This window comes from Chiloscyllium plagiosum, unplaced genomic scaffold (assembly GCF_037043375.1).
Source record: "Chiloscyllium plagiosum isolate Xiang-an unplaced genomic scaffold, Cpla_swu_hap1 HiC_scaffold_17, whole genome shotgun sequence".
NCBI lineage: Eukaryota > Metazoa > Chordata > Chondrichthyes > Orectolobiformes > Hemiscylliidae > Chiloscyllium > Chiloscyllium plagiosum.
Window position 1 is genome coordinate 62,162,105 of NW_028270155.1, and position 288,358 is coordinate 62,450,462.

The following is a 288,358-nucleotide window of genomic DNA, read 5'->3' on the forward strand; positions in this document are numbered from 1 at the left end:
AAGAGAGAAAACAGAAAACTACAAACCTGTTAGCGTTAGACCAGGAGGAGCGAAAGTAAGAGAATTGATTTGCAAGTTTGTGATAACTGAATACTTCGAAAATAACATTTGTTTGGACAGGGTCCACACAGATGTGTGAAAGGGAAATCATGTTTGACAAATCTGTTGGAGATTTTTGAAGCTATTACTTGTAACGTAGATAATGGAGAACAGGAGGATGGGATGTATTTGGATTTTCATAAGGCCCCAAGCAGGAGGTTGGGAAACACACTTCGAGCACCAGGGACTGGGAGAAAGGTCCTGCTGTGGGGATTGGGAATTGGTAACCAGACAGAAAACAGAGTTGGAATAAATGGGTCACTCTGAAGATGGCAGCCTGTGTCCAGTGAGATCCCACAAGGATCAGTGTTTGCATCACTGCTGTTCACAATCTAAACCAATGATGTGGATGTGGGGACCAAATGTAATGGGCAGCATCGTATCGGGGTCTGAGCAGCGAGAGTTATGGTGAGCTGTGTGACAGAATTGGGTGACATGTGCAGTGATGCCCATCTCGACATCAGGAGCAACTCACACCATCTTTTCACAAGCGGCATGGCAAGTTTCTCACTAGGCAGCGGGGAGTTACCAACTGATGCTCAGTATTGATGGTTAAACACCAGGTTCATAACCCAGACCAGCTCATTAACAGTCAGACTGCCATCTCACCAAACTCACCAACAAGCCCGATGGCAGGGAAACTTGATTGGGGACCCAGAGTGAGCACAGCGTGAGTATGAGATATTTGAGAGAAGATGAGGGGACTTATACTGGCAGACTGGAGAAGGTCATTGGTTTCTTCCTCTAGTGCTGGGCATTCCACCAAACAGTTCAGACTGCTTTACCCCAGTGACAACCTTAGAGCAGGATGGCATGGGGTGTCAGTGCCAGCCCCTGTGTGGGAGGAGCATGGGGATTGTAGTCAGCACTGGACCCTCTGGGGGAAGGGGGACAAGGAGTGGAGTCAGCACTGTGTCCTGTCGGGGAGGGGCACATGGAGTGGAGTTTGCACTGGGCCCTTTGGGGGAGGGGGACAAGGACTGGAGTCAGCACTGGATCCTGTTGAGGAGGAGGATGTTGTGGGGAGTCAGCACTGGACCCTGTGGTGGAGGGGCACAAGGAGTGGAGCCAACACTGTGGGGGAGGGGCATGGGGAGTGGAGCCAACACTGGGCTCTGTGGGAGAGGAGCACAGGGGGTGGAGCCAACATTGGGCCCTGTGGGGGAGGAGCACAGGGGATGGAGCCAACATTGGGCCCTGTGGGGGAGGAGCACAGGGGGTGGAGCCAACATTGGGCCCTGTGGGGGAGGAGCACAGGGGGTGGAGCCAACATTGGGCCCTGTGGGGAGGGGCATGGAGAGTGGAGCCAACACTGGGCCCTGTGGGGTAGGGGCACGGGGAGTGGAGCCAACACTGGGCCCTGTAGGGGAGGGGCATGGAGAGTGGAGCCAACACTGGGCCCTGTGGGGGAGGGGTTCAGGGAGTGGAGCCAATACTGGACCCTGTGGGGGAGGGGCATGGAGAGTGGAGCCAACACTGGGCCCTGTGGGGGAGGGGCACGGAGAGTGGAGCCAACACTGGGCCCTGTGGGGGAGGGGCTCAGGGAGTGGAGCCAACACTGGGCCCTGTGGGGAAGGGGCATGGGGAGTGGAGCCAACACTGGACCCTGTACCTTTATCCCAGTGGCCAACATTTGTACTCACTGCTCCGTGCCCCTCCCCCACGGGGTCCAGTGCTGACTCCACTCCCAGAGTCTGTCCCTCACACAGTTCAGAGTGGCACAGTGGCTCAGTGGTTAGCACTGCTGACTCACAGTTCCAAGGCCCTGGGTTCAATTCCAGCCTCGGGCGACTCTCTGTGTGGAGTTTGCACATTCGCCCTGTGTCTATGTGGGTCCCCTCCAGGTGCTCTGGTTTCCTCCACAGTCCAAAGATATGCAGGTTTGGGGAATTGGCCATGCTAAAGTGTTCAGGGATGTGTTGGTTAGGTGCATTAGTGAGGAGTAAATGGAGACCAATAGGGAGGGGAATGGTCTGGCTGGGTTACTCTTCGGAGGGTCAGTGTGGACTTGTTGGACAAAATGGCCTGTTTCCACACTGTCGAGTTTCTATGATTTGAGGATTTGGAGGCCTACCCCCTGGAGGAAAATGAGCAGGGTTGTTGTCAGAGGTGATTCAGTAATAAGGGGAACAGATAGATGGTCCTGTGGCTGTAAACCAGACTCCAGGACGGTATGTTGCATCCCGGCTGCTCGGGTGAAGGATGTCTCAGTGTGGCTGCAGGACATTCTGAAGTGAGAGGGTGAACGGCCAGTGGCCGTGGTAGACATTGGTGCCGATGACATGGGTAAGACAAGGGATGATGTCCTAAAAACAGAATACAGGGATTTAGGAAGGAAGTTATAAAGTAGGACCTCAAAAACAGTGATCTCAGGATTACTGCCAATGCTCTGTGCATATCAGAGTAGAAATAGCAGGTTATATCAGACTGGAAAGATGGTACATGGGAAAGGGTTTCAGTTTGCTGGAGCATTGGGCCCTTTTCTGGGGGAGGTGTCATAATGACAACCTGGATGTGTAGTACCTAGACAGGACTGGAACTCGGGAATATATTGGTGAGTGCAGTCAGGAAGATTTATACTAATACGCCAAGGGGATGAAACTCTATACAGGGAGATAGATGACAGTGAAATACGGATTAAATCAGAAAAGAGAATGGGAGGTTAGAATGATGCTGGGCACAGATTACAAGGGCTAGAATTGAGCAGGGCCACAGTGAACAGAACTATGGAAGCCTTAAGGCCTTGTGCCTTAATGTACAATCATTCTCAATAAAACAGATAAATTTGTCACACAAATAGATCAGAGTGGATATGATATAGCGGGTATTACAGAGATGTGGCTGCAAGGTGACCAGGAATAGGACCTGAATTACCACAAGTTTTCAGATTTTATAAAGGACAGACAAAAAGAAAAGGGACAGTAACACGGCTGATTAAAAGGGAAATTGTGATTGTGAAGAAAGATATTATAATCGGCCTGTGACAGTGCAGATAGAGGCCATTCATCCCATCAAGTCTGCACTAACCTTGTGAAAAGCATCCCACCCTATCCCAGTCAGTTCACATTTGCCACGGCTAACCCACCGAGCCTGCCCATCCCTGGGCACTGTAAGGCAATGTTTTTAGCATGGCCAATCCACCTAACCTGCACATCCTTGGATAGCGCCTGGCATAAACCCACATAGACACTGGGAGAACATCCAAACTCTACACAGACAGTCACCCAAAGGCTAGAATTGAAACTGGGTCCCTGACACTTTGAGGCAGCAGTGCTCCCCACTGTGTCACTGTGCTGCCCGAGAATAGCTCTTGTGAAGTCGAATCTGCATGGGTTTAGAAACACCAGGGGGGCAGGGAATGGTAGTGGGAGTTGGAATATCAACCCCCAAACTGTGGTAGTAATGTTGGGCAAGGCATTAAAAAGGAAATTAGAGACACAACTAATACAGGTAATGTTGTAATTATGGGCTATTTCAATCTGCATATAGATTGGGCAAATCAAATCATTAGAAACAGCAGAGAGGAGGAACTCTTGGTGGTGTACGGGTTAGTTTTATGAATCAATACTTTGAGGTACCAACGAGAGAAAAGGCCATCCCTGACTGGGTTTGTGTAATCAGGAAGGAATAATTGAAAATTTAGTGATTCTGGGTAATCCAAGATGGAGTATGGGAAAAATATCTGGCTGTAACAGCTGCTCCTTTTTTGAGGTGTTTTAGGTATTAGAGGTGATTCCCTCGAATTCCAGGAGCAGCAATTTCTGTTTTAAATGCTGTTGCATTGTTTTGGAACTTTGGAGAAAAGTCAAAACAACAGCACTTTAAAAAGGGAGAAAAACAGAGAAAGGAAGCACATGGTGAGGTCAGTGCAGAAGAGAGAGAGAGAGAGAGAGAAAGAGAGAGAGAGAGAGAGAAAGAAAGAAACCCACATTGCTAACTGACAGAGTTAGCAGTTACTGCCTTTGCTGATGAATCTATGTATCGTGGACAGTGAGGTGTCTCTGGGAAAATATAAAAAACAGTGAAATTCACAACTGATTTTGGAGGAACCTGTTGGGAGAGGTGATAGCACAGAAACAGATAAGGGGATGTTTTAAGAGTGGCCTTAAAAGAAGTCTGCAGTAATGTGTAGAGTGGATTCTTTCTTGATTATATGTTTTATTGAGCTATGTCTCTTGATGAAACTTAACATATAAGCCATAGATATTAATTTAACCTGGAGCAGTGTTTTGTAGAGGAATAAGACAGTGCTATTTTCTGAGTCTGCAGCTTGAAAGAAACAAAAATGGCCCTTAGTAGAGTGATATGCTCTTCTTGTCGGATGTGGGAGTTGAGGGAGAGGTTATGGGTTACTGAGAATTATAGCTGCAATAAAAGCCATTGGTTGTGAATCTTATCAGATCGAATGGATCGGTTGGAGAGGCAGTTAGAGGCAATGAGGAATTTACAAGAACGAGAGGATGTGATGAATGGCAGTTATAGGAAGGGGAAAAATCTCAGATACAGTCACAAAGATGGGTTCAGGAAAGGTAACAGGGGTAGGCAGGTAGTGCAGGAGTCTTCTGTGGATATCCCCAATTCAAACAAGTACGCTGTTTCGGAAAATGTGAGTGTGATGGATTCTCAGGGGAACGTAGCACAAACAGCCAAGTTTCTGGTATTGAGATTGGCTCGAATGTAATGGGAGGTATGTCAGGTTCCAAGCCATCGATTGTCTTAGGGGACTCGCTAGTCCGAGCTGCAGACAGACGTTTCTGTGGCCAGCAGCAAAATAATCAGAACGGTGCTTTGCTTCCCTGGGGCCAGGATCAAGGATGCCTCGGAGAGGGTGCAGAATGTTCTGCAGGGGGAGAGGGGCCAGCAGGAGGTCATTGTACACATTGGAACCAACGACACAGGAAGGGAAAAGGTTGAGATCCTGAAGGGAGATTACAGAGTTAGGCAAGAATTTAAAAAGAAGGTCCTCGAGAGTAATAATATCTGGATTACTCCCAGTGCTCCATGCGAGTGAGGGCAGGAATAGGAGGTTAGAGCAGATGAATGCATGGCTGAGGAGCTGGTGTATGGGAGAAGGATTCACATTTTTGGATCATTGGAAGCACTTTTGGGGTAGAGGTGACCTGTACAAGAAGGGCGGATTGCACCTAAATTGGAAGGGGACAAATATACTGGCAGAAGGATTTGCTAGAGCTGCTCGGGAGGATTTAAACTAGTATGGTGAAGGGGTGGGACCCAGGGAGATAGTGAGGAAAGATTTCAATCTGAGACTGGTACAGTTGAGATCAAAGGTGAGTCAAACAGTCAGGGCAGGCAGGAACAAGCAGAGAACAAGGTAGGACTGATAAATTGAACTGCATTTATTTCAATGCAAGAGGCCTAACAGGGAAAGCAGATGAACTCAGGACATGGTTAGGAACATGGGACTGGGATATCACAGCAATTACAGAAACATGGCTCAGGGATGGACAGGACTGGCAGCTTAATTTTCCAGGATACAAATGTAACAGGAAGGATAAAAAGGGAGGTAAGAGAGGAGGGAGAAAGTGGCCTTTTTGATAAGAGATAGCATTACAGCTGTACTGAGGGAGAATATTCCCAGAAATACATTCAGGGAAGCTATTTGGGTGGAACTGAGAAATAAGAAAGGGATGATCACCTTATTGAGATTGTATTATAAACCCCTTAATAATCAGAGGGAAATTGAGAAACAAATTTGTAAGGAGATCTCAGTTATCTGTAAGAATAATAGAGTGGTTATGGGAGGGGATTTTAACTTTCCAAACAGAGACTGGGACTGCCATCAGGTTAAGTGATTAGATGGAGAGGAATTTGTTAATTGTGTACAAGAAAATTTTCTGATTCAGTATGTGGTTGTACCTACTGGAGAAGGTGCAAAACTTGACCTACTCTTGGGAAATAAGACAGGACAGGTGACTGAGGTGTCAGTGGGGGAACACTTTGGGGCCAGCGAACATAATTCCATTAGTTTTAAGAGTGATGGAAAGAGATAGACCAGATCTAAAAGCTGAAGTTCCAAGTTGGAGGAAGGTGAATTTTGACGGTATTAGGCAAGAACTTTCGAACACTGATTGGGCACAGATGTTCGCAGGTAACGGGACGGCTGGAAAATGGGAAGCCTTCAGAAATGAGGTAATGAGAGCCCAGAGAATGTATATTCCTGTTAGTGTAAAAGGAAAGGCTGGTAAGCATAGGGAATGGTGGATGACGAAAGAAATTGAGGGTTTGGTTAAGAAAAAGAAGGAAGCATATGTCAGGTACAGACAGGATAGATCGATTGAATCCTTAGAAGAGTATAAAGGCAGTAGGAGTAAACTGAAAAGTGAAATCAGGAGCGCAAAAAGGGAACATGAGATAGCTTTGGCAAATAAAATTAAGGAGGATCCAAAAGGTTTTTACAGATACATTAAGGACAAAAGGGTAACAAGGGACAGAATAGGGACCCTCAAACATCAGCAAGGCAGCCTTTATGTGGAGCAGCAGGAGATGGGGTGATACTAAATGGTATTTTGCATCAGTGTTTACTGTGGAAAAGGACGTGGAAGTTATAGAATGTAGGGAAATAGGTGGTGACATTTTGTAAAATGTCCATATTACCGAGGAGGAAGTGCTGGATGTCTTGAAATGCATAAAAGTGGCTAAATCCCCAGAACCTGAACAGTTGTACCCTAGAACTCTGTAGGAAGCTAGGGAAGAAATTGCTGGGCCTCTTGCTGAGATATTTGTATCATCAATAGTCACAGGTGAGGTGCTGGAAGACTGGAGGTTGATTAATGCGGTGCCACTGTTTAAGAGAAGTGGTAAGGACAAGCCTGGGAACTACAGACCAGTGAGCCTGATGTCGATGGTGGGCACGTTGTTGGAGGAAATCCTGTGGGGCAGGATGTACATGTATTTGGCAAGGCAAAGACTGATTAGGGGTAGTCAACATGGCTTTGTGCGTGGGAAATCATGGACAGTAAAGAAGGTTACCTCAGATTACAATGCGCTGAAAATGTGTTGCTGGAAAAGCGCAGCAGGTCCGGCAGCATCCAAGGAGCAGGAGGATTGACGGTTTGGGCATGAGCCCTTCTTCAGGAATTCTTCAGATTACAATGGGATCTTGATCAGATGGGCCAATGGGCTGAGAAGTGGCAGATGGAGTTTAATTTAGATAAATGTGAGGTGCTGCATTTTGGGAAAGCAAATCTTAGCAGGACCTATACACTTAATGATAAGGTCCTAGGGAGTGTGGCTGAACAAAGAGACTTGGAGTGCAGGTTCATAGCTCCTTGAAAGTGGAGTTGCAGGTAGATAGGATAGTGAAGAAGGTGTTTGGTATGCTGAAGGGTCTGTTTCCATGCTCTGCATCTCTATGACTCTGTGATTCTAGTTTTATGTAGGCCGTTCAGAAAGAGTGACGACAAGAGGGTAAAATTCTTCATTAAGATGGAGAGGGATCTCATTGTTTCTGAGACTGTGGCCCTGAATTTACATAACAGAAACTATGATGGTGTGAGATACAAGCTGACCATGATAATTTGGGGATTGTTATTTAAAGGGATGGTAGTGGTTAGGCAATGACAAACATTAAAACAGACAAACAGCAAAATGTATTAATTTCTGGAATGAAATTAAAACAGGAACCGTGTAACGCCCTGGTTAACAAGGGAAATTAGGGAGAGTATTAAACCTGAGGAAGGCACATCCAAATTGGCCAGAAAAGCAAAGACCAGAGGATTGGAAAGACCTTTGGCCCTTGCAACGGGAAAAATAGAGACCGATTCAGAGGGGCAAAACAGAGTATGGGAGTAATCTTAAAGGAAACATACAAGCTCATAGTAGAAGCTTCAATGAGTATATTAAGAGAAAAAGGATTAATTAACATGAATATAGGTCCCCTGCAGTCAGGAACAAGAGAACCTATAATAGGAAACAAAGAGGTGGCAGACCAATTAATGACATACTTTAGTTCCGTCTTCACAAAGAAAGAAAACATACAACTTCCCAAAAGATGGGGGACACAAGGACAAATGGAAAGGAGGAATTGAAAGGAAGAAGTCTTCTTAGGGAAATGGTATTGGGGAAGCAGATCGGAGAAAAGGCAGATCAATCCCAGGGCCTGATAATCTTCATCACAGAGAGGTTTAGAATGTGGGCCTGGAAATAACAGATGTGCTCGAGGTTATCTCCCATAATCCTCTCAACTCTGGAACAGTTCCTATGGATTGGAGGGTAGTTAATGTAACTGAGGAAAATTATCAGTTGTTGTCTTTTCCTGAGATGAATTAATGTTCAGAGGTTTTGCACAATGTGTGGTCTTCTCCACTAAGGTATTGTCACCTTCAGATATTTAAGTTACTGCTGTGTCCTCAGGTATATTCAGGTCTTTATTTGGCAAAATTATTGTGGATCTTCAAACAATGTTGTCTCTGACACATTTGTTCAGGTTGCCAAGTGTTGATCTGCATATGACATCATCTGTCGTCTGTACAGTGCAGGAAACTGGTCCAGTCTGTGTTATAATGATGGCCGGTATGTACCTCACACCAGTGGCATAATTCCTCACCAACACTTGTTGAGCTTTTTGTAAAACCCAGTGTTTGCCCTTGTTCTCTCATTGGAAACCCTGATTCTGCTGTTTCCCATCAACAATGTCCTCTGTAATGGGTGGTTCCAACAAATCAAATGACCTTCGAAAGGTCTGGGTGTGGTCGATATGGATTCTTTCCCATGACCTTTCCAGCCATTCCCATGGGGGTAAGGCACTAATGGAGGTTGGTTGAGGCTGTTTTACAAGCAGCACATATTCCCACCTTCTCCTCAATTTCAGAGTCGAGGCCTGGTCCCAAAATTAGTTTCTGGTTGTCTCCTTTGTTCTGACAATGCAACAGTGGCCTTCATGTAGTTGATTTAACACACATTTCCCTAACTGTGTTGGAATGGTGACCCACATTCCCCAGAGAAGATATCCTGCTTGTATGGATAGTTGTAGCTTCTGTGTGACATATGGCTTCAGTTCTGGTGGTGTTCCTGTGACTTTACCACAAAACACCACATCCGTCACGTTTGATAACAGTGGATCATTTCTGGTGTGCTTCTTAACTTCTCCGGCCATTTCTGGAATGTTCTCTGTTTGTTCAATGTAGAAGATGTCCACCTCAGGACTATTTGTATTCAACATGTTTGGCAAAGATAATTGAAAGAGCCTTTGGGTTCCCGCTTTGTGGAACATCGATGTGCTGTCGGCAAAAGTGACCCTGAGCTTCCAGTTGCCTGCCACTTCAACACACCACTGCATTCCCATCCTAACATTTCTGTCTCAGGCCTGTTACAGTGAGGCTCAACACAAACTGGAGGAACAGCATCTCATCGTCTGCTTGGGGACCTTACAGCCTTCAGGACTCAGTCTCCAGTTTAATAATTTTACAGCATGAACACCTCCTTCCCTTTCTGTTACTGAGTCCCACACACCCCAGATCCTGTCATGGAATGGGTTGCTTTCAGCACACTAGGAAGAGGAAAACAGCAAACCCACTCTCTCCGACTTAAAGTCCCCATTGTCATCTCTCTGGCTTCTCTTATTCTTGGCTTACTGTAATCAATCCTGTTGTTGACTGACATTTTCTCTCTCTCTCTCTTCTCTCTCTCTCTCTCTCTCTCTCGGCCCTGTCTCCACCCATCCACTAACTCCAAGCTCTCCAACCCAAACCCACCCCTCCACCACCCCTGTCCCCAGCATAAATACCACCCAGTGTTAAGTGTTTAGATGGAGAGGAATTTGTTAAGTGTGTGCAAGACAATTTTCTGATTCAGTATGTGGATGTACCTACTAGAGAAGGTGCAAAACTTGACCTACTCTTGGGAAATAAGGCAGGGCAGGTGATTGAGGTGTCAGTGGGGGAGCACTTTGGGGCCAGTGAGCATAATTCCATTTGTTCTAAAATAGTGATGGAAAAGGATAGACTGTGGGCAGCACGGTGGCACAGTGATTAGCACTGCTGCCTCACAGCGTCAGAGACCTGGGTTCAATTCCCGCCTCAGGCAACTAGAACATAGAACATAGAAGAATACAGCGCAGTACAGGCCCTTTGGCCCTCAATGTTGCGCCGATCCAAGCCCACCTAACCTACACTAGCCCACTATCCTCCATATGCCTATCCAATGCCTGCTTAAATGCCCATAAATAGGGAGAGTCCACCACTGCTACTGGCAGGGCATTCCATGAACTCACGACTCGCTGAGTAAAGAACCTACTCCTAACATCTGTCCTATACCTACCACCCCTTAATTTAAATTTATGCCCCCTCGTAATAGCTGACTCCATACGTGGAAAAAGGTTCTCACGGACAACCCTATCTAAACCTCTAATCATCTTGTACACCTCTATCAAGTCACCCCTAAACCTTCTTTTCTCCAATGAAAACAACCCCAAGTGCCTCAGCCTTTCCTCATACGATCTTCCTACCATACCAGGCAACATCCTGGTAAACCTCCTCTGCACCCGTTCCAGTGCCTCCACATCCTTCCTATAGTATGGCGACCAAAACTGCACACAATACTCCAGATGCGGCCGCACCAGAGTCTTATACAACTGCAACATGACCTCAGGACTCCAGAACTCAATTCCTCTCCCAATAAAAGCCAGTACGCCATATGCCTTCTTCACCGCACTATTTACCTGGGTGGCAACTTTCAAAGATCTGTGTACATGGACACCAAGATCCCTCTGCTCATCCACACTACCAAGTATCCGACCATTAGCCCAGTACCCCATTTTTTTGTTACTCTTTCCAAAGTGAATCACCTCACACTTAGTTACATTGAACTCCATTTGCCACCTTTCTGCCCAGTTCTGCAGCTTATCTATATCCTGCTGTAACCTGCCACATCCTTCCTCACTGTCAACAACTCCTCCAACTTTCGTATCATCCGCAAACTTGCTCACCCAACCTTCTAGCCCCTCCTCCAGGTCATTTATAAAAATGACAAACAGCAATGGTCCCAAAACAGATCCTTGCGGAACACCGCTGGGAACTGCATTCCAAGATGAACCTTTACCATCAACTACTACCCTCTGTCTTCTTCCAGCCAGCCAATTCCTAATCCAAACCTCCAATTCACCTTCAATGCCATACCTCTGTATTTTTTAAAGTAGCCTATCATGGGGAACCTTATCAAACGCCTTACTAAAATCCATATACACCACATCTACCGCTTTCCCCTCGTCCACCTCCTTAGTCACCTTCTCAAAGAATTCAATAAGGTTTGTGAGGCACGACCTGTCCTTCACAAAACCATGCTGACTATCCTTGATCACATTATTCCTATCCAGATGTTCATAAATCCTACCCCTTACAATTCTCTCTAAGACTTTGCCCACAACAGAAGTGAGACTCACCGGCCTATAGTTACTAGGGTTATCCCTACTCTCCTTCTTGAACAAGGGAACCACATTTGCTATCCTCCAGTCTTCTGGCACGACTCCGGTAGACAACGAGGACATAAAAATCAAGGCCAATGGCTCTGCAATCTCCTCCCTTGCTTCCCAGAGAATCCTAGGATAAATGCCATCAGGCCCAGGGGACTTATCTATTTTCACCCTTTCCAGAATTTCCAACACCTCTTCCCTACATACCTCAAAACCATTCATTCTACTTAATTGTGACTCAGTATTCACATCGGCAACAATGTCCTGTTCCTGAGTGAATACTGACGAAAAGTATTCATTCAGTATCTCCCCAATCTCTTCAGCCTCCACACGCAACTTCCCACTACTATCCTTGATTGGACCTATTCCTACCCTAGTCATTCTTTTATTCCTGACATACCTATAGAAAGCCTTAGGGTTTTCCCTAATCCTACCAACTAAGGACTTTTCATGTCCCCTCCTTGCTGCGCTTAGCTCTCTCTTCAGGTCCTTCCTAGCTACCTTATCACTCTCAATCGCCCCAATTGAACCTTCACGCCTCATCTTTACATAGGCTGCCCTCTTCCATTTAACAAGGGATTCCAATTCCTTATTAAACCACGGCTCCCTCACACGATCCTTTCCTCCCTGCCTGACAGGTACATACTTATCAAGGACACTCAATAGTTGCTCCTTGAACAAGCTCCACATATCAATTACGCCCTTGCCTTGAAGCCTACTTTTCCAAGCCACGCATCCTAAGTCATGCCTCACCGCATCATAATTTCCCTGCCCCCAGCTATAACTCTTGCCCTGCAGTGCACACATATCCCTCTCCATCACTAGAGTAAAAGTCACCGAATTCTGGTCACTGTCCCCAAAGTGCTCACCTACCTCTAATTCTAACACCTGGCCTGGTTCGTCACCCAGAACCAAATCCAGTATGGCCTCACCTCTTGTTGGCCTAACTACATATTGTGTCAGGAAACCCTCCTGCACACATTGGACAAACACCGACCCATCTAACGAACTAGAGCCATAGCTTTCCCAATCAATATCAGGAAAGTTAAAGTCCCCCATAACAACCACCCTATTACTTTCACTCTTCTCCTGAATCATCCTCGCAATACTTTCTTCTATGTATCTAGGACTATTAGGTGTCCTGTAGAAAACTCCTAACAGGGTGACCTCACCTTTCCTATTCCTAACCTCAGCCCAAACTACCTCAGATGGCGAATCTTCATCCATCGTCCTTTCCACTGCTGTAATACTATCTTTGACAAGCAAAGCCACACCTCCCCCTCTTTTACCCCCACCTCTGACCCTACTAAAACATTTAAACCCTGAAACCTGCAACAGCCAATCCTGTCCCTGTTCTACCCATGTCTCTGTAATAGCCACAACATCGAAGTCCCAGGTACCAACCCACGCTGCAAGTTCACCTACCTTATTTCGTATACTTCTTGCATTGAAGTATACACACTTCAAGCCACTTTCCTGTTTACAGGCACCCTCCTTTAAGATTGATGTCATGTTCCTAACCTCCCTACACTCCAGGTCCTGCATCCTAAAGCTACAGTCTAGGTTCCCATGCCCCTGCAGAGTTAGTTTAAACCCCACCCCACCCCAAGAGCACTAGCAAACCTCCCGCCAAGGATACTGGTGCCCCTCAGGTTCAGGTGTAGACCATCCTGTTTATAGAGGTCCCACCTTCCCCAGACAGAACCCCAGTTAACCAAATACCGGAATTTCTCCCTCCTGCACCATCCCTGTAGCAACGCATTTAACTGTTCTCTCTCCCTATTCCTCGACTCTCTATCACGTGGCACGGGTAACAAACCAGAGACAACAACGATGTTCGTTCTAACTCTGAGCTTCCAACCTAGCTCCCTGAAAGCCTGCCTAACATCCTCAGCCCTCCTCCTATTGTCTGTGTGGAGTTTGCACATTCTCCCTGTGTCTGTGTGGGTTTCCTCCCACAGCCCAAAAATGTGCAGGTTAGGTGAATTGGCCATGCCAAATTGTCCATAGTGTTAGGTGAAGGGGTAAACGTAGGGTAAAAAGTCTGGGTTGTTTGCTCTTTGGAGGGTCAGTGCGGACTTGTTGGGCTGAAGGGCCTGTTTCCACTCTGTAAGTCGTCTAATCTAAAAGTGGAAGTTCTAAATGAGAGGCAGGCCAGTTTTGATGGTATTAGGCAAGAACTTTCAAAAGCTGATTGGGGCCAGATGTTCGCAGGTAAAGGGACGGCTGGAAATTGGGAAGTCTTCAGAAATGAGAAAACGAGATTCCAGAGACTGTATATTCCTGTTAGGGTGAAAGGAAAGGCTGGTAGATATAGGGAATGCTGGAAAACTAGAGAAATTGAGGGTTTGGTTAAGAAAAAGAAGGAAGCATATATCAGGAATAGTCAGGCTAGATCGAGTGAATCCTTAGAAGAGTATGAAGGCAGTAGGAGTTTACTGAAGAGGGAAATCAGGAGGGCAAAAAAGGGACATGAGATAGCTTTGGCAAATAGAGTTAAGGAGAATCCGAAGGGTTTTTACAAATACATTAAGGACAAAAGGGTAACTAGGGAGAGAATAGGGCCCCTCAAAGATCAGCAAGGCGGCCTTTGTGTGGAGCGCGGGAGATACTAAACAAGTATTTTGCATCAGTGTTTACTATGGATAAGGACATGGCAGAAATAGATGTTGACATCTTGAAAAATGTCCATATTATAGAGAAGGAATTGCTGGATGTCTTGAAATGTATAAAAGTGGATAAATCCCCAGGACTTGATCAGGTGTACCCTAGAACTCTGTGGGAAGCTAGAGAAGTGATTGCTGGGACCTGTGCTGAGATATTTATATCAGCGATAGTCACAGGTGAGGTGGCAGAAAACTGGAGGTTGGCTAACGTGGTGCCACTGTTTAAGAAGGGTGGTAAGGACAAGCCAGGGAACTATAAACCAGTGAGCCTGACGTCAGTGGTGGGCAAGTTGTTGGAGGAAATCCTGAGGGACAGGATGTACATGTATTTGGAAAGGCAAGGACTGATTCGTGATAGTCAACATGGCTTTGTGTGTGGGAAATCATATCAGATGAATTTGATTGAGGTTTATGAAGAAGTAATAAAGAGGATTAATGAGGGCAGAGTGGTGGATGTCATCTATATGGACATCAGTAAGGCGTTTGACAAGGTTAGTAAGGTTAGACCTCAGGAATACGGGGAGAACTAGCCATTTGGATACAGAATTAGCTTGAAGGTCGAAGGCAGAGGGTGGTGGTGGAGGATTGTTTTTCAGACTGGAGGCCTGTGACCAGTGGATTGCCATAAGGATCGGTGCTGGGTCCATTACTTTTTGCCATTTATATAAATGATTTGAACATTGAAAGTGTGGTTAGTAAGTTTGCAGATAACACCAATATTGGAGGTGTAGCGGACAGTGGTCACTACACCTCAGATTACAATGGGATCTTGATCAGATGGGCCAATGGGCTGAGGAGTGGCAGATGGAGTTAATTCAGATAAATGCGAGGTGCAGCATTTTTGGAAAGCAAATTGTAGCAGGACTTATGCACTTAATGGTAAGGTCCTAGTGAGTGTGGCTGAACAAAGAGACCTTGGAGTGCAGGTTCATAGCTCCTTGAAAGTAGAGTTGCAGGTAGATAGGATAGTGAAGAATGCATTTGGTATACTTTCCTTTATTGGTCAGAGTATTGAGTATAGGAGTTGGGAGGTCATGTTGTGGCTGTACAGGGCATTGGTTAGGCCACTTTTGGAATATTGCATGCAATTCTGGTCTTCTTCCGATTGGAAGGATGTTGTGAAACTTGAAAGAGTTCAGAAAAGATTTACAAGGACGTTTCCAGGTTTGGAGGGTTTGAGATATAGAGAGAGGCCGAACAGGCTAGGGCTGCTTTCCCTGGAGTGTTGGAGGCTGAGGGATGATCTTATAGAGGTTTATAAAATCATGGGGGACATGGATAGGATAAATAGACAAAGACTTTTCCCTGGGTGGTGGAGCCCAGAACTAGACAGTTGAAACTTTATTGCTGGAACAGCACAGCAGGTCAGGCAGCATCCAGGGAACAGGAGATTCGACGTTTCGGGCACAGGCCCTTCTTCAGGAATCTTTCCTGAAGAAGGGCCTGTGCCCGAAACGTCGAATCTCCTGTTCCCTGGATGCTGCCTGACCTGCTGTGCTGTTCCAGCAATAAAGTTTCAACTTTGATCTCCAGCATCTGCAGACCTCACTTTCTCCCAGAACTAGACAGCATAGGTTTAGGGTGAGGGGAAAGATATGAAAGAGACCTAAGGGGCAACTTTTTCACCCAGAGGATGGTGCATGTATGATTTGAATTGCCAGAGGAAGTGGTGGTGACTGGTAAAATTACAGCATTTAAAAGGCATCTGGATGGGTATATGAATAGGAAGGGTTTAGAGGGATATGAGCCGGGTGCTGGCAGGTTGGACTAGATTATGTTGGGATATCTGGTTGGCATGGATGAGCTGGACTGAAGAGTCTGTTCCGGAGCTGTACATCTGTGTGACTCTGTGACTCTAAGTGATTCACTTCTGTTCAGTTGATTTTGACTTTCTCCAACTACATTCTTCACAATAAAGCTGGAACATTTCCTTTGACAACGTGTAAGGGCAAAATTTCAGCCTGACCGTATAAGGGAACATCCACATTGATACAATCAACTGCACCCATGAAATGTTTCTTTTTTTGCTGCAGTTTGAATGTATAGTTTCTATATCCCAGCGAGGTGCTGCTGTCTGACCTGTTTTACCACATCAATGGCAAATGTGGGAGTGGGTAATCGAAAAGGAAGAAGATATTCATGGTTTAAAATTGTTAACCTTGGGATTGAGTCTTGAAGGTGGTAATGTTTTGAGTTTGTTTTGGTGATTGTGTCTCACCCACCATTTTGTGAACTTTCTCAACTGCCATTTTACAAGCTCTCATATTTCAGCTTGAGTGGCAATGATCTAGTGGTATTATTGCTGGGATATTAACCCAGGGTTGCAAGTAAAATTTTGAGGGCCTGGGTTCAAATCCTGCCATAGCAGTTAGTGGAATTTAAATTTGATTAAGAGTCAATGACTGTGCAATCATTGTAGATATTTGGGATAAACCCATCTGGTTCACTAACGTGCTTTAGGGAAAGAAACTGTCATCCTCACCTGGTCTAGCCTACATGTGACTCCAGACCAACAGCAATGTGGTTAACTCTTAACTATCCTCTGGGCAATTAGGGATGGGCAATAAATGCAGGCCTAGCCAGTGACATATTCATTCTGTGAATGGATGTTCAAAAAGGCTTAGCTGTTGAGGTTTCTTATCTGCTGGTCCCGTAGAAACTGCTATTCCCAGGGCTTTCTTTAAATCTCAGTTCCTTTCTGTCAGTAATGACTTCTGGATTGTATCAAATCTTAAACTACACACCAGTCTGTCTCTGATTGCATCATTTAAGTTGTCTCCAGATTCACAACATTCTGCTAATGGCTTTGAAATTGCTACAAACTGGGAGACAGACTCACCATCTTGCTGGTTATCTTTATGCAATCTGAACCTTTCAGCAATCCCCAATGATTTTGGTGAAAAATGGTTCTGGAGGATTCCTATTATTTCTTTATAAGTTTTGGAACCCGGCTTCTCTGGCTGTGGCAGGACTATATTAACTGGAGTTCAGAACAATGAGGGGGAATCTCTTTGAAACCTTTAAGTTTCTAACAGGTGTTGATGGGGGAGTTTCGGGAAAGATGTTCCTCACAACCAGGGAGCCCAGGACCAGCCGTCACTATCGAAGGAAACAGGTTAGGCCTCTTAGGGCAGAGATGAGAAGAAATTTCTTCACTCATAGAGTGGGAGGCCTCTGGCATTCTCTGCCACAAGAAAGCATTGAGACCAACACATTGACAACTTTCAAGAAAGAGGGAGACATTGTTCTTCAGTACGGGGAGAGAAAGTGATCAGGGAACTGAGTTGGATGATCAGCCTTAATCATGCAAGCTCGAGGGGCCCAATGTTTGTGTGTCTCCTTAACTTACAAAGGTTATCGATGGGAGGTGGGAGTGAGGAGGTGAGGCCACAAACAGGTCAGCCATTTTGTTTTCAAATGGTAGAGTAGGCAAGAGGGGCCGAATGACCTACTCCTGTCCCTAATTCGTATGTTCATGTGCCTCCACAACCTTTAGTACAGCCAACAGACCAGTTAAAGTTGCAGCAGATTGATGAAAAGATTTGCTTGTAATTTATTTTTAGCAAAGACGCTGGATTAAAGCAGCAAGGAACTTTCAATAACTTATTCCACACACTTTCATTTCAATCCATTTTTGTTTTTAAATGCAGAATGATGGATTTGGTGATATTTGGCTTACTCGATGGGCTGAATGGCCTACTCCTGTTCCTATTTCCTGTGTTTCTAGGTCAAAAACAGCAGTTTTCAAAACAGCAAGCTGATTTTAATTCTGTGTGATTGGCTGAGTTTAATATGAGTTGTCACCTTGTCCACAGCCTCCATGTGGGAGCCTGGCAGCCTGGGATTAGGTATTGCAAGAAAACCAAATCTTAGAATGACCCTTTGGGAGTTAGCATTCACATGGCACTGTCCTTGATGTGTCTACTGTCACATACAAACAGTGACTGAATTTTAAAGAGTTTCTGATCTTTCACAGTAATGTTGGAATCTCTGACTTGAGGAAATTCATTCTCTTACATTTGAAATCATTGCAGTAGAAATGACTCGTGATTTGAGGAAATCCTGGTGGGAAGTAGTTACCTGATTTATTTACGGTTTTAGATGGAGAATATTTATTAGCAGCGGTTGATTTTTTAAAAATCACTGATCACAAGGCCCCACTGGAAATTAATTCAGTTTCAAATTCGGGAAGAACTACAATGTGAAAATTTGTCCTCAAGCCCCTGGATCATCCCACCAGGTCAAGAAGAATGAGGATTAGTGGAGCCGGGGGGTTGGAGGGAAGGAGGGAGGAAAGAACAGAAGATCAAAGTCATGGAGTCAGGGAATGGTCAAAATGGAGTGAGGCAAGAGCAACCCGGAGGAGTGTGGAAAGGAAAGCCAAGAGGAAACCTGATAAAGGAATTTAAAACAATAAAGAGCTTTGTTTGAGCAAATAAATGAAGCCTGTTTCCTACAGCTGAAGGGTGGTTCACCAGGGAGCACAGGTTTAGGGAAAAACTGTCAGAGGTGACATGAGGAGAAATATTTTTATTTGATCCCCAGTTAGACTGTGAAATTCAGTGACTGACAGTGTAGTGGATACATATTCAACACTAAATTTTAAAATGGAATTGAATAAATAATTGAAGGAGAAAAGATTGCCAGAAGATGAGTCTGTGCTGTCTGACTCTATGAGGACAGAGCAAAGGAGGGCATGCTCTTTAAACCATCAGTTACAGATTTGCTGGACTGAATGGCCTTACCCTGTGGTTTCATTCTGGATTCAGGAGTTTCAGTCGGAGTTTTCCTCTGCAGTTGCAGTTCTCTGTCGCTGGTTCCTTATCACCTTGTATCTTGTGAACAAGTAAAGCGATTGTGAATGCAATGGGAGTGTCAGCAGGCGTGTTTTCTTCCAGATGGATGCATGACGGGGCAAGGTTCAAGTACATTGTTTCTCTGAATGAACAGTTCTTTGAAGATTGTCAGAAATACTTAGAGTCATAGAGTCATTGGGATCTACAGCACAGAAACAGACCCTTCAGTCCAAATCGACCATGTCTACCAGATATCCCAACACAATCTAGTCCCACCTACCAGCACCTCCAAACCCTTCTTATTCATATACCCATCCAAATACCTTTTAAATGTTGAAATCATACAAGCCTCCATCACTTCCTCTGGCAGCTCATTCCAAACACGGATCACCCTTTGTGTGAAAACGTTGCCCCTGAGGTCTCTTTTATATTTCTCCCCCTGTCAGCCTACACCTATGCCCTCTCGTTCTGGACTCCCCTACCCAGGGAATAAACCTGGTTTATTTATCCTAGCCATGCCCCTTATAATTTTATAAACCTCGATAAGATCACCCCTCAGCCTCCGACGCTCCAGGGAAAACAACCCCAACCTGTTCAGCCCCTCCTCATAGCTCAAATCCTCCAATCCTGGCAACCTCCTTATAAATCTTTTCTGAACACTTTCAAGTTTCACAACATCCTTCCGATAGGAAGGAAACCAGATTTGCATGCAATATTCCAAAAGTGGCCTAACTAGTGTTCTGTACAGCCACAACATGACCTCCCAACCCCTGTACTCAGTACTCTGACCAATAAAGGAAACCATACCAAATCCCTTCTTTATTATCCTATCCAGCTGTGACTCAAGTTTCAAGGAGCTATGAACATGCACTCCAAGGTCTCTTAGTTCAGCAACACTCCCTAGGACTTTACCAGTAAGTGGATAAGGAGAAAGTGAGGACTGCAGGTATTGGAGATCAGAGTTGAGAGTGTGTTGTTGGAAAAGCACAGCAGGACAGGCAGTATCCGAGGAGCAGGATAATTGACGTTTCAGGCCAAAGCTCTTCATCAAGAATGAGGCTTGTGGGCTGTGGCTGAAAGATAAATGGGAGGGGGTGGGGTTAGGGGAAGGTAGCTGAAAGCAATAGGCGGTCAAAGGTGAGGGAGAAGGTGATAGGTCGGGGGGGAGTGATCGACAGGTTGAGAGGGGAGTACCGAGTTGGAGGTTTGGGACTGGGATAATGTGGGTGGAGGGAAAATGAGAAAGCTGTTCAAATCCACAGTTATCCCATGTGTTGCAGGGTCCCAAGGCAGAATATGAGGTGGTCCTCTGGAACGATCCCTCCCAACGTACAAGGACAGAACCCCCCCAGTCCTCACCTTCTACCCCACCAACTTCCATGTACATTGCATCATCCTCTGCCAATTCCGCCACCTCCAAAGATATATTTCGCTCCCTACCCCTATCAGCGTTCCAGAAACACCATTCCCTCCACGACTCCCTCATCAGGTCCACCCACCCCCCCACCAGCCCACATCCCAGTCCTGGAACCTTTCCCTGCCACCACAGGAGGTGCAAAACCTGCACCCACACCACTCCCCTCACCTCTGTCCAAGGCCCCAAAGGATCCTTCCACATCCATCAGAAATTTACCTGTTCCTCTACCAATGTCATCCCCGGCGTCCATTGCAGCCAGTGTGGTCTCCTTTACATTGGGGAGACAGGACACCTTCTTGCAGATCATTTCAGAGAAGATCTCACAGACATCTGCACCCAACCCCACCGCCCCATGGCTGAACACTTCAACTCCCCCTCCCACTCCGTCAAGGACATGCAGGTCCTGGGCCTCCTCCACTACGAAACCGTTACCACCCGATGCCTAGAGGAAGAATGCCTCATATTCTGCCTTGGGACCCTACAACCACACAAGATAAATGTGGGATTCAACAGCTTCCTCATTTCCCCTCCCCCAACGTTATCCCAGTCTCAAGTCTCCAACTCAGCACCTCCCTCCTGACCTGTCCATCACTTCCCCCCTGACCTATCACCTTCTCCCTCACTTTCATCCACCTATCGATTTTTCAGCTACCTTCCCCCAACCCCACCCCCTCCCATTTATGTCTCAGCCCCAGCCCACAAGCCTCATTCCTGATGAATGGCTTACGCCTGAAACATCGATTCTCCTGATCCTCGGATGCTTCCTGACCTGTTGTGCTTTCCCAGCAACACACTCTCGACATTAGGTGTATAAGTCCTGCCCTGATTTGCTTTCCCAAAATGCAACACCTCGCATTTATCCAAATTAAACTCCATTTGCCACTCCTCAGCCCAGTGGCTCATCTGATCAAGATCCTGTTGTAATCAAAGGGAACCCTCTTCTCTGTCCACTACATCTACAACGTTGGTGTCATCTGCAAACTTACTAACTATAACTCCTAAGCTCACATCCAAATCATTTGTTGAAGATAATGTGAGTTAACAGAGTGACTGGGAGCATAGATGGTGTTTGAGTGTTTGAAGAGGTGACCCAGCTGATGACAGAAAGATAAGGAGATGAGTGAATCCTTGAGCAATGACATGGTTCATATCTTATCTTGGGCACATTTTGGGACAGACTTAGACTTTGATTCCATCTGACCTGATGTTACTGTGAGATGGATCCTTTCACACATGCTCAGCAGCTATTCTTAAAATAAGGACATAGTTAACCTTTGCTCTGCATCATCCCTCATCTTTATCCCGACTGACTGTACACTATTGACAGTATTTATACTTTCACGTTAGTGAGTACAGTTCTGGGTGGCACATTGTAGGAAGGACATGAATGCAGTGGAGAGAGTGCAGAAGTGATTTACAAGAGTGATCCAGAGATGAGGAACTTTGGTTATAAGATTGGATTGAAGAAGTTGTGACTGTTGTCTTTGGAGAAAGGAAGGTGAAAAGGAGATCTGATTGATGTTTTCAAAAGCATGAGCTCGAGTAGACCGGGAGAAACTATTCCTGCTTGCAGAAGGAAGAAAACATGCAAAGGCATTGATTTGAAGTGATTTACAAAAGGTACAAATGTGATATGAGATAAAAACATTCACTCAGCCAATAGTTAGGGTCTAGAATGTGTTACCTTGGAGGTGTGGTGGAGCCAGGTTCAACTGAGACATTCAAGAGGACGGTGGGTCAGTATTTGGGCAGAAATAATGTACAAAGATATGGAGGATAAACAAGTGATTGGCACCAGGGAATGATGCGAATTTGAAGACCCAGGGGAGACGTGATCGGTGAATGGCCTTCTTCTGTCCCCAAATCTGTACTTTCCAGGAAAGTCTGCAATGTGGTTTCATTAAGCTCCTTGAATGTGTACAGAGATCTTCAGGAGATTGTAGTGAGCCAACACATGTCACACTGATTCTCAGAGGCTCCATTAGAGGCGGTTTTCTCATTGTAATGTTTTAAGGTCAGTGGCTAACCAACTATCTGCCTCTTTTGTGTCTTTGTCCTCTGTCCCTCCTTGTTTGAGCTGTGACCATGAGATAAGGACTCTGTCCCTCCTCGTTTGAGCTGTGACCATGGGAGAAGGACTCTGTCCCTCCTTGTTTGAGATGTGACCATGGGACAAGGTCTCTGTCCCTCCTTGTTTGAGCTGTGGCCATGGGACACATTCTCTGTCCCTCCTTGTTTGAGATGTGACCATGGGACAAGGTCTCTTTCCCTCCTTGTTTGAGATGTGACCATGGGACACATTCTCTGTCCCTCCTTGTTTGAGATGTGACCATGGGACAAGGTCTCTGTCCTTCCTTGTTTGAGATGTGACCATGGGACAAGGTCTCTGTCCCTCCTTGTTTGAGATGTGAACATGGGACAAGGTCTCTGTCCTTCCCTGTTTGAGCTGTGACCATGGGACAAGGTCTCTGTCCCTCCTTGTTCAAGCTGTGACCATGGGACACGGTCTCTGTCCCTCCTTGTTTGAGCTGTGACCATGGGACACGGTCTCTGTCCCTCCTTGTTCAAGCTGTGACCATGGGACACGGTTCCTGTCCCTCCTTGTTTGTGGTATTAAATGGAGATCTGTGATGGGTGAAGCACTGAAGAAAGACTGTAATGTTGGAACCTGCAGTTTTATATTTGTATTTTCTGTTGAAAACTAAGAAACTTTTAACTTTACTTCATTTGTTTTACACTACACGACAACTACTGCAATGTTTACCTCTTGTCTTTTTTCTTCCTTTCTACCTAGTTTTTAGGATTTTGTCCCTCGGTATTCGTACCGAAGATGGCACTTTATGTGGAGACATGAAACATTTTTCTCGGTGCTCCTATATGTTTGTACTTGAGTCCACATGGCAAGGAAACCAAAATCAAATCAAAACCAGTTCCCTGGTGTTTCCCTGTACATTGTCCTGAACGTGTCGTACTGTTGCGTCAGTCAGCATTGAGAGCTCTCGATTTTGTGAGGTGTCTTGATGCTTAATAAGGTGAACAGTGGGAGTGAGCATCCAGCCCTCAAAATCAGGGGGTGACTGGGCTGAATCATAGGAACAGGGTTTGTAGCCCACACCCCTTCACTCCCCAACACTGAGTGTCTCTGTATTTCTGTTTCTGTCCCTGTGTAAGGGGTTGCTCTGTCTCTCTGAACTCCCACTGGGGTGGACATCACTGATGTACTTTAATGTGTTAATGACCCATCCCCACAGCCTAGGGCAGGGCGGGCAGAAAGCTTCATGGAGGGCCTGGAGTTATCATTCACACATTTCTGACAGCAAAGGGAGCTTCTGGGATTGCAGCCCCTAAGGTAACATTTGTTACAATGAGGAAGCCTCCTCTGTTCACCCTCACCACAGAAATGAAGATCATTGAAATGTTTCTGTGTGTTCTGTAAATCCTCAGTGAGTAGATGTTTAACCATCCATTCTGTGTGTTGTTACAGGGCCAGGAGGGGAACCCTGTCTCACCCGATGTTACAGTCCAAGTGGGGGATTCAATGATTGATGATCTCACCAGCCCTCTGACAGTTACATTTCAGGACGTGCCTTTCCAGGTGAGATAAACCTCCACAATATCATCGAGCTGAGCCTGTGAGCAGCCCGGTCTGACTGGATTGTGCAGCACAGTCTGGATCATCTCCAGTGTTGATGAACAAGTTAAACTGTATGACCCAGAAATTCTATAGTCCTCAGGCTGTGAATGGAGTCCTGTCTGGGCAGGTTTGGAGGATTCGGAGCTGATCTCCTTGTCTCTTTAATGTCCATCAGAAGCTGTGATCATGATGAGGGTGTGGAATGTTATGATGCTGTACAAATGAGGATCGCTGTGCCTTGTGAGATATTTCCCATCGCTTTGTGTCCTGAAATTCCTCTGGAGGGTTTAGAAAGGAGGGTCTGGGACAGGACAGAATGATTGTCCACCCCATGGATATGGCCCTGACCCCATCCAAAATCCCATGGTCAGAGGGATTTCTCTGTTACAGGTGGATCCCCAACAACATTCCTGGTAAAACAGGTTGTTCCCCTCGGGTCAGGTGACCCTGTTTATTCAGGTTTGTGGAGCTTGGGGGAAACGTTCACTAAAAATGGCCACGTTACGGTTTGGTCACTTCTTGAAATGTAATTGATCACACAATGTCCCCAATACCCCACATTCAGGGGACCATAAACAGCAGAAAGAAATTCAATGGGACATTTTCCTCATTTACATCAATAGACCCACAGCCCCCCCATGGCCACAGTTTCAGATCAGCAGGAGAAGGACAGGGACTCGGTGTAAACAGGTGCTGCCCCATTGGCCATCCAAAACACCAAAAACCCATCCCCTTTACAGCCCAAGAGACTCTTCATGGAGCATCACCTCGAACAGAGCTACACAATCTCACCTCAATTCCCTGACAGTAACAGCCACGTCCTGCCTGTCCCCAGGGAATTGAGGTGAGTCTTCACTTGAATCGCTCCAAGACGATTATGGTTTGAAGCTGTCATCTTTCCTTCATTACGACTCATCTCCATTTCAGTAAAATGACCTCCACAAGTTCTGTAAAGGCACTCGGCACGGGCTGCATTTTCCCAATCTCATGGAGACAGGTTTGGGGGTGAATGGCCTGGTTAAAGAGCCAGAAACCCTGACAGGTCACTCCTTGACCCTGTCCAGGGGTGACTTTCTCATGATAAGGGACTGGAGCGATCACAGGACTCAGCCACAACTTCCACAGAGATGGCCAGGCAGTGAGGCCAAATATGGCCCCAGTCAGGGACCATGATCCTCCAGTGCTGCAATGCTGCTGGTGTTACACAGGCCCCTGCTCTGTCAGGAGTTGAGTAACACGGTGGAAGGGCTCTCTCACTGAGAGGGCAGTGGACCATGGGTAACTGATATAACTGACAGCATCAGGGAGCTGCAATGCTCACAGTGGTCCTGGAGTAGTGCAGACACTCTTTCAGAGGGATCACTGTCCAACCTGAGGCTCCTCACAGGACTTTGTATCGTTCTCACCACTGAAGAGAGAGACATTTGTGAGTGCCCCGATTTTAAGGTGTCTGCTCGATCTCTCCCGTGTCCAGCAGCGTTCTCCTCTCCCAATGAGGCTGCTGTCTGGGCACTGCTTCAGACCCTCCCACTGGGCCCTGGACTTCCTGGTAAAGTTAAAGATGGTGAATGGGGAGGTGACCAATTAGGAATCTGCTTTGTGTAAAGTTGCTTTGGTGGGAACACTGAGGTCATGCCCAGGATCCGGAAAATTTAACCCAACAATTTCCCAGTTGGCATCACATTTCCTCCTCCTTCCCTGCCTTACCCTGTTAGACAGGCGAGAGAGAAATGTCTCAATGTGTTTGTATCGACACAGCTGCTTCAACTGTGTTATTGTTGGTGAAGCTAATGTTCTGGTTTATCATTTCCATTTTAGTCCGATTCTCCACCATGCAGCGCCTGGGACTCTGGTGGGAATGGTAAGTGAAGATTGTTTTAAAATGCTGACATCACTCAATACGGGAATGTGTAAATGGGGGAATGATTCTCATGATTAATAATTCTCCAACACAGGCACTTTCGATGCGAATGGATGTAACACCCTCATGAGCGGACCGGGGAACAGAGTGGATACGATCACTTGTAGATGTGACCGTCTGGGTTTCTTCTTTGTACTAACACTGGAATCGAAGGTATGAATCATGCTCATCTCCTCACTGTAAATAAACTCCAATATAAGGTTCAATTGGCCTGGAAAGTGAGACTGTTGTCACATTCTTACTGCAGTTCAATACAGCTCTGCCCAAGTCTTGAACATGCCTCTGCAAAATATTCTGTAGCTCTCCCACCCCAGTCTCTGTTTACTTTAAATCTGTTTAAAACCCAGCAATGTAACAATATTTCAGCCTCTCAGTTCAGATGAACCTCCTGCTTGAAATCCCGTTCTGACTTTGATATCAAGCCCATACATGGATTTTCAATGGGCCTCCCAACTCTGCTGCAGTGTCTGAGCTCCCGCTAGTGCAGACAAACCAGGGAAATCAGTCATTTGTTTTCATTCTCTCCCAGGATGCAGGTGTTGCTGGATGGGCCAACAATAGTTCCCTGTCCCTCATTGCTCTGGAGAAGCTGGTTGTGTGCTGCCTACTTGAACCTCCATAATGCTTATCCCCACAATGCTGACAGGAGGGGAGTTCTGGGAGTTTTACTCAGTGGCTGTGAACTAATGGTGATTTATTACCAGATCAGATGGTGTGTGGCTGAAGCCTAACTTGCAGATGGTCGTGTTTTCATTAATCTTCTGGCGCCATCCTTCAAGATGCTGGATGCAGCAGGTTTGAAAGGTGCTTTTCAAGGAGTTTTGGTGAGTTAATCTAATGAATGGTACTTACTGCTCCCACTGTGAGCCTGAGCTGCACGTAGGGAGTGTTGAAGGTGGTGGATGTGATGCCAACCAAGTGGTTTCCTTTATCCTGCGACTGCCAAGCTTCTAGAATGTTGTTCCTCATTCAGAATTCTCCCGAGATTAACATACGGGCAAATGTTTTATTGACATTAATTTTAAGACGGCTCAAATATAACAACAGAAATGTGTTGCTGAGTCTGAGTTTTGGGCCCCATATCGAAGGAAGGGTGTTGGAGGAGGTCTAGAGGAGTCTTAAAAGAATGATCCCGAGGATAAAGGGCTTGTCACATGAGGAGCAAATGGGAACTCTGGGAACATACTCAATGGCATGTAGACGGATGGGGGGGATCTGAGTGAGACTTCATACTAAGGGGCATGGATTGAGTGGATGTGGAGAAAATGTTTCCACCAATAGGAGATTAGGAACTGGGAGGACAGCCTCAGGGTGAGGGGACGACCATTTAGATGAGGAGGAATTTCTGCTGCCAGAGGGTGCTGAAGCTGTGGATCTCATTGCCCAAGTGTCTTTAAGATAGAGATGTACAGGTTCTTGATCAGTAAGGGAGTAAGGGTTATGGGGAGCAGGCAGGAGAATGTGGTTGAGGAACAGGCCAGCCATGATTGAATGCTAGAGCTGAATCAATGGGCTGAATGGCCTCATTCTACCCCTGTCTTGTGGCCTCAGCAGGACATTTCTGCTCTCGTAATCTTGCCCTCTCTAAGTGAATGCTAACGTTGCATTTGCTTTCCTCACTGCCAGATTTGATACGTAATCTCCACTTGTAAGTAAATAGAAGTATGATCTATGCAATCTATCAAGGCCGATTCCATTTTAAGATCTGAACTGTCCAGTCCCGTCATCAGCTGGAACCATAGCAAGGTCAAGTGGAGAGTATCCCATCAGAATGCTGAGGTGTGCCTTGTAGACAGGCTTACGAGTGCAGAGGTGAGTCACTCACAGCAGAATACCGAGCCGCTGACCTGCTCTCACAGCCACAGGACTGATATAGCTGATCAGTCCCGTTTCTGGTCAGGGGTAAGCCCATGATGTTATAAGGGGGGAAGTCAACAATAGTAATGGCATTGAATGTCATGAGGAGATGGTTCAATTCTCTCTTGTTGGAGATGATTATTGTCTGGCAGTTAGTGTGAATGTTATCTGCCACTTAATTTCCTTCAAACATTTGTTTTCTCTCTTATCTCCCAATTTATTCCCAAATTTATTGATTTTTTTCAACCCCTCTGGTCAGTGCAGTTATCTTTGTTTCAGAGTTATCTGTTAATCCCAGACACAAGTTTGACCAGTTTACATGGCAATTTCATTCATTTCAAACCTTTTCCTCCAGAGGTTACTAATTGTTCCTAACTCTGTTCCTTAAAAATCTCTTTACCTGTTGTAAAGTCTGGCTATTGTCTTTCACACTGAATATCTCATCATTCGTGTTTCCCAGTTTGCATCAGCATTTCGAACTTTAATTGTTCTTTTCATGTCAAATCATCAGTCATCCATCCGTCCTGGTTTTTAATTCTGCACTCAGCCAACTATTCTGAGCCATCAGCAATTCCTTCTCCGATTCACGGTATTTGTCACACGATCTCAGAGAGGTTTTTGACATTTGACGTTTTAAAGTGAAGATCAGTCTTTGTTGAATTTGCTTCCACGTGTTTATCATTGAGACATTGTAAGTTCTCGCTCAAGTACTTTAGTTCCTGTGACCGATGCTGAAGTGCTCTCACCAGTTTGTATTTTCTACAGCAAATTCACCATTTCAGCACAAAATTGGTTCACCACTTGATCAGCTTTCCCTTTAACTGTCATTATCAGCAAGAGGCTGCTTGGGTTTGGCCTCAGTAATTGTGGAGAGTTTGGATAAGACCAACATGATCAGGAGCTGCAAAAAGACACTCAGTGATATATGCTGGCTCAGTCATTATCCTGTATCATATCTCCCCCTCAAAAACTGGGAATAATTTCCACAATTTAACTTTCTTTCCCAATCACTTTGAAATTTAACCTTGCACAAGGGAATAGCTTCATAACACTTTTTACTTGTCAAACTGTCTGGAACACAAACTGTCTCATCAGCCACCATCAATGACTGAAGTGTCCCAGTGTCTCTCAAAAGATAAATTTGTTCCTTTGTTTTGTTGGAGAGGAAAGGGAATACTTCTCACTGAGAGATAAAACCTCTGTAACCTCCTGTAATCTGGCTAAGTTCAATGGAGTTCAAGGAAATATTTCCTCATCTATCCTGAGGTACATTCTCTGTTCTAGAAGGTTCTGGGAGAACATGCCGCTCTTCTATTGCCCCTGGTTTATGGGTCCATTCCCAGCAATCAGTGCAATGTTGTTCCTGTGTTACATCTTGTTTCAAAGGAAACATAGGCTTTTGGGCTTCACTCCCACTCTCAGCATCTCTCAGTTTGACTTGAGGAGAGTGTCCTTTTGGGTGGAAATTCCTGCTCCCTTGAGTGGCATGGGAAATGATAAGAAAATTGGGAAACTACAGAGAGAATGGAAAAATCAGGTCCTCAATGTTGGGAATAACATTTCCAGTTTTCCCAACAGTTCACACAGCAAATTCTGAATCTTGCACATGAACGGTCACCATTTTATTTCCATGAAGTTGCATCTCATTATCAGCCCCACTCCTGTCATTGTATGCAGCTTCCAGTTCTCCTCCCTGTCCCTGAGAAACTAGATGACACCAATTCAAACTAAACGACATGGATGTCACAGCGGTTACCTGGCAACTGCAGCTTATTGCCTCCTTCTCCATGCCTTTGGACAACTCCATCTTTCCATCATTTCACCACATGCTCCATGGACACTGTCCTCTTCCACCCTTGATCCATGCAAGTGGGCATCACCAAACACCCAGCCTCAGCACATCATCACGGCTGCTTTTAGACAAATCACACACCTCGTCACCCCCTTCAGACTTCACCTTCGAGCTCAGGGATGCTAATGAGCTGCTTGCTTCTGCCAGTTACTTTGCAGACAGGGACACATATGAATCTCATACATCTACAAATGATGTATGTGCTGGCTCAGTCAAGCAGCCTGAACAGTGGGATTCTCCCCCAGAGCTGGTTTCTCCCAGGGACAGGGTGCTATAGCGTGCACCCATCTTGCTCTGATCATTTCCTATCACCAGCCGGTAAACATCGGCAACCGAAAAGGTTCCCACTTCATCAACTCCATCAAAAACTGATGACACCTTTACAAAAGCCTCAGACTGAGGCAGAACAGAGACACGACACTGTCCATGTTTCCACCAGGGCCATAATGGAACTGATCATAGACCTGTTGCCGTTGGTAATACTGTCCAATGAAGAAAGATTGAAAAAAAATTGGTCTTTATTCTCTAGAGTTTCAAAGAATAAGAAATGATTTCACTGAAAAATGCAAAATAGTGAAAGGGATAGACTGGGTTGATGCGGGTGAAGCGTTACCCCGAGTGGGGGGGGTCTAGAACCAGGAACAATTGAAAAATAAGGTGGATGCCACTTCGGTGTGAATGAGGAGGGTTGTGAACCTTTGGAATTCTCAGTCTTCCAAAGAATTCTCTGCAGAAGGCTGTGGAGAATCCAGATTTGAGTATGTTTAAGGGAGAGATTGATACATTTCTGGTGGTCACTAATACGGGGATAGGATGAGTAAAGGACTTTTGAAATGTTCAATCAGCTATGGTCATACTGAAGGGCAGGGCAGTTTCAGCGGGCTGAATGGCCATCTTTGGCTTCTGCATTCCTGTGAGGCTTTGCTGCCTGGACTGCTCCTGTGGGGACTTAGAGTCTAACCAGAAAGGGTGTTTTACTTCATTGAGGAAGTTTCTGAGAAGGAAGATGAGGATCAGGACATTGACATGGAGAGGTGCCCAAGGAAGCATGATAGAGCTATGCTTCATCAAGCACGAGGAAATAACTGAATCCTGCTTCCAGGATGAATGTGCTGGGTTTTCAACTTCCTTTCATTCTGTAACTCTCGGTGAGGTGTATGGCAAGACACCCCTGGTCAGTATGTGTGGAGCAGACAATTTCTGAACTCCTTGAACTTGTCTGTTAATGAAGAAATGGTTTGTTCTTCATATGATTGTCTGCTTGCTCTCTTCAGGTGTTTCCACCTTCCAGTATCTGCACTTTGCAGGTTTTCCTGCTATTTTGGAGAAAGCAGCAGTCAGTGAGATAGGACAGTCCCATCTCATGAGGTTATGGAGTTTTAGACCTTCAACAACAGCATGAGATCTGAGTGTTGTGTGATGCAGTCCCTCACGATTTGCAGCAGGTTGGGAGCAATTCGGAGGTACCTCCATTACAGCCTTCCAGCATTGGTTAGACTTCAATGTGTCAAACTGCTAAATTGCCCTGAAAGACTTGGGCACCCTGTTGGACAGCACCTAACCAGAGAGAAGCAGTGTTTTGTGCAGATTCTCTCAGCAGATCACTGTGCTATGAGGGAGAGGGAAGATGTGAACTCCCCATTGTGTACCTCCCAGCTTTTAATGACAATGCGCTCCCTCCAAAAGCTGAGAGATTGAATAAAACGTTGCCTGCAGAGATATGTGATATCATCACTGAATCTACCCTCTCACTGTCAAGGTTTGTGTAAATGTGGGTGATTTGTGCAGGCCAGGCCCTGTCAGAATCCCTGAACATTGTTTTTATCCTGAGTGTTGTTAACATTAACCTGCCTTAGCTGTAGTCATCGAGGTCACAGTTCAGGATCCATAATTCTGATGCTATCTGCAGTCGAGGAGTTGGGTGCTTCTGAGAGAATGAGTAAGGCTTGGCCATTACAGCTTCTTTCTCCCTTGGGATATCTGAAAAGGCTGCTCACCTCTCACTAGCTCCAACAGCTGCACAGACAATGAAGCTGACATTTTGAGAATGCAAAGGAGCATATTTTTAGAGAAATGCACTGATGTGTCCTCCCTGTCACCCACACGCCCTCAGGGCGGTTTTTAATTTCCTTTCCATCTCAGTCAGATGTCTCAGTGCAGTCCAGCCTTCTGCTGCTGGGATAGGGGCAATGTTCTCTGTAGGTGGTCTTGTTGGCCTGGAAGACTTGGTTGGTCACCCCCAGGGATATTTGATTCTAGAGGGCCCAGGTTGGCTGAGATTGTCCTGCCGGGTTACAGGATCATCCTCTTGGCTTGGACTTCAGTAGGTATTAGCATCAGAGGCAGGGAGGAGGTGAAGGGGCCAGACACCACTAGATTGTCCTGAGAAGCTGCGGGAGGTCTCATGTGGGCCTCCTTCTCCTGTGGATGTCTGCTGGCACCATCCTGTCTCCCTGAGAGGAAGAAGGATCTGGAATGAGGTTGAGGTCCCTCATCCCCCTTTGGCTTTGCCATTGATGCTGAGAGCCGATAGCTACACTGATGGAGTTCAGGCCTGTGTGTATAAGCAGCAGACACTTGGTGTGCAGGACCTGGGTTTCCAGCGCAGTCACCAGCCTGTCCATGGTGCCAGAGCTAGCGTTGGTGCACTCATCCATCCTTGGATTCACTTTCCTGACTGCTGCAGACAAGCTTGTATACTGTTGCTGGGTGTTTCTCTGCATGTTGCTGATGTCCTTTAATTGCTGAGAACAGCGGGTCATATTCTGCCTGGTGTTGTGCTGGTGCCTGGTCTCCAGTTCTCTCCTGACCAGTGACCTGGGACATTTCTTCCTCGGCCAACTGTGGGACAGCACAATGATGTGCTCACCAGACTGTGCTCCTGTCTCTCATCTAGAAAGTGTACCCACTGAGATGAAAGTCTGAGCTGGTACAGGGTGCAGTGAAAGCCTTGCTGGTACATCCTCCGAGCACGCAGTCACATCCTCTTCAGAGGTGGGGTTAGAACTGAGGCACCCCAGTGTGTGTCTCTTCTTTGTGGTGGTTTGCTGGGTCTCACAAGAGCCTGCATAAGAGAAGAAAGGGAACTAATTGTTTGAAAGGACTAAAGGTTGGTGCGTGTTGAGAACGTGTTTGCGCTGGCAATAACGAGAAAGCAGCACAGCACGGCCCAATCAAACTGGAGGGGAAGTGGTGGGAAAGTGGAAATGTCACTGGATGAGTAATTCTGAACCCCAGGCTGGTCTTCGGGGGACATGGTTTTCAATCACACCATGGCTGTTTGTCAGGTTTGCCAGGGAGATTGGAGGAGCTGAATGTTATTTAATGAAGAAAGCCTGGAGAAAACTACAAAAGAGGGTTTTGGTAGTTCTCTTCCAGGAATCTCAAACTGTTGGTGTGTAAGGAATGTCTTTTCTCCGAGGCACTGGTCGTATGAAACTATTTACTACAGAGGCCTGGAGAGGCTGGGCCATAAAGTGTATCAAAGACTGAGTTAGACAGATTTTTATTCAGTGAAAGAGTTAAGAATTATTGGAGAAAGGTCGGGAAGTGGAAGTGAGGATGTTCCCATCACCCTTGAACTTATTGAATCACAGAGCAGATACGATGGGCCAAATGGCCTCCTTCTGCTCCAATGTATTATGATCGTATTAAATTGTGGAACAGGCCCAAAGGCCTGATGGCCTGCTCCTACTCCATGTCCATCTGTTTATATGTGTCCTTGCCTGCTAGGCCTCAATGTTTAGCAGGTACATCTGGAACCTCCACCAGACTGGGAAGGCTGAATAGGGCCCCAGTGAGAGCTGTATTAAAGCTTCAATTTTAAATGTTTGGATTTCCTTCAGCAGTCCAATACTTGATCTCAGCTTGAGCCCCTGGTTAGCCCCAATTCTACTCCTGTTAATGTGGGATTCCCCTCTAATCAGGGATAGATACAGCAGTTACACAATAGCATCCACTGAAGGGCTTAGACTTGGGAATTCTCACATTTGGAGTCTGCGGACTGACACTTTGTGATAATAATGATTGTGTTTTCGTCACCACTGAAGTATTTAAACATTTAAATGATACTTGGGTACTGATCAAGTACAGGGACATTCTGGAATGTTCCCTGATCTCCTTTCACTTGCTCAAAACCAATTACACTTCTCATTTTTCTGAGTTCTGATGACAGGTAGAGACATGACAATGTTTAACATTTCCATGTCGGAGATGAATCAATCTGTGAAATACTTATGATGTGGAACTTTAATGTAGGATAATCTGTTACAATATTTTTACCATACTTCTTTACAGGACATTTTTGCCTTTTTTCCAAGTGGTGACCCATTTAAAATTACAACACAGAGTAACCTTTCCAATCATGTCAGTGTCACTACCCCAGTGACAGGCAGACCCTGTGAAACACCCCCGGTAAGACAGAATTACCCTTCAGTATCTCAATTCCATTATTTATAAACATCGATTTGACAGAAAACTATCTCACGTATGAATTTCCACTTTAGGAACCATCCACCAGCCTGTCCTCTTCAGCAGGTAAATGAACTTTATAATAAAACCTACTATTCAGTTTTGGGAATTGTGCTACAGTGATGGTTGTATTACTGCAGAACTTGCTGGATGGAAGCACAGTGGGAGAAAGACCACTGTAACAGCAGATTGTGGAAATATCTTGTTTGAATTTTCTTATAAAACACAGCGCCCATTTATCTCTCCACCTGGAGGCTCTCTGCTTCTATTCCCGATGAAGATATTTTGCCTGAAATGTCAATTTTCCTGTTCCCTGGATGCTGCCTGACCTGCTGTTCTTTTCCAGCACCACTCTAATCTAAACCACAGTTCCAATGATTTCAGCTTTATGGTGTATCCATTGTTTTACTGCAAATGTAGAGCAACCTGCTGTTAGTTTCACAAGTCTTCAGAATAGCATTAAATATGAGATAATGATGGCAATGGTATTTTATATTCAGGATACTTCCCCTCAGGTGTCCACCAATCTCAGTAACTTGGTGTACTCTTCCTCCTAACCTGTCTCTCCCAGCGCACACCAGATCCTGTGGATTTTCACTCATGCACTGCTCTGCATCAACCATCATTCCCCTCAGCTTTCACAGCAACCTTCAGCCAGAGGTGCTGAGTGGATGATCCATCTTGGCCTCCTCCAGTGGCCCCAGCGTTACAGATACCAATCTTCAGCCAATTCAGTTCACTCCACATTATATCATGGAATGGCTGGAAATGCTGAATTCCGCAAAGGCTCTGGGCCCTGACAACATTCTGGCAATAGTACTGAAGACTTGTGTTCCAGAACTTGCTACATCCCGAGCTAAGCTGTTCCAGTCCAGTTACAAAACTGGGATCTACACAATAATGTGGAAAATTGCTCAGGCATGTGCTGCATGTAAAAGGCAGGACAAATCCAATTCCCGCCCATCAGTCTACTCTCGACCATCAGGAAAGTGATGCAAGGTGTCCATCAACAGTGCTACCCAGCAGCACCTGCTCAGTAATAACCTGCTCAGTGACGCCCAGTTTAGGTTCCACCAGGCCACTCAGCTCCTGACCTCATTACAGCATTGGCTCAAAAATGGACAAAAGATCTGAATTCCAACGTTGAGTTGAGAGTGACAGTCCTTGACATCAAGGCTGCATTCAACCAAGTGTGGCATCAAGGAGTCCCAGCAAAACTGGAATTAGTGGGCATCAGGGGGCAAAATCTTTGGTATTTAGAATCATCCCTTAACACATAGGAAGATGCTCGTGGTTGTTGGAGGTCAGTCATCTTAGCTCCAGGACATCTCTGCACACATTCCTCAGAGCAGTGTCCTAGGCCCAAACATCTTCAGTTGCTTCATCAATGATCTTCCCTCCATCTCCAAGTAAGAAGTGGGGGTGTTTGCCAATGATTGCTCAATGTTCAGCACCATTCATGACTCCTCAGACACTGAAGCAGCCCAAGTTCAAATGCAACAAGACCTGGACAATATCCAGGCTTGGACTGACAAGTTGCAAGTCACGCAAATGCGAGGATGTGACCATCACCAAGAAGACACAATCTAACCCCCACCCCTTGACATTCACTCCTTGATGGTCCCATCACTGAATCCTCTGCAAAGCCTGTCCACCACCTGCAAGGCACAAATCAGGAGTGTGATCGAATATTCCCCACTTACCTGGATGAGTGCGGCCCCAAAGGTGCTCAACAAGCTTGACACCATCCAGGAGAAAGCAGCCCACTTAATCCCCACTAAATCTAAGAGCATCCACTCCCTCCATCACTGATGCTCAGTAGCAGCAGTGTGAACTATCTACAAGATGCACTGCAGAAATTCACCAAAGATCCTCAGTCAGCACCTTCCAAACCCACAACCAATCCCATCTAGAAGGACAAGGGCAGCACAGACATGGGAACACCACCACTTGCATATTTCCCACCAAGCCACTCACCATCGTGACTTGGAAATATATTGCCATTCCTTCACCATCGCTGGGTCAAAATCCTGGAATTCCCTCCCTAATGGCATTGGGGGTCAACCCACAGCAGGTGGACTGGTTCAAGAAGACAGCTCACCCATTCTCAAGGGCAGCTAGGGACGGGCAATAAATGCCGGCCAGCCAGCGACGCCCACATCCCACAAATGAATAAATAAATAAAGAGCCCTTTCTGACATTACCCACGGGCTTATGACTAAACACCCTCTCCTCCTTTCAAAGAAACATCTGAACAAAGGTTTCCAATTCCCCAATTCTAGTTGCGAGTTTTGGGGAGTTTCTTGTTATTTCCTGTATTACTCCTGATAAAGTCCAAACCATTTTACTTGCTTATATTTTGTCTCCTTCATATTCTGTCATCGTGCAGGTAACAATCCCACTCCCCAGAATTTGGATCCCAACCAAATGTGCCGTGACATGATGCAGCAACTGCTTTCCAGGGGGAAAAACATGAACAACTCTGATTCAGTGAACAAATTCCTAGCGCAATGTGATGGTGTCATTCCTGACAGGTAGGTATCAGTGCTCATAAAATGTGATGTTCATCTGAGAACAGAATCTGTGGGATTGATTGGTCACACTGTGGTTAGCACTGCTGCCTCCCAGCACCAGTTATCTCAGTTCAATTCCAGCCTTGGCTGACTGTCTGGTTGGTGCAGACTCAATGGGCCATGTGGCACTGCAGGAGTTCTGTGATTTTCAACTTGTTGCTAATCAGCTTCTATTATAGAAACCATCTAATTTTCACCTCCAATTAATGTACAATTCCAGTTTAAGCCCAGTGGTTAAATTAAACATCTACGAGCAAACGTTCATGTTAATGTTGTGTGGGGGTCAGGTGCTTACCTTTTGTCACGTGTTGGGTATTTCTCTCCTTTCCCTATGTTCCTGGTTCAGATCCTGGTTCAGGATAATTTCCACCCATCGAGGTCAGGTTCCATGTTGGCAGTGGTTAGCAGGTCTGTTAACATTGCTGATGGCATGGGGGCATTTGCAATGTCACAAGAAGATGGAAGAATTTCTTTACATGTTCACCTTTTTAAAGCTCCCTTTTTGTCTGTTTAACGCTCCCTGATTGATCGCACTAACCCGTGATTAAAATGGTTAGTGCCTGACACACATGCCCAGTCCCTGGTCATGCTGGCTGCCAGACTCTGAGCACCGCCAGGGCTCACAGTATGAGAAATATATCTTGCTTCATTTCATCATTTACTTAATAATCCACAGTATGTTTTCCTGGATTTATTAAAGTACTTTACAGCATTTCCCCTGGAAAATCCTACATGTGTCATCAACAAGGTCCCTCTGGTTATGAGCTTGTGGGGGTGACCCCTTTACTTTTTATTGTGGAGCCACGTACATGTTGCTCACTGCACAGATGTTGCCAGGCTGAATATTTCCAGCACTTTCTGCTTTTATTAAATTGCGTTTCTGTTGTAGTACAACACTGGAGAGAATACTCGCAGAGATAGAAATTGAAGGAGGAAATCAATCCTTCTCAACGCCAAATTACTTTGCTCACATTCAAAGAATAGAAGCTGAAAAGTTCCAAGGACTTCACTTTCCTCCATCAGATTTGGTGAGTGTTGTGTTTAGCTGGGCATTGTAAGCAATGACTATCATGTGTTGGAAGCTAACACCATTTTTAGAGAAAATGTTGGGAGAGGGCTTGAGAATCTCTCAGTGTAGTTATTTTAAACTGAAGTTAACCCTTCCTGTGAATTCACATTGATACTGTATTCTAGACTTATTTAATTCCATTCAATGTTTGTGAACTACCTCAGGGTCATACTTAATCCGATCCTGAGCCTCTCCAAAGGTGCTCTTGAGTTTGGCATCAGGAGATACATCACAATTGTTCATAAATTTTATTATTCACTTCAAGTTTGGAATTGAAAAACATTGTAAATTTATGCATAAACCAATAAAGATGGGGATTACCACAAATGATCAGAAATCTAATAATTGCAGAATGGGCATAAAGTTTACAAACAAATATCAATACGTATAAACATGTGATACACATTTTGGTTTGAAAGATAAAGACATCATCTCTTACTTGAAAAACAAGAATTTAATTTGAATCCAGTAACAAAAGGATCTCAGCAGCAGTACACAGATAATGAGGGTGGCATGGTGGTTTGATGGATATGGTCGCTCCTATCAGTGAATAACCCAGAGAGGAAGTGACTGTATTTACAGGGGAAGGGAAGCTGATTCTCAAGGAAGAGGCCAGTTACCTCCCAGAATTCCATAAGGCCATAAGAAATGGGAACAGGAGGAGGCTGTTTGGCCCCTCGAGGCTCCTCTGCCATCCAATAGAATACCAGCTGAGCCGACATTCCCCATGGCCACTTTCCACATAACCCCTGAAGCCCCCACTGATCCAAGAATCTAACTATCTCAGCCTTCAATATACACAAGGATTCTGTCCCCCAGCTCTCTGTGGCAAGGAGTTCCAAAGATTCTTAACCCTCTGAGAGAAGAAATTTCTCCTCATCTCTTTCTTAAATTGGCTGCCCTTTATTCTGAGACTATGCTTGCTGGTCCTAGACTCTCCCATGAGGTGAAATACTCTCTCAGTATTTACACTGTCAAGCCCCTAAAGTGTATTCTAGTGACCCTTCTCTGAACTGCCTCAGATTACATCGGAATGTAATCTTTCCTTAAATAAGGGGACCAAAATACTACAGATGTGGTCTCACTAGCACCTTGTTCAGTTGCAGTAAGACTTCCCTACTCTTATATTCCAACTCCATTGAAATCAGGGCCAACATTGTATTAGACTTCCTGATTACCTGCTGCACCTGTGAGTGGGCTTGTTGTGTTTTGTGCACAAGTTTCCCCAAGTCCCCTTGTGTTGCAGCTTTCTGCAGGGTTTCTCCATTTAAATGATACTGTTTTGGTTTCCCTTCCAAAATGAACAGCTTTGCATTTTCTCACATTATGGTCCATTTACCAACTTTGTGTCCACTCACTGAACCGATCAGTATTTCTGTATAAACTGTTGATCTCCCTCTGACAGGCTGCCTTTCCAACTATTTTCCTTCAGCATATTGTTCCTGATATTTCAGAGTACAGACTGTGATAAAGGCTCCCAATATGCTATTATCAGGGATCTTGGACTCTCAAGGTAAATGGATTTTCAGTTCTGTGAAAAATTTTCTGTGAAGCATTGGATCAAAACTACCTTTCCATGAAATGATGTGCTTAAGCTGAACACCCAAGCATGTCACCTGATGGAAAGACTGTTGGACAATGTTTCTTTGTTTCTTTTTCCCCCCGTTGGATGTGGGTGTCACTGACCGGGTCAGCATTTATTGCCCATCCCGAGTTGCCCATGAAAAGGTGGTGGTGAGATGCCTTCTTGAACTGCTGCAGTCCATGTGTTGTAGGTAGACCCACAATGGTATTGGGAGGGAGCTCCAGGATTTTGACCCAGTGATAATGAGGTAATGGTGAAATACTTCCAAGTTAGAAAGGTGAGCCACTTGGAGCGTTTGCCAATTTAAGATTCATGACAGACTGAGAGACAGTTGGAGAGAGGGTAGGGAGAGGTTTGAAAGAAAAGAATACATACCAGTAAAAGAGCAGTTTAATTTTGACAGTCCCCAGACCATCAGAGCGAACAAGATGTCATAAGCTGTTTCAGCAGTACAGGTAGACAGAGCAGAAAAAAACCCTTAGCATTTCTTAGTCTGTCAGTGTCTGGGTATCTCAGAAAAGGCAGTAATGGGGAGAAAAGATCACAGGTGAATGTGTAAATGTCACCCTGGTGAGCTTGTCAGTTGAGTAAGCAATTGACCGGAGCGACAGTTCACAGGGGGTTAAGTGTGTGTGAGAGATACTGTCGGGGAAATGGGTTCATGGGTCTTTTTGCTGTTTATGATTGAATACTTCCAAAACGTCTCACTTATATCATGCTGTTGGTTATTCCAGTTTGTATGCTAAACTTCTGCTCTTAGTTAAAAGAATATGAGAAACCTCTTATGGATATGTTCAGTGACTGATCACCATGGCACCCAAACTGGAAAAATAAACTTTACAGTCAATCAAGTCAGGTTTCCCTCTGGAATCTAACTGGTTCAGTATTATCACCAGCTGGGCTCATGATAAACAATTGATTTACCTTGTTTCATTCAAACAGATCCAGCAGCAAAATGTCTCAAGCTTAGCCCGAAAGGTTGAAATTGAATTGCCTCCAACTCTTCTGGACCAGGTTAAGGAACAGCCAAATGTTCTGATCTCGAGAGTCATTTTTGTTCTCTATGGAAATACAAACCTTTTCCAGGTAACGTCGTCAGAATCAACATTGAAGTATAATGCAAGTTAATTCATTTGGAAAATAACAATAGGATAATATTATATCAAGTAATCGCTACATTTATGAAGTTAACAACGTGAAATGTAGTGCTGTGCCTCGGAGTGGAATGCAAGAAAGGACAGCAGGTTTATGCTCATACACGCTGCTTCATACTCTCATGGTCAACATCTTCCAACAAGAGAGAGAGAAATGTCCCAGTGATTGTATTGTACCGTGTCGTGTGATGGGGCTGCTATACCGAGTAGCTGGAGTTTTGTGGAAGCAGCAGGAACTGGGTGAGGGTCTGGCCTCACTGGGTTCTGCATGAGCACAAGGTGCAGTATCTGGATGTTTGATCTGAGTCCCACGAGGAAGTTGAACAGTTCATCCACTTCACCAACACCTTCCACCCCGACCTCAAATTCACCTGGACAGTCTCAGATTCCTCCCTTCCCTTCCTCGACCTTTCTATCTCTATCTCAGGCGACCGAATCAACACGGACATCTACTACAAACTGACCGACTCCCACAGCTACCTGGACTACACCTCCTCCCATCCTGCCCCCTGTAAAAACACCATCCCATTCTCCCAATTCCTTCGACTCCACCGCATCTGCTCCCAGGAGGACCAGTGCCAAAAACGCACAACCCAGATGGCCTCCTTCTTCAAGGACCGCAATTTCCCCCCCAACGTGGTCGACGATGCCCTCCACCACATCTCTTCCACTTCCCGATCCTCCGCCCTTGAGCCCCGTCCCTCCAACCGCCACCAGGACAGAACCCCACTGGTCCTCACCTACCACCCCACCAATCTCCATGTACAGCGCATCATCCGCCGTCATTTCCGCTACCTCCAAACGGACCCCACCACCAAGGATATATTTCCCTCCCCTCCCCTATCAGCATTCCGTAAAGACCACTCCCTCCGTGACTCCCTCGTCAGATCCACACCCCCCACCAACCCAACCTCCACTCCCGGCACCTTCCCCTGCAACCGCAGGAGGTGCAAGACTTGCGCCCACACCTCCCCCCTCACCTCCCTCCAAGGCCCCAAAGGAAACTTCCATATCCGCCACAGATTCACCGGCACCTCCACACACATCATCTATTGCATCCTCTGCACCCGATGTGGCCTCCTCTATATTGGGGAGACAGGCCGGCTACATGCGGACCGTTTCAGAGAACACCTCTGGGACATCCGGACCAACCAACCCAACCACCCTGTAGCTCAACATTTCAATTCCCCCTCCCACTCCACCAAGGATATGCAGCTCTTTGGACTCCTCCATCGTCAGACCACAACAAAACGACGGTTGGAGGAAGAACGCCTCATCTTCCGCCTAGGAACCCTCCAACCACAAGGGATGAACTCGGATTTCACCAGTTTCCTCATTTCCCCTCCCCCCACCCTGTCTCAGTCAAATCCATCGAATTCAGCACCGCCTTCCTAACCTGCAATCTTCTTCCCGACCTCTCCACCCCCACCCCAGTCTGACCTGTCACCCTCACCTTGACCTCTTTCCACCTATCACATTTCCGACGCCCCTACCCCAAGTCCCTCCTCCCTACCTTTTATCTTAGCCTGCTGGACAAATTTTCCTCATTCCTGAAGAAGGGCTTATGCCCGAAACGTCGATTCTCCTGTTCCCTGGATGCTACCTGACCTGCTGCGCTTTTCCAGCAACACATTTCCAGCTCTGATCTCCAGCATCTGCAGACCTCACTTTCTCCTCCTGAGTCCCAGTCCCCAGGGACTGCTGGGTGATATGGCTGTGGTGCATTGAGCAGCGTGTGGTGAGAGTGGTGTGGTTCGGGGGAAATGTCCTTTTGAAGATACATTCACTGACCTCGACCACCAGTGTAAGCTCACTGACATACTTGTGGCACTGCTTCAGACACAAGACCCACACTTGAAAACGGGAGAGAACACAGCTTCAGCACTCACTCTGTCACTCAAAGGAAAAGCAAACAAATTACATCAATCATTTAGACTGTGACTTAACTGTATTTTGCCTCTTGTATGGGGGGCTTGTGTTCCTGTACGAACATCGCATTTGACCCTTCAATTAAAAAACTCGTTAAGTAGTTTTTAGTTCTGGGCTGTATTGAAGTTATAGCAGGAGAACACTGGATTTGAGAGCATAAACTGCTCAGAAGGACAGTGAAGTCAACCCTAGCTATGCATCTCATTAATTTTGTACATTTCGACTAAGTCTCCCCTCAGCTTCTGCATTCCGAGTAGTTTTACTCACCTCTCCTTATAGCTCATACCCTCTCATCCAGGCAGCATCCTTGTAAACTCTTCTTTCTGAAGCCTCCAATCCTTCCTTTGGACTGAGGACCAGAAATGAACACAAAATCCTACATGTGGCCTAATCAATGTCTTACATAGCTGCATCATGACCTCCTGACTCTTGAACACAATTCTCCAAACAATTTTCTTAAATAAAGGCACAACATTAGTCCTCTGGCAACTCACCTGTGGTGACAGATGAGTCAAATATTTCTGAATGGGCTCCACAATTTTTTCCGTCATTTCCCACAGCATTCTGGGATACACTTGATCAGGTCCTGGAGATTTATTTAACGTTATGTTTTCTCAGACCTTCAACACTTCCTCTTCTGCAATGTGAACTGTTTTCAACACATCAATGTTAATTTAACCAGAGTTCCCTAGCCACCATCATTTTTTTCCACATTAAAAAATTGACACGTAGTATTTATTTTGTATCTCTCCCATCTCCTAATACAGAGAGAACCTCATTGATCTGTAAGGGACCCGATTCTCTCTTGAGCTCCTCTTTTACTGTTCATGTTTTTAGAGACTCCTGAACCTTATCTACCAAGGCTCTCATATCCCCTCTCTGACTTCCTGATCTCCCTCTTCAGAATGCTCCTACCCTCTTTATACTCTTCATAAGAATCATTTGATCCCAGTTGTCTACATCTCACGTGTAATGCTTTTGTATTCTTGACGAGAACCCCAATCCCTTCATCCATCCATTGTTCTCTCAAAGGGTCATGAATCTATGGGATTCTCTATTCCAGAATGCAGTGGACATGGGAGACTGAATACATTTGAGGAGGAGAGAAACAGATGTTTAATTAGTGCTGGGTTAGAGGGTTATGGGGAGAGGGCAGGATGGTGGAGTTGAGGCAGAGATTAAATCAGCAATGATCAGTTGAACGGCAAAATAGGCTTGAGGGGCTGAGTTACCTACTCCTGCTCCTAGTTAATAGGTTTACAGTTTATCACTGGTGTTTTGTCTGCTTCCTCTTGTGTGGAAATGGACACAAAGTACTCAGTATATTGATCCATCATTAGCTTGGTGTTTCTTCCAGAATACCAGTCTCCAGCAAATAAAAAAAAACAAAGGAACCAACAGGAACAATAGTTTCAGTTTTTGTTTATTTCATCTTTTGCATCACTTTGACTTTTCAAACATTAGTTGTCCTTATATGCTCCATTTTCATTCAGTAATTTTCTACTCTGGACAGTTCATACTGCCCAATTCTCCCAATCTCTCATATCCCGGGAAGTACTCTGTAATTGTAAAAGAATTGGGCAGTGTGGGTTGGAACAGCTTTCACGAGCTGGGAAAATAGCTGACATTGGGAGACCTGGAGTAAATACTGAAATGGAAGTGAAGGTGCTACAAACATCGGAAAATCCATGGATTGCAAAACCATTTCCAGTTTTAACTTGATGTCAGGTAAACTGGAACATCGGCAGTCACAGACAAAGTGTTCCTTTCCAGGGCAGAGATCAGGAGATTACTTCCATCCACACCACATGAACTTTTCTATTTCCAATATTCAGCGCCCAGGATGAACAGCCTCTCATTACAGGAAGAGATTCTGACTTCAAATGTCGGATCATAAACAATGTGTTCAAAGTTGGAAAGAACAAAAGGGGATTCAGTTTTAATCAGCCTTTTGGAATGTTTTTAGATTACTTACAGTGTGGAAACAGGCCCTTCGGCCCAACAGGTCCACACCGACCCGCTGAAGCACACCCACCCAGACCTATTCCCCTATATTTACCGCTGCACCTAACACTACGGGCAATTTAGCATGGCCAATTCACCTGGCCTGCACGTTTTTGGACTGTGGGAGGAAACCGGAGCACCCGGAAGAAACCCACGGAGACACGGGGAGAATGTGCAAACTCCACACACTCAGTCGCCTGAGGCGGGGATTGAACCCGGGTCTCAGGCGCTGTGAGGCAGCAGTGCTAACCACTGTGCCACCGTGCTGCCCATATGTTGGTGAGGACATTCTGACAAATGAATCCAAACATGTTTCTGCAAAACTAAGCTGCCTCTGTCTTGTTTGGGTGGGCAGTTTCATGCTGGCTGCAAACTCATACCGTTCAGAAATGCTTCTTATTTTGCCTCACTTACTGAAATACCAATAAGGCCAAGTCTCTGCAAAAAGGTTTATATATACGAATTTATTCAAATTTAATCCTGTTTAAAATACACAGTCCCATCTGTAAAAAGTATCCACAGTCCTTAAGTATACATTACTCTTGCTGTCCTTTGTCTCCAGAGTGACAATAACAGCACTGTGTTAAACAATCTAGTAAGTGGAATCGAAGTGGTCAATGTCACCATTGAAAACCTCACCGACCCTGTGACCATTGTCTTCCTGAACACAACCTTGCCGGTAAGGGAAAACACAAACACTCATTCATTCATCGCTGTGCACCTGAACAAATAAATTATTTAAGTGAATGAGAGCCCTTTATGATGTAAATCAATTCCATTTTAGACTAACTCAAGTGGAAAATGTGTCTTTTGGGATTTCAGGAAAGGTGAGTTAACATTTGATAAAACAAAATTTGTTAGCTCTAGAATTGAGGAGTAATGGTTCACCTCTGATTTTCTAACTTTTCATTGTAGGGAGCACAAGTCATGGCATCTGGAGTGAGTCTGGCTGTACGACAGAAAGTCAGTTTCACTACATCACCTGCAAGTGCACCCACTTGACCTCTTTCGCTGTGTTACTGGTACGAATGATCCAATCAAATACTGTGTTTTATTCTGGATGGATTGCAGTAGGAACAATAAATCTCCAGCATGCTGTGATCAATCTGTCCTCTCATTGTGGTTTGAATACAATTTCATTGTGGAATGAAAGGGAAGCAGAGAGACATAGATCATTGAAAGCACAGTTGGGGACCATTCTGTCCATCACGTCTGTGCATACTGAGAGGGATCTATCCAAAATCAATCCCACTTTCCAGGAGCAGCTCTGTAAATTACAACAATTTACATGCATATCCAATTTTCATTTTTGAATATAATTAGGGTTTGACTCCATTACACTTTTCGGTTGCGAGTTCCAGATCCCTATCTTCTCCTCAACTACCCTCTATTCATCCACAAATTAATCTAAATTTCTACCCCATGGTTAATGATCTCTCTGCCAAGGGAAACAGGCTCACTCTGCCTCAAGCACCTATTGCATTGTCCATCTCAATTAAATTTCTCCTCAACCTTCCCTGTTCCAAAAAAGCCTGGTCTCTCCAATCTGTCCTTGTGTTCTTTATTCCTGGTGATATCTTTGTCAATCTCTGTGTACATTTTCTCTGTGATCAAATCCTTCCAGTAACCCTGTAAATGGTGTTGTGTGCAGGACTCCACCAGTGGCTGACCTAGATTGAGCTGAAGCTCTCTGCTGCTATATTTTACCCCTTGGTTAATCAACAATCCCATTGGCCTTCTTTGCAGCTGATCGACCTAATTTGTAACCTCAGGGAACATGTGCTCCACAGTCTCTCTATTCCTTCACACCGCTCAGTATTCCACCATTTATCGTTTCTTCCCTCACCCATTTGCCCCCTTCCAATTCCCTACTTACATTTCTCTCCATTGCATTTTCTCCCAGCTCAGTGGTAATCTCTCTGATGCCTGAAGCTTTCTTCCTCACTATCCATTTTTATAACATCTGCAAACTGAATCCTGTCCCGACATCATTGATACCTGCCAAGTAAAGTAAGGGACAGAGCCTTCCACAACCCCACTGAAACAGCCTCCCAATCACAAAAGCAGTGTTGCCCATTGCCCTTTGCTTCCTATCATTGAACAGCTCAGATTCAATTTGTCCCATGCTCTTGGATCCTGTGGGTTCTTGCTTTTCTGCCCAGTCTCCCATATCATTCTTTCCCCTTAGAGTGGTCCCTTGCTGCTCAGTGACATTGCTGACCCAGATAACAGGGAGGCAACATACCATCCTGGTGTCTGTGGCTACAGTAATGTATGTCTATTCCCTTATGCAGTGGTTGCACTTCCACTGTCATCATTCGGACTTTTATCGGTGTTTCCCTAAACAGAGTCACCAAGGTGCTCACAGTTTGGCATTGCTATCACCAGTTCACAAACCCACCTCCAATCAAAGAGAAAGATGCATTGGGACTCCTACCTGGTTCTCTTTAGGCAGTCATTCATTCCCTCTCTGCTCGGGGATTATTAAGCTGCAGCATGTCAGCTCCTGCTCACGCTCTGAAGCTCAAGCTGCTCCAGATGGTGATAATTCCTGTGTACGTGATTGTCCAGCACAAGAGGTCTCCTGTGGTACAGTGGGTAGTGTCCCTACCCCTGAGGCAGGAGGCTTGGGTTCAAGTGCTACCTACTCCAGAGGAGTGACATCACAATTCTGAACAGGTTCATTAGAAAGTACCTTGTCCAACATGAGAAGCATCCTGGATTGCCACGTGCAACAGGGTGTGTACTCAACACAACTGAGGCGCCCCACCATGTCCTTTTTCATTGCACAGTGTATAAACTTACCAGAAAGACAGAGGGTTGTGCCTTATTTGAAAAATAGTCCCAGCTACTTGGGATCTGCTCCTCCCCTTGTGCTGATGTCACACTATTCTTTAACATTCCCACTGCTCCCATTCCCTTCCCTCCAGGCTTTCCATTTCAACTTCATTTGTTTCGACCTGATTTCTTGATCACAATGAAGTTATCAGTAACTGAGCTGAAACATTTCCCTGCGAATCGCTGATCTGCCTTGCTCTGTGATGCCACTTTGTTATTTGTTTCATGCTGTGTCCTTCAGCTCCCTTTGCTGTTACTCTGCTACACTGCCATTGAAATCACTGCAATTACTCCTGTGACCCACCTCACTCACCTGACTCTCTCCATCCTTGTGGGATCAGACATTGTCATTGATGAGCCGAGGAAAGAGGCAAGTTGGTAATAGTCAAGGTCGAGGCATTTCAAGCTCAAATAATCCAAGGGCAGGCTGTTTTCTCCCAGAACCCCTTGCCAACCCAGCGCCAAAAATAAAACACAGCACAAATTTTGATGTCTGCAAATGCATCAGGCAAGAGAGAATCCCAAAGCAAAGTCTAGATGCCCAGTGCACATTTCTCTCACACATAACAGGCCACTGTGAGCTATCATTTTTCCGACAGTCCAACATGTCATGATCATTGATGCAGATGAGATTGGAAATGTGTCATCCATTACACAGCAGACCCAATTGTTGGAGTTGTTTGTCACCTTTGCAGAAATCGTGGTTTCTGAGGGTTCGTTTTGAATTGCTACATGTCCATTTTGGTTTGACTGTCTCTTTCTCCAGTGTATGAAATGTCCTTAATTTAGGCGGCATTTGATGTAGATTTAACAGAATAGAACAGAGACAATTAATTAAAAAGGACTTAAACAATCCTGGTTTCTAATACTCCGCTGTTTTGTCCAGCTGCTCCATTTTGATTGACAGATATTTCTCTGATCCTTTAGACCTCGGTTTCTTCTGCACATTGAATGGGAGCTGGGTGGGAGCTGGAGTTTTAAGGAACATTCAGAATAGTTGGTTGAGGCTGAACTGCCTCAATTCTGATGTGAAAAGAAAACAGGGTCACCCACTGGCAACGAAGCTGGTTTGACAGACTCTGCAAGATGGCACAATCCACATACATCTCCACCTGCTCACAGCCATGGGACACTGTCTTCTGGGAGCTAAAGGCAGCATGGATTACAAGGGCACCTGCAACCACTGTGCAGCTGAAGGCTGGTACAGCCAGTATTGGAAATTTCCCTCTGCACCAGTGAGGCATGTTGTACTGGAGACTGGACTTCTTTAGTCTTGTCCATATTTCATGTTTCCTTTCGTTTTCCTTTTTCCTGTTATTCCTTCAACCTCTCCTCTTTCAGCCTTGAGTTAAGGTATGAATTGGTGGAAGTGCCTTTAGAACATTTCTAGTGGCTTTCAGGATTTTTGTGATCAGCCCTTAAATATGGTGGACCTGTGGCTAGATCCCTGATGGTGCTTTGATGTAATAACATTTAGAATTTTCTTTCTCAAAGGATTATCACAGTGACGATGTCTCAGATGTTACTTCATCGACACGGTCTGTTGCATTGATTATTGTTGGCACTTTTATCATTTTCATAGTGATTACAGTTCACTGCTATGAGACAATCAGGTAAGAAAATCTGCTCTCAAGGCTGTCATTCCCCTTTTGAAGTGTATTTCTGCTGCAAACCCATTCTGTTTCACATTCACACATTGTTCATTCTGAATTGTTATTTCTTTCAATCAATTACAGGCTACATGCACATTCGCTAATACAAACTGATTGGATCAAGTGACTAGTTTCCATATTTTACTTTGATTTTAGTGTATGCTTTGATTATTTGAATTTCTTCACACAATGAACAGTATAATAACAAACCCAAAGCAATAATCAGCTATTAATAAACCTTTGACGAGGAGAAGGGACAATGTTGAATCAAATGTTGCTGTCTTGAATTGCCAACAACTCCTGAACGTCACAGTGACCATTCCAATGTGATGGTCCATGTTGCAAAACTTGCAATCCCAGCCTGAAATTCTTTGTATTCTTTGATGTGGGCAGATGAAAAACTGCAGGCTGGGTAGGAGTAATTAGAATATGGATTCACAGCATGTATGAGGGGAAAATCCACACAGGATGTTCGCACCTACACACTGAAAGAATCTAAAACATTAATCTTTAGGTTTATTTATCAAATTGTTCATTTATTCATGAAAGCTCCTCTCATGGACTTGTCTTCCGAGTCTTAGCTTTTCGTAGGAGCTGATGCTTGACTTTACCCCCCTCCTGGGAGGGACTTCAATCAGTTCACCCGTGGCCAATAGTACTGACTATTTTGAATTTTTGATGATGTGTCAATTGAAATGTTGCCTTTGTTAAAGTGTTTTAAGTTGAAATTGTGGCAAATCAACGGTTGTAGTTTCAAGTTTTATTCTGGTGTTTTGAGCACCTGATCGAGGCTGGTACCTCAGTGAAGTGTAAATGAAGTGCTGCAGTGGCAGAGGGGCTGTCTTTCAGATGAAGCATTAAATCAAAGGCCTCGCTGCCCTCTCAGGTGGATGGAAAAGATCCCCAGGGCCTCTACTGAAACACAGCTGGGGAGCTAGACCAAAGTGGGTTATACTCTTGTACTTGGGTATCTGTGAGGCCCATTACCAACCCCATTGCTGCCTTGAGACAAGGCAGGGTCTGTTAATGTGAAGAGTGCTGCACTTGCTGGAATTCCCAGCTCACCTCTGACACAGCCTCAAACCTGCCACAATGTGCAGGATGTAGCCTGAAGGTGTAGGCCTGTTCCCTCACAATCAGGTTTTCAGATTAAACTCAACTCTGGACAAACAATCATTCTAAATTCCTGTCTCTCACAGATTAACCCAACTTGTTCCCTCCCAATTGTTGTTTTTATTGTCAGAAACTTGTATCTTAAAGTCATTATGAATAAAGGTGTGTCAGTATTTCAAGGTCAAGCGAATGAAGACAATTGGCTCTAAAATATACTGTCAGTGGTTTGCTTCCTTTTGAATATTTATATTCTCTTTCTTCAACAGCAGGATGATGTGGCCTTCAGGAAAACCTACAGGACGTTCCCGGTTCTAAGCAATTTGAACAGAATGATCCTGGCTTTTTCCTCTCGAGTGCCATTACATTCTGTGGCTGGAATACTTTTCAAATAGCTGAAGAATTTCCAAAGTTTCTGCTAATGAAGAGACACAAACATAACCTTGTAACCAGAGCTGGTAATTTCTATGTCATACTACATCATGACTGCTTGGAACAAACCTCCAGAATATCTTCTTCCAGTGACAGGTTTGTCTCTGAAGCCAGTCTTCCTTTGTTAAATTGTTTATCGCTGTCAATGGATTCCAATCTCACCTTAATGACTGCTCAGCTTGGAGTGTGGGTGAAGAAAGAGGAGGAAATAAATCATTCCTCGATCTTAGTGTTACACTGCACCAAACTGTTTAGAAAAATAGTGAGAGCTCGTTCTCAGTCTTGAACCAGGAGTGCACACTCCTTCCTATTCACTGTCTCGGTGTTCTGCTTTCAGGATGTATGTCTGTCCAGCTCAAACAGCATTTCTGAAACCCAAGAAGCAAACTGCTATGATTCTGAAATGAGCAGCTGACAGGCCCCATGGTTTTCCATAATGAGATAGGGATAATGGGAAACATGGATGGTGCATGTCATTCCTGGTATGACACGGTGACTCAGTGGTTAGCACTGCTGCCTGTCAGTACAGAGACCCAGGTTCAGTTCCAGCCTTGGGTAACTGTCTGTGTGCAGTTTGCCCATTCTCCCCTTGTCTGTGTGGCTTTCTTCTTGGTGCTCTGGTTTTCTCCCACAAACCAAACGATGTGAAGGTTAGGTGAATTGGCCATGCTAAGTTGCCAAGTCAGGGGTGAATAGGTCTGGGTCAGTGTGGGCTTGCTGGGCTGAAGAGCCTGTTTCCATATTGTAGGGAATCTAATCAAATCAAACCACTGAAACACAGTGCTATCCCTGTCTGTCATACCTTGCTAAGGTGTTTTACAAAGCTAGTAATAAAGCACATGGCAAGAAGGCAGAATGTAAAGTTTCAGGCTGAATACATTCAACACATCCTCCTTCCGAACATCAACCTGTTCAAACATATCAGTCTGTTTCACGCTGTCCTCACAAACGACAAGGTCCCTCTCAGTAGTGAATACTGAAGCAAATTATTCAATAAGGACCTTCACTACCGCCTCCGACTCGAGGCACAAGTTCCCTCCACTATCCCTCACTCTGGCCGTTCTCTTGTTCCTCACATCAGTGATAAAAACCTTAGGATTTTCCTTAATCCCACCCACTTAACCATTTTTATGCCCCCTTCTCACTGTCCTAAGTCCGTTCTTCAGTTCCTTCTTGGCTACCTTGTAACCCTCGAGAGCCCTCAACCTTGCCTCCTCAACCTTAAGTAAGCTTCCTTCTTCCTCTTGACTAGATGTTCCACATCCCTTCTTACCCAAGGTTCCTTCACCCGACCATCCCTTCCTTGCCTCAGTGGTACAAACCTATCCAGCACTATCAGCAACTGCTCCCGAAACAACCTCCACATTTCTGTCGTGCATTTTCCTGAGAACATCTGTTCCCAGTTTAGGTGTCTCAGTACCTGTCTAATAGTACTGTAAGTCTCCCTACCCCAACTGGATACTTTCCCATACTGTCTGCTGCTATCCTTCTCCATGACTATTGTAAAGGTCAGGGAGTTGTTGATCACTATCACTAAAATGCTCTCCCACCGAGAGATCTGACACCTGGCCTGGTCCGTTACCAAGCACCACATCCAATGTGGCCTTCCCTCTCGTTGGCCTACCTACATATTGAGTCAGGAATCCTTCCTGGACACACCTGACAAAAACTGCTCCATCCAAACTATTTGAACTGAGGAGGTTCCAATCAATATTAGAGAAGTTAAAGTCACCCATGACAACAAACCTATTACTTCTGCGCCATTCCAAATTCTGCCTTCCAATCTGCTCCTCCATGTCTCTGTTGCTATTGAGGGGGTCTGCCAAACTAGATTAAACCCACCCGAAGAGCTCTCGCAAACCTCCTGCCCAATACATCGATGCTCCTCCAGTTCTGTACAGGTCACCTTCCCCAGAAGGCATCCCAATGATCCATATCTCTGAAGGCCTCCCTCCTCCACCAGCCCTGCAGCCACATGATCATCTACACTCGCTCTCTGTTTCTAGCCTCACTCGCCCTTGGCACTGGTCGCAATCCTGAGATTCCTACTCTGCTCATCCTGCCTTTTTAGCTTCCAAACTAATTCTCTGTATTCACTTTTCAGGTCCTCATCGCTTTTCCTAGCTATGTTATTGGTACCGATGTGTACCACAACGTCTGGCTTCTCACCCTCCCCCTTAGGGATCCTGTAGACTCGATCCAAGACATCCCTCACCTTGGCAGCGGGGAGGTAACATACCATCCGGGAGTCTCGTTCACGACCACAGAATCTCCTGTCTGTTCCTCTCACCATTGAATCTCCTCTCACTATCGCTCTCCTATTTCCCCCCTTCCCTTCTGAGCCACAGAGCCAGGCTCAGTGACAGAGACCTGGCCATTGAGGCTTTCCCCTGATCGGTCACTGCTCCCAACAGTATCCAAAACGGTATAGTTATTGATGAGGGGGGTGGCCACAGGGGGGGTCCCTGCACTGTCTGGCTATTCCCTTTCCCTCTCCTGATGGTCACCATTCTAACAGTGTTTGTCGTTACACACGATAATTATTTCAAATTTGCTGAGGTGCTTCTCTATTTATTAAAAGTAATTTTCTATCGAAAAAATGATTTCCAAGAAGAATTGACATAATTTATGAAATCATTAGCAAGATTGTTTCACGTTTGTTGGAGAAATTACCTTTTCACGTTTTAATCATTAGAAGACATTTTCTATTGGAGTTGAGTGTGAGACTTGCTGGATGTTGAGACACTGAAATAATCTGAATACCTGATGTATCAAACAAATGTACAAGTTGTGACTGATTATTACAGGCTGGTGAGAATTTGCTCGGACAGAGTCCACATACTATTGTGTTTCATGCTTTACTTGCCAATAATAAAACAAAATGATATTGCTGTTCTCACATTGTTATATCTGATTATTTAAAAATACTCTCAAAAGCAATGTTGACCAAACTGGTGCCAAACCAGCATAAGGATACACTAATTAGGAGGAGGTGGCCATTTGGCCCATTGACCCCACTCCGTCATTGAATACAATCAAAGTTTGTGAGAAGATTTGTAGCTCGGGTGCTTGTTGCTGTGGTTCTGTTCGCCGAGCTGGAAGTTTTTGTTGCAAACATTTCGTCCCCTGTCTAGGTGACATCCTCAGTGCTTGGGAGCCTCCTGTGAAGCGCTTCTGTGGTGTTTCCTCCGGCATTTATAGTGGCCTGTCCCTGCCGCTTCCGGTTGTCAGTTTCAGCTGTCCGCTGTAGTGGCCGGTATATTGGGTCCAGGTCTATGTGTTTGTTGATGGAGTTTGTGGATGAGTGCCATGCTTCTAGGAATTCCCTGGCTGTTCTTTGTTTGGCTTGCCCTATAATGGTAATGTTGTCCCAGTCAAATTCATGTTGCTTGTCGTCTGCATGTATGGCTACTAGGGATAGCTGGTCGTGTCGTTTCGTGGCTAGTTGATGTTCGTGGATGCGGATCGTTAGCTGTCTTCCTGTTTGTCCTATATAGTGTTTTGTGCAGCCCTTGCAAGGACTGCACAAAACACTATATAGGACAAACAGGAAGACAGCTAACGATCCGCATCCACGAACATCAACTAGCCACAAAGTGACACGACCAGCTATCCCTAGAGCAGACGACAAGTAACATGAATTCGACTGGGACAACACTACCATTATAGGGCAAGCCAAACAAAGAACAGCCAGAGAATTCCTAGAAGCATGGCACTCATCCACAAACTCCATCAACAAACACATAGACCTGGACCCAATATACCGGCCACTACAGCGGACAGCTGAAACTGACAACCGGAAGCGGCAGGGACAGGCCACTATAAATGCCGGAGGAAACACCACAGAAGCGCTTCACAGGAGGCTCCCAAGCACTGAGGATGTCACCTAGACAGGGGACGAAACGTTTGCAACAAAAACTTCCAGCTCGGCGAACAGAACCACAGCATTGAATACAATCCTGGCTGACCTGATTGTGGCCTTGGCTCCACTTTCCTACCTGGAGCCTTCGACAGAGACTTCTTTGGTCTAAAAACAATCCCACCCAACCTTCAATATATTCAATGACCCGGCCTCCACCACGATCCAGGCAGATAAGTTCCAAAAGATTAAGGATTCTCCAAAAGGGAAAATTCTTCTTCATCTCCACATTAAATGGGAGGCCCCTTTTATTAGTGATTCCCCTCGCTGTGGATTACCCTTCATGGGAAAACAATCCTCTCAGTCCCCCTCAGAACCTTATCAGTTTCAATAAGATCCCCCTCATTCCTCCAAATTCCAATGAGCATATGCCCCCAACCTGTTCAAAGTTTCCTCATAATCGAATCCTTTCACCCCAGGGATCAGCTTGGTGAACATTCTTCAAATTGTTTCCAATGCTATTCTCTCCCTCCTGAAGGAAGGAGACCAAAACTCTACGCAGTTCTCCTGGTGTTGTCTCATCAATGCCCATCAATAATCTGTAGCAGGACATCCATGTTTTTACATTTCTTCAGCAATGAAATAAAAGCTAAACATCCCATTTTCTCCCTGATTGCTCCCTATACCTGCATGCTCATATTTTATGGTTCATGTTCCAGGAAACCCTGATCTCTCTGGACTGAAGTTCTCTGAATTGGTAGCCTTCCCACCAAAGAGACATTTTCCCACATTATTCTCCAGTGCCTTTTCTTTGTACTTTGACTCATCAATATTCATTTGCAGACACCTTGGAGCTGCCTCAACTTGCTTGCCAACCAATCTTTGCAGTGTCAGGAAATTCTGCTACAAGACAGTCAATCTTTTTATCAAAATAATTGATACAGATCATATATATTTGAGGGCCCAACATTACTCACTGTGGCACTTCACTATTTACACTTTGCCAGATTGTAACTAATCTGTTTATCCCAACTCTCTGTTCCCTGTTGGCTAATCGTGTATTCATGCTAATGTATTACCCCGTCACCTTGAGGATTTAATGTGCAGTAAACCTTTATGAGGCACAAGATTGAATGTTTTTTTGGAAATCCAAATCTACCACATCTCCTAGTTCCCCTTTGTCCACCTGCTTGTCACATGATCAAAAGTCTTGTAACCTTGTCAAAGGTTTCCCACTAACAAAACCAAGCTTGGACTCTGCCTGATTGTATTGTAATCTTCTAAATGCCTTGTGACCACCTTCTTTCCCATCCCTCATTCTCAAGCTTCACCCTGGAATGCTCACTGTAGCTACTCTTACTATTTTTATAAATGACCTGGAAGAGGGGTTAGAAGGTTGGGTGAGCAAGTTTGCGGATGATACGAAAGTCGGAGGAGTTGTTGACAGTGAGGAAGGATGTGGCAGGTTACAGCAGGATATAGAGAAGCTGCAGAGCTGGGCAGAAAGGTGGCAAATGGAATTCAATGTAGCTAAGTGTGAAGTGATTCACTTTGGGAAGAATAACAAAAAGATGGGGTACTGGGCTAATGGTCGGATACTTGGTAGTGTGGATGAGCAGAGGGATCTTGGTGTCCATGTACACAGATCTCTGAAAGTTGCCACCCAGGTAAATAGTGCGGTGAGGAAGGCATATGGCGTACTGGCTTTTATTGGTAGAGGAATTGAGTTCCGGAGTCCTGAGGTCATGATGCAGTTGTATAAGACTCTGGTGCGGCCGCATCTGGAATATTGTGTGCAGTTTTGGTCGCCATACTATAGGAAGGATGTGGAGGCACTGGAACGGGTGCAGAGGAGGTTTACCAGGATGTTGCCTGGTATGGAAGGAAGATCGTATGAGGAAAGACTGAGACACTTGGGGCTGTTTTCATTAGAGAAAAGAAGGTTTAGGGGTGACTTGATTGAGGTGTACAAGATGATTCGGGGGTTAGATAGGGTTGACAGTGTGAACCTTTTCCCGCGTATGGAGTCGGGTATTACAAGGGGCATAGCTTTAAATTAAGGGGGGGTAGATATAGGACTGAAGTTAGGGGTAGGTTCTTCACTCAGCGAGTCGTAAGTTCATGGAATGCCCTGCCAGTAGCAGTGGTGGACTCTCCCTCTTTATGGGCATTTAAGCGGGCATTGGATAGGTATATGGAGGATAGTGGGTTAGTATAGGTTAGGTGGGCTTGGATCGGCGCAACATCGAGGGCCAAAGGGCCTGTACTGCACTGTATTCTTCTATGTTCTATGTTCTATTTGTTGAAGTTTTTATTATGTTGTACTATTTCTTGCTAGTTCCCTTGCAATGCCCCAATTTCTTCCTCAAGCTGTTTTATCATCCTTTCCTGATCTCCAAAAGTTTTCCAATCTGCTTTGCTTTTCAAATTAAACATACGACAGAATTCACTTCACCTTGGTGTGACCTCAGCAATGGCAAAAACGACGGGACAAAATGGAGAGGCATCAGAATCTCAACACTGATTGTAATTTTCACTTCAACCTTAAATCCTTCAGCATCTCGCTATTGAGAGGTAACTACCTTATTTTGATGCATTTGCATCTTATTATTATTCCAACCCACCTCATTTATATGACACTGACAATTCTCCTCCCCTTCTCTGAGAAACAAGACAGCACAAATTTCCAACGTGTAAACCTGAAGACTGCACCTCACTGATTGCTTGTCCCAGCCATCAGCCATCTCTGCCTTCAGCATAGTATCCCTGCATGCTCCATGGCCATCACCCTCCTTGACCCTTCATCCATAATCAGTCAACGGACCGGTCTGATTCCAATCCAGGATGTGGAACATGGTTAGGCTAGAGATCCATTTCCTTGCAGTCCATGGACTGGACCAGCATCAATCCCAAAGGCCTAGGGCAGCCAGTCCCCAGGTTACAGGGAGATCAGTCAGGGTGCAGTGGAGACATCAGTCGGGGCTGTGCTAGGTTCAGTCACGGCTGTCCCTCCAAATCAGACCCACGGGGTGGCCCACTGTCAGTCCTCAGCTCAGTCCTTGTTAGAGTTCAGACAAATGAGAGAGGATCTCATAGAGACTTAGAAACTTCGACAGGTCTAGACGGGTAGATGGAGGGAGGATGTACCCGATGGTGTCCAGAACCAGAGGTCACAGTCTGAGGATTCAAGGTAGACCATTTAGGAAGAGGATGAGGAGACGTTTTATCACCCAAAGAGTGATGAGCCTGTGGAATTCATTACCACAGCAAGTAGCTGGTGACAAACCATTGAATGTATTCAGGAAGCAGCTCGAGATAGCACTTGGAGTGAATGGGATCAAAGGTTATGGGGAGAAAGCAGGATTAGGCTATTGAGTTGGATGGTCAGCCATGATCATGATGAAAGGTGAAGCAGGCTCGAAGGGCTGAATGGCCTCCTCCTGCTCCTATCCTCTATGTTTTTGTGTTTTGCTCAATGTCAGTCGGGAGCTAATCGGGGACAGTCATGGTAACGTGGGGAAAGTGAGCTCCTCATGCCTCGGGGTGGATTTCATTGCATAGAGTCACTCGGGGAATGCTGATGGGACAGGGGGAAGTTCTAGAGAAGAAGGATGAAATCAGAGGGGGACTGGCTCTCTCAGGCAATGATCATGCAAAGCCATCAAGGACATTGGAATATAAAAACTCATTGCCCATGGGATTAAAGTGTGCACATTAATTGTAACCTGAAGGTGCTCAAAGGAATCAGGGGGACACTGTAAGGTCATAGGGCACACAGGGTCAGCAACACAAAAGGGAACATGAAGGATAGGGGGAAAATATTCTCACACAGAAGCAGCCTGCAAGTCTCTCACAAGAACATGAAATTGGAACTTTATCACAAAAGCTCAAATATCAATTACACAACAGCAGCAAAAATGGCTGAGACCAGATGAAAAGTGGGTGGAGCAGATATTCCTCTTCTGGGGTGGGTGGAGTGGTTCAGAATCAATTAGCCCTGGTGTTAATGTGAGGGAAGCACAGCCCAATGAAGCTGGGTCAGTGTGTGCGACATACAGGCTTCCCTCTTCCCACATGAGCCACCAGGTTCTTCTCCAGCTAATTCCAGAATTGTTTCCCTGTAGGGAGTGAGGAGCCTGATATCCATCACTCCCTTCCTGGCTCAGGCCTCTCAATCAGGTTATTGGCCAATTTGTCCTACAATGAGACAAAAAGAGGAACAGAGCATGTGCGGGAGATGGAAGTGCCAATAGCAGTGATGCAGGGTCACCAGTGAGTAGTAACTACATAATTACTGAAAAGGACAGCGATAGAACAGGAGTTAGAAGAATTCTCAATTGGAGGTGGAAGGTCAGCTGTGCAATGATTTTGCGAAAGTGTGGTGGAAACAGGTTCTTGAAGGTAAATCAGTGTCAGTGCGCTGCAAGATATTCAAGTGGGAGATTCGAGGGTTTTAGAATAACTATGTTCCCATAAAGAAAACAGGGGGTAATGGCCAAATCTTGAGACCCACTCTCCCCAAGATATCAAGGAGCTTATGTGGATAACATAAGGCAGAAAGGAAAGCTTCTATCCAATACCGAGGGGTGTTGTGGGAGAGCTGCAGTGTCCTTCCTCAGGGCCAGAATGATCTGGGTGCAAGTCCCACCTGCCCCAAAGGTGTGTCACATCACGTCTAATCAGTGTCTGACTGAAGTAAATAATTATATCTGATGCTGAGAACTCACACTGGAGAAATTTAAGAGGGGTAGGAGAGTGAAAAGAGAAATCAAAGAGAATACAAGGGAAAGCAAACTGAGGGCAAGAAAGGACCTTGGCAAGCACAATCAAGGTGAATGGGGAGATGGGTTATCAATACATTAAAATGATAATGGAAGAAAGAGGATGACCCATAAAAGAAACCCAGACATAAGGGTGAAAGATATTGGCAAAGTTCTTCAGGAATATTGTCTCAGTCTTAACAAGAGAGCAGCTGATGCAGACATTGTAGTTGAGGAGGATTGTGAAATGTCAGATGTGATAAACCCAGAGAGAGAGAAGTATGAATGGAATGGGCTGGTCAGCTGGTCAGAAAAGTTCCAAATGGAATTTAACCCAGACCAGTGTGGGACAGTGTGTTTGGTGAGGTCAAGCAAGGGAAAGGAACAGACAACAAATGGGAGAATATTGAGCTACAGAGATGCTGAGAGATCTTGGAGTGGATGATCACAGACCCCGAAAGGGAGCAAGGCAGGTCAACAAGGTGATTAAATAAGTACATGGAAACCTTCTCTTTATTAGTTCGGCCACAGCAGGAATACTGTGCACAGTTCTGCCCACATCACAGAAAGGATGATTTTATGAGAAAGGACACAGAGAAGATTGAAGGATATTGCCAGGACTGGAAAATACAGCAATGAGGAGGGACTGGATTGTCTAGACTTGTTCTCCTTTGAAGACAAATATTAAGATGAAGTTTGACGAAGATGTTCAAAATGGAGGAGCTTGGGTACAGTTGATAGAAAGGGCCTATTTAGCAGAAATCAGTGACAAGAGGGCAGAGAGTGAAAGTGATTGGGACAGTGATCTGTGGGGAGATGAGTAAAAGTGGAAGTCATTGTCTGAAAGGAGAGCAGAAGCAATGATCCCTAACTAATTTCTAATGCATTTCGATATGCACCTCATCCTTAACCTGCAGGGCAATGGACCAAATGCTGTCAAGTGGGATTACGATGGGTGGCTTGTTTCTTTGGCCTTGCAGACACGACGGAGAAGGACATGGAAGCTTGGGAACTTGGGGATGTAAATTTGTAGAATTTCTCTGCATTCCCTTCCTGATTTCACTCTATGCATACTCCCACTGCCCTTATGCTTCCCGAGGGATTCACGCAATCCCCCCGTCTATACCTGACATATACCTCCTTTTTCCTGAGCAGTGCCTCAATTTTTATATTCATCCAGTACTTCCTGTACCCACCAGCCTTACACAATGCACTAACAGGAACATCCTGTCTCTGAACATCTGTTCCCTCATGTTTGAAGGCCTCCCCATCTCCAACCATCCCTTTCCCTGTGAAGAACCTTTGCCCAATCAACCTTTGAAAGTTCCTACCTCACACCATCAAAATTGGCCTCACTCCAATATTGAACTTTAATTTTTGGATCAGGTCTGTCCTTTTCTAAACGATTTTAAAACTAATAAAATTATGATCCAAAAGAAAAACAAAAGAAATCCTGATGCTGGAAATCAGAAACAAAAACAGAAAATGCTGGAAAACATCAACAAGTCTGGGAGCATCTGTGGAGAGAAATCAGAATTGATGTTTCGGGTCCAGTGACCGTTCTTCAGAACTGATGGGAGCTGGGAGAAAGTTGGCTTTTTTAGAGAAGATGGGGTTGGGGATGGGTTGAGGAGTAAGTGACAGGTGAAGAAACAGCCTAAAGTGAGAGATGGACAGTCAGACAGACAAAGGTGTGTTAATGGTCAGCTTAGGAAACCCAACCCCAACCCAACCCCCACACACTAGGCCTTGTTATTACATGGTTTGCTATTACACGCAGCCAATTGTTAGCCATGAATTGTCCCCATTGGCTGCTATTCATTCTCATAGGCTGGCTGTCTGGATTTGAACACTATATTTATAATGCCTGTGTACATCTTTCTAATAGACAGCTGAGGTGGTTCTCAGGTTATGTCTTTCCATTCTCGTGTGACCTTCCCGAACCTTCTGCAGATGCTCTGCCTGCTTTGGGTTGGGGATGTTGATTCTGGGTCTGACTAGTAAGACCAGCTTCCAGAACGTTATCATGTCTGATAGACGGGTCCTGCTGTTTTACTGGCTGTGCTCACTGTATCCTATCAGGCCATCACTGACACAGCAACAGTAGCTCCTTGTCCTTGCTGTCTAATCTCTCATCTGACTCAGTTGTGAGGGTGTTATATTCAGGAGGTGATGGATCCTTACAGCCAGAACTTGTATCTCATCTTTCTCCTGTGGCAGCAATCAAGATGGGGAGTCTGTCAGCACCATTTCTCTTGCTGGCTTGTATTTCTGAGTGGAGTCATAACTCTGAAACCTCAAGAATAACCTCTGTCTTGTTGACATTTTATGAAGATGATTCTTGTCGGTCTGCTCCTGTGGATGGTGATCAATGTCCAGGATGAACTTTCTCCCAGAGAAATATGTATGAACTTCTCATATCCCTACACGACTGCCAAAAGTGCTTCTTCTATGTGGTATATCGGGTTTCAGCTGAGGGTAGAGCCCGGGATACAAATGTTATTGGCTTTCCTTCTTGTTTCAGGGCTGTCCCAGCACCCTTTGGAGAAACAGCTCTTTATAGAGTGACAGATGGTTTCTGTTGTAGTATGACAGGCTTATCCTACTTGAGATTCAATAAGAGTGTACCAGAAGGATCTAACATTTATCCAGAAGCCAGATTTCCAGCAGGTATTCCCTGGATTGGAGTATCACTCTCTGGTCCCGAGGACAGTGGTGGAAGAGAAATGGGGAAAGGACACAGCTGAGACTTTCCACTGAACACCGAACCTGAACCTGTGCTCTTCAAAGTTCCCAGAAACATCCTTGAACGTTGACTGTGGGGCTCAGTTGGCTGGAGAGCTGGTTTACAGTGCAGAGTGATGCCAACAGTGTGGGTTCAATTCCTGCATGAATTGAGGTGCCCATAAAGGGCTCTTCTTCTCAACCTCTCCCTTCCCCTGTGCAGGGTGACCCTCAGGTTAAACCAGGACCAGTTGATTCTCTCTCTCCAATGGACCACTCAGCCTGTGGTGACATTACCTTGAACTCATTGAATATTCACATCCTCTCCCAAATCCTTGCTAATTTTAGTTGGAGGAGAACCATGACAAATACCTCCCTAGTTTCTAATAGGTACAAACATCCACAGGGCTCCCTGCCTTTGAAATGTTCGAGCTAAGTGTTAATTTCCAGCTCCTTCTCCATTATTGACTTTGGATCCATTAGTCCAACACAAGGGCAGGTTGCAATCTGAATCTGACACATTCGAGTCTGAGTCCCAGTCAAGGGAGGAGCAGCTGAGTCACTTTCCCACTGCCCACCTCACAGTGTTTAATCTTCTCATGGATGGGACACAAACAACTCAGAACAGTCAGACTTTGTGTTTCTGATGGAGGTGGAGGATGGGCACAGGTATCTCACCCCATCCAATGTAAGTAATGGATGTTGGTCATTACATTATTTCCCTCGATCCTTGGCCTCCTCCTTCCTCATCTTCAGGATTATTTCCAGTCCATCCCTGACCCTGCCCAGTGAATTGGAGTGACTTTACACAGCTGTATTTCCTCATCTGTGTCCTCTTCTCCCCAACAATCGATTTCTCCACTCACTCCAAATTACTGCCTTCCCTCCTCCCTCAAAGTATCCTTTGGGATGTTTCATTAGTAAAGGTGCTATCTAAATACATGTTGTTGTTGTAGTGTTGCCAGCTCCCCATGCTGTTGCCCATGCACTGTACCAGGTTGTACATTCTCTTGTTGCTGTTCCTGTTGTCAGCAGCAGCAAAGCATCCGATCTCTGCCTTGGACAGTACGCAATATGGAGCAAACAGATGGAAAACAACTTGTCTCATTGATTGTAGCTCAGGGTGACCACTCTCTCAGTCAGAGTCATACTTTGTGCCCTGGGAATTAAAGATAATCAGGTGGCTGTTTGTTGAAATATTCTTTTCATGAAGATTTATATCCACATTGTATTTGGGTAAACTGCTCATTATTTCTGCATCCAATGCTCTCCTCCTCCACACAGGACATTCACTGACTGGAATCTCCTCTGAGACTGCCCCAACATTGAAGCTTGGCCCAAGTGTAACTGACTGCATGAGTTCCCTCAGTGATCGATAACATCAGAAGATGCTGCTGCCTTTGTCGTATTTGGATTCACCTCTTACTTGGCTCAACATTCCCTTATTTTTTATTGAACCATCAATGGATAACATTTCCTGTTGGCCTGTGTCCAGCTCAATGTTAGGGATGGCACGGTGGCTCAGTGGTTAGCACTGCTCCCTCATACCACCAGGGACCCAGGTTTGATTCCAGCCTCAGGTGCCTGTCGGTGTAGTATTTGCCCATTCTCCCCGTACCTGTGTGGGTTTCCTCATACAATCCAAAGGAGTTCAGGTTGGGTGAGTTGGCCATGCTAAATTCCCCATAGCGTTCAGGGATGTGTTAGTTTGGGGTAAATGTAGGGGAATGGATTTGAGTGGGATACTGTTTGGAGGCCTGTATGGACCTGTTGGGCTGAAGGGCCTGTTTCCACACAGAAGGGATTCTATGTACGTTAATGCCACATTTATCCATATTTCCAAGTTTACGAGACTGGTGCACACAGAGCTCAGCTCCGATTGTTCCAGGAAATCAATAACGCTGGTTATCAATGCAAAAGTACCTGCACAGGCAAATTTCTAGCACATATAGAATTCCCACATTGTGTGTCAGTTTCTCAATGTCCAGGACCCGCAGGCCACAGGTAAGGAGCTGGTATTACTTTATTTATGCTTTTAATCGGAATATGTTTACTATTTAAGTCCAGGTTCACAAAGTCGAATGTGAAATGTAAACCTGCTTGTTTTAATATATTGTCATTACCCGAGTCTTCCTGAATGATAATCCATGTTGTGTGAGGAATGCTCAGGGCAATTGTAAATTTTTCTGTTTTTTGCAAATTTCTGAACATAAATGTATTGATACAATCGAGGTTTTATAATGGAAGGCGGAGAACATTCTGTGTGAAGTATTTTGTGACCCTCTGTCTGTGCACTGTTTCATGGATAGTTGCACAAACTGTTCCTGAATTTCCTGGTCTGTTATTGTCCCTCACGGTTCCTTCCAATACTGACCCTGCCAGGGTTAGTGGGACCTATAGGAGGGTATCACATTGGTGAGGGTGGGATTGGTGCACAACTTTGGGTGTAACTCTGGAACCTGCCGTCCCTGTGTTTTCAGAAGCTCCTACACTGCCCTGTGTAAGATTTGGAATGAGGACTGTATGAACACAGTAATACTCCTTCTACTCTCTGTGGGTGTCGATATGACTCACTCACACAGTCATCCAGTCTGTACAAAGGCTGGGTCTTGGTTCCAGATCAGGATGACTTTCTGAAGAACAGAAATTCCTATCCCCTGTCCATCATAAGTTCTGAGTCACTGTGTGAACTTTCCAAGACAGTGAGAAAGCAGTATCATTGGAATTAGAATTGCAGGGTCACAGTTTTGTTTAGTGGACGGCTGACTAGACTGATATTTGTGTCTCACAATGATGAGGGTCCTGAGGACACCCCAATGTGAGTGATTTAGGGCAGAGGGCAGTGGATGCTTCTTCCACAGATCTAGAGGCTGTGGTGTGAACATGAAGTGAATGCAGTCTAACTGTCCGTGTTGCTGAGGTCTCACATGGATTCACCATTACATTTTGACCTCTCCATTGAATACTATGTTGTCAGGGGGATCTATCTGGCCCACTGTCCAAATTCAGACAAACATCAGTCAGGCCATTTTTCTCTTGACCATGCAGTGCTGCACATGGAGCTGCTGGTTTTACACACTGTACTTTAACCCCAGTATCCCCAAGAAGATATTGGTGTAAGGGGAACATGTCAGTAATTCTGGTGTCTTTTGTGAGGTGGTCAGTGCAATTTTAACATTGAATGTGTGTGTAAAGCCCACCCTCTATTTTGGACAATTAGCTCCTGGCTGGCAGCGGCTGTAGATTTTGTTTTCATTTTGCTGCTTATGCAGATTATTCCTGATGTTTATCATTTGTTGAATCAACAAGTTATTTCCATGACCTATCTTAGCCTATTTGATGAGTATTTTAATTGAGGTGTGGTAGAGACAGGGGCTGTAGAATTCCACTCCAGCCCATTCCTGTCAGGGCAGATGTGTGGATATGTTCTGGGTGAGCTGGAAATATACAGCAGATTCTGACATGAAAACAGCCTCTTTGGCTGATTTGGTGCATATCCTGCCAACGTGGAGACCATGGGTCCAGTCAATGCCCTCTCCTAATCACTCCGAGCTGGTGGACAAGGAGACAACACCCAACAAGGTCATTTAAACAGACAGCCATCCAATGGCCACTCAGCACTCAGGTGCTTTGACTGAGTTTTGTTGTTGCAAAGTTTGTGGATGCCCTGTAGTAACCTTTAAATGTGAAGGTCTCGCTGAGCGATGGGTGATCCAAACACTTTACGGCCTCCTGTTGATTGTGCAGTCTGATTCAGTGCTGGGCTGCACACTGACATTATTGAAGTGAGGAGACAGTGTGTAGTTTGCATGCTGCCTGTCTCAATGAGAACAAATGTAGACTCATCATAAATTGTAATTCCTGTTTTCTAAAATGGAAGTTTCCTCACTGGAAGTTTTCATCCACAGTCAGTTATTTAGTTGAAGCCGTACTCTGTGTTCCTCCTGACAGATTCGTACCTGAGGGATATTAACAATATCTCCCTGGAAATACCATTTCCGATTGAGCAGTTTGGGTTTCTCTAGCCTTTCCATGTTTGAAACAGGGATCAGTCTTCATATTATTAATATACTCCTTTTGAATATTGTTTAATGAATGAATGTATATGTTTTTGGTGACAAGATGCAACTCAGAAATCCAAGAAAGATGAGACCAGTGTATTATAAAACCCTCACTTTAAACTTTTAAACAGTTACATTCTTATGTCTGACCATTCTGTGCTGTATTGAGTAATTATTTTCATATTGTTCATACCATTGAAATTGGTTTGTTCAGTATCATTCTGAAACCCCTTACTAAATGCTCCATCCCAGTTCAGTTCTTCCATTACACACCTTTTTATCTATTGTTCATTCCTTTACAGAATGCTTGTGATGTCGACAGCATTGACATTAGTGGCATTAACAGTAGCTGGTGTCACAATGAGGCAGCTGGTCTTGCTGGGTTAAACTTTCACCAATATACCATCCCCACTCCTTAACTAAAAACCCTCAGCATGAACCCCAACTCCCAAACCCCAGCCCAAAACCCAATTTACATCAGTCATCCTGATTTCCAACTTGAACACCTAATCTGAACTAATAACCTCTGACCCTATCCCCAATTTATCACTTGAACCACTTCAAATCTTCCCCCAAATCTATAAACCATAAGTTGCCAGTAGCAGGTCTATCGGTTATGGTCTGAATAATCATGTGTGTTTTCAATTGATTATTCATCTATTTGGAGGAGAAAGTGTGGACTGCAGATGCTGGAGATCAGAGCTGAAAATGTGTTGCTGGAAAAGCACAGCAGGTCAGGCAGCATCCAAGGAACAGGAGAATCAAAGTTTCAGGCATGAGCCCTTCTTCAGGAGCCTTTCCTGAAGAAGGGCTCATGCCCAAAACATCGATTCTCCTGTTCCTTGGATGCTGCCTGACCTGCTGGGCTTTTCCAGCAACACATTTTCAGCGCTACTCATCTATTTGCCCAGTAATTGCGGCTGGTCTGATTCCTGCCCTAAATATTCTGCAGTGGTGTAATTTGATTCACTCTTTTTCATAATGTATGGTCCTGAATGATTAAAAACATGAGGAGAATGAAGATTGGGGTCTCTGGTCTCCTCAGACCATGAACTAACAAGGACAGATGAGCTGCCCTCAGCCTCTATCAGTCCCTGTTTTACTTGGTCACTCACAGCTGAGTCCCAGTAGCCTGACAACTCCATCTGAGGTTTTCTCTCCATCAAAATCAGGATAGACAAGTCCCCCGGGCCTGACGGGATATATCCTGGAATTATGTGGGAAGCAAGAGAGGAAATTGCAGAGCCATTGGCAATGATCTTTTCGTCTTCACTGTCAACGGGGGTGGTACTAGGGGACTGGAGAGTGGCGAATGTTCTGCCCCTGTTCAATAAAGGGAATAGGGATAATCCCGGGAATTACAGGCCAGTTAATCTTACTGGCAAAGTTAGCAAAGTAGGCAAAGTAATGGAAAGGGTACTGAGGGATAGGATTTATGAGTATCTGGAAAGCCACTGCTTGATTAGGGACAGCCAGCACGGATTTGTGAAGGGTAGGTCTTGACTTACAAGTCTGATTGAATTCTTTGAGGAGGTGACCAAGCATGTGGATGAGGATAGAGCATTGGTGTAGTGTACGTGGACTTTAGTAAGGCATTTGATGCTAGGCCTTTTCTCAATGGAACGGCGAAGGATGAGGGGTGACTTGATAGAGGTTTATAAGATGATCAGCGGAATAGCTAGAGTAGACAGTCAGAGACTTTTTCCCCGGGTAGGCTTATGCGGAAAGTCAGGAGTCAGGGAAATTTGGCCAGTTGGATAGAAAACTGGCTAACCGGTCGAAGTCAGAGAGTGGTGGTAGATGGTAAATATTCAGCCTGGAGCCCAGTTACAAGTGGAGTTCTGCAGGGATCAGTTCTGGGTCCTCTGCTGCTTGTAATTTTTATTAATGACTTGGAAGAGGGAGTCGAAGGGTGGGTCAGTAAATTTGCAGATGATACGAAAGATTGGTGGAGTTGTGGATAGTGAGGAGGGCTGTTGTCGGCTGCAAAGAGGCTTAGATATGATGCAGAGCTGGGCTGAGGAGTGGCAGATGGAGTTCAACTCTGTCAAGCGTGAGGTTGTCCACTTTGGAAGGACAAATAAGAATGCGGAATACAGGGTTAACGGTAGGGTTCTTAGTAAGGTGGAGGAGCAGAGGGATCTTGGGGTCTATGTTCATAGATCTTTGAAAGTTGCCACTCAGGTGGATAGAGCTTATAAGAAGGCCTATGGTGTATTAGCGTTCATTAGCAGAGGGATTGAATTCAAGAGTCGTGAAGTGATATTGCAGCTGTACAGGACCTTGGTTAGGCCACATTTGGAGTACTGTGTGCAGTTCTGGTCGCCTCACTTTAGGAAAGATGTGGAAGCTTTGGAGAGGGTGCAGAGAAGATTTACCAGGATGTTGCCTGGCATGGAGAATAGGTCGTACGAGGATGGGTTGAGAGTGCTAGGCCTTTTCTCATTGGAACGGCGAAGGATGAGGGGTGACTTGATAGAGGTTTATAAGATGATCAGCGGAATAGCTAGAGTAGACAGTCAGAGACTTTTTCCCCGGGTACAACAGAGTATTACAAGGGGACATAAATTTAAGGTGAAGGGTGGAAGGTATAGGGGGGATATCAGGGGTAGGTTCTTTACCCAGAGAGTGGTGAGGGCATGGAATGCACTGCCTGTGGGAGTGGCAGAGTCAGAATCATTGGCGACCTTTAAGTGGCAATTGGATAGGTGCATGGATGGGTGCTTAAGCTAGGACAAATGTTCGGCACAACATCGTGGGCCGAAGGGCCTGTTCTGTGCTTTATTGTTCTATGTTCTATGTTCTATAAAATCTCAATAATTTCCCCCAAAATTCACCGATCACGGTGATTTCAAATGGGAGCTACATCCTGTCAATTGGTGTCACTGTGTGTTGGGACAGTGACAGGTCATCATTTAACTCCATGTAATTTTGCATGTTTTGGATGTAACCATCATTTGTGTGATCCTCACCCTGTGCTCTCATATTCACAATGTTGATTTTCCAGAGGAGGAACCCAGTGGAAGATGCCTCTCAAAACCAGCTCCTTTCACAGACTGATCAACTGTCACTGCCTTCTGTTATGTTTCTTCAGGTTTCACATTGGGAAAGGTAATTCATTTCTCAGCACTTCCTTTGTTTCACTTCTTTTAAATTCCCCAGTTTATTTTCAATGCTGTATGAGGCTGGTGATCCAAGGGGATGGATTGTGTATCTCAGTGTGAACATTGGTTCCAGTGTTAATGTGATTTCTGTACATTTCCCATCATTGACTGTTGAAAAGAGAGACAGAAAATTAACACGATACAAACAGAGTTCGTCGAAGGTAAAGTAACAAATAAAGACAATTGTAGAGATAAAGTTATCACACAAATGCTGCTGACAGAACATAGAATAGTCCAGCACAGTACAGGCCATTCGGCCCTCGATGTTGTGCCAGTCTTTTATCCTCCTCTAAGATCAGACTAACCGATTCACCCTTCCTTGTATGATCTTCCATGTGCCTGTCCAAGATTCACTTAAATGTCCCTAATGTATCTGACTCTACTACCACTGCTGGCAGTGCATTCCACATACCGCCCCCCCCCCCTCCCCCCCCACTCTGTGAGTAAAGAACCTACATCTGATATCTCCCCTAAATCTTCCACCAATTACCTTAAAATTATGCCCCTTCATGGTAGACATTCTGCCATGGGAAAAACTCTCTGGCAATCCACTCAATCTACGCCTCTGAACATCTTATACAACTCTATCAAGTCACGTCTCATCCTTCTTCGCTCCAGTGAGAAAAACCCTGGCTCCTTTCTTCAGATGTCATGCCCTCCAGTCCAGGTAATGTCCTGGTAAATCTCCTCTGCACCTTCTTGAAAGCTTTCCAATAATGAGGCAACTAGAACTGAACACAACATTTCAGGGCTCTGTAGAGCTGCAGCATAACCTCGCAGCTTGAAAACTCAATCCCCCTGCTCATGAAAGCTAACACTCCATACACCTTCTTAACAACCCTGTCAACCTGGGTGGCAACTTTGAGGGATCTATGGACATGGAACCCAATATCCCTCTGTTCCTCCACACTGCCAAGAATCATGCCTTGAATCCTGTATTCAGCATTCAAATTCAACTTTCCAATGATAACAGCTTCACACTTTTCCAGGTCGAATGCCATCTGCCACTTATCAGCCCAGTTCTGCATCCTGTCAATGTCCTGTTGCAACCTACAACAGCCCTCTGCATTATCCACAACTCCACCAATCTTTGTGTCATCAACAAACTTACTAATCTATCTTTCCACTTCTTCATCCTACTCATTTATAAACATCACAAAGAACAGAGGTCCCAGACCTGTTCCCAGCAGAACACTACTGTTCACCAAGCTGCAGGCGAATACTTTCCATCAACCATCACTCTCTGTCTTCTATGGGCCAGTCAATTCTGTATTCAGACAGTTTCCTTGTATCCCATGCCTCCTTACTTTCTGTATGAGCCTACCATGGGGAATCTTACCAAATGCCTCACTGAAATCCACGTACACCACATCCACTGCTCTACCTTCATCAACATGTTTTGTCATATCGTCAAAGAATTCAATAAAGTTTGTGAGGCATGACCTGCCCCTCACAAACCATGCTGACTATCTCTATTCAAACTATGGTTTTCCAAGTAATCAGAAAATCTGTCTCTCAGAATCTTCTCCAGTTTTTGCTCATCAGTATCATAAGACTGCTTGGGGACTGAGTGTAATTCCCAGGATTATCTCTATTTCCTTTCTAGAACAAAGGAGAAATGTTTGCCACCCTCCACTCATCTGGCACTACTCCAGTGGACAGTGAGAATGCAATGATCATTGCCAAAGGTGCACCAATCTCTTCCCTCACTTCCTGTAGTAACCTTGGATATATTCTGCCTGGTCCAGGGGATTTATCCATCTTTATGTTTTTCAAAATTTTCAGAACATCCTCCTTCCCAAAATCAAACTGTTTGAGCATATCAGTCTGTTTCACGCTGTCCTCATGAATGTCAAGGTCCCTCGCAGTAGGTATTCCTGAGGGAAAGTATTCATTAAGGACCTCCCCTATTTCCTCCGATTCCAGGTGCAAGTTCCCTTACTATCCCTGATCGGCCCCACCCTCCCTCCTGCCATCCCTTTTACATAATGATAATGACAAAGATGGGTGATCAAATTTTAACCTCTAACATTAGGCTGTTGTACCTGAGACCTTTCAGAGAGTAACACGGTTGCCAAAAAGGAAAAACTTGGATCTAAAATGGCTGCAGGGGCCACCTGCCCAAAGGTTGAGCTAGATTCATGTGACCCATTTGTATGAAACAATCTATCGACAGTGAAATTACCATTTTATATGAAGAAATGTAATGAGTAACCATTAAGAAATTTTCACCCCCTACTTAGTACAGTTGTGTGTGTTGCTTTAATATTTTGGGAGATGCAAGAGTTACCAATCAATCAGAGAACTTGAAAAAACAAAGGATCGTGACTCTGGAATACACACTGAACTGTATTTCAACAGCTGCTTTTCAGCATCAGGACTGAGAGAATGAAAAGTGAATTTGTGTAGCAAGAGCTGGAATTCTCTCTCCCCCTTCCTGTTTCTAACATTATTTCAGAAACAGCACCCAGTGAAAATGTAAATTCGAGAAACAACTGTTCACCAAGAATTCAAAGATCTACAGATTCTGAACTGTTGAGGATAAAAGTCACTAAATTCTGATTTCAGGTTAAGACGTAACACCCCAAGATGTCTAAAGGCCACATAAACATTATTCTCACTGCCTCTACCACTGTCTATTTCCTACCTCTGTGTCTGTGTGGTCTGTTCATTTTAATCATTGGTTCTTGAATCAAGTGAGTCATAAAAGTCCTCTTTTCATTCAAGAAAAGCTTGAAATGGGCTCTTGCATTGTGTAGTGAACTTGGTTGAAGTTGAAAGATCATCACTGTAAGCTGAACAAAATAAATAAAATGTTTTTGCAGCTGACTAATAGGAGTGAGAAAACAGGGAGCTGGTTCCCTTCACACAACTCGTTATAACAAGTTCAAAAGCTGAATAAAAAATTGGAAAAATACATTTATCCTCCTGAATCCTGAAACTTCCTCCAGTCAAAGTCCAATAAGCTCCCCAGCAGCGAAGTCATTCAGTTTGGTGAAAGGCCTCCTCAGTGAGCAGGATGTGACATGAGATTCTGTTCCTGACCTTCTTCCTTGCTGACAGGCTCAGGCTGAGGACGGGAACAGACACGGCAGGAGGAGGGAATATTGTGAACTCTCTGAACATGCGATCCCCTTTCAGTGCAAAATCTCAGGCAAGCTCATTTCATCAAAGTTACAGATTAAACTCACAGTGTCACTTTGCTGTTCCGTTCTATCTATTGCCTTTACATTTCCTGATCCCTTTTCCAGGGTTCTGTTTTGGAAGAGCAATAACTTTCTCCATCTCAGTGTTGGCAAGATCAAAGCCTTTGACTGTGGCTTTATTTTATCACACAACTTGATAAGTTGATGGAGGATTGAGGAAACTGGTCAAACAGTTGTATATTTTCATGTGTATACAAGGACAGTGAGTCTGATCATCATAAAATGTAAAATCACCTCTCCTGAGTTAAAGCCAACTCCCAGCTTTATACAACATATTACAACATTATTTATGACACAGACACTGTCTATTCTTCACCCAGTTCTTGACTCCATCCTTATATAATTCTGACCAGCAAAATGTTTTAATATTTTAGCCTGTGTTTTACAAATACTATTGAGACCTTACAACGGCATCAACGTTTTGTTTGAGAACCCTCTTGTGAAGGGCCTTGGAACATTTTATTCCTCTAAAGGTGCTATGAAAAAAAAGGTTGTTGTTGTTGCTGATTATCAATTCCTGATTATGCAATTGGTGTGGAATTTCCCTCAATTTTCCAGCAAAGTCACAGTATTGATTTAAAAAGCTTCTGAGAAAATTTCTCAGGTGTTGATTAATGCTTACCTTGTGATTGTATTTGCAGCAATAGTTGGTGCTGAGTTCACAGTTTGTGGATACCTGAACAGTCACATTAATAAATCTCATCACTACATTGGCCCAGATCCATGTTCATTGAAAGTGTCTGTAAAGAAAACAGGCTTAGAAATAGAAGCTCATCTCTTTGGGAATGGTTCATCTTCCTGGACACAAGATCCTGCAGCACCTACACCTGCAGCTTCATCAGAAATCTGCATCACCTGGAAAGGATCCGTTGGCCAACTCTACATAACCCGTGGTGATATTGGAAAGTCGTATCCAACTGCCATGTCCACTGGAGGGAAATGTTGTCAACATTTCACTCTCACCAATAGCAGTTCACACAAGAGTTCACCGTTGCTGAGAGACATTATTTACATAAATCAGTCAGACCTCAGTCCAGTTCACATGGAAAATGCTTCTTATTTGGAATTTACTGGATCTGAAGGAGCATGTGGTGAGTAGAATAATAACTGACACATTGTGAATCACAGATATGTGACTCTATGACTCTATTTATCACAGATAAAGAATAAAATAGAAACATAGGCCCAGGCTCTCTCTGTTTCTCCTACAACCACAGGACGAGGAAAGTGTGAGTGGGGGGTGTGTGCTGCTCCCTGTCTTCAGAGATGTCCCCAGTCAATGGGGAGGGGGAGATGGGAGGCCTGGGGTATATTATGGAGCACTAGATGAGCACTAAAAACAATACCTTGATTCTGTAAATAATGTTAATTGTACATCGCAACACAATTAATTTCATGACCTGCTTAATGAAAAGGATCGATGGCTTTAAACCCAGGTTGTGGAATATGCATTTCTTTAAGCTTTAGAGTATATTTCTCACAGGTAAACTACTCCCAGTATTACAGGAATATTAGTAGATTTGGCAATGTCTGTTCTAACCAGACTCAATTGTAATCTAATAAAACTGAAAGGTTTTTGGTGAATTAGATGATTGATAATAACCACAACAGATATGAACTTTTCAGCTATTTATCAGGACCCATGTTGAGAGTTTAATGTTCCCGATGCTCTATCAGGACCACAAGTGATTTACTTTCCCAATCCCAAGCTTCCTTTCTCCTTTCCTTGTATTGTTCCTGTTTCTGATGCAGTACCTTTCACTCGGGAGAAAGATCTGGCTGGACATCATTGAGTTGCCACGTACATGCAGTTTCCCTCTCCCCAGATACTGCAGGCCTGCTGGGTAGTTCCAGCATTTCCTGTTAGTGTTTCACAATTTTAATTGTACTGTTCAGGTTAGAATTCGACACAAAGATGGAGATGTGTGTACAGAAAGTCCTTTTTAACATTACACTGCAATTTGCAAGCACATGTATATAACATTTCAATGTTTGAAATATTTTCCTGATATTGAAGTGTTGAGATTCCCTCTTTTTTCTAACGGTATCTTTCCTATTAGAATTACCATTGGCTGATTGCTTATTTCAGAAAAACAAATTGACTGACCTCACAAGGAAAGGACAATTGAAACTAAATGATGCTCGCTATGCAATGTTACTGACCAACAGGATCCTGGGGCAATGTGATGGGAACATTTCAGTCGGGTAAGTGTGAACAACTTGAAGTTGAAAACAATGTTTAAAAGTTGATGTGGTGAAGGGGCACATTTTGGACGTATTTTATCCAAGGCTTAAACAGATTCACTGCCAGGTTTCGGTTCCTTCCTGCTTCAGTAACGTGTCTGTGAGGAGCGTTCGTCTAGTTTGACGGTTTCTGATAAGTGAATAAAATCTCCTGTGTAATGCAAAGCTGCTATTTTTCACCTTCAATGTTTTGCTTGTCATGTGAAAGAATGTGAAATGTTAAAATGCATTGTGTTGTGTGCTTAGTTCAAATGTTTTAATTCAAGTTCATAGACTCAGTAAAAATGAGCCTGCACACTGTATTCTGCCATTTCATTCAAACTGACACATTTTGCGCTGACTTGGAGGCTCTGTGACCTGCATTGCTTTTTAGCAGCAGAGGGAGAGACAGGCAGCGTGCCATGGTTGGGAGCACTGTGCGGGCAAGGGGCTGGACATGTTGTTGTTGTACAGCACTGGGCTCTGTCAATGTCACACCGAGAGCTTGTGGCAGCAGCTTATGTGGCAACACATTGCATGGGCTTCAAGCAAATGGCTCTGTCTAAAGGTCAAAGGGACCAGTCCTTAGTGGAGTGAAGGGGACTATGTGTCAAGGAACTCATCTAATCCCAGTCCAGGGGCTTGGCCACAGTCTTCCAGAATGTGGGATTCCCTGCAGTCCAGGGACCCGGCCAGGAACAGCCCTGAGGAAACGTTCAAGCAGGTTGGAGATCACAGGTACATCGGCTGGGGTGCTGTGGGGACACCTGTCTTTGGGCTGGCTCTCATTCAAGGCTGGCCTGCCCAAGTGACTCTGGGGACTCAGACATGGTCCGAGCTGGAGGTTTGGGTATTAATGGTCAGGGGCTTTTCAGGATCCTTTCCATGGAGTCCTGGGGAAAGCAGGAAACTCAGGTCTGAGGATCAGGATCATTGGATTGGGTTGATGAGGGAATGGTGGGAGTGAAAGGAGGGAATTCAAGATGGAAGGCTGGGATTTCCTGGAGAATGGGATGGGACAGAATGCTAAGGGAGGGATGGTTCTCACAAGGTGCTGCCACTTTGGCCACAACATGGAGGAGGTGTAAGGCCAACGAGGGCATCGCAATTCACAGAACCATGGGCTCCGAGGGTAAAGTGGGAACATTGATGGTTATATAAAGGGGAAGGATAGAAATGGTGGAGGCTGACAGGTCACTGAAGATGCAAGGACAGCAACAGGAAAGGGAACATGAAGCAAAGGGAAGATCATCGTTCATCTCAGGCAAAGTCTGCAAGTCACTCACAAGGACACTCAGCTGAAATAGTCAGGTATGAGTATCCCATCGTCAACATCCCAGTGAAGCAGTCTGGGAAGGATGTCCCACAGTCAGCATCACGGTGAAGCAGTCTGGGAAGGGTGTCCCACAGTCAGCATCCCAGTGAAGCAGTCTGGGAAGGGTGTCCTACAGTCAGCATCACGGTGAAGCAGTCTGGGAAGGATGTCCCACAGTCAGCATCCCAGTGAAGCAGTCTGGGAAGGGTGTCCCACAGTCAGCATCACGGTGAAGGAGTCTGGGAAGGGTGTCCCACAGTCAGCATCACAGTGAAGCAGTCTGGGAAGGGTGTCCCACAGTCAGCATCACAATGAAGCAGTCTGGAAAGGGTGTCTCACAGCCAGCATCACAGTGAAGCAGTCTGGGAAGGGTGTGCCACAGTCAGCATCACTATGAAGCAGTCTGGGAAGGGTGTCCCACAGTCAGCATCATAGTGAGGCACTCTGTGAAGAATCATATAGTCATGTCGGGCAAGAAGATTTACTGAGTACGGTTGGGTGAGCGTTTAATTTATTTTTATCACTTAACGTCTTTATTTTGGGTTTATAGTTTACAAGTGCTGTGGCCAAGGGAAGAAGAACCTGGAAAAAAATCAACGTAATTGATTTTACAGACAATCTGAGGGTCTCGTTGAGCAGAAAGTCATGGGAGTAGATCTCAATGCCGTGGTGTGCCCCTCCTGCTCTGTGGGGTAAGTGGGACCAGAACATGTGCAGGAAGTGGCTCCAGCTGCAGCTACTGGAAGGGAGCCTGGGTTTCAGAGCTGGAGCAGAGACTGGGGACACTGTGGAGCATCTGGGAGGCTGAGGGTATCGAAGATAACATGTACAGAGAGATGGTCACACCGCAGTCTCAATCTTCAAAGTGAGAAAGTGAACGGATAATCACCAGGCCGAGTCACAGAACGATGCAGCAAGTGCAGGAATCCCCTGTGGCTACCCCCTGTAATACAGATAGACCCACAATGGATCCTGCTGGGGGTAATGGCCTCTGAGAGGAACGTGGTGATTCTAAAATCTGTTGCACCATGGTTGGTTCTGCTGTATTGGAGAGGAGGAACAGTTTGGAGTGGAAGGGTGAACAGCCAATGGTTGTAGACTGCACAGGTATCAAATTCATGGCTTAAAAAAAGGAATGAGGTCCTACAAGCAGAATATTGGGATTCGTTTTCAGACGTTTCATCACCGTACTGGGTAACATCATCAGTGGATGGTATGGGGCTGTCCCTTCCTGCCTAATGCCACTCAGCTTGGGGAAATAATGGCCCGTTGTCTGTGACCAACATTCCCTCGAGTCCATGCATTGTAGAAGATGCTTGCACCTTTCCAATCGTTTTCCCTGTGTTGAACAAATGGATTCTGTGCAGATCCAACCACTTTAAATGAGCATCCACAATGACTGAAAACACGGAGTGTGTGAAAGGACTGGCGTTGTAGACATGTGACTGAGTTCAGGGTTTACCCAGTCATTCCCACAAATGTTGGGGAGCTGCTGGTGGTAATTTGTGTCCTCGTTGGCACTCTGGGCACTGCCCCACCAAAGCAGCTATGTCATCATCAAATCCTGGCCACCAGATGTAACTTCTCACTAACATCTTCATTTTGGAATCCCCTGGATGACCCCGGTGGAGTTCAGCCAGTATCTGTCAATGACCTTTCCTCAGGACAATCACTCTTGCTCTCCATAACAATATGCCACCCTTTATGGTGATCTGGTCTCACTGAGTCCAGAAAGGTTTGAATTCTGGTGATGGTTTCTTTCCTCTCTCACCACCAGCTGTTTTTGTTTTGCCAGGACGGGATGTTTTTGTGGCGACAATCTGATATTTTCAGTGGTGGCCAGAAGGGTGTCCAGAAAGTTTAAAACCAGAACAGACTCTTCTTGTGGTGGAACCACTGGCCAGTGGGAGGCGCCTCAAGGCATCTGCATTTCCCACTTGGCCTCCCGGACAGGGGTCCAACTTGTCACTGTCTGCCTCAGAATAAGGGCCCACCACTGTATTCATCCTGAAGCTCTGGGCGGCATGGCCCAGTCCTCGTTAAGTAACCCTAGCAGGGGATTGTGGTCTGTTCCTATTACAAATGTACACACGGAAAGGCACAGGTGGAACTTTCTCACATCAAAGGTGACCACAAAACCTTCCTTCTCTATCTGGGCGTATCTTCGTTCAGCATTAGCCAAAATCCAGGAAGCATGCACTATCGGGCGTTCCTCTCCATTGGCCCTCCAGTGAGCCAACCCTACCCTGATACCCCACAGGGACGTATCACACATCAGCACCATATCTCACTTGGGATTGCAGTGAGCAAATACCTGAGACAATGACAGCTGCTTCTCTACTTCCCTAAAGGCTACATCTGAGCTCCAAGGCCATTCCCAAGGCTGACCCTTTTTCAATAGAAGATGGAAGGATGCCAGAATGGAGGCCAGGTTGTGGATGAAGGTTCTGGAATAATCCACCAACCCAAGGAAAGGCTTATGCTCCGGTACAGATGAAGGAGCCTCGGGATCTTTTTTCAATGAATCTCAACCAGTTCTGTCCTATCAAGCTTGGGCCTGGGCCTTTTACTACAATCAGTGGGAACTGACCCAGCCCCTTCTCAGAAAAGACCGGAACTGAAGTTGTACCCTTAATCTGGAAAGGCTCCCCAGTATAGGCTCTCAGCCTGGCCGAGGTCTTACACAGACTTAAGGGTTAGAGTCCAGAGGGAATTTTGGTAAAGACTGGTTCCACAATCACTGATACAGCCGCGCTGGTATGGACCTCCATTGGAACTGGGTGACCGTTTAACCAGACCTTTATTTTGATTGGTTCTGATTTGGAGATGATGGAGCATTTTAACTGTTCCTAACCAGCTGTCGGTGAACTTTCCAGTGTGTGCACTCTCCTGGATAACGGCCTGTGAGTTCTTATTCAATTCAGACCAAGTGGGACCCCTTTGCCGTCTCGGGCCCACATACTGGCTGTGACTACAATGGTCTGCCAGGCCGGATCAAGAAGAAAACGTTAACTGGGTGTCCGAGGCTTGGCTTTGTTTTGGGGTTTTGCTGTGGGCTGTCCAAGGGTCCCTCTGTTCAGGATATGTCCTGAGTGAGGCTGTGCAATGGCCTTCCCTCATGTGGTGTTCCCAAGCTCAGTCGGCCTGGTGAGGCTGTCCACTTCCACCAACATACCCTGTAACTCCAGCTCCACTTGCTGCATTTTCCAACCACAAAGCCAGTTGTAGTGCCTGTTTGAAGTCCTGTTGGGCTTCAGCTGGTCAGTGCTTTTGCATGGTCACCTCATAAAGCCCACACACCAAACGGTGTCTCAGCATCTCACTGAGGGTTAAACCAAAATCATATTCCTCTGTCAGTTGTCTTAACCTCGTCCAGACCCTGATACGGATTTCCCTGAAAGGTTTCTCACACTGTCGAGTAATACCGATGGTGTCTCAGAATGAGAGCAGACTTGGGTCTGTAACAAACCTTCACTAAATCCATCAGCTCTTGAAATGTTTTAGTGTCTGGTGCTGCAAGGTAACTCAGGCACCTAATAACCAAAAAGGTTGTGAGGCCACGCGCTGTCAGGAGAATTACTCATTGCTTGTTACCTGCTCTAATGTCATTTGCCGGAAAAAATACTGCATTTCTTCCACATTCTGGGCCCAGTCTTCGATGGCAGGATTGAATGAGTCAAGCTTCCCAAATAGCAGCACGATACCACAAATGTTGACCCCAACTCAGGCACCTGTTGCAATCTCTTCAGGAACGTGCTTTTTTCTCATCATTACAGAAATAACTCACTGAAAGCTGGTGTCCCATCACCAAGTCACCCTTTATTTACATCAGCGTAGTCAATAACACTGACCCAGCGAGCTCAGAGCTGGCTCCTGGAGGGAGCAGAACCCCTGACACTCCAGTTTGTATCTGTCAGCCAGGGCTCCCTGATTGGAGCAGGTTAACAGCCCCAAACAGGGAACCCATATTCTCTGAGATCTACCTGACTGACCTTGTATCAGTCACTAGTGTTCAGTAACTGCACCTCACGCTGGGTAAGCCATTGAGCCACTGCCTTTAGGAAGTCTGACAATGCTCTTGTCTCCCAGTTTAATCTTACCTCATGGTTCTTCAGATTCATCTGAGAAGGAACTGAGAAGAGACTGATGCCCCCATTGAAGCTGCTATGTTTGATCTGGTGGTGATGTGGTTTCTTTGGGGATTAACAGAAACATGGATCTGACACCTTAGCAATTATTACAGTGTGTTTATTATCAGACTGAGCATGGCAGGAAGGGATCAGAGCAGCACACATAGTGATGACATCATGATAAAGGCTGATGGGTTCTGATGCAGAGTCACTGGACTCGGAACATTCATTCTGCTTTCTCCCCACAGATACCAGACCTGCTGATTTTCACCAGCAATTACTGTTTTTGGTTCATGACATGGACTGAACTGTAATAAATAAGTTAATATTGACCCTAGTGTGTGAATCCCTGTTTCTTATCCAGTCCAGAGCTAACTGTCTGTGCATTTTCCAGCCTGGAGTCTGATCTACATAAGGTCCTGATGGATATGGATTTTCCAATGGACAGTGAAACCTTTGTACTTCCAAATGGTAAGGCTGCTGTGACCAAAGAGGATGTGAAAGGTGTTTTAGCATTTACAGTTACTGCCACTTTCTCATGGGTAAGTGTTTTCACAATGCAGTAATTAATAAGGGTGCAGTAAGGAAATGTGACATTGTCTGACTTGATAATATTTGAGTATTAAATACCCCCCGGAGTAAGGATCACACAAATATTTAACTGCAACAGTTCAATAGAATCAGATCGTTTCTGACTGGATAATCTGAACAATGACCAAGGGGGAAAGTCTCAGCTTTGTAGTGTTGCTTGTGATGAGACTACATGAGCCCTGTGCCCCCCTGGAGATGGGTGCTGTTGTGCCAGCTGTTTCCAGTATACCCCACATGGTACAGCCTCTTGAGAAGGTGCCCCCTGAGCCCTGTGTGTGTCTGGAACCAGGTGATGAGCTGCTATCCTGGTTTTACACAGCAGCCTCCCTGCCTGATGTAATACTGAATTCCCCAACTTGGACCACCCAGGGCCAAGCAACAAACATGTGCATCACAGAATCTTTATTCAGGAACATAGCCAGTGACATGGACAAATGGGAACTGACCATCCTTGTGCAGTGCCCGAGGGCCTGTCCTGGTGTTCCTGTGCAGCTTTACCCCATTGGTTACTGCATGGTTAGTGGAAGGCAGCTGACTTCCAATGGGGGAGACTGCAGGTGTATTTTGCAGGAATTCCTGGGGAAACCCTGGGCCTGGCTTCAGACTGCACCATCTCACAACAGACAGCAGCTGTCTGGACTGACAGGGTAAGGGACAACAGCAAGGGGACTGGTGGAGTGGCCACAGTGAGAGCACAAATGCTGTTACCCTGAGAGAGGGCAGCAGGTTGATGCCCCATGGTGCCTCTGCCAGTCCCCCAGGCAGCATCCCCAGGTCCCTAGTGATCTGTTGGAGGACGAGCTGCTGGCCTGCTCCAAGACCCTGCAAACCCCTTTGCCCACTGGGATCCACAGTCATGTTCACAGCGGGTCTGAGCCTGCATGGGACCAAGCACGACCTCAGTCTGAACTCACACTGCAGTACTGAGGGGTTTCTTGGCTTCTGTCTGTGCTTCAGCAGAGGCTGAGACAGTGAGCACAGATACTGGATCACTGCCCTGTCAGCTGCTGCAGTCAAGGAGCTGGCTCCCACTGTCACAGGGGAAATGATGGGATCCAAGCTCTGTGCAGTGCCCTCTGTCACATTGGGACTGAGCTTCTCCATGCCCTTTGATAGACTGTCTGACATGGCCTGCTAATGTACCAAGCATCTCAGTGTGCATTCCCATCAACCTCCTTCTGTAGGCCTCCCATTAATGTCCCCATCTGTGTTCCCTGCAGCAGAACGTGCCCTCCATGGAGTTGGCACACTAGGTACCCATTTCCCCTGGCAGCTCACCTGTGAGATCACGTTACAATGCCCCCTCACCAGTGACCTGGGTTTGAGCTTCCGCCTCCTCATGGCTGTGAGGAGGTCCCCAGCCGGCACTTCCTGGGAATCTGAAAGCAGCCAATCAGAACAGGCGGGTTGGGATGTTGGAGGGAGAGGCAGAGGAAAGCACCAGATCCATGGTCCCACAGTCTGCAGCTTTCGTTTGATTCCCCATCTCAGGGTGAAAGTGAGGAGGGGATTGAGAGCAGCAGAGGCAGTTACTCACCGTCATCCTTAATGTCCCCCATGAAACCATGGGCTCTGTTCCAGCTGTCCCCATGATTCTCAGCATATTCACAGAGGTCCCTCTGTGAATGAAAAGGTCCTGTCCCCACTGATTCTGTCGGCCCTGTAGCTATTATGGAGAACCTTCTCCTGTAAAATGTGATTGAGTCTGTTGCAGTGTGTCGGGGTGATGACCCACAGCTGAATAGCTGGATGGGAGTAGGAGCAGCAAGAGTTGGTGTTGGTCTGTGTGCGTGTGTGTGTGTGTGTGTGGTTAGTGAGAAGGGTTTAGAGTATTGAGTGGTTAAGAATATGTTGTACACTTGGTGGGATGTCCCAATGGAGGGAGCATGCACTCACCTTTCCCACACACGTGAGACCATACACTATTTAGTGGCAGGGCCAGGCATTGAGGTGTCATCTCCCTTGCAATCTGTCCTGACTCCATTTGGAAGCTCTTACATGAGGGCCTTCAGTCTGCCCACAGCTACAAGGTGCCTCCTCCCTAAATCCATTAAAAAATGGAGCTCTCTCCTTTGCCTGATGTCTCAGTTTCCCTGACCTTCCTATTCCAACATGGAATTTGTGCTCCCAACATGGGCAATATACTTCCAAATCTCAAAATGGCAGCTGTAATCTATCTGCCCAGGCACAGCTCCCTCTGCAATACAATTGTTACTCTGTATGTAACTTCACTGGCCTTCAAAGATTTGATAATTTTATTGATTAAATTTTGGAAATGAAATCGATCTGTCAGTCTTAGAGAATCACCTAAAGCACAATGTATCTTTCCCCATTCGTTCCTGCATCACTTGCAGTAAGATAAATCAGCCCATTCTTCTGTTGTCAGAGTGAACTGAAGGCTGTTGCTGACAAGGTGGCAAACTGCTTCCTCTTTACTCCTGGGTTTTTTTGCCACACAGTGAGGTTTGGGTTTGAGACAGACTGGTTGTGGAGAAGACAAGTGAAAGCCTATCGTAGCCTATTCTTCACATTAACACTGGTCATGAGGCTGTATACAAAATATTCAGATACATGGTGACCTTACACCAATATCTGACTTATAGTTACAACAGGAAATGATTAATCTGTTTCCTTCCAGTGTTGATGCCCATGTCTTCCAGAGAGTCACACCTTCCAGTGTTTTTCCCAGTGTATTTATACCCAATGATGTGCAGCTCTATGACATCTCAGCAAGCTTGCTCCAGGGTCCTATTACCCTTACACAACACTGGGTTATGCAGAAAGCACAATGATTGGAGATTTGCTGCAAAGGTCATTTGGACCCCCTCATTTCAGATACTTCTGCCCATTTTCAGGGATGATGTGGAGGTTTTTTAGATTAGATTCCCTCCAGTGTGGAAACAAGCCCCCCGGGCCAACCAGTCCACACCGACCTTCCGAACAGTAACCCGCCCAGACCAATTTCCCTCTGACCTATGCACCTAACATTATGGGCAATTTAGCATGGTCAATTCACCTGACCTGCACATCTTTGTGACTGTGGGAGGGAACCGGAACACTCGGTGGAAACCCACCCAGACACAAGGAGAATGTGCAATCTCCACACAGACAGTTGCCCGAGGTTGGAATTGAACCTGGGACCCTGGTGCTGTGAGGCAGCAGTGCGAACCACTGAGCCACCGTGCCGCACCTTTAAGAATATCATGCTCATGTTGGACTGGAGTGCACAAATTAAAAATCACACAACACTGGGGTATAGTCCAACAGGTTTATTTGGAAGGACAAGCTTTCAGAGTACTACCCCTGACGAAGGATCTGCGCTCCGAAAGCTTATACTTTCAAATAAACCTGTTGCACTATAACCTGCCAGTTTCAGGGAAGTCTCCCAATTAGTTGCTGTGCCATTGCTCCTAAACAGTCATTCCAAAATCACCTTTTGTCAGGTTTTAGCTCAATCGTGTCACTTCCCTTTCAGAGCAACAGCCAACCTTTGAACCCTGGATCATGTGATGTTCTCCTATTGGTTGAACCAGGTGAATAGCCCCAATCAGGGAGTGCATATTCTCTGAGAGCCAGCTGCCTGACCTTGTTCCAATCCCTGCACGTTCCTCAATGGGGATTGGGGGATGATTTGACAGAGAGGCAGAAGATAGTGAGAAGATTGGAGAATGTGGACAGTGTGAAGCTACTGCCATTTCCTGATTGTACAAGTGTCAGGGAACAGGGATTTAAGGGTTTTATAAACGTTGCAGTGGGAGTGTGAGGAAGAATGTTTTTATACTGTGTGTTTGTGACGTGGGATTCATTACCTTCGAGATTATTGGGGGTGGAAAGGATCAGTAATTTCAAAAGGAAATTTGATGGGCACATGAGAGCAATAAATTTGTATCCGACAGAATAAATCAAGGGAAATGGGAGTGAGCCGACAAGACTAGACTCTCTCAGCTCCCTTTGCACTCCTCAGTTTTCACAACTCTCCCCCCTGTCCCTCCAATGCTGTCACAGTTTCCCTCTTCCCACCCACACTCTCACAGCTCTGGGAACACAGTGATTTTTGTCTAAAGTTTGGGAGTCACTGATCCACACACTTTCCCTGTTCCCGATGCTCCAGCTGTTCTCTCCTCCTGTGCACCTTCCGGAAAGGATCCTCAGGGACAAGGGGTGGCCATTGCAGACACAGACACGTGGCCAACCCTCCCATTATAGCAGGGGAAAGGTACACGGCCTGTCACAGTGTGACCCAGCAATGCATGAGCAGGCCCTTGGCCTCTTAAACATGTGATCCCATTGGCTGGTCTGCACTATGTCCCAGAAAGGGCCTCCCATACTGTCCCTGTGCTCTGTGCAACCTCACACTGCAGAGGGGGGAGGCTTTTCATCAGGACCACATCATCAATTGTCACTCCTCACCTGACCAGGAGGATGTAGAGGGGGTAAGGGGGTCTAGGGCCCAGACTCTCCCCACACAGTGACCCAGCTGAGGTAATGACCAAACACTGCCTTCCCTGATGTCCTTGGGAGCTGTCCATTCACCGCCTGAGGCCTGAAGGACCCTGACATGCTGTGGGACTGCCTCACAGCTACTGGAGCTCAGTGTGTCCCCATGGCTACTGGAGGTGCTGGGGTCACTGGCAGAGGCGCTGAGGAGGCTCTGTGTGTACTCGGAGCACACTGAGAGAAGGCCCTGAGACAGAAGGAGCCTCTTCTCCTCCACTGCAAGGGACACCTGCCCCATTGTGTGATGGGGAGATGGAAGAGCCCCTGGGAGAGACTCTCCAGCTATGTTGTTCCTCTCTCACCTGGACACCCTGTGGGTGTGTATCCAAGTGACCTGCTGGATGTGGCTCTCCATGAGGGGCACGCACCCATCATACAGGAAGCAAGACACACCCACGGCTGGGACAGGATAGCACCGATGGCCTGAATGGACTCCTCCATTGTCCACCCATGGGGGTGTCAGCCTCTAGCAGCTCCCTCACCTCTTGCTGTGACTGCAGCAGGTTCCATGTTACTGACTGCAGAGGCCCCTCATCAGCCTGGGGCTCAGCATGGGCCTGGCCTCTACCAGACCTCTGTCTGTCAGTGGCTTCAGTCATCACAGCCTCCATCAGCTGCTCAGGAGAAGCAGTGATGTACTCACCAGCTTGTGACATTGTATCAGACAGTGAGCAGATAGCCACTGCCCGGAGAGGGTCTGTGTTGGTGGGGGGGTGTCGGGGAATGATGTGATGCTGCATCCTCTGAAGGATCCTCCTTCTCCGAGTGGAATACAGCTCCCTGGTCTCAGCAGCTGACTGTCCTTCTGGAGCACGGAGTCCTGTCTGAGAAAACACAAACAGTCAGGGGGTAAGGGCTTCAGATCCCCTCCTCCCAGCCCTGCCCTGCCTGTTGTGAATCTCTGTGTGCCCAGTGGTGACACAGGAGCTCAATGCCCCCTCACTCTCTTTGCTGTTCCACCTCACGGGGGGAATGGACTGGAAATCAAACCCTGCTATTCCCAGAGTCATGACAAAAGTTAATGATTTTTACATCATATTCAAAACTCCCTCATTTACTTGTCTTTTTAGACCCAGATTAACAGAAAACATGGACCAGGTTTTCATACTAAACTATTTCCTTCAATTTATTCCTGGTACATAGGTGTCACTGGCGAGGTCAGCATTTCTTGCCCGTTGGTAATTCCCTTTGAGAAGGTGGTGGTGAGCTGCCTTCCTGACCCACTGCTGTCCAACTCAGACTTTATCGCGATTGACACAACTGAGTGGCTTGCTCGGCCATTTCAGAGGGCAGTTGGAAATCAACCAAGTGATCCTGATGAACAAGATCGCTCTGCTCACAGGATGAAAAGTTCTTTTGAGATGGTGCCAGGCCCTGTCTTTCAGTGAGGGGACACTGAGATTGGCACCTCATTACCCACTCCCACTTACCCATTCAGCATGTCCCTCACCCCCGGGTCTGATCACCATTGGGCCTTTTCCTTGTGTGGGAACAGCACCCGCTCCTAGTGCCAACACCAAGATGGGCCCCATCATTAAAACCAGAGGGTTCAGGGAGGCTCCAAGTCCATAAACTGCATTTTCTGTCTGATTCCCATTCAAACTTCCTGAAAGATTGATGAACTGTGGAGTGCTGGGATAGTCCAACAGGTTTATTTGGAAGCTCTCTCGCTCAGAGGCGCTGCTCCTTCATCAGGTGGTTGTGGAGTATAAGATTGTAAGACACAAGATTAAGAGCAAAATTTTGTGATCTGTCTTATGATCCTACAGCACAACCACCTGATGAAGGAGCAGCGCTCCGAAAGTTAGTGCTTCCAAATAAACCTGTTGGACTGTAACTAGGTGTTGTGGGATTTTTAACTTTGTCCACCACAGTCCAACACCGGCTCCTCCAAATCATATCCCTCATTCAGAGTGAAGGTCGAAGTGACAGATCGTCAACTCCCTTAAAACCCACTCTCTGCCTCGTTCAACCTGTCACCATGGAATTATTAAACAACAAGGTTACATTGTCACTGGCTTGTTCAGTAAAAGACACTGGAAACTATTACAAACAATCTTATTATCATTGTGCAGGTGGGCCCTGATGGTCGGATGGAGGTCACTGCTGTTCGGATTTCTTTGCCATTTGCGTCACCTATATTCGGGAACCCGAGGGCCGTTGTCACTCAGTTGAAGAACGAACCCTCCGTCCAGGTAATGGAAGGAACCCACTCCCTCTGAATCTGTATTGATATGGATTCCAGACTGTCAGTGTTTCTGTTTGTTATTCCCTTTGTGGATGAATCTGGGGATTATTCTCTCTTTATCTGGAACCTGCTGTGTCTCCAGTATTTCTGACATGGCTCCTCCTCACTTCAGCTAAAGGCAGGCTTTAATTCCTGGGCTTCAGGTGAACAAGATCTTACATTTACAATCATCATGATATCATCTGAGTATATCTGCATTTTCCCACCCCATCTCCTTCTGTATACCGCGAGAATAAATCTGTTTATTCACCAATCATCGAACTACAGGAGATTAAGGTGACACAGTAACTCAGTGACTAGCTGCCTCACAGCGCCAGGGACCCGGGTTCGATTCCAACTTCAGGCGACTGTCTGTGTGGAGTTTGCACATTCTCCCCGTGTCTGCGTGGGTTTCCTCCGGGTGCTCCGGTTTCCTCCCACAGCTCAAAGATGTGCAGGTTCGGTGAACTGGCCAAGCTAAATTCCCCACAGTGTTCACGTGTATCTAGGTGAGGTGCAGTAGTCGGGTAAAATGTAGAGTAATAGGGTAGGGGATTGGGTCTGGGTGGGATCCTCTTCGGAGGGTCGGTGTGGACTGGTTAGTAAATGGTCTGTTTCCACACTGGAGGGATTCTATGATATTATTGATCCAGACCTGTGGACAGCAGTATGTCCACAATCAGGATGTTATTCAGTGAAAATGGCTGGGACAGGGGCCTCATTATTAATGGGGAGGGTGCAGAGAGCCCAGCAGGGGGTGAAGGACCTGACCAAGTAGACAAACAGGAGGCTTGAAGAACACAGCAAGCCCGGCAGCATCAGGAGGTGGAGAAGTCAATGCTTCGGGTCTAACCCTTCATCAGGACTGGATGTGGGGATGGGGCCGGGTGGGGAGCTGCAGATAAAGAGAGGGGAGGGGAGAGATGTGGAGGATTGGAGAACACTAGTAGTGGGTACGACCTGGTTGGTCAATGGGAGGGATGGATCCGGTTGGGAGCTGGAAGGAAGGGTCAGTGGGTGGAATGGAAGGGAGGGGGTGGGGCTGGAAAGGGAGCAGGGGGATCGGTCAGAAGGTTATTGGAGATTCAGGAACTCAATGTTAAGTCCTTTGGGTTGTAGGATGGTTGCCCAGGTCGACCTGACAAGACTGGGGAGGTGGAGCTCCTCATGATCTTCCCTGGAGGGAGACATTTCCATCATTCTGTCCAGCCTCCCGAGTGACAGTCGGCCAGACTGACTGCCTGGTTTACGGCAAGAGCAGAAATGTTGGGGAGATCTCATGAAACCTGTATGAGCAGGAAATGGAATGAAATGAGAAAGTGCTGGAGAAACTCAGCAGGTCTGGCAGCATCTGTGGAGAGAGAAACAGAGTTAATGTTATCTGTCCAATCTGGCTTTTCTGATGAGCTGAGGAGATGTGCTGGGAGTGTGGCTGAATTAGGCCGGGTGTGAATTGTTGTATTTCCCAATGACAGGTTGTGGTGTCGAGATAAAGCCGTGTGTTTACAGTTTGTCAGGTATTACACCAGACTGTGGGGCTTCCTACTTGGTTTACATTTGGATCCCATGAATATTCATGAACATAAAAACCCAGTCCCTCCTTGAAGCCCCAGTCAGCAGTGTGTGAGAATCTGGTGAGCCCGGTTCACGTTTGTTTTCCGGTGATGTACAGAGGCAGGTTTCTGCAGATTGGTCTGAGGGCAGCACTTTCTCTTGGTTACGGCACAAGGGAGAGGGACAGAAAGCTGGCAGCTGGCATGGAGCATTGGGAATGGCCAGGTTGTGGCAGTGAGGGGAGCTGGGGGAATGGGGTCAAGGGGGTGGAGGGATACACAAGGAATTCAGGGGAGGGCAGAGTGGGATAGGGAGTGGCGACAGACTGGGAACAGTCAGACAGGGTAAGGAAATGAGGGGCCTTGAAGGTGGTGTCAGTCCTGTCCACATTTGGCTCCACCTCAGGCTGTTAGCTGATAAAGTCATTCCCGAACGATGAGTTTATCTGTTCCCACTGGGGCACATCCCACAAGGAGCTGGTGATGGTCTGTTCCTCACCTGAACCACGGTGAGAGCAATATGCAGAGGCAGTGAGACTCTGGGTGGACAGGGTGGATCTGACAGGGAGTACCCTCTCTCCTCCAGCTGGGATCAGAACAAGATCAACTCCAGTGAGACCAAATGGGAACCTTCTGGATATACAGAACGCCCAAGGCCCAGGTAACTTTAATTGTGTCCCAATCCCAGCTGATGGTGATACTGGACACATCAGATCTCAGAGTGAAACCTGACCTGATAAACCACAATAATATGGAACAAAGAACGGTGGGTACTGGAAATCAGAAACACAACACAAAGTGCTGGAGAAACTCAGCAATTCTGAAGAAGGATCACTGGACTGGAAACATTAACTCTGTTTTTCTCTCTGTACGTGTTGCCAGATCTACTGAGTTTCTCCAGCACTTGCCTGTTTTCTTTCAGATTCCCAGTATCCACAGATCTGTGTTTTATATTGGGCTGAGGCGGGTGTTGGGTACATTCCCTACGGCTGTGTCCCCACAGACATGGCCCGTGGTTGAACTCCAGACAAAGTGGAAGATGTTTTGAGTGACCTCCACTGTCCAGGAGTGGAGTATGGGCCCAAGTGACAGCACATTGAGAAATGAAGAAGCATCTCCCAGCTGGTGACCAGCTCCTTAACTCCAATGGAGAGGGAATGTCACTTCCCCATCCCAGTTTCAGTCACATCAGTGACCCACACCTTCCAGGTTCTAGCACACCCCTCGGCTCCTCTGAATCACATTCCCAGCACCTTCAGGTAGTCTGCTCGGACAGGGCAAAGGGCAAAGGATTGATTGGCCCAGTTCTGAAAAGGAACAGGAGCCCATCCTTGCTGCAGTTGATCTTGTGTCCTGAAGCCAGTTTGAACTGGTCACAGATTCTCATCAATCTGATCACTGACGGTGGATCTGTGCAGAAAGCAGTGATGTTTTCCATGTGCAGGGATGATTTGAACTCAGTGCCTGCGGTACCTGGCATTTTCCCTTTTCCTACACCTGCCTCCTTCCTATTGCACTCAGTAAATGGTTCAATACAGCACACAAACAGGGCGGGAGAGAGGACAGTCCTGCCTGGCTCCATCTCTGATCGGAAAGCTTTCCAATTCCCACCCATTATTTAAACTGTCCCACTGATGTTTGTGTAGAACAGATGGATCCAATTGTGGAGTCCCTGCATTAACCCCATTTGAAGAGCAAGTTGATTAAGTAGGTGTTGGATATTCTTCCAAAGGCCTTCTCCTGGTCCAAGCTGACAAGACACGTCTCCGAACCCCTCTGGCCTCACTGAGGTGTTTGTCCAGACTCTCCCTCATACTGCTGTCTGAGACCTCCATGAGAGAGAACAGCAAAGACTGTGAGGTCTTTCTGCCTGTGGGCTTCCCATATTAAACTCCGATGCAGTCGGACTTGCCATCCAGCCACAGCAACAATGAAGGTGAAGCCACTGCCTAGAATGACCAGCCAGGAATTCACCAGCAGCAGTGGGAGCTGCTGGACACCAGCAGGTCACTGGCTGGTTTGTGTTGGATGACATGTTGCTTCACCACAGTCAAGAATTTTTTTACAAGATTACATCTCTTCTATGAAGGTGACTGCCCACAACCTCCATAACTTTATGGGAAGGATAAACTGTTTCCCTAGAGTGGAACACCAAGGCCAGAGAATTGGACATTATTTCCTTCTGACCAGATCGATGGCCCATGGAACCATTACTGTGACCACTGCCTGTATGCACTGAGCTGCAGTATTCCACATTCCTGTCAATACAGCAAACAGCACTGACCTTGGTGAAGGACATAATGTCAAATCACTTTGCTCAGTGAACATCTGCTGGACACAAAATGGAGGCAATCTTGATACATCATAAAACTCAGTTGTTTCCCAGTGTGATCAAGGTTCAGGAAATGTTATTAATATCATTTGGGAACCTGTGTTCTCAGGCAGGAGATGCATGAATAGCTTTCAGGTTGATTTGTATTTCTAAAGTGTGTGTTAAGAATGGAGGAACACAGTTTTAGTTTCACTTTTGATTTTTGTTATTGGTATTGGAATGTTGGACAGTTTGTTCATCATCACTTTACTGTGGGTTTACAGACTGGAATAGATCTTGAGGTGAACAGTTGAGTGCATTAGAAATAAAATTATTGAAAGAGAAACAGCTGTTGTCTACTGAAAGGCCTAAAGTAACACAGAAAGGCAGAATTGTACAGAAAATCAAAGGATACTTGTAGGTTCAGTCACATCAAAGAGGTACTGTCTGTTGAGCTGTCTCCAAAATCTCCTGGAGGTCAGTAAGGTGAAAACAGCACAGACCAATTATACCTGTGTGAGCTGAATGGGGAACTTTAATGTGAAAACACGGTGATCCTCCTGTTAATGTACCTGTCCAAATATCTATTAAAAGTTATAACTGTACCTGCATCTGCCACTTCCTCTAACAGTTCATGCCACATATGAACCAGCCTCTGTGTGAGAACATTTCCCCTCAGCTTCCTTTTAAATCTTTCTCCACTCAGTTTAAAATTATGCGCTCTAGTTTTGAACTCCCTAACTCTTTGGGAAAAGAGTTTGTTACTTACCTTATCCATGCCCCTCATGATTTTATAAACATCCATAATTAATTGGGGGAGGGGAAATTATATCGCTATTAGACAGGAGCTGTGGAGTATAAATTGGGAACATTGTTCTGCGGGAACTGTACAACAGAAATGTGAAGGCTGTTTAAGGAACACTGGTTGTGAGTGTTGGATAACTTTGTCCCACTGAGACAGGCAAAGGAATGGTCAGGTTAAGGAGCCTTGGATGGCAAGAGAAGAGGAGCTTCTTGTCAAGAGGAAGAAGGAAGCTTACTGAAGGTTTTGGAAGCAAGGACCTGGCACAGCTTTAGAGGATTACAGTATAGCTAGGAAAGAACTCAAAAAATGGACTGAAGAGAGCTAGGAGGGGGCATGAAAAAGCCTTGGGGTAAAGGATTAGGGAAAACCCAGAGGCGGTCTACACTTACGTGAGAAATAAGAGAATGATCAGCGAGAGGGTAGGCCGATCAGGGATAGTGGAGGGAACTTGTTCAAGAGAGGGGGACCTCGTTGATAATGAGAACATTGTGGACCAGGTTAATAAGCTTGAACAGATTGACATTAAGGAAATGGATGTGCTGGAAATTCTGGAAACATCAAGTTAGATAAGTCCCCAGGGCCAGACCAGAAATATCCGAGGTTACTACAGGAAGTGAGGAATGAGATTACTACACCTCTGGTGGTGATCTTTGCATCCTCACTCTCCATGGGAGTAGTACAGGCTGATTGGAGGGAGGAGAATGCTGTTCCTCTGTTCAAGAAAGGGAATAGGGAAATCCCTGGGAATTACAGACCAGTCAGTCTTTCGTCTGTGGTAAGCAAGGTGCTGGAAAGGATTCTGAGAGATAGGATTTATGACCATTTGGAAAGACATTATTTGATTAAACACAGTCAGCATGGCTTTGTGAGGGGCAGGTCATGCCTCACTGGCCTTATTGAGATCTCTGAGGATGTGATGAGACAAGTTGATGAAGGTTGAGCAGTGGATGTGCTGTAAATGGATTTCAGTAAGGCATTTGATAAGGTTCCCCAGGGCAGGCTCATTCAGAATGTTAGGAGGTATGGGATATCGGGAAGTTTGGCTGTCTGGATACAGAATTGGCTGGCCAAAAGAAGACAGTGAGTGGTCGTGGATGGAAAGTATTCCTCCTGGAGCTCGGTGACCAGTGGAGTCCCACAAGGATCTGCTCTTGGGCGTCTGCCCTTTGTAGTTTTTATAAGTGACTTGGATGAAGAAGTGGAAGGATGGGTTAGTAAGTTTGCCAGTGACACAAAGGTCGGTGATGTCGTGGATCGTGGCGAGGGCTGTTACAGACTACAACGAGACACTGACAGGATGCAGAGCTGGGCTGAGAAGTGGCAGATGGAGTTAAACCTGGTTAAATAAGAAGTGATTCAATTAGGAAGGTCAAATTTGGATGTTGAATACAGGGTTAAAGCCAAAACAAATGCTATACTGGATGCTGGAATCCAAGGTAGACAGGAGGAGGCTGGAAGTAGAAGACAGCAAGGCAGGCAGCATCAGGAGGTGGAGAAGCTGATGTTTTGGGTGTAACCCTTCTTCAGGACTGGGGCTGGGTGTGGGGGGGGGAGCTGCAGATAAAACGGGTGGTGGGTGTAAGGTTGTAAAGTAGGGTTCGGTGAAGACAGGTAGAGGGGACGACCTGGTTGGTCAATGGGTGGAATGAATCCAATTGGTGGCAGGGAGCAGTGGGAGGGAGGGGAAGGGGCTGGGAAGGGAGTTGGGGGATGGAAAGGGAGGTTATTTGAAATTGGAGAGCCCAATATTGAGCCATCTGGGCTGTAGGCTGCCCAGGTGGAAGATGGGGTGTTGTTCCTCCAATTTGCAGTGTGTTTCATTGCGGCAATGGAGGATGCCAAGGATGGTCATGTCAGAAAGGGAGTGGGAAGGGGAATTAAATTGGGGGATGAGTGGGAGGTCCGGTCGGTCCCTGTGGACCCAGCTGCGAAGTTCGGTGAACCATTCCCTAAGACAACATCGGGAGCACCTGATGCAGTAAATGAGGTTGGAAGAGAGGCAGGTGAACCTCAGTCTCACCTGGAAGGACTGTTTGGGGCCCTGGATGGAGGTGACCGGCTGGTGTACCTGCAGGCTCTGCATCTTTTCCGGTGACCGGGGAAGGTACTTGGTGGCTCGAAGGGGTTGGTGGGGAGAGTGGCGCAAACCAAGGATTGTCGAAGGGAATAGTCCTTGCGGAAGGCAGAGAGGGGTGGGGACTGAAAGATGGTCTTGGTGGTGGGGTCTAATTGGAGTTGGCGGAAGCATTTAAGGATGATGCGTTAGATGCGGAGACTATTGGGGTGGTAGGTGAGTACAAGGGGGACCCAGCCTTTATTGCGTTGGGAAGGGCGGGGGTCTGCAGCAGTGGAATGGGGAATGATGACAAACGGAGGAAAATCATGCTGCTCGAAGTAGGTGGACATCTGGGATACTCACGAGTGGAATATTTCCTCGTCCGAGTAGATGCGGCAGAGGTGGAGGAATTGGGAGAATGGGATGGAGTTCTTGCAGGATACTGTGTGGGAGGAGGTGTGGCCCAGGGTGTTATGGGAATCTGTGGGTTTGTAGTAAACATCCGTCTGGTGACTCACTGGAGATGGAAACGGTGAGGTCAAGAAATGGGAGGGAGGTGTCCGAGATTGACCAAGTGAATTTGAGAGCAGGATGGAAGTTGTGGGTGAAATCGATGAACTGCTCCAATTCATCTGGGGGCAGGAAGCTGCACCAATGCAGTCATTGATATAACGGCAGAAGAGTTGGGGTACATTGCCTGTGTAGGTGCTGAAGAGGGATTGTTTGATTTTGCCAACAAAGAGGCAGAAATAGCTGGGGCCCATGTGGGTACCAATGGCCACCCCCTGATTTGGAGGAATTGGGAGGAGTTAAAGGAAACGTTATTGAGGGTGAGGACCAGTTTGGCGAGGCGGAGGAGGGTATTGGTGGAGGGGGACTGGATGGGTCTGTTGGAGAGGAAGAAGCAAAGGGCCTGGAGGCCATCCTTGTGAGATATTAACATATATAAGGACTGCACGTCGATAGTGAAGAGATAGCACTGGGGGCCAGGGAACTGGAAGTTGCTGAAGAGATGGAGAGCGTGGTTGGTGTCGCAGATGGAGGTGGGAAGTGCCTGAACTGAGGGGCAGAGGATGGAGTCGAGGTAAGACGAGATGAGTTCATTGGGGCAGGAGCATGCCGAGATGATGGGCCGGTCGGGGTAGTTGGGCTTGTGGACCTTGGAGAGCAGATCGAACCGGGCAGTGTGGGGCTGGGGGACTATGAGTTTGGAGGCAGTGGAGGGGAGATCACTGGATGCAATGAGGACACAGACAATGCGGGTGATATTGGCTTTTGGCTTAAAGACAGGATTGTGGGCAGAGTGGAGGAACAGTGGGATGTTGGGGCCCATAGACATAGATCCCTCAAAGTTGCTGCCAACTTGATCGGGTTGTTAAGAAGGTGGATGGTGTTTTGGTTTTCATTAACAGGGGGATTGAGTTTAAGAGCCAGGAGGTTTTGCTGCAGCTCTATAGGACCCTGGTTAGACCACACTTGGAATATTGTGTTCAGTTCTGGTCACCTCATTTGAGGAAGGATGTAGATGCTTTAGAGAGGGTGCAGAGGAGATTTACCAGGATGCTGCCTGGATTGGAGGACTTGTATTATGAAGAGAGGTTGAGTGAGCTTGGGCTTTTCACACTGGAGAGAGGAAGAGTGAGAGCTGACTTGATCGAGGTGTACAAGGGAATGGGAGACACAGATAGAGTAGTTAGCCAGAGACTTTTCCCCAGGGCAGTAATGGCTGTCACAAGGGATCATAATTTTAAGGTGATTGGAGGAAGGTATTGGGGTGATGCCAGAGGCAGGTTCTTTACTCAGAGAGTGGTGGGTGAGTGGAATGCACTGCCAGTGATGGTAGTAGAGTCAGAGACATTAGGGATGTTTAAGCGACTGCTGGACAAGCACATGGATGGCAGTAAACTGAGGGGTGTGTAGATTAGATTGATCTTAGATTAAAGTATTTGCTCAGCACAACATCGTGGGCTGAAGGGCCTGTACTGTGCTGTACTGTTCTGTGTTCTGTGTTCGAAGGTCACTCTTTAACCTCCTATGCTCCAGTGAAAAAGCCTTGTAGTTTACCAGCCACTCCTTATAACTCAAACCCTCCATTCCTTATACCATCTTTGTGAACCTTTTCTACATCCTCTCCAATTCAACCATATCCTTCCTGTATCATGGCAACCAGAACTGTACACAGTACAGGTACACAATCCTTTATCCAAAATTCAAAACTCCAAAAGCTCCAAAATCCGAAATTGTTTTTCTGGAGTGTGGAGCGCCATTTTGGCGTGTGTACAGGTGACCCACTCGATTTGCGTCACTCAGATGTGACATGGTGGTGTGGCCCAGCACTGACAGGCATCAATTGTGTCTCAGTGCTTGTACTGTTCACACGTGCATCTGCTGTTAGGTAATACTTTTCTCATTTCCCTGTGAAAATGTCATTTATTCCGAATCCGAAAAATTCCAAATTCAGAAAAACAACTGGCCCCAAGGATTTCGGAAAAAGGATTGTGTAACTGTACTCCAAAATTGGCCTCACCAATGTCCTGTACAATCTCACCATGGCATCCCAACTGTTTTACTCAATGGTCTCAGCAATAAAGGTGCCAAACACCTTCTTTCTCACCCTGTCTACCTGTGACACAACTTTCAATGAACTATGTACCTGAACCCCGAGGTTTCTCTGTTCTATAACATTCCCTCAGGCCTGACCATTAACTGTGTAGGTCCTGCCCCTGTTTGTTTTACCAAAATGCAATACCTGACATTTATTCAAATTAAACTCCATCTGCCACACCTCAGCCCATTGGCCAAATTGATCAAGATCCATTTGTAATCTCAGATAATCGTCATCACTGTCTCTAACACCACCAATTTTGGTGTCATCTGCAAATTTACTGGCCCTGCCTCTTATATTCTCATCTAAATCATTTATATCAATGACAACTAACAGTGGGCCCAGTGCTGATCCCTGTGGAACACTGCTGGTTACAGACCTCCAGTCTGACATACAACCCTCCACCACCACTCTCTGTCTCCTACCATGAAGCCAATTTTGTATCCAATTGACAAGTTCACCCTGAATCCCATGTGATCTAATTTTGAGATGGGGTTGGGACCTAGAGAGATAGTGAGGAAAGACTTCAATCTGAGATTGATACAGTTGAGAACAAAAGAGTCAATTAGAGAGGACAGGCAGGAACAAAGCAGAGAACAAGGTAGGACTGATTAATTAAACTACATTTATTTCAATGCAAGAGGCCTAACAGGGAAGGCAGATGAATTCAGGGCATGATTAGGAACATGGGACTGGAATATCATGGCAATTACAGAAATGTGGCTCGGGGATGGACAGGACTGGCAGCTTAATGTTCCAGGATACAAATGCTACAGGAAGACCAGAAAGGGAGGCAAGAGAGAAGGGGGAGTGGTGTTTTTGATAAGGGATCGCATTACAGCTGAACTGAGGGAGGATATTCCCAGAAATACATCCAGGGAAATTATTTGGGTGGAACTGAGAAATAAGAAAGGGATGATCACCTTATTAGGATTGTATTATCGAGCCCCTAACAGTCAGAGGGACATTGAGAAACAAATTTTTAAGGAGATATCAGTTATCTGTAAGAATAATAGGGTGGTTATGGTAGGGGGTTTTAACTTTCCAAATGTAGACTGGGACTGCCATAGTGTTAAGGGTTTAGATGGAGAGCAATTTGTTAAGTGTGTAAAAGAAAATTTTCTGATTCAGTATGTAGATGCACCTACTAGAGAAAGTACAAAACTTGACCGATTCTTGAGAAATAAGGCAGGGCAGGTGACTGAGGTGTCAGGTGGGGAGCACTTTGGGGCCAGCGACCATAATTGTATTCGTTTTAAAATAGTGATGGAAACAGATAGACCAGATCTCAAAGCTGAAGTTCTAAATTGGAGGAAGGCCAATTTTGACAGTATTAGGCAAGAACTTTCTGCTGTTTGTGCGCAGATGTTCGCAGGTAAAGGGACGGCTGGAAAATGGGAAGCCTTCAGAAATGAGATAATGAGAGTCCAGAGAAAGTATATTCCTGTTAGGGTAAAAGGAAAGACTGGTAAGTATCGGGAATGGTGGATGACTAAAGAAATTGAGGGTTTGGTTAGGGAAAAGAAGGAAGCATATGTAGGGTATAGACAGGATAGATCGAGTGAATCCTTAGAAAAGTATAAAGGCAATAGGAGTAAACTTAAGAGAGAAATCAGGAGGGCAAAAAGGGAACATGAGATAGCTTTGGCAAATAGAGTTAAGGAGAACCCAAAGGGTTTTTACAGATACATTAAGGACAAAAGGGTAACGAGTGAGAGAATAGGGCCCCTCAAAGATCATCAAGGCGGCCATTGTGTGGAGCCGCAGGAGATGGGGGAGATACTAAATGAGTATTTTGCATCAGTATTTACTGTGGAAAAGGACATGGAAAATATAGAATGTAAGGAAATATATGGAGACATCTTGACAAATCTCCATTTTACAGAGGAGGAAGTGCTGGATGTCTTGAAATGTATAAAGGTGGATAAATGCCCAAGGCCTGATCAGGTGTACCCGAGAACTCTGTGGGAAGCTAGGGAAGTGATAACTGGGCCTCTTACTGAGATATTTGTGCCATCAATAGCCACAGGTGAGGTGCCAGAAAACTGGAAGTTGGCTAACGTGGTGCCACTGTTTAAGAAGGTTGGTAAGGACAAGCCAGGGAACTATAGATCAGTGAGCCTGATGTCGATGGTGGACAGGTTGTTGGAGGGGATCCTGAGGAACAGGATGTACATGTATTTGGAAACGCAAGGACTGATTAGGGATAGTCAACAAGGCTTTATGCGAGAGAAATCATGTCGCACAAACTTGACTGAGTTTTTTGAGGAAATAACAAAGAGGATTGATAAGGGCAGAGCAGTAGATGTGATCTATATGGACTTCAGTAAGGCATTTCACAAGGTTCCCCATGGGAGATTGGTTGGCAAGGTTAGATCTCATGGAATACAGGGAGAACTCACCATTTAGATACAGAACTGGCTCAAAAGTAGAAGACAGAGTGGTGGTGGAGGGTTGTTTTTCAGATTGGAGGCCTGTGACCATTGGAGTGCCATAAGGGTCAGTGTTGGGTCCACTACTCTTCATCATTTATATAAATGATTTGGATGTGAGCGTAAGAGGTACAGTTAGTAAGTTTGTAGATGACACCAAATTGGACATATAGTGGACAGCGAAGAAGGCAATGGGATCTGGACCAGATGGGCCAATGGGCTGAGAAGTGGCAGATGGAGTTTAATTTAGATAAATGTGAGGTGTTGCATTTTGGGAAAGCAAATCTTAGCAGGACTTATACACTTTATGGTAAAGTCCCAGGGAGTGTTGCTGAACAAAGAGACCTTGGAGAGCAGGTTCATAGCTCCTTGAAAGTGGAGTCGCAGGTACATAGGATAGTGAAGAAGGCTTTTGGTATGCTTTCCTTTATTGGTCAGAGTATTGAGTACAGGAGTTTTGAGGTCATGTTGTGGCTGTACAGGACATTGGTTAGGCCACTGTTGGAATATTGCGTGTAATTCTGGTCTCCTTCCTATCGGAAAGATGTTGTGAAACTTGAAATGGTTCAGAAAAGATTTACAAGGACGTTGCCAAAGTTGGAGGATTTGAGCTGTAGGGAGAGGTTGAATAGGCTAGGGCTGTTTTCCCTGCAGCATCATAGGCTGAGGGGTGACCTTATAGAGGTTTATAAAATTATGAGGGGCATGGATTGGAGAAATAGACAAAGTCTTTTCCCTCGGTTGGGGAGGTCCAGAACTAGAGGGCATAGGTTTAGGGTGAGAAGGGAAAGATATAAAAGAGACCTAAGAGGCAACTTTTTCACTCAGAGAGTGGTACGTGTATGGAATGAACTGCCAGAGGAAGTGTTGGAGGCTAATACAATTGCAACATTTAAAAGGCATCTGGATGGGTATATGATTCGGAAAGTTTTGGAGGGTTATGGGCCAGCTGCTGGCATGTGGGAGTAGATTGGTTTGGGATTTCTGGTCAGCATGGACGGGTTGGACTGAAGGATGGGTTTCCGTGCTGTATATCTCTATGACTCTATGACTCTACTAATTGGTCTGCCATGTGGAACCTGGTCAAAGGCCTCACTAAATATCCATGGAGTCAATGTCTACTCCTCTGCCAAGTTAAATAAGTCACGCAACACCAGGTTATAGTCGAACAGGTTTATTTGGAAGCACTAGCTTTTGGAGCGCTGCTCCTTCATCGGGTGGTTGTGGAGCATAAGATCGTAAGACACAGAATTTATAGCAAAAGTTTACAGTGCGATGTCACTGACATTATATATTGAAAAAGACCTGGATTGTTTGTTAAGTCTCTCATTTTAGAATGACTTGTTGGTTTCAGTTCTTTCAGATGTAAATTCCAGAACTTTTTAAAAATTATTATTCTCAAGTGAACTTTAACAATAGGTGCCAAGCTCGCCCAGATAATGCATTGAAGGTGTGAGGTGCCCTGTGTGAGGCTGTCTGTGCCCCAATGTTCACAGTGATTCTATTTCTCAAAAAGGGATTTACAGAATCGTACAGGGATTCGTGTAGTTTTTGAGCAAAATAAAATGTAACTGTGCACATTCTCACCCTCCCACCCTCCTGCACACCCTCTCACAGACTTATATCCCTTTACAGTCACACTCCCACACATACACACACACTCTCTCACAGCCACTCATACCGCCTCGCACACACACACTCACACATACATACATGTAATTTTGTGAGGTAATTTGTACTTGCAGAACAACATTTTAATAAATTACAAAGTAAAATGTAATTCTGCACATTCCCACACTCCCACCTTCACACGCACCCTCTCACAGACTTATACCCTTTTACAGTCACACTCACACACATACAAACACACATACATTTGTGGTGTAATTTGTACCAGCAGAATTACATTTTACTTTGCTCAAATGCTGCATGAATCCATGAAACATTCTGAAAATCCCTTATACTCCACAACCACCTGATAAGGAGCAGCGCTCCAAAAGCTAGTGCTTCCAAATAAACCTGTTGGGCTATAACCTGGTGTTACATGATTTTTTAACTTGGCAGAGGAGTAGACATTACCTACACAGATTAAGCTCCGTCATCACACACCTTTCATCACAAACTGAACAATCCAGCCTGTTCCACTTTAGTACATAGGGGGGTGCCCAGTGACAACCTTAGAGCAGGATAGCATGGGGTGTCAGTGCCAGCCCCTGTCGGGGAGGGGTATGGGGAGTGGAGTCAGCACTGGACCCTCTGGGGGAAGGGGGACAAGGAGTGGAGTCAGCACTTTGCCCTGTGGTGGAGGGGCACATGGAGTGGAGTTCGCACTGGGCCCTTCGGGGGAGGAGGACAAGGAGTGGAGTCAGCACTGGGCCCTTTTGAGGAGGAGGATGTTGTGGGGAGTCTGCACTGGACCCTGTGGGGGAGGGGCATTGTGAGTGGAGTCAACACTGGGCCCTGTGGGGCAGGGGCACGGGGAGTGGAGCCAACACTGGGCCCTGTGGGGGAGGGGCACGGGGAGTGGAGCCAACACTGGGCCCTTTGGGGAGGGGCACAGGGAGTGGAGCCAACACTGGGCCCTGTGGGGGAGGAGCATGGGGAGTGGAGCCAACACTGGGCCCTGTGCCTTTATCCCAGTGGCCAACATTTGTACTCACTGCTCCGTGCCCCTTCCGCATGGGGTCCAGTGCTGACTCCACTCCCAGTGTCTGTCCCCCACACAGTTCAGATTGGCACAGTGGCTCAGTGGTTAGCATTGCTGCCTCACAGCGCCAGGGCCCCGGGTTCAATTCCAGCCTTGGGCGACTCTCTGTGTAGAGTTTGCACATTCTCCCCGTGTCTGCGTGGGTCCCCTCCAGGTGCTCTGGTTTCCTCCACAGTCCAAAGATATGCAGGTTTGGGGAATTGGCCATGCTAAAGTGTTCAGGGATGTGTTGGTTAGGTGCATTAGTGAGGAGTAAATGGAGACCAATAGGGTAGGGGAATGGTCTGGCTGGGTTACTCTTCGGAGGGTCAGTGTGGACTTGTTGGGCAAAATGGCCTGTTTCCACACTGTCGAGTTTCTATGATTTGAGGATTTGGAGGGCTACCCCCTGGAGGAAAATGAGCAGGGTTGTTGTCAGAGGTTATTCAGTAATAAGGGAAACAGATAGATGGTCCTGGGGCTGTAAACCAGACTCCAGGATGGTATGTTGCCTCCCGGCTGCTCGGGTGAAGGATGTCTCAGTGTGGCTACAGGACATTCTGAAGTGAGAGGGTGAACGGCCAGTGGCCGTGGTACACATTGGTGCCAATGACATGGGTAAGACAAGGGATGATGTCCTAAAAACAGAATACAGGGATTTAGGAAGGAAGTTAAAGTAGGACCTCAAAAACAGTGATCTCAGGATTACTGCCAATGCTCTGTGCATATCAGAGTAGAAATAGCAGATTATATCAGACTGGAAAGATGGTACATGGGAGAGGGTTTCAGTTTGCTGGAGCATTGGGCCCTTTTCTGGGGGAGGTGTTATAATGACAACCTGGATGTGTCGTACCTAGACAGGACTGGAACTTGGGGATATATTGGTGAGTGCAGTCAGGAAGGTTTATACTAATACGCCAAGGGGATGAAACTCTATACAGGGAGATGGATGACACTGAAATATGGATTAAATCAGAAAAGAGAATGGGAGGTTAGAATGATGCTGGGCACAGATTACAAGGGCTAGAATTGAGCAGGGCCACAGTGAACAGAACTATGGAAGCCTTAAGGCGCTGTGCCTTAATGTACAATCATTTTCAATAAAACAGATAAATTTGTCACACAAATAGATCAGAGTGGATATGATATAGCGGGTATTACAGAGATGTGGCTGGAATAGGACCTGAATTACCACAAATTTTCAGAATTTATAAAGGACAGACACAAAGAAAAGGGACAGTAACACGGCTGATTAAAAGGGAAATTGTGATTGTGAAGAAAGATATTACAATAGGCCTGTGACAGTGCAGATAGAGGCCATTCAACCCATCAAGTCTGCACCAACCTTGTGAAAAGCATCCCACCCTATCCCAGTCAGCTCACATTTGCCACGGCTAGCCCACCGAGCCTACCCATCCCTGGGCACTGGAAGGCAATGTTTTTAGCGTCGCCAATCCACCTAACCTGTACATCCTTGGGTAGCACCTGGCAGAAACCCACATAGACACTGGGAGAACATTCAAACTCCACACAGACAGTCACCCAAAGGCTAGAACTGAAACTGGGTCCCTGACACTTTGAGGCAACAGTGCTCCCCACTGTGTCACCGTGCTGCCCGAGAATAGCTCTTGTGAAGTAGAATGCATGGGTTTAGAAACACCAGGGGGCAGGGAATGGTAGTGGGAGTTGGAATATCAACCCCCAAACTGTGGTAGTAATGTTGGGCAAGGCATTAAAAAGGAAATTAGAGACACAACTAATACAGGTAATGCTGTAATTATGGGCTATTTCAATCTGCATATAGATTGGGCAAATCAAATCATTAGAAACAGCAGAGAGGAGGAACTCTTGGTGGTGTACGGGTTAGTTTTATGAATCAATACTTTGAGGTACCAACGAGAGAAAAGGCCATCCCTGACTGGGTTTGTGTAATCAGGAAGGAATAATTGAAAATTTAGTGATTCTGGGTAATCCAAGATGGAGGACAGGAAAAATATCTGGCTGTAACAGCTGCTCCTTTTTTGAGGTGTTTTAGGTATTAGAGGTGATTTCCTCAAATTCCAGGAGCAGGAATTTCTGTTTTAAATGCTGTTGCACTGTTTTGGAACTTTGGAGAAAAGTCAAAACAACAGCACTTTACAAAGGGAGAAAAACAGAGAAAGGAAGCACATGGTGAGGTCAGTACAGGAGAGAGAAAGAAAGAGAGAAAGAAAGAGAGAAAGAAAGAGAGAAAGAAAGAGAGAAAGAAAGAGAGAAAGAAAGAGAGAAAGAAAGAGAGAAAGAAAGAGAGAAAGAAAGAATCTCTGTATCGTGGACAGTGAGGTGCGTCTGGGAAAATTACAAAAGCAGTGAAATCCACAACTGATCTTGGAGGAACCTGTTGGGAGTGGTGATAGCACAGAAACAGACAAGGGGATATTTAAGAGTGGCCTTAAAAGAAGTCTGCAATAATGAATACAGTGGATTCTTTCTTGATTATATGTTTTATTGAGCTATGTCTCTCGATGAAACTTAACATATAAGCCCTAAGTATTAATTTAACCTGGAGCAGTGTTTTGTAGAGGAATAAGACAGTGCTATTTTCTGAGTCTGCAGCTTGAAAGAAGCAAAAATGGCCGTTAGTGGAGTGATATGCTCTTCTTGTTGGATGTGGGAGTTGAGGGAGAGGTTATGGGTTACTGAGGATCATAGCTGCAATAAAGGCCATTGGTTGTGAATCCTATCAGATCGAATGGATCAGTTGGAGAGGCAGTTAGAGGCAATGAGGAATTTGCAAGAACAAGAGGATGTGATGGATGGCAGTTATAGGAAGGGGGGAAATCTCAGATACAGTCACACAGATGGGTTCAGGAAAGGTAAGAGGAGTAGGCAGGTAGTGCAGGAGTCTTCTGTGGATATCCCCATTTCAAACAAGTATGCTGTTTCCGAAAATGTAGAGTGTGATGGATTCTCAGGGGAACGTAGCACAAACAGCCAAGTTTCTGGTATAGAGACTGGCTCGAATGTAATGGGAGGTATGTCAGGTTCCAAGCCATCGATTGTCTTAGGGGACTTGCTAGTCCGAGCTACAGACAGACGTTTCTGTGACCAGTAGCAAAATAATCAGAACAGTGCTTTGCTTTCCTGGGGCCAGGATCAAGGATGCCTCGGAGAGGGTGCAGAATGTTCTGCAGGGGGAGAGGGGCCAGCAGGAGGTCATTATACACATTGGAACCAATGACACAGGAAGGGAAAATGTTGAGATTCTGAAGGGAGATTACAGAGTTAGGCAGGAATTTAAAAAGAAGGTCCTCGAGAGTAATAATATCTGGATTACTCCCAGTGCTCCATGTGAGTGAGGGCAGGAATAGGAGGTTTAAGCAGATGAAGGCATAGCTGAGGAGCTGGTGTATGGAAGAAGGATTCACATTTTTGGATCATTGGAAGCGCTTTTGGCTAGAGGTGACCTGTACAAGAAGGACCGATTACACCTAAATTGGAAGGGGAGAAATACACTGGCAGAAAGATTTGCGAGAGCTGCTCGGGAGGATTTAAACTAGTATGGTGAAGGGGTGGGACCCAGGGAGATAGTGAGGAAAGATTTCAATCTGAGACTGGTACAGTTGAGAACAAAGGTGAGTCAAACAGTCAGGGCAGGCAGGAACAAGCAGAGAACAAGGTAGGACTGATAAATTGAACTGCATTTATTTCAATGCAAGAGGCCTAACAGGGAAGGCAGATGAACTCAGGACATGGTTAGGAACATGGGACTGGGATATCACAGCAATTACAGAAACATGGCTCAGGGATGGACAGGACTGGCAGCTTAATTTTCCAGGATACAAATGTAACAGGAAGGACAGAAAGGGAGGCAAGAGAGGAGGGGGAAAGTGGCCTTTTTGATAAGGAATAGCATTACAGCTGTGCAGAGGGAGGATATTCCCAGAAATACATTCAGGGAGGTTATTTGGGTGGAACTGAGAAATAAGAAAGGGATGATCACCTTGTTGGGATTGTATTATAGACCTCCCAATAGTCAGAGGGAATTTGACAAACAAATTTTTAAGGAGATCTCAGTTATCTGTAAGAATAATAGGGTGATTATGGGAGGGGATTTTAACTTTCCAAACAGAGACTGGGACTGCCATAGGGTTAAGGGATTAGATGGAGAGGAATTTGTTAAGTGTGTACAAGAAAACTTTCTGATTCAGTATGTGGTTGTACCTACCGGAGAAGGTGCAAAACTTGACCTACTCTTGAGAAATAAGACAGGGCAGGTGACTGAGGTGTCAGTGGGGGAGCACTTTGGGACCAGCGAAAATAATTCTATTAATTTTAAAAGAGTAATGGAAAGAGATAGACCAGATCTAAAAGCTGAAGTTCCAAGTTGGAGGAAGGTGAATTTTGACTGTATGAGGCAAGAACTTTCGAACACTGATTGGGCACAGATGTTCGCAGGTAAAGGGACGGCTGGAAAATGGGAAGCCTTCAGGAATGAGATAATGAGAGCCCAGAGAATGTATATTCCTGTTAGTGTAAAAGGAAAGGCTGGTAAGCATAGGGAATGTTGGATGACTAAAGAAATTGAGGGTTTGGTTAAGAAAAATAAGGAAGCATATGTCAGGTACAGACAGGATAGATCGATTGAATCCTTAGTAGAGTATAAAGGCAGTAGGAGTAAACTGAAGAGGGAAATCAGGAGCGCAAAAAGGGAACATGAGATAGCTTTAGCAAATAAAATTAAGGAGGATCCAAAAGGTTTTTACAGATACATTAAGGACAAAAGGGTAACGAGGGACAGAATAGGGACCCTCAAACATCAGCAAGGCAGCCTTTATGTGGAGCAGCAGGAGATGGGGTGATACTAAATGAGTATTTTGCATCAGTGTTTACTGTGGAAAAGGACGTGGAAGTTATAGAATGTAGGGAAATAGGTGGTGACATTTTGTAAAATGTCCATATTACCGAGGAGGAAGTGCTGGATGTCTTGAAACGCATAAAAGTCGCTAAATCCCCAGAACCTGAACAGTTGTACCCTCGAACTCTGTAGGAAGCTAGGGAAGAAATTGCTGGGCCTCTTGCTGAGATATTTGTATCATCAATAGTCACAGGTGAGGTGCTGGAAGACTGGAGGTTAATTAATGCGGTGCCACTGTTTAAGAGAAGTGGTAAGGACAAGCCTGGGAACTACAAACCAGTGAGCCTGATGTCGATGGTGGGCAAGTTGTTGGAGGAAATCCTGTGGGGCAGGATGTACATGTATTTGGCAAGGCAAAGACTGATTAGGGGTAGTCAACATGGCTATGTGCGTGGAATATCATGGACAGTAAAGAAGGTTACCTCAGATTACAATGCGCTGAAAATGTGTTGCTGGAAAAGCGCAGCAGGTCAGGCAGCATCCAAGGAGCAGGAGAATTGATGTTTCGGGCGTGAGCCCTTCTTCAGGAATTCTTCAGATTACAATGGGATCTTGATCAGATGGGCCAATGGGCTGAGAAGTGGCAGATGGAGTTTAATTTACATAAATGTGAGGTGCTGCATTTTGGAAAAGCAAATCTTAATGGTATACACTTAATGGTAAGGTCCTAAGTAGTGTTGCTGAACAAAGAGACCTTGGAGTGCAGGTTCATAGCTCCTTGAAAGTGGAGTTGCAGGTAGATAGGATAGTGAAGAAGGTCTTTGGTATGCTTTCCTTTATTGGTCTGAGTATTGACTACAGGTGTTGGGAGGTCATGTTGCAGCTGTACAGGACATTGGTTTGACCACTGTTGGAATATTGCGTGCAATTCTGGTCTCCTTCCTATTGGAAAGATGTTGTGAAACTTGAAATGGTTCAGAAAAGATTTACGGGGATGTTGCAAGGTTGAATAGGTTGGGGCTGTTTTCCCTGGAGTGTCAGAGGCTATGAGTCTCCTCCACCTCGAAACCGTTATCACCCGATGCCTAGAGGAAGAATGCCTCATATTCTGCCTTGGGACCCTATAACCACACAAGATAAATGTGGAATTCAACAGCTTCCTCATTTCCCCTCCCCCAACATTATCCCAGCCTCAAGTCTCCAACTTGGCACCTCCCTCCTGACCTGTCCATCACTTCCCCCCCTGACCTATCACCTTCGCCCTCACTTTCATCCACCTATCGATTTTTCAGCTACCTTCCCCCAACCCCACCCCCTCCCATTTATGTCTCAGCCCCAGCCCACAAGCCTCATTCCTGATGAATGGCTTACGCCTGAAACATCGATTCTCCTGATCCTCGGATGCTTCCTGACCTGTTGTGCTTTCCCAGCTACACACTCTCGACATTAGGTGTATAAGTCCTGCTCTGATTTGCTTTCTCAAAATGCAACATCTCGCATTTATCTAAATTAAACTCCATTTGCCTCTCCTCAGCCCAGTGGCTCATCTGATCAAGATCCTGTTGTAATCAAAGGTAACTCTCGTCTCTGTCCACTACATCTACAATGTTGGTGTCATCTGCAAACTTACTAACTATAACTCTTAAGCTGACATCCAAATCATTTGTTGAAGATAGTGTGAGTTAACAGAGTGACTGGGAGCGTAGATGGTGTTTGAGTGTTTGAAGAGGTGACCCAGCTGATGACAGAAAGATAAGGAGATGAGTGAATCCTTGAGCAATGACAATGGTTCATATCTTATCTTGGGCACATTTTGGGACAGACTCAGACTTTGATTCCATCTGACCTGATGTGACTGAGATGGATCCTTTCACACATGCTCAACAGCTATTCTTAAAATAAGGACATAGTTCACCTTTGCTCTGCATCATCCCTCATCTTTATCCCGACTGACTGTACACTATTGACAGTATTTATACTTTCACGTTAGTGAGTACAGTTCTGGGTGGCACATTGTAGGAAGGACATGAATGCAGTGGAGAGAGTGCAGAAGTGATTTACAAGAGTGATCCAGAGATGAGGAACTTTGGTTATAAGATTGGATTGAAGAAGTTGTGACTGTTGTCTTTGGAGAAAGGAAGGTGAAAAGGAGATCTGATTGATGTTTTCAAAAGCATGAGCTCAAGTAGACCAGGAGAAACTATTCCTGCTTGCAGAAGGAAGAAAAAATGCAAAGGCATTGATTTGAAGTGATTTGCAAAAGGTACAAATGTGATATGAGACAAAAACATTCATTCAGCAACGAGTTTGGGTCTAGTGATGTTACCTTGGAGGTGTGGTGGAGCCAGGTTCAACTGAGACATTCAAGAGGACGGTGGGTCAGTATTTGGGCAGAAATAATGTACAAAGATATGGAGGATAAACAAGTGAGTGGCACCAGGGAATGATGCGAATTTGAAGACCCAGGGGAGACATGATCGGAGAATGGCCTTCTTCTGTCCCCAAATCTGTACTTTACAGGAAAGTCTGCAATGTGGTTTCATTAAGCTCCTTGAATGTGTACAGAGATCTTCAGGAGATTGTAGTGAGCCAACACATGTCACACTGATTCTCAGAGGCTCCATTAGAGGCGGTTTTCTCATTGTAATTAGTTTAGATTAGACTACTTACAGTGTGGAAACAGGCCCTTCGGCCCAACAAGTTCACACCGATCCGCCGAAGCGCAACCCACCCATACCCCTACATTTACCCCTTTACCGAACACTGTGGGCAATTTAGCATGGCCAATTCACCTGACCTGCACATCTTTGGATTGTGGGAGGAAACCGGAGCACCCGGAGGAAACCCACGCAGACACGGGGAGAATGTGCAAACTCCACACAGTCAGTTGCCTGAGGCGGGAATTAAACCTGGGTCTCAGACGCTGTGAGGCAGCAGTGCTAACCACTGTGCCACCATGCCGCCCATGTTTTAAGGTCAGTTTCTAACTAACTATCTGCCTCTTTTTTGTCTTTGTCCTCTGTCCCTCCTTGTTTGAGCTGTGACAATGGGACAAGGTCTCTGTCCCTGCTTGTTTGAGCTGTGACCATGGGACATGGTCTCTGTCCCTCCCTCATTGAGCTGTGACAATGGGACAAGGTCTCTGTCCCTCCCTGTCTGAGCTGTGACCGTGGGACACGGTCTCTGTCCCTCCTTGTTTGAGCTGTGACCATGGGACATGGTCTCTGTCCCTCCCTCATTGAGCTGTGACCATGGGACAAGGTCTCTGTCCATCACTGTTTGAGCTGTGACCGTGGGACACGGTCTCTGTCCCTCCTTGTTTGAGCTATGACAATGGGACAAGGTCTCTGTCCCTCCTTGTTTGAGCTGTGACAATGGGACAAGGTCTCTGTCCCTGCTTGTTTGAGCTGTGACCATGGGACAAGGTCTCTCTCCCTCCTTGTTTGAGCTGTGACCATGGGACACGGTCTCTGTCCCTCCCTCATTGAGCTGTGACAATGGGACAAGATCTCTGTCCCTCCCTGTCTGAGCTGTGACCGTGGGACATGGTCTCTGTCCCTCCTTGTTTGAGCTGTGACCATGGGACATGGTCTGTGTCCCTCCTTGTTTGAGCTGTGACAATGGGACAAGGTCTCTGTCCCTCCTTGTTTGAGCTGTGATGATGAGACACATTCTCTCTCCCTCCCTGTTTGAGCTGTGACAATGGGACAATGTCTCTCTCCCTCCTTGTTTGAGCTGTGACCATGGGACAAGGTCTCTGTCCCTCCTCGTTTGAGCTGTGACCATGGGACACGGTCTCTGTCCCTCCTCGTTTGAGCTGTGACCATGGGACAAGGTCTCTGTCCCACCCTGTTTGAGCTGTGACCATGGGACAAGGTCTCTGTCCCTCCTCGTTTGAGCTGTGACCATGGGACAAGGTCTCTGTCCCTCCTTGTTTGAGCTGTGACCATGGGACAAGGTCTCTGTCCCTCCCTGTTTGAGCTGTGACCATGGGACAAGGTCTCTATCCTTCCTTGTTTGAGCTGTGACAATGGAACAAGGTCTCTGTCCCTCCTTGTTTGAGCTGTGACCATGGGACATGGTCTCTGTCCCTCCCTGTTTGAGCTGAGACCATGGTACAAGGTCTCTGTCCTTCCTTGTTTGAGCTGTGACAATGGGACAAGGTCTCTGTCCCTCCTTGTTTGAGCTGTCACCATGGGACACGGTCTCTGTCCCTCCTTGTTTGAGCTGTGACCATGGGACAAGGTCTCTGTCCCTCCTTGTTTGAGCTGTGACCATGGGACAAGGTCTCTGTCCCTCCTTGTTTGAGCTGTGACCATGGGACATGGTCTCTGTCCCTCCCTCATTGAGCTGTGACCATGGGACAAGGTCTCTGTCCATCACTGGTTGAGCTGTGACCGTGGGACACGGTCTCTGTCCCTCCTTGTTTGAGCTATGACAATGGGACAAGGTCTCTGTCCCTCCTTGTTTGAGCTGTGACAATGGGACAAGGTCTCTGTCCCTGCTTGTTTGAGCTGTGACCATGGGACAAGGTCTCTCTCCCTCCTTGTTTGAGCTGTGACCATGGGACACGGTCTCTGTCCCTCCCTCATTGAGCTGTGACAATGGGACAAGATCTCTGTCCCTCCCTGTCTGAGCTGTGACCGTGGGACATGGTCTCTGTCCCTCCTTGTTTGAGCTGTGACCATGGGACATGGTCTGTGTCCCTCCTTGTTTGAGCTGTGACAATGGGACAAGGTCTCTGTCCCTCCTTGTTTGAGCTGTGATGATGAGACACATTCTCTCTCCCTCCCTGTTTGAGCTGTGACAATGGGACAATGTCTCTCTCCCTCCTTGTTTGAGCTGTGACCATGGGACAAGGTCTCTGTCCCTCCTCGTTTGAGCTGTGACCATGGGACAAGGTCTCTGTCCCTCCTTGTTTGAGCTGTGACCATGGGACAAGGTCTCTATCCTTCCTTGTTTGAGCTGTGACAATGGAACAAGGTCTCTGTCCCTCCTTGTTTGAGCTGTGACCATGGGACATGGTCTCTGTCCCTCCCTGTTTGAGCTGAGACCATGGTACAAGGTCTCTGTCCTTCCTTGTTTGAGCTGTGACAATGGGACAAGGTCTCTGTCCCTCCTTGTTTGAGCTGTCACCATGGGACACGGTCTCTGTCCCTCCTTGTTTGAGCTGTGACCATGGGGCAAGGTCTCTGTCCCTCCTTGTTTGAGCTGTGACCATGGGACAAGGTCTCTGTCCCTCCTCGTTTGAGCTGTGACCATGGGACAAGGTCTCTCTCCCTCGTCGTTTGAGCTGTGACCATGGGACAAGGTCTCTCTCTCTCCCTGTTTGAGCTGTGACCATGGGACAAGTTCTCTGTGCCTCCTTGTTTGAGCTGTGACCATGGGACAAGTTCTCTGTGCCTCCTTGTTTGAGCTGTGACCATGGGACAAGGTCTCTGTCCCTCCTTGTTTGAGCTGTGACCATGGGACAAGGTCTCTGTCCCTCCTTGTTTGAGCTGTGACCATGGGACAAGGTCTCTGTCCCTCCTTGTTTGAGCTGTGACCATGGGACAAGGTCTCTGTCCCACCTTGTTTGAGCTGTGAGAATGGGAGAAGGTCTCTGTCCCTCCTTGTTTGAGCTGTGACCATGGGACACGGTCTCTGTCCCTCCTTGTTTGTGGTATTAAGTGGAGATCTGTGATGGGTGAAGCATTGAAGAAAGACTGTAATGTTGGAACCTGCCGAAGGTCCATAGTATGTAACTTTTAACTTTACTTCAGTTGTTTTACACTACACGATAACTACTGCAATGTTTACCTCTTGACTTTTTTCTTCCTTTCTACCTAGTTTTTAGGATTTTGTCACTCGGTATTCGTACCGAAGATGGCACTTTATGTGGAGACATGAAACATTTTTCTCGGTCCTCCTGTATGTTTGTACTTGAGTCCACATGGCAAGGAAACCAAAATCAAATCAAAACCAGTCCCCTGGTGTTTCCCTGTACATTTTCCTGAACGTGTCGTACTGTTGCGTCAGTCAGCATTGAGAGCTCTCGATTTTGTGAGGTGTCTTGGTGCTTAATAAGGTGAACAGTGGGAATGAGCTTCCAGCCCTCAAAATCAGGGGGTGACTGGGCTGAATCATAGGAACAGGGTTTGTAGCCCACACCCCTTCACTCCCCAACACTGAGTGTCTCTGTATTTCTGTTTCTGTCCCTGTGTAAGGGGTTGCTCTGTCTCTCTGAACTCCCACTGGGGTGGACATCACTGATGTACTTTAATGTGTTAATGACCCATCCCCACAGTCTAGGGCAGGGCGGGCAGAAAGCTTCATGGAGGGTCTGGAGTTATCATTCACACATTTCTGACAGCAAAGGGAGCTTCTGGGATTGCAGCCCCTAAGGTAACATTTGTTACAATGAGGAAGCCTCCTCTGCTCACCCTCACCACAGAAATGAAGATTATTGAAATGTTTCTGTGTGTTCTGTAAATCCTCAGTGAGTAGATGTTTAACCATCCATTCTGTGTGTTGTTACAGGGCCAGGAGAGGAACCCTGTCTCACCCGATGTTACAGTCGAAGTGGGGGATTCAAAGATTGATAATCTCACCAGCCCTCTGACAGTTACATTTCGGGACGTGCCTTTCCAGGTGAGATAAACCTCCACAATATCATCGAGCTGAGCCTGTGAGCAGCCAGGTCTGACTGGATTGTGCAGCACAGTCTGGACCATCTCCAGTGTTGATGAACAAGTTAAACTTAATGATCCCGAAATTCTATAGTCCTCAGGCTGTGAATGGAGCACTCTCTGGGTAGATTTGGAGGACTCGGAGCTGATCTCCTTGTCTCTTTTTTTTTTAATAGGTATTTTTATTAGAAATTTAACATTTTTACAAGTTTACAAAAATAAACAAAACTCTCAGATAAAAACATTGATATACAATTAGCTCAAATATACAATAGCCAAAATTTGACAAAAAAAAACAAAACAACAAAAAAAACCGAAAAGAAAAAAAAAACAAACAAACAAAACTCAACTATCTACTAATCTAACCTACAACTAACCAGGGTGTATATTTAAGTCTCTTACATGCTTGGGATGTGTTAGCATCAGATATAATAAAACCCGTATTCGTGTGGGATTCCTCCTCCGAGGGGCCGCGGACCAGTCAGGTTTGTAATCTCAATTAAATAAAAGCCCTTGTTAGGATAGCCGAAATATCTGTATTTATGTAATTCAAAAAGGGCTGCCATATTTTATAAAATAATTCGGTCTTTCGGTGCACCATATTTGTAAGGGAGTCAAGGGGAATACATTCCATAATTAGTCTGTGCCAATTTGAAAGTCCAGGGGGGCCCTCCGCCGCCCAGTTCACCAAAATATTTTTCCTTGCACCGAAAGAAAGAATAGAAAATAGTCTCTTCCCGTACGTGTCCAGGGAGGGAAAGTTCGAAAAGCCCAAGAGGAGAGATACGGGGTCCACTTTTATTTCCGTTCCTAAAATTTCTGTCAGGGTACTTGCTACTTTAGTCCAATATCTACGGATCTTATGACAGGTCCATAAGCAATGTACAAGAGTGCCCACCTCTATTTTGCATTTAGGACACATTGGAGATGCTCCTGCCTTAAATTTTGCCAATCGAACCGGTGCTATATGGGCCCTATGAAGTATCTTCAGCTGGATAGCCTGGGTTCTGTTACAAATAGTAATTCTTCTAGCATTTTCCCAGATATCATTCCACGTTTCTGTGGCGATTTCTAGTCCCAGATCCTGATCCCATGTTTTAAGCAGATTATCCATATCTCCCGATACTTCATCATGTAGTAAATGATAAATATTACTGACGGAAGATACCCCCACTGGTCGTAGGACACTACATTCTCTATCGGATTTATAAAGACTATCTAATAACGTAGTCTTCTTCTGCATATAATCTCGAATTTGGAAGTATCGAAAGAGGTCTCCATTGGGTAATCCGAATTTCTGACGCAGCTGTCCGAAAGACATCAGGACCCCATCTTTAAATAAATCCCCGAGACATGAGATACCCCTGGATCTCCAGAGTTTAAAAGTGGCATCTGTTAACCCCGGTTGGAATCCCCATGCTCCCACTATCGGTGCATAGGGGGATGTTTTATGTGAATTACCCTCATTTTGCCGCATTATATTCCAAGCCTTGATTGTATTTAGTATTATAGGGTTTTTACAGTGATCTGTAATGATTTTCCTCTTGTCTGAGAATAAAAGGTTAATAAGTGGGTATTTTACTTGAGAACCCTCGATGTCCAACCAGATTGATTGTGGATCAGACAAGACCCAATCAGCTATGTAACTTAATAGGGAACTTAACTGATATTTCCTAAAATCTGGGAAGTCCAATCCACCCCTTGCCTGTGGAAGCTGTAGCTTCTTCAGCTTAATGAGGGGCCGCCTATGATTCCAGATAAAGGAACTCAGCCAGCCGTATAATTTACATAAAGCCGTCCTCGGCAGCATCACCGGAAGCGTTCTCATAGGATATAGGAGACGGGGCAGGATATTCATTTTGATTAATGCTATTCTACCCAACCAGGAAATTGGCAGGTCTCCCCATCGCTGGAGGTCCTGCCTTATCCTTTCCAATAAATACACAAAATTAGCCTTATACAACTGACCAAATACTGGAGTAATAAAAATGCCTAAATATAAGAAACCCTCCAGGGACCAGCGAAAGGGAAAAAGGGAACCGTCCGCTAAGCGGGGTATCACAGCAAGGCCACCCATTGGCATAGCCTCCGATTTTGAAAAATTAATTTTATAGCCTGAGAATGCACTAAATGTATTAATAACTTGGATTAAGCGAGGTATGGACATCAAAGGGTTACTGAGGAATAGAAGAACATCATCTGCATAAAGGGTAATTTTATGTTTACCTGTACCAATCCTTGGGGCCACTATATTAGGATCAGCTCGTATAGCTTCTGCTAGTGGTTCAATTATTAGCGTGAATAACAATGGCGAGAGGGGCCATCCCTGACGGCAGCCCCTACCCACACTGAAGCTATCTGAGCCTAATCCATTGGTAACCACAACTGCTTTGGGATCACTATACAATGTTGAGATCCATTTGGTAAACACCTGTCCAACACCAAACCTCTCCAATGTGTAAAACAAATATGACCATTCGACCCTATCAAATGCCTTTTCCGCGTCTAATGAAACCACTACTCCTGGTATCTTTCCCTGATGACAAGCTTGAATCATATTCAGAGCCCTTCTAACATTATTGGATGATCTACGGCCCTTAATAAACCCCGTCTGATCCTCCTTTATAATATGTGGCAGTATCCTTTCTAATCTCAGTGCTAACGTTTTAGAGAGGATTTTAAAATCTACATTTAGCAAGGATATTGGTCTGTATGATGTACAATCTTCTGGGTCCTTTCCTTTTTTAAGGATAAGAGAGATATTTGCCTCTTTCAGCGAAGGCGGGAGACAGCCCTGACTATATGCATAGTTATACATGTCCATAAGTGGACCAACCAGTATTTCTGTAAATTCTTCATAGAATTCAGCTTGAAAGCCATCTGGGCCCGGCGCCTTACCATTTTGAAGGTGTCTAATTGCATCAACTATTTCTTGGGGTGTAAGAGGAGCATTTAGGACCGATACTTGTTCCGGAGTTAGGTCTGGAAAAGTCAAATTTTTAAAAAATGACTGCATCCTCTTCGTCCTATCTTCACAATCCTGTGATTTAAATAACTCAGAATAGAATTCTCTAAAGGTCGCATTAATCTTTTCATGATCATGAGTCAAAATACCCGTACTTTCCTTGATAGACATAATAGTCTGAGGGGCCTTTTTTTTCTTTGCAAGAAATGCTAAGTATCTACCCGGTTTGTCGCCATATTCATATAACCTTTGCTTTGCAAATAATATTTCCCTCTTAGCCGTTTGAGTAAGTGTAGTGTTTAGAGCTGTCCTAAGAGCTGTAATCCTTTGCAATTTAATAATAGAAGGTCTATCAGCGTATGCTGTTTCAGCCGCTTTTAAGCGGGCTTCAAGCAGACGCTGTTGTTCTCCCTTTAATTTCTTCTGGGTCGCTGAGTAGGAGATGATCAAGCCTCGCGTGTAAGCTTTGATGGTCTCCCACATCATTGACGGGTTGCTAGCTGTACCTGAATTAATTTCTAAAAAAGTTTTAAATTCTTGAGAGAAGTACTTTACAAATTTACTATCTTTCATTAAGAAGGGGTCCATACGCCAATGTCCCACTGTTCCTCGCCTTAGTTTCCATATAGACAGCAGCGTGGTCAGAAATTGCTATATTACCTATTTTACAGGATGATATGGAATTTAAAAAAATCGAGGGGGCAAAAAACATATCAATTCTGGTATGACATTTATGTGGATTAGAGTAGAAAGAAAAATCTCTACCCTGTGGATGAAGACATCTCCATACATCTACTAATCCTAATTCTTTGTTCAGATCCATCAATTGTCTAGATCTGGGAGATACTCCTGCAGTACTCTTGGGAATCCTGTCTATTTCCGGATCCATAATACAATTAAAGTCTCCCCCTATAATTATATGACGGGCATCAAAAGCCATCAATTTTGAAAAGGCTTCCGTTATAAATTTAAAGGGGTGTGCCAGGGGGCAGTACAAATTTAAAATCCCATATTCCTCTCCATTTATGAGGGCTTTAATCAAGATATATCGTCCAGATTCGTCTTTTATCTGCTTTAGGATTTTGAAAGGGAAATTCTTCCGAACAAGAATAACAACTCCCCTGCTTTTTGAGCTAAAAGAAGAAAAAAAGGCCTGATCAAATCCGCCCTGTCGTAATTTCAAGTGTTCTTTATCTGACAGGTGTGTCTCCTGTAGGAGAGCTATATCAACTCTTTCCTTCTTAAGATTTGATAATATTTTCTTCCTTTTGAGTGGCGAATTACTCCCCTTGACATTCCAGGTGCACCACTTAACCGACTGATCAACCATAATCCTCTGGGCCAATCCGAGACCCCTCGGGAGGGGGAACCCTATCCAGAACATCCCGAGCGTGGAACATGTAAAATTTACAAAAATAAAGCCTCTTTAATACACCCACAACAATACAGTAAAAAACTATTTCTAAATAAAAAAAATATAAAACGTATCTAAGTGGAGACTTTCCCCCTTGTTCCCAGGGGGCGTCACTTCCTCTCCAAAAGTCCCTCATATCCTCTCCCAACCAATGCCCCACCCTTGACCCAGGCACTCCTCAATAAAATGAGGAGAATTCAAATATAATACAAAGCTAGAGTTAACAGTGAGCACCCCACCCCCACCCATACCAACACCTGGGTATATTTGGTAATGTTAATACCATATATAAACATATAACTATAAAATTACCACTTCAACAAATAATAATTAAATATGATAATACAAAATAACGAAGGGAAAACAACCCCGCTCCTAAAGACAGAGGTAAAATCGAATAAGGTAACCACCTCCCCCGACCAACATTAACCAAATCCCCCAGCTTATATATATATATATATACATACACATACACACATATATATATATATATATATACATACACACATACACACACATATACATACATCCCTCATATATACATAAAATAATAACAGAAAACAACTCCAAGGGGGGGGGGAGAAAATCAAATCCCTCTCCCCACCCCCCATGATAATATTAAGCAGTAAGGTAAGAGAAAAAAAAAGGGAGGGGATATAAACCAAAGCGGGGGGGGGGAAGGCAGACCAACATCCATTATGTCCTACAGTTTATCTAAGAGAGTCCAAGAATTCCTTAGCCTTTTCTGGTGATCCAAAGTTATATACGGATCCTTCATGGTTAAAGCGTAACATCGCTGGGTAGCGTAAGGAGTACTGAACATTTAAGTCCCTTAAACGCTTCTTCACCTCGTCGAATGCTTTCCTCTTTCGAACCAGAGCCGGGGAAAAGTCCTGAAATAGCATGATCTTGGAACCTTTGTAGATCATAGCTTGGGGGTCTTTTCCGAGATTTCTAGAGGCTTCTAGGAGTATCTGCCTCTCCCTGTAGCTCTGCAGCCGGAACAGGACCGGGCGTGGGCGCTGGTTCGAGCCGGGCCCGCGTATTGCGACCCGGTAGGCCCATTCCACCCTTACCTGGCCTGATCCAGCTTGCAGATTTAAATGTTGTGGCAGCCACTGCTCCAGGAATGCTGTAAGCTGGCCTTCCTCTTCCCGTTCGGGAAGGCCCAGCAAACGAATATTTTTTCGGCGACCTCGATTATCGAGGTCGTCAATATGATTTTCCAAGGTCCGGACTCACTGCTCGCGAGTCCGGACCTGATCCACGGCCGATTGAGCGGTTGTCTCGGAGGTCGCGGCCTTTAGCTCCGCCCCTCCGACTCGACGTTGAATTTCTTCAATCTCACGGTCGTGCTTCTGCAGCGTGGCCGAGAGCGACTCCCAACAATTTCTGGATTCGACAATAAAAGCATCGATCTTCGAGTCAAGCTTGGAAAGCATTTCTGCAAGGCTTGTTACTGTTGGTAAGTCCCCCGGGACGGCTGTGGATGCCTCTGCTGCAGCTGGAGAGGGTGGGGGAGGGGTTCCTGCTTGCTGAGAGCTGCGGGCTCCCTTCCCTTTAGTCATTTTAACTTAGGATTAAATTGTTTAAATGTAATATTACACAACTAATTAAATTACACAACTATTATAAATGATTTGGTGAGCTTGGTAGGGGGTAGGTGACCCACTGTGCCCAAGTCTTGGGAGGAGCACTATAGACTCAGTCTTACTGGGTCGCCGCCATCTTGGATCCCCCCTCCTTGTCTCTTTAATGTCCATCGGAAGCTGTGATCGTGGTGAGGGTGTGGAATGTTATGATGCTGTACAAATGAGGATCGCTGTGCCTTGTGAGATATTTCCCATCACTTGTGTCCTGAAATTCCTCTGGAGGGTTTAGAAAGGAGGGTCTGGGACAGGACAGAATGATTGTCCACCCCATGGATATGGCCCTGGCTCCATCCAAAATCCCATGGTCAGAGGGATTTCTCTGTTACAGGTGGACCCCCCACAACATTCCTGGTAAAACAGGTTGTTCCCCTCGGCTCAGGTGACCCTGTGTATTCAGGTTTGTGGAGCTTGGGGGAAAAGTTCATTAAAAATGGCCACGTTCCGGTTTGGTCACTTCATGAAATGTAATTGATCACACAATGTCCCCAATACCCCACATTCTGGGGACCATAAACAGCAGAAAGAAATTCAATGGGACATTTTCCTCATTTACATCAATAGACCCACAGCCCCCCATGGCCACAGTTTCAGATCAGCAGGAGAAGGACAGGGACTCGGTGTAAACAGGTGCTGCCCCATTGGCCATCCAAAACACCCAAACCCATCCCCTTTACAGCCCGAGAGACTCTGTTCATGGAGCATCACCTCGAACAGAGCTACACAATCTCACCTCAATTCCCTGACAGTAACAGCCACGTCCTGCCTGTCCCCGGGGAATTGAGGTGAGTCTTCACTTGAATCGCTCCAAGACTATTATGGTTTGAAGCTGTCATCTTTCCTGCATTACGACTCATCTCCATTTCAGTAAAATGATCTCCACAAGTTCTGTAAAGGCACTCGGCACGGGCTGCATTTTCCCAATCTCATGGAGACAGGTTTGGGGGTGAATGGCCTGGTTAAAGAGCCAGAAACCCTGACAGGCCACTCCTTAACCCTGTCCAGGGGTGACTTTCTCATGTTAAGGGACTGGAGCGATCACAGGACTCAGCAGCAACCTCCACAGAGATGGCCAGGCAGTGAGGTCAAATATGGCCCCAGTCAGGGACCATGATCCTCCAGTGCTGCAATGCTGCTGGTGTTACACAGGCCCCTGCTCTGTCAGGAGTTGAGTAACACGGTGGAAGGGCTCTCTCACTGGGAGGGCAGTGGACCATGGGTAACTGATATAACTGACAGCATCAGGGAGCTGCAATGCTCACAGTGGTCCTGGAGTAGTGCAGACACTCTTTCAGAGGGATCACTGTCCAACCTGAGGCTCCTCACAGGACTTTGTATCATTCTCACCACTGAAGAGAGAGACATTTGTGAGTGCCCCTAATTTAAAGTGTCTGCTCGATCTCTCCCGTGTCCAGCAGCGTTCTCCTCTCCCAATGAGGCTGCTGCCTGGGCACTGCTTCAGACCCTCCTCCTGGGCCCTGTACTTCCTGGTAAAGTTAAAGATGTTGAATGGGGAGGTGACCAATTAGGAATCTGCTTTGTGTAAAGTTGCTTTGGTGGGAACACTGAGTTCATGCCCAGGATCCGGGAAAATTTAACCCAACAATTTCCCAGTTGGCATCACATTTCCTCCTCCTTTCCTGCCTTACCCTGTTAGACAGGCGAGAGAGAAATGTCTCAATGTGTTTGTATCGACACAGCTGCTTCAACTGTGTTATTGTTGGTGAAGCTAATGTTCTGGTTTATCATTTCCATTTTAGTCCGATTCTCCACCATGCAGCGCCCGGGACTCTGGTGGGAATGGTAAGTGAAGATTGTTTTAAAATGCTGACATCACTCAATACTGGAATGTGTAAATGGGGGAATGATTCTCATGATTAATAATTCTCCAACACAGGCACTTTCGATGCGAATGGATGTAACACCCTCATGAGCGGACCGGGGAACAGAGTGGATACGATCACTTGCAGATGTGACCGTCTGGGTTTCTTCTTTGTACTAACACTGGAATCGAAGGTATGAATCATGCTCATCTCCACACTGTAAATAAACTCCAATATAAGGTTCAATTGGCCTGGAAAGTGAGACTGTTGTCACATTCTTGCCCAAGTCTTGAACATGCCTCTGCAAAATATTCTGTAGCTCTCCCACCCCAGTCTCTGTTTATTTTTAATCTGTTTAAAAACCAGCAATGTAACAATATTGTGTGCTGCCTACCTGAACCTCTGTAATCCTTGGAGATGCACCATCATGCAGAGAGGAAGGGATTGCCCTGATCTTTACCCAGAGATTGTGAGCGAAGGGTGATGTGTTTCCAGATCGGGTAGTGTATGTCCTGATCAGCAACTTGTGGCTGGTGTTGTTTCCATGAACCTGCTGGCCATGTGGTCAATGCAGCAGGTTTGAAAGGGACTTGTAAAGGAGCTTTGCTGAGGAGCTACACTGAATGTGAGATGTGGTACTCACTGCTGCCCCTGTCAGCCAGTGGTGAAAGGAAGGAATGGTAAAGGTGATGGATGGAGTGCCACAGGATGGGGTCCTTTATCCTGGGTGCTGTCAACCTTCCTGAATGTTCTTGCAGCTATACTTATCCAGGTGTGATGTAAGGTTCGTGATTTTTACAAATGTTAATATCGTTTTAAGAGTTTAGAGTTCAAACTGGTGGCATCGGGGTGTTGGTTAACTGTCACGGGTGTTTACAAAATCGTCAGAGTCTGGAAGAGGGACCGAATGCAGCAGGTGTCAGAGAGCAGGTCCCTGCAAACCCCCTGCTGTGTGAATGGAGGGTTGTTGATATGATGGGGTTTATGACACGGGGAATAAATATTGAAAATCATTAACTTGCTTCATGATCAAGGATTGATTTTTGAACAGTTTAGGAGGAGATGACTGGAGTAAGAAGGGAATATATTTTCTCACCTAAAAAGACAAAACGTTCAAGCAAAGCATAGTCATCTTGGTGTAGGAGATTAACTTGTGAAACTTCCAGACCAGGAGTGTTTGATTCGAAATATGCAGATTATTAAAAGCCTGAGAAAGAGTAAGCTTTCAGTGACATGAGTGTTCATGTCCGAGGCTTGACAGCGCACTGTTAAAAAAAACTGGAAGCAGCAGTTAAGTTGAATTTAAAGATTTGACATCGAAGGGTAATTTCTCTGGATTTGAATCACCATAAAATGCTAATGTCAAGGATTAGATGAGAGTTTGTTATGCCGTGTTTTAACATATGTCAATCTATGGTGGCACAGTGGCTCAGTGGTTAGCACTGCTGCCTCATTGCACCAGGGTTCCACATTCAATTCCAGTCTGTGTGGAGTTTGCACATTCTCCCCGTGTCTGCGTGGGTTTCCTCCAGGTGCTCTGGTTTCCTCCCACAGTCCAAAGATGTGCAGGTGAGGTGAATTGGCCATGCTAAATTGCCCATAATGTTCGGTTCAGAGGGAAATGGGTGTGGGTGGGTGACTCTTCGGAGGGTCGGTGTGGACTTGTTGGGCCGAAGGGCCTGTTTTAACACTGTAGGTAATCTAATCTATATTCTTTATTTAGACAGCTTTTTTGTTATTTTGTCCAGGAAGCTTCTGTTTTATTGCTGAAGAGAACTGCAGCCTTGTGTATCTGTGGTTTGGTAAATGAGCCTCACTTTAAAAATAAATATGATTTATACAATCCAGATTTCATTCTGCGACCTTAACTGTCAAGAGTGTGGTGCTGGAAATGCACAGCAGGTCAGGCAGCATCCGAGGAGCAGGAGAATCGCCATGCATAAGCCCTTCATCAGGAATGAAGCATGTGGGCTGGGGGGGAGCTGAGACATAAATGGGGGGAGGGGGTGGGGCTGGGGGAAGATAGCTGGGAATGTAATAGGTAGGTGGAGGTGGGGGAGAAGGTGATAGGCCATAGGGGAGGGTGGAGCAGATGGGGGGAAGGATGATGGACAGGTCAAGATGGCGGTGTCGAGTTGGAGGTTTGGGACTGGGTTAAGGTGCGGGGAGGGGAAATGAGGAAACTGATGATATCCACATTGATCCCATGTGGTTGCAGGGTCCCAAGGCGGAAAATGAGGCATTCTTCCTCCAGGCATCGGGTGGTTAGGTTTTGGCGATGGAGGAGGCCCAGGACCTGCATGTCCTTGATGGAGTGGGAGGGGGAGTTAAAGGGTTCAGCCATGGTGCGGTGGGGTTGGTGGGTGCGACTGACCCAGAGATATTCTCTGAACTGATCCGCAAATTGACATCCTGTCTCCCTGATGTAGAGCAGACCACATCGGGTGCACCGTATACAATAGATGATGTATGGGAAAGTATAGGCAAATATCTGTCAGATGTGGAAGGATCCTTTGGATTTTGGACAGAGGTGAGGGGGGAGGTGTGGGCACAGGTTTTGCAATCCCTGTGTTGGCAGGGGAAGGTGCCGGGAGTAGGGTGTGGTCTGGTGGGGGTGGCGTGGATCTGACAAGGGAGTTGCAGAGGGAATGGTCTCTGCAGAACGCTGCTAAGCGTGGGGAGGGAAATATATCCCTCGTGGTGGTGTCTGTTTGGAGGTGACAGAAATGGCGGAGGATGATGCGATGTATGCGGGGGTTGGTGGGGTGAAAGGTGAGGACCCGGGGGGTTCTGTCCTTGTTGTTGTTGGAGGGGTGGGATTCAAGGACGGAGGTACAGGAAGAGGAGGAGATGTGCTGGAGGGCAGCATCAACCACATGGGAGGGGAAATTCCGATCGTGGAAGAAGGAGGCCATCTGGGACTTTCTGAGGTAGAATTGGCCATCCTGGGAACAAATGAGGTGGAGGCGGAGGAATTGGGAATAAGGGATGCCGTTTTTACAGGTGGTAGGGTGGGAGGAGTGTAGTCCAGGTAGCTGTGGGGGTCCGTGGCTTGGAAGATGTCCATGGTTCGTCGGTTGTCAGAGATGGAGATGGAAGAGTCCAGGAAGGGGAGGGAGGTGTCCAAGATGGTCCAGGTGTACTTGAGGTTGGGGTGAAAGCTGTTAGTGAAGTTGATGAACTGTTCAACCTGCTCCTGGGAGCACGAGGTAGCACCGATACAGTCATTGATGTAGCGGAGGAACAGGTGGGAGGTGGTGCTGGTGTAGCTGCAGAAGATAGACTGCTCCAGGTATCCACCAAAGAGGCAGGCATAGCTGGGTCCCATGCGGGTGTCCATGGTTACCCATTTGTTTTGGAGGAAGTGGGTGGATTGGAAGGAGAAGTTGTTAAGGGTGAGGACCAGTTCAGCTGAAGGTGTCAGTGGAAGGGTACTGGTTGGGACGGCGTGAGAGGAAGAAATGGAAGGCTTGGAGACCTTCGTTGTGGGGGATCGATGTGTACAGGGACTGGATGTCCACGGTGAAGATGAGGTGTTGGGGGCCAGGGAAATGAAAATCTTGGGGGTGGTGAAGAGCATGGGTGGTGTCCCAAACATAGGTGGGGAGTTCCTGGACTAAGGGGGACAGGATGGTGTGAAGGTAGGCAGGGATCAGTTCAGTGGGACAGGAGCAGGCTGAGACAGTGGGAAGTCAGGTTTGTGAATCTTTAGTAGGAGGTCTCTGGGACATCTGCATCAACCAACCACACTGGCCCATGGCCGAACACTTCAACTCCTCTTCCACTCCATCAAGGACATGCAGGTCCTGGGCCTCCTCCATCACCAAACGCTAACCACCTGACACCTGAAGGAAGAACTCCTCATTTTCCGCCTTGAGACCCTGCGACCACACGGGATCAATGTGGATTTCACCAGTTTTCTCATTTCCCCTTCCCCCCTCCCCCACCTTATGCCAGTCCCAAGCCTCTAACACAACACCACCCTCTTGACCTGTCCATTATCTTTCCCATCTATCCACTCCACTCTCCTCTCTGATCTATCACCTTCTTCCCCACCTTCATCTACCTGTTGCATTCTCAGCTATCTTCCCCTCCCCCCCCCACCCCAGTCCCAACCCCCTCCCATTTATCTCTCAGCTCCCCAGCCCACAAGCCTCATTCCTGATGAAGGGCTTATGTCCAAAACATCAATTCTCCTGCTCCTCGGATGCTGCCTGACCTGCTGTGCAGTCCTCACTTTCTCCTCCCTGGGATCTGAACTGTCCGGGGATAATATCAGCTGGCATCATAACAAAGACAACTGGAGAGTATCCCATCAGAGTCCTGAGTTATGTGACGTAGGCAGGCGTACGGATGCAGGGATGAGTTACTCACAACTCAATTCCCAGCGGTTGGCCTGCTGATTGGCCACTGTATTTATATCGCTGATATAGCTGGGCAGTGGTAAGCTCATAACATTAAAAGTGGGGAAGTCAACAATGATAATGCCATTGAATGTCAGGGGGAGATGGTTATATTCCCTCTTGTTGGAGATGACCACTGTCTGGTAGTTGGGAGTGAAGGTTACTTTCCACTTAGTAGCTGAAGCTGCATGTTGTCCAGATCTTGCTGCATATTCACATGGACTGCTTCAGTAGCTCAGGCATAGTACTGAGAGTGAACATCCTCACTTCTGGCCTTATGATGGAGGGATTGTTGTGTAAGAAGCAGTTTATTCAGGTTAGGCCTAGGATACTCCCCTGTGGAAGTCCTGCCGAATATTCTGGACTGAGATAATTGATCTCCACTAACCACAACCATCTTCCTTTGTAAAAAAGCAAATTACTGTGGATGCTGGAATCTGAACCAAAAGAGAAAATGCTGGAAAATCTCAGCAGATCTGGCAGCATCTGTAAAGAGAGAAAAGAGCTGATGTTTCAAGTTTAACTGACCCTGGTCAAAGCTAAAAACAAGGGAGAAGTAGGGAGTTATTTATACCAGGCTGAGAGAAGGGGAGTCATGGCTCCAGAAGCAAAGGTAGCAATAAAGAGGTGATAATGACCTACCCTGTGGCTTGCCACTTCAGCACCCAATCCTGCCCCCATACCCACATGTCTGTCCTGGGCCTGCTGCAAGGTTCCAGTGAAGCTCAACACAAACTGGAGGAACAGCATCTCACCTTCCGATTGGGCCCGTTACAGCCTGCTGGTCTCAACATTGAAGTCAACAACTTCAGATGATTATCCCATCTCGACCCCTCTGTTTTCATTCTGCTCCGCAATTTTATTTCATTTATTTTATTTACCTTGTTTTATATTTTTTCACTGTTCTGTACCTCTTATTTTTTGATTGTCTCTCTTTCTCTCGCTCCCCACTCTCTCATTACCTTTTTCCTCTCCTCTTCCCCCTTTGCTACCCTTCTCCTCTGTTTTCCATTTTGCCTCTGCTTCACCCATCCCCCACATATTTTGTCACATAGCACTGGCTTCAGCCCTTCCTGAAGAAGGGCTAATGCCCGAAACGTCGATTCTCCTGTTCCCTAGATGCTGCCTGACCTGCTGCGCTTCTCCAGCAACACATTTCCATCTCTGATCTCCAGCATCTGCAGACCTCATTTTCTCTTCAGCCTTGGTCACTCACAGCTCCTAATCTCCCGAGAATCTCTCTATGCACTGTCATTATCACCTCTTTATTGCTGCCTTTGTTTCTGGAGCCATGGCTCACCTTCTCTCAGAAGAAAGTGAGGACTGCAGATGCTGGAGATCAGAGCTGAAAATGTGTTGCTGGAAAAGCGCAGCAGGTCAGACAGCATCCAAGGAACAGGAGGATCGACGTTTCGGGCATAAGCCCATCTTCAGGAATGAGGAAAGTGTGTCCAGCAGGCTAAGATAAAAGGTAGGGAGGAGGGACTTGGGGGAGGGGCATTGGAAATGCGATAGGTGGAGGGAGGTCAAGGTGAGGGTGATAGGCCGGAGTGGGGTGGAGGCGGAAAGGTCAGGCAACACGATGGTTGGAGGAAGAGCGCCTCATCTTCCACCTGGGAACCCTCCAACCACAAGGGATGAACTCGGATTTCTCCAGTTTCCTCATTTCCCCTCCCCCCACCTTGTCTCAGTCAAATCCCTCGAACTCAGCACCGCCTTCCTAATCTGCAATCTTCTTCCTGACCTCTCCGCCCCCACCCCACTCCGGCCTATCACCCTCACCTTGACCTCCCTCCACCTATCGCATTTCCAATGCCCCTCCCCCAAGTCCCTCCTCCCTACCTTTTATCTTAGCCTGCTGGACACACTTTCCTCATTCCTGAAGAAGGGCTTATGCCAGAAACGTCGATTCTCCTGTTCCTTGGATGCTGCCTGACCTGCTGCGCTTTTCCAGCAACACATTTTCAGCTCACCTTCTCTCAGCCTCGTATAAATACCTCCCTATTGCTGCCTATTTTTTAGCTTTGACAAAGGGTCAGATAGACTCGAAATGTCAGCTCTTTTCTCTCCTTACAGATGCTGCCAGACCTGCTGAGATTTTCCAGCATTTTCTCTTTTGGTTCCAACTTCCTTTGTGTTTGGGATGTCTCTAGCCAGCGGAGAGTTTTCTCCCTGATTCCCAGTGATTCGGGTTTTCCTGAGGCTCCATGATGCCTACCCATGGTTAAATACTGCCTTGGTGTCAAGGGCAGTCACTCTCACTTCAGTTCAGCTCTTTGTAAACAGTTGGACCAAACCTATAATCATATCAGGAGCTGGGGATGCTGTGGTGCCCAAACTCAGTTAGCAACATATTGCTGAAAGTGCCATTTGAGAGCCGTATTAACCAGGCCTGCTATGGTTATCAACAATAGACAGCTTGAGCTGTAATTGATCAGGTTGGTTCAGTCCTGGTTACTGTCGATGAGATATTCCAAGCTGCTTTATAAATGGCAGCACTGTACCTTGGTCAGGGGTGTGGTTACCGCTGGATAACTTGATCACACAGCTTGGTCAGGGGTGTGGTTACCGCTGGATAACTTGGTCACACAGCTTGGTCAGGGGTGTGGTTACCGCTGGATAACTTAACCTTTGTGTCCAGGTTAGTGTCCAGGACCTTCAATTCCTCCTTGATATGACATGGAGTGAATCCACTTACCAACAGACTGGCATCTCCAGTGCAGGGAATGTCAGGTGGAGGCCAAGATGGAGTTTCCACTCAGCAGTTTGAGCTGAAAATGATGACAATGCTATAGTCTTGTCCTTTTCCCTGATGTTCTGAGCTCCCTCCTCATTGAGGTGGGGGATATTTGTGGAGCCTGCTACTCCAGAGAATTGTCTAATTGTCCACCTCCATTCAGCATCAGGACTGCAGGGCTGAGATTTGACCGATTGGTTGTGGGATTGCTTAGCTCTGTCTATTGCAGGCTGCTTACACTGTTTAACATGCAAGTAGTCCTGTGTTGTCGGATCATCAGGTTGGCCCCCCATTTTCAGTGATGCTCATGTTCTGTTGATTCACCCTTTTTCCTGGGACCATGCTCTGGATTCTGGGAAGTGTACTCGAGCACAATGTAAGCTTTCCCAAGGTTAGTCTGAGATCCAAGATTGCTCAGCTGCACCAAGCAAACACTACCGTGGGATTATATGATCTCACAGTATACTGCCCTGAGCTATTAATGTCTCACAGGCTACTTCACGCCACACCATGGCTCTCAGTACTTTTGCTAAATCTTAACTGTGTAACTGCTTGGTATCTACTAACAGCCTTACTCTGCCTGAAGGCAATTCTACGCTCTGGCCTCCTCTCAGTTACAACTCCTGGATCCCAGAGCTTTCCTTAATCCTGACTAACTGCAGCTGTCAAATCGCTCCTGGGACTTCTCCCTGATCCCTAGTTCCAGGCCCCTCTCTGTAACTTCAGTCAGTTCCTCCATGGAGCCTGTTTCTGACTCTGTTTCTCTCTCTCTGCCATTGCTTTACTGACTGAAACTGACTGCAACTCTTCAGCTGCTGTTCAGTTTCCTTTGAGTTGTTTCGAATGATTTATCAAAACCCCTCAACAAGCCCCATCCTTATTCCTCGGTAGGATTGGAACCATTGGAACAGGCAAAGGTAGCAACACTCGCAGAGCATGAAGATCAGCTTAATTTTCACACTTCCAAATGCAGTAACAAGTAGCAGGATTTAAACACCATTGCATTTCAAGGTACCAGCACTGTTTTAATAATCTTCCTTTAAAGCTGCACTGAATATTTGAGTTAAGGACACAGACACATCATCCATCCGTTCATGCACTGGAGATGTACCTTAACCTCTAAGCTTATTCTTCAAACTTAAATACGATAGATTCTCATTTTTAGTCACTGAGGTAAAAATGATATCTCTATGTTCCAACAATACACCTCTATTCCAAATAATATCCCTTTTAGCTGGTTTGAGAAAATTATTGAGATTTTGTGTTGAAATGTTTTGGATTCCTGTTGGCTTTGACCTTTGAAGACTTTGAGATCTGTCACCTTCTCCTGATCCCCTTTTGAATGTGCTTCATTGGAATCTTTCTCAGTGATGTCAATAGTTCCCTTCTTCTGTTTCTCTTTCTAATATTTTCAGTCTTTTGGGAAATTTTGGGAACCACATCCTTCCCATCCTCTGGCCTTTTGCTTTTCCTCTTCTCTATCGGTAGAAATTCCATGGCTCCATGACAGTGGCTGTGGGAAGCTGGGTTCCTGACTGACAACCAACTTCAAACTCATCTCCCTGAATCACTTCCTTTGGAACAGAATTGGCTGCATTGTGTGGGTCTATATTAGTTTATTCAATCAGCGTGAAGGGACTTTTGGTTCCTTTACTCAGATCATGTTCTAGTTTCTCTGAGATACATAGCACAGCCTTTTGTAACCAATCATTTTCTTCTCTGTGAAGTATTAAAAATGGGAATTAATTTTCACTTCTTTCATAATTTCCTCCGACTTTTGTTTTCTCTCTTAGTTCATAATTCATTCTCAAATTTGTTGACTTTTTTTTAATTCAACCGCACAACTACTCTGGTCAGTTTAGTTGCCTCTGTTTCATAGTGGTCTTAAAAAACCCAGCTACAAGTTTCACCATTTCACACGATAATTCCACACATTATGGAACTATTCCTCCCTATGTGTCTGATTGCTCCTCAGCCCATTCCTTAAAAGTCTCTTTATCTGTTCAAATATTTGGTTCATTTTTTTCACACTGAACATCTCATCTTTCTTGTTCTCCAGTCTGCGTCAGCATTTTGTCTGTCTTCGTTTTTAATTCTGCACTGAGCCAACTATTCTGAGGCATCAGAAATTCCTTCTCCTGTTCAAGGTATTTGTCACCTCACAGAGACTTTTGATATTTGATGTTCTAAACTGAATCTTTATTGAATTTGCTTCCACGTGTTTATCATTGAGACATTTTAAGTTCTCACTCAAGTATTTTCGTTCCTGTGACCGATGCTGAAGTGTTCTCACCTGTTTGCATTTTTCTTCAGTAAATTCATCATTTGAGCGTGGAAGTTGGTTCTCCACATTACTCAGTTTTTCCTTAAAGTGCGATTATCAGCAAAAGGCTTCTTGGGTTTGGACGCAGTCATTGTGGAGTTTGGGCAAGATCAGCATGATCAGGATCTGCAGCAACACACTCCTTGCTCTGTGACTGTCTCTGCTGGACAACTCACTATCCAATATCATTTCTTCCCCCTTCAATAAGTAAACCAGGAATAATTTACACAATTTAATTCCACTTCCTAGCCACTTTGTAAGTTAACTTTGTGCAAGTAAATAGATTCATAAATCTTTATTAATACTTTTTATTTGTCAAATAATCTGAAACATAAATCAGAACATCAGCCACCATCAAAGACTGACGTGCCCAGAGTCTGTCAAAACATTAATTAATTTTCTCACGCGGGAGAAAGAGGATCATTCTTGCTGAGAGATAAAACACCAGTAACCCCCCATAACATGACAGTTATGCCGTTTAGCAGTGGTCAGCTTCAGGAACAATTCCTTTAAATGTTCTAAGACACATTCTGTGGAAAGTTCTGGGAGAAAATGCTGCTTGTCTATTACCCCTGGTTTATAGGTCCATTTCCAGCAATCAGTGCAATGCGGTTGCTATGGAAACATAAGCTTTCAGACTTCACTCCCACTCTCAGCATCTCTCATTTTGACTTGAGGAGAGTATTCTTTTGGGTGGAAATTTCTGTTCCATTGAGTGGCATGGGAAAAGGTAAGAAAACTGGAAAATATAGGGAGAATGGGAAAATCAGATTCTTGATAATATTTCCAGCTTTCCCTGGAGTTTACACAACAAATTTTCAATCTCTCAATCAGCAGTCACCACCTTATTTAAAATGCAGTTACATCTCATTATTCGACAGACTCATGTCATTTGTAAGCAGCTTCCAGTTCTCCTCTCTGTCCCTGAGAAACCAGATCGCACCAATTCCTGACATGAAAGTCACCGCGGTTACCTGGCAACAATAGCTTGTTATCTCCTTCTCTGTGCCTTTGGGCAGGTCCATCTGACCATCATTTCATTGCCTGCTCCATGGACACTGTCCTCTTCCATTATGCAGTTTGCATCAACTGCCTCCTTGTCATGTCAGTTGCAAACTGAGTAACCTCACTGGGTTTGCCATTTCTGTGTCACTTTTCCAACCTGTTACTGGAAGACAGCACTGCCACGTTCTCACTCTGAACTGTAAGTGTGCAAAGGCATGGTCTGTGATGTTCAGGGTGACCTTTTTTAGATGGGGGTTTTATCACAGCGGGTATGTGCCTGAATTTCACTCCCCTAATCTAGAAATAGCACTGTGGTTCTGTGGCATATTTTCGGATAAGGTTACATTGCTCCGAGCTCTGTATTAAGGCATATGACCATAAAACATAGGAGTGGAAGCAAGGCCATTCGGCCCATCAAGTCCTCTCCACCATTTAATCATGGCTGATGGGTGTTTCAATTCCACCTGCCCGCACTCTCCCCGTAGCCCTTAATTCCCTGTGAGATCAAGAATTTATCAATCTCTGCCTTGAAGACACCCAACGTCCCGGCCTCCACTGCGCTCTGTGGCAATGAATTCCACAGGCCCACCACACTCTGGCTGAAGAAATGTCTCCTCATTTCTGTTCTAAATAGAACCCCTCTAATTTTAAGACTGTGCCCATGGGTCCTAGTCTCCCCGCCTCTCAGATACAACTTCCCAGCTTCCACCCTTTCTAAACCATGCATTATCTTCTAAATTTCTATTAGATCTCCCCTCAATCTTCTAAACTGTAATGAATACAATCCCAGGATCCTCAGCCATTCATCGTATGTTAGGCCTACCATTTCAGGGATCATCCTTGTGAATCTCCGCTGGACATGTTCCAGTGCCAGTATGTCCTTCCTGAGGTGTGGGGCCCAAAATTAGACCCAGTATTCTAAATAGGCCTAACTAGAGTTTACAAAGTCTTAGTAGCACATCACTGCTTTTATATTTCAACCCTTTTATATTTCAGCATGGAAACAGACCCTTCGGTCCAACCCGTCCATGCCAACCAGATATCTCATCCAATCGAGTCCCAACTGCCAGCACCCAGCCCATATCCCTCCAAACCCTTCCTATTCATATACCCATCCAAATACCTCTTGAATGTGGCAATTGTACCAGCCTCCACCACTTCCTCTGGCAGCTCATTCCATACACGTACCACTCTCTGTGTGAAAAAGTTGCCCTGTAGGTCTCTTTTATATCTTTCCCCTCTCACCCTAAACCTAGACAACATTACATTTGCTTTCTTAATCATGGACTCAACCTGCAAATTAACCTTTAGAGAATCCTGGACTCGCACTCCCAGATCCCTTTGTACTTTGGCTTTATGAATTTTCTCACTGTTTAAAAAATAGTCCATGCCTGTATTTTTCTTTCCAAAGTGCAAGACCTCACATTTGCTCACATTGAATTTCATCAGCCATTTCCTGGATCACTCTCCTCAACTGTCTAGACCTTTCTGCAGCCTCCCCACCACCTCAGTACTAACTGCCTGTCCACCTAACTTTGTATCATCGGCAAACTTTGCCAGAATGCCCCCAGGCCCTTCATCCAGATCACTAATATATAAAGTGAACAGCTGTGGCCCCAACACTGCCATTCCCAAAAAGAACCTTTTATCCCAACTCTCTGCTTTCTGTCAGACAGCCAATGCCCAATCCATGCCAGTAGCTCACCTCGAAAACCATAGGCCCTCACCTTGCTCAGCAGCCTCCTCTCTGAGGCTGAGAGGTGACCTTATAGAGGTTTATAAAATCATGAGCAGGGATAGGGTAAATAGACAAGCTCTTTTCCCTGGGGTGGGAGAGTCCAGAACTAGAGGGCATAGGTTTAGGGTGAGAGGGGAAAGATTTGAAAGGGAGCAAAGAGGCAACGTTTTCATGCAGGGTGTTGCATGTATGGAATGAGCTGCCAGAGGAAGTGTTGGAGGCTGGTATAATTACAGCATTTAAAAGGCATCTGGATAGGTACATGAATAGGAAGAGTTTAGATGGTTATGGGCCAAGTGCTGGCAAATGGGACTAGATTAATTTAGGATATCTGGTCGCCATGTAACCAGTTGGACCCAAAGGTCTGTTTCCATGAGGTACATCTCTGCGACTCTCTGACTCTATATCAACAGGTGAAATAGTGGGCAAAATGTTGGCAAATGGTGTATAATGTGGGAAAATGTGAAGTTGTTGATTTTGGAATGGAGAACACAAGAACAGAGAATGATCAGGGAGAAGGTAGGGCCGATCAGGGATAGCAGGGGGAACTTGTGTGTGGATACCGAGCAGATAGGGGAAGCTCCATTCCTGATGAAGTGCTTTTGCCCAAAACATCAATTTTCCTGCTCCTCGGATGCTACCTGAACTGTGTGCTTTTCCAGCACCACTCTAATCTAGAATCTGGTTTCCAGCATCTGCAGTCCTTGTTTTTACGAAGCCCTAAATGAGTTTTTTGCTTCGGTTTTCACCAAGGAAAGGGAACTTGTTATAAATGAAAACTTAGTGGAACTGGGATACAGTCTTGACCAGATCAAGATTATTGGAGTTGATGTGCTAGAAATTTTGGAAGACATGAAGATTGATAAGTCCCCAGGGCCAGACCAGATTTATCCTAGGCTGCTCTGGGAAGCCAGAGAGGAGGTTGCTAAGCCGCTGGCGACGATACTTGCCTCCTTCTCGAGCAGTGGATGTGGTGTATATGGACTTCAGCAAGGTATTTGATAAGGTTCCCCATGGTAGACTCATTCATAAAGTCAGGAAGTATGGGATACAGGGAGATTTGGCTATCTGGATTTGGAATTGGTTGGCTGACAGAAGGCAGAGAGTGGTTGTAGATGGAAAGTATTCTGCCTGGAGGCCAATGTTGAGTGGGGTCCTGCAGGGCTCTGTACTTGGGCCTCTGCTCTTTGTAGTTCTTATATGTAACTTGGACAAGGAGGTTATGGTGTGGGTTAGTAAATTTGCAGATGATACAAAGGTTGGAGGTGTCGTCGATAGTATAGAGGGCTACTGCAGGCTGCAGTGTGACATAGGCAGAATGCAGAGATGAGCTGAGAAATGGCAGATGGAGTTCAACCTGGATAAATGCAAAGTGATGCATTTTGGAACGTCGAACTCGAATGCTGGATATAAGATTAAAGACAGGATTCTTGGCAGTGTGGAGGAACAGAGGGATCTGGGTGTGCAAGTACGTAGATGCCTCAAAGTTGCCACCCAAATGGATAGGGTTGTTAAGAAAGCATATGGTGTTTTGGCTTTCATTAACGGGTATCGAGTTTAAGAGCCGCGAGGTTTTGCTGCATCTCTACAAGTCCCTGGTGAGACCACACTTGGAATATTGTGTCCAGTTCTGGTCACCCTACCATAGCAAAGCTACAGAGACTTTGGAGAAGGTGCAAAGAAGGTTTGCCAGGATGCTGCCTGGACTGGAGGGCTCGCCTTGTGAAGAAAGGTTGAATACGCTCGGAGTTTTCTCTCTGGAGGAAGAGAGGAGACCTGATCGAGGTGTACAAAATAATGAGGGGAATAGATAAGAGTCAGTAGCCAGACACTTTTCCCCAGGGCAGGATTGACTGGTATGAGAAGTCATAGTTTGAAGATATTAGGAGGAAGGTATAAAGGAGAGGTAGGTTTTTTACACACAGTGTTGTGAATGCATGGAACGTGTTACCAGCTGTGGTGGTGGAAGCAGAGTCAGTGGGGACATTTAAGCGGCTGCACATGGATAGCAGTAAGTTGAGGGATGCGTAGGTTGTTACTATATGTTATATTAGAATTAAATCTCGGCACAATATCATGGGCCAAAGGGCCTGTTCTGTGCTGTACTTTTCTTTGTTCTATGTTCTAACAGTATTATTTAAATGGAGAATAACTGCAGAAAGCTGCAACACGAAAGGAATTGAAGGGACATGTGCATGAAACACAGAAAGCAGGTCATTAAGAAGGCCAGTGGAGCACTGGGCCGTATTTCATTGGGTTTGGAATATAACAGCAGGGAATTGTTTTAGTTTTCCACCTGTTACCCAGTAGATAAGTGCCCACACCCAATAGTCTCTGTGTCTCTGCTGTGGCGGTTTCTGGAGGTTTGGAAAGCTCTGCCTGTCCCCTTCAGGGACAAACCCAACAGCACTGAGGCGAGTGATCTTGGCTGTTTCACAATCGACAGAAACTTCTTCAGAAAGCATTTCAAAACCCACAGGGGTTTCACCAGTCAGCCTGCTCTGCATGAGAAGGGTCCAGCCTTCTGTGGGACAATCGTTTTGTTCTGCAATGTTTCAAAGGAAAGGAAAATGCCTCCATGTCCCTTTCTTCAAATTTGTGGATTGTTGGGAAAATTTAAATAGCACCGGACTTGGCCCTGAGCTGGAGGCAGATCTTTCCCCATCAATATCTTCACTGAGTTCCAGGGAATTGTTCCGTCTTAGTTCAAACTTTTATGACTGAAATTCCCTTTATTGCCCCCTCCCTGTTCTCCCTTTTTTCTTTCCTCCCCTTCCCTTCGGAATTCTAGTTCTGGTCTCCTATGTTCCAACTAATTCTTTCCCAGTGCTACCTCATCTATTTCCAGCTCTACACTTCCCTCTATCTCCCTCAAAATTAGCCATTTCCATAAAACCATCAGATATCGGTGCAGAAATCGGTCATTTAGCTCATTGAGTCTGCTCCACCATTCAGTGAGATCCTGGCTGATTTGATAATCCTCTGCACAAACTTTCCTGCCTTTTCCCTGGAACCCTCGAGTCCCTTCCTGGTTAAATATCTGTCTATCTCAGCCTTGGATATCCTTAATGGCCCAGCCTCAACAGCCCTGTATGGTAAAGTCTCACAGATACACCACCCTCTGAGAGAAGGAATGCCTCCTCATCTCGCTCTTCAATGTGCAAACACTTCCTCTGAAATTATACCCTCTGCTCCTAGACTCTCCCACAAAGGAAACCAATTTCCCCACATCTACCCTGTCAAGTCCTCAAAAAATCTTGTACGTTTCAATAAGGTCACAGTTCATTCCTCAAGCCTCCAATGGCTACAGGCCCAACATGCTCAGCCTCTCCTCATAAGACATCCCCTCCATACCTGGTACCAATCTTATGAATCTTCTCTGGAATGTCGCCAAGGCCAGTTAATTTTTCTGAGATAAGAAACACAAAACTGTTCACAGTATTCCAGCTGTTTTACAACTGGTCCCTTGTATAGTTTTAGCAAACTCTCCCTGGTTTGATTCTCTATTCCCTTTGGAATTAGGGCTAACATTCCATTTGCCTTCCCTATTTCCTTTTGAAATTGGATACTAACTAATTGTGAGAGATGCATGAGGACTCTCAAATCCTTCTGTTCTGTAACTTTCTGCAGTCTTTCTCCATTTAAATAAGATTCTACTCCCTTATTCTTCCTGATGAACTGCATAAATTCACATTTTCGCACATTATGTTCCTTCTGTCAAGATTTTGCCCATTCGCTTAATCGATCTCTTTTTTGTGTCATCCATACCACTTGCTTTTCCATCTATTTTTCTGCTGTCTGCAAACCTGGTGAGAGAACAGTCACCTTCTTCATGCAGTCACTAATATATATTGTATATGATTGTGGCCACAGAACTGATCCCTGTGGCTCACCACTAGTTACAGGCTGCCATCCTGAAAATGCCCCCCTTATCCCAACTCTCTGTCTTCTATTAGTTAACCAATCCTCTGTCCATGCTAATGTACTTCCTCCAACACCATGAGCGCTTATCTTTTTAAACAGCCCAATGTTTGATACATTATCAAAAGCCTTCTGCAAATCCAATTTATTACATAAACCACTTCCACTTTATCTGTCCTGCTGGTTATTTCCTCAAAGAATTCAGGTAAATTTATCCCCTTCATGAAGCCAGTCTAACTTTCCTCAATGATATTACATATTTCTAAATGCTCTCCTATTACATTCTCGATAACTGACTCCAACAGGAGACTTTGTTCAGATGTTAACCTAACCGGCCCATAGTTACTTGTCATTGTCTACTTCACTTTTTAAATTAAGGTGCTACATTGCCAGTTTTCCAAACCTCTGGGAACGTTCCTGAATCCTGGAAAGATTCTGGGAAAATTATTATCATTGCATCCATGATCTCTCCAGCCACTTCCAATAATTACTTGGGATGGATCCCATCAGGGTGTCTTTTGCCCCAGCAGTTTCTCTCGCACTTTTTCTCTGGTGATCGTTATTGTATTTATTTCCTCTCCTCCTTTGCAACTTGATTATTTAATAATTTCAGAATGTTGTTCGTGTCTTCTACTGTGAAGGCTGATGCAAAGTATTTTTCAACCTCTCTGCCATTTCCTGGTTCTCCTCATTCTCTAAGAGGCTTAGACTTCTCTCTTCCTTTTTATATCTTTAAAGAAATTTTTGCTAACCATCTTAAAATAATTTGTAAGTTTACTGTCAGAGATTGTTTTCTCCCTCTTTAATATTTTTGGTCGTATTTTCTTGGTTTTTAAAGCTTTCCAAATTGTTTGACTCGCCACTAATCTTTGCCACATTGTACTCGCCTTCTTTCAATTTGATTCGATCCTTAACTTCCCTGGTCAATCATGGTTGGCTTATAATCTTCCTGGGATCCCCTTCCTCACTGGAATATGTCTTTACTGGGAGCCATGAACTATTTTCTTTAAGTTCTGCCATTGTCCTCAACCATCATTGCTGCTAAACCCCTTTCCCAAACCACTCTGTCTTCATTCCTTTGTAATTACTCTTATTTAAGCTTTGCAGAGTTGTTTCAGACTCACATTTCTCCCTCACAATTTGAATGGTATATTGTACCATATCATGATCATTGTTTCTTAGCTGCTCTTTTACTCTGATGTTATTTATTAAACCTGTCTCATTACATATCACCAGATCCAAAATAGTCTGATCTCTAGTTGGATCTATAACACATTATTCTCGGAAACTGTCCCAAATATTCGATGAACTCATCCTCCTGACTTCTCCCAACAATCTGATTAGCCCAATCTACATTAAGATTAAAATCACGCATGATAAGTGTACTGGCTTTGTTACATGCCATCATTATGTCCTGGCCTATTCTCTGTCCCACAATATAGCTCTGGTTAGGAAGCCTATAGACTATTCCTTCCAGTGTCATCTTGTCCTCATGGCTCCCTCTGCCAATCTGACTGACCCAATCTACATAAAGATTAAAATAATCCATGATTTTGGTTTGTATAATTTTACTCTTGTGCTCAGGAACCTGGATTTATAAAAAATGATCATTTACACCACAATTATCCTCATTCCTCTAGAATTAGGATTCCATGTCAGTGTCATGTGTGATCATATGAGTACAGTGAAAAGTGGAGAAAGCCGCCATTCCCAGCACCGTCTATGGTTTGATGCCAGATACGAGCATCCAAGTATTTGTTCCGGCCAATGTTGGAGGTGTGCACTGATTCCATTGCAGGGCCACTTCTCCATTGGTCATTACAAAAGTTAGGTTTAACCAGGGGGTCGTTAACGTTGCCAATTAGAGAGAGCTCAGACTGTAGTAAAAACAGCAAGTGCCGTCTAAAATGGCTGTGTAAAATGAAGCAGAGATTAATCATAAATGGGCTGTTAGACCTGGGAAGGATATAATGAGTGGTGTGCTGTAGGATTAGTACTGGGACTCCACTGTATACAATTGACATAAATGACTTGGACAAAAGGACAGAAGGTATGTTTCCCAAAAGATATACAGAGTTACTTCGATTATCCGAAGGCCACGGGCGGGGAGCATTCCGTTCGGTGAACCGAATGCCGGATAACATAGATTAGCCATACATCAGGACCTTGTGATCTTGTTTGGATAATCCAAAATTTGGATAATCGAATGCCAGATAATCGAGGTTCCTCTGTAGATAAGTTAAGTGAGTGGGGAAGATCTGGCAAATGGAATATAATGAAGCAAAACATGAAATTGTCCATTTAGACAGAAAGAATAAAAAAAAGCTTATGATCTAAATGGCGAGAGATTGCAGTGCTCTCAGGTGCAGAGGGATATATGTGTGTCCTAATACAGGAATCATTAAAGGTCAGTGTGTGGGTGCAGCAAAATATTAGGAAAGCTAATAGAATGATATAATTTAATGAGAGGGAAATGGAATACGGAAATGAGGAGGTGAGACCACATCTGGAATACTCTGTGGAGTATTGCTCACCTTATTTAAGGAAAGATGGAAATAAATGGGAAGCAGTTCAGGGAAGGTTTACCAGACTAACACCTGGAATAGAAAGGTTGACTTGTGAGGAAAGGTTGGACAGACTATGTTTGTATCCATTAGAGTTGAACAGAGTAAGAGATGACATGGTTGAAATATATAAGATTCTAAACGGCTTTGACTTGGTGGATGTCGAAAGGATGTTTCCTCATCTTGAAGAAACTACAATGAGGGGTCATTGTGTACAACTCGGGGCTTGAGAAATGGAGAGGAAGCAAAGTATATTTTTCTCAGAGAGTCATCTTGAAAAGGTGGTAGAAGCAGAGGGCTTGAATATTTTGATGTCAGAATTTGCTAAATTCTTGTTAAAGCAAGAGGTGAAAGGTTATTAATGGGAGTGAAAAATGGATTTGAGTCAGTTTTTTACATTTACAGTGTAAACCAGTAATAACATTCTAAAAATAATCAAGAGGTGAAACATTGAGGCTGGGGAGGAAATAAATCAGCAGAGACAAAGTATTAAGGAAACTAATAGGGATAAAGGTTCCCAGGACCTGATTGGCTGCTTCCTAGGATATTAAAGGAGGTAGCTACAGAGATACTGGATGTGATAGCGGTAACCTTCAAAGAATCGTTAGATTCTGGAAAATTCCCAGAGGATTGGAAAACTGCCTGCCTAACACACTCATTCAAAATGTGGACCAAGTTAAACATCACACAACACCAGGTTATCGTCCAACAGGTTTACTTGGGATCACGAGATTTCGAAGTGCTGCTCCTTCATCAGGTGGTTGTGGAGAATAAGACCACTCCTAAAAGATGTTGGAGAGTTGAGATAAGGGGAACATTTGTCAGGATGACAGCCTCTAACTCACAGAATATCACAGGGATCAGTGCTGGAGCCAGTGCAATGGCCTCCTTCTGCACTATAAGAATTCTGTGATTCTGTATGGAGGGATATCCTTATGATGAGAGGTTGAGTAGGTTTGGCCTGTACTCGTTGAAGTCTCACAAAATGAGAGAGATGACTTTCTTGAAACATTTAAGGTTCTTTGAGGATTTGACACTCCCTAGATGCTGAGAGTTATTTCTCTTTGTGGGAGAGTTTACAGTCAGGGGGCATAATCTCAGAGGAAGGGATCACTCATTTAAGACAGAAATGATGAAGAATATCTTTTCTCAGAGGGCACTGGTTCTGTGGAACTCTTTACAGCAAAGGGCTGTGGAGACTGGACCATAAAGTGTATTCAAAACTGAGGTAGACAGATTTTTAATCAGTGACAGAGTTAAGGGTTATTGGAAAATAAGTAAGAAAGTGGAAGTGAGAATGATCAGATCAGCCATGAACTTATTGAATTGCAGAACCTTTGATGGGCCGAATGGTCTACTTCTACTCCTTATGATCTTATTAAATTGTGGAACAGGCCCAAAGGCCTGATGGCCTGCTCCTGCTCCATGTCTATCTGTTATATGTGTCCCTGCCTGCTAGGCCTCAATGTTTAGCAGGTACATCTGGAACCTCCACCAGACTGGGAAGGCTGAATAGGGCCCCAGTGAGAGCTGTATTAAAGCTTCAATTTTAAATGTTTGGATTTCCTTCAGCAGTCCAAACCTTGATCTCAGCCTGAGCCCCTGGTTAGCCCCCAGTTCTACTCCTGTTAATGTGTGATTACCCTCCAATCCGGGGTAGTTAGAGCAGTTACACAATCGCACCCACTGAAGGGCTAAGACTTGGGAATTCTCACATTTGGAGTCTGCAGACTGATTCTCCGTGATAACAATGATCATGTTTTAGTCGCCATTGAAGTATTTCAACATTTATCCAAGACTCACTGGTACTTGGGTACTGATCGAGTACACAGACATTCTGGAATGTTCCCTGACCCCCTTTCAATTGCTCAAAACTAATTACACTTCTCATTTTCTGAGTTCTGAAGAAAGGTCAAACATTTGAAAATGTTAACTCTCTCATTTCCTTTTCCATAGATACTGCTGGACATGTTAAATACTTTTGTGTTTATCCTTGGCAGATTGTTGGGTTTTTTATTGTTTGAGACACAGTGTGACACTCTGTTGTAAAACAGTGTCACCTGAAATATCAGGGCAATGGGTATTTTCTCATCTCTATTTCTACTTAATTTATGCACTAAAAATAGATAAACCTTGCTTATTTCACTGAGCACTTACTAGAACGACTGACAACAAATTGGAAATAAAAACCTCTATAAAATATTCATGGTATGAATTTTTACTTTCAGATGATCTGTTTCAATATTTTTACCATATTTCTTTCCAGGACATTTTTGCCTTTTTTCCAAGTGGTGACCCATTTAAAATTACAACACAGAGTAACCTTTCCAATCATGTCAATGTCACTACCCCAGTGACAGGCAGAGCCTGTGAAACACCCTTGGTAAGGTCCAATTATTATTCAGTGTCTCCATTCTGTTATTTATAAACATTTATTTGATTGAAAACTTATCTGATGCTGTAAATTTCCACTTTAGGAATCAAGCATCAGCACACCCTCTTCAGCAGGTAATTAAATGTTTTTATAAATATATTATTCTGATCTGGACAATGTACATCTCAAGTTAAATCAGTTTACATCAACAACTTACAATTTTCTTAAGCAATTAGGTTGCCATTAAGGACCCGTTCTGTGATATTTCAGGGTACTGTACATGACTGTTGTGTGATAGACGCCCTTTGCTATCACACATTGAGGTCTGCAACAGTTGGACCTCTGTGAGACAGTTCCATCAGAAATTTAAACTCAGCTCAATTATATGTCCATTGAAGGAAATACTGGCAAAAATCCCATTACATATGAGTACTTTAAACTTAAAAAAAAGATTATGGCAGATCTGACCTTGGCCTAATCTTCACTTTCCCGCCCAATCACTGTAAACCTCAACTCCCTCGTGGATTAATAATCCAGCTGCAAGGCCTCAGCTGTTTGACAATTCAAATCCAACTGCTCATCAAGAGTGTCTGCTTTGGTGAGGATCTCATCGTAACCAACCTGGAGTATAGTAAAAGGTTTCCTCATTGGTTACTTACCACACAACTATGGGAAGTACATCTTTCCACCAATGAATCATTTAAAGAATTCACAGATTATGGATATTGTCAGGAAGACAGACTTTTACATAAGTATTCTGTTGCCTGTGATCACAAACCATTCCTTACTAATGGAACTGAATCCCATGACTGGATTAATCAAATACAGTTCCGGCCCTCAATGTAAATATCGGACTAATTGGTGACTCCTTACAGCCTGGGAGGGCCAGAAATGTAGAAGGAACCACTCTCCCTGCCCTGTTGGTGAAGCTGGTGCCATGCACCCAATTAGTGCATCAGTCACTTTATAATGCAGCAATGATTAGTGAGCTGTCTGATATGTGCAACATGAACAATGGGGTCGTGAAATGATCCTGTTCCAGAAAAATTAAGCACTGCAATTCTCTTTGCTGCTTTATTGGGACAGCTGTTGGGGCTGCTTGTAGCAGATGGTGGAGGTTTGTCATGGCTTCCTTCAGTTCTCTGCCTGAAGAGAGGTCCAACTCACAGCCCATCAATCTCCACCATGAATGGAGTGAGGAGAAGGGTCTTGAACCCACCCCAGTTAGATTGGAGGATAACTGTGTGCTGGGGGCACCAATCTGATATTCACCAGCCATCCAGCCAACTGAGCTCACTGGCCACTTCAAGGGATCTGAAATGTTGTGGTAACATGTACTGTTAGACACATGTTGAAGCCTGGAACTATTGAGGGTGACGGTCAAAGGTCTAATTCATTTCGATATCTCACCACGGCTGCTCATGCCATCTGCCATTGCCATATGGTAGAAGCATTTAGAAGTGGTCACTAAACTGAAGTCACTGGAAATGCTCAGCAGGTCTGGCAGCATCTATGAAGAGAAATCAGAGTTAACGTTTCAGAACTGAGGAAGGGTCACCAGATCCGTAACGTTAATTCTGATTTTTCTTCAGAGATGCTGCCAGACTTGCTGAGATTTTCCAGCAATTTTGTTTTTTTGTTTATGAACACCCCATCTTTAACTGTCAAGCCTCGGAGTGAGACCAGAACCTCCAGGTCATGGCCTCATGTGGACATTTCCAACATACGTTACAGGATTGAGCTTTTATGTGGAAGTTTGGATATTGCAGACCATTTTTAACCAATTCTGATAAGAGGTTTAGCAAAATCCATGGAGTGACATCTTAATTAGCTTCACTTCACAAACAAACCCACAGGAAACAGAATTCTAAAAACTGAATCCCTGTTCACTGAATGAAGATAGGAACCCATCAGTGAATAAAGAGACAATTAGATCCCAAACTGTTTCGACTGTGTAAATGAGATATAAAATTGGAAATAAACTCCAGCCTCTGCAGTCTAGAAATCTAGAGTTTAGAAACATTAGTGTTCTAGAAATGTTCTGAGTGGATTTGATTAACTTTAAGCACCATTTTAGTCCAATACTTTGTGAGTGGAAATGGGGCATAAGTAACGCAATATTTTTACTGCTTTATAATGTTTTATCGGTGTTTTATGCTGTAGGTGAACATTTATAAGTTTGATGTTCTCCAATTTTGTTTTCTAACGTTATTCTTTAATCCAGAAAATTCCAGTATTCAGAGATACCTTGATCCTGAACATTCTGGATTGGAGAGGTTACAGTCTGTCCGTTTCATTATGCTCCATTGTTTCTCTATGACAGAAGGTTCTTCACGTAAATTGGTCCAAATGATCCCTCTGTCAGATTGTGGATTTGCTGTGGTCCCAGTTAATAATTATTCTAGTTTTTTGAAATATTTGATAAGTTTGAATCATTGTAAAAGCATAGTAACATAGTGGGAATATTACTGTTTAAATTATTTGTAATGAACTGATTGATGCACCAGTTTGAAACTTCGCTGCTTACAATTTAATTGAAGATTTCACTGATCGATTTGAGTCAAATCTGGAAATTTCTCTCAAACTCATTAACCAGTTAATGAAAGAGCTGAGAAAGGGATTCCACTCCCAGAATAAAACAAAGCGGGTTTACCCCGAGACCGTACTGTGGGTGTTTTCCTGTTGGTATTTCGAAGGGCTGGAGCTGATTTGTATTGACCTGATTATTTAATCCTCTCCTTCTCCACTCAGGGCCGACTGAGACTTGTGAACATTTACGGCACCACCTTGATGGAAGTGAACACTGCATGGCTGCAGTTGGAATAGTGAACAAATTCATCCAGAGATGTACCAACCACACTCCGGACACGTAAATAATCATTCTCCCAGAGGGCAATGTCAGCCTCACAACACAGTTCATTTAGATATCATCCCAGTACTATGGGTTTTAACTAGACTGTATGTTCAATAATACTTGGTGTTTTTCTGGCCGTTCCCTCTGTTTGAACCTACTCTGTGCTCGTATCCCAGTCTGAAGGAGGTACCCGAGGCAGTCTTGTTGAAATATCAGAGGTCTCACCTGATGACTGGAAAGAGTCAGCAAGAGACCCATTGTGTCTCTTTAGGACAAATACCAGCCAAACCACATGCCAATCAGGCAGTGGCACACCTATTGACAGAGCCTTCCTTGGAATCATTACCCTTTGGGTAGCAGTGCCATACAGTGAGAGCTGCTGGCAGTTGATGTGCTCGGCAGTGCCACTGAGGTGGTCATGGATGATGTCAGAAGGATCCCCCCCCCCCACTCCCCCAAATCCTAGGCTCCTGGAGGAGCCAAGCCACAGGTCAGTAATGTAGCAGGGATAGTGCTGTGGGAAGTTGCAGGGAAAAAGGGGCCAGGAGGGTAGGAAACAAATGCAGGGGCAATTCTCACCAACCCATCCCTTCCTGATCTGCTTTCCCTCAATTAGTTCCTGATTGCCTCTGATTGAAGGACACCAACACACACTCTCCCCAGAGGTGACAAGCAGCCCACACAGTTTGATCAGTCTAGCATGCCACATAGCACCATGCCCACTTGTAGCTGTGTTAATCCCAGCAGAGGTGGTGTGATGAGGCCATCTTGTGATCCATTATTCGCACTTGCGGAATGTTTCAGAGAACACCTCTGGGACATCCGGACCAACCAACCCCAACAACCCCGTGGCTCAACACTTCAACTCCCCCTCCCACTCCACCAAGGACATGCAGGTCCTTGGACTCCTCCATCGCCAGACCATAGCAACACAACGGTTGTTGGAAGAGCGCCTCATCTTCCGCCTAGGAACCCTCCAACCACAAGGGATGAACTCAGATTTCTCCAGTTTCCTCATTTCCCCTCCCCCCACCTTGTCTCAGTCAAATCCCTCGAACTCAGCACCACCTTCCTAACATGCAATCTTCTTCCTGACCTCTCTGCCCCCACCCCACTCCGGCCTATCACCCTCACCTTGACCTCCTTCCACCTATCGCATCTCCAACGCCCTTCCCCCAAGTCCCTCCTCCCTACCTTTTATCTTAGCCTGCTGGACACACTTTCCTCATTCTTGAAGATGGACTTATGGCCGAAACGTCGATTCTCCTGTTCCTTGGATGCTGCCTGACCTGCCGCGCATTTTCAGCAACACATTTTCAGCACTTAAGGGCCTTGACTATGAGCATGGTGGGGAAGTCTAGCTGCAGCCCAGACCCTAACTCTGGTGAAGATGGGAAGTCAGCAGGGTTCAGGTAAAACACCATCCCACCTAATTATTTACCCTTCCTGTCTCCAAGCTTGTGAGAACACCAGTGAGAACAGGATATTCTGCCTCTCACTTCATGCTAGTATTATTCATGAAAATCCTTTGTCAGAGTGATAAATAGCGGGGGCAGAAATTAGGATTTATATTGCTTCTTTTACCATCAGCAAGCTCAGGTAAAATTGGTCTCAAATGGAGAAATCTTTCTTGATGTAAGATGTTAAACTTGCACATTTCTGTGTTGCTTCCATGGAATGCTCATTATATTTTGCACACATCCCTATTCTGTTTCACTACATGTGTGGAGCCCAATACACTTCAGGACAAGTGCTGGAAATTATACCTATTCCCAGAAAGGAACTACAGAAAGCAAGCCATTGTCTTCAGCATCCCCAATGTTTGAACCACTCTGGTCTCTTTCCTAACGGCTGGATCGAGCTTGCAAAATAATTTAAGTGTGTTACATGTTACATTGCCATTTAAAAATGTCTGCACAAATGGGGCTCAGTGGCCTACTCCTTCTGCGAACTCATGTTAATATTTGTGTATACTCTGAGTAGGGCAGCAGTTGGTACGGAAATCAACATCGCTGCAATGGACATTCATCTGGGAGTTTTACCCTTCCATGTTTGTGTGTGTCTCCAACAGAACTCGTGCTGTATGAAGCAGTTTCTCCACAGAGATCAATGTGCATTGACTGAGAGAATGTTCTCCTGAGAGATGACAAGTTTCCAAACTGGGATCAGTATTGGAACCCTTGTTTTTCCTGACTTATATTAAAATTCTAGATCATGGAGTATAGGGGCCAAGCTTCCAAGTTTGTAGAAGATACAAAACTTCAAGACACTGTAAACTGTGAGGCTAGTAGTGCAGCACCTCAAAAGGACATTGATGGGATGGTAGAATGGACATAGAAGATTCAATGCAAAAAAGTGTGAGGTGATGCACTTTGTTAGAAAGAACATAGAGAGACAGTATGAAACAAAGGCAATTATTCTAAAGAATGTGCAAGAGCAGAGAGACCTGGGGGTACATGTGTGTGAGTCATTAAAGCTGACAGCACAAAGAATAAAGCATCCTTCACTTTATTAACAGAATAACAGAACAGGGAGAGGATGCTGAACCTGTCTCAGACACTGGTGAGTCCTCAGTTGGAGTATTGTGTAAGATGCTGGGGTACCACACTTTAGATGAATGTTAGAGAGTGTTGAAGAAGTTTCTGAGAATGTTCCAGAGATGAGATCCTTCAGGTATGAAGATTAGATTGAACAGTTGGAATTATTGGTCTCAAGCTGGAGTACTATGTATATTCTGCTTGCGAGTTAACATGAAATTAGACCTTTACACCATTGTGACAAAGCAGCAACTGTTTTATTCCCCATATTGTTCAGTCAGACTAACTCTGAGCCTGTGAATGTAGGCCAGCTGCCGTCTCTGTTGAATCCAGATGTTAAGCTTGTGCCTAACCTTGAAAAAGGTTCAGTTTGACTTTATGTCTGCAGACCAAGAAGTCACATGGGTCTATCTCTGGGCAGACATAATATGAGGTTACATGAGCTTGTCACCAGGAGGTTTGTAAGAGGTCACACACCCGCTCCAAACTATTACGATTGACCTTGAATTAAAGGAGACTGCAAAACATAATATATGTACGTATGAGTCAGGATCAGAAATAGGCTATCTGGCCCCTTGAGCCTGTCCTTGCCATTGAAGATCTTATTGAAGATCATGGGAGTGGGGGGGAGGGGTTGCTGATCTGAATGTAACCTCAACTCCACATTCTGCCTCCTCCTCCCATAACCTTTCACCCCTTACCAAGAATCTATCTACCTCTGACTTAAAAATACTCAAAGTTTCTGTTTCCGCCATCTTTTGAGGAAGAGTGTTCCAAAGATACATGATCCTCTGAGAGAAAACAACTCTCCTTATTTCCATCTTTAAACCCTTTGTTTTTAAACAGTGACCTCTAGTTTTGGGTTCTCCCATAAAGAAAGAACATCATCTCCACATCCTCCACTTCGATTCCTTCCAGGTCTTACATTTCAATCAAGTCCTCTCTTACTTTTCTCAGCTCCAGCATTTACAAGACTAGTTTGTCCAAACCTTTCTCATTAGCCAACATGCCCACTTAGGTCTCTTAAACCTCCTCCTTCATTTCCATCCTTCCTTAAATAAGGGATCAGTGTTATACATAGATCCACCGATGTGATCTCACTGGTGCCCTGCATAACTGGAGCACAACCTTCCCACTTTCGTATTCAATCCCTCTCACAATAAACAATTACGTTCTAACAGCATTCCTAAATACTTGCTGTACTTGCATGCTAGATGTCTGTGATTAATTCACTAATAAACCCAGATTGCTGTGTTTCACAAAGGTCTACAATCTCTCCATTTAGAAATGTTTCTGTTTTATTTCTCTAAAACGGGGTAGTTGCAGTTTCCCACATTATACTCCATTCATCAAATCTTCACCCAATTATTTCTCTGTAACCTGTTGTAGCCTCAATCTGTCCTATTCATGACTCTGTATTCTACCTATTTTGGTGTCATCAACAAATTTAGCAATTCTGCCTTAGGTTTCTTCATCCAATTCCTTTATATAAATTATACAAGTTGGAAACCCCAGCATTGATTCCTGAGGCACATTATTTGTAACACCTTGCCAACCAGAAAAAGGCCTATTTATGCCGCCTTTCTGTTTCCTGTTAATGAGTTAATCTTCGGTCCATATCAATGTGTTATATCCTACACCCTCAGGCTTTATTTTCCTCCCTAACCTTTGACATGGTGCCTTCTGGAAATCAGTGCAGTATATCCACCTTTTCCACAGCACATGTTACTTCTTCAAAGAGCTCTAGTAAATTAATTCATTTTGTTATGGTTTCCCTTTCACACAGCCTTGTTGACTCTGCCTAATTATTTTCAATTTTTTTAAGTGCTTTATGATAATATCTTTGATCATAGCTTCTAATATTTTCGCTCTGACAGATTTTGAATAAAGGAATTGCATTAATTATCTTCCACTTGAACAGATATTTCCCCAAATCCAGCAAACTGTGCAATATGAGAAACTACATATCTACTTTCACTCGCCGCCACTTTTAAGTCACTTGGATGGAGTCCATCCGGACCAGAGAAACTTGTCAGCACAAAGCTCCAACAGTTTGCTCAACAGCATTTCCCTCATGATTGCAAATTTCTTTCCATCTGTGGCCTATTATCCTGCCCTATAAGGTCATGCTGTCATCACAAGATTGAAAAGATCTTCTGAGTAATACAGTGGTTAATATTAGAAGATTACTCTAATATGAGTGTTTGAGGGAGAGTTGAGCTAATTAAACACAAAGAAAGGCAATACTGCAACAGACACAAAGATCTGGTTTCCAGTGGAGTCCTGGAGACTCCTATACCCATTAAAATGGAAGACACGACCCAGATGTGAAACTATTGGATGCATTTCTGACAGATTCCATTTTCACTGGAAGGGAAAAGATAGCAGCATATGATTCAAACATGAAGGAAACCTAAAATTAGCAGACCTCTTTAAACTCAGTGTTAAGTTCAAACAGACTCATTTTTGCCTTAGCCAGGATCTTAATCTACGATGTGAGGTCACAGTTTGTTTCCGAGGAGACTGAAATGCTCTTGAGGGACGGATAATGTCCATAAAACTGTAATGATGTGAAGTGATTTAATTTTCCAACCAGGTAGAAGATCTTAATGTATAGGTTGTCTTTGTCATTGAGAATTGAAAACTGTTCTAACAATTACATTTTCCAAGGGCTATCACTTTGTCACCATGAAATTCCCTAACATGTACTTTGCATTTCGAAAATGAAATTCCATGAAAGATATTGACATTTTGTGAAGTTAGTATTTTGCATGTCTTTCCACAGCAATGTGACCATTGCAAGAGGGAAAACGGAACATAAATCAAGGCTTCAATATCAGTTTCAGAAAATTGAACGGTAAAAATAATGGGACTTGGTTTAGTTAAATTCCCAACCTCTGATGTTTCCTCCTATAGGTATTGAAGCAGTCAGTGCATCATAATTTCAAGTCTACCTTGTTTTGAGAATTGTGCATTGGATTGGAAATTTACTAATTATTTAAGATAGGAAAAAGAGGGAAACCAGTTGCAACACCTCCTGTCAGTTTAACATTGTTTGTGGGAAAAGTCCATGCATCTGATGTTAGGGCTAAAGTGACAGACTAGGAGGGTAGATCATCCAATTTAGAGTCCAATAATATTGAAGGGGTACATAGTTCTTGAAGACTGATGACTTACTCCAGACTGAATTTGGTGGTTGTGTTAATTTCAGCATCGATGTGGCTTAAAGATGTCGATTGATGGTTTATCCATTTTGTGTGGAGACAGCAGCGATAGGTTGAGTTCTTTTTACAACCTTGGTCTGTGGCACGTGGATAATCAAGATCAGCTGACAGGGTTCAAAACTTGCAAACTGGATAGAGAGAAAGCGACAACAAGGAGAACCCACTCCTGCTTTTCATTCTTCAGTGTCTCAGATGTTTGCCCAGTAAGACAGCTGCTTAAACATATAAAGAGGTTTGTTGTCACATGGCATTGTCTGTCCAATTGCCCAGTTACCCAAGTGTGACACTGGTAAGTACAGTCCAGCTAGAACTTGATTCAATCATGGCTGGGAATTCCTCTCTTAGCCAGAATCCCATTGTCCAAATGATTAGTCCTTGAATTATTGAATCATAGAATATCAGAGGACAGAAGGGCGGCACGGTGGCACAGTGGTTAGCACTGCTGCCTCACAGCGCCTGAGAACCGGGTTCAATTCCCGCCTCAGGCGACTGACTGTGTGGAGTTTGCACGTTCTCCCCGTGTCTGCGTGGGTTTCCCCCGGGTGCTCCGGTTTCCTCCCACAGTCCAAAAAGATGTGCAGGGTCAGGTGAATTGGCCATGCTAAATTGCCCGTAGTGTTAGGTAAGGGGTAAATGTCGGGGTATGGGTGGGGTATGGGTGGGTTTCGCTTCGGCGGGTCGGTGTGGACTTGTTGGGCCGAAGGGCCTGTTTCTACACTGTAATGTAATCTTAAAAAAAAAATCTAAAAGAAGGAGGCCCTTTGATCCATTTGGTCTGTACTGCCTCCTGAAAGCACTCCCCAGCCAGTCCCAGTCTCTAGCCCTATCTCTGTACCCATGTAATCCATTACTTTCAAATATATATCCAGTTCTCTTTTGGAAGCTGAAATGGAATCTGACTCCATCCCTCTCCCTGGCAGCACGTTCCAAATCTTAGCGACTCTCTGAGGAAAGAAGTTTCTCCTCATTTCACTCCCAGCTCTCTTGCTGGCAATCCTGAAATTTCTGGTAAATCTCCTTTATACTTGCTCCAGGGCTTTAACATCCTTCCTTAAATAAGGTGCCTGGAACTGAATACAATGCTTCAAATGTGGTCTGACCAATGATTTACAGAGGTATGGCATCACCTCCCTGCTTTTATACATTTGGCTCCTATATAAACCCAAGGATCCTATACGCTTTCTCAAGAACTGTTTCAAACTGTCTGACCACCTTCAGAGAATCATCCACATGACCCCTGAGTTCCCTCTGCTCCTGTACCTCCCCTCAGGGTGGTACCATTGAGCCTGGATTCTGTATCGTGATTCTTCTACCAAAATGTATCACCTCAAATTTCTCTGCTTTGAAATTCATCTGCCAGGTGTCTGCCTATTTGGTCACCTTGTCAATGTCCCTCTGAAGTCCCTCAGTATCCTCTTCCTAATTCACTATTCTCCTGAGCTTAGTGTTATCTGCAAAGTTAGAGATTTTACCCTTAACACCCAACTTCAAATCATTTGTATGAATCAGAAAAAGCAAGGGTCCCAACACCAGACCCCAGGGAACAACAGTTTCAACTCATCTCCAGTCTTAGAAATGCTCATCTACACCTACCGTCTGTTTTCGACCTTGTAGCCTTGGTCCCATGCTGCCAAGGACCAATCAATCCTAAACCTTTCTAATTCACGAACCATCCTGCCGTGTGGCACCGGATCAGATGCTTTCTACAAGTCCAAATGTACAGCATCCACAGCACTACCCTCTCCACTGCCTGTTTCACCTCATCAAAGAACTCAATTAAGTTTGTCAGATACTGCTGAAACTTGACAAAACCGTGTTGACTGTCTATAGGTATATCGTTACCTTATCCCCTGTTATAGCTTCCATCAGATTTCCTCCTATTGATAACAAGCTGACAGGTCTGCAGTTTCCTGGGTTATCCTTTGCCCTTTCTTAAACAATGATGTCACTTTGCAATCCTCCAGTTCCCCAGAACTAAACCTGTGCTCAGAGAGAGCTAAACAATTTCTGTCAAAGACTCACGTATTCTCTCTCAGCAATCTAGGATGCATCCCACCTGGGTCAGGCAACTTTTCTATCTGGAGTGCTGCCAGCCTTTTTGACTGATTTTGATCCTTTGCCAACATAATATCAAACACGATTAATACTATGATCGCTATTTCCCAAATGCTCCCCTACTCTGACATTCTCCACTTGGCCTCCCTCGTTTCCTTGGACCAGATCCAATACTGCTCCCTCTCTGTAGGACTGGGAATGTACTGTTCCACACTGTTCTCCTGCACACTTGTTTACTGACTAGTCTACCCTATGGTAATTGCAATCACCAACGATCACAATCCAACTTGTCTTGAAGATTTCCATAATCTGCCTGCAAATGTTCTTTTCTATTTCCTCCCCATTATTTGGACGTCTATAATAAATATCTAACAAGGTCACCACTCCCTTCCAGTTTCTCACCTCTAACCATATCGATTCCCTCACTGCTGCTACATCATATCCCACGAGACAAATCTCTGTTTCCTGTCCCCAGTTTTGTTCACTATACTCCGTACATTTACATACATACAATTTATCCTGCCCTTATTTCTTCCTTGGCCAATGGAAGGCGACCATGTCTTTGTTCACCGTCAACACTCAATCCTTCCCTCACTTCCTTTTCCCTATTCTCCATCTTCTCTGTTTAGCCCTCTCTGGTACCTCCAAAACTAGGTCCATTAGTTAACCCACATCCCTGCCTTACAAGTTTAAACCCACACTCACTACACTATTTAGTCTCTCAGCCAGGAGATTATTTCCATTTCTGTTTTGGTGAAGCCCATCTCCTATTTCCCAAAAGTGATCCCACTCGTAATAAAATCTAAACCCCTCCCTCCTGCACAAGGCCTCAAGCCACACATTTACCTCCCTGATCTGTCTTTGCCTAAATGGTGAAGCTCATGGCACAGGGAATATTCCTGAGATTCCTGCCCTGGAGGTGCTGTGTTTCAACCTACTCCCTACCTCCTGAAGCCGATCCTGCAAGACCTCCTTGTTATCCCTCCCTGTGTCATTGGCTCCCACGTGAACAGCCATCGGTTTTTCACCCTCCCTACCAGAAGTTTATCCAGCCGTTACATTACATCCCAAATCTGTGCACCCAGAAAGCAGCAGGGCATACGGGACTCACCATCTCATCTGCAAACCAGACTGTCTGTCTATTGCTCGAGTTATTGAGTCACCAACTGCTACCGTCTCCCTAATCTGCCTCTCAGCCCCTCTCTCTTTTCCCAGAGTACCTTCATGCACCATGGTATTGTGGTTTTCCTTCGAGTCATCCATCCCCAATTCAGTCACATTGCTCACTAAATAGGGATATAAAACTTCGGACCCGTTAGACAGCGCCATGGAATCCTGAGTTTCCTGGATCTGCTGTCTCAATTCCTTTCAGTCACTCACTCACCTGCCATCTCTACACTCCTACTGCCTGGCCATCACATTGTGGAGTGACCACTCTTTGGTACGACTGTTCTTTGAGACTGTTCTTCGATACTGGGTCCCCCACAATCCCCTTCTCAGTTGGAGTGAGCGAGCTGTCTTCTCCCAGAGTCCTCCTTGGTCCCTTCTCACGACCGACCTCTGTCAGAAGCTCATTCTCCTGTTGAGCACAGGGACCTCCGCGATCCCCTTCTCAGTTGTGGGAAGCGAGCCAACTGCTCCTAGAGCCCTCCTCGATTGCTTGTCACTGCCTCCACCTCATGGTGTGTCACCAGCCCATTAAGTTTACCTGTTGGATTGTTTGTTGACCTTTGTTCATGAGATAAGGATTGGCACCCATTCACACTCTTTCAAGGCTATTTCTCTTGGTGCAGCCTGGCAGACAGGGTGTCTCCATTTCAATAGTTTAAAATGTAGAATGTACAAGTGATGATGCTTTCAGTGACTGTAATCCTCAGTCAGTGCAATGTGGCTTTTGTCTTTAAAAAGAAATGAAGACATTTCCCAACACGACCTTCCTCCTTGCCTTGGTCCTAACTGGCTAACCCCTTATTCTGTGACTATAACCCTCCCTACCATCCATCTTTCTTAGTTACAAAGTCTTCTGCTTCTACACATCTGGAATACCCTGAATATCTTTCTCTGTCTCTCTGTTTTATAATTAATCATGAATAAACCTACTGTGATCGTGTACTTCTATGGAATTACTCAGACAGCCAGATCTCATATCTCATATCTCAATCATGTAAAACACTTAAATCCTGAAACATTTTAAAAATCATAGTTGTAGATTTGTAGAAGAGGTAAAGTTGTCATAATCTTAGAAGATCACTGACCTACTCTCTCATGGAGAGAGATTACTGGAGGTGATTGAACCTGAAAGTCACCACACTTCAGGTGAGGGGATGGGGTGTTTGAAAAGGAGGGTCAGTAAGGGGATTGAACCCATGGTAATGACATTACTCTGCAAAACAAACCAACCATCCAGCCAACCGAGCTAACTGACTCCCAGATCTATACATGTATAGATGAAGGTAATTTAGTCACTTTCCTGAATCACATCGGTGATAAACACCACTCTCTGTAATCCTACCAAGTGCAGCGAGTGTGCAGTGTCTTCCTACTTTGTTCAGCGCCATCCTGCATTTCCTGAAGCTTCTGATCCTCTCTTCCCTCAGCACTCCCCCATTGCCATTTGCAAAAATCTACTGTCTTGTTGAATAACTGAGCTTCCTGGGAGCTATCCTTTCCCTACTCTGGGCCTCAGAATGATATCTCCTATCAATTACTTAGTTTTTGTTGTGGCTAATGACTGAATAAACCTAATGGGTCTGATAAAGTCACCCAGTGCCTCTGCACAAACTGGTCTGACCCTACCAGATATCTCCAGGCCAATTGATTGGCATCATTCTGTCTTATTTCATGCGAGTGCTGCATGTTATGCAGAGAACATAATCAATGAGCATTGTCTGGATGGCATTGTGCAGAACCAGGACACTCTTTGGCCAAGAGCAAACTGCTCAAGGCACTGGGCAGATCCTAGGATGCTAACAGGAAGAAAATGTGTGAAATATTGTAATCAGGAATGCAGCCTCACATTTAGACCCGTACCAAATGAGCAAACAGGTCTGGTTGCACCTTGAGGAAGTGCTGTATTTACACTCAAGATAAAGATCCTCATGAGCCGGCTGTATAGCCTCCCCATGGGCTTCAGGCCTCTCTCCTTCACCTCCTTCACCCAGACGGACACTCGAGTGCAGTGTGGGCCTCAGGCCAATGCACTGTGTGAAACTATTTGTCCTGATGCAGCAAGTTATCCCGAGCCCACTGCTGCTGAACTCCAGCCCTCCATTACTGTCGAGGCAGTAACATTCTTCCTTTACCAATCTTATGCAGAGCTTCGATCATCTCAGCTTTGGAAAACAAATTACTGATTGAAGACTGTGAAATGGACAGACAAGTTATTGAAACAGAGAATGTAATATTCTACATTCAAGATACCGAAGTTGAAAATTTCCCAGGTCTCCAGTTCCCTAATGCAGATACGGTGAGTGTATGTGGAAATCCTCTCGTGTCCCAGTTAGAGTCCTGCTGGCAGGACGAGTGGCTGGAAGTCATGTGTCCCCACTTTCTCTTCATAGTGCAGTCTCTCTTTCTCTGTTATTGCTCCGAGTTTGAGCGTGTGACATTCACTTTCTTTCTGTTCCACCTCCACCAAGACCTCTGACCATGCAACACACACACACACACACACATTCACAGACACACACACACACACACACATTCACAGACACACACACACACATTCACAGACACACACACACACACATTCACAGACACACACACACACACACATTCACAGACACACACACACACACACACATTCACATACACACACACACACATTCACAGACACACACACAGACACACACGCGCACACACGCACACACACACGCATTCACAGACACACACACACACACATTACACACAGACACACACACATTCACAGACACGCACATGCACACACACGCACAGACACACACACACATGCACAGACACTCGCGCGCGCACACACATACGCAGACACACACACGCAGACACACACGCTCATGCGCACACGCTCATGCGCACACACACGCACATTCACACACACACGCACACACACGTACACTCACACACACACATTCACACACACATATACACACACACACGCACATTCACACACATATACACGCGCACACACACACACCATGCACCCAAACATGGACACATATACATAAACAAACACACATGCACATACACAGACATAAATACACACAAACACACTACACAACTGGGTGGAACAGTGGTTAGCACTGCTGCCTCACAGAGCCAGTGACCCAGGGTTGATTCCGGCCTTGGGTGACCATCTGTCTGTGTGGAGTTTGCACCTTCTTGCCGTGTCTGCGTGAGTTTCCTCCGGGTGCTCCAGGGTCCTCCCACAGTTCAAAAATGTGTGGGTAAGGCAATTGGCCATGCTAAAGTGGGGATGTGATCCAGGGGTGTGCAGGATAGGTGGGTTGACCATAAGGAATGCAGGGTTTCAGGGATAACATAGTGGGATGGATCTGGGTGGGATGCTGTTCGGAGGGTCAGTATGAACTCGATGAGCCAAATGGCCTGCTTGCACACTGTAGGGATTCTATATAACATGCAAACAAGTGCATAACAAACAAACACACAATCCTGTGTACATGCTCACACACTTCCCCTCCCATATCTTAACGAAGGGAATGAGTAAGGACCCCATCCTGGAGCTGATTCAATGACCCCGTTACTTACCGGAAGATTGAGAGGGAACTGAAATTAGTACGGTGGAAATTTGAGTGCAGCATAAAACTGTCGGTTGCTTTAACTCCATTTCATACGGGACAAGTGAGATTAAAATTACCTCAGAAGTTCTCTCTTAAAACATTTAAAATTCCAATTCTGTTTTGAGATGAGTAGAGTTTTGGTAATGAGTTTGAACAGTTTGAGGGTGACCATAATTCTATTTCTGATCTTGTGAGTCGCCTCTATTTTCTGGTCCCACTGTCATTTCCCTGATGGTCGTGCAGGCCCCAGGCTTCTGGTACCATATTGTGAGGTGGAAGATGCTCTGAGTGCTGCTAAAGAACTCTCACAGCGAGTGTTAGAATTTCCACCAAAGGTCAACAGGTTTTTTTAATAGAAAGAAAAAAATTGGATTTATTTGGCATTTCTCAAACCACTTTACAGCCAGTGACGTACTTTCTGAAGTGTGGACACGGTTGTAGGAAACAGGGCAGTGAACTCATGCACAGCAACCTCCTACAAACAACAATATAACAATGACCAGATTACCTGCTTTCTTGATGTTGATTGAAAGATAACTCCTGAGCTCCTCTTCAAAATGGTGCCATAGGGCCTTTCACATCCAACCAGGCAGGTAGAAGGGACCTCCTTTTAATATCCCATCTGAAAGCCAGCTCCTCCAACAATGCAGCCCCCCCCTCAGTACTGCACTGGTGTGTCAGCCTTAATTTTTGTGCTCAAGTCCTAAAGTGGGCCAAAAGGCCAAAAGTTTGAAACTTCTTCAGCATGTTACTCCTGAAGGGAAGAGCGAAATGGCATTGCAGATTCTTGTCAGTTAACCAAATGTATTATTTCTAATGAATGTAAAACCCAGGAGAATATCTCTGCCTTTGACCCAGCGATTAGGATCAGTCTGCCACCAACTCTCCTGGACAACATCAACATTACAACGAAAACGATACGGAGTAAAGTAATATTATTCAGGGATGCAAGACTGTTCCAGGTAATTAATCACTTTCCCAAGTGTGTAATGAGCTGTTGGATTTTATCAAAAGTTACTAAAATAATAGACCTTTCTCCCTGTTGCTTATTGAGCATTTTATCGGAGACGAGAGTTTTTGTTCTTGTTGAGCATTATTTAAACAGTTGTTGAACTCTTGCTGAGGTAAATTGATGCTTTGAGCAGATATTTCTTTGTGTGTTTGATAAGTACATCATCCTGAATGTGAGAGTTTCCAAGGCCATACCGAGTAACATGAGCAGAGGACACCAGGGTGGGGGAGGGAATGGAATAAAAATGACCATCTTTGGTTAAAAACCTAATCGTCAAATATTTGTGCTTCAGGCTAACATCAGTCACTTTGTTGTACATCACTACACAAAAACAAGTGACCGGTGTGTTAGTGTGACAGTAAACACTGCAGTGCAGTGGTAGTGTCCCTACCTCTAAGCCAGAAAACCTGGTTTCAAGTTCCACCTGTTCCAGAGGTTTGTAATAACATCTCAGAAGAAAGCACCGAAATGTTACCTTTCTGATGGACAACAGCAAGGGACAGATTCAAGCTTTAGGTTTCCTTCAGGTTCAACAATAACAGATTGCATTTAAATAGCAATCTGCCAAGATGCTGCACAGTGGTGTGATCCACCAAGCATGATCCAGGGTATCCTCTCAGGTACGTAACAGCCCTCCAAGCATGATCCAGTGTATCCTCTCAGGGACGTAACAGTCCGCCAAGACTGATCCAGTGTATCCTCTCAGGTACGTAACAGCCCACTAAGAATGACCCAGGGTATCCTCTCAGGTACGTAACAGCCCTCCAAGAATGATCCAGTGTATCCTCTCAGGTACGTAACAGCCCACCAAGAATGATCCAGTGTATCCTCTCAGGGACGTAACAGCCCTCCAAGCATGATCCAGGGTATCCTCTCAGGTACGTAACAGCCCACCAAGCATGATCCAGGGTATCCTCTCAGGTATGTAACAGCCCCTTCATGTTCTTGAAGATGAGAGTGCTCCAAAGTACAGGGAGTTCTTACTGATCGAGTCTCCCACTTTAGTGTGATCATCAGTGATGGTCATTGTCAGAGAGCGTGGAGTGAGGCCTGGTGTGAGGATCATGGAAACAGTTTGTATCATAACTGCAGAGACAGTATGGGTTTACTGATGGACGCAGGTACAGGGATTGTGATGTCCAATTAATCCATGTCTGTTGATTGAGGTGGAGACAGGATATCAATTTTGTGCTACCTCATTTCCATTGTTGCTACATACAACCACTGCCCCGGGGCTGATCATTGGCTAAACAGATCAGTAAAGGCTCCAGGATCATGTGTGTCAAACATCGTCTAAAGCCAGGGTCCACTTCGAGATGGGGAGATGCTCTTTGGCTGCAGATGGTGCTGAGACCATTCAAACATCAGGGTTGTGGAACAGCCAACAGTGCTGATCCTCGGGGACAGCATGGATCAGACTTTCAGATATGCACCGCAAATCTTATTGGAAGAGGTATTGAAAAGAAGAGATGTAATGAATAGGAGAGGTGCACGGTGTACTCAGAATCCCTCAGTCACATCTCGAGTCATCAGAGATCCACCACCCACTGACACACAACAACCATCAGTAAAGACACAGCCTTAACGCACACACATTTTCCCTCATCCACACACTCTTCACACTATTATAATACCCACAACTTTGACACACTGCCAGCTATTCAACCAGAACAGCTGCATCAGCATTGCATGTTACTCACGGACACACTCACTTCATTCTTGCAGGACAGGGTGGGTCACAGATGAGGAGGCAGGAAGTGGGGGGAGAGGCCCCTGTGTGTTTCAGCTGCTCTGGAGGAGACAGCATCAGCCATTGTGTTGGTTTTTACTCTTGCTTTGTGGGGAAAGTAAACAATGTGACGGTCAGTGACAGAGAACCAATAAGGAATCGCTGACTTGGAAGTTGAGTTAAAATTCTAGGTACAAAAACAGAAGTTGCTGGAAAGGCTCAGCAGGTCTGGCAACATCTGCAGAGAGAAATCAAAGTTAATGTTTCTGGAAACCGGACCTGAAGCGTTAAGTCTGATTTCCCTTCACAGATGCTGCCAGACCTGCTGAACTTTCTCTGTTTTTGTTTCTGATTTACAGCATCTGCAGTTCTTTCGGTTTTTATTTTGAAATTCTTGGTATTGCTTGTGAATGATGTTTTCACATCCGGCCTGAACAGAAAGGGCCTGCCTCATTCCAGATATCGTTTTTGTTTTTCCACTTCTCCCTTCCCATTCTTACACCTGTTCCTCAGCTTCTCAACTCAGAGGGGACAGCGAAAGCCTCATGATGACGTTGGATCACTATAAACCCAGTGGCCGCTTTCTGTAGTCTGGTCTATCAGAGTCACTGTCTGAGCTTGTTACAGGAGTCTATTGTGTGATCTTGTGTTCAGGCATTCTCATTATAACAAACATACTGCAGACCAGGACAAATCCTGACACCTGCTCAGCTGGAGATGACTGGGCTCTTCCAGAACAGTTCAGGACATTGCTTCAGGACATCAATGGTCTGTTCTAAAGAATGGGAGCATGTCAATGTCATGTGCACATGTGCAAGGTTCCCATCTGGAGTCATGGGCCATATCATGAGGTCATCCTGCTGATCATTGACCAATCTTTGCCTTGCCAGGATAATGGGCACAGCTGGCACAGAGGTCTGCCACAGAATGAATGTGTCAGAATTGCTGCCAGGATAAAGGGCATGTACCTGAAAGATACGTTACCTGTGGTCACACAGCAGACCCACATTGAGGGAGTGGAATTACTTTCAGCTCAGGGAAATGGTAAAAGTTAAGATGATTCATACACAAGGCACTGTGTCAGCTCATTGACAAACCCGCACTGTGTAAAGGCTGCAATCCAAAGAAATCCTTCAATTTGTTCCACCTTCAAGAGGGACTGGGATGAATTTCATTCCCTTTGAATGGAGAGTCTCTCTCATGCAGGAGTATACTGAAAACTGCAAGCTGTTGCAGCCTCAGGGAAACTCAGAAGCTTAAGAGTTCAGAGCCACAGTCCGATTGATGGCCATTATTAATGCTTCCCTGAAGAAGGGCTCATGCCCGAAACGTCGATTTTCCTGCTCCTTGGATGCTGCCTGAGTTGCTGCGCCTTTCTAGCAACACATTTTCAGCATTATTAATGCTGTCCCTGCTTAGCTCTGAGGTTGCGCTGCAATAGTTGGTAAATTGAGTGAAATAGTCTCAAATTATTTTCATTGCTAACATTCAGGTAGAAATTGCTTCTGAACCAGCCTTAGCTGACATGGTATCTGATTGAAAGCCTTTTCCCTTTTCTCATGGTTACTCCTCTGTTTGTTTTCTCAGTTAGGCTCATAGTCAAGATGAAGCCTTACAAGTCCCATTATGTTTGATGACAACTGATTAATATTCAAACCTTTAATCTACCAAAAAAATCAGCACTATCCAGACCACTGCCTGTACCACTCCCTGCATCTATTAACAAGAATGGAAAGATGCCCAAATGCACAAAATTGCAGCATCAGCCAGAAAGAATACTGCAATCCTACAATTAACTCAGAAGTCTCGAAGTAGCACAGGTGATGATCTTAATGTTGTGTTCAGGGTGAACCATGGGGTCGGCTGGATGATGGAACTCCAAAGTGGCAGCTCTGGTGTCAAATCGCTGCTACTCACTGACTGACATCATGATCTATCTCCTGTCGATGATGCTGGTGATCATTAGGTACATGCACACAAACTCTTCGATGAATATGGTATCTCCTGTGCTCCTGTTGGAAGTGTGTGCGCACATCCTTGGTACATTTTCAAAACTTGAGTGGTCTCATGGTACTGCTTGTATCCCGCTAGGAGATCTGCTGTCACGCTATGCAACACCCTTCTGACTTGTACCATCCCCCCATATACACTATATCGAACCTGCAACCCCTCTCTGACATCTTTCATTGAGTCTACCACAGTTGATGCCTCTTTCTCCAGCCCCCACTTTGTCCTTCAGAAGAGACCTTTCTGGCTTTTCAGTTCTGATCCAGTCGCTGAAACACTGACACTTTCTTTTCTGGGTGTCACATTTTAGGTTCTTTTTGCTCTTGAAATGTCAACCCCCTCTTCATTTTCAATGTGGTTTCTGTATGAAAATCTGAGCATATATTTTATTAGATACATTCCAAAGACTTTTGTTTTCTTCAGTAGTTTGTGCTGACTGACCCTGTCCTTTAAGCTTGGAGTTAATCTGAGAGACCCTGCAAACGGTCTCCAACCTAGCGATAGGTTTGAATTCAGAGTTTCCCCTTCCTGACCAAGGTTTGGAAGAGCCCATGCTATTTTACCCATTACTGATATACCAACACCCACAGTTCATGGAATATGGTGTGGCATGCACTTGGTCCAGAACATTCTGGTTATTTGAGTCCTTTGGAATCTTTCTGCCCTGACTGTTTTCTTTGTCAATGATTACACCTCAATGTTCATCATTTCTCCTTCCATTACGGTTTGTCCCTCAACTCAGACAGGGTATGACCCTTCGAGCCAGCAGTGGGAGCTGGGTGGAGATGAGAACCATTGATCCCAGTCCATCATACAGGTGGGATGACTGAATGCACAAGGGTAAGACCTCGATCCAAACATTCCACGTCAACACACTTTGTACGTTTGACTATAGTGAGTGCAGTCTGTTTTCACCCAGAAATTAGGCTGCTGTTCATTCCATTTCTTCATTTGATTTTAATCAGAAATTCTACTGCAACCTATATGTATATCTTTGCAGATTAAAAATCAAACTGTTCTAAATCGTGTGGTTGGAATTGAAGTGGGGAATAGAGCGTTTGATCATCTGACAGACCCTGTGATAATTGTATTTAACAAATCATCACCGGTAAGGACATTTTTCACTTTTCATTATTCAATTGATTAAAAGGAAATATTCATGTTAAGAGTGGTAAAGATTTATTGATTATTTTCTTCATACTAGGTAAAGGCCATTCCAAAATGTGTCTTCTGGGAGTTACAACAAAATGGTAAGGAAAACGGTCATGTTATGAAAGATTTCAATTATGCTGGACCCAAGGATCGCGTTCTCAGTGCTACCCCTTTCTCTTGCAGGGAACACAGCTGAGGGTCACTGGAACGATTCTGGCTGCACAACACAAAACACAGTCAATGAAGTCGTCTGTCGATGCAATCACCTGACTTTCTTTGCGGTCTTGCTGGTAGGGTCAATGTAATGCAATATTTTGTATCTTTTGGCCTATTCCACTTTGGCTGCAATCAACAAACTTTCACTCCAATAATCCTTCATTGCATATTAAGATGTAAAAACAGACAAGAGAGACCAATTGTTTTATTAGGACAGTCCCATCCCATCCCATCCATTTCCCCCATTCCTTTCTTCCATCTTTACAGGGAGGCAAGAGAAATTAAATTTGAGGGTGAAGCTTTGGTAAGTGTCACACTGACCCTGATAGGTCCATGAGACAATGACAACTGATGTCACAATCACTGTTAATCCACTCACCTTGGGTAGATCAAGAAGTCTCCCACTCACCAAAACTCATCCAGCTCCCTATGGATTGGTTGCAGTAAATCTCTCACTCCCACTGTGTGCTGGTGATTTCTTCCAGAGGTTTATGGCTCTTGGGAAGTGAATTGCTTCGGAATACGTAACCCAAGTGCTGTCTTAATAACCCATACTTATTCCCACCTCTCACTTGTCATCTCCCACAGCCCAACTGTCTTCACTGCCTATCCCACCAGGATTGTCACCATTAGGACTGGGAGTTTCATTGAGTTGGCTTCTGTTCTGATGCCATAACTTTTCCGGAAATGTGGTGAAAGCCCGTTTTATGTGCGGCAGTGTGATTTCTGCCCGAACCCATTAGACTGATTGAGGTGGAGTGGGAGCAGCTCTGGGAAAATTCCCAGTCCTCATCATATCCCCTCAAAGGCAGCACTTTTCCAAGGTGAGAAGGCCCAGCTTGCTCAGTTTGCTCTGATCTCCATGAAGCCTCAGACTCCGTGTCAATAACGTCGCTGTCCTCAAAACCTCTTCCAGGGACTCAATCTCCCCAACTAGCTGAGGGGACCAAACCTAAAACAGTCAGTGAGATGTGGCCACACCAAGGCCTTGGACACAGACTTCTGGTTTAACATTGAATTGTTCCAGTTATTTGTTCTGACACCTCATTGGTTTTCTTTCAGCTGCCTAATGACATTAATCATCAACCTTCCTTCCCATTTATCCTCATAGCAAATTTTTCTTCAGGGAATTGAGGAAACCTGCCTTCCTTACATGGCCTATTTATATGAAGATAACCTCTGCCTGTTTTTGGTCCACATGGAGAAAGTGAGGGCTGCAGATGCTGGAGATCAGAGTGTGTTGCTGGAAAAGCACAGCAGGTCAGGCAGCATCCGAGGAGCAGGAGAAAATAGATGTTCCAGGCATAAGCCCTTCATCAGGAATTAGTGCAGGCTCATGAGATAATCAGGTCATTAATCCAAGCAGATAATGTGCTGCCTGGTCTGTTATGAGCAGTGATTCCAATCACACAATAGTGTGCTTGTTTCTTAACCATGATCCGTACCTTAGTAAGGCGCTGAGTCATACAGGACAAGGCAGGATTAGAAATAAATGTTGGTTTTGCTCAACAATCCCAGAATGAAGAAAATAACAGCAGTGCATCAGAATATGAACATGAGCTATTCCCCCATTACTCTCCAGGTGCTGAGTATCTGATGTGGAGCTTGTCGTTCTGGGGATTGTGTGGAGGCCCAGCAGTTCAGAGTAGAAAAGAGAATTGTTCAGAGTGTGCACATCTTTGTGGCTGCTTTCAGACTGACCTGGCCTTAGATCAGGTGTTTGTGTGGCTTCTCAACAGGAGATGAGTAGATATCACAGGGGGACCCCAACCCGGAGGTGAGGGAAAGTGCAGTGAAAGTCGGGTGTGTCACTCAGTTGAAGAAAACATTACCCAATCCTCATGTCAATGGTCTCGTTTTCTGTTATAAAGCAAATCGATGGGAACCAACACTTGGATGAGAAGACATTGAGATCGCTAACATCCATCACCCAGATTGGTTGTGGTGTTTCTGGCATTTTCACAGCAATTACTTTAATCATCCACTTTATTCTCAGGTAGGAACATTAATCATCAAACATAAAATTTCATGTAGAAGAAGCCATTCTCAATGATCTCACTGTACAATCACAATATATAACAAATGTCTCCTTGAAGATAGAGATCATGAGTAATTCACAACAGCAAGTTCATTAAACAAAGCTTACTTCTGTTTTAATGTTTGATATTAATTCTAAGAGTATTGTAGCTGAGTAGTGATTCACTTTACTTTCAGATTGTACCTCAGTATGTCATGGTCAGAGTTTGTATCTGCAGTGAGCAGTGTCACTACCTCGGAGTTAGCAGCTCTGGGTTCAAGTCCCACTCCAGGACTTGAGGACCATAGAGGGTGCATCCACACTGAGGCCAGACTGATCATCGAGCTACAATTCCTTCCAGCACACCTTTAGCAGGTGGTCAGAGAGGGGGAGTTTCCTGATTAGGGGGGCTTGCTGTAGAGAGGGACCCCTCAAGCTGTGCCTTCAGGTTATCCACCTGCTCCAGGAGATGGCAGTTATAGAAACAACCATCGGCACATGCTTCACCTGCCTCAGGCATCTCCAGATGCAGGAAGTCTTCAAAGTCAATGTTTATCAGCTTGCTGTTTTCCTCCCAAATGGAGTCATTGAGATATACAGCACGGTTAGAGACCTTCAGACCAACTCGTCCGTGCAGACCAAATATCTGAAATTAATCTAGTCCTATTTACCAGCACTTGGTTCATATCCTTCGAAACCCTTCCTATTCATATACCCATCCAGATTCCAGTTAAATGCTGTAATTGTACCAGCCTCCATCACTTTCTCTGGCAGCTCATTTTATACACACACCACTCTTTGTTTGAAAATGTTACTCCTTAGGTCCCTTTTAAATCTTTTCCCTCTTACCCCAAAGCTATGCTTTCTAGTTCTGGACTTGCCCACCCCAGGGAAAAGACCTTGTCTATTTATCCTATCCATATAAGGTCACCCCTCAGCCTCCGATGCTCCACTGAAAACAGCCCCAGCCTATCCAGCCTCTCCCTGGAGTTCAAACCCTCCAACCCTCGCAACATCCTTGTAAATCTTCTGTGAACCCTTTCAAGTTTCACAACATCCTTCCTATAGGAGGATGACCAGAATTGCACACAATATTCCAAAAGTGGCCAAACCAATGTCCTGTACAGCTGGAACATGACCTCCAAATTCCTATATTCAATGCTCTGTTCAATCAAGGAAAACACCTTCTTCACTATCCTAACTACCTGCGACTTCACTTTCAAGGAGCTATGAACCTGCACTCCAAGGTCTCTTTGTTCAGCAACACTCCCCAGGACCTTACCAGTAAATGTGAAAGTCCTGCCTTGATTTGCCTTTCCAAAATGCAGCACCTCACATTTATCTGAATTAAACTCCAGCTGCCACTCCTCAACCCATTGGCCCATCTGATCAAGATCCCATTGCACTCTGAGGTAACTGTCTGCTGTTTCTTTTCCCTTCATTCAGAAAAAGACAAAAGGAAGCTTCCATCCAGATCCACGTGAATCTCTCTGCTGCCTTGTTTCTTCTCAATGTGAGCTTCTTAACCAGCACAGTGTTCAGTTCCAAGAGCACTGATGAGCTGTGTAAAGCCATTGCTGCCCTGCTGCATTACTCACTGCTTTGCAGTTTTACATGGATGGGAATTGAAGCATTTCACCTGTACCTTATGCTGATCAAAGTCTTCAACATTTACATTCGGTTTTACATGCTGAAACTCTGTCTTCTCGGTTGGGGTGAGTGTGAAGTATTCTGTCACTGAGTTATTTATAAATGCATAGTCTGATTCTCACTGTCTCATGTAGCAACAACTTTTATTTCATTGTTACAAGAAAAGGGGCTGAAGTATAAAACAGCTATTCTTTAAGGGTTCTGGCTGTCTCTGTCACATAACAGGAGAAAATCTGTCAAATTTCAGGCCAAGTGTATTAAGGATCAAACTTGGTGAAAGTAGGAATTGTAATTGGTAAGTGAACAGATTCAAACCCAGACCGAAAACAGAATGGGAGTGATGTTTGATAGTCCAGGTTTACTTCCAGTTGGGAATGAATACAGCATGAAACATCCTTGAAATGTAACCCTGAGACAGCACCAATCAAAGACACCATCCCCTCTTGTGAGAATGGAATTAATGGTGTTAATATATAGAGGGTTTCTCTTGATTAATTAGAGAGATTCCTCCAGCAATGAACTGTGTCTCTGATTGAAAGCTGGGTGTTAGGAATCTAAATTCAGTGCTGAAAGGTTGAAGGGTGAGGTCCCCTAGAGTCATCACTGAGAGACACATGTTAATATGTGCCGAGCATGACCATACACACCGGCCGGTATTTTAAACCAAAGAACAAGTTTTCTTCCAAAAGCTGCCACCTTCTTGTTGCTGTAGCAGGAAGTGAAGGATTCTGACAGTAACTTTCACTTTCCAATCTGTCACCAACTCCCCAAAACACAGCAGGCAGCTCATTTCTGACTGTACTCACATTACTCAGCAGAAAAACAGTCAGAGTCAGGGGGCAGCTCCATGCTGGGTAGAAGCCCTGCCAACTGTATTCAACATTCCCAGCACAGCACCCCACAGCAACCTGCCAACATCTGAAGTCTGAGTCTTAACGTCAGTGACCTCTTTGTGTGTCTGACACTCCCGTATAGTGGAATCTAGGGGGAGTGAAATTCTGATATACCAGCTACAGAGCAGGGGCTCTGAGTGAATTCAGCAGCTTGTCATACACTGTCTCAGTTTATATTCTCAGTGGATTTGACAAATATAACCAAGAGTTTTCATTTCAAGCCAAATAAAACAAATTGAAACAAGGAAACAGGTCTCCAAGAGCAGTTTGAACTCTTGCTCTGCAAGGTTACTTCTAAAATATTGCTTAAAATAAACACAACCTGAATCACTTTCCTCTTGAGTCATTAAGACTGGGGTGCAAGGAAATAATGTTCAAAAGGGACCATCAACTCATAGTGTAAGACGAGGGTACTGATTGATCAGACCGTGTTTGGGATGGAGATGCAGCAGTAACTCAAAGCTGTTAGTCTTAGTTAGATGCTTAAACTCGGCCAGGCAAGCATACTTTGTGTAGTCAAAGTTAAACATCACACAACACCAGGTTAGAGTTTATTTGGAGGTGCTAGCTTTCAGACTGCTGCTTCTCCATCAGGTCATCGACCACCTGATGAAGAAACAGTGCTTCAAAAGCTAGTGGCTCCAAGTAAAGCTGTCGGACTATAACCTGGTGTCGTCTGATTTTTAAATTTGTCCACCTCAGTCCAACACTGGTCCCTCCAAATTGCGACGTCAAGGCATTGTCATGGATAAAGCAGCACGGATTGACCGTTTCCATAACCCTTTCCTCAATGAAGAATATACGATGTATGGGCAAATATCTTCTTCCTCCAAAGGATAGGGTCCTGTGTGTGAATAGATATAGCTTCTATCACTTGAAGCTAAATCACACTGTGAGCCTGATTGATAATATTAAATTGGTTTGGAGTGTAATTCTCACTGTAGTCGGAATTATTAATAAATGTTGTCTATTCACAATCACAGAATAATGTCAGTACTCTCTGTAACTGTGCTCATTTGTATTCCCAGGCCTCCCAGCTGGTGTGCTTTTAATCATCATTGGAGTACGCACAGATAATTATGGCCAGTACTCAATCCTTCTCAATGGCGATCATGCCCCTTCTAGCATGTAAGTTTTAATAATTTAACTTTTAAGAAGTTACTGGTAAATAAAATAATGCAATAGAGAAAGAGGCCATTTGGCTGATCAAGTCTGTGCCAGCTCCTTTGGTAAAACTATCCAGTCATCCTTACTCTCCTACTCTTTCCCCATCGCTCCCCAGGTATTGACCCTTTTACCTCTGGAAACAGTTTATCTTTTGTATTGCTGAAGAAAGATGCATCTTGTCAAAGCTTTATTGTCTTACATTCATCAGGACAATTTGTAAGGATACCAATTTGATGGGGGCAACAACATTTATACTTTAAGAGAGAAGAGTTGTCATTGGTGAGCCGGTAAACTCTGATTGGCTGAGGCATTACCACAGAGAAGTTAATGATGACAGTCAGGAAATAGAAGGATGGGAGAAATTGAAGAAAATCCCAGTCACTGGAGAAGTGATCCTGAATAAATTGATGGACCTGGAGGCTGACAGGTGTTTGGGTCCTGATGGACTCCATCCCAGGGTCTGAAAAGAAGTGGCTAATGAAATGATCAATCCATTTTATCTTAAATTTCCAAAATTCCCATATTGGTCAGCTTATTTCAAAAACAATGTCAATATATTGGAGGCAGTTCAGAGAGGATTTACCGGGACTAATATGTGGAATGAGAGGATTGCTTTGTGAGGAAAGGTTGGACAGGGGAGGTGATTGCCTCTTGGTGTTAGGTGTGAATCCAGAGACCCAGGTAATGTTCTGGGGACCAGGGTTTGCTTCCTGCCCTGGCAGATGGAAGAATTGGAATTCAATAAAAAAAATCTGGAATAATGACCATGAAACCATTGTTTAGATCAGAGTGGTGCTGGAAAAGCACAGCTGGTCAGGCAACATCCGAGGAGCAGGAGAATCGGCGTTTCAGGCAAAAGCCCTTCATCAGGAGAGATTGTTGGGAAAAACCCACTGCCAATTTCCACCCTTGATACATCAATTACCCAAAGGTGCCTCCCATCTGGACTGGGTAACTTTTCTTGTGATGATAATTATTTGCCTCCTTTTTATCAAATCCATTCAGCTGCAGCAAGTTCAAAATTACAGGAGGGGTGAAAGAATCTCATTGAGATTTTGTCTATTATCCAGCTCCATGGGATTTCCTTCACTGCTCTTCCCTACCATGGCCAGAACACTTCTAACAATGGCTTCCCTTACTAGCCTGTACCCTTATCTCTGAATCCAGTTGTGGGCCATCCTCTCGAACTAGGAGTTTGCTGACATTATTGTAATAGCAAGTCTCCTTCTCCACCATCATGTGAAACATCTGTAGTTTCCATGCTGCCAGATTGTTTTTCAACATCCACTTCTGAATCTATTTTAACTTTCTTCAACTAAATATTAGGAAGATTGAAGCTGTTGTTTTGGCCCCATTCACACCTCTATCCCCTCACCGTTGATTCTATTCCTGTCCCTGCCCCACAGCCTCAGGCTGATCTTTAAAACTTTGGTCTTTTCTATGACCTCAGGTTCAGCTTTTAGCTGCAAATGTTTCCCATCACAATATTCTGTACATGTCCTTCCCCGCGCTCCCCCCCGCCCCCCACCCACCCCGCCTCCTCAGCCCATCTGCTGCTGAACCCCTCACATACTGGGCTGAATGGCCTGTTTTCACACTCTGGATTCTATGATTCTGTATCTTTGTTTTCTCCAGCCTTGACTATTCCAGTATTCTTTCTCCATCTCTGCGTCCTTCAGCTCATCACAAACTCTGCATTCATTTCTTCTTCTTCTGCACCAAGCCCTAATTATCCACTTTCCTTTCTCCTCACTGATCTACACTAACTCCTGATCTTCCTCCTTCTCCGATTTATGATTCCGATCCTTGCTTTAAAAGCTCCATGACCTTTCCCTTCCCTATATCGTTGGAAATACTTCCCTCCCTCCAACTCTCCAGAACGGCCATTTTAAACATTCCTCACTCCTTTTGCCTCATCATTCTCTGGCATTGCCTCCTGAAGACCCTCCAATTCACTCCCTTTCTCCACAAAACACTAAAAACGACCTTGATATCCAAACTTTTAATCATCCCTCTGAATCTCTCCTTTGGCTTTTTGTCCTCTTCATTCACTTATCTCTGGGAAGCAGCTTTGCTGAAAAATATAAACCACTGAAGACCATTTATAAATCCAACTGATTGTTTTACTTACAAAAATACATTGGAGAGTTAGCAATCCTGTTTAAAAGTGTAAATAAGTGATTGCAAATTGTTGTCTAGGTGGCCTCTCAATCAAGTTATTCTTTCTCATTCCTTCTGTCTTCACTTTCCCAGGATGCCTTGGGAGGCGTTGAATTTATTTCATTTACTTAATTCACTTTGTATTAGCTCCTGACTTTTAACACTATTTTTAGAGCAATTGATATTAAAAAGCATTGAGATGTGGATTTCCTCACTGAATATTTTAATCCATGAAGAACTCGAGCTGGAGAATCCTCATTTGTCAACACGGAATGTTTGAAAGGAGACTCGAGGCCAAGAGTCACTCTCACAGATAATCACCACAAATGGTTAAGACACACGCAACGTTCCTCTGTGCACTATTTTACCCTGAAACATTAAACTGTTTCATATAAACCAGTCATTTCTGATGATGAAACAGCAGCCAGCAAAATGTCACATTCGATCTTTGAATATCTACCAAATGATAATCAACTGTCATTTCTCAGCTTCTGTATAACAGGGACTGCTTGAATGTAGTTGTAAATACAGCTTGTGATCCAATGTAAGTCACAGCTTGAATCATTTATCCTTTACTTGGTAAAACTCTTCTTTTTGCCTTGTACAGACAGCTAGTGCTTTGAGAGTATTGCTGACTTATTTACCATTCATGGTAAATTCACACATTATCAGATTCAATTATTCAGGATAAAACATTCTCAAATTGTTTAATTAGTTAATAATTTTGTGAGAAGTCGCATTATCAATGAGCCAGCCAGCCAACTGAGTGAGCCAACCCCCCCTCTCTGTGGCAGCAGGATTGACCAATTGAAACATGCCCTTCCCATTTGGATGAATATTACATCATCATCAATTCTACATAAAACTCTTCTTGGGATAATTTTAGGGATCTGAAGAAAGTATTTTTCTGTCCTCTGAACAGGTGTTGGATAAAAAACCGGACAGTGCATTATGTTACAAATATTGCATATTTTGCACTTGTGTTCCTGAGTAACTCAATCGTGCTGCTAATTGTGGGTGTGAAGGTGTTCAGATTGAAAGGGAGAGATAGAAAGAGTGTAATCACTGTACTCGGCTTGACCTGTCTACTGGGCATTACCTATGGCGTAGCTTTCTTCTCATATGGACCTCAGAGTGTAACTGCAATGTACCTGTTCTGCATCCTCAACCCTCTCCAAGGTCAGTCAGACTATTACCGGGACTGTTCATATTGATGAGACTTTAGGTCAAAATAATATTATGTTTTGATGGTTTCTCATGAGATTTTATTTGGGATTTTGGAGACTGTTTTTCCATTTAATTAATCAGAGTAAGTTAGCAAGCAACAAATGGTTTTTGAAAAAAACATACTGGCACATACTCTAATCAAACATCCATCACCTTAAACATGTTTGCTGTGCTCTGGTGAGGTCTCTGCTAAGTGGGAGCATGATTGTCTCAAACACAGTCACTGCACCTCAGATAATTCACTGCATGTGAGATGATTTGGGATAATACATTTTAGGACAACATATAAAAGCAAATCTTTGTGAAATACAGCAGTAATATTGAATTACACAATTAACAGTGAGTTCATTTCACTAGCATTCACCACCTCTTCCCCCATATTGCAGCTCCTGACCTCATGCAGCTTTCTGTTTGCTCCTAATTGCAGCCACTCTCTTCCATTTGCGAAAATCTCTCCTTTGTAGCTCCTTCCATCCTTTGCAGTGAATTCTCTCTTTGCAGCCTCTCTCCCCCTTTTCACACCTACTTCTACAGTTGCAGCATTTTTCTCCCACTTGCAACTTTCAGTCCCCAGGCCTCACTCCCTATATCTGTCTCTGTCCTCATTTCTCCCTCCCCAGCCTCACAGCACACTCCCCACCCCTCTCCCATCTAACAAACTGGCTCCAGGGCTCTAGTCTCACCCTGCCTCTTGTCCCTCCCATAGTCTGCAGCCTCCCTACCTCAAACCTCAGGGCCCCTACTTCCTCCGTCTCAAAAGCCTTGCTCATTGCCGCCACTCACCTTCTCTCAGTTCTGACAATCAGAGGCTGTTTCTATGCCACTGTCACTGCTGATTGGAGATGATTGGAGGAGCAGATCCTTGTAGATTCTGTCCATTCTACCTGCAGGGATGGCTTTTCTCTGAGTGATCACCCCTGTGATTGAACTTTCCTGAGTGTTTTTAGGAAGGGGTTCACCTCTGTCTATTATGAACATTGGACCATTGATCATTTCCCCACTTATCAAGTGCTCACTCTCTCCTAGTGATGGACATTAAGTTGAAATCTTGTGATCCTGCGCCAGGAGCGTGTAAAACTGGCCAAGCCTGGGCCAGTCAGGACGATATGAAATGTTATAAAATTCTAATTGGACAAGACAGATTGATGCAGGAAGGATGTTCCCAATGGTGGGGGAGTCCAGAACCAGGGATCACAGTCTAATGATACGGGGGAAACCATTTCGGACTGAGATGAGGAGAAATAACTTCACCCAGAGAGAGCTGAGGCTGTGGGATTCAGAATCACAGAAAGCAGTCGAGGCCAAAATGTCGTCGAATTTCAAGAAGGAGTTGGATATATAGCACTTGGGACTCGAGCGAACAGAGGATGTGGGGGAAAAGCAGGAATAGAGCATTGAGTTGGATGACCAGTCATGGTCAGAATGAAAGACGGAATAGGTTTGATGGGCCGAATGTCTACTGCTGTTCTAATTTTCTTTGTACCATCTCATTGATAGAGAGGAAGGAGAAATTCATCAGACCACCATTCTTGGTATGGAGAATAATAAATCAATTACATGAACACTAAAAATAATCTACCAATTTACATTCATTCAAGGATCAATATGCCTTGTTCTGGATCATCAAACTAATGTTGGCCATCTCACAATTAAATATCTAGTTCTTTAATGAATAATCTTAAAATATATTTATTAATGTTAACATACTTGATGTAAACACCGAACCAAGTCCCTGAAATAGTTTGTTTTGCTTGCAGGCTTTTTCACCTTCCTGTGGTACTGCATGTTAACACCATCACCCAGCAGCACGGTCAGCGAGACAAGTAAAACTACAACCACCTGATGAAGACAGTTGTAATGTGCTGCCATCTGTTTCTGAGTCACAATGTTAAACTTTCATCTCTCATTTCCCAGCGCAGAGCAAATTTCCCAGCACAGAGCAGCACACCAGGGACGTATTCAGGGAATTCTGCGAGGGCCCCATAACTTTCCATCACAGATAGAAAAGGATGTGGCCTCTGTCCCTGAATTCCTGGTGCACCCCTGAAGCTGTGCACTGGAAAGACCAGAGATCAAAGAGAGTCACCCCTTCCATGTGCACAGATTTCCCACCAATTGATTCCAAACTGTGTTCAGGCTGTTTCAGCTGAGCCTGATACAGAAGCTGTCCGGCATTGTCCAAAAATGTTGGAGCCATACGCCAAACCAGTTAGAGAAGATGAAATGAGGGAGGCTCATGTGCAGCATAATCAGTGACCCAGCCCCGTTGGGCTGAATGGCCTGTTTTGTGCTGCAGAGTTGATGCCATTTTATTTAGGATTGCAGCTTCTTTTTTGATACGTTCAGAACCCACCAGATATCATTTTCTGTTAGAGTTTCACAAATATTTTAAAGCAAAATAACAAACATACATAAAGAGAATGTCCTTTAAAATGATCTTTCATATCCAAAATCTATTTCTGAGAAATTTGACCTTTATGATGTTGAATCACAGAATGTGATCATTTTGAACATTTACATCTTGCTTTGATTTGATTTGTATTTAATTTTTAATCATGTTTCTTTTTCTCTCGCTGTAACTTGGGACCAATGTCCTGCGAAAACCTTGCAACGTTTTTACTTGGAAGTTTTAGTGTGATTTACTGCCTTGATCATCTATTTGTTTTGAGATCAATTGTCACTGACTGGTTTATCAACTGGAATTGCTCTGATAAAACATTGTCTTATTTGATAATATTTAAGAATGCTTATGATCGCCATGATTAGCTTGAAACCTAGCTTATAGTTTTATTTGTTTATGAATAGTTAGTAATGTTCTTGGGTTAATAGGCAACTATTAGCCGGTTAGTTTAACTACAGTGGTGGGATATCTTCCAATAACAATAATATGAGATAAAATTAATAGTCACATGGACAAATGCCTTAATTGAAGAAAGCCAACATGGATTTCTTCAGGGAATATTGGATTTAATAATTTGCTGAATGTTTTGAAGAGATTACAGTGAAGTTTAATGAATACTATGCAATCTGTGTGTTTACATGGACTTCCAGAAATCATGTGATACAATGCCGCACACCAGACTTGTGAGCAAAGTTGTCATTTGTGGAATAGCAATGTGCTGTGTGTTGTGACACGGGTTAAACTCTCCCGCTTAATTTAAAACCAGCTATACAGAAAAGATTTATCCCATGCAGTAATCTGTGAAGATTCGATAGACTAAGAACTAGTCAAAGTAAAAATTAACAACTTTATTTCTGAAAGTATAACAGAGAATAATTAACTAACAACTATTTACAGGTCCTTACTCTAACCTATCTTTTACCTTCCCTTCTATAATACTAGTCCCATAAAACTCTTGATTACGATTTACAAAACATAACTTCTTACCTCACAACCAGGCAGCTTTTGTTCTTCTCTGTGTTTCGGTTTTCTTTTCTTTTTAGGGAGTCTGTTTCACAGGTTACTGATCGGTAAAGGTACTTTTATGAGAGCTATTTTTCAGGCAGTCTTTTTACATGCTGGTAGCTTGGCAGTTTCACCTCTCAACTGTTCAATTTTCCCCGGTCTTATAACCCCAAAACCTCAGATTGTATCTTTGGCTTTCAAAGTTGTCAATCTCCTAAATTTAAACTGGATTGGAGTTTAGTATTTTTTGGGGTATAATTTAAACTGGCTGAATTTGAATCTGTTTTTTCATTTCCAGGTAACCAGCTACCCTAGCTACCCAGAAACTGGAGCACATGTTACATTGTATCTTTATTCCGAACACTTGGCGCTGTCAGGTAGTCTTTGCTAGCTTTTAACTCTCTTAAAGGTGCAGTACACCCACATCTTCATAACATATGGACTACCTGAATGAAAGGAAACAGGAGTTTCTAATTTAATAGAAAGATTGGAGTGTCCTATTGTTGAGAATTGTCAGGGTTGGCACTCTGGGCTCAATATATATCAATGACCAAACCTCTGTGTACAGGCCTCAGTTTCAAAGGTCTGTAACTGATACAAAACTTGGAAGTATGGTGAGCCATAAGTGAGGAGGATAGTAGAGAATTTAAAAAGGACATAGTCTGGTTGTTGGAATGGGTGGACAGATGACACAGGAAGTTTGGTCCAGAGAAATGTCAATTGGTTGGATCCCAGATGTCAACAAGAGCAATACAACAGTATAACAACATTCATTATAGAATGATTAATGTCTGCTTATTATTCGTCAATGTAAAATACCTCATATATGTGACCATGCAGACATGTTACATTGTATTTTTATTTCAGAACACTTGGTGCTGACTGTGTTAGCTTTTTTAGCAAAAACTGTCTTAAACATTGTCAATAACTCTGGCTCCTCGCTTGTTTGTGGAAAAGGATTCAACTTACTTACAATCATTTCAGAGAAAATATTTCTCCCTGTTTTTCTTTTAAATCAAAGACCATGTATTTTTAATCTGTGACTCCGGTTTTAAATTTTCCCAGAAAGTAAACCATCCTTTATTTATCCACTATATCAAGCCCCCTCAGGACTTTATCCTTTTCAATAAGATTCCTGGTCACTCATCTCAATTTCAATGAATACAAGTCCAATCTGTCCAATCTTTCCCCATAAGACATTCCCTTCATCGCAGGAATCAGTGCTGAATCTGCTCTGAATTGCTTCAAATGCAATCAGATCCTTTCTAAGACATGAGAGCAAAACTGTAGGCAGTACTTCAGGCTCCAGATGTGGACTCACCAATTACTGGTTTCACACTTTAATACTTTTACACTTGACTCCTCCTGCAATAAATGCCAACTTCCATTTGTCCTCCTGATGATTTCCTGTTCCTGAACACCAGCCTTTTATGATTCACATATCAGATCAGCCAAATCCCTCTGTACCACAAAGTTGTTCAATTTCTCTGTTTACATTTCTTCCTGCCAAAGTAAACGAGTTCACATTTCCTACATTATACCCCACATGCCACTTTCTTCCCCATTCACTTGCCCTCTCTATATCCCTTTCCATACTCCCTATCTACTCAGCACAGTTTACTCTCTTCACTACCTTTGTCATCAGTGAAAACACTAACCAGATTCAGTCCCTTTCTTGAATCATTCATAAAGACTGTGAATGATTGAAGCCCCTGTCCTGATCCCTGTGACACCCCAATAATTACAATGGGACAATTGTAAAATGACTCATTTGTCCTGACTCTCCACTTCCTGTGAGCTAACCAGTTCTCTATCCCTGCTAAGATGTTACCCCATACTGCACACTCTCAGTCTGTCGAGTAATCTTTCATGTGGCATCTGCTATCAAATGCAAACAAGCTCCTTATATAAATGTATGTGGAGTCAATGTGGTGCCACCCTGAAAACCTTGCGATGGTCTGTAAAAACCAGTCGTGTTCCCCACTGCCTTGTATTCTCATCACATGAAAAATCTCAGCATCATCTGGGATCAATACTATGCATCAATGAGTCAAGCGATGTTTTTCCCGATCAGAATTGTCTTTGGGATGGAAGGTCAATGATTGTGTTGGAATAGACTTCAATGGAATAAAACCGTGGAGGGGAAGCTCTGATTGCTCAGTTACCGTTCACTCAAAATACCTTTATTTCAGGAGAAAGTGACGACTGCTGAAGAAGGGCTTATGCCCAAAATGTCAATTCTCCTGCTCCTTGGATGCTGCCTGACCTGCTGCGCTTTTCCAGCAACACATTTTTCTACCTTTATTTCAGTAAATCCACAACATTCTGGCTGTTTGTTGTGGGCTCTGCACAAAAATCTGTCTCACCATCATGTAGTAAATGATTATTTTGCAACCACACTATTTTGTGAGAAATACTGACATTTTAATGAAGCTATCGTTGAATCTTGCCTGTCAATTATGTTTGAAGTATCTTGTTGCATTGAGATTTGTATGATTTTATTGTTTTATTAATTGCATGTTACAAAGCAGATTAAAACTTGAAATTGCATCATTGCTTTGATTATTTTCAATAACTGAGGAGATTTCTCATTCTAATTTCAAACTCAGTGCTGTTTTTAAACACAGACCATTTGTTTGATTTTTGAATTTTTTTTACCACCTACCTGACAGCCTCACATATAAACATGCCCATAGTACAGCAAGAAGCATTATAATGGGAATTGCGCTGTAGTGTTTCAGTGTAGATTGTAGAACATTTAAAAAGTGTATCTTTAGGCTAGTAAGACTTTCTGCAGGAAATTTCTAACTAACACTAATAGTTGCGTGGCTGAAAAATGGTTAATTCCAGGGCTATCATTCTGAGTACTATGTTTAGTGATTATTTTTTATTAATGTTCTTGAGGTAAAGTGTACAATCTCTTTGATGTTGTTTGATATTGAAATTTCCTAATGATTTAATTTCATTATTTACTGAATGATCAGTAGTGTGCTTCAGAGAGGGAACAGTTTCTCAGTGACAGGTAGACTAAATGCCAAGAGCATGCCATTGCTTAAGGACTGCACAGACCTAAAAAAACGAGATAATTTGGGGCAGAAATTTGTCGTTGCCTTCAGCAATGTAGGCAATGGTGAGAAATCTCAGAAAATGCAGCAAGAATGATCAAATCTGATTTGTGACCCAAGAAAAGAATTTCCAATATTCTTCATAACGCTGAGATCAGAATCTCACTGATGGGTGCTGACTGCCCTCTTTCCATATCATTTGCATCTCATTAATACCGTAACTCACCTTCTTTACATGCAGCTTACAATTCTCCCCTCCTCTCTCAAGAAACCAGACAGCGCTAATTCCCAACTTGATCGGTTATGTGGCAGATGCAAGTTACATTTACTTCTCTGGTGATCCAGATTAATGTCCCTTCAACACGTCCTTCAGTATTTCACGGACAGTGCCTCCTCGGTACACGGTCCATTGTAATCCACATCAGCAAAATACCAACTTCATCACAATGTTCTGACTGATCTTGGACCAACACAGAACCCACTCCAGTCTTTCAAGATTTCCCTCTGGAGCACAGTAACACCTTAACTTCCATGCTCCTGCCATGCTACTTTGTACATAGGGTCACACAGCCATCTCATGCATCTACACAGGACACATTGTAAGGATCTTAGCTTCATTTCTCAGCCCTCACTAACTTTGCACGAACTGGGGGCTGCCAGCCTCTGTGGCCTGTATAGTTGTTTTCACCAGAAGGGAGGAAGGGTTAGTGATTGTAGAGGATGAAGTGTCGAGGAGCTCATGACTGGAGATATGTCGTCCAATAGTGAGGTTAGTAATCCATGGCATTCGTTAGGTTTCTGAGAAATAGCAAATTTGGAGTGACTATGAGGCAACAGGGAAAAGAAAGTGGCACCTACACTTGTGGTTGGGGAAAGAACAGAGGGAAGGTCTTGATAGGGTGGCAGACATGGCAAGAGTTGTTTGTTGGAAAAGTGAAGTGATAAAAGTGTTCTGGAGAAGGTATAAATGACCAGAATTGTTCCAAAAACAATTAAAAATGGACAGGAAAATCAAGGAGAAACAGTAACTGCATAGAAAAACATTATGGGGGATAAAAATGACAGTCTGGAATTGTGAACTCAATGTTGAGCTTGGAACGCTAGAAAGTGCCCAGTGAAAAGGTGAGGCGTTGTTCCTCAAAACCTGCATTGAGCTTCTTTGGAACACAGCAGGGCAGACAGCTCAATGCGAGAGCAAGCTGGAGAGTTATAATGACAGGTAACAACTAGTTCAGAAGATCTTCTGAAAAACAATCCATCAATCTTCATTTGGTCTACTCACTAAACTCTAGACTGCTTTATGAGCAGTGAATACAATAACTAGATTAAAACTGATTGTGGTTACATGGGGGCAATCATCTCAGCTCCAGGACATCTCTGCAGGAGTTCCTCAGAGTAAATATTTTCCAGTTAGCCTATTCAGAGACGTTATGGCACACCTTTGGAACTGGTGGGATTTGAACCCCGGTCTCTTGGCTCAGAGGTAGGGACACAAGTACTGCATCACAAGTTTGTTAGGATCTGGTCTGATTTACTGGGATCCCATTAACGTTCTCCAGGTAAGACTCTTGATTCATAATTGTTCCCAACTTAGTTCCATCCAATATACAATCCTATATATTTAACAGCTCCTGGAGTCTGACTTCCAACTGTAAACTCAGATTTAAACACATGAAAGACATTGTTTTCGAAGTCCCATCTCGCACTCCACAAAAAGCAAATCATCAAGGTGCATCATGGAGACGACTGAAAGGTCCCCCATGATGCCAATAAAACATTGCAGACTCTGCTTTCAACTGGATACTCACCAAATTTAATGCTGAGAAATACCAAGCCCTAGAGGCATCAGTTAGGGTATATGTGTATACCCTTTCATTTAACACCCAGAGTGTCCCCACTCCATTTGCTGCCTCTTTCGGAGGGTGAAGAAACCCTTCACTGTTGAACTGATCTCCCCCTGAAAATGCAGCTTTCACATCAGTGGGTCTACAAGTCTGATCTGGCAAACAAGACAAGAAAATATTTAATACTGCTGTGGGTGAATCTACTCTCATATCTTGATCCTCAAGTTTCTCTTAAAAACCACCTGCCAGTAGCCTGGCTTCAGGCTGAGATATTCAATCAGAAAGCACCTTTTCATTGTGTATCCATATCTGTGATAGAGCTGGTTGTCCCCAATCTGACCACTCTCTTTCCATCTTGAATTCTGTCCAGCTCTGACTGCTATTAATTTGCCTTCTAGTTTGTGAGAGCTGCCAATCCTATGGGCTTCTGCTCCTGGTCTGTGCTCCATTCCTTGACCCTGTTAAAGGTTACTCTCTGTCTTGCCTCCTATCTCCTTCTAGACTGCTCCTGTTTGACTTCCTCTCTTTCCAGTAGATTCCTTCCAATGGGTCGAGATCAGTTTCTCTGGGTATGTTCATTCCCAGGGTCACTGTCTGAGTTTACACTGCAATTCCCTGCCTTTCAATATTGTAGTTCGATGCTCACAATCTATGGACCTAATCACTTGCCCCTCATTCTCCATATTCAACCAACTGATATCTTGTAATAGTTGTATTTCACCATTGACTAGCCCCTTCGGGTAAATATTTGACTTTTTTACCTACTTATATCTATAGTCCTTATGACTGATGAACATACTGCCCGTCAGACTTGATCTGTCCATGGGACAAACTATCGATTACAACAGTTTGATCTGCATATTTGGGTATGAGTAGTACATGGTTACTCATTACCTTCCATAGCTCCTTTAGAATCTGTAAAGTTCTAAATCAAGTGACTAACACATCTGTCTCCAAAGGGATCCCATGACAGACTTCTGCTTCTCCACTAACAGACTGATCTCCACTGGTAATCCTTTTTGACCCAATACCTTATACAGCAGTCACCTCCTGTTTGGTGAAATGCTCCCTATCACCCTGAAGTACCACAGGGGAGGAAGCAGGCCTTTGCCCTATATTGCTGGCTTCATCACTAAAATGGCATCAACAGTCCGGAACTCTGTTGCTAACACCATCAGGATGGGTGGCAGCCCTTCAAGAAGGCATCTCACCAGGACCCATCCATTGGTAACTGGAGATGGACAGCAAGTGCTGGTCTTGCTCCACGCCCACATCATATGAAATAATGTTTAAAAATATCTCAGTTAAAGGGCCTATCAGAACCGGAGTTAAGGAAAAGGGAGGACAAAACTAAAGGACTGGTTTGGAAGGTGGCATTAGGAGAATGTGGAGAAACTGGAGGCTAGAACAGTGTCCTCGCCAGACATCGGGTGTCAGGAATGGGTTTGTAATAATGTTAGTTTATCGTCTACTCCAGAAATTGAAATGGAGAAAATAAGAAACAGAGAGGAAAAAGTCAGAGGCAGACTGTGTGAAGGTGAGAGCAGAGTGGAAATAGACGTCAAATAAGGATACTGTCCAACTGAGAGCAAGAGCAGTGTACAGCCATCAATGTACTGGAGAAAGTGTTGTGGGACCCAAAAGAGAAAAATGCTGCAAAATCTCAGCATGTATGGCAGCATCTGGAAGGAGACAAAAGAGCTGACGTTTCGAATCTAACTGACCCTTTCTCCATACCCTCCGACCTTCCCCTCTCTGAGGCTGAGCGTGCTGTTCACAGCAAAGGACTCAGCCTTGTACCCTTACGTCCCCACCTCAATGAATTCCGGGCTCGACATGATGCTGAGCTCTTCTTCCATCGCCCTCGCCTTCATGCTCACTTCTCTGGGCAAGAGTCCCTCCCCCTGCTCCACAGATCCTTTCACATCTCTCCAACATTCCTCCTCTAATTGGACACCCCCGCCAGGACAATTTCCTGCCCTCGATCTTTTCATTGACAATTGTCAGCAGGACATTGGACACCTTAATTTCTCTGCCCCTCTTACCCATTCCAACCTCTCTCCATCTGAACTTTCTGCCTTTTGCTCCCTTAGGTCCAAACCTGCTGACAAAGGGGGTGCTGTTGTCATCTGGCGTACTGACCTCTACCTCGCAGAGGCTGAGTGCCAACTCTCAGATTCCTCCTCCTACCTCCCCCTGGAGCATGACCACACCACTGAGCATCAAGCCATTGTTCCCAACACCGTGACTGACCTCATTTCCTCCGGATGTCTCCTCCCCCACCACAGCTTCCAACCTCATGGTCTCCCCACCCCGGACAGCCCGTTTCTACTTACTCCCCAAAATCCACAAGAAGGACTGTCCCAGCAGGCCCATTGTGTCAGCATGCTCCTGCCCCACTGAAATTATTTCCTCCTCCCTCGACTCCATCCTCACTTCCCTGGTTCACTCCCTCCCCACCTACACCCGGAGTTCCTCTGATGCCCTGTGACACATTGACAGCTTTCAGTTCGCAGGCACCTTCTATTCACCATGGATGTGCAATCTCTTTACACCTCCATCCCACACCAAGACGGTTTGTAAGCTCTTCACTTCTTTCTCGAAAAGAGGCCTGAACAAACTCCATCCACCACGACTCTCCTCTGCCTGGCTGAACTTGTTCTCTCTCTCAACAACTTCTCCTTCAACTGAGCTTTGCCAAAGCATCTGCAGTAATTTGCTTTTATAAAGTGTTGGGGAAGCATGTCCCCAAGTAGGAATGCAGGGAGGTGTAAGGAGCAGATGATAGCTGGGGATAGAGCCCAAAGTGAGAGAAGAACACGGGTGGCACGGTGGCACAGTGGTTAGCACTGCTGCCTCACAGTGCCAGAGACCCGGGTTCAATTCCCGACTCAGGCGACTAACTGTGTGGAGTTTGCACATTCTCCCCGTGTCTGCGTGGGTTTCCTCCGGGTGCTCCGGTTTCCTCCCACAGTCCAAAGATGTGCAGGTCAGGTGAATTGGCCACGCTAAATTGCCCGTAGTGTTAGGTCAAGGGGTAAAATGTAGGGGAATGGGTGGGTTGCGCTTCGGCGGGTCGGTGTGGACTTGTTGGGCCGAAGGGCCTGTTTCCACACTGTAAGTAATCTAATCTAATCTAACAGTTGGACAGAGAAAGGAGTGGGTAATGATCAGGCTGGGAGGGTGAACAGCTGTTAATGGGGACTGTTAGTGGTTAACAATGGGGTAAGACAAACAAATATTTACAAGTAGAGTTTTATTTGCATCACGAATAGTGATGCTCACTAACAGTCCCCAATAACAGCTGGTCAGCCTCCCAGCCAGACCGTTCTCCACTCCTCTGTCTGTCCAACTCCTTTTCTCTCTCTTTGGGCTCTATCCCCACCTATCGTTTACTCCTTACCCCCCTCCCCGCATCCTACCTTCTGAATATAAATAAATATTTTCCGTGCTCCCACCATCAGCTCTGAGGAAGGGCCACTCAACCCGAAATGTTAACTCTGGTTTCTCTCCACAGATATTGCCAGAACAGCTCAGCTTTTCCAGCAATTTCTATTTGTCTCTGATTTATCTGCAGTTCCCTCTATTTTTATTTAAAATTTTGAGCCCAGTGTGACCCTTCTCAGATTATTAAAAATGGTTGATTTTAATTGTTAATGCATTTGCATCACCACACGTGGCCTCTTAAATTTATGTGAAGACACTGTCTGAAGTATATCTATAAGCAGCAAAGTGGTTAGCACTGCTGCCTCACAGCACCAGGGAACTGGCTTCGGTTCTACTCTCGGGGAACTGTCTGTGCGGAGTTTGCATGTTCTCCCTGTGTCAGTGTGGGTTTCCTCTGGGTGCTCCGCTTTCCTCTCAGTGTCCAAAGATGAGCATGTTAGGTGGATTGGCTGTGGGAAATTGCCCTGTAGTTTGCAGGGATGTGCAGGTGAGATGGATTAACCATGGGAAATATAGGGTAGGGGGATGGGTCTGGGTAGGTTGTGTTTTGGAGGGTCAGCAAAGGCTGAATGGCCTGTTTTCATACTGTGCGGATACTGTGATCAGCATTTTTAAAATATTAAAGACTTTGCACATACACTGGCAAAACTCCCCATGATGTGAAGTCTGATATGTGCTAGAAACCATCCCACACAAAGGTCATTGAAACTCACTGACTCCAACAGCGATGGTTGGATGCAAATAAAACTCTATTTGCAAATATTTGTTTGTGTTGGCCCTGCATTGTTTGCAATGAGCTGCCTCATTTACATTTTCACTCTTTCCCCTGAACAGGGAGTGAAAGAATATCACCTGAAACCTGGTGTGGTTTCCCCTCCACATTAACAGGCTCTGAAACCTGAACATTTCTGACATTAACTGCAGTTTTAAACAGTGGCTTGAGTGGGAAGTGGGAGTGTGTTTGCAGCGAGATTAACCCAGTGACAAAAGGCACTGGGGTCTGGAAGAGAACCAGACCTGGCAGTTTGGCATTTCTTATATTTCTTATATTATATTGGTCCGTGGGGTCAGGGGTCAGGGGGTGCTGGAGTTCCTTGATCGTGAATCCCTAATGTCTATCTGGCCACTGTCTACTGTCTGTCTGGCTACTGTCTGCTGTCTCTGTGGATACTGCCTGCTGCCTGCTGTCATAGAGTCATGGAGAGTCACAGGGAAATAGACCCTCCGGTCCAACTCACTCCCCTCCTCTCGGTCTATGTTCACTCTCCCCGCGCTGGGCTCACTATCCCCTCGCACTGGGCTCACTCTCCCCTCGCACTGACCTCACTCTCCCCTCGCACTGACCTCACTCTGTTACATCACAGGGGAAACCCTCCTGCTTAATTTAAACAGAGAAAAGGTTTATTCCAAAAATTCAAGAGGCTAAGAAGTATTTCAAGTAAAACTTTTCACAGATTACTCCACGGGATAAATCTTATCTGTGTTGCTGATTTAAAATTAACAGAGGGGCTTTACCGTGTTGTAGCATTCTCCCGTATTGGGCTCGCTCACTCCCCACACTGGGGTCACTCTACCTGCACTGGTATCATTCTCCCCTCACACTGGCCTCACTCTCCCTGCACTGGTATCATTCTCCCCTCACACTGGCCTCACTCTCTCCGCGCTGGGCTCACTCTCCCTGCACTGGGATCATTCTCCCCTCACACTGGCCTCACTCTCTCCGCGCTGGGCTCACTCTCCCTGCACTGGGATCATTCTCCCCTCGCACTGGGATCATTCTCCCCTCGCACTGGGATCATTCTCCCCTCACACAGGGCTCACTCTCCCTTTACTGGCCTCACTCTCCTCCCACACTGGCCTCACTCTCCCCACACTGGGCTCACTCCCACCCCACACCGGGCTCACTCTCCCTGCACTGGGCTCACTCCCACCCCACACTGGGCTCACTCTCCCTGCACTGGTCTCACTCTCCCCCCACACTGGCCTCACTCTCCCCCCACACTGGGCTCACTGTCCCTGCACTGGGCTCACTCTCCTCACACTGGGCTCACTCTCCCTGTACTGGCCTCACTCTCCCCACATTGGCCTCACTCTCCCTCGCACTGGCCTCACTCTCCCTCGCACTGGCCTCACTCTCCCTCACACTGGGCTCACTCTCCTCACACTAGCTTCACTCTCCCTATGCTGGATTCACTCTCCCTGCACTGGGTTTACTCTCCCTGTGCTGGGCTCACTCACCACCCTCCCCAACCCCTCCTCATGAGCCTCATCGCCGCTGATACTGGAAGGAGCTGACTCTGTTGCCGCCGCTACCGCACATGCTCAGGAGGCCTGGCCCACTCTCAGCCTGCCAATGATGTCGAGAAGGGCGTTTAAAGAGAAAGAGAAAGTAAAGAGAAAAGGAGGGAAAAAAGCAAAAGTAGAAAGAGAAAGGAGAAATAAAGAAAGCAGGAGGAAGAGGACAAACCCTGGATCAGGAGCTCGGACACAGTGCTGCTACTCTGCCGCCATCTTGGCCACAACACTCATCCATCCAAACCGTCCATGTTAACATTGACCATGACCCTGCTTCTGTAAACCAGGGTCCCAAACACTTTCCCACCAGGAGCCCATGTCAAAGGTGGAAATATGTAGTGAGGGTGATGAGGTGGGGGAGGGGTGTCAGACATATCAGTGCGGGGTTTTGGGAAGTACAGCTTGCTGTACAAGGAGTACGTGTGGAGCAGAGAGGGTTCTGAGGAGACTGCTTTGTTCCTTAAAAGCACGGAAAGCAGAACAGTTTTATCAGGGAATGTCCACTGACCAGAGAGTCAGAGAGGTGCACAGCAGGGAACCAGACCCTTCGGTCCAACTTGTCCGTGCTGACCAGACATCCCAATCTGACCTAGTCCCAATTGCCAGCATTTGGCCCATATCCCTCTAAACCCTTCCTATTCATATACCCACCCAGATGCCTTTTAAATGTTGTAATTGTACCAGCCTCCACCAGTTCATCTGGATGCTCATTCCATACACACACCACTCTCTGCGGGAAAAAGTTACCCGATATGTCCCTTTTATGTCTTTCCCCTCTCACCTTAAAGTCATACCGTCTAATTTAGGACTCTCCATCAAAGGGAAAAGACCATGATCATTTACCTTATCAATGTTCCTCATGATATTATAAACCTCCATAAGGTCACCTTTCAGCGCCCATAATCCCCAGGAAATAACACCCCAATCTATTCAGCATCTCACTATAACTCAAACCCTCCAGTCCAGGCAACATCTTGGTAAATCTGAACGGCACATTCGCCTGTTTAACAACATCCTTCCTATAACAGTGAGACCAGAATTGTACACAGTATTCTAAAAGTGGCCTCACCAATGTCCTGTACAGCAGCAACATGACATCCCAACCCCTCCATTCAATGTTCTGACCAGCTTTACCAGTGACACTCCCCTCACCAGTTTTACTGAGGAGTGTCTCCTTAGCAGTTTTACTGGGTCATGGCCCCTCGTCACTTTTAACTGGGAAGTGTTCCCTTCCTAGCTTTATTAAGGAGTATCCCCCCCCAGTTTTACTGGGACGTATTCCCTTTCCAGTTTTACTGGGGCGTGTCCCCTCACCACTTTTACTGGGGAATGTAGAACCAGTCAGGGACACTCATTCTATTCCCCACGTGGCCTCATCCTAATCCACGTCACCACCGGAAACAATCGATCTGTACTTCTGTTTCTTTCCTTTACATTTTAATCACTTGCATTCTACCGCCTCAAAACCTGCAGTGATCTGACAGAATAGATGCCTGTCCTGATTCTAACTGGGTAGGCCACAGTTACAGGAGGAGGAACATTTACCCCCTGGAGCTTGCTCTGCCATTGAAAGGAAACAATACTCATTTGTGACTGACTTCCCTGGAGAGAGTTTGACCTTTCCCAGGAATATCACTGGCTCATGAATATCTGTCACTCTCAGTTTAAGATTAAGAATTGATCGTTATTATTTGCAGTGACCAGAAGAAGGTTACAAACTCCTCCCAGACCAGTTACAGATTTGTTTCCTGATGTCACTCCTGAAAGACCAAGCTCCACATTTTGGACGACCAGGCACTAACACCCCAGAGCACGTTCCATGGGCACCAGCCACACGTAGTCCATGTCCGTAGACACTGGCATCTGACATGTGCCAGCCTCTAAGGACATTCATGGTATATCTCCAGTTATTAAGGGGACGCCCACAGAGTGTGCCCTGAGATGTTGGTGCCCCACATGGAGGTCCTTTTTAGCAACTGGTAAGTTGAAATGTCAGGTATTCTCTCTGGTTTACTTATCACGTGTTTCCAATGTCTTAAGTAGGTTTGCCAAGTCAGTGAGGTGGTGGCTTCATATTAATGAGTCGTGTTGTGCCATTAGCAAGACGTTTAACAAGCGCTGATGCCCATCAATTGGCACGGTGCTGATGCCTAGTTAGAATCTCAACACCTGAATCCTGAGCCCAGAGCTGCACCAGCAATTACCACTGCATTCTTGAGCAGGATCACCATGTGCTCAGGGTCACACACCCAGCTCAGGGACTGGGAAAGGTTCATTGCTTGTTGGCACAGCTCTCACTCACTTTGACCTTATCTGCATGTGCACAGCATTCCTGCCTCATATTGCCTTGCCCATTGGTGCTTCTCCCTCACAGTCAGAGACCCCAGCCTCCATGTTACTGCTGTCTTGTCGTGCTGTTTAGTGCAGACACAAAGCCAGGAAGCCTGTCGTAGTTGCCAGCCTGTCAAGGGGAATAGCTTTCTCTGACAGGATTCCAGTCAAGAGCAGACCCAAACACCAGTCCAGGCCCTGCTCAGGGTAGTCTGAGTCAGGATTCACTGCCCATAAAGGGTGAGGAGCTGAATGGGGGGGCGGCCCTCCAGCCATCCTGAATTTTTCTGTATTATTATGGGCTGCTATCCTTCCGGATTGAGAGTGAGGGATTATGGGAGATGAGAGTGGATGGCACAGCATTACTGTTAGTGAAGGTGGCAAGGTGCCCCGTATGATAGAGTAGGCAGTGCAGAGGGTATACAGAGTTAGTGGAGTCAGAGATTGGGGTGGGTGAGGGCAGGTAGGGGAAATATTGCAGGTAATAGAGCGTGAGCCTTGATGGGAGGTGGGCACAGGAGCAGAGACAGAGTGAGTGTGAGGAAGCAGCGGGAAGATGGTAGCACTTACTCTGACAGAGTGAAGAAGGACATTCACTCTCTCCCTTTCCTGCTAGTTATTTCTCCAGACGGGCTGAGATGGCTTTCAGCCGAATGGCCACCTGGGCCCAGGCTGGCATGGTTTATGGTGGCATGGCCTCCCCCGCTGGTCCTGGGGAGAGGAGGAAGTCCCACCAGCACCATCCTGGCCAGCACCATGACCAGAGCTCTGCCCACACAGCAAGGTGCCAATTCCTCCTGTCTGCTCTGTCTAGGGCAAAGGTCAGCAACTGTGCAGCTCCACACTGACCCGGCTTGTCTGGGTGCACAATGGCCTCTTCAAGGTGGCGCAAGGGATGCTGTGAATTCTGGGATACTCGTTGAGTGGTGACGTTCCGGAAATGGTACCTGGTAAGATGGGGCAGGAATCAGTCATGACAGACCATGGAGGGGTTAGATAATTAAATATGCGAGTTTGGTGAGATACAATGAGAAAGCTCGCTAGGCCTCGTGGTGAGAAATCCTTCAAAATCACAACACAACTTGGACTTATCCCAAACAACATAAGAATCAGCTCTTGCCTGTCTCATCTCCTTAATATCTCAAACACTTCAACCAAATGACCCTGTATCTTTCTCAATTTCAGGGATTACAGCCCAAGTTTGTGTGATATTTCCTTGTGTTTTAACCTTGGCCGTCCAGGTATGATTCTGCTAAATCTACACTGCACTCCCTTTAAGACCTGTATATCTTTCATAAGGTATGGGGCTCAGAACTGCTCCCAGTGACTCGCAGGTATGGTCTCACCATGGCTTTGCATAACTAAAGCACAATCTCTGTTTGATTGTATTGTAGCCCTCTTGATATAAAGGCCAACATTCCACTAATATCTGGATTTTTGACATTTTAATGGTTTATACAAATGGACTGGAAAGTCGCTCTGAACCTCCAACCATTTGTAGCTTTCCAAAGTTTACAAAAGATCCTGTTCAATTCTTTTAGAAGTTCATAATGGATGACATCATATTTTCTAACATTGAAATCCACTGGCCACAATTTTGCCAATTCATTTCACCCATCAATACCTCTTTATGATTTATTTATCATTCCCACCTATCCTTATGTCATCAAAAATTTGAATGTGTGGCTTTCTGTTCCATTGTCTATGTTCTGTTATATCCTGTTGATGAGAGTTACCTGGCCATTATCTGATGCTGTTCCCTTTAGTACATCCAGTTTCCTTTTCAGGTCAATAACTTGTTTCCAGATCCATTTGGTTTAGCTTTAGTTCATAGTCTCTTATGATACACTTTGTAAATTGCTTTCTGGAAGTCCATATCAACAACATCCATAAACTTGAATCAGAAGATCTTTGGAAAATTATCCCAAAATCAGCAACTGCTGCAGAAACTCAGCAGGGCCTGGCAGCAAAAGAACATAAGGACTAGGAGCAGGAGGAGGTCGTCTGGCCCTTCCAGCCTGCTCCACCATTCAATATGGTCAGGGCTGATCTTTTCATGGCTTCAGCTCCACTTACCCGCCCTCTCACTGTAACCCTACATTCCTTTATTGTTCAAAAATTATCTACCTTCACTTTAAAAACATTTACTGAAGTAATGTCATCTCGTTACCTGAGAGAGCCAGTCTCCCTCTGATTTCATCCTTCTCCTCTAGAACTTCCCCCTGTCCCATCAGCATTCCCCTCATGACTAAATGCAATGAAATCCACCCCTAGGCATGAGTAGCTCACTTTCCACAGGTTACCATGAGCTGTCCCCAAATGCCCCTCATTGACATTGAGCAAAATACAGAAACTGAAAGGAGCAACCTTTTGGCCCTTCAAGCCTGTTCATCCATTCATCATGATCCAGGCTGATTGTCCAACTCAAGAGCACAATCCTGCTTTCTTCCCATAACCTCACATCCCATTTGCCCCAAGTGCTATCTCGAACTGCCTCCTGAATACATTCAATGTCTTGGAAACAATTACTTGCTGTGGTAATGAATTCCACAGGCTCACCACTCTTTGGGAGATGAAATGCCTCCTCATCTCCGTCCTAAATGGTCTACCCTGAATCCTCAGACTGTGACTTCTGGTTCTGGACACACCCACCATCAGGAATATCCTCCCTGCATCTACCCTGTCTAGATCTGTTGTAGTTCCTCAGTCTCTCTGAGATCCTCCCTCATTTGTCTGAACTCCAACAAGGACTGAGCTGAGGACTGACAGTGGGCCTCCCTGTGGGTCTGACTTGGAGAGACAGCCGTGACTGAACCTTGCGCGGCCCCGACTGATGTCTCCACTACATCCTGACTGGTCTCCCTGTAACCTGGGGACTGGCAGCCCTTGTCTTTTGGGATTGATGGTGGTCCAGTCCATGGACTGCAAGGAAATGGATCTCCGGACTGACCAGGTTCCACATCCTGGATTGGAATCAGACCGGTCCCTTGACTGATTATGGATGAAGGGTCAAGGAGGGTGATGGCCATGGAGCATGCAGGGATACTATGCTGAAGGCAGAGATGGCTGATGGCTGGGACAAGCAATCGGTGAGGTGCAGTCTTCAGGTTTACACGTTGGAAATTTGTGCTGTCTCGTTTCTCAGTGAAGGGGAGGAGAATTGTCAGTGTCATATAAATGAGGTGAGTTGGACTATTAATAAAATGCAAATGCATCAAAATAAGGTAGTTACCTCTCAATAGCGAGATGCTGAAGGATTTAAGGTTGAAGTGAAAAATTACAATCAGTGTTGAGATTCTGATGCCTCTCCATTTTGTCCCGTCGTTTTTGCCATTGCTGAGGTCACACCAAGATGAAGTGAATTCTGTCGTATGTTTAATTTGAAAAGCAAAGCAGATTGGAAAATCTTTGGAGATCAGGAAAGGATGATGAAACATCTTGAGGAAGAAATTGGGGCATTGCAAGGGAACGAGCAAGAAATAGTAAAACATAATAAAAACTTCACAAAATAGTAAGAGTAGCTACAGTGAGCATTCCAGGGTGAAGCTTGAGAATAAGGGATGGGAAAGAAGGTGGTCACAAGGCATTTAGAAGATTACAATACAATCAGGCAGAGTCCAATCTTGGTTTTGTTAGTGGGAAACCTTTGACAAGGTTACAAGACTTCTTTGATCATGTGACATGCAGGTGGATAAAGGGGAACTAGGAGATGTGGTAGATTTGGATTTCCAAAAAAACATTCAATCAGGTGTCCCATAAAGGTGTACTGCACATTAAATCCTCAAGGTGATGGGGTAATACATTAGCATGAATACACGATTAGCCAACAGGGAACAGAGACTTGGGATAAACAGATTAGTTACAATCTGGCAAAGTGTAAATAGTGAAGTGCCACAGTGAGTAATGTTGGGCCCTCAAATATATATGATCTGTATCAATTACTTTGATAAATAGATTGACTGTCTTGTCACAAGATTTCCTGACACTACAAAGATAGGTTGGCAAGCAAGTTGAGGCAGCTCCAAGGTGTCTGCAAATGAATATTGATGAGTCAAAGTACAAAGAAAAGACACTGGAGAATAATGTGGGAAAATGTCTCTTTGGTGGGAAGGCTACCAATTCAGAGAACTTAAGTCCAGAAAGATCAGGATTTCTTAAAACATGAACCATAACATATTTGCATGCAGGTATAGGGAGTAATCAAGGAGCAAATGGGATGTTTAGCTTGTATTTCAAAGCTGAAGAATTGTAAAACATGGATGTCTTGCTACAGATTATTGATGGGGATTGATGAGACAACATCATGAGAACTGCGTAGAGTTTTGGTCTCCTTCCTTCAGGAGGGAGAGAATAGCATTGGAAACAATTTGAAGAATGTTCACCAAGCTGATCCCTTCGGTGAAAGGATTCGATTATGAGGAAACTTTGTACAGGTTGGAGGCATATGCTCATTGGAATTTGGAGGAATGAGGGGGATCTTATTGAAACAAATAAGGTTCTGAGGGGGACTGAGAGGATTGTTTTCCCATGAAGGGTAATCCACAGCGAGGGGAATCACTAATAAAAGGGGTCTCCCATTTAATATGGAGATGAAGAAGAATTTTCCCTTTTGGAGAATCCTTAATCTTTTGGAACTTATCTGCCTGGATCGTGGTGGAGGCCGGGTCATTGAATATGTTGAAGGTTGGGTTGGATTGTTTTTAGACCAAAGAAGTCTCTGTTGAAGGCTCCAGGTGGGAAAGTGGAGCCAAGGCCACAATCAGGTCAGCCAGGATTGTATTCAGTGACGGAGTGGGGTCAATGGGCCAAATGGCCACCTCCTCCTAATTAGTGTATCCTTATGCTGGTTTGGCACCAGTTTGGTCATCATTGCTTTTGAGAGTATTTTTAAATAATCAGATATAACAATGTGAGAACAGCTATTTCATTTTGTTTTATTATTGGCAAGTAAAGCATGAAACACAATAGTGTGTGGACTCTGTCCGAGCAAATTCTCACCAGCCTGTAATAATCAGTCACAACTTGTACATTTGTTTGATACATCAGGTATTCAGATTATTTCAGTGTCTCAACATCCAGCAAGTCTCTCACTCAACTCCAATAGAAAATGTCTTCTAATTATTAAAACGTGAAAATGTAATTTCTCCAACAAACATGAAACAATCTTGCTAATGATTTCATAAATTATGTCAATTCTTCTTGCAAATCATTTTTTCGATAGAAAATTACTTTTAATAAATAGAGAAGCACCTCAGCAAATTTGAAATAATTATCGTGTGTAATGACAAACACTGTTAGAATGGTGACCATCAGGAGAGGGAAAGGGAATAGCCAGACAGTGCAGGGACCTGTGGCCACCCCCCTCATCAATAACTATACCGTTTTGGATACTGTTGGGAGCAGTGACCTATCAGGGGAAAGCCTCAATGGCCAGGTCTCTGTCACTGAGCCTGGCTCTGTGGCTCAGAAGGGAAGGGGGGAAATAGGAGAGCGATAGTGAGAGGAGATTCAATGGTGAGAGGAACAGACAGCAGATTCTGTGGTCGTGAACGACACTCCCGGATGGTATGTTACCTCCCCGCTGCCAAGGTGAGGGATGTCTTTGATCAAATTGACAGGATCCTTAAGGAAGAGGGAGACAAAACAGAAGTTGTGGGATGCATTGGTACCAATGACATAGCTAGGAAAAGGCATGAGGACCTGAAAAGAGTATATGGGGTGTTATTTTGGAAGCTAAAAGGCAGGATGAGCAGAATAGGAATCTCAGGATCAATGCCATGAGCTAGCGAAGCTAGGAACAGAGAGCGAGTGTAGATGATCACATGGCTGCAGGACTGGTGGGGGAGGGAGGCCTTCAGAGATATGGATCATTGGGATACCTTCTGGGGAAGGTGACCTGTACAAGAAGGACGGGTTGCACCTGAACTGCAGGGGCACCAATGTACTGGGCAGGAGGGTGGGTGGGTTTCAACTAGTTTGGCAGAGGGGTGGGAACTGGAGCTACGGATCTGAGGGTGGAGTAGCTAGTGTACAGCCAGATACAGCGCACAGAGAATCTGTGAGGAGGGATAGACAGTTGATAGGGCAAAGTTGCAGTCAGTGTGTTGGGTTGAAGTGTGTCTATTTTAATGCAAGAAATATCAGGAATAAGGGTGATGAACTTGGAGCATGGATCAGTAATTGGAACTTTGATGTTGTGGCCATTACAGAGTCTTAGATATCACAGGGGCAGGAATGGTTATTGGCTGTTCCAGGGTTCAGATATTTCAAAAGGAATAGAAGGGGAGGTAAAAGAGATGGGAAGTGGCATTGCTAATCAGGGACAGTATCACAGCTGCAGAAAGGGAGGCCATCGATGAGGGTTTGTTTACAGAGACAGTGTGGGTGGGAGTCAGAAACAGGAAAGGAGCAGTCACTTTATTGGGAGTTTTCTACAGACCCCCCAATAGCAACAGAGACATGGAGGAGCAGATTGGAAGGCAGAATTTGGAAAGGTGCAGAAGTAACAGGTTGTTGTCGTGGGTGACCTTAACTTCCCTAATATTGATTGGAACTTCCTTAGTTCAAATAGTTTGGATGGAACAGTGTTTTGACAGGTGTGTCCAGGGAGGATTTCTAACTCAATATGTAGATCGGCCGAATGGAGGGAAGGCCGTATTGGACTTGGTGCTTGGCAATGAACCAGGCCAGGTTTCAGATCTCTAGGTGGGAGAGCATTTCAGTGATAGTCATCAACAACTCCCTGACCTTTACAATGGTCATGGAGAAGGATAGGAGCAGATGGTATGGGAAAGTATTCAATTGGGGTAGGGGGTCTTACAGTGCTATTAGACAGGTACTGAGACACCTAAACTGGGAACAGATGTTCTCAGGAAAATGCACGACAGAAATGTGGAGGTTATTTAAGGAGCACTTGCTGCAAGTGCTGGATAGGTTGTCCCACTGAGGCAAGGAAGGGATGGTCGGGTGAAGGAACCTTGGGTAAGAAGGGATGTGGAACATCTAGTCAAGAGGAAGAAGGAAGCTTACTTAAGGTGAGCTAGAAGGGAGTATCAAAAACGGTTAAGTGGGTAGGATTACAGAAAACCTTCAGGCATTCTTCACTTATGTGAGGAACAAGGGAGTGGCCAGAGTGAGGGTAGGGCTGAAAATGTGTTGCTGGAACAGCGCAGCAGGTCAAGCAGCATCCAGGGAACAGAAGAATCGACGTTTCGGGCATAAGCCCTTCGTCAGGAAGAAGGGCTTATGCCCGAAATGTCGATTCTCCTGGACCCTGGATGCTGCCTGATCTGCTGTGCTGTTCCAGCAAAACATTTTCAGCTCTGATCTCCAGCATCTGCAGACCTCACTTTCTCCCCAGAGTGAGGGTAGGACCAATCAGGGATAGTGGAGGGAACTTGTGCTTTGAGTTGGAAGCGGTAGCGGAGGTCCTTAATGAATACTTTGCTTCAGTATTCACTACTGAGAGGGACCTTGTCTTTTGTGAGGACAGCGTGAAACAGACAGATATGTTTGAACAGGTTGATTTGTTGAAAATGTTGAAAAACAAAAGGATAGATAAATCCCCTGGGCCAGACAAGTATACCCTCAGTTACTAAAGGAAGCAAGGGAAGAGATTGCTGTGCCTTTGGCGATGATCTTTGCCTCCTCACTGTCCATTGGAGTAGTGTCAGTTGATTCGAGGGTGGCAAGTGTTATTCCTTTGTTGAAGAAAGGGAATAGGTATAATCCTGGGAATTACAGACCAGTCAGTCTTGCGTAGTGGTGGGCAAAGTATCGGAGAGGATTCTGAGAGACAGGATTTATGATTACTTGGAAAAATAGTTTGATTAGAGAAAGCATGGCTTTGTGAGGGGCAGGTCATACTTCAGACGCCTTATTGAATTCATTCAGAGTGTGACAAAAAACATTGAAAGGAGAGAAGTGGATGTGGTGTACATTGATTTTAGCAAGGAGTTTGATAAGGTTCTCCATAGTAGAATTGTTCAGCAAGTAAGGAGGAATGGGATACAGGGAAATTTGGCTGTCTGGATATAGAATTGGCTGGCCAACAAAAGACAGAGGGTGATAGTAGATGGAAAGTATTCAGCCTGGAGCTCGGTGACCAGTGGTGTTCCACAGGGATCTGTTCTGGGACCACTGCTCTTTGTGGCTTTTATAAATGAGTTGGATGATGAAGTGGAAGGCTGGGTTAGAACATAGAACAATACAGCGCAGTAGAGGCCCTTCAGCGCTCGCTGTTACGCCGACCTGTGACACCGATGTGAACCCCACCATAGAGTCATAGAGATGTACAGCATGGAAACACACCCTTCAGTGCAATCCTCAACCCAATCTCATCCCACCTGCCAGCACCTGGCTCAAATCCCTCCAAACCCTTCCTATTCATGGACCCAACCAGATGCCTTTTAAACGTTGTATTTGTACCAGCCTCCACCACTTCCTCTGGCAGCACATTCCATACCCGTACCATCCTCTGTGTGAAAAAGTTGCCCCCTAGGTCTCTTTTATATTTTCCCCTCTCACCCTAAACCTATGCCCTCTAGTTCTGGACTCCCCCACCCCAGAGAAAGGACTTTGTCTATTTATCCTATCCAGCTATACAAAAACTTAGCTTGACCACAGTGTGGCACAAAGAGATTCAACAGTGGCTCTCAGGAGAGAACTGGTAACTAGGTGCAGAAAAAATAAAACTTGTAAGGTACAGGAAAAGGGCGGAAGAGTGGCACTAATCACAGTGCTGTTGGACAGTCAGCGTGGACACGATGGCTTGGATGGTCTCCTTCTGTGCTGAAGTCTTCAAGGGGAGTATTCTCCAAATTGGGATGTGGTTTCGTGAGGAATGGGCAATAACCATGGCTGAAAACCACAACTGAAAATGGAAAGGGAAATGTGTGCACTTCATTTCTGACTGGTCGTTGCATCCCTCTCTCTCACCGACTGCAAAAAGGTGAAAGGATTGACTATTCCATTCTCATCCATATATTCATCCAATGACCATTTAAATGCCCTTAAAGTTGGCAAATCTACTACGGTTTTAGGCATGTCATTCCACGTCCTTAATACTCTCTGAATAATGAAGCTACATCTGACATCCATCCTATAACTATCACCCCTCAGTTTAAAGCTAGTAAGTTTGCCAATGACACCAAGGTCAGTGCAGTGGTGGATAGTGTGGAGGCCTGTTGTAGATTCCAACGAGACATTGACAGGATGCAGAACTGGGCTGATAACTGGCAGATGGAGTTCAACCTGGAAAAGTCTGAAGGGAGTCATTTTGTAAGACTGCATTTGAATTCAGAATACAAGTTTAAAGGCAGGATTCTTGGCAGTGTGGAGGAACAGAGGGATTTTGGGGTCCATGTCCATAGATCCCTCTAAGTTTGCACCCAGGTTGACAGGGCAGATAAGAATGCAATTGGTGTGTTGGCTTTCATTCATAGGGGCATTGAGTTTAAGAGCCAGAAGGTTATGCTGCAGCTCTACAGAGCCCTGGTTAGACCACACTGCTTTCAATTCCGGTCACCTCATTATAGGAAGAATGTGGAAGCTTTAGAGAAGGTGCAGAGGAGATTTACCAGGATGCTGCCTGGACTGGACTGGACTTATGATGAAAGGTTGCAGGAGCTGAGGCTTTTCTTAATGCAGCAAAGAAGGGTGAGAGGTGACTTCATAATGGTGTTCAAGATAATGAGAGACATCGTGTGAATAGTCAGAGACTTTTTCCCAGGGCAGAAATGGAGATCACTGGGGCCATAATATGAGTGTGATTGGAGGAAGTTCTCGGGGAGATGTCAGAGGTCAGTTCTTTACACAGAGAGTTGTGGGTGCATGGACTGCACTGCAGCGGTGGTGGTAGAGTCAGAGACATTAGGGACATTTAAGTGACTCTTGAATAGGCACAGGGATGATAGTAAAATGAAGGGGATGGAGGTTAGTTGATCTTAGAGCAGGATAAAAGGTCGGCACAACATTGAGGGCCAAAGGGCCTGTACTGTGCTGTCCTGTTCTATGTTCTATCACCCCACAGAACATCACAACCATTGCACTGTAAAGACACAGTGGGGCTGGATTTTCAAAGAGCTAATTATTGGGACTCAATGTGAGTGAGATATGACAATCACAGTCGTGGTGTTTGTCTCAGGATCCCAGGGTCTCTGTGACAGTTTGCAATTTGCATGGGGCCAGTGGGGGAAGGGAAAGAAATGCCACTCGGCAATAATTAATGGTCCCTTTGTGCCACAAAGAGCTGGCTCAGGTACCTGGCCATTGCAGAACTGACATTTAAATGTTATCTTGGTGTATCTCAACAGTCTGTTAGCACAGAGCTGTCAGGTTCACTGTACAATGATTTAAATATTAACGGTCTTGTTTAATAACATGTTCCTTCCCAACCCACTTGCTACGGTGAAAGCATTAAATTTCCATTTCCCTTTCACAGCACTGTCTAGACCCATTGACTCTGCCAGCCATCTCAGGTATTCTCTATTCCCTTCAGTCTATTCTCTTCAAAGCAGCAGCAATCCCCAACATGGCTGCCACCTGTCTTTGGCATGGACACCAACCTGACAGCTCCCATCTCCTGGAAACACTTGGTACCTCAGGAACTCACCTCCTGACCAATTAAATCATTTGAATTCAAATATAACAACACCAAAGCAATTCTGTTGGGGCTTGGGGTTTGGTTGTGGAGTTCATCTGGATTAGGGTTCTCGAGGCTGGTTTGTAAATCGGCCCAAAATATCCCAGAAGCAGAATGTAAGCAAAGCAAAACATTCTTCACATTCACCCGAAATAAAGTTAAAAATCACACAACACCAGGTTATAGTCCGACAGGTTTAATTGGAAGCACACGAGCTTTCGCAGCGACGCTCCTTCATCAGGTGATAATCACCTGTCGGACTATAACCTGGTGTTGTGTGATGTTTAACTTTGTACACCCCAGTCCAAAACCGCCATCTCCAAATCATGACCCGAAATAAAGACAGAGAACAATAAGTGGGGAGCACCGAAACTTTACATTCTGCCTTCTCGCCATGTGCTTTATTATTAGCTTTGTAAAATACCTCAGCAAGGTTTGACAGACAGGGATAGCATTGTGTTTCACTGGTTTGCATCATGAATGACATACACCATCCACGTTTCCCATTGTCCTTATCTCATTGTGGAAAGCCATGGGGCCTGTCAGCTGCCCATTTCAGAATCACAGCAGTTTGCTCCTTGGGTTTCAGCAATGCTGTTTGAGCTGGACAGACATACATCCTGAAAGCAGAACACCGAGACAGTGAATAGGAAGGAGTGTGCACTCCTGGTTCAAGACTGAGAACGAGCTCTCACCATTTTTCGAAACAGTTTGGTGCAGTGTAACACTAAGATCGAGGAATGATTTATTTCCTCCTCTTTCTTCACCCACACTCCAAGCTGAGCATTCATTAAGGTGAGATTGGAATCCATTGACAGCGATAAACAATTTAACAAAGGAAGACTGGCTTCAGAGACAAACCTGTCACTGGAAGAAGATATTCTGGAGGTTTGTTCCAAGCAGTCATGATGTAGTATGACATAGAAATTACCAGCTCTAGTTACAAGGTTATGTTAGTGTCTCTTCATTAGCAGAAACTTTGGAAATTCTTCAGCTATTTAAAAAGTATTCCAGCCACAGAATGTAATGGCACTCGAGAGGTAAAATCTTCGAGGAGAAAGTGAGGACTGCAGATGCTGGAGATCAGAGCTGAAAATGTGTTGCTGGAAAAACGCAGCAGGTCAGGCAGCATCCAAGGAACAGGAGAATCGACGTTTCGGGCATAAATGTTATCTTGGTATATCTCAACAGTCTGTTAGCACAGAGCTGTCAGGTTCACTGTGCAGCGATTTAAATATTAACGGTCTTGTTTAATACCATGGTCCTTCCCAACCCACTTTTTCAGGAAGGGCTTATGCCCGAAACGTCGATTCTCCTGTTCCTTGGATGCTGCCTGACCTGCTGCGCTTTTCCAGCAACACATTTTCAGCCCGAGAGGAAAAGCCAGGATCATTCTGTTCAAATTGCTTAGAACCGGGAACGTCCTGTAGGTTTTCCTGAAGGCCACATCATCCTGCTGTTGAAGAAAGAGAATATAAATATTCAAAAGGAGCAAACCACTGACAGGATATTTCAGAGCCAATTGTCTTCATTCGCTTGACCTTGACATGACCTTGAAATACTGACACACCTTTACTCATAATGACTTTAAGATACAGGTTTCTGACAATAAAAACAACAATTGGGAGGGAACAAGTTGGGTTAATCTGTGAGAGACAGGAATTTAGATTGTTTGTCCAGAGTTGAGTTTAATCTGAAATCCTGATTGTGAGGGAACAGGCCTACACCTTCAGGCTACATCCTGGACATTGTGGCAGGTTTGAGGCTGTGTCAGAGGTGAGCTGGGAATTCCAGCAAGTGCAGCACTCTTCACATTAACAGACCCTGCCTTGTCTCAAGGCAGCAATGGGGTTGGTAATGGGCCTCACAGATACCCAAGTACAAGAGTATAACCCACTTTGGTCTAGCTCCCCAGCTGTGTTTCAGTAGAGGCCCAGGGGATCTTTTCCATCCACCTGAGAGGGCAGCGAGGCCTTTGATTTAATGCTTCATCTGAAAGACAGCCCCTCTGCCACTGCAGCACTTCATTTACACTTCACTGAGGTACCAGCCTCGATCAGGTGCTCAAGTCTCCAGAATGAAACTTGAAACTACAACCACTGATTTTCCACAATTTCAAACTAAAAACACTTTAACAAAGGCAACATTTCACTTGACACATCATCATAAATTCAAAATAGTCAGTACTATTGGTCACGGGTGAACTGATTGAAGTCCCTCCCAGGAGGGGGGTAAAGTCAAGCATCAGCTCCTACGAAAAGCTAAGACTCGGAAGACAAGTCCATGAGAGGAGCTTTCATGAATAAATGAACAATCTGATAAATAAACCTAAAGATTAATGTTTTAGATTCTTTCAGTGTGCAGGTGCGAACATCCTGTATGGATTTTCCCCTCATACACGCTGTGAATCCATATTCTAATTACTTCTATCCAGCCTGCAGTTTTCCATCTGCCCACATCAAAGAATACAAAGAATTTCAGGCTGGGATTGCAAGTTTTGCAACATGGACCATCACATTGGAATGGTCACAGTGACGTTCAGGAGTTGTTGGCAATTCAAGACAGCAACATTTGATTCAACATTGTCCCTTCTCCTCGTCAAAGGGTTATTAATAGCTGATTATTGCTTTGGGTTTGGGAATATACTGTTCATTGTGTGAAGGAAATCAAATAATCAAAGCATACACTAAAATCAAAGTAAAACATGGAAACTAGTCACTTGATCCAATCAGTTTGTATTAGCGTATGTGCATGTAGCCTGTAATTGATTGAAAGAAATAACAATTCAGAATGAACAATGTGTAAATGTAAAACAGAATGGGTTTGCAGCAGAAATACACTTCAAAAGGAGAATGACAGCCTTGAGAGCAGATTTTCTTACCTGATTGTCTCATAGCAGTGAACTGTAATCACTATGAAAATGATAAAAGCGCCAACAATAATCAATGCAACAGACCGTGTCGATGAAGTAACATCTGAGGCAACGTCACTGTGATAATCCTTTGAGAAAGAAAATTCTAAATGTTATTACATCAAAGCACCATCAGGGATCTAGCCACAGGTCCACCATATTTAAGGGCTGATCACAAAAATCCTGAAAGCCGTTAGAAATGTTCTAAAGGCACTTCCACCAATTCATACCTTAACTCAAGGCTGACAGAGGAGAGGTTGAAGGAATAACACGAAAAAGGAAAATGAAAGGAAACATGAAATATGGACAAGACTAAAGAAGTCCAGTCTCCAGTACAACATGCCTCACTGGTGCAGAGGGAAATTTCCAATACTGGCTGTACCAGCCTTCAGCTGCACAGTGGTTGCAGGTGCCCTTGTAATCCACGCTGCCTTTAGCTCCCAGAAGACAGTGTCCCATGGCTGTGAGCAGGTGGAGATGTATGTGGATTGTGCCATCTTGCAGAGTCTGTCAAACCAGCTTTGTTGCCAGTGGGTGACCCTGTTTTCTTTTCACATCAGAATTGAGGCAGTTCAGCCTCAACCAACTATTCTGAATGTTCCTTAAAACTCCAGCTCCCACCCAGCTCCCATTCAATGTGCAGAAGAAACCGAGGTCTAAAGGATCAGAGAAATATCTGTCAATCAAAATGGAGCAGCTGGACAAAACAGCGGAGGATTAGAAACCAGGATTGTTGAAGTCCTTTTTAATTAATTGTCTCTGTTCTATTCTGTTAAATCTACATCAAATGCCGCCTAAATTAAGGACATTTCATACACTGGAGAAAGAGACAGTCAAACCAAAATGGACATGCAGCAATTCAAAACGAACCCTCAGAAACCACGATTTCTGCAAAGGTGACAAACAACTCCAACAATTGGGTCTGCTGTGTCATGGATGACACATTTCCAATCTCATCTGGATCAATGATCATGACATGTTGGACTGTCGGAAAAATGATAGCTCACAGTGGCCTGTTATGTGTGAGAGAAATGTGCACTGGGCATCGAGACTTTGCTTTGGGATTCTCTCTTGCCTGATGTATTTGCAGACATCAACATTTGTGGTGTGTTTTATTTTTGGCGCTGGGTTGGCAAGGGGTTCTGGGAGAAAACAGCCTGCCCTTGGATCATTTGAGCTTGAAATGCCTCGACCTTGACTATTGCCAACTTGCCTCTTTCCTCGGCTCATCAATGACAATGTCTGATCCCACAAGGATGGAGAGAGTCAGGTGAGTGAGGTGGGTCACAGGAGTAATTGCAGTGATTTCAATGGCAGGGTAGCAGAGTAACAGCAAAGGGAGCTGAAGGACACAGCATGAAACAAATAACAAAGTGGCATCACAGAGCAAGGCAGATCAGCGATTCACAGGGAAATGTTTCAGTTCAGTTACTGATAACTTCATTGTGATCAAGAAATCAGGTCGAAACAAATGAAGTTGAAATGGAAAGCCTGGAGGGAAGGGAATGGGAGCAGTGGGAATATAAAAGAATAGTGTGATATCAGCACAAGGGGAGGAGCAGATCCCAAGTAGCTGGGACTATTTTTCAAATAAGGCACAACCCTCTGTCTTTCTGGTAAGTTCATACGCTGTGCAATGAAAAAGGACATGGTGGGGCACCTCAGTTGTGTTGAGTACACACCCTGTAGCACGTAGCAATCCAGGAAGCTTCTCATGTTGGACAAGGTATTTTCTAATGAACCTGTTCAGAATTGTGATGTCACTCCTCTGGAGCAGGGAGGACTTGAACTCAAGCCTCCTGCCTCAGGGGTAGGGACACTACCCACTGTACCACAGGAGCTCTCTTGTGCAGGACAATCACGTACACAGGAATTATCACCGTCTGGAGCAGCTTGAGCTTCAGATCGTGAGCAGGAGCTGACATGCTGCAGCTTAATAATCCCCGAGCAGAAAGGGAATGAATGACTGCCTAAAGAGAACCAGGTAGGAGTCCCAATGCATCTTTCTCTTTGATTGGAGGTGGGTTTGTGAACTGGTGATGGCAATGCCAAACTGTGAGCACCTTGGTGACTCTGTTTAGGGAAACACCGATAAAATTCCGAATGATGACAGTGGAAGTGCAACCACTACTTAAGGGAATAAACATACATTACTGCAGCCACAGACACCAGGATGATATGTTGCCTCCCTGTTATCTGGGTCAGCGAGGGACCACTCTAAGGGGAAAGAATGATATGGGAGACTGGGCAGAAAAGCAAGAACCCACAGGATCCAAGAGCACGGGACAAATTGAACCTGAGCTGTTCAATGATAGGAAGCAAAGGGCAATGGGCAACACTGCTTTTGTGATTGGGAGGCTGTTTCAGTGGGGTTGTGGAAGGCTCTGTCCCTTACTTTACTTGGCAGGTATCAATGATGTAGAGACAGGATTCAGTTTGCAGATGTTATAAAAATGGCTAGTGAGGAAGAAATCTTCAGGCATCAGAGAGATAACCACTGAGCTGGGAGAAAACGCGATGGAGAGAAATGTAAGTAGGGAATTGGAAGGGGGCAAATGGGTGAGGGAAGAAACGATAAATGGTGGAATACTGAGCGGTGTGAAGGAATAGAGAGACTGTGGAGCACATGTTCCCTGAGGTTACAAATTAGGTCGATCAGCTACAAAGAAGGCCAATGGGATTGTTGATTAACCAAGGGGTAAAATATAGCAGCAGAGAGCTTCAGCTCAATCTAGGTCAGCCACTGGTGGAGTCCTGCACACAACACCATTTACAGGGTTACTGGAAGGATTTGATCACAGAGGAAATGTACACAGAGATTGACAAAGATATCACCAGGAATAAAGAACACAAGGACAGATTGGAGAGACCAGGCTTTTTTAAAACAGGGAAGGTTGAGGAGAAATTTAATTGAGATGGACAATGCAATAGGCGCTTGAGGCAGAGTAAGCCTGTTTCCCTTGGCAGAGAGATCATTACCCATGGGGTAGAAATTTTGATTAATTTGTGTATGAATAGAGGGTAGTTGAGGAGAAGATAGGGATCTGGAACTCGCAACCGAAAAGTGTAATGGAGTCAAACCCTAATTATGTTCAAAAATGAAAATTGGATATGCACGTAAATTGTTGTAATTTACACAGCTGCTACTGGAAAGTGGGATTGATTTTGGATAGATCCCTCTCAGTATGCACAGACGTGATGGACAGAATGGTCCCCATCTGTGCTTTCAATGATCTATGTCTCTCTGCTTCCCTTTCATTCCACAATGAAATTGTATTCAAACCACAATGAGAGGATAGATTGATCACAGCATGCTGGAGATTTATTGTTCCTACTGCAATCCATCCAGAATAAAACACAGTATTTGATTGGATCATTCGTACCAGTAACACAGCGAAAGAGGTCAAGTGGTTGCACTTGCAGGTGATGTAGTGAAGCTGACTTTCTGTCGTACAGCCAGACTCACTCCAGATGCCATGACTTGTGCTCCCTACAATGAAAAGTTAGAAAATCAGAGGTGAGCCATTACTCCTCAATTCTAGAGCTAACAAAGTTTGTTTTATCAAATGTTAACTCACCTTTTCTGAAATCCCAAAAGGCACATTTTCCACTTGAGTTAGTCTAAAATGGAATTGATTTACATCATAAAGGGCTCTCATTTACTTAAATAATTTATTTGTTCAGTTGCACAGCGATGAATGAATGAGTGTTTGTGTTTTCCCTTACCGGCAAGGTTGTGTTCTGGAAGACAATGGTCACTGGGTCGGTGAGGTTTTCAATGGTGACATTGACCACTTCGATTCCACTTACTAGATTGTTTAACACAGTGCTGTTATTGTCACTCTGGAGACAAAGGACAGCAAGAGTAATGTATACTTAAGGACTGTGGATACTTTTTACAGATGGGACTGTGTATTTTAAACAGGATTAAATTTGAATAAATTCGTATGTACAAACCTTTTTGCAGAGACTTGGCCTTATTGGTATTTCAGTAAGTGAGGCAAAATAAGAAGCATTTGTGAACGGTATGAGTGTGCAGCCAGCATGAAACTGCCCACCCAAACAAGACAGAGGCAGCTTAGTTTTGCAGAAACATGTTTGGATTCATTGGTCGGAATGTCTTCACCAACATATGGGCAGCACGGTGGCACAGTGGTTAGCACTGCTGCCTCACAGTGCCTGAGACCCAGGTTCAATTCCCACCTCAGGCGACTGACTGTGTGGAGTTTGCACATTCTCCCTGTGTCTGCGTGGGTTTCCTCCGGGTGCTCCGGTTTCCTCTCACAGTCCAAAAACGTGCAGGCCAGGTGAATTGGCTATGCTAAATTGCCCACAGTGTTAGGTGCAGCGGTAAATATAGGGGAATGGGTCTGGGTGGGTGTGCTTCAGCGGGTCGGTATGGACTTGTTGGGCCGAAGGGCCTGTTTCCACACTGTAAGTCATCTAAAAACATTCCAAAAGGCTGATTAAAACTGAATCCTCTTTTGTTCTTTACAACTTTGAACACATTGTTTATGATCCGACATTTGAAGTCAGAATCTCTTCCTGTAATGAGAGGCTGTTCATCCGGGGCGCTGAATATTGGAAATAGAAAAGTTCATGTGGTGTGGATGGAAGTAATCTCCTGATCTCTGCCCTGGAAAGGAACACTTTGTCTGTGACTGCCGATGTTCCAGTTTACCTGACATCAAGTTAAAACTGGAAATGGTTTTGCAATCCATGGATTTTCCGATGTTTGTAGCACCTTCACTTCCATTTCAGTATTTACTCCAGGTCTCCCAATGTCAGCTATTTTCCCAGCTCGTGAAAGCTGTTCCAACCCACACTGCCCAATTCTTTTACAATCACAGAGTACTTCCCGGGATATGAGAGATTGGGAGAATTGGGGAGTATGAACTGGCCAGAGTAGAAAATTACTGAATGAAAATGGAGCATATAAGGACAACTAATGTTTGAAAAGTCAAAGTGATGCAAAAGATGAAATAAACAAAAACTGAAAGTATTGTTCCTGTTGGTTCCTTTGGGTTTTTTTATTTGCTGGAGACTGGTATTCTGGAAGAAACACCAAGCTAATGATGGATCAATATACTGAGTGCTTTGTGTCCATTTTCACACAAGAGGAAGCAGACAAAACACCAGTGATAAACAGTAAACCTATTAACTAGGAGCAGGAGTAGGTAACTCAGCCCCTCAAACCGATTTTGCCGTTCAACTGATCATTGCTGATTTAATCTCTGCCTCAACTCCACTATCCTGCCCTCTCCCCATAACCCTCTAACCCAGCATTAATTAAACATCTGTTTCTCTCCTCCTCAAATGTATTCAGTCTCCCATGTCCACTGCATTCTGGAATAGAGAATCCCATAGATTCATGACCCTTTGAGAGAACAATGGATGGATGAAGGGATTGGGGTTCTCGTCAAGAATACAAAAGCATTACACGTGAGATGTAGACAACTGGGATCAAATGATTCTTATGAAGAGTATAAAGAGGGTAGGAGCATTCTGAAGAGGGAGATCAGGAAGTCAGGGAGGGGATATGAGAGCCTTGGTAGATAAGGTTCAGGATTCTCTAAAAACATGAACAGTAAAAGAGGAGCTCGAGAGAGAATCGGGTCCCTTACAGATCAATGAGGTTCTCTCTGTGTTAGGAGATGGGAGAGATACAAAATAAATACTACGTGTCAATTTTTTACTGTGGAAAAAAAAGATGGTGGCTAGGGAACTCTGGGTAAATAAATATTGATATGTTGAAAACAGTTCACATTGCAGAAGAGGAAGTGTTGAATGTCTGAGAATACATACCGTTAAATAAATCTCCAGGACCTGATCAAGTGTATCCCAGAATGCTGTGGGAAGTGACGGAAGAAATTGTGGAGCCCATTCAGAAATATTTGACTCATCTGTCACCACAGGTGAGTTGCCAGAGGACTAATGTTGTGCCTTTATTTCAGAAAATTGTTTGGAGAATTGTGTTCAAGAGTCAGGGGGTCATGATACAGCGATGTAAGACATTGATTAGGCCACACGTAGGATTTTGTGTTCATTTCTGGTCGTCAGTCCAAAGGAAGGATTGGAGGCTTCAGAAAGAAGAGTTTACAAGGATGCTGCCTGGATGAGAGGGTATAAGCTATAAGGAGAGGTGAGTAAAACTCGGAGCGCAGAAGCTGAGGGGAGACTTAGTCGAAATGTACAAAATTAATGAGATGCATAGCTAGGGTTGACATCACTGTCCTTCTGAGCAGTTTATGCTCTCAAACCCAGTGTTCTCCTGCTATAACTTCAATACAGCCCAGAACTAAAAAATACTTAACGAGTTTTGTAAATTGAAGGGTCAAATGCGATGTTCGTACAGGAACACAAGCCCCCCATACCAGAGGCAAAATACAGTTAAGTCACAGTCTAAATGATTGATGTAATTTGGGAGCTTTTCCTTTGAGTGACAGAGTGAGTGCTGAAGCTGTGTTCTCTCCTGTTTTCAAGTGTGGGTCTTGTGTCTGAAGCAGTGCCACAAGTATGTCAGTGAGCTTACACTGGTGGTCGAGGTCAGTGAATGTATCTTCAAAAGGACATTTCCCCCGAACCACACCACTCTCACCACACTCTGCTCAATGCACCACAGCCATATCACCCAGCAGTCCCTGGGGACTGGGACTCAGACCAAAATTCCAGATACTGCACCTTGTGCTCATGCAGAACCCAGTGAGGCCAGACCCTCACCCAGTTCCTGCTGCTTCCACAAAACTCCAGCTACTCGGTATAGCAGCCCCATCACATGACACGGTACAATACAATCACTGGGACATTTCTCTCTCTCTTGTTGGAAAATGTTGACCATGAGAGTATGAAGCAGCGTGTATGAGCATAAACCTGCTGTCCTTTCTTGCATCCCACTCCGAGGCACAGCACTACATTTCACGGTGTTAACTTCATAAATGTAGCGATTACTTGATATAATATTGTCCTATTGCTATTTTCCAAATGAATTAACTTGCATTATACTTCAATGTTGATTCTGACTACGTTACCTGGAAAAGGTTTGTATTTCCATAGATAACAAAAATGACTCTCGAGATCAGAACATTTGGCTGTTCCTTAACCTGGTCCAGAAGAGTTGGAGGCAATTCAATTTCAACCTTTCGGGCTAAGCTTGAGATATTTTGCTGCTGAATCTGTTTGAATGAAACAAGGTAAATCAATTGTTTATCATGAGCCCAGCTGGGGATAATACTGAACCAGTTAGATTCCAGAGGGAAACCTGACTTGATTGACTGTAAAGTTTATTTTTCCAGTTTGGGTGCCATGGTGGTCAGTCACTGAACATATTCATAAGAGGTTTCTTATATTCTTTTAACTAAGAGCAGAAGTTTAGCATACAAACTGGAATAACCAACAGCATGATATAAGTGAGACGTTTTGGAAGTATTCGATCATAAACAGCAAAAAGACCCATGAACCCATTTCCACGACAGTGTCTCTCACACACACTTAACCCCCTGTGAACTGTCGCTCCGGTCAATTTCTTACTCAACTGACAAGCTCACCAGGGTGACATTTACACATTCACCTGTGATCTTTTCTCCCCATTACTGCCTTTTCTGAGATACCCAGACACTGACAGACTAAGAAATGCTAAGGGTTTTTTTCTGCTCTGTCTACCTGTACTGCTGAAACAGCTTATGACATCTTGTTCGCTCTGATGGTCTGGGGACTGTCAAAATTAAACTGCTCTTTTACTGGTATGTATTCTTTTCTTTCAAACCTCTCCCTACCCTCTCTCCAACTGTCTCTCAGTCTGTCATGAATCTTAAATTGGTTAACACTCCAAGTGGCTCACCTTTCCAACTTGGAAGTATTTCACCATTACCTCATTATCACTGGGTCAAAATCCTGGAGCTCCCTCCCAATACCATTGTGGGTCTACCTACAACACATGGACTGCAGCAGTTCAAGAAGGCATCTCACCACCACCTTTTCATGGGCAACTCGGGATGGGCAATAAATGCTGACCCAGTCAGTGACACCCACATCCAATGGGGGGAAAAAGAAACAAAGAAACATTGTCCAACAGTCTTTCCATCAGGTGACATGCTTGGGTGTTCAGCTTAAGCACATCATTTCATGGAAAGGTAGTTTTGATCCAATGCTTCACAGAAAATTTTTCACAGAACTGAAAATCCATTTACCTTGAGAGTCCAAGATCCCTGATAATAGCATATTGGGAGCCTTTATCACAGTCTGTACTCTGAAATATCAGGAACAATATGCTGAAGGAAAATAGGTGGAAAGGCAGCCTGTCAGAGGGAGATCAACAGTTTATACAGAAATACTGATCGGTTCAGTGAGTGGGCACAAAGTTGGTAAATGGAGCATAATGTGAGAAAATGCAAAGCTGTTCATTTTGGAAGGGAAACCAAAACAGTATCATTTAAATGGAGAAACCCTGCAGAAAGCTGCAACACAAGGGGACTTGGGGAAACTTGTGCACAAAACACAACAAGCCCACTCACAGGTGCAGCAGGTAATCAGGAAGTCTAATACAATGTTGGCCCTGATTTCAATGGAGTTGAAATATAAGAGTAGGGAAGTCTTACTGCAACTGAACAAGGTGCTCGTGAGACCACATCTGTAGTATTTTGGTCCCTTATTTAAGGAAAGATTACATTCCAATGTAATCTGAGGCAGTTCAGAGAAGGGTCACTAGAAAACACTTTAGGGGCTTGACAGTGTAAATGCTGAGAGAGTATTTCACCTCATGGGAGAGTCTAGGACCAGCAAGCATAGTCTCAGAATAAAGGGGAGCCAATTTAAGACAGAGATGAGGAGAAATGTCTTCTCTCAGAGGGTTAAGAATCTTTGGAACTCCTTGCCACAGAGAGCTGGGGGACAGAATCCTTGTGTATATTGAAGTCGGAGATAGTTAGATTCTTGGATCAGTGGGGGCGTCAGGGATTATGTGGAAAGTGGCCATGGGGAATGTCGGCTCAGCTGTTATTCTATTGAATGGCAGAGGAGCCTCGAGGGGCCAAACAGCCTCCTCCTGTTCCCATTTCTTATGGCCTTATGGAATTCTGGGAGGTAACTGGCCTCTTCCTTGAGAATCAGCTTCCCTTCCCCTGTAAATACAGTCACTTCCTCTCTGGGTTATTCACTGATAGGAGCGACCATATTAAAGTAAGCTGTTAGTTGTCTGCCAGTGTCCTGCTGAGAGTTGTAACAATAACTGCAGCAATCCATTAGGTTCGGATGGAGATCTACCTGGGATACAGTACAAAGCAAACAAATCTGGATGCTGGAAATCAAAAGTAATAAGAGGAAATGCTGGAAATACACAACAGGTCAGGCAGCATCTGTGGAGAGAGAAGTGGAGTTACATTTTAGGTTGGAAACCTTTTGTCAGAATTCTAAACAAAGTCAGAGATACAACGGGTTTTAAGCAACACGGGCAGGAGAATGGGAAGATCTGTGATGGGGCCAGGCAAAAGGATTCTCCCTGTCTTTTCACACAGCAGCTGTTGGTGAGGATTCTGCCATTTCCCATCTGTACTCCTGGTCGAGACTCATCTTTTGTTTCTTTGTTTGTTCCATTCTCATCTTAGAACGTTGAAGAATACAGCGCAGTACAGGCCCTTCGGCCCTCGATGTTGCACCGATCCAAGCCCACCTAACCTATACTAGCCCACTATTCTCCATATGCCTATCGAATGCTGCTTAAATGCCCATAAATAGGGAGAGTCCACCACTGCTACTGGCAGGGCATTCCATGAATTCACGATTCGCTGAGTAAAGAACCTACCCCTAACATCTGTCCTATACCTACCCCCCCTTAATTTAAAGCTATGCCCCCTCATAATAGCTGACTCCATACATGCAAAAAGATTCTCATGGTCAACCCTATCTAAACCCCTAATCATCTTGTACACCCCTATCAAGTCACCCCTAAACCTTCTTTTCTCCAATGAAAACAACCCCAAGTGCCTCAGCCTTTCCTCATACGATCTTCCTACCATACCAGGCAACATCCTGGTAAACCTCCTTGCACCCATTCCAGTGCCTCCACATCCTTCCTATACTATGGCGACCAAAACTGCACACGATACTCCAGGTGCGGCCGCACTAGAGTCTTATACAACTGCAACATGATCTCAGGACTCCGGAACTCAATTCCTCCACCAATAAAAGCCAGTACGCCATATGCCTTCTTCACCGCACTATTTACCTGGGTGGCAACTTTCAAAGATCTGTGTACATGGACACCAAGATCCCTCTGCTCATCCACACTACCAAGTATCCAACCATTAGCCCAGTACCCCATCTTTTTGTTACTCTTACCAAAGTGAATCACCTCACACTTAGCTACATTGAACTCCATTTGCCACCTTTCTGCCCAGTTCTGCAGCTTATCTATATCCCGCTGTAACCTGCCACATCCTTCCTCACTGTCAACAACTCGTCCAACTTTCGTATCATCTGCAAACTTGCTCACCCAACCTTCTAGCCCCTCCTCCAGGTCATTTATAAAAATGACAAACAGCGGCACGGTGGCACAGTGGTTAGCACTGCTGCCTCACAGCGCCAGAGACCCGGGTTCAATTCCCGACTCAGGCGACTGACTGTGTGGAGTTTGCACGTTCTCCCCGTGTCTGCGTGGGTTTCCTCCGGGTGCTCTGGTTTCCTCCCACTGTCCAAAGATGTGCAGGTCAGGTGAATTGGCCATGCTAAATTGCCCGTAGTGTTAGGTAAGGGGTAAATGTAGGGGAATGGGTGGGTTGCGCTTTGGCGGGGCGGTGTGGACTTGTTTAGCCGAAGGGCCTGTTTCCACACTGTAAGAAATCTAATCTAATCTAAAAGTAATGGTCCCAAAACAGATCCTTGCTGAACACCGCTAGGAACTGCATTCCAAGATGAACCTTTACCACCAACTACTACCCTCTGTCTTCTTCCAGCCAGCCAATTCCTAATCCAAACCTCCAACTCACCCTCAATGCCATACCTCCGTATTTTTTGAAGTAGCCTACCATGGGGAACCTTATCAAACACCTTACTAAAATCCATACAGACCACATCTACCGCTTTCCCATCATCCACCTCCTTAGTCACCTTCTCAAAGAATTCAATAAGGTTTGTGAGGCACGACCTGCCCTTCACAAAACCATGCTGACTATCCTTGATCACATTATTCCTATCCAGATGTTCATAAAACCTATCCTGTACAATTCTCTCTAAGACTTTGTCCACAACAGAAGTGAGACTCACCGGCCTATAGTTACTAGGGTTATCCCTACTCCCCTTCTTGAACAAGGGAACCACATTTGCTATCCTCCAGTCTTCTGGCACTACTCCTGTAGACAACGAGGACATAAAAATCAAGGCCAATGGCTCTGCAATCTCCTCCCTTGCTTCCCAGAGAATCCTAGGATAAATGCCATCAGGCCCAGGGGACTTATCTATTTTCACCCTTTCCAGAATTTCCAACACCTTTTCCCTACATACCTCAAAGCCATTCATTCTACTTAATTGTGACTCAGTATTCACATCGGCAACAATGTCCTGTTCCTGAGTGAATACTGACGAAAAGTATTCATTCAGTGTCTCCCCAATCTCTTCAGCCTCCACATGCAACTTCCCACTACTATCCTTGACTGGACCTATTCTTCTTTTGCCTTGTACCATTGTCTCTCTTATTATTCAGTCACTGCTGCCTTTCACCTTGTCACCAAAAAAGGTAATTTCAGTGTGAGGTACAAATTGGTACTTGGGACTCTGCAGTGGTCACCCTCATCAATACCGTCATGGACAGATGATTTTGTGTCTTCGAGGATTGCCAGGCTGTTTCAGAGGGCAGCTAACAATGAAGATAGAAGCAAGAGGAGGCCATTCTGCCCTTTGAGTCTGCTCTGCCCTTCATCACCATCATGGCTGATTGTCCAACTCAATAGCCTAATCCTGCTTTCTCCCCATTACCTTTGACCCCATTCACCCCAAGTACTATATCTCATCACCTCTTGAATACATTCAACATTTTGTCATCAACCACTTCCTGTGGTAGTGAATTCCACAGGCTCACCACTGTCTGGGTGAAGAAATGTCTCCTCATCTCCATCCTTAATGGTCTACCCTGAATCGTCAGACTGTGATCCCTGTTCTGGACACACCCACCATCAGGAACATCCTTCTGTATCTACCCTGTCTCGTCCTGTTAGAATTTTATGTTTCTATGAGATTCCCCACTCACTCATCTGAACTCCAGCAAAAACCATCCTAACCTCGTCAATCTCTCCTCATGTGTCAGTCCCGCCATCCCTGCAATCAGCCTGGTAAACCTTCACTGCACTCCCTCGAGGGCAAGTGTATCCTTCCTCAGAAAAGGAGACCAAAACTGCAACAATATTCTCGGTATGGCCTCACCACGGCCCTGTACAAGAGTCACATGTAGTGCAGACCAGGTAAACACAGCAGATTTTATTCCCGAAAGGGGATTCGGGGATTTCAATATCTAACTCTAATAGACTTACCCTGTGTTCCAGGGTTCTGAACCTTTCCCACCCAGGGCACCTGTACAAGGCTAAAAAGTTGTTGTGGCCATTCAGTGAGAATGGGAGATGTCAGGGCCAGTGGAGCTGGGGAAGACCGATAGAGCAGGGGGAGGGCAAAGACTTTTAAAAGAAGGGGGAAACGTTGAAGAATGGAGGCATGTGGGACTGTAAGAACAAGAGGTATGGGTCAGAGAGGTTTGAGGAAATCTCATGGTTTTCAAACAGTGTGTAAGGTTGGCCAAGGTCAGTGCTGCAGGAGCCACGCCTCATTAAGGCCACACCCACAGATTGAGGAAATGGAAGAATGTAAAGCTGCATCATTCTGTCAGAGCATTTGCGAACCCACTTTGGAAAGCTTTGCTGTATTCCCTTCTCCCACATGGACGTACAGTACTTCACCTCCCCTTCAATCCATCCTCGCAGTTCACCACAATTCCTCCCCCTGGTAGTGAGTTCCACATTCTCTCGGAGTAAACAGGACTCCAAGAGTGATCTAACCAAGATTTGAGATAAGTTTTACATAATTTCCTTCCTTTTCAGTCTATTCATCTCGATGTGAACTCAGCACGATGATTCTTTTATTCTGAACTTAAAAACCTGCATTTTTATAGAATCCCTACATTGTGGGAGCAGGCCATTTGGCCCATCAAGTTCCCACCGACCGTCCAATGAGCATCTCACCCAGACCCAACACCGACATTTCCCATGGCTAACCCACCTGGCCTGTACACCCCAGGACACTATCACGGTCAATCCTCACAACCTGCATATCTTTGGACTGTGGGAGGAAACCTGAGCACCTGAGGGAAACCCACATAGACACGGGGAGAATCTGCAAACTCCACACTGACAGCCACCCAAAGGTGGGATCGAATCCAAGCCCATGGCGCTGTGAGGTAGCAGTACTATCCATCAAACCACCATGCCACCCTAATTATCTGTGTACTGCTGCTGAGATCCTTTTGTTACTGGACTCAAATTAAATTCTTGTTTTTCAAGTAAGAGATGATGTCTTTATCTTTCAAACCAAAATGTGTATCACATGTTTATACGTATTGATATTTGTTTGTAAACTTTATGCCTATTCTGCAATTATTAGATTTCTGATCATTTGTGGTAATCTCCATTTTTATTGGTTTCATCCATAAATTTACAATTTTTTTCAAATCCAAACTCTAAGTGAATAATAAAAATCTATGAACAATTGTGATGTATCTCCTGATGCCAAATTCAAGAGCACCTTTGGAGAGGCTCAGGATCGGATTAAGTATGACCCTGAGGTAGTTCACAAACATTGAATGGAATTAAATAAGTCTAGAATACAGTATCAATGTGAATTCACAGGAAGGGTTAAATTCAGTTTAAAATAACTACACTGAGAGATTCTCAAGCCCTCTCCCAACATTTTCTCTAAAAATGGTGTTAGTTTCCAACACATGATAGTCATTGCTTACAATGCCCAGCTAAACACAACACTCACCAAATCTGATGGAGGAAAGTGAAGTCCTTGGAACTTTTCAGCTTCTATTCTTTGAATGTGAGCAAAGTAATTTGGCGTTGAGAAGGATTGATTTCCTCCTTCAATTTCTATCTCTGCGAGTATTCTCTCCAGTGTTGTACTACAACAGAAACACAATTTAATAAAAGCAGAAAGTGCTGGAAATATTCAGCCTGGCAACATCTGTGCAGTGAGCAACATGTACGTGGCTCCACAATAAAAAGTAAAGGGGTCACCCCCACAAGCTCATAACCAGAGGGACCTTGTTGATGACACATGTAGGATTTTCCAGGGGAAATGCTGTAAAGTGCTTTAATAAATCCAGGAAAACATACCGTGGATTATTAAGTAAATGATGAAATGAAGCAAGATATATTTCTCATACTGTGAGCCCTGGGGGTGCTCAGAGTCTGGCAGCCAGCATTCCCAGGGACTGGGCATGTGTGTCAGGCACTAACCATTTTAATCACGGGTTAGTGCGATCAATCAGGGAGCGTTAAACAGACAAAATGGGAGCTTTAAAAAGGTGAACATGTAAAGAAATTCTTCCATCTTCTTGTGACATTGCAAATGCCCCCATTCCACCAGCAATGTTAACAGACCTGCTAACCACTGCCAACATGGAACCTGACCTCGATGGGTGGAAATTATCTTGAACCAGGGTCTGAACCAGGAACATAGGGAAAGGAGAGAAATACCCAACACGTGACAAAGGGTAAGCACCTGACCCCCACCCAACATTCACATGAACGCATACTCATAGATGTTTAATTTAATCACAGGACTTAAACTGGAATTGTACATTAATTGGAGGTGAAAATTAGACGGTGTCTATAATAGAAGCTGATGAGCAACAAGTTGAAAATCACAGAACTCCTGCAGTGCCACATGGCCCATTGAGTCTGCACCAACCAGACAGTCAGCCAAGGCTGGAATTGAACTGAGATAACTGGTGCTGGGAGGCAGCAGTGCTAACCACAGTGTGACCAATCAATCCCACAGATTCTGTTCGCAGATGAACATCACATTTTATGAGCACTGATACCTACCTGTCAGGAATGACACCATCACATTGCGCTAGGAATTTGTTCACTGAATCAGAGTTGTTCATGTTTTTCTCCCTGGAAAGCAGTTGCTGCATCATGTCACGGCACATTTGGTTGGGATCCAAATTCTGGGGAGTGGGATTGTTACCTGCACGATGACGGAATATGAAGGAGACAAAATATAAGCAAGTAAAATGGTTTGAACTTTATCCGGAGTAATACAGGAAATAATAAGAAACTCCCCAAAACTCGCAACTAGAATTGGGGAATTGGAAACCTTTGTTCAGATGTTTCTTTGAAAGGAGGAGAGGGTGTTTAGTCATAAGCCCGTGGGTAATGTAAGAAAGGGCTCTTTATTTATTTATTCATTTGTGGGATGTGGGCGTCGCTGGCTGGCCAGCATTTATTGCCCATCCCCAGCTGCCCTTGAGAAGATGGGGGTGAGCTGCCTTCTTGAACCAGTCCACCTGCTGTGGGTTGACCCCCAATGCCATTAGGGAGGGAATTCCAGGATTTTGACCCAGCGATGGTGAAGAAATGGTGATATATTTCCAAGTCACGATGGTGAGTGGCTTGGTGGGAAATATGCAGGTGGTGGTGTTCCCATGTCTGTGCTGCCCTTGTCCTTCTAGATGGGATTGGTTGTGGGTTTGGAAGGTGCTGACTGAGGATCTTTGGTGAATTTCTGCAGTGCATCTTGTAGATAGTTCACAATGCTGCTACTGAGCATCAGTGATGGAGGGAGTGGATGCTCCTAGATTTAGTGCGGAGTAAGCGGGCTGCTTTATCCTGGATGGTGTCAAGCTTGTTGAGCATCTTAGGGGCCGCACCCATCCAGGTAAGTGGGGAATATTCGATCACACTCCTGATTTGTGCCTTGCAGGTGGTGGACAGGCTTTGCAGAGGATTCAGTGATGGGACCATCAAGGAGTGAATGTCAAGGGGTGGGGGTTAGATTGTGTCTTCTTGGTGATGGTCACATCCTCGCATTTGCGTGACTTGCAACTTGTCAGTCCAAGCCTGGATATTGTCCAGATCTTGTTGCATTTGAACTTGGGCTGCTTCAGTGTCTGAGGAGTCATGAGTGGTGCTGAACATTGAGCAATCATTGGCAAACACCCCCACTTCTGACTTGGTGATGGAGGGAAGATCATTGATGGAGCAGCTGAAGATGTTTGGGCCTAGGACACTACTCTGAGGAACATGTGCAGAGATGTCCTGGAGCTAAGATGACTGACCTCCAACAACCATGAGCGTCTTCCTATGTGTTAAGGGATGACTCTAAATACCAAAGATTTTGCCCCCTGATGCCCACTAATTCCAGTTTTGCTGGGACTCCTTGATGCCACACTTGGTTGAATGCAGCCTTGATGTCAAGGACTGTCACTCTCACCTCACCATTGGAATTCAGTTCTTTTGTCCATTTTTGAGCCAATGCTGTAATGAGGTCAGGAGCTGAGTGGCCTGGTGGAACCTAAACTGGGCGTCACTGAGCAGGTTATTACTGAGCAGGTGCTGCTGGGTAGCACTGTTGATGGACACCTTCCATCACTTTCCTGATGATCGAGAGTAGACTGATGGGCGGTGATTGGATTTGTCCTGCTTTTTATGTGCAGGACATGCCTGGGCAAATTTCCACATTATTGTGTAGATCCCAGTTTTGTAACTGGACTGGAACAGCTCAGCTAGGGATGTAGCAAGTTCTGGAACACAAGTCTTCAGTACTATTGCCAGAATGTTGTCAGGGCCCAGAGCCTTTGCGGAATTCAGCATTTCCAGCCATTCCTTGATATTATGTGGAGTGAACTGAATTGGCTGAAGATTGGTATCTGTAATGCTGGGGCCACTGGAGGAGGCCAAGATGGATCATCCACTCAGCACCTCTGGCTGAAGGTTGCTGTGAAAGCTGAGGGGAATGATGGTTGATGCAGAGCAGTGCATGAGTGAAAATCCACAGGATCTGGTGTGCGCTGGGAGAGACAGGTTAGGGGGAAGGGTACACCAAGTTACTGAGATTGGTGGACACCTGAGGGGAAGTATCCTGAATATAAAATACAATTGCCATCATTATCTCATATTTAATGCTACTCTGAAGACTTGTGAAACTAACAGCAGGTTGCTCTACATTTGCAGTAAAACAATGGATACACCATAAAGCTGAAATCATTGGAACTGTGGTTTAGATTAGAGTGGTGCTGGAAAAGAACAGCAGGTCAGGCAGCAACCAGGGAACAGGAAAAGTGACATTTCAGGCAAAAGTCCTTCATCGGGAATAGAAGCAGAGAGCCTCCAGGGTGGAGAGATAAATGGGAGCTGTGTTTTATAAGAAAATTCAAACAAGATATTTCCACAATCTGCTGTTACAGTGGTCTTTCTCCCACTGTGCTTCCATCCAGCAAGTTCTGCAGTAATACAACCATCACTGTCGCACAATTCCCAAAACTGAATAGTAGGTTTTATTATAAAGTTCATTTACCTGCTGAAGAGGACAGGCTGGTGGATGATTCCTAAAGTGGAAATTCATACGTGAGATATTTTTCTATCAAATCGATGTTGAAAAATAATGGAATTGAGATACTGAAGGGTAATTCTGTCTTACCGGGGGTGTTTCACAGGGTCTGCCTGTCACTGGGGTAGTGACACTGACATGATTGGAAAGGTTACTCTGTGTTGTAATTTTAAATGGGTCACCACTTGGAAAAAAGGCAAAAATGTCCTGTAAAGAAATATGGTAAAAATATTGTAACAGATTATCCTACATTAAAGTTCCACATCATAAGTATTTCACAGATTGATTCATCTCCGACATGGAAATGTTAAACATTTTCATGTCTCTACCTGTCATCAGAACTCAGAAAAATGAGAAGTGTAATTGGTTTTGAGCAAGTGAAAGGAGATCAGGGAACATTCCAGAATGTCCCTGTACTTGATCAGTACCCAAGTATCATTTAAATGTTTAAATACTTCAGTGGTGACGAAAACACAATCATTATTATCACAAAGTGTCAGTCCGCAGACTCCAAATGTGAGAATTCCCAAGTCTAAGCCCTTCAGTGGATGCTATTGTGTAACTGCTGTATCTATCCCTGATTAGAGGGGAATCCCACATTAACAGGAGTAGAATTGGGGCTAACCAGGGGCTCAGGCTGAGATCAAGTATTGGACTGCTGAAGGAAATCCAAACATTTAAAATTGAAGCTTTAATACAGCTCTCACTGGGGCCCTATTCAGCCTTCCCAGTCTGGTGGAGGTTCCAGATGTACCTGCTAAACATTGAGGCCTAGCAGGCAGGGACACATATAACAGATGGACATGGAGCAGGAGCAGGCCATCAGCCCTTTGGGCCTGTTCCACAATTTAATAAGATCATAATACATTGGAGCAGAAGGAGGCCATTTGGCCCATCGTATCTGCTCTGTGATTCAATAAGTTCAAGGGTGATGTGATCATCCTCACTTCCACTTCCCGCCCTTTCTTCAATAATTCTTAACTCTTTCACTGAATAAAAATCTGTCTAACTCAGTCTTTAATACACTTTATGGCCCAGCCTCTCCAGGCCTCTGCAGTAAATAGTTTCATACAACCAGTGCTTCGGAGAAAAGACGTTCCTCATCATCTCTGTCTTAAACAGACACACCTTACTCTGAGATTATTCCCTCTGCCCCTGAACTCTCTCACGAAGAAAAATAACCCTCAGCATCTCGCCTGCCAAACCCCCATAACCTGAAATGTTTCAACAAGGTCATCTCTCAATCTGTGAGACCTCAAGTACAGACAAAACCTCCTCAACTTCTTGTCATAGCGATATCCCTCCGTACAGAATCATGGAATTCTTACAATGCAGAAGGAGGCCATTTGGCCCATTGTGCTTGCACACCTCTTCAAACGAGCATCATTACCTCATCCCAATCTCCTGCCTCCTCCCCATAACCTTGCATATGATTTTTATCCAAATAACCAGCCAATGCCCTGTTGAAGACATCAATTGAACCTGCCTGCACCACATTTCCAGGCAGTACATTCCATACTCTAACTCTTCACTCAGTGGAAATGTGTTTGTTTGTTCTCACATCACCCCTGTTTGGTTTGCCCATCCCTTTAACTCTCTGTCTGCTTGTCCTTGTTCCTTTCACAAGCAGGAGCAGTTTCTCCTTGTGGGCTCCATCCAGCCCACTCGGTTTCAAAAGCCTCTATCAAATCTCCTCTCAGCCATCGTCTCTCGAATGAGAACCGTGTCAACTTCTTCAATCTATCCTTATCACTGTCATTCCTCATTCCTGGACGCATTCTTGTAAATTACTTCCGCATTCTCTCCAATGCACTCACATCCTTTCTACAATAATATGCCCACATCTCCTAACAATACTCTACTTGCGGTCTAACCAATGTATTATACAGTTCAACATCACCTCCCTGTTCTTGTGCTCCATGCCCCTACTAATACAGGTGAGAATACTGTGGGCTTCAACTGCTTTCTCCACTTGTCCCACCACCTTCAATGATCTGTGCGCCTAAACACCCAAGACCCTCTGCTCCTGCACCCCCTTTTCCTTGGGACCCACACAGTGAACATTTCGGGACTGCCTCCAATGCCAGTACATCTTTCCTTAGAGTAGGGGACCAAACTGTTCACTGTCTTCTTGGTGTGCTCCAGCAGGTGCCCAGTTTCATTTTAACAAGTCTTCCTTATTTTTACACTTCATTCCCTTTGAAATAAAGAGCAACATTCCATTGGCCTTTCCGATTACCTTCTGAACTTACACACCAACAGTTTGAGATTCCTGGAAGAGAACTACCAAAACCCTCTTTTGTAGTTTTCTCCAGGCTTTCTTCATTAAATAACTTTCAGCTCCTCCGATCTCCCTGGCAAACCTGACAAACAGCCATGGTGTGATTGAAAACCATGTCCCCCGAAGACCAGCCTGGGGTTCAGCATTACTCATCCAGTGACATTTCCACTTTCCCACCACTTCCCCTCCAGTTTGATTGGGCCGTGCTGTGCTGCTTTCTCGTTATTGCCAGCGCAAACACGTTCTCAACACGCACCAACCTTTAGTCCTTTCACACAATTAGTTCCCTTTCTTTTCTTATGCAGGCTCTTGTGAGTCCCAGCAAACCACCACAAAGAAGAGACACACACTGGGGTGCCTCAGTTCTAACCCCACCTCTGAAGAGGATGCGACTGAGTGCTCAGAGGATGTACCAGCAAGGCTTTCACTGCACCCTGTACCAGCTCAGACTTTCATCTCAGTGGGTACACTTTCTAGATGAGAGACAGGAGCACAGTCTGGTGAGCACATCATTGTGCTGTCCCACAGTTGGCCGAGGAAGAAATGTCCCAGGTCACTGGTTAGGAGAGAACTGGAGACCAGGCACGTGCACAACACCAGGCAGAATATGACCTGCTGTTCTCAGCAATTAAAGGACATCAGCAACATGCAGAGAAACACCCAGCAACAGTATACAAGCTTGTCTGCAGCAGTCAGGAAAGTGAATCCAAGGATGGATGAGTGCACCAACGCTAGCTCTGGCACCATGGACAGGCTGGTGACTGCGCTGAAAACCCAGGTCCTGCACACCAAGTGTCTGCTGCTTATACACACAGGCCTGAACTCCATCAGTGTAGCTATCGGCTCTCAGCATCAATGGCAAAGCCAAAGGGGGATGAGGGACCTCAACCTCATTCCAGATCCTACTTCCTCTCAGGGAGACAGGATGGTGCCAGCAGACACCCACAGGAGGAGGAGTCCCACATGAGACCTCCTGCAGCTTTTCAGGACAGTCTAGTGGTGTCTGGCCCCTTCACCTCCTCCCTGCCTCTGATGCTAATACCTACTGAAGTCCAAGCCAAGAGGGATGAGCCTGTAACCCGGCAGGACAATCTCAGCCAACCTGGGCCCTCTAGAATCAAATATCCCTGGGGGTGACCAACCAAGTCTTCCAGGCCAACAAGACCAGCTACAGAGAACATTGCCCCTATCCCAGCAGCAGAAGGCTGGACTGCACTGAGACATCGGACTGAGACGGAAAGGAAATTAAAAACCGCCCTGAGGGCGTGTGGGTGACAGGGAGGACACATCAGTGCATTTCTCTAAAAATATGCTCCTTTGCATTCTCAAAATGTCAGCTTCATTGTCTGTGCAGCTGTTGGAGCTAGTGAGAGGTGAGCAGCCTTTTCAGATATCCCAAGGGAGAAAGAAGCTGTAATGGCCAAGCCTTACTCATTCTCTCAGAAGCTCCCAACTCCTCGACTGCAGATAGCATCAGAATTATGGATCCTGAACTGTGACCTCGATGACTACAGCTAAGGCAGGTTAATGTTAACAACACTCAGGATAAAAACAATGTTCAGGGATTCTGACAGGGCCTGGCCTGCACAAATCATCCACATTTACACAAACCTTGACAGTGAGAGGGTAGATTCAGTGATGATATCACATATCTCTGCAGGCAACGTTTTATTCAATCTCTCAGCTTTTGGAGGGAGTGTATTGTCATTAAAAGCTGGGAGGTACACAATGGGGAGTTCACATCTTCCCTCTCCCTCATAGCACAGTGATCTGCTGAGAGAATCTGCACAAAACACTGCTTCTCTCTGGTTAGGTGCTGTCCAACAGGATGCCCAAGTCTTTCAGGGCAATTTAGCAGTTTGACACATTGAAGTCTAACCAATGATGGAAGGCTGTAATGGAGGTACCTCCGAATTGCTCCCAACCTGCTGCAAATCGTGAGGGACTGCATCACACAGCACTCAGATCTCATGCTGTTGTTGAAGGTCTAAAACTCCATAACCTCATGAGATGGGACTGTCCTATCTCACTGACTGCTGCTTACTCCAAAATAGCAGGAAAACCTGCAAAGTGCAGATACTGGAAGGTGGAAACACCTGAAGAGATCAAGCAGACAATCATATGAAGAACAAACCATTTCTTCATTAACAGACAAGTTCAAGGAGTTCAGAAATTGTCTGCTCCACACATACTGACCAGGGGTGTCTTGCCATACACCTCACCGAGAGTTACAGAATGAAAGGAAGTTGAAAACCCAGCACATTCATCCTGGAAGCAGGTTTCAGTTAGTTCCTCGTGCTTGATGAAGCATAGCTCTATCATGCTTCCTTGGGCACCTCTCCATGTCAATGTCCTGATCCTCATCTTCCTCCTCAGAAACTTCCTCAATGAAGTAGCACACCCTTTCTGGTTAGACTCTAAGTCCTCACAGGTGCAGTCCAGGCAGCAAAGCCTCACAGGAATGCAGGAGCAAAAGATGGCCATTCAGCCCACTGAAACTGCCCTGCCCTTCAGGATGATCATAGCTGATTGAACATTTCAAAAGTCCTTTACTCATCCTATCCCCATATTAGTGACCACCAGAAATGTATCAATCTCTCCCTTAAACGTACTCAAATCTGGATTCTCCACAGCCTTCTGCGGAGAATTCTTTGGAAGATTGAGAATTCCAAAGGTTCACAACCCTCCGAGGAAAAACAATTCTCCTCATTCACACCGAAGTGGCATCCCCCTTATTTTTCAATTGTTCCTGGTTCTAGACCCCCCCACTCGGGGTAACATTTCACCCGCATCAACCCAGTCTATCCCTTTCACTATTTTGCATTTTTCAGTGAAATCATTTCTTATTCTTTGAAACTCTAGAGAATAAAGACCAATTTTTTTCAATATTTCTTCATTGGACAGTATTACCAACGGCAACAGGTCTACGATCAGTTCCATTATGGCCCTGGTGGAAACATGGACAGTGTCGTGTCTCTGTTCTGCCTCAGTCTGAGGCTTTTGTAAAGGTGTCATCAGTTTTTGATGGAGTTGATGAAGTGGGAACCTTTTCGGTTGCCGATGTTTACCGGCTGGTGATAGGAAATGATCAGAGCAAGATGGGTGCACGCTATCGCACCCTGTCCCTGGGAGAAACCAGCTCTGGGGGAGAATCCCACTGTTCAGGCTGCTTGACTGAGCCAGCACATACATCATTTGTAGATGTATGAGATTCATATGTGTCCCTGTCTGCAAAGTAACTGGCAGAAGCAAGCAGCTCATTAGCATCCCTGAGCTCGAAGGTGAAGTCTGAAGGGGGTGACGCGGTGTGTGATTTGTCTAAAAGCGGCCGTGATGATGTGTGAGGCTGGGTGTTTGGTGATGCCCACTTGCATGGATCAAGGGTGGAAGAGGACAGTGTCCATGGAGCATGTGGTGAAATGATGGAAAGATGGAGTTGTCCAAAGGCATGGAGAAGGAGGCAAAAAGCTGCAGTTGCCAGGTAACCGCTGTGACATCCATGTAGTTTAGTTTGAATTGGTGTCATCTAGTTTCTCAGGGACGGGGAGGAGAACTGGAAGCTGCATACAGTGACAGGAGTGGGGCTGATAATGAGATGCAACTTCATGGAAATAAAATGGTGACCGCTCATGTGCAAGATTCAGAATTTGCTGTGTGAACTGTTGGAAAAACTGGAAATGTTATTCCCAACATTGAGGACCTGATTTTTCCATTCTCTCTGTATTTTCCCAATTTTCTTACCATTTCCCATGCCACGCAAGGGAGCAGGAATTTCCACCCAAAAGGACACTCTCCTCAAGTCAAACTGAGAGATGCTGAGAGTGAGAGTGAAGCCCAAAAGCCTATGTTTCCTTTGAAACAAGATGTAACACAGGAACAACATTGCATTGATTGCTGGGAATGGACCCATAAACCAGGGGCAATAGAAGAGCAGCATGTTCTCCCAGAACCTTCTAGAATAGAGAATGTACCTCAGGGAAGATGAGGAAATATTTCCTTGAACTCCTTTGAACTTAGCCAGATTACGGGAGGTTACAGAGGTTTTATCTCTCAGTGAGAAGTATTCCCTTTCCTCTCCAACAAAACAAAGGAACAAATTCATCTTTTGAGAGACACTGGGACACTTCAGTCATTGATGGTGGCTGATGAGACAGTTTGTGTTCCAGACGGTTTGACAAGTAAAAAGTGTGATGAAGCTATTCCCTTGTACAAGGTTAAATTGCAAAGTGATTGGGAAAGAAAGTTAAATTGTGGAAATTATTCCCAGTTTTTGAAGGGGTAGATATGATACAGAATAATGACTGAGCCAGCACATGGGCTTACCCCTGACCAGAAACGGGACTGATCAGCTATATCAGTCCTGTGGCTGTGAGAGCAGGTCAGCGGCTCGGTATTCTGCTGTGAGTGACTCACCTCTGCACTCGTAAGCCTGTCTACAAGGCACACCTCAGCATTCTGATGGGATACTCTCCACTTGTCCTTGCTATGGTTCCAGCTGATGACGGGACTGGACAGTTCAGATCTTAAAATGGAATCGGCCTTGATAGATTGCATAGATCATACTTCTATTTACTTACAAGTGGAGATTACGTATCAAATCTGGCAGTGAGGAAAGCAAATGCAACGTTAGCATTCACTTAGAGAGGGCAAGATTACGAGAGCAGAAATGTCCTGCTGAGGCCACAAGACAGGGATAGAATGAGGCCATTCAGCCCATTGAATCTGCTCTAGCATTCAATCATGGCTGGCCTGTTCCTCAACCACATTCTCCTGCCTGCTCCTCATAACCCTTACTCCCTTACTGATCAAGAACCTGTACATCTCTATCTTAAAGACACTTGGGCAATGAGATCCACAGCTTCAGCACCCTTTGGCAGCAGAAATTCCTCCTTATCTAAATGGTCGCCCCCTCACCCTGAGGCTGTCCTCCCAGTTCCTAATCTCCTATTGGTGGAAACACTTTCTCCACATCCACTCAATCCATGCCCCTTAGTATGAAGTCTCACTCAGATCCCCCCCATCCGACTACATGCCATTGAGTATGTTCCCAGAGTTCCCATTTGCTCCTCATGTGACAAACCCTTTATCCTCGGGATCATTCTTTTAAGCCTCCTCGAGACCTCCTCCAACACCCTTCCTTCGATATGGGGCCCAAAACTCAGACTCAGCAACACATTTCTGTTATTATATTCTAGCCATCTTAAAATTAATGTCAATAAAACATTTGCCCGTATGTTAATCTCGGGAGAATTCTGAATGAGGAACAACATTCTAGAAGCTTGGCAGTCACAGGATAAAGGAATCCACTTGGTTGGCATCACATCCACCACCTTCAACACTCCCTACGTGCAGCTCAGGCTCACAGTGGGAGCAGTAAGTACCATTCATTAGATTAACTCACCAAAACTCCTTGAAAAGCACCTTTCAAACCTGCTGCATTCAGCATCTTGAAGGATGGCGCCAGAAGATTAATGAAAACAGGACCATCTGCAAGTTACCCTTCAAGCCACACACCATCTGATCTGGTAATAAATCACCATTAGTTCACAGCCACTGAGTAAAACTCCCAGAACTCCCCTCCTGTCAGCATTGTGGGGATAAGCATTATGGAGGTTCAAGTAGGCAGCACACAACCAGCTTCTCCAGAGCAATGAGGGACAGGGAACTATTGTTGAGGTAAAAACAATGACTGCAGATGCTGGAAACCAGATTCTGGATCAGTGGTGCTGGAAGAGCACAGCAATTCAGGCAGCATCCGAGGACAGGCAAAATCGACGTTTCGGGCAAAACCTTCATTCCTGATGAAGGGCTTTTGCCCGAAACGTCGATTTTGCCTGTCCTCGGATGCTGCCTGAATTGCAGGGAACTATTGTTGGCCCATCCAGCAACACCTGCATCCTGGGAGAGAATGAAAACAAATGACTGATTTCCCTGGTTTGTCTGCACTAGCGGGAGCTCAGACACTGCAGCAGAGTTGGGAGGCCCATTGAAAATCCATGTATGGGCTTGATATCAAAGTCAGAACGGGATTTCAAGCAGGAGGTTCATCTGAACTGAGAGGCTGAAATATTGTTACATTGCTGGTTTTTAAACAGTTTAAAAATAAACAGAGACTGGGGTGGGAGAGCTACAGAATATTTTGCAGGGGCATGTTCAAGACTTGGGCAGAGCTGTATTGAACTGCAGTAAGAATGTGACAACAGTCTCACTTTCCAGGCCAATTGAACCTTATATTGGAGTTTATTTACAGTGTGGAGATGAGCATGATTCATACCTTCGATTCCAGTGTTAGTACAAAGAAGAAACCCAGACCGTCACATCTGCAAGTGATCGTATCCACTCTGTTCCCCGGTCCGCTCATGAGGGTGTTACACCCATATTGATCGAAGGGGCCTGTGTTGGAGAATTATTAATCATGAGAATCATTCCCCCATTTACACATTCCAGTATTGAGTGATGTCAGCATTTTAAAACAATCTTCACTTACCATTCCCACCAGAGTCCCGGGTGCTGCATGGTGGAGAATCGGACTAAAATGGAAATGATAAACCAGAACATTAGCTTCACCAACAATAACACAGTTGAAGCAGCTGTGTCGATACAAACACATTGAGACATTTCTCTCTCGCCTGTCTAACAGGGTAAGGCAGGGAAGGAGGAGGAAATGTGATGCCAACTGGGAAATTATTGGGTTAAATTTTCCGGATCCTGGGCATGACCTCAGTGTTCCCACCAAAGCACCTTTACACAAAGCAGATTCCTAATTGGTCACCTCCCCATTCACCATCTTTAACTTTACCAGGAAGTACAGGGCCCAGTGGGAGGGTCTGAAGTAGTGTCCAGACAGCAGCCTCATTGGGAGAGGAGAACGCTGCTGGACACGGGAGAGATCGAGCAGACACCTTAAAATCGGGGCACTCACAAATGTCTCTCTCTTCAGTGGTGAGAACGATACAAAGTCCTGTGAGGAGCCTCAGGTTGGACAGTGATCCCTCTGAAAGAGTGTCTGCACTACTCCAGGACCACTGTGAGCATTGCAGCTCCCTGATGCTGTCAGTTATATCAGTTACCCATGGTCCACTGCCCTCCCAGTGAGAGAGCCCTTCCACCGTGTTACTCAACTCCTGACAGAGCAGGGGCCTGTGTAACACCAGCAGCATTGCAGCACTGGAGGATCATGGTCCCTGACTGGGGCCATATTTGACCTCACTGCCTGGCCATCTCTGTGGAGGTTGCTGCTGAGTCCTGTGATCGCTCCAGTCCCTTATCATGAGAAACTCACCCCTGGACAGGGTTCAGGAATACCCATTCTGGATCAGTGGTGCTGGAAGAACACAGCAATTCAGGCAGCATCCGAGGACAGGCAAAATCGACGTTTCGGGCAAAAGCCCTTCATCAGGAATAAAAGCAGAGAGCCTGAAGCGTGGAGAGATAAGCTAGAGGAGACTCCCTGAGATTCTTGTAGAGAGAGGAGGAAAACGTCTTCAAGGCAGGCATCCTTGCAAGAGGATTCGCAGTAAGGAATACTCACTCAAGCCACTGTCCCCATAACCACGCCCACTCAAGTTATTGTCTCCACCCCCACCTTGAATTCCAGCCCCACTCCAGGTCCTAGCTCCCATCCGCACCGTGTCTTCACCATTCCCCCAGACCTCCCCCTCACTGAGGACGAATGTTTTGTCCTCAATATTGGTCTCACCTTTATTCCTCTACATTCCCAGATTAATGAGTTCGACACACGCTGCGACCTTGAACGTTTCTTCCACCACCTCCTCCTCTGGGCCTACTTTTACAACCAAGACTCCCGCCCACCCACCGAGGATCCCTTCTCCCGCCTCCAACACACCCCGTCCACCTCGACACTCCATGCTGGCCTGTTACCCGCCCTTGATCTCTTCATTTCAAACTGCTGCCGGGACATCAACCGGCTCAACCTGCTCACCCCCCCTCACCCACTCCAACCTCCCACCCTCACAATGCACAGCTCTCCACTCCCTCCGCTCCAACCCCAACCTCACCATCAAATCAGCGGACAAAGAGGGTGCAGTGGTGGTTTGGGCACTGACCTCTACACTGCTGAGGCCAGGCTCAAATACACATCCTCCTACCGCACCCTCGACCATGACTTCACCCCCCCCCCCCATCACCAAACCATCATCTCCCGGACCATACACAATCTCATCACCTCAGGGGATCTACCACCCACCGCTTCCAACCTCATTGTGGAGGAACCCCGCACTGTATGGGAGATGGATTCACATTTTTGGATCTTGGGAATCTCTTCTGGGGTAGAAGTGGCCTGTACAAGAAGGACAGATTGCACCTAAATTGGAAGGGGACTAATATACTGGCAGGGAGATTTGCTAGAGCTGCTCCGGGGGATTTAAACTAGTAAGGTTGGGTGGGGGGGGGGGAATGTGGTAGTGGTGTGGGGGGGTGGTGATGGGGGCAGGGTGTGGGAGGGTGTGTGTGGGAGGGAGGGAGGTGGTGGGGGCAGGGTGTGGGGGGCGTGTATGGGGGAGTTGGAGGGGGTGGTGGTGGGGGGGAGGGGGTGGGGGGTGTGGGGGGATGATGGTAGGGGGAGGTTGTGGGGGGTGGTGGTGGGATAAGCGTGTTGGGTGGGTGGGAGGGGATGTGGTGGTGGGGGGAGAGTGTGGGGGGCAAAGGGGGGGTAGTGGTGGGGGGAGGGGGTGATAATGAGGAAACTGATCAATCTGAGACTGGTACAGTTGAGAACAGAAGCAAGTCAAACAGTCAGGGCAGGGAATTACAGAAACATAGCTCAGGGATGGGCAGGACTGGCAGCTTAATGTTTCAGGATACAAATGCGAGAGGAAGGATAGAAAGGGAGGCAAGAGAGGAGGGCAAGTGGCACTTTTGATAAGGGATAGCATTACAGCTGTACTGAGGGAGGATATTCCTGGAAATACATCCAGGGAAGTTATTTGGGTGGAACTGAGAAATAAGAAAGGGATGATCATCTTCTTGGGATTGTATTATAGACCCCCTAATAGTCAGAGGGAAATTGACAAACAAATAAGTAAGGAGATCTCAGTTATCTGTAGGAATAATAGGGTGGTTAAGGTTGGAGATTTTAACTTTCCAAATATAGACTGGGACTGCCACAGTGTTAAGGGTTTAGATGGAGAGGAGTTTATTAAGTGTGTACAAGAAAATTTTCTGATTCAGTATGTGGATTTACCTACCAGAAAAGGTGCAAAACATGATCTACTCTTGGGAAATAAGGCAGGGCAGGTGACTGAGGTGTCAGTGGGGGAGCACTTTGGGGCCAGTGACTATAATTCCATTTGTTCTAAAATTATGATGGAAAAAGATATACAGGATCTAAAAATTGAAGTTCTAAATTGGAGAAAGGCCAATTTTGATGGTATTTAGTAAGAACTTTCAAAAGCTGATGGGGGGGGTGGAACGTGCAGATGTTCGCAGGTAAAGGGATGGCTGGAAAATGGGAAGTTGTCAGAAATGAGGTAATGAGAATCCGGAGAAAGTATATTCCTGAAAGGGAAGGCTTTAGGTATAGGGAATGCTGGATGACTAAAGAAATTGAGGGTTTAGTTAAGAAAAAGAAGGAAGCATATGTCAGGTACAGACAGGATAGATCGATTGAATCCTAAAAAGAGTATAAAGGAAGTAGGAGTAAACTGAAGAGGGAAATCAGGAGCGCAAATAAGGAACATGAGATAGCTTTGGCAAACAGAGTTAAGGAGAATCCAAAGGGTTTTTACAGATACGTAAAGGACAAACCAGGGAGAGAATAGGGCCCCTCAAAGGTCAGCAAGGCGGCCTTTGTGTGGAGCCACAGGAAATGGGGCAGATACTAGTTTGTATCAGTATTTACTGTGGAAAAGGACATGGAAGATATAGAATGTAGGGACAGAGATGGTGACATCTTGCAAAATGTCCATATTACAGAGGAGGAAGTGCTGGATGTATTGAAACATACAAAAGTGGATAAATCCCCAGGACCTGATCAGGTGTACCCGAGAACTCTGTGGGAAGCTAGGGAAGTGATAACTGGGCCTCTTACTGAGATATTTGTGCCATCAATCGCCACAGGTGAGGTGCCAGAAAACTGGAAATTGGCTAACGTGGTGCCACTGTTTAAGAAGGGTGGTAAGGACAAGCCAGGGAAGTATAGATCAGTGAACCTGACGTCAGTGGTGGGCAGGTTGTTGGAGGGGATCCTGAGGAACAGGATGTACATGTATTTGGAAACACAAGGACTGATTAGGGATAGTCAACAAGGCTTTATGCGAGGGAAATCATGTCTCACAAACTTGATTGAGTTTTTTGAGGAAATAACAAAGAGGATTGATGAGGGCAGAGTATAGTAGATGTGATCTATATGGATTTCAGTAAGGCATTCGACAAGGTTCCCCATGGGAGACTAGTTAGCAAGGTTAGATCTCATGGAATACAGGGACAATTAGACATTTGGATACAGAACTGGCTCAAAGGTAGAAGACAGAGGGTGGTGGTGGTGGTTGTTTTTCAGACTGGAGGCCTCTGACCAGTGGAGTGCCACAAGGATTGGTGCTGGTCCATGACTTTTCGTCATTTATATAAATGATTCCGATGTGAGCGTAAGAGGTACAGTTCGTAAGTTTGCTGATGACACCAAAATTGGAGGTGTAGTGGACAGCGAAGAAAGTTACGTCAGATCACAACGGGTTCTTGATCAGATGGGCCAAAGGGCTGAGGAGTGGCAGATTGATAATTTAGATAAATGTGAGGTGCTACATGTTGAGAAAGCAAATCTTAGCAGGAGTTATACACTTAATGGTAATGTCCTAGGGAGTGTTGCTGAACAAACAGACCTTGGAGAGCAGTTTAGCTCCTTGAAAGTAGAGTCGCGGGGAGATAGGACAGTGAAGAAGGTGTTTGGTATGCTTTCCTTTATTGGTCAGAGTGTTGAGTCCAGGAGTTGGGAGGTCATGTTGCGGCTGTACAGGACATTGGTTAGGCCACTTTTGGAATATTGCATGCAATTCTGGTCTTTATCCTATCAGAAAGACATTGTGAAACTTGAAAGGGTTCAGAAAAGATTTACAAGGATGTTGCCAGGGTTGGAGGATTTGTGCTATAGGGAGAGGTTGAATAGGATGGGGCTGTTTTCCCTGGAGCGTCGGAGGCAGAGGGGTGACCTTATAGAGGTTTATAAAATCATGCGGGTCATGGATAGGATAAATAGACAGGTCTCTTCACTGGGGTGGTGGAGCCCAGAACTAGAGGACATAGGTTTAGGGTAAGAGAGGAAAGATAGAGAGCTAAGGGGCAACTTTTACTCGCAGATGTGTATGGAATGAGCTGCCAGAGGATGTGGTGGAGGCTGGTACAATTGCAACATTTAAGAGGCATCTGGATGGGTATATGAATAGGAAGGATTTGGAGGGATATGGGCCGATGCTGGCAGGTGGGACTAGATTGTGTTGGGATATCTGGTCGGCATGGATAGGTTGGACGAAAGGTCTGCTTCTGTGCTGTACATTGCTATGTTTCTATGACTGTAAGTGACCAAACCAGACTGTGGCCATTTTTAATGATTTTTTCCATAATCTCCAGAAACCTGAATAAACAGGGTCACCTGACCTGAGGGGAACAACATATTTTACCAGGAATGTTGTGTGGGGTCCGCCTGTAACAGAGAAATCCCTCTGACCATGAAATTTTGGATGGAGCCAGGGCCATATCCAAGGGGTGGACAATCATTCTGTCCTGTCCCAGACCCTCCTTTCTAAACCCTCCAGAGGAATTTCAGGACACAAAACAATGGGAAATATCTCACAAGGCACGGCGATCCTCATTTGTACAGCATCATAACATTCCACACCCTCATCATGATCACAGCTTCTGATGGACATTAAAGAGACAAGGAGATCAGCTCCGAATCCTCCAAACCTGCCCAGACAGGGCTCCATTCACAGCCTGAGGACTATAGAATTTCGGGGACATACAGTTTAACTTGTTCATCAACACTGGAGATGATCCAGACTGTGCTGCACAATCCAGTCAGACCTGTCTGCTCACAGGCTCAGCTCGATGATATTGTGGAGGTTTATCTCACCTGGAAAGGCACGTCCTGAAATGTAACTGTCAGAGGGCTGGTGAGATCATCAATCATTGAATCCCCCACTTGGACTGTAACATCGGGTGAGACAGGGTTCCCCTCCTGGCCCTGTAACAACACACAGAATGGATGGTTAAACATCTACTCACTGAGGATTTACAGAACACACAGAAACATTTCAATGATCTTCATTTCTGTGGTGAGGGTGAGCAGAGGAGGCTTCCTCATTGTAACAAATGTTACCTTAGGGACTGCAATCCCAGAAGCTCCTTTTGCTGTCAGAAATGTGTGAATGGTAACTCCAGACCCTCCATGAAGCTTTCTGCCCGCCCTGCCCTAGACTGTGGGGATGGGTCATTAACACATTAAAGTACATCAGTGATGTCCACCCCAGTGGGAGTTCAGAGAGACAGAGCGACCCCTTACACAGGGACAGAAACAGAAATACAGAGACACTCAGTGTTGGGGAGTGAAGGGGTGTGGGCTACAAACCCTGTTCCTGATGATGAAGCCCAGTCACCCTCTGGTTTTGATCTTGGGTGCTTATTGAGACTCACTAATGGTTCCTCCACTCCCACTGTTCACCTTGTTCAACATAACGATTCTCCCAAAATCCAGAGCTTTCAGTTGTGACTGATGCAGTGTGACTCGTTTGGGGGGATATATAGTGAAACACCAGACAACTGGTATCTCTGATTCCCTCAAGGACGTGGTCTCCAACTGCACCAGCTCCTGTACAACTCAGAGACAAGGGACCCTCAAGACAAGGAAGATGTTCATCGGAAATAACACAAAGAACTGTGGATGCTGAGGATCTGAAATGAAAACAGAAAGTGCTGGAGAAACTCAGCAGGTCTGGCAAAACCTGTGGAGAGAAAGTAGAGTTATTGTTTCTATATTTCTATTTGTTCAGTGACCCTTGTTCAGGACCGTTCTGAAAATGGGTCAATGGACTCAACTCTGCTTTCTCTCCGTAGATGCTGCCAGACCTGCTGAGTTTCTCCAGGAAGATGTTCCTCTCGCTCTACTCCACACTGTTACAGAACAGCTTTACCCTATGCCAGCTTTCGAAGGGCTGCAGGCTGTGAACCCGATTTCCCCTTTCCCAGGCTCGAACCCCACCAACCAGAAACAGAGCCCTGCAACTGGGGAGAAGGAACCTCAGGCTGAAAATCCCGAATCCCGACTGAAACCACAGAAGGTGGTGATTTGGTCCATCGAATCTGTACCTGGTGTTTCAAAGAGCAATCCACTGAGGGTCCCCTCCTTTGCTCTGTCCTTATAGACTCAGACAGCACGGACTCATCTTCTGGCAATCCTTCTCCTTCAATTATTTATTCCATTCCATTTTAAAATTTAATCCTGAATGTGCACCCACTGCACTATCAGCCATTACATTTCACAGGCGAGCTGCAGATTATATTAAACTGTTTCTCCTCATATCACCTCTGCCTCTTTTTCTAAATCTGTGCTCCCTGGTGAACCACCCTTCAGCTATTGGAAACAGATTCTATATCTTTGCTCGATCAAAACCCTTCACTGTTTTAAATACCTTTATCAAGTCTCCCCTTGGCCTTCCCTTCCACAGTCTCTCTGCTGCTCTTTCCTCAGTCCATTTGACCCTTCCCTGACTCCATGACTTTGACCTTCTGACCTCAGACCCTCCTGCTCCTGTACTCGAATCCTCTTGCTGCGAAGGCCGGTGTACCATTTACCTTCTTCCCCACCTGCTGCTCCTCCAGGCTTCCTTTCAGTGACTGGTGTACAAGGACACCCAGGTCTCATTGCACCACCCCTCCCCCAATTTATCACCATTCAGATAATGATCGGCCTGTCTGTTTTTGCTACCAAAGTGAACAATCTCACATTTATCCACTTTATACTGTGTCTGCCATGTACTTGTCCAAAACATACTGCAGCTTCTCTGCATCCTCCTCACAGCTCACCCTCCCACCCAGCTTTGTATCATCTGTAAACTTGGAGATATGGCACATAGTTCCCTCATCGGAATCATTCATGTCCATTGTGAATAGCTGGGGCCCAAACACTAATCCCTGCAGTACCCAACACTGCCTCCCACAAAGAAAAAGACCCATTTTGTCCCACCTGTTGTGGATTCGGTCAGTTTAACACTTCGGCCTCCCTGGTCCCTCTTGGGAATGTCACACAAGATGGAAACTGGTGACGAGGATAAAACAGCTTTGAGATCGACTGGATCGATAAACTGACTCATCAGGAAAATAAAGCAGAATCGTGGACCTCACTGTAGATCTCAGAGGCATTTTGATAAAATGAAGGAAAATCATCAAAAGACACTCTCGCTGCACTGAAGCAGGTACGGTCAGGAAATAAAACAAATTCACCCGAGGGAAGAGGGGAACAGTGCAGAAGAAGCTCACCATGGGCCCCACCCTGAAAGGACACTGTGAGTACCAACTACCCTACACCGAGGGAAATGGTTACAGCTCAAGGTGTAGTGTTGGAAAAGAAACAGGCAGCCTCAGGAATACCTTATTTTAAACAGGAACAAGTGAACCAGCATTAAACATTTAGCTCCACGGGACCATGAGGTGAAAATACTGAGAGCTGGTACTCGCACTCAGAGATTTTCATACCTTGTTCAAGCTGACAAAATTGAAGCAGATATAGTCATCCTCGTTCTTGAGTATTATGGGATGGGGAGAGGCTTTAACATCCCGAGGAGTCTGGGACAGCCAGAGAAGCCGGGTTCCAAAACTTATAAAGAAATAATAGGAATCCTACAGAACCATTTTTCACCAAAATCATTGGGGATTGCTGAAAGGTTCAGATTGCATAAAGATAACCAGCAAGATGGTGAGTCTGTTTCCCAGTTTGTAGCAACTTCAAAGCCATTAGCAGAATGTTGTGAATTTGGAGACAACTTAAATGATGCAATCAGAGACAGACTGGTGTGTAGTTTAAGATTTGAAACAGTCCAGAAGTCATTACTGACAGAAAGGAACTGAGATTTAAGGAAAGCTCTGGGAATAGCAGTCCCTGTGGAACCAGCAGATAAGAAACTTAAAACTCAACAGCTCAGCTTGTTTTTTAAATATTCACTCATACGATGAGTATGTGACTGGCGAGACCAGCATTTATTGCCCATCTGTTTGCTGGGTCTGGAGTCAGATGTAGGCGAGACCAGGTAAGGATGGCAGTTTACTTCCCTAAACCAGATGGGTTTTTTTCCCAAAGGTTGACAATGACTGCATGGTCATCATTAGACTCTTAATAATAGATTTTCAATCAAATTTAAATTCCACCATCTGCTGTGACAAAATTTGAACTCAGGCCCCAGAATATTCCTGGTGTCTCTGGGTTAACAGCCCAGTGATAATACCACTGGGCCATTGCCCCTTCAAGGTGGAACATCAGAGCTTGTAAAATGGCGGCTGAGAAAGTTTGCAAAATGGTGGCTGAGAAACAATCACTAATGCAGACTCAAGACGTTACTGCCTTTAGGACTCAGTCCCAAGTTTAATAATTTTAAACCATGAATATCTCCTTCCTTGTCTAATACCTTCTCCCACGTTTGCCATTGATGTGGTAAAACAGGTCAGAGAGCAGCACATCGCTGGGATATCGAAGCTATACGCTGAACCAGCAGCAGAAAAGGACTCATTTCATGGGTGTAGTTGATTGTATTGATATGAATGTTCCCTTGTACGGTCAGGCTGAAGATTTGCCCTTACACATTGTCAAAGGAAATTTTCTAGCTTTATTGTGAAAAGTGTAGTTGGAAAAAGTCAAAATCAACTGAACGGAAGTGAATTACTTGTTAGATTCTGAGACTGATCTCCACAAAAGGTTTTCAATGGGAATCTGGGAAGCATGGAAAAGGTCTCTTGTTGAATGGGATGAGAGTCAAGCAAAATGTTACATTACTGGATTATCCTCATCCAATCAGAGCAAAGGTCGAGGCAGAATGGGAGAGGCTGGTCAAGATGGGAACCCTTGGACCCGTAAATGTGAGTGATTGGGCCATGGCCATTGTGCCAGTGTGAAAGAAAGATGGATTGGTAACCACCTGTGATGAATTTACGATCACTATTAACCCAGAACTGTGTGCTGTGCAGTAAACATTACCTTTAATCAGTGATCTATTTGCTGGAACAAACAAAACCTAAATTGCTGGAGAAACTCAGCAGCATCTGTGGACCAAAAACAGAAATAGCCTTTCAAGTCCCGTGACCCTTTTCCAGATTTGATAGCAGGTGGGAAATTGTGGTATTTATGCTGGGGACAGGGGTGGTGGAGGAGAGCTTGGAGTTAGTGGATGGGTGGAGACAGGGCCGAGAGAGAGAGAGAGAGAGAGAGAGAAAATGTCAGTCAACAGCAGGATTGATTACAGTAAGCCAAGAATAAGAGAAGCCAGAGAGATGACAGTGGGGACTTTAAGTCGGTGAGAGTGGGTTTGCTGTTTTCCTCTTCCTCGTGTGCTGAAAGCAACCCATTCCATGACAGGATCTGGGGTGTGTGGGACTCAGTAACAGAAAGGGAAGGAAGTGTTCATGCTGTAAAATTATTAAACTGGAGACTGAGTCCTGAAGGCTGGAAGGTCCCCAAGCAGACGATGAGATGCTGTTCCTCCAGTTTGTGTTGAGCCTCACTGTAACAAGCCTGAGACAGAAATGTTAGGATGGGAATGCAGTGGTGTGTTGAAGTGGCAGGCAACTGGAAGCTCAGGGTCACTTTTGCCGACAGCACATCGATGTTCCACAAAGCGGGAACCCAGTCTGTATTTCATACCCCCAGTGTAGAGGAGACCACATTGTGAGCAGCGCAGACAGTAAATCAGATTGAGTGAAGTGCAGGTAAATCACTGCTTCACCTGGAAGGTGTCTCTGGGGCCTTGGATAGTGAGGAGGGAGGAAGTAAACGGGCAGGTGTTACACCTTCTGCAATGGCATTGGTCTCTTTGCTGGATTAGCTGGGGGTCAGCATTTCACTAAAATTGATCTGAGTCGAGCCTATCTCCAGATAAGTATAGACCCTGAGTCACAGAAATACTTGTCAATTCTAACACATAAAGGGATATTCCAATACAAGAGCCCTGTATTTGGAATCACATCTGCACCTGTGTTACTCCAACGTGCCATGGGTCAGATTGTCAGTGATTGGAAGGAATCAGAGTTACCGAGACAATATTTTAGACAGGGGGAGAAATGAAAGAGAACATCTCAATAATTTAGATGCTGCTTTGCAGAGACTTGAAGATTATTCCCTCAGACTGAGACAAGACAAATGTAAATATTTTAAATCTCCCATTGAATATTTAAGGCATGTTATTGATGCTCAGGGACTACACAAGTCACCTTCACAAGTAAATGTCCCATAATTGTGGCACCACTGCCTAAAATATACCAACCACTGTGGTTTTTGGGTTGGCTAAATTATAATGGAAATCGATTATCCGAACGAGATGGGCGGGCACTATTTCGTTCGGAAAATCAATTATTCGGAAAATCGATTAAATTCCTTTGTTCTGGGGCTCGGACTTTTAAAGTCTGCTCCCGATTCAGGAGACTGCAGCAGCACATGGCGTGTGAGGCCCGACACCATCACTGCCCCCGGCCCCGTGCAACCCCCCCGCCAAATCCGGTCCAACCCCACCCCCCCAATCCGGTCCAACCCCACCCCCCCCCCCTCAATCCGGTCCAACCCCACCCCCCCAATCCGGTCCAACCCCACCCCCCCAATCCGGTCCAACCCCCCCCCCCCAATCCGGTCCAACTCAGCCCCCCCCCAATCCAGTCCAACCCCACCCCCGCATCCGATCCAACCCCGCCCCCCCCAATCTGGTCCAACCCGCCCCCCAATCCGGTTCAACATCGCCCCCCCAACCCGGTCCAACATCGCTCCCCCCACAATCTGGTCCAACCCACTCCCCTCCAATCTGCTTCAACCCCGCCCCCCACTCCGGTCCAACCTCGGCCCCCCAATCCGGTCCAACCCAGCCCCCCCCCCTCAATCTGGTCCAATTCCACCCCTCAATCCAATCCAACCCCACCCCCCCAATCCAGTCCAATGCCATTCCCCCCCCCCCCCCCCCAATCTGGTCCAATTCCACCCCCCAATCCTGTCCAACCCCACCCCTCCAATCCAGTCCAATCCCCCCCCCAGTCCAGTCCAACCCACTCCCCCAATCCTGTCCAACCCCACCACCCCCAATCCAGTTCAATCCCACCGCTCCGCCCTGTCCAACCCACACCCCCCAATCCAGTCCAGCCCCAACCCCCCAAATCCGGTCCAACTCCACTCCTCCAATCCAGTCAAACCCTGAACCCCCCCAATCCAGTCCAACCTTGCCCCCAATCTGGTCCAACCCATACCCCCCAATCCGGTCCAACCCATATCCCCCAATCCGGTCCAACCCCGCCCCCACAATCTGGTCCAACCCCGCCCCCAATCCGGTCCAACCCTGCCCCCCCCAATCCGGTTCAACAATGCCCCCCCAATCCGGTCCAACATCACCCCCCCCCACCCCAATCTGGTCCAACCCTGCCTCCCCAATCCAGTCCAACCACACCCCACCACCCAGTCCAACCCTGCCTCCCCAATCCAGTCCAACCACACCCCACCACCCAGTCCAACCCCACCTCCCCAATCCGGTCCAACCCCACTCCCCCCCTCCGGTCCAACCCACTCCCCTTCAATCTGCTCCAACCCCGCACCCCCTCCAGTTCAACCCTGCCCTCCAATCCGGTCCAACCTCGGCCCCCCCACAATCCGGTCCAACCCAACCCTCCCCCAATCCAGTCCAACCCTGACACCCCCCAATCCGGTCCAACCCATCCCCCCCCCAATCCGGTCCAACCCTGGCCCCCCCCAATCTGGTCCAACCCCGACCCCCAGCACAAGGCGTGCAAGCCCCCGCCCCAACACATCTCTTCACCGCCGCACCCCGACTCCTCTCCGGGGCACCTGGACTGTACACCAACAAGACTGCTGCTGCTGCTGCTGTCTGTGTGGGGTAAGTCTCCAAATAACGCACGCACGCACACACACACACACACACGCAGGCGCGCGCACACATATACGCACACAATGTATACTACAAATTTTTGACAGGTTCCATGTTTGCCCTGTACAGGACAATGTTGGAGAGATTATTCTTGGAACCCGTGGGGGTGGGGGGTGTGTGTGTTAGGGTACACTCCTCTGTAGAACTCCAGGGAAAGTGTGGGGAGAGAGAGAGAGGGCGGGAGGTCACTCACTTGGAGATGGTGCCTGTTTCATCAATGTAAACAAAAGATGCAATCACTGCTGGAAACATGATTTTCGGATAATTTCTATTTGGATAATTGAGGTTCCCCTGCAATGGCAGGTTTGTCCAAGTCTTGCAGCCATTCTCCAGCCGTTACACAATTATTCTGCCGAAACAGGAACTGGAAATGGGAAGATCAATGTGAAAGCTTTTACACAAGCCAAGGATTCTTTATGAATTCAGGAGGCCTGACCCAGTTTGACTGAAAGCTATCACTGCAGCTAGCATGTGATGTCCCACTGAATGGAGTGGGAGCAGTCATTTCTCACGTGGTACCCAGCGGGAAAGAGAGCCAATAGATTTTACACCAAGATCATTGAACAAAGCAGAAGTGAGCTCTGCACAGATAGAGAAGCTCTTGGAATCATTTCTGGCAATATATCAATCCCTGTGTGGCCTGGAACTGACCCAACTCACAGCCCACAGCCCACTGACCACAATATTTGGGCCTCATACAGAGATACCTTCTCGAGCAGTGAGCCATATGCAGAGGTGGGTGTTGTTGCTGTCAGCTCACACTCATACAATTAAGTATCAGCAATGCAACTTACATGGGAATGTCCATGGGCTCTTTCAGTTACCTTTGTCAAATAAGTTAAATACAAATAGTCCTTATGCAGACATCTTCTACATTGAACAACAGAGAACATTCTGGAAATGGCCGGAGAAGTTAAGAACTGCACCAGAAATGATCCACTGTTATTAAAAGTGACGGATGTGGTGTTTCATGGTAAAGTCACAGGAACACCACCAGAACTGAAGCCAACGTACCTCCCAATACACTAGAGCCAGTCTCAATACCAGAAACTTGGCTGTTCGTGCTACGTTCCCCTGAGAATCCAATATTAGGACGTCTTACCCATGTCATCGGCACCAATGTGTACCACGGCCACTGGCCGTTCACCCTCTCACTTCAGAATGTCCTGCAGCTACACTGAGACATCCTTCACCCGAGCAGCCGGGAGGCAACATACCGTCCTGGAGTCTGGTTTACAGCCCCAGGACCATCTATCTGTTCCCCTTATTACTGAATCACCTCTGACAACAACCCTGCTCATTTTCCTCCAGGGGGTGGGCCTCCAAATCCTCAAATCATAGAAACTCGACAGTGTGGAAACAGGCCATTTTGTCCAACAAGTCCACACTGACCCTCCAAAGCGTAAACCAGCCAGACCATTCCCCTACCCTAAATGGTCTCCATTTACTCCTCACTATTGCACCTAACCAACACATCCCTGAACACTTTAGCATGGCCAATTCCCCAAACCTGCATATCTTTGGACTGTGGAGGAAACCAGAGCACCCGAAGGGGACCCACATAGACATGGGGCGAATGTGCAAACTCCACACAGAGAGTCGTCCGAGGCTGGAATTGAACCCGGGGCCCTGGCGCTGTGAGGCAGCAGTGCTAACCACTGAGCCACTGTGCCACTCTGAACTGTGTGGGGGACAGACACTGGGAGTGGAGTCAGCACTGGACCCTGTGGGGGAGGGGCACGGAGCAGTGAGTACAAATGTTGGCCACTGGGATAAAGGTACAGGGCCCAGTGTTGGCTCCACTCCACGTGCCCCTCCCCCACAGAGCTCAGTGCTGACTCCCCACCACATCCTCCTCCCCCAAAGGGCCCAGTGCGAACTCCACTCCCTGTGCCCCTGTGAGTTGCTCCTGATGTCGAGATGGGCCTCACTGCACATGTCACCCAATTCTGTCACACAGCTCACCATAACACTCGCTGCTCAGACCCCGATACGATGCTGCCCATTACATTTGGTCCCCACATCCACATCATTGGTTTAGATTGTGAACAGCAGTGATGCAAACACTGATCCTTGTGGGACCTCACTGGACACAGGCTGCCACCTTCAGAGTGACCCATTTATTCCAACTCTGTTTTCTGGCTGGTAACCAATTCCCAATCCCCACAGCAGGACCTTTCTCCCAGTCCCTGGTGCTCGAAGTGTGTTTCCCAACCTCCTGCTTGGGGCCTTATGAAAATCCAAGTACATCCCATCCTCCTGTTCTCCATTATCTACGTTACAAGTAATAGCTTCAAAAATCTCCAACAGATTTGTCAAACATGATTTCCCTTTCACACATCCGTGTGGACCCTGTCCAAACTAATGTTATTTTCGAAGTATTCAGTTATCACAAACTTGCAAATCGATTCTCGTATTTTCGCTCCTCCTGGTCTAACGCTAACAGGTTTGTAGTTTTCTGTTTTCTCTCTTTCTCCCTTCTTCATTGTTGGGGAATATATTTCTGAGTGGTTTCAGCTACTGCTTGGATAACAGTGGTGAGGATTGTGGGAATGATGGTGTCAGGGAAAGGTTACTAAACTAGTGATCCAGAGGTCTCAGTCAATGCAGGATGTGGGTTTAAATCCCAGGGCAGATGTGAAAATTAAATCCAATTAATTAACAAAGACATTTGGAATCAAAAGCACGTCCCAGTAATGGTGACCATGGAACTATCAGGTTGTCACTAATGCTGTTCAGGGAGGGAAATCTCCCATCATTCCCCAGTCTGGCTGATATGTGACTCCACATTGGCTCATGTGAAATGGCCCAGTAAGGTGAACCAAACAGCCCCTCCATTGTAATGACTGTGCACAGGAAGGGGAAATGGTGAACCAGGAAGAGCAGTCCATCACACACAATACAGGAAGTTTCCCACAATTTGGACAATGACAGATATGCCCTGACAAAGGACAGAAAGTGCTGGACAAATCCATCCCAATTAATTCCCACCCGATCAGTCTGCTCTCAATCATCTGCAAAAGTGATGGTCAAGGTGTTAATGTCAATATCAGCCGGCATTTACAAAGGAATAGACAAACAGGCTGGAACAGACAGATTATTAATCAGTCAGGAATCAAGGGTATCAGGGAAAAGGCAGGAAAGTGGAGTTGAGGATTATCAGACCAGCCATGATTGCATTGAATAGTGGAGCAGACTTGATGGGCTGAATGGCTTCCCTTCGCTCCTCCATTTTATGGTCTTAGTTTAACCACAAAACATGAGTCAAATAAGAGATGAGCCATCACCAACCCAGTGCCAAGGGGCGGCTCCACACGGAAACAGATGAGAACGAGCTGCTCCTTTTTGGCTGGAGAATGGAAGAATGGTGACACCAGAAAAAGTAACGGCAAAACTTTAAGGAGCTAGAGGAAAATACCCCGAGTTTCTGAAACACTTGAAATTGCAAATGCTGGAGCATATCCCAACCCAAATTACTGAGTGCAGTGGAATGTCCAGTGGGCACCCCCCTGTGTACTAAAGTGGAACAGGCCGGATTGTTCAGTTTGTGATGAAAGGTGTGATGACGGAGCTTAAAGATGACCAAGGTCAGTCTTTCTGGAACCATGATTTAAATCCAGGATGTGCCTCCTGGGGAGTCAAGTTTGTTTGAACTGAGATGGGCAGAGGGGTTTTATGAGTGGAAAGAGAAAATGTGAAGCTATTAGCTGACTATACCTCTTACGCTCACATCCAAATCATTTATATAAATGATGAAAAGTAGTGGGCCCAGCACCGATCCTTACGGCACTCCACTGGTCACAGGCCTCCAGTCCGAAAAACAACCCTCCATCACCACCCCCTATCTTCTGTCTTTCAGACAGTTCTGTATCCAAATAACAAGTTCTCCCTGTATTCCATGAGATCAAACCTTGCTAACCAGTCTCCCATGGAGAACCTTGTCGAATTCCTTACAGAAGTGCATATGGATCACATCTACTGCTCTGCCCTCATCAATCCTCTTTGTTACTTCTTCAAAAAACTCAATCAAGTTTGTGTGACATGATTTCCCATGCACAAGGCCATGTTGAGTATCCCTAATCAGTCCTTGCCTTTCCAAATACATGTACATCCTGTCCCTCAGGATTCCCTCTAACACCATGCCCACCACCGATGTCAGGCTCACCGGTCTATTGTTCCCTGGCTTGTCCTTACCACCCTTCTTAAACAGTGGCACCACGTTAGCCAACATCCAGTTTTCTGGCACCTCACCTGTGGCTATTGATGGCACAAATATCTCAGGAAGAGGCCCAGTTATCACTTCCCTAGCTTCCCACAGAGCTCTAGGGTACACCTGATCAGGTCCTGGGGATTTATCCACCTTTATGTGTTCCAAGACATCCAGCACTTCCTCCTCTGTAATATGGACTTTTTTCAAGATGTCACCATATATTTCCCAACATTCTATATCTTCCATGTCCTTTTCCACAGTAAGTACTGATGCAAAATACTCCTTTACTATCTGCTCCAGCTCCTGCGGCTCCACACAAACGCTTCCTTGGTGATCTTTGAGGGGTCCAATTCTCTCACTAGTTCCCCTTTGTTTCTTAACATTTTTGTAAAAACCCTTTGGATTCTCCTTAACTCTATTTGCCAATGCTATCTCATGTCCCCTTTTTGCCCTCCTGATTTCCCTCATAAGTTTACTCCTATTGCCTTTATACTCTTCTGATAATTCACTCGATCTATCCTGTCTATACCTTACATATGCTTCCTTCTTTTTCTATACCAAACTCTCAATTTCTTTAGTTATCCACCATTCCCTCTACTTACCAGCCTTTCCTTTCACCCTGACAGGAATATATTGTCTCTGGACTTTCGTTATCTCATTTCTGAAGGCTTCCCATTTTCCAGCCGTCCCTTTACCTGCGAACATCTGCACGTTCCACCCCCCCCACCCCCCCCATCAGCTTTTGAAAGTTCTTGCCTCATACCATCAAAATTGGCCTTTCTCCAATTTAGAACTTCAACTTTTAGATCTGGTCTATCCTTTTACATCACTATTTTAAATCTAGTAGAATTACGGTCGCTGGCCCCAAAGTGCCCCACCCCCCACTGACACCTTAGTCACCTGCCCTGCCTTATTTCCCAAGAGTAGGTCAAGTTTTGTACCATCCCTAGTAGGTACATCCGCACACTGAATCAGAAATTTTTCTTGTAAACACTTAACAAACTCCTCTCCATCTAAACCTTCAACATTATGGCAGTCCCACTCAATGTTTGGAAATTTAAAATCCCCTCCCATAACCACCCTATTATTCTTACAGATAACTGAGATCTCCTTACAATTTTGTTTTTCAATTTCCCTCTGACTATTAAGGGGTCGATAATACAATCCTAATAAGGTGATCATCCCTTTCTTATTTCTCACTTCCACACAAATATCTTACGTGGATGTATTTCCAGGAATATCCTCCCTCAGTACAGCTATAATGCTATCCCTTATCAAAAATGCCACTCCCCCTCCTCTCTTGCCTCCCTGTATGTCCTTCCTATAGCATTTGTATCCTGGAACATTAAGCTGCCAGTCCTGTCCATCCCTGAGCCACGTTTCTGTAATTGCTACAATATTCCAGACCAATGTTCCTAATCTGCCCTGAATTCATCTGCCTTCCCTGTTAGGCCTCTTGCATTGAAATAAATGTAGTTTAATTAATCAGTCCTACCATGTTCCTGCCTGTCCTGACTAATTGACTCGCTTTTGTTCTCAACTGTACCAATCTCAGATTGACGTCTTTCCTCACTGGGTCCCAACCTGACCATAAAATAGGATCACATGGGATTCAGGGTGAACTTGTCAATTGGATACAAAATTGGCTTCATGGTAGGAGACAGAGAGTGGTGGTGGAGGGTTGTATGTCAGACTGGAGTTCTGTAACCAGCAGTGTTCCACAGGGATCAGCACTAGGCCCACTGTTAGTTGTCATTGATATAAATGATTTAGATGAGAATATAAGAGGCAGGGCCAGTAAATTTGCAAATGACACCAAAATTGGTGGTGTTAGAGACAGTGATGACGATTATCTGAGATTATAAATGGATCTTGATCAATTAGCCCAATGGGCTGAGGTGTGACAGATGGAGTTTAATTTGAATAAATGTCAGGTATTGCATTTTGGTAAAACAAACAGGGGCAGGACCTACACAGTTAATGGTCGGGCCTGAGGGAATGTTATAGAACAGAGAAACCTTGGGGTTCAGGTACATAGTTCATTGAAAGTTGTGTCACAGGTAGACAGGGTGGGAAAGAAGGTGTTTGGCACCTTTATTGCTGAGACCATTGAGTAAAACAGTTGGGATGTCATGGTGTGATTGTACAGGACATTGGTGAGGCCAATTTTGGAGTACAGTTACACAATCCTTTTTCCAAAATCCTTGGGGCCAGCTGTTTATTGGAATTTGGGGGAATTTTTCGGATTCGGAATAAATGACATTGTCACTGTGAAATGAGAAAAGTATTACCTAACAGCAGATGCACGTGTGAATAGTACAAGCACTGAGACACAATTGATGCCTGTCAGTGCTGGGCCACACCACCATGTCACATCTGAGTGACGCAAATCGAGTGGGTCACCTGTACACACGCCAAAATGGCGCTCCACACTCCAGAAAAACAATTTCGGATTTTGGAGCTTTTGGAGTTTTGAATTTTGGATAAAGGATTGTGTACCTGTACTGTGTACAGTTCTGGTTGCCATGGTACAGGAAGGATATGGTTGAATTGGAGAGGATGTAGAAAAGGTTCACAAAATGGTATAAGGAATGGAGGGTTTGAGTTATAAGGAGTAGCTGGATAAGCTACAAGGCTTTTTCACTGGAGCATAGGAGGTAAAAGAGTGACCTTCGAACACAGAATTAGACACATTATTCCAAGTGTGGTCTAACCAGGGTCCTATAGAGCTGCAGCAAAACCTCCTGGCTCTTAAACTCAATCCCCCTGTTAATGAAAACCAAAACACCATCCACCTTCTTAACACCCCAATCAAGTTGGCAGCAACTTTGAGGGACGTATGTCCATGGGCCCCAACATCCCACTGTTCCTCCACTCTGTCCACAATCCTGGCTTTAAGCCAAAAGCCAATATCACCCGCACTGTCTGTGTCCTCATTGCATCCGGTGATCTCCCCTCCACTGCCTCCAAACTCATAGTCCCCCAGCTCCACACTGCCCGGTTCGACCTGCTCTCCAAGGTCCACAAGCCCAACTACCCCGACCGACCCATCATCTCGGCATGCTCCTGCCCCAATGAACTCATCTCGTCTTACCTCGACTCCATCCTCTGCCCCTCAGTTCAGGCACTTCCCACCTCCATCTGCGACACCAACCACGCTCTCCATCTCTTCAGCAACTTCCAGTTCCCTGGCCCCCAGTGCTATCTCTTCACTATCGACATGCAGTCCTTATACATGTTAATATCTCACAAGGATGGCCTCCAGGCCCTTTGCTTCTTCCTCTCCAACAGACCCATCCCGTCCCCCTCCACCAATTCCCTCCTCTGTCTCGCCAAACTGGTCCTCATCCTCAATAACTTTTCCTTTAACTCCTCCCATTTCCTCCAAATCCAGGGGGTGGCCATGGGTACCCACATGGGCCCCAGCTATGCCTGCCTCTTTGTTGGCTATATCGAACAGTCCCTCTGCAGCACCTACACAGGCAATGTACCCCAACTCTTCTGCCGTTATATCAATGACTACATCGGTGCAGCTTCCTGCACCCAGACTGAACTGGAGCAGTTCATCGACTTCGCCCACAACTTCCATCCCGCTCTCAAATTCACTTGGTCCATCTCGGACACCTCCCTCCCATTTCTTGACCTCACCGTTTCCATCTCCGGCGAGTCACCAGACCGATGTTTACTACAAACCCACAGATTCCAATAACTCCCTGGACCACACCTCTTCCCACACAGTATCCTGCAAGAACTCCATCCCATTCTCCCAATTCCTCCACCTCTGCCGCATCTACTCGGACAAGGGAAACTTTCCACTCGTGAATATCCCAAATGTCCACCTATTTCGAGCAGCATGATTTTCCTCCCTCTGTCATCCAAACCGCTCTCCACCGCACCACCTTCATTCCCCATTCCACTGCTCCAAACCCCCGCCCTTCCAAACGCAATAAAGGCTGGGTCCCCCTTATCCTCACCTACCACCGCAATAGTCTCCGCATCTAACGCATCATCCTTAAACCCTTCCGCCAACTCCAATTAGACCGCACCACCAAGACCATCTTCCAGTCCCCACCCCTCTCTGCCTTCCACAAGGACCATTCCCTTCGACAATCCTTGGTTTGCGCCACTCTCCCCACCAACCCCCTTCGAGCCACCAAGTACCTTCCCCGGTAACCGGAAAAGATGCAGAGCCTGTAGGTACACCAGCCGGTCACCTCCATCCAGGGCCCCAAAAGTCCTTCCAGGTGAGACTGAGGTTCACCTGCCTCTCTTCCAATCTCGTTTACTGCATCAGGTGCTCCCCATGTTGTCTTAGGGAATAGTTCACCGAACATCGCAGCTGGGTCTGCAAGAGCCGACCAAACCTCCTACTCATCCCCCAATTTAATTCCCCTTCCCACTCCCTTTCTGACATGACCATCCTTGGCACCCTCAATTGCCTCAATGAAACACCCTGCAAATTGGAGGAACAACACCTCATCTTCCACCTGGGCAGCCTACAGCCCAGAGGACAAAACTTTGAGTTCTCCAATTTCAAATAATCTCTCTTCGCATCCCCTAACTCCCTTCCCAGCCCCTCCCCTCCCTTCCACTGCTCCCTGCCACCAACTGGATTCATTCCTCCCATTGACCAACCAGTTCATCCCCTCTACCTGTCTTCACCAAAAGCTACTTTACAACCTTACACCCACCACCAGCTCCCCCCCCCACACCCAGCCCCAGTCCTGAAGAAGGGTTACACCCAAAACATCAGCTTCTCCACCTCCTGATGCTGTCTGCCTTGCTGTGTTCTACTTCCAGCCTCCTCCTGTCTACCTTGGATCCCAGCATCCTGTATAGCATTTGTTTTGGCATTAACCCTGTATTCAACATCCAAATGTGACCTTCCTAAATGAATCACTTCTTATTTAACCAGGTTTAACTCCATCTGCCACTTCTCAGCCCAGCTCTGCATCCTGTCAGTGTCTCGTTGTAGTCTGTAACAGCCCTCGCCACGATCCACGACATCACCGACCTTTGTGTCACTGGCAAACTTACTAACCCATCCTTCCACTTCTTCATCCAAGTCACTTATAAAAACTACAAAGGGCAGACGCCCAAGAGCAGATCCTTGTGGGACACCACTGGTCACCGAGCTCCAGGAGGAATACTTTCCATCCACGACCACTCACTGTCTTCTTTCAGCCAGCCAATTCTGTATCCAGACAGCCAAAATTCCCTATATCACATACCTCCTAACATTCTGAATGAGCCTACCATGGGGAACCTTATCAAATGCCTTACTGAAATCCATTTACAGCACATCCCCTGCTCAACCTTCGTCAACTTGTCTCATCACATCCTCAGAGATCTCAATAAGGCCAGTGAGGCATGACCTGCCCCTCACAAAGCCATGCTGACTGTGTTTAATCAAATAATGTCTTTCCAAATGGTCATAAATCCTGTCTCTCAGAATCCTTTCCAGCACCTTGCTTACCACAGACGTAAGACTGACCGGTCTGTAATTCCCAGGGATTTCCCTATTCCCTTTCTTGAACAGAGTAACAGCATTCTCCTCCCTCCAATCAGCCGGTACTACTCCCATGGAGAGTGAGGACGCAAAGATCATCACCAGAGGTGTAGTAATCTCATTCCTCACTTCCTGTAGTAACCACGGATATATCTGGTCTGGCCCTGGGGACTTATCTAACTTGATGCTTCCCAGAATTTCCAGCACATCCATTTCCTTAATGTCAATCTGTTCAAGCTTATTAACCTGGTCCACAATGTTCTCATTATCACCGAGGTCCCTCTCTCTAGTGGATACTGAAGCAAAAAACTCAGTTATGGCTTTCCCTACCTCTTCAGACTCCAGGCACAAGTTCCCTCCACTATCCCTGATCGGCCCTACCCTCTCGCTGATCATTCTCTTATTTCTCACGTAAATGGAGACCGCCTCTGGGTTTTCCCTAATCCTTTCCCCCAAGGCTTTTTCATGCCCCCTCCAAGCTCTCCTCAGTTCATTTATTGAGTTCTTTCCTAGCTATACTGTATTCCTCTAAAGCTGTGCCAGGTTCTTGCTTCCAAAACCTTCAGTAAGCTTCCTTCTTCCTCTTGACAAGAAGCTCCTCTTCTCTTGCCATCCAAGGCTCCTTAACCTGACCATTCCTTTGCCTGTCTCAGTGGGACAAAGTTATCCAACACTCACAACCAGTGCTCCTTAAACAGCCTTCACATTTCTGTTGTACAGTTCCCGCAGAACAATGTTCCCAATTTATACTCCACAGCTCCTGTCTAATCGCGATATAATTTCCCCACCCCCAATTAATTATGGATGTTTATAAAATCATGAGGGGCATGGATAAGGTAAGTCACAAACTCTTTTCCCAAAGAGTTAGGGAGTTCAAAACTAGAGCGCATAATTTTAAACTGAGTGGAGAAAGATTTAAAAGGAAGCTGAGGGGAAATGTTCTCACACAGAGGCTGGTTCATATGTGGCATGAACTGTTAGAGGAAGTGGCAGATGCAGGTACAGTTACAACTTTTAATAGATATTTGGACAGGTACATTAACAGGAGGATCACCGTGTTTCCACATTAAAGTTCCTCATTCAGCTCACACAGGTATAATTGGTCTGTGCTGTTTTCACCTCACTGACCTCCAGGAGATTTTGGAGACAGCTCAGCAGACAGTAGCTCTTCGATGTGACTGAACCTACAAGTATCCTTTGATTTTCTGTACAATTCTGCCTTTCTGTGTTACTTTAGCCCGGTCAGTAGACAACAGCAGTTTCTCTTTCAATACCTTTATTTCTAATGCACTCATCTGTTCACCTCAAGATCTATTCCAGTCTGTAAACCCGCAGTAAAGTGATGATGAACAAACTGTCCAACATTCCAATTCCAATAACAAAAATCAAAAGTGAAACTAAAACTGTGTCCCTCCATTCTTAACACACACTTTAGAAATACAAATCAACCTGAAAGCTATCCATGCATCTCCCGCCTGAGAACACAGGTTCCCAAATGATATTAATAACATTTCCTGAACCTTCATCACACTGGGAACCAACTGAGTTTTATGATGTATCAAGATTGCCTCCATTTTGTGTCCAGCAGATGTTCATTGAGCAAAGTGATTTGACCTTGTGTCCTTCACCAAGGTCAGTGCTGTTTGCTGTATTGACAGGAATGTGGAATACTGCAGCTCAGTGCGTACAGGCAGTGGTCACAGCAATGGTTCCATGGGCCATCGATCTGGTCAGAAGGAAATAATGTCCAATTCTCTGGCCTTGGTGTTCCACTCTACGGAAACAGTTTATCCTTCCCACAAAGTTATGGAGGTTGTGGGCAGTCACCTTCATATAAGAGATGTAATCTTGTAAAAAAATTCTTGACTGTGGTGAAGCAACATGTCACCCAACTCAAACCTTTGGAAGAATATCCAACACCTACTTAATCAACTTGCTCTTCAAATGGGGTTAATGCAGGGACTCCACAATTGGATCCATCTGCTCTACACAAACATCAGTGGGACAGTTTAAATAATGGGTGGGAATCGGAAAGCTTTCCGATCAGAGATAGAGGCAGGCAGGACTGTCCTCTCTCCCGTCCTGTTTGTGTGCTGTATTGAACCATTTACTGAGTACAATAGGAAGGAGGCAGGTGTAGGAAAAGGGAAAATGCCAGGTACTGCAGGCACTGAGTTCAAAAAATCCCTGCACATGGGAAACATCACTGCTTTCTGCACAGATCCACCGTCAGTGATCAGATTGATGAGAATCTGTGACCAGTTCAAACTGGCTTCAGGACACAAGATCAACTGCAGCAAGAATGGGCTCCTGTTCCTTTTCAGAACTGGGCCAATCAATCCTTTGCCCTTTGCCCTGTCCGAGCAGACTACCTGAAGGTGCTGGGAATGTGATTCAGAGGAGCCGAGGCGTGTGCTAGAACCTGGAAGGTGTGGGTCACTGTGATGTGACTGAAACTGGGATGGGGAAGTGACATTCCCTCTCCATTGGAGTTAAGGAGCTGGTCACCAGCTGGGAGATGCTTCTTCATTTCTCAATGTGCTGTCACTTTGGCCCATACTCCACTCCTGGACAGTGGAGGTCACTCAAAACATCTTCCACTTTGTCTGGAGTTCAACCACGGGCCATGTCTGTGGGGACACAGCCGTAGGGAATGTACCCAACACCCGCCTCAGCCCAATATAAAACACAGATCTGTGGATACTGGGAATCTGAAAGAAAACAGGCAAGTGCTGGAGAAACTCAGTAGATCTGGCAACATGTACAGAGAGAAAAACAGAGTTAATGTTTCCAGTCCAGTGATCCTTCTTCAGAATTGCTGAGTTTCTCCAGCACTTTGTGTTGTGTTTCTGATTTCCAGCACCCACCGTTCTTTGTTCCATATTACTGTGGTTTATCAGGTCAGGTTTCACTCTGAGAGCTGATGTGTCCAGTATCACCATCAGCTGGGATTGGGACACAATTAAAGTTACCTGGGCCTTGGGCGTTCTGTATATCCAGAAGGTTCCCATTTGGTCTCACTGGAGTTGATCTTGTTCTGATCCCAGCTGGAGGAGAGAGGGTACTCCCTGTCAGATCCACCCTGTCCACCCAGAGTCTCACTGCCTCTGCATATTGCTCTCACCGTGGTTCAGGTGAGGAACAGACCATCACCAGCTCCTTGTGGGATGTGCCTCAGTGGGAACAGATAAACTCATCGTCCGGGAATGACTTTATCAGCTAACAGCCTGAGGTGGAGCCAAATGTGGACAGGACTGACACCCCCTTCAAGGCCCCTCATTTCCTTACCCTGTCTGACTGTTCCCAGTCTATCGCCACTCCCTATCCCACCTCTGCCCTCCCCTGAATTCCTTGTGTATCCCTCCACCCCCTTGACCCCATTCCCCCAGCTCCCCTCACTGCCACAACCTGGCCATTCCCAATGCTCCATGCCAGCTGCCAGCTTTCTGTCCCTCTCCCTTGTGCCGTAACCAAGAGAAAGTGCTGCCCTCAGACCAAACTGCAGAAACCTGCCTCTGTACATCACCGGGAAACAAACGTGAACCGGGCTCACCAGATTCTCTCACACTGCTGGCTGGGGCTTCAAGGAGGGACTGGGTTTTTATGTTCATGAATATTCATGGGATCCAAATGTAAACCAAGTAGGAAGCCCCACAGTCTGGTGTAATACCTGACAAACTGTAAACACACGGCTTTATCTCGACACCACAACCTGTCATTGGGAAATACAACAATTCACACCCAGCCTAATTCAGCCACACGCCCAGCACATCTCCTCAGTTCATCAGAAAAGCCAGATTGGACGGATAACATTAACTCTGTTTCTCTCTCCACAGATGCTGCCAGACCTGCTGAGTTTCTCCAGCACATTCTGATTTCATTCCATTTCCTGCTCTTGCAGGTTTCATGAGATCCCCCCCGACATTTCTGCTCTTGCTGTAAACCAGGCAGTCAGTCTGGCCGACTGTCACTCGGGAAGCTGGACAGAATGATGGAAATGTCTCCCTCCATGGAGGATCATGAGGAGCTCCACCTCCCCAGCCTTGTCAGTTCGGCCTGGGCAGCCTACAGCCCAAAGGACTTAACATTGAGTTCCCCAATTTCCAATAATCTTCCCACCATCCCCCCGAGCTCCCTTTCTAGACCCGCCCCCTCCCTTCCATTCCACCCACTGACCCTTCCTTCTTGCTCCCAACTGGACCTATCCCTCCCATTGACCAACCAGGTCAAACCCACTACCCGTGTTCACCAATTACTGCCTCACCATTCTGCTGCTCTTCCAACCCTTCCCCTCCCCTTTCTTTATCTGCAGCTCCCCCCATCCCCACATCCAGTCCTGACGAAGGGTTAGACCTGAAACATTGACTTCTCCACCTCCTGATGCTGCTGGGCTTGCTGTGTTCTTCCAGCCTCCTGTTTGTCGACTTGGTCAGGTCCTTCACCCCCTGCTGGGCTCCCTGCACCCTCTCCAATTCCCCAATAATATTGAGGCCCCTGTCCCAGCCGTTTACACTGAATAACATCCTGATTGTGGACATACTGCTGTCCACAGGTCTGGACCAATAATATCATAGAATCCCTACAGTGTGGAAACAGGCCATTTACTAACCAGTCCACACGAACCCTCCGAAGAGGATCCCACCCAGACCCATTCCCCTACCCTATTACTCGACATTTTCCCCGACTACTGCACCTCACCTCGATATTCGTGAACACTGTGGGGAATTTAGCTTGGCCAATTCACCTAACCTGCACATCTTTGAGCTGTGGGAGGAAACTGGAGCACCCAGAGGAAACCCATGCAGACACGGGGAGAATGTGCAAGCCCCACACAGACAGTCGCCTGAAGCTGGACTCGAACCTGGGTCTCTGGCGCTGTGAGGCAGGTAGTCACTGAGGCACCGTGTCACCTTAATCTCCTGTAGTTCGATGTTTGGTGAATACACATTTATTCTCGCGGTGTACAGAAGGAGATGGGGTGGGAAAACTCGGATATATTCAGATGATAGCATGATGATTGTAAATGTAAGATCTTGTTCACCTGAAGCCCAGGAATTAAAGCCTGCCTTTAGCTGAAGTGAGGAGGAGCCATGTCAGAAATACTGGAGACACAGCAGGTTCCAGATAAAGAGAGAATAATCCCCAGATTCATCCACAAAGGGAATAACAAACAGAAACACTGACAGTCTGGAATCCATATCAATACAGATTCAGAGGGAGTGGGTTCCTTCCATTACCTGGACGGAGGGTTCGTTCTTCAACTGAGTGACAACGGCCCTCGGGTTCCCGAATATAGGTGACTCAAATGGCAAAGAAATCCGAACAGCAGTGACCTCCATCCGACCATCAGGGCCCACCTGCACAATGATAATAAGATTGTTTGTAATAGTTTCCAGTGTCTTTTACTGAACAAGCCAGTGACAATGTAACCTTGTTGTTTAATAATTCCATGGTGACAGGTTGAACGAGGCAGAGAGTGGGTTTTAAGGGAGTTGACGATCTGTCACTTCGACCTTCACTCTGAATGAGGGATATGATTTGGAGGAGCCGGTGTTGGACTGTGGTGGACAAAGTTAAAAATCCCACAACACCTAGTTACAGTCCAACAGGTTTATTTGGAAGCACAAACTTTCGGAGCGCTGCTCCTTCATCAGGTGGTTGTGCTGTAGGATCATAAGACAGATCACAAAATGTTGCTCTTAATCTTGTGTCTTACAATCTTATACTCCACAACCACCTGATGAAGGAGCAGCGCCTCTGAACGTTAGAGCTTCCAAATAAACCTGTTGGACTACCCCAGCACTCCACAGTTCATCAATCTTTCAGGAAGTTTGAATGGGAATCAGACAGAAAATGCAGTTTATGGACTTGGAGCCTCCCTGAACCCTCTGGTTTTATTGATGGGGCCCATCTTGGTGTTGGCACTAGGAGCGGGTGCTGTTCCCACACAAGGAAAAGGCCCAATGGTGATAGGACCCAGGGTGTGAGGGACATGCTGAATGGGTAAGTGGGAGTGGGTAATGAGGTGCCAATCTCAGTGTCCCCTCACTGAAAGACAGGGCCTGGCACCATCTCAAAAGAACTTTTCATCCTGTGAGCAGAGCGATCTTGTTCATCAGGATCACTTGGTTGATTTCCAACTGCCCTCTGAAATGGCCGAGCAAGCCACTCAGTTGTGTCAATCGCAATAAAGTCTGAGTTGGACAGCAGTGGGTCAGGAAGGCAGCTCACCACCACCTTCTCAAAGGGAATTACCAACGGGCAAGAAATGCTGACCTCGCCAGTGACACCTATGTACCAGGAATAAATTGAAGGAAATAGTTTAGTATGAAAACCTGGCCCATGTTTTCTGTTAACCTTGATTAAAAAGACAAGTAAATGAGGGAGTTTTGAATATGATGTAAAAATCATTAACTTTTGTCATGACTCTGGGAATAGCAGAGTTTGATTTCCAGTCCATTCCCCCCGTGAGGTGGAACAGCAAAGAGAGTGAGGGGGCATTGAGCTCCTGTGTCACCACTGGGCACACAGAGATTCACAACAGGCAGGGCAGGGCTGGGAGGAGGGGATCTGAAGCCCTTACCCCCTGACTGTTTGTGTTTTCTCAGACAGGACTCCGTGCTCCAGAAGGACAGTCAGCTGCTGAGACCAGGGAGCTGTATTCCACTCGGAGAAGAAGGATCCTTCAGAGGATGCAGCATCACATCATTCCCCGACACCCCCCCACCAACACAGACCCTCTCTGGGCAGTGGCTATCTGCTCACTATCTGATACAATGTCACAAGCTGGTGAGTACATCCCTGCCTCTCCTGAGCAGCCGATGGAGGCTGTGATGACTGAAGCCACTGACAGACAGAGGTCTGGTAGAGGCCAGGCCCATGCTGAGCCCCAGGCTGATGAGGGGCCTCTGCAGTCAGTAACATGGAACCTGCTGCAGTCGCAGCAAGAGGTGAGGGAGCTGCTAAAGGCTGACACCCCCATGAGTGGACAATGGAGGAGTCCATTCAGGCCATCGGTGCTATCCTGTCCCAGCCGTGGGTGTGTCGTGCTTCCTGTATCGATGGGTGCGTTCCCCTCATGGCAGAGCCACATCCAGCAGGTCACTTGATGGATACACACCCACAGGGTGACCAGGTGAGAGAGGAACAACATAGCTGGAGAGTCTCTCCCAGGGGCTCCTCCATCTCCCCATCACACAATGGGGCAGGTGTCCCTTGCAGTGGAGGAGAAGAGACTGCTTCTGCCTTGGGGCCTTCTCTCAGTGTGCTCCGAGTACACACAGAGCCTCCTCAGCCCCTCTGCCAGTGACCTCAGCACCTCCAGTAGCCATGGGGACACAGTGAGCTCCTGTAGCTGTGAGGCAGTCCCACAGCATGTCAGGGCCCTTCAGGCCTCAGGCAGTGAATGGACAGCTCCCAAGGACATCAGGGAAGGCAGTGTTTGGTCATTACCTCAGCTGGGTCACTGTGTGGGGAGAGTCTGGGCCCTAGACCCCCTTACCCCCTCTACATCCTCCTGGTCAGATGAAGAGTGACAATTGATGATGTGGTCCTGATGAAAGGCCTCCCCCCTCTGCAGTGTGAGGTTGCACAGAGCACAGGGACAGTATGGGAGGCCCTTTCTGGGACATAGTGCAGACCAGCCAATGGGATCACATGTTTAAGAGGCCAAGGGCCTGCTTATGCATTGCTGGGTCACACTGTGACAGGCCGTGTACCTTTCCCCTGCTATAATGGGAGGGTTGGCCACGTGTCTGTGTCTGCAATGGCCACCCCTTGTCCCTGAGGATCCTTTCCAGAAGGTGCCCAGGAGGAGAGAACAGCTGGAGCATCGGGAACAGGGAAAGTGTGTGGATCAGTGACTCCCAAACTTTAGACAAAAATCACTGTGTTCCCAGAGCTGTGAGAGTGTGGGTGGGAAGAGGGAACTGTGACAGCATTGGAGGGACAGGGGGGAGAGTTGTGAAAACTGAGGAGTGCAAAGGGAGCTGTGAGAGTCTAGTCTTGTCGGCTCACTCCCATTTCCCTTGAATTACTCTCTCGGATACAAATTTATTGCTCTCAATTGGGGAAAGTGCAGGGATTGGAACAAGGTCAGGCAGCAGGCCCTCAGAGAATATGCACTCCCTGATTGGGCTATTCATCTGGTTCAACCAATAGGAGAACATCACATGATCCAGGGTTCAAAGGTTGGCTGTTGCTCTGAAATGGAAGTAACACGGTTGAGCTAAAACCTGACAAAAGGTGATTTTGGAAAGACTGTGTTTCGGAGCAATGGCAAGGCTAAGTGTTCCTATGAGAACGGCAAGAAGGGGTAAGATAAAGGAACCTTGGATGAGGAGAGCGGAGGAGCTTCTCGTCAAAAGAAAGAAGGCAGCTTCCGTAAGGTGGAGGAAGCGAGGGTCAAGCTCAGCCCTAGAGGATTACAGGCAGGCGAGGAAGGAGCTCAAAAATGGTCTGAGGAGAGCCAGGAGGGGGCACGAAAAAGGCTTGGCAGGAAGGTTTAGGGAGAATCCAAAGGCATTTTACACGTATGTGAGGAATAAGAGAATGATCAAAGAAAGAGTAGGGTCTATCAGAGATAGCATTGGGAACTTGTGTACAGAGTCTGAGGAGGAAGGGGAAGCCCTAAATGAGTTTTTTGCTTCTGCATTTACGAAAGAAAAGGACCTTGTAGTGAATGAAACCATGGAGGAGGAGGTAAGCATGCTGGGACGGATAGAGATTGAGGAAGCTGATGTGCTGAAACGTTTGATAAACATTAAGATTGAAAAGTCGCCAGGGCCAGACCAGATTTGTCCTCGGCTGCTTTGGGAAGCGAGAAATGTGATTGCTTCGCCACTTGGGAAGATCTTTGCATCCTCGCTCCCCACCAGAGTCGTACCTGAGGACTGGAGAGAGGCAAATGTAATTCCTCTCTTCAAGAAAGGAAATAGGGAAATCCCCGCAAATTACAGACCAGTAAGTCTCATGTCTGTCGTCTGCAAGGTGTTAGAAAGGATTCTGAGGGATAGGATTTATGACCATCTGGAAGAGCATGGCTTGATTAAAGGCAGTCAGCACGGCTTTGTGAGGGGCAGGTCATGCCTCACAAATCTTATTGAGTTCTTTGAGGATGTTACTAGACAAGTTGATGAGGGGCGAGCGGTGGATGTTGTGTATTCAGTAAGGCATTTGATAAGGTTCCCCATGGTAGGCTCATTCAGAAGGTCAGGGGATACAGGGAAATTTAGCTGTCTGGATACAGACTTGGCTGGTTGACAGAAGACAGCGAGTGGTAGTGGAAGGAAAATATTCTGCCTGGAAGTCAGTGGTGAGTGGTATTCCACAGGGCTCTGTTCTTGGGCCCCTACTGTTTGTAATTTTTATTAATGACTTGGATGAGGCGATTAAAGGATGGGTTAGCAAGTTTGCAGATGACACAAACGTTGGAGGTGTCGTTGACAGTATAGAGGACTGTTGTAGGCTGCAGCATGACATTGACAGGATGCAGAGATGGGCTGTGAGGTGGCAGATGGAGTTCAACCTGGATAAATGCAAAGTAATGTATTTTGGAAGGTCGAACTTGAAAGTTGAGTACAGGATTAAAGACAGGATTCTTGGCAGTGTGGAGGAACAGAGGGATCTTGGTGTGCAGGTACATAGATCCCTTAAAATTGCCACCCAGGTGGACAGGGTTGTTAAGAAAGCATTTGGTGTTTTGGCTTTCATTAACAGGGGGATTGAGTTTAAGAGCCGTGGGATCTTGTTGCAGCTCTATAAAACTTTGGTTAGACCACACTAGGAATACTGTGTCCAGTTCTGGTCGCCCTATTATAGGAAAGATGTGGATGGTTTGGAGAGAGTTCAGAGGAGGTTTACCAGGATGCTGCCTGGAGTGGAGGGCTTATCTTACGAAGAGAGGTTGACTGAGCTCGGACTTATTTTGCTGGAAAAAAAGAAGGCAGAGAGGGGACCTAATTGAGTTGTACAAGATAATGAGAGGCATAGATAGAGTTGACAGCCAGAAACGTTTTCCCAGGGCAGAAATTGTGAACAAGAGGGGTCATAGTTTTAAGCTGTTGGGCGGAAAGTATAGAGGGGATGTCAGAGGCGGGTTCTTTACGCAGAGAGTTGTGAGAGCATGGAATGCATTGCCAGCAGCAGTTGTGGAAACCAGGTCATTGGGGATATTTAAGAGACTGCTGGACATGCATATGGTCACAGAAATTTGAGAGTTCGTACATCAGGTTTACCTCACATGAGGATCAATGATCAGCAATATTGCAACAGTGGCCTAACCAAAGTCATGTACAGCTGTAACATGACCTCCCAACTCCTGTACTCAATACTCTGACCAATAAAGGAAAGCATACCAAACGCCTTCTTCACTATCCTGTCTCCCGGTGAGTCTACTTTCAAAAAGCTATGAACGTGCACTCCAAGGTCTCTTTGCTCGGCAACACTCCCTCGGACCTTACTATTAATTGTATAAGTCCTGCTAAGATGTGTTTTCCCAAAAGGCAGCACATCGCATTTTATTCAAACTAAGATGTGACTTCAGCCCTGTTCTGCATGGTTGATTCTTAATACCTTCCGGATCACTAATCAGAGAGATCACTGCTCGACAGATGAACAAATTAACTGTTGACTCTACTAGCACATAGATCTTTTTCACTTTCATCCTTAGCTTTCGAATTGTTTTTCCACGCACACACACAGACACACACACAGACACACACAGACACACACATGCACACACACATGCACACACACAGACACACACAGACACACACACACAGACACACACACACACACAGACACACACAGACACACACAGACACATACGCACACACATGCACACACACAGACACACATGCACACACACACACGCGCATACACACGCACACACACACAGACACACGCACACACGCACACATACGCACACACATGCACACACACAGGCACACATGCACACACACACACGCGCATACACACACAGACACACATGCACACACACAGACACACACGCACACACACACACAGACTCACATGCACACGCAGACACACACGCACACACACACACACACAGACATGCACACACGCAGACACACACACGCACACACACACAGGCACACACAAGGGCACACAGACACACGCACAGACACACAAGCACGCACACACACATGCGCACACACACAGACACACACGCACAGACACACATGAACACACACATGTGCACACACACAGACACACACGCACACACACACACACACGCACACACACACAGAAACACATGCACACACAGGAACACACACACACAGACACACATGCACACACACACGCGCGCACACACACAGACTCACATGAACACACACATGTGCACACACACAGACACACATGCACACACACAGACACACACGCGCACACACACACACAGACACACACGCACACACACACAGAAACACATGCACACACAGGAACACACACACGCAGACACACACGCACACACACACACAGACAGACATGCACACACGCAGACACACACACGCACACACACACAGGCACACACATGGGCACACAGACACACGCACACACACAGACACACACGCACAGACACACAAGCACGCACACACACATGCGCACACACACAGACACACACGAACACACACATGTGCACACACACAGACACACATGCACACACACAGACACACACGCGCACATGCGCACACACACACAGACACACACAGACACACACACACGCATACACACACAGACACACACACAGACACACACGCACACACACACAGTCACACAAGCACACACAGACACATGCACACACACAAAGACACACACGCACACACGCACCCACACAGACACACTCGCACACACAAACACACAGACACACACACACAGACCCACACACACGGGCACACACGCACAGGCACAGGCACATGCACACACACACAGACACACACACAGACAGACACACACACATACACACACACAGACACTTACGCACACACACAAACACACATGCATACACACAAACACACAGACACACACACACACACAAACACACACGCGCACACACACAGGCAAACACACAGGCACACACACAGACACACACACAGACACACGCACACACACACAGACACACATGCACACACAGACACACACACACACTTAGACACACACACACAGACACACAAACAGACACACACAAACAGACACGCACACACAGACGCACACACAGACACACACACTCATGCACACACACAGAAACACACACTCACACACACACACACGCACACACGTGCACACACAGACACACACACACACAGACACACACACAGACACACACATGCACACACACAGACACACACAGACACATACGCACACACATGCACACACACAGACACACATGCATACACACACGCGCATACACACACAGACCCACACGCACACACACACAGACACACACGCACACACACACACGCACACACACAGACACACACGCACACACACACAGAAACACATGCACACACACACACACACATCCACACACACACACACACACATGCACACATACACACATGCGCACACACACAGACTCACATGCACACGCAGACACACACGCACACACACACACACAGACAGACATGCACACACACAGACACACACACGCACACACACACACAGGCACACACATGGGCACACAGACACGCACACACACAGACACACACGCACAGACACACAAGCACGCACACACACATGCGCACACACACAGACACACACGCACAGACACACACGAACACACACATGTGCACACACACAGACACACATGCACACACACAGACACACACGCGCACACACACACACACACAGACACACACACACACACACACAGACACACACACAGACACACACGCACACACACACAGTCACACAAGCACACACAGACACATGCACACACACAAAGACACACACGCACACACGCACCCACACAGACACACTCGCACACACAAACACACAGACACACACACACACACACAGACCCACACACACAGACACACACACGGGCACACATGCACAGGCACATGCACACACACACAGACACACACACAGACAGACACACACACATACACACACAGACACTTACGCACACACAAACACACATGCATACACACAAACACACAGACACACACACAAACACACACGCGCACACACGCAGGCAAACACACAGGCACACACACAGACACACGCACACACACACAGACACACATGCACACACTGACACACACACACACTTAGACACACACACACAGACACACAAACAGACACGCACACACAGACGCACACACGGACACACACACTCACGCACACACACAGAAACACACACTCACACACACACACGCGCACACACGCGCACACACAGACACACACGTACACACACACAGACACACACACACATATTTCTACACACACACATGCACACACACACAGACACACACGCATGCACAGACACACACATACACAGACACGCACACACACACACACACAGAGACCAACACACTTCAACAGACTCAATCACATTTTACAGGAGAAGGTTCTCCATAAAAGCTACAGGGCCGACAGAATCAGTGGGGACAGGACCATTTCATTCACGGAGGGACCTCTGGGAATATGCTGAGAATCATGAGGACAGCTGGAACAGAGCCCATGGCTTCATGGGGGACATTAAGATGACGGTGAGTAACTGCCCCTGCTGCTCTCAATCCCCTCCTCACTCTCACCCTGAGATGGGGAATCAAATGAAAGCTGCAGACTGTGGGACCATGGATCTGGTGCTTTCCTCTGCCTCTCCCTCCAACATCCCAACACTCCCGTTCTGATTGGCTGCTTTCAGATTCCCAGGAAGTGCCGGCTGGGGACCTCCTCACAGCCATGAGGAGGCGGAAGTTCAAACCCAGGTCACTGGTGAGGGGGCATTGTAACGTGATCTCACAGGTGAGCTGCCAGGGGAAATGGGTACCTAGTGTGCCAACTCCATGGAGGGCACGTTCTGCTGCAGGGAACACAGATGGGAACATTAATGGGAGGCCTACAGAAGGAGGTTGATGGGAATGCACACTGAGATGCTTGGTACATGAGCAGGCCATGTCAGACAGCCTATCAAAGGGCATAGAGAAGCTCAGTCCCAATGTGACAGAGGGCACTGCACAGAGCTTGGATCCCATCATTTCCCCTGTGGCAGTGGGAGCCAGCTCCTTGACTGCAGCAGCTGACAGGGCAGTGATCCAGTATCTGTGCTCACTGTCTCAGCCTCTGCTGAAGCACAGACAGAAGCCAAGAAACCCCTCAATGCTGCAGTGTGAGTTCAGACTGAGGTCGTGCTTGGTCCCATGCAGGCTCAGACCCGCTGTGAACATGACTGTGGATCCCAGTGGGCAAAAGGGTTTGCAGGGTCTTGGGGCAGGCCAGCAGCTCATCCTCCAACAGATCACTAGGGATCTGGGGATGCTGCCTGGGGGACTGGCAGAGGCACCATGGGACATCAACCTGCTGCCCTCTCTCAGGGCGACAGCATTTGTGCTCTCACTGTGGCCACTCCACCAGTCCCCTTGCTGTTGTCCCTTACCCTGTCAGTCCAGACAGCTGCTGTCTGTTGTGAGATGGTGCAGTCCGAAGCCAGGCCCAGGGTCTCCCCAGGAAATCCTGCAAAAGCCACCTGCAGTCTCCCCATTGGAAGTCAGCTGCCTTCCACTAACCATGCAGTAACCAACGGGGTAAAGCTGCACAGGAACACCAGGACAGGCCCTCGGGCACTGCACAAGGATGGTCAGTTCCCATTTGTCCATGTCACTGGCTATGTTCCTGAATAAAGATTCTGTGATGCACATGTTTGTTGCTTGGCCCTGGGTGGTCCAAGTTGGGGAATCCAGTATTACATCAGGCAGGGAGGCTGCTGTGTAAAACCAGGATAGCAGCTCATCACCTGGTTCCAGACACACACAGGGCTCAGGGGGCACCTTCTCAAGAGGCTGTACCATGTGGGGTATACTGGAAACAGCTGGCACCACAGCACATATCTCCAGGGGGGCACAGGGCTCATGTAGTCTCATCACAAGCAACACTACAAAGCTGGGACTTTCCCCCTTGGTCATTGTTCAGATTATCTAGTTAGAAATGATCTGATTCTAATGAATTCTGTGTGATCTTTCATCAGGGGGGCATTTAATACACAAATACTATGAACAGACAGGCAATATAACATTTCCTTACTACACCCTTTTGAATTACTGCATTGTGAAAACACTTACCCATGAGAAATTGGCAGTAACCTTAAACTCAAAATTCGTATCCGCTTTGATCACAGCAGCCTTAACATTTGGAAGTACAAAGGTTTCACTGTCCATTGGAAAATCCATATCCATCAGGACCTTACGTAGATCAGACTCCAGGCTGGAAAATGCACAGACAGTTAGCTCTGGACTGGATAAGAAACAGGGATTCACACATTAGGGCAGATATTAACTTATTTATTACACTTCAGTCTCTGTCATGAACCAAAAACAGTAATTGCTGGTGAAACTCAGCAGGTCTGGTATCTGTGGGGAGAAAGCAGAATGAATATTCCGAGTCCAGTGACTCTGCATCAGAACCCATCAGCCTTTATCATGATGTCATCACTATGTGTGCTGAGGTACCAATTATTTACATTTGTTTTAAATGTAAATATGTAAATCAGTTTGACACAACCATACTGTAAGTTGACCTTCAATAAAAAGTCCTGCTTTCATTTGAAATGAAATGGCTCACAGTTTGAATCAAATCCTTCCACAAAATGTTCCTATTTCCTCTGTACGTTTCTGTCCAAATTCACCACCATTTTCTGTCCTGGGTCATTTACAGATTTCCGAGGGACAATGGCAGGGATCCGTGTGAGAAAATGTTTAGAATGAGGGCAAACCTTTCCATGCAGTGAGTTTGATGAAGATGTAGAGAGTGATGCTGCTCTGATCCCTTACTGCCATGCTCAGTCTGATAATAAACATACTGTAATAATTGCTAAGGTGTCTGATCCATGTTTCTGTTAATCCCCAAAGAAACCACATCACCACCAGATCAAACATAGCAGCTTCATTGGGGGCATCAGTCTCTTCTCAGTTCCTTCTCAGATGAATCTGAAGAACCATGAGGTAAGATTAAACTGGGAGACAAGAGTATTGTCAGACTTCCTGAAGGCAGTGGCTCAATGGCTTACCCAGGTGAGGTGCAGTTACTGAACACTGTAGTGACTGATACAAGGTCAGTCAGGTGGATCTCAGAGAATATGGGTTCCCTGATTGGGGCTGTTAACCTGGTCCAATCAGGGAGCCCTGGCTGACGGATACAAACAGGAGATTCAGAGTCTTCTCAGTTTAGGAACTGACTCTTTGCTGGTTGGTGTTACAGTCAGTATGTTACTGTTAACCTGGTCCAATCAGGAAAGCCCTGGCTGACTGATATAAACAGGAGATTCAGAGTCTTCTCAGTTTAGGAACTGACTCTTTGCTGGTTGGTGTTACAGTCAGTATGTTACTGTTAGTTTCTGCTTCCTTTTTTGGAGGGGGAAACCTGATTCCTGAACTGGCTGAATTATTTGGCCTGTTTGTTAACTGGCATTCCTTTTAGTGAGGACTGATTTGTTAAACTCCTGATGCACATAATGTGTTTCAGGTGTAACTCAGTTCTCATTAGGGGGTTGTTGTTTCACTGGTTGGTTACAGCCTGTGTGTTACTCTTTTCTCTCCTTTTTTCTCTTTCTGAGAAAAGGACAATGTTAATTTTGTGGTAGGGCATAGCCCTTGGACTGTAGTTTTCTTTGTTTTTTGTATGTGTCTTCACTTTTTATTGGTGTTTTGGACTGAGTCCTGTGGAAGACATGCATTTTACCAGAGGAGCTGTTCCTGTGGGGAGGCCTAGGCCTGGACTGGGCCTCTGAAGATTGAACACCTGTATGTGTGCTGGGAGGTGAGCAGTTGCTGTATCCTGGAGTTTGGGAGAAGACCTTTCCTTCAGGAGTGGACCAAACCCCTGTGAGTTAACTGCACCTGTACTATGTACTGTGTTCTTGTGAGTGGGCCTGGCTCTCCAAGGCTGGACCAGGACTCTGTTGAGACTGAACATCTGTGCTATGGGGTGTGCATTTGCTGCGTCCAGGAGTGGACTCTGCCCTTGATTGTGGACTGTTTTTTAACAACGGATTCTGCAGTTTGGAGCGGCCTCTAATTCTGACATTGCACATTGTATACTGGAGTGGACTCTTCCTGGAAATGGATTCCATATCTTGAAGACTGTATAAATTTGGACTGTGTACCAGAAGGGAGTTTTTTTTTTTTTTTTTTTTTTTTGTAACTAACTGTATTGTGGTGTTTCCTGGGTCTATCACCCGCACTGTCTTGCGTGTCCCTGGGTCTGGCAGGCCTTGCTGTGAGCTGGGAGGCTCATGGGTCGTCCTGAAAGCTGTCACCCCGAGAGCCGGAGGGTGGGTAGGCCATGCTGTGAATCTGAAGGTTGGTAGGCTGTCCTAAAAGCCGGAGGGTGGGTAGGCCACCCTGATGCCAGTCACCCCGAGAGCTAGATGGTGGGTAGGCTGTTCTGAGCACTGTCGTCCCGATAAGGGGTAATCGGGACGGGCCGTCCTAGAGGTGGTCGAAAGGTGTCAGAGCAGCCGAGAGCCAGAAGGCAGGTAGGGGCGGGCTGAGATCCGGAAGGCTTGTGGGCTACCCTACACGCTGTCGTCCCAGGGAAGGGGACGGGCTGTCCTAGAGGTGGCCGAAAGGTGTGCCAGGATAGCCCACTGGTCGGAGGTGCAACGAGGTGGGTGAGAGCCCAATGGTACCTAGGGGCAGACCGAGAGCCAGAAGGCGGGTAGCCGTCCTCGGCGCTGTCACCCCGGGCAGGTACCGGGGCGGGCTGCCCCAGAGGTGGTCGAAAGGTGCTGAGGGTGGTTAGTGAAGCCGGAAGGTGGGTAGGCCGTCCTGACTGCTGTCACCCTGGGCGGGTACCGGGGCGGGCTGTCCTAGAGGTGGTCGAAAGGTGTGTCAGGGCGGACCGAGAACTGGAAGGGGCATGGGGTGGACCGAGAACCGGAAGGTGGGTAGGGGCGGGCTGCCTTAGAGCGGTCGGAAGGTGGGAAGGGCGGGGGCTTGCTGGGTCTGTATTGTCTGCACTTTTGTATGTAACGGTATTGTCTAATGTATAAATGTCATTGTTACTGTCTTGTCACACGTGGAACTGGGATTTGAGGTTTGTCCTCCTCTCCCTGTAAAATGGTTGAACGGTAGGGTTCGGGGCCTAGCTTTGCTGCTCCCCTCCCTTGTAAAACTGCTGTCTTTTGTGTACAGCTGTCAATGTTTTTTGTAAACTGTTTTGTAACTTGTTTAATAAAATATATATAAACAGGAAAAAAAAAAAAAAAAAAAAAAAAAACAAACTGGAGTGTCAGGGGTTCTACTCCCTCCAGGAGCCAGCTCTGAGCTAGCTGGGTCAGTGTTATAGACTACGCTGGTGTAAATAAACGGTGACTTGGTGATGGGATATCAGCTTTCAGTGAGTTATTTCTGAAATGATGAGAAAAAAGCACATTCCTGAAGAGATCCACTTGCAACAGGTGTCTTTGAGTTGGGGTCAACATTTCTGGTATCGTGCTGCTATTTGGGAAGCTTGACTCATTCAATCCTGCCATCGAAGACTGGGCCCAGAATGTGGAAAATGCAGTATTTTTTCTGACAAATGACATGAGCGCAGATAACAAGCAATGAGTAATTCTACTGACAGCGCGTGGGCTCACAACCTTTTTGGTTATTAGAAGCCTGAGTTTCCTTGCAGCACCAGACACTAAAAGATTTCAAGAGCTGAAGGATTTAGTGAAGGTTTGTTACAGACCCAAGCCTGCTCTCATTCTGAGACACCATCGGTATTACTCGACAGTTTGAGAACCTTTCAGGGAAATCCGTATCAGGGCCTGGACGAGGTTAAGACAACTGACAGAGGAATATGATTTTGGTTTAACCTCAGTGAGATGCTGAGACACCGTTTGGTGTGTGGGCTTTATGAGGTGACCATGCAAAAGCACTGACCAGCTGAAGCCCAACAGGACTTCAAACAGGCACTACAACTGGCTTTGTGGTTGGAAAATGCAGCAAGTGGAGCTGGAGTTACAGGGTATGTTGGTGGAAGTGGACAGCCTCACCAGGCCGACTGAGCTTGGGAACACCACATGAGGGAAGGCCATTGCACAGCCTCACTCAGGACATATCCTGAACAGAGGGACCCTTGGACAGCCCACAGCAAAACCCCAAAACAAAGCCAAGCCTCGGACAACCAGTTAACGTTTTCTTCTTGATCCGGCCTGGCAGACCATTGTAGTCACAGCCAGTATGTGGGCCCGAGACGGCAAAGGGGTCCCACTTGGTCTGAATTGAATAAGAACTCACAGGCCGTTATCCAGGAGAGTGCACACACTGGAAAGTTCACCGACAGCTGGTTAGGAACAGTTAAAATGCTCCATCATCTCCAAATCAGAACCAATCAAAATAAAGGTCTGGTTAAATGGTCACCCAGTTCCAATGGAGGTCCATACCAGCGCGGCTGTATCAGTGATTGTGGAACCAGTCTTTACCAAAATTCCCTCTGGACACTACCCCTTAAGTCTGTGTAAGACCTCGGCCAGGCTGAGAGCCTATAACTGGGGAGCCTTTCCAGATTAAGGGTACAACTTCAGTTCCGGTCTTTTCTGAGAAGGAGCTGGGTCAGTTCCCACTGACTGTAGTAAAAGGCCCAGGCCCAAGCTTGATAGGACAGAACTGGTTGAGATTCATTGAAAAAAGATCCCAAGGCTCCTTCATCTGTACCGGAGCATAAGCCTTTCCTTGGGTTGGTGGATTATTCCAGAACGTTCCTCCACAACCTGGCCTCCATTCTGGCATCCTTCCATCTTCTATTGAAAAAGGGTCAGCCTTGGGAATGGCCTTGGAGCTCAGATGTAGCCTTTAGGGAAGTAGAGAAGCAGCTGTCATTGTCTCAGGTATTTGCTCACTGCAATCCCAAACGAGATATGGTGCTGATGTGCGATACCTCCCTGTGGGGTATCAGGGTAGGGTTGGCTCACTGGAGGGCCAATGGAGAGGAACGCCCGATAGTGCATGCTTCCTGGATTTTGGCTAATGCTGAATGAAGATACGCCCAGATAGAGAAGGAAGGTTTTGCGGTCACCTTTGATGTGAGAAAGTTCCACCTGTGCCTTTCCGTGTGTACATTTGTAATAGGAACAGACCACAATCCCCTGCTAGGGCTACTTAATGAGGACTGGGCCATGCCGCCCAGAGCTTCAGGATGAATACAGTGGTGGGCCCTTATTCTGAGGCAGACAGTGACAAGTTGGACCCCTGTCCGGGAGGCCAAGTGGGAAATGCAGATGCCTTGAGGCGCCTCCCACTGGCCAGTGGTTCCACCACAAGAATAGTCTGTTCTGGTTTTAAACTTTCTGGACACCCTTCTGGTCACCACTGAAAATATCAGATTGTCGCCACAAAAACATCCCGTCCTGGCAAAACAAAAACAGCTGGTGGTGAGAGAGGAAAGAAACCATCACCAGAAATGAAACCTTTCTGGACTCAGTGAGACCAGATCACCATAAAGGGTGGCATATTGTTATGGAGAGCAAGAGTGATTGTCCTGAGGAAAGGTCATTGACAGACACTGGCTGAACTCCACCGGGGTCATCCAGGGGATTCCATAATGAAGATGTTAGTGAGAAGTTACATCTGGTGGCCAGGATTGGATGATGACATAGCTGCATTGGTGGGGCAGTGCCCAGAGTGCCAACGAGAACACAAATTACCACCAGCAACTCCCCAACATTTGTGGGAATGACTGGGTAAACCCTGAACTCAGTCACATGTCTACAACGCCAGTCCTTTCACACACTCCGTGTTTTCAGTCATTGTGGATGCTCATTTAAAGTGGTTGGATTTGCACAGAATCCATTTGTTCAACACGGGGAAAATGATTGGAAAGGTGCAAGCATCTTCTACAATGCATGGACTCGAGGGAATGTTGGACACAGACAACGGGCCATTATTTCCCCAAGCTGAGTGGCATTAGGCAGGAAGGGACAGCCCCATACCATCCACTGTCCAATGGTCTGGTGGAAAGTGCAGGGCAACCTTTGAAGGTAGGATTAAAGAAACAGCCATACAGCTTCACGCGATACCAAACTGTCCCAGTTCCTGTTTGATATCAGACCACCCCTCACCCAGTTCCAGAGACAGCTCCAGCAGAGTTGCTAATGGGGACAAGATGCTGCACCAGGTTAAACCTGATCTTCCTGGACCTGGGCAGGGAGGAGGGTGAAACAACATCAGGAACACCAATGCTGGACACAAGAGTTCACTCAGTGAGAGAGACATGTGGGATATAGGTGAATTAATGTTATTTCTGCAATTATAAGTTCTGATACAGAGTAAATGAATTCACATTATTTTGGGATTGTTTTGGACGAGAGCTGACTTAGCAAAAATGAGGAAACATATAATCCGTTGAAGAAAATGGTATGTTAGCATGAGACGTGATTACAGAACAATGGTGGATGTATAGGCAAACAGGAAAAACATCTGTTTCCCACTTGTACAGAGACACAGGAACAAATCCCAATTAAAAGGGCTTAGTGATAAGATGCTGTGAGGGGCAGTGCAGATGGAGGGAGTAGATAATGGTAAGCAAAGGATGGGATGACGTCAAATACCCTTATGGGAGGCAGAGATAGACATTTGTCACTGACAAGGCCGGATAAACAGAAGTTGTGGGATCAGTCTTCAGGAAATGAATGACGTAAGCGAAGCAGGGAACAAACAATGGAATAAGGAAAACATATGGGAAAAAACTATATAAATTGCGAGAGTTTGTTGAGGTTTACTGTGCATTTGTCATTGCCTTACCTAGCAATTAGACAATGCACCCACTTGCAAGTGTACAAATAAACGACTCTGATTCAGATATTTTGTCTCGGACTGAAATTATTAAAGTGAGTGAGCTTTTGTTTTTCACAATTGGGGGCTCGTCCGGGATTTTCTTCCATCACCGGGGGGAGTGGCTAGCCTTGGACATTGGGAAGACGCGTCCCGTTCCCCATTGAGGAGCGGTCTCGTGTCCCGGTTTAGTCTGCTCCCTTGGGTGACTGGTGTGAATCCTACAAGAGAGACATCTGAATCAGACAGTGATAGGAGGTTGATAGACAATACAGCAGAAAGGGGCCAGGCAACTCTGTGCACAGACCAAGGTAAGAAAATTGACTTTTAAGTATTGCCTTGGTGGCCGGGATTGAGTTTTAGTAGTTAATAAGGGACTAACGAAGGAACTCAATATGGATTGTGCTGTGGGTAAGGAAAAAGCCTCCGGGGAAACAAAGTAAGGAAAAGGCAATGGAAATGGAGGCGGGGTCCCTTACAACATTCCTCCGGAAAGTCCTTTGGGCAGGATGTTGTGGAAATTGGCAAAATAATACTTGTACAAGGGAGAAAGATGATTAAATATTGTTGCTTTGTATGGACTAAGGAATCCATTCTTCGTCCCGCTGTCTTCTGGCCAAAGTACAGATCGGACAAAGACTGGGTTTGTAAATATCTGAGTTTATATGTCAATGTGTGAGAGAGAGAGAGAGAGAGAATGTAAAGAGCTGTACAGCTGGTAGGAAGTTTAACCCTTTGTGATTTGGTTTGAGTGAACATTTGTTTGTTGGTGATTGAATGTTTGTGTTTTATTCCCTGGAGCTTGAGTTCCAGGACTATTTTGAATCTGATTTTTATTATGGAAACTTAACATGATTTCTTTTAAGGTTAGGGATTCTATCGAGATTATGAAGAAAAAAAAGAATGATAACTCCTATTCTTTTTACAGATCATGACTGCCTTACTATCAGTTTCTAACTAATCTCTTTTATCTTTACATAAAAGCGATTTAAGGAGGACAGTTGAAGTTTCAGTTCAACATTAGATTGTAGTAAAAGCAAAATTCTATGGTTAATATCTGTGACCTTGGATTCAGCCATTGTTCATGCATTAGAAGTTTTTTTTTAAAAACTTGAGTAGACAAATTCTTTTAAGGCAGCTCTGATTATTTTATGACCTATAGTATTGTAATTGAGCAATGATCGGTCAGGACTATTTAAGAAAACTAATTTTGGATCTAAATTAAAGGACTAAAACTGGGTAATTACAGTGAATTGCAAAATTGGGAACTGTATGCATTTTGCATTTTAACTATTAAATACTGAAGAAAGAACGTAAATATATAAATATATTTATAAGTTAGGAACAGCCTTTAAAGGTTAGTCAAGCATGAATTGATGAATTGGTGTTTGAAGTTATGGGGAGCTAGAAATATTGCAATATTTCTTTAAAAAAAAAGAAAAAGGGGAAGAACGTAATGACTTATCCCCTTCGGGAGGTACCCATAAGGGACAAAGAGATTGGGTTTGTAAGTGCCCCCCTCACTAGTGGGGAGGTCAGAACATTTAAGAAGGAAATGAAGATCCTGGTTGAGGATCCGGTGGGGTTGTCTGAACACATTGATTAATTTCTGGGGCCCAGTCTGTATACCTGGGCTGAGTTAATGTCTATTTTGAATATACTATTTACTGGGGAGGAAAGGGGACTTATACGGGGAGCTGCTATTAAAATATGGGACAGGGAACACCTGATTGGAGATGGGGATGCTGGACAGGGAGAGGTGAAGTTTCCCCTCAAAGACCCCCAGTGGGAAAACCAAAACCTGGAGCATAGAGAAGAAATGAGGGAATTGAAAGACCTGATTCTAAAAGGAATAAGAGAGGCAGTTCCGAAGTCACAGAATTTGACTAAAGCCTTTGAAGTTAGACAGGAGAAAGATGAGACTCCCTCAGCTTTCTTGCATAGATTAAGGGACTCAATGTGGAAATATTCTGGAATGAACCCTGAGGACCCAGTGGCACAGGGTCTGTTGAAAGTACATTTTGTGACAAGAGCATGGCCAGACATACAGAGAAAGATACAGAAGATAGAAGGATGGAGCGAAAAACTATTAGATGAATTGTTGAGAGAGGCACAGAAAGTGTTTGTAAAAAGGGAGGATGAGAGACAAAAACAGAAGGCGAAAATGATGGTAGCTACAGTAGATGAGGTAATTAAGGGGAGAATGGAACCAATAGTGAGCAACCGGAGCGGCGGGTGGCAGCATGTAGGACAGAGAGGAAGAGGGAGAGGGAGAGGACAAGGGGGAGCATTTGATAGAGGGTTCAGGCGACAGGGGCAGAGATGGAAGTCTCCACAGGCAGGATGCTATTATTGTGGAAAAATAGGGCATTTTAAGCAGGAGTGTTCTGATCTACAAAGGGAAGAAAGGACAATTCCGCTTTTGAATTTTGATGAAGAATAGGGGTGTCAGGGGTTCCTGCCCTCGGGGGCCTACCAGGAACCCTTGATAAACTTGAAGGTGGGACCCTGTAGGGAAGAGGCAGTCTTCCTAGTAGACACGGGGGCAGCACGGTCATCGCTGAATTTTAAACCAAAGAGGGTAGAAATGTTGACATGGTCAATTATTGTTTCAGGGGTAAAAGGGGAAGGATTTATTGATCCAGTATTTGAACCTATGATGATAGAAGGTCCTAAGGATAGGGTCACAGGGGAACTACTGTATATCCCTGATATAGGAAGTAACTTACTGGGGAGAGACTTAATTATCCTTTTAGGACTGGAGATTGGAATTCAGGAAAAATAATTAGTTGGACAACTGGCGATGTTGACAGAGGATGCAGAGAGAAAGATAGACCCTATTGTTTGGGCTCGAGAAGGGAATCGTGGAAAACTACAGATCCCTCCCCTTTTAATAAATTTAAAACAGAAAGGGGACATTGTCTGTGAACGACAATATCCTATTTCCATAGAAGGTAAACGAGGACTGCAGCCAGTAATTACAGGACAGATTAGAGATGGACTGTTGGAGCCATGTATGTCTCCTCATAATACCCCAATTCTACCAGTGCGGAAATCTGATGGAACTTATCGATTGGTGCAGGATTTGAGAACATTAAATCGGATAGTACAGGTCAGGCACCCAGTGGTGCCAAACCCCTACACGTTATTAAGTGAGATCCCTCATGATCACAAATGGTTTAGTGTGATAGATTTAAAGGATGCCTTTTGGGCTTGTCCCTTGGCGGAGGAAAGATTTGGGACTATCATCCTATGAAATTTTATTTGTATTACCATATCTGGGAACGAATGGAGAATTGCCAATTCCCGAAACTAAAGATTTGTTTTTAAAGAAGTATATACTGGGCTTGTCCTCCTCTTTGTCTTTCCTCAGGAAACAGGGCCTATTGGCACAGACTCCACCCCTTGAATTCGCTGTTCACCCCATCCGGCCGGGAGATTGGGTCTTAGTAAAATCATGGACAGAGACTAAATTGCTGCCGGACTGGGAAGGGCCGTACCAGGCTCTTTTGACTTCCGAAACGGCAATAAGGACGGCGGAGAAAGGCTGGACTCATTATACTCAGATCAAAGGGCCAGTGGACCCTCCAGTTAAGGAAGAAGTCTGGACAGCCGAATCAACACAAGACCCGCTGAAACTCAGACTAAAGAGACTTTGAGTAACTGACTATACAGTGGGGACGCGAGCGCGGGATTATTTCTGTAAGATTGTATATTAAGGCTTTTTGTGCTTCAGCATGATTAGAATGCTGGGAATGTTTAGAGTTATGATGCTAGCTCTCTTGGTATTAGGATTTTGTCAAATATCATTTTCATATGTATTATTAATGGTTCCTGAGTCTGATAATCCACAAGTAATAGACACTGATGCATGCAGCTTAGTAAATTGTGGGAATATAGCTAATCAGAGACAATACTGCAACTCAGAGATACATCTTAAGTCCTATGGGGATGGCCTCGGAGATGGTACTTGGTATTATGGTCTCGTCACAGTACACCGGGCCCCCTTCCGACCAGCTCGCGATTGTCTCGATAAGAAGTGTAACCCCATATATCTAACGATAAGGAAAACCACATGGCACGAAGCAGTTTTTGGGGGGGGGGGGCACTTATGAGATACAATTAAATGAAACAGTTGGGATTGAAATGAAAACAAATGGGAAGGAGTTGTTTTCGAATTAGTGTAGGACAGGGAAAACGGGTAGAATTACTGGGTAATGAGATACAACCTTTCACCCCTCCCGATGATCCTAAAGTAGTAAAAATTATAGAGGTAAAGGATTTGAAACAGACCATCGAGATAGAGACTGGATACGGGGATACAAATGCCTGGGTTGAATGGTTAAAGTATACTGTAAAAAGCCTGAACAAAAGCAATTGCTATGCATGTGCCTCCGGTAGGCCAGGGGCCCAGGTGGTTCCCTTTCCACTCGGGTGGAAGCGAGACAGGAAGGGCATGAAATGTATGATAGCCCTGTACCAGGATGAGACTGCATGGAATGATAGGAATTGTACCTCCCTATCTCTGATGTTCCCTCCCTTGGAGAAGAAAGATGTAAAAGGTCCCCCCACATTTTCCGCCGCAGTTGGAAATCACACGTCGTGTGTGCGCAGGTGAGATACGAGTCGGTCGAGAGATTTGGGGGAGCTGAAATTATGTACAGAGATTAAGAATGTTACCGAAACGGAGAAGGGAGGGAACTACTCAGCACTAAAGGTTCCCCGAGCGGATCTGTGGTGGTACTGTGGAGGCAAAATATTGAGACCCACCCTCCCTCCGGATTGGAGAGGGATATGTGCAATTGTACAATTGGCAATTCCATTTACCTTGGCATTTGAGAAGGAAAAGATAGTAGGCAAAAAGGGAATGGGTAAGAGATTACTGTTAGATACTTCTTTTGATGACAGGATTTATCTCGACTCGGTAGGAGTCCCTAGGGGAGTACCTGAATTCAAAGCTCGTAACCAGATTGCAGCAGGCTTTGAGTCAGCTCTCCTTTGGTGGGTAACAATTAATAAAAATGTAGATTGGATAAATTACATTTTCTATAATCAACAGCGATTTATAAATTATACAAGAGAGGCGGTTAAAGGAATATCAGAACAGCTTGATGCGACAAGTAGGATGGCATGGGAAAACAGAATAGCCCTTGATATGATTTTAGCAGAAAAAGGGGGTGGTTTCTATCCTTACTTCCCTGATAGTAGTAGTCAGGGTATTGGTGGCCATTGGCTGTTGTGTCATACCCTGTATACGAGGGGTCACCCAAAGACTGATTGAAACAGCCTTGATGAAACAGATGCCCCTAAAAGAGAATCAGGCAGAGGAACTTTATCGGCTAAATAATGAGGAGATGAGTGAAACCAAGATGGATGAAATCTCTGAAATGATGCTTGCGAATTTTGGGAACGATGTTTAAAAGAAAAAGAGACAAAAATGCAGAAGATAACAAATGGCAATCAAAAGAAAAAGGGGAAATTGTGGGATATAGGTGAATTAATGTTATTTCTGCAATCATAAGTTCTGATACAGAGTAAATGAATTCACATTAGTTTGGGATTGTTTCGGACGAGAGCTGACTTAGCAAAAATGAGGAACATATAATCCGTTAAAGAAAATGGTATGTTAGCATGAGACATGATTACAGAACAATGGTGGATGTATAGGCAAACAGGATAAACATCTGTTTCCCCACTTGTACAGAGACACAGGAACAAACCCCAATTAAAAGGGCTTAGTGATAAGATGCTGTGAGGGGCAGCGCAGATGGAGGGAGTAGATAATGGTAAGCAAAGGATAGGATGACGTCAAACACCCTTATGGGAGCAGAGATAGACATTTGTCACTGACAAGGTCGGATAAACAGAAGTTGTGGGATCAGTCTCAAGGAAATGAATGACGTAAGCGAAGCAGGGAACAAACAATGGAAGAAGGAAAACATATGGGAAAAAACTGTATAAATTGCGAGAGTTTGTTGAGGTTTACTGTGCATTTGTCATTGCCTTACCTGGCAATTAGACAAGGCACCCATTTGCAAGTGTACAAATAAACGACTCTGATTCAGATATTTGGTCTCGGACTGAAATTATTAAAGAGAGTGAGCTTTTGTTTCTCACAGACAGTTTACCAAAGGGGATGAGGTTGGGTTGTCAAATCCAAGGGAATGACCCTGCGTGGGTAAGAGGCTTGGTCAATGCAAGGTCAGGTCCCATAAAGTTCAGGAAGGTGAGGCGGTCCGGAACAAACACATGACAGCTGCAACCATGTAACTGGGGCAGGAGCAAACTGTACCCAGCCCCTCAGAACGTCCAGCAAGGCTCTCAGAACCCATGGGGTTCTCCCCCTTCACCGAGCGCTGAAGAACCCTCTGAGGAGTAGATGGACATTGAAGATGTCACAGCCTTGATGCAGTTACCGTCTGATGAAGATGTAGAATATGAATCGGGGCTGAGACACTCCGGGTACAGTAGGCAGCCGGGTACAGAATGTACATGCTGCCAATATCCGAGGCATTGTCAGAGGAACTGTATCTGAAGCAAAAATATCCCAGGAGAATGTACAAGAAAAAGAACAGGCCTCCGTCCAGGACTCAGAGGGAAAGGATGTAGTGATTGGAACAAGGTCAGTCAGGTGGATATCCTGGAATATGAGTTCCCTGATTGGGACTGTTAATCTGGTCCAATCAGGGGGCCCTGGCTGACAGATACAAACAGAGTGTCAGGGGTTCTGCTCCCTCAAGGAGCCAGCTCTGAGCTTGCTAGGTCAGTGTAATGGATTACGTTTGTGTTGGTAAAAGATGACTTGATGACGGGATACCAGCCTTGGTGGAGTTATTTCAAAGAAGGAGCTGAAATGGGGGGAATTAAGGCTTAGTTTCAAGTTCCAACACATTAGTATCTGCCCCACAGTCCAGTGTTGTTGAAGGACCAACGTGAGAAGTTAGATGGGAGGTGTGGACCCGACAGACCCACAGGTACAGAGTCACCAAGCTCTCCATTTGAAACAGAAGCTGCTCCAGGTCAGTAGTTCCTTTTCTGCAGTGGGCCCCATTGCTAAAGAGATCCTCATGAAGCAAGGTATTGGTGAGGCTTCAGCCGGTTCCAGTCAGTGCCAGCAGCCTTTGATGTTATTGCAGTCCTGGGAATGTCATTGTTGTGTGTGATTGGTCCGGCCAGATGTCCCAGCAAACAGCCACTTTGTCTCTCCCATCAAACATTTATTTAGTGTCACTAATTCATGCTAAGATGCAGCATTGAGAGATAGTTTTGTTTGAATTCTGAATGGTATAATCTCTCAGTTCCTGCAGTCAGAGCAAGGGCTGCCCTTTGTACAGGAGAGCCAGAGTACAAGGCAGGCTGGGCTTGAAGTTAACACCATGATGTTGTGGGTAAATTACCACAAGCTCCCTTTAATTCAGCAACTGATTCAGAAATATCACAATCAAATACTGAAATAATTCCTTAAACTTTACTGCATGTAGCGACCAAAATAAGTCCCCTCAAGTAAGCAAGTTCAGCCTCACAACCCAACTTCACTATTACCCGATTAATGATGGAATTTAGCATCGACTCCAACCAACAGTGTCTCTCTCTGGAGGTTCAGGATTCCATGTCTGTGAAATATTGCTCTTCTGCGACTGAAGAATCCTGGAGATGAAATCTTAAAGCTTTTCCTGTCCTTCAAGTTTCCATCATTGATGATCCTTTAGATTCTCCCATCCACAATACTGACTACTGTGCAGGCTGAACTCTTATCAAAAGTAGCTTCCCTCTTCCTGTTACATTTACCTTTGGCTGTCTGTTTGGAGACACAACTTTCCTGCAATTAACTCCTTCAGTTCTTCTGCAGGACAATCATTTGGCCTTGGGGCAGAAGGCAGCCAGTTACCCAGCAGTTATTCAAATGGGTTTTGTTTTGTCACAAAGATGGGTGCAGGTGTGGGAGAGGGTTGTCACAGGATACAGTGGGAGATCGATCGGTCACAGATATGAGCGGAGAAATGGCCAATGGAGGTTAATCTGGGTAAGTGTGAGGGGATGTACTTTGGGTGATCAGATGTTAAGGAAAAGTATATGGTTAACAGCAAGACCCTAAACAGCATTGATGCAGAGAAGGATCTTGGGGTTGAAGTCCATAGCTCCCTCAAAGTGGCCACGCAAGTAGCTCGGGTGGTAAAGAAAGCATATGGCCATGCTTGTCTTTATTGCTCACGGAGTGAATACAAGATTCGGGACGTCAAGCTGCAGCTTTACAAGACTTTGATTCAGCCACATTTAGAATGCTGTATTCAGTTCTGGTCAGCACATTGCAGGATGGCAATAATGGAGGCTTGAGACAGGGTGCAGAAGAGGCTTACCAGGATGCTGCCTGGGTTAGAGGGTCTGAGCGAGAGGGAGAGAGGAGACATACTCAGGTTGTTTTGTCTGGAGCAGCAGAGGCTGAGGGGAGACTCGATGGAAGTCTATAAAATGGTGAGATGCATAGATACAGTATCACTCAGAATCTTTTTCCTCAGAGTTGAAATGTCTAATACTCATGGGCATGCTCATAAGGTGAGAAGGGGAAAGTTGAAAGGAGATGTGAGAGTCATGTTTTTTTCACAGAGAGTGGGAGGAGTCTGGAACATGCTGCCAGGGGTGGTGGTGGAGGCAGATCCATGGGGTCTTTCAGGGACTTTTAGATAAGCACATGAATAGGCAAGGAATGAAGGGAAATAGGACAAGGACAGCCAGAAGGGATTAGTTTAATTTGGCTTCATGTTTGGCAAAACATTGTGGGCCGAAGGGCCTATTCCTGTGCTGTACTGCTCTATGATGTAATATTTCATGAAGTGGGGGGTGTTAGTGTTGGACTGGGGTGGACAAAGTTAAAAATCACACAACACCAGGTTATATCTGATGAAGGAGCAGTGCTCTGAAAGCTCGTACTTCCAAATAAATCTGTTTGGCTATAACTTGGTGTTGGGTGATTTTTAAGTAATATTTCATGCTCGTTCTTGCAAGAGGATTGAGCTGAATTGTAATTGGATTCCAGATGGGTGCCCTGACTGAATCAGTGCATTCACGATGAACACAATTGCCCCTGGGAGGGCAACACAATCAAAGAATTAAACTTCATCCCCAAAGTGAAAACCATTTGGTGGCAGTCATTTTGTTTTCTTGTTCAGTGCAGTTTGAATTGAAAATGGCAAGGTTTCATAGAAACATGAAGGATAGGAGCAGAGTAGGCCATTCGGCCCTTTGAGCTTGACCTACCATTCAGTATGATCCTGGCTGTTTGTCCCCTCATCTACAACATGAATATATATTGTGAATAACTGGGACTCAAGCACCACTCCATGTGGTACCCCACTACTTACTGCCTGTCACTAAGAAAAAGACCGATTGATTCCTGCTCTTTGTTTCCTGTCTGCCAACCAACTCTCTATCGATGACAGTGCACTACCACCAAACCCACACACTTTAATTTCACATTAACCTCTTCTCTGAGAGCTTACCGAAAGCCTTCTGGAAATCCAACTATACCTCATCCACTGGATACCCCTTAACAACTCGACTAGTTAGATTCTCAAAAGCTTCCACTGTATTTGCCAAGCATGGCTTCCCTTTCCTTAGTCTACAATGACTCAGTCCAGTCATCTCACTGCTTTCTAAATGCACTGTTATTAAATCTTTCAAAATGGACTCTCACATTTTGCTAAATACTGCTGATAGGCTCCCTCCTCTATAAATCCCTGTTTGCTCTCTTTGTAATATAGTGGGTTAAATTAATGACCCTCCAATCCATTGGAACTGTTCCAGAGTCGAGAGAATTCTGAAAGATGAACACCAATGCATCCACTATTTCTCAGGCCACTTCCTTAAGTACTCCAGGATGGAGATTGTCAGGCCCTGGGCAGTTATTTATCTTCAATCCCATCAGTTTCTCCAATTGTTTTCCTTCAGTTCCTCCCTCTCACTAGATTCTGGTTCCCTCAACATATTTCAAATGTTATTTATGAAAATCAGACCAAACTATGTATTTAAATGGTCTGCCATCTCTTTGTGCCCCATTATGAATTCCCTCTTTCTGATTGTAACTGATATACATTTGTCTTCAATCAACTTTCTCTCAGCAATATCTCCACAAGCTTCTACATTCAGTTTGTATCTTTCCCACTAGCTTACTCTCATATTCTATGTTCCCTCTCTTTATCAATCCCTTTGTCCTCCTTTGTTAAATTCTAAACTGGGCTCCCAGTCCTCAGGTCTGCTGTTTACTTTATGCCTGTTCTTTGGATCTAATGATATCTGTAATTTCCTTTGGGAGCCATGGTCAGGTCACCATTCAGGCCACCATTTTATTGCATTGCCAGGCAGGAATGGAAATTGTTGCAGTTCCTCAGTGTTCTGTAAATGTTTGCCATTGCCTGTACACCATCATTACTTTAGGTAACATTCCCCAATTTGATCATAGACAGCTCATGTTTCATACTATCACTGTTTCCTTTATTTAGATTCAGTACCTGAGTCTCAGAATCAGCTCCGTTTCTCTCCATCTGAATGAGGAATTCTATCATGTTATGGTCACTCTTTCCCAAGGGGCCTCTGACATCAACACTTCCAATTATTCCTTCCTCATTACACAATACTCATTCATCAACACATTGATCCAGAAAATCATCTCGTAAACACACTGGAATTCCTCTTCCTACAGCATTGTTACTGACTTGATTTGCCCAATCTACCTGCAGATTAAAGTTACCCTCATTTACCATGTACCTTTATTTCCTGTTTCCATGATTTCCTGTTTAATGCCTACTTTACCATGACATTGTTGTGGTATATACAACTCCCACTATCGTTTTATGCCCTGAGGTGTTTGTAAGCTCCACCCATACAGATTCCATTTCATTGGAGTCATTATCCTTCATTACGATTGCGTAAATTGCTCTTTAACCAGCAAATGCTCCTCTCCCTCCTTTTCCCTTTTTGTCTGTTATATCATTTGTTTTTGTCCTGGTTTCCCTCTCTGTCTCCCTGGATAGCTTCCCATCCCCCTGCTATTTCAGTTTGAATCCTCCCCATCCAGACTGGGAAATACTCCCAGCAGGACATCAGTACCAGTCCCACACAAGTGTATACCATCCAGACTGTACTAGTCCCACCGCCCCCAGAATTCCCCAATGCCCAAGTAATCTGAAACCCTCCCCCTCACACCATCTCTCCAGCCACATATTCATCTGATGTGCCCTGCTATTTCTACTCTGACTTGCACATGGTATTGGGGTCAATCCTGAGATCACGGCCTTTGAGAATTTCCTTTATAACTTGTTTCCTAACTCCCTACGTTTGAGCGAGTTTTGAGACTTGATGTTCTGGATGGAGGATTGCTCGCTGAGCTGGAAGGTTCATTTTCAGACGTTTCGTCACCGTACTAGGTAACATCAACAGTGAACCTCTGGATGAAGCTTCACCTGAAGGCTCACTGATGATGTTACCCAGTACGGTGACGAAACATCTGTAAACAAATCCCAATATTCTGCTTGTAGGACCTCATTCCTTTTTTTAACCCATGAATTTGAAACCTGTGCAGACTACAACCATTGGCTGTTCACCCTTCACTCCAAACTGTTCCTCCTCTCCACTACACCAAAGCCAATCACAGTGCAACAGATTTTAGAGTCACCAAGTTCCTTTCAGAGGCCATTACCCCCAGCAGGATCCATTGTGGGTCTATGTGTTTTACAGGGGGACAGCCACAGGGGATTCCTGCACTTGCTGCATCGTTCTGTGACTCTGCCTGGTGATTATCCGTTCACTTTCTCACTTTGAAGATTGAGACTGCGGTGTGACCATCTCCCTGTACGTGTTATCCTCGATACCCTCAGCCTCCCAGATGCTCCACAGTGTCCCCAGTCTCTGCTCCAGCTCTGAAACCCAGGCTCCCTTCCTGTAGCTGCAGCTGGAGCCACTTCCTGCACATGTTCTGGTCCCACTTTCCCCACAGAGCAGGAGGAGCACACCACGGCATTGAGATCTACTCCCATGACTTTCTGCTCAATTAGACCCTCAGATCATCTGTAAAATTAATAATGTGGATTTTTTTTAGGTTCTTCCTCTCTGGGCCACAGCAGTACTGCACATGCAAACTATAAACCCAAAATAAAGACCTAAAGTGATAAAGATAAAGTACATGCTCATCTTGCACCATTTCACTTTTTGATTCTTCCCAGACTGCTTCACTGGGATGCTGACTGTGGGACACCCTTCCCAGACTGCTTCACCGTGATGCTGACTGTGGGACACCCTTCCCAGACTGCTTCACTGGGATGCTGACTGTGCGACATCCTTCCCAGACTGCTTCACCATGATGCTGACTGTGGGACACCCTTCCCAGACTGCTTCACTGTGATGCTGACTGTGGGATATCCTTCCCAGTCTGCTTCACTGTGATGCTGACTGTGGGACACTCTTCCCAGAGTGCTTCACTGTGATGCTGACTGTGGGACACCCTTCCCAGACTGCTTCACTGTGATGCTGACTGTGGGATATCCTTCCCAGTCTGCTTCACTGTGATGCTGACTGTGGGACACTCTTCCCAGAGTGCTTCACTGTGATGCTGACTGTGGGACACCCTTCCCAGAGTGCTTCACCGTGATGCTGACTGTGGGATATCCTTCCCAGACTGCTTCACCGTGTTGCTGACTGTGGGACATCCTTCCCAGACTGCTTCACTGGGATGTTGACGATGGGATACTCATACCTGACTATTTCAGCTGAGTGTCCTTGTGAGTGACTTGCAGACTTTCCCTGAGATGAACGATGATCTTCCCTTTGCTTCATGCTCCCTTTCCTGTTGCTGTCCTTGCATCTTCAGTGACCTGTCAGCCTCCACCATTTCTATCCTTCCCCTTTATATAACCATCAATGTTCCCACTTTACCCTCGGAGCCCATGGTTCTGTGAATTGCGATGCCCTCGTTGGCCTTACACCTCCTCCATGTTGTGGCCAAAGTGGCAGCACCTTGTGAGAACCATCCCTCCCTTAGCATTCAGTCCCATCCCATGCTCCAGGAAATCCCAGCCTTCCATCTTGAATCTCCTTCTTTCACTCCCACCATTCCCTCAGCAACCCAATCCAATGAACCTGATCCTCAGACCTGAGCTTCCTGCTTTCCCCAGGACTCCATGGAAAGGACCCTGAAAAGCCCCTGACCATTAATACCCAAACCTCCAGCTCGGACCATGTCTGAGTCCCCAGAGTAACTTGGGCAGGCCAGCCTCAAATGAGAGCCAGCCCAAAGACAGGTGTCCCCACAGCACCCCAGCCGATGTACCTGTGATCTCAAACCTGCTTGAACTTTACCTCAGGGCTGTTCCTGGCCAGGTCCCTGGACTGCAGAGATCCCCACATTCTGGAAGACTGTGGCCAAGCCCCTGGACTGGGATGAGATGAGCTCTTGACACATAGTCCCCTTCACTCCACTGAGGACTGGTCCCTTTGACCTTTAGACAGAGCCATTTGCTTGAAGCCCATGCAATGTGTTGCCACATAAGCTGCTGCCACAAGCTCTCGGTGTGACATTGACAGAGCCCGGTGCTGTACAACAACAACATGTCCAGCCCCTTGACTGCTCAGTGCTCCCAACCATGGCACGCTGCCTGCCTCTCCCTCTGCTGCTAAAAAGCAATGCAGGTCACAGAGCCTCCAAGTCTGTGCAAAATGTGTCAGTTTGAATGAAATGGCAGAATACAGTGTTCAGGCTCATTTTTACTGGGTCTATGAACTTGAATTAAAACATTTGAACTAAGCACACATCACAATGCATTTTAACATTTTAACATTCTTGGAGAAATTTTACTGACATGAAAAACATCAAGTTTGAAAGAAAGCAGCTTTGCATTATACAGGAGATTTTATTCACTTGTCAGAAACCGTCAAACTAGACGAACACTCCTCACAGACACGTTACTGAAGCAGGAAGGAACCGAAACCTGGCAGTGAATCTGTTTAATCCTTGGATAAAAAACATCCAAAATGTGTCCCTTCACCACATCAACTTTTAAACATTGTTTTCAACTTCAAGTTGTTCACACTTACCCGACTGAAATGTTCCCATCACATTGCCCCAGGATCCTGTTGGTCAGTAACATTGCATAGCGAGCATCATTTAGTTTCAATTGTCCTTTCCTTGTGAGGTCAGTCATTTTGTTTTTCTGATATAAGCAATCAGCCAATGGTGATTCTAATAGGAAAGATACCGTTAGAAAGAAGAGGGAATCTCAACATTTCAATATCAGGAAAATATTTCGAAATTTGATATGTTATGCACATGTGCTTGCAAATTGCAGTGTAATTTTAAAAGGACTTTCTGTACACACATCTCCATCTTTGTGTCAAATTCTATCCTGAACAGTACAATTAAAATTGTGAAACACTAACAGGAAATGCTGGAACTACCCAGCAGGCCTGCAGTATCTGGGGAGAGGGAAACTGCATGTACATGGCAACTCAATGATGTCCAGCCAGGTCTTTCTCCCGAGTGAAAGGTACTGCATCAGAAACAGGATTAATACAAGGAAAGGAGAAAGGAAGCTTGGGACTGGGAAAGTAAATCACTTGTGGTCCTGATAGAGCATCGGGAACATTAAACTCTTAATGTGGATCCTGATAAATTGCTGAAAACTTCACATCTGCTGTGATTATTATCAATCATCTAATTCATTAAAAACCTTTCAGTTTTATTAGATTACAATTGAATCTGGTTAGAACAGACATTGCCAAATCTAGCTGGACAGGAACTAATATTCCTGTAATACTGGGAGTAGTTTACCTGTGAGAAATATACTCGAAAGCTTAAAGAAATCCATATTCCACAACCTGGGTTTAAAGCCATCGATCCTTTTCATTAAGCAGGCCATGAAATTAATTGTG

General features: G+C 45.5%; 4 protein-coding genes across 4 annotated transcripts in view; 2 read left to right on the top strand and 2 right to left on the bottom strand.

Moving 5' to 3' along the window:
• The window catches only part of LOC122545185 (uncharacterized), a 135,554-nt gene extending 82,179 nt beyond the window's left edge, over positions 1-53,375 (top strand). Inside the window, exons 6-18 of the mRNA XM_087995596.1 lie at positions 23,891-24,001; positions 25,859-25,901; positions 25,996-26,114; positions 33,967-34,083; positions 34,176-34,206; positions 36,530-36,674; positions 37,603-37,741; positions 40,310-40,453; positions 45,017-45,133; positions 45,239-45,281; positions 45,370-45,476; positions 48,787-48,905; positions 50,324-53,375. Of these exons, the coding sequence (XP_087851722.1) occupies positions 23,891-24,001; positions 25,859-25,901; positions 25,996-26,114; positions 33,967-34,083; positions 34,176-34,206; positions 36,530-36,674; positions 37,603-37,741; positions 40,310-40,453; positions 45,017-45,133; positions 45,239-45,281; positions 45,370-45,476; positions 48,787-48,905; positions 50,324-50,372 (1,284 nt within the window). The 3' untranslated portion in view covers positions 50,373-53,375. The remainder of the gene's footprint in view (positions 1-23,890; positions 24,002-25,858; positions 25,902-25,995; positions 26,115-33,966; positions 34,084-34,175; positions 34,207-36,529; positions 36,675-37,602; positions 37,742-40,309; positions 40,454-45,016; positions 45,134-45,238; positions 45,282-45,369; positions 45,477-48,786; positions 48,906-50,323) is intronic.
• A 15,541-nt stretch (positions 53,376-68,916) lies between these two features.
• On the top strand, positions 68,917-178,667 carry LOC148147370 (uncharacterized). The gene is made up of 22 exons (XM_087996006.1): positions 68,917-69,001; positions 72,902-73,351; positions 74,321-74,465; positions 80,323-80,470; positions 87,092-87,211; positions 113,048-113,158; positions 120,985-121,027; positions 121,122-121,240; positions 142,005-142,121; positions 142,216-142,246; positions 144,864-144,981; positions 156,098-156,248; positions 158,388-158,516; positions 163,303-163,410; positions 163,507-163,552; positions 163,638-163,744; positions 165,542-165,666; positions 167,134-167,402; positions 169,259-169,358; positions 172,480-172,736; positions 174,542-174,607; positions 176,489-178,667. Exons 1-22 carry the CDS (start codon positions 68,917-68,919, stop codon positions 176,503-176,505), a joined length of 2,862 nt encoding a protein of 953 aa, XP_087852132.1. The 3' UTR covers positions 176,506-178,667.
• Positions 178,668-201,157: 22,490 nt separating this feature from the next.
• Positions 201,158-220,523, bottom strand: LOC148147371 (adhesion G protein-coupled receptor G1-like). Its single transcript, XM_087996009.1, has 9 exons — positions 220,405-220,523; positions 217,809-217,953; positions 216,742-216,880; positions 209,754-209,897; positions 206,452-206,568; positions 206,304-206,346; positions 206,109-206,215; positions 202,696-202,814; positions 201,158-201,270 (listed from the first exon to the last, which is right to left on the bottom strand). The coding sequence occupies exons 2-9, from the start codon at positions 217,913-217,915 to the stop codon at positions 201,222-201,224; spliced, it is 825 nt and encodes a 274-aa protein (XP_087852135.1). The 5' UTR covers positions 217,916-217,953; positions 220,405-220,523; the 3' UTR covers positions 201,158-201,221.
• Positions 220,524-287,309: 66,786 nt separating this feature from the next.
• Positions 287,310-288,358, bottom strand: part of LOC148147372 (uncharacterized) — a 5,779-nt gene continuing 4,730 nt past the window's right edge. Inside the window, exon 3 of the mRNA XM_087996008.1 lies at positions 287,310-287,669. Coding sequence (XP_087852134.1) covers positions 287,521-287,669 — 149 coding nt within the window. The 3' untranslated portion in view covers positions 287,310-287,520. The remainder of the gene's footprint in view (positions 287,670-288,358) is intronic.

What these genes read in the sequence shown, in the direction of transcription:
- LOC148147370 (XM_087996006.1), top strand. Translation starts at nt 68,917, where the DNA reads ATGCCTCTCAAAACCAGCTCCTTTCACAGACTGATCAACTGTCACTGC. An exon ending in CAGGTTTCACATTGGGAAAG is followed by an intron (nt 69,002 to 72,901) that starts GTAATTCATTTC and finishes TTGTATTTGCAG; the next exon opens with CAATAGTTGGTGCTGAGTTC. An exon ending in AGAACGAACCCTCCGTCCAG is followed by an intron (nt 87,212 to 113,047) that starts GTAATGGAAGGA and finishes GTGTTGTTACAG; the next exon opens with GGCCAGGAGAGGAACCCTGT.
- LOC148147371 (XM_087996009.1), bottom strand. Translation starts at nt 217,915, where the DNA reads ATGTGCCGTGACATGATGCAGCAACTGCTTTCCAGGGAGAAAAACATG. An exon ending in GAAATACAAACCTTTTCCAG is followed by an intron (nt 206,569 to 209,753) that starts GTAACGTAGTCA and finishes CTTTGTCTCCAG; the next exon opens with AGTGACAATAACAGCACTGT. An exon ending in CACTGCTATGAGACAATCAG is followed by an intron (nt 201,271 to 202,695) that starts GTAAGAAAATCT and finishes TTTCTTCAACAG; the next exon opens with CAGGATGATGTGGCCTTCAG.